The following is a 264,578-nucleotide window of genomic DNA, read 5'->3' as shown; positions in this document are numbered from 1 at the left end:
TGGCTGCTCTGTCAATTCTTCGTCATCAGTTAGGAACCTAGGTGTGCTATTTGATAGCATTGTAACATGGATCATTTTTCTCTAATAAAATGATCTAACATGGTTCATTTTTCTCTGAGGGGCAACTGTTAGAGATTTGGACTTGTAACCCGAAGGTCACAGGTTCGAGTCTCGGTGCTGGCAGGAGTTGTAGGTGGAGGGAGTGAATGAACAGCGCTCTCTTCCACCCTCAATGCCCATGACTAAAGTGCCCTTGAGCAAGGCACTGAACCCCAAGTTGCTCCACGGGCGCTGGATATATAGCTGCCCACTGCTCAGGGTGTGTGTTCACTTCTCACTGCTGTGTGTGTGTGCACTTGGATGGGTTAAATGCAGAGCACCAATTCCGAGTAATCCTGTTAATTATAGGACCTAAAAGCTCTGCATGTAATAACCTAGAACGCTGTCTAAGACTTGATGACTGCTCTGTCAATTCTTCGTCATCAGTTAGGAACCTAGGTGTGCTATTTGATAGCAATCTTTCCTTAGAAAGCCACGTTTCTAGCATTTGTAAAACTGCATTTTTCCATCACAAAAATATATCTAAATTCCGGCCTATGCTCTCAATGTCAAATGCAGAAATGTTAATCCATGCATTAATGACCTCAAGGTTAGATTATTGTAATGCTTTATTGGAAGGTTGTTCTCCACGCTCAGTAAACAAACTCCAGATAGTAGAGTTCTTACTAGAACCAGGAAGTATGACCATATTAGCCCGGTCCTGTCAACACTGTACTGGCTCCCTATCAAACATTGTATAGATTTTAAAATCTTGCTTATTACTTATAAAGCCCTGAATGGTTAAGCACCTCAGTATTTGAACAAGCTCTTGTTACATTATAATCCTCCACGTCCGCTGCGTTCTCAAAACTCAGGCAATTTGATAATACCTAGAATATCAAAATCAACTGCGGGTGGCAGATCCTTTTCCTATTTAGGGCCTAAACTCTGGAATAACCTACCTAAAATTGTTTGGGAGGCAGACACACTCTTGCAGTTTAAATCTAGATTAAAGACCCATCTCTTTAACCTGGTTTACACGTAACACACTAATATGCTTCTAAAATCCAAATCCGTTAAAGGATTTTTAGGCCGCATTAATTAGGTAAACCAGAACTGGGAACACTTCCCATAACACCCGATGTACTTGCTACATCATTAGAAGAATGGCATCTAGGCCAATATTAGTCTGTTTCTCTCTTATTCCGAGGTCACCGTAGCCACCGGATCCAGTCTGTATCCAAGTCAGAGGGTCACTGCAGTCACCCGGATCCAGTACGTATCCAGACCAGATGGTGGATCAGCACCTAGAAAAGACCTCTACAGCCCTGAAAGACAGCGGAGACCAGGACAACTAGAGCCCCAGAGACAGATCCCCTGTAAAGACCTTGTCTCAGATGACCACCGGGACAAGACCACAGGAAACAGATGATTCTTCTGCACAATCTGACTTTGCTGCAGCCTGGAATTTAACTGCTGGTTTCGTCTGGTCAGAGGAGAACTGGCCCCCTGACTAAGCCTGGTTTCTCCCAAGGTTTTTTTTCTCCATATCTGTCACCGATGGAGTTTTGGTTCCTTGCCGCTGTCGCCTCTGGCTTGCTTAGTTGGTGGACACTTCATTTACAGCGATATCGTTGACTTGATTGCAAATTATTGCACAGATACTATTTAAACTGAACTGAGATGATGACATCACTGAATTCATTGATGAACTGCCTTTAACTGTCATTTTGCATTATTGACACACTGTTTTCCTAATTAATGTTGTTCAGTTCCTTTGAGGCAATTTTTCTTTGTTTAAAGTGCTATATAAATAAAGGTGACTTGACTTGACTTGACTTGACTGGTGGTAAAGTAAGAAGGATCTCATGTGCATTTTGAAAGTCATTAATTAATGTTACTAATTACTATTAGTAATGATTTAACACTTCAAACGTGTATAATAATCACTTTCCTCACATTATTTGAGTAGTCTCAACTTATTCGGGTTTACAGCGTCCAGTGCTTTATCATATAGCCTATGTGAGGAATAATTGCCGTTAAATTATTAGAAAATAATGAGGTGATGCAGCCACGATATGAAGCCGATTATACCGCTTATATGGTTACCACACCTCAAGACATTGCTCAGATGTTGTATTCCAAGACATTTGTCAGGTTTTGGTCCATAAAACCCTGTTGTGTGTATTAATTTCTTTTATGTATCTCATCCCACGTTAGCTAATTCCAAAACTTCAAATTAAGATTAAGCATTTGTGAATTACTTGAGTCTGTGCATCTCTCAACAGTGTTCAGCATCTCTAGTCTCTACAAATAGCAAAACTGTAAGTTCCCTATCGCAGTGTTTCCCAACCGTTTTTTACCCACGGCACACCAAGTACTGAAATATAGCAAAATTGCACAAACATGCATTGCTTCAAATGGCATATTAAAACATGATATTATATGAAAAGTAGTACCTTCATTTAATGTGAAACTTGATCTTAAGTCAAGTAGGAACACAAGGTCACAGGTATCCTTACATTGTTGGTGATAATAAAACAAAAAATTTACTTATCGTCGCTGTCGGGCGGAAACCTTGTAGCCTATGTCCAAAACCACTACCACTTTCAGAAAATGTAGTATCAACAGAGTTGGTATTGTGGGTTTATATACGATCAGACACTTGCATGTGCCATTATAATATTAACATTTTATGAAAATCAAGTTCAAATAGAGTTACAAGGTTTTTGACCAGCGAATGATGGTCTCTTCTCCAGATTGTTCTTTGTTACAATCAGTCATTACTGCATGTCCATTTTGGATAACCTCTTGTAACCCTTACTGTTCCTGCTTTTTGAGGACCTGATCTGGACCTCACATTCTCACATCTCTTTAAGGGTCTCTTCCCCTAAGCATCCAAAAACTGCACAAGCTATTCCTGATCCTTTGATCATCTGTGGATTTCCATTTACTACCTTACCTCCTGAGGTATTCTCTATCCAGCCTTCACACATACAGATTAATATCAGTTGTAACTGTAATTGCTTTTGAACAGTATTACTTGGCAATAAGATCTGTTGTGTTCCACTAACCTGCTGCATACTGTAGCAGTAACCAGACAGTGCCTTTGAATATGCTTTAATCACACACGGGAGGACCTCATACCAATCACAGATAATCCTCCCGACAAAAGAATGCATAAGTTTATAACAACAGTTTATACAGCATAGGTAACAAAGCTGGTAAAGTAAGAAGAATCTCATGAGCGTTTTGAAAGTCTGCCATTGACTTTTTTTTTTTTTTTAACTTTTTCCATATTTTCTATCTGTGACAAACACCTTACACATTCTTAGAGTATAGACTGATATAAAAGTTATATATTGTGATGATATACATTTGTGAAAATAATTGTGCATGTAACATTCCAGTGTTAATCAATGTGATATGAGTCAAAGAGAAGATTTTAGACTGATCAGAGTGTCAACGATAAAAGAGAAGCACAGCTGCTTCAGTTATTACTTTGGAAGCACTCCATCCTACATTAGTACCATAGCCATCCCAGTCGAAGCTCGTAAAGTCCCCACACTGTCTAGGAGACCATTCAGGAAAGTGTCCACCTCCACCAATACAAAACTGCAACAATATGATTACATTACTTGCAACATAACATGCATTTCTTCAAATAACATTGATGCTGTATATTTATTTCTGTCGTAAGTGTATTGTTGTAAATGCATTCCTCTTCATTTTTATACTAAAAACATGAATTATTGTCTTTTTGAATTTTTGTAGGTAAAACATTCTCTAAATGTTGTTGTAAATAATCCATATTATTTTTAACTCACATGTTCAGTATTACAACGAGTTGGTTTAACGCCTGAACAAAGAGCCATAGCTGCCTTTTCAGTATTGAAGACCCTGAATGTGATGAATCCAGGCTCAAATTCTCCTGAAAAAAATGCATAAAATATATCACTGATGATGATCTGTCATGGTAGGTGTCCATGCAAACACATTATGGTTTTCATTAAAGTGTTCAGATCTCAACAATGATGCCTTGTATAATAATATCACTGAATAATACACAGATTTTATGAGTGTCAATCAATTTAGCTACTTTCTTAAAAAATATTTGAAAAATACTGGCTCGAGAAGTATTGCCATACCTCTTGAATGTGGACCATACAGATTTTTGGTTGATTCCGCATTTCCAGTATCATACACTATTGGAACAGCAGGTCCATTATCAGTGTTGCATGTCCCAATTCCAAACCTTACAGGGAATTTCTGAAAAAAAATAAGATAAATATTCAGTGTTATTATTATTTGTAGCTTTGCTTATATTTATGTGAATGTTTCAAACACAAAACTGGCGTCAAAGTTTATCTGACCTTGAATAAATTGAAAAGGTTTCCTCCATGTACGGTTAAGAAGTGATTTTCAGTGTGGTATCGCAGGAAGGAGGCAGTCTTCCAGTGTTGCAACTGAACATTATTAGGAACATGCCACACAGACACATCTCGTCCCCTAATGTCAAAGTATCCAGGATTCTGTCAAGTCACATTTATTTATTTAGTGCTTCATAAACTACAAATTCACTGTAACAAAAAGGAAAATAATAGTGCTGATGTTCCAAAATTGGATTTATTAAACAACATCAGTTTCAGTTATAAAACAGCTTGAAATTTTTTTCTCCCAACAGTGTCAGCACAATCAAATCGATAATATTTTTTAATATTATTAAATATGAATTACCTGACTGTGTCAGATTCTGTTTTAAATTCTAGATAAACATCCTTTGATTGTCGGCCCAGTGTCTTAATGTCCTTTATGTTGAACCATGGCTGTAAATCCTTAAGCATAATAAAAAGTACCTTATAATCATCACTTGTAGCAGCCACTGCAGTTCCGAATGTGACTGTGTTTGCCCACGTCCCGTCACCATTAGGGCGGTTTGGGTCATTGCCCTGCTGGCTAGACCAGCGATCACCAACAGTGCACTTTCCATACATGTTGTTTTCATGAACACTGGCCACCAGCGTCCAGCCGCCGCCAGCAGTGGTCATATCACAGTATGTCTGGTAAAGGACCCCTCTTGATGAGATCAGATAGTACAGGCCATCTGATTGAACAGAAGCATTCCTGAGTCAAATAAATGCAGCTGTTGCTTAAGATAGTAAAATTAAATAGAAAATATTGTACCATCATAAACACGATACTTGTCACGAATTTCTTTGCAGCTTCGAGCTGCAAATTTCATTTTGTCCAGAAGTTTTGCAGCCTCAGGGTTGCTGCAGGTATCACGGATATTGCAAAATGTCAATTTTTCTTGATTTGCTACATTGTGAAACATAAAGGAACATAAAAGATGTAAAACAGATGTTATATACAAAATGGGATTTTCAAAGTCTTCTGATAAATCCATTTCAATCAACACATTATTACACTTACTTTGTGTAGCCTCACAGGACCATAAATTCAGTGAGAGGCTAAGAAGGATCCCTAAAAACATTTTTGTATTCTGCAAACAAAAGGAAAAAAAGGACTCAGTTACACATTAAGCACATTTTTCTATAATCAATTTGTTGCAAAGCAACTGTCTAGTGTTTCATACTTTGTCAATTGTTTATGCAATTCCTAGTGCAGTGCTGCAAATAGTTTTGCCTAAAGTTCATTTCTATTTTTACCTTTCTAATTTTGTTTTGTTGTAAAAATTTTCTTGACTGACCAACAGTAAAAGCATGAATGTGAATCCTGTATAATCTCTAGCAATCAATTTCCCACATAGAGTAATGTGTGACTTTGCTTGTACTATTAAAATTAGTATACGCCATAAAAAAGTGCAGCCTTGTATATTTTTAATAATTGTCATCAAAACCATAGCCATGGTTTACATCAGAAAGAACACTTTTTTGTATGATTAAAGAATTCTTACGTTTTTGTCTTGTGCTTTCCTCCTCTGATTGAGTGAGCACCATCCAGGCTTCAAGCTTCTGTGTGAGGCAGAATGTGTGTGCCCATTTAAACCTACTTACTTCCCCTTTTATTTCCGTGATATTATGTATGCATATTAATAAACATGTTCTTTTTTCTGTCGAGGTTTTGTTCTTGTTTAGATTTTTTATAAAATATTCTGAAAACAGACCCTGTCTTTTTATTGGCAAAGAAAGAAAGAAAGAAAGAAAGAAAGAAAGAAAGAAAGAAAGAAAGAAAGAAAGAAAGAAAAAATTCCCCAAATTTCGATTTGTTAGCCTAAATTTCTTGAATCATCCTTAGCATGTGCAAACCAGTAAGTGCATTTCTCAAAACAAATTGTACAAACAGCACCAAATAGTCAGTGGATTACCTGCAAAAGCCTGTAACTTGCTTAAAAGTAAGTATTTCTGTTAATGAACATTAGAAAAATTTATATCCCACATGCCTAGCCTAGTCGAAGTTTTGCGTTAATATACAGTAAGTAATTTCTACAATTAGATATAGGATGCACCCTCTCCGTCGAGAAAAGATCAAACCCTGAAATAACAATAAGCAGTAAAACCAAAGATGAACAGTATTTTAAAATTTATTGCCTTCTTATGTTAGATTGTTAAGTTAAATCAATTAATTCAATCAGAATAAAAAGACATTGTAACATAGATAATTTTTCTCTAATATAATTGGTTCTTCATATGTGCAATTCAGCAAACCTCCCCTCTGTTACTGGCAAAACAAATGTACTGTTTGATTGCTTCAGCTTGTTACTCAAGTTATGGGTTGTTATCATTATTTTCATATTCAGACAGACGTCTAGCCGTCTCGTCCATATTCATCTGTTATTGCAACACACTCAAGTGTTGGTACATTTTGTTCTCAAAATCATACAAATGTTAGGCCTGCAAGGAAAAGCAATGTCTGTTTCCTTTACAAGGTTCTGCTACTGTGCTAACACTATCTCCATCGTCTTCTGCTGGTGGTAAAGTAAGAAGGATCTCATGTGCATTTTGAAAGTCATTAATTAATGTTACTAATTACTATTAGTAATGATTTAACACTTCAAACGTGTATAATAATCAATATAATAATCAGCAAGAGCAGTGATATTGTGAAATATTTTTACTATTTAAAAATCTATTGGAACATAATTTAAAATGTAATTTATTTCTGTGATCAAAAAGCTGAATTTTCAGCATCATTACTGCAGACTTCAGTGTCACATGATCCTTCAGAAATCAGTAGTATTATTATTGTTAGTATTATTATTATTATCAATATTTAAAACAGTTGAGTACATCAGGATTGTTTGATAAATCGAAGGGTACAAAGTTCAGCATGTATCTGAAATAAAAAGCTTTTGTAACATACAGTGATTCTTGAGACATGGGACAAAACATGTCCAGCAATTGTAACTGCTATTTGGTTTAAAAATAAAAATATTTTCAAATGTAAATGTTATGGGGAGTTAATAATAGAATGTATTTAACACAATTATCCCCTTCAATTTAATTTAATCATTATGTTAAGTGACACTTATTGTCATTTAAAACAGTGTGTCCACAGAGAAGGGTTCAATCAATCATATAATATAAAATGGATAAAAATGTTTTTGTTTTTTTAATAATGATGGTTTAAATATTTTTTATTATTAGAAATGTTACTATACATGGGTGTAGCTGTGACATAATTAGCAGTATTACACTTCACAAAGTCTATTATTTGAAGGTACCTAAAGAAGTGATTAGAAGGAATACTATATTTCTCACACAGCTGCTGAAAGGAAGCAAATTTTACATTTATATATAAATCCCCTATGTTTCGTAACCCTGATTTTTTCCAAAACTCAAATGCACTATCTAACATTGAAGGGCAGAAAGAGGGGTTGGCTGAGATAGAGAGCAAAAATGACATTTGGGTGAATTTGAAATGTGTCTTTAACTGTTTCCAAATACAGCAGAGTTATGAATAACAGGGTTATGATTATAAAGTGAACTAGCTATACCTTTTGGTGATAAAAGTATTGCATTAATATAATATGGGAGACATTCCTCCTGTTCCAACACCAACCAGTTCTCCTCCACTGGAATAAAATCTATCCATGACGTCAAGGCCCTCAGGTTTGCAGCCCAATAATAATAAAGAAAATTAGGTAGGGCAAGCCCTCCCTGTATTTTGGGTTTACACAAGTGGTGCTTAGAAATCCTATGGGCTTTATAGTTCCAGACAAAGGGAACCAGAATAGAGTCCAGTTTTTTGAAAAAAGATTTGGGCAGAAATACAGGAATGTTCTGCACTATATACAAAAATTGCGGGAGAAATATCATCTTAATTGCGTTTATCCTACCCACAAGAGAAATAGGAAGTGTTCTCCAGAAACTGATCATGGATTTAAGTTTAGATAACAGGGGTTGAAAATTGGCCTTAAATAAGTTGGAAAACTTTTTTGTCACCTGAATTCCTAGGTATGTAAATTGCTCTGAAGCCATTTTAAAGGGCAAATGCTGAAGCCAAGCAGAATCTTTGATAGTAACTGGCATCAACACACTCTTGTCCCAATTAATTTTATATCCTGCAAATGTACCATAGTAATTTATCAGATTAAGGATATTTGGAATGCTACTACTGGGCTCAGAAATAAATAAAATCACATCGTCTGCATATAACGCTAATTTATTATCAGTACTTCTGGTTTTAAAGCCTTTAATTCCAGTATGTGTTCTAATAGCCTCAGCTAAAGACTCAATCGCTAATGCAAACAAAAGTGGTGACAGTGAACATCCCTGTCTTGTACCTCTGTGTAATTCAAAACGAGAAGACATTGTTTGATTTGTGAGAATTCTTGCACAAGGACTAGAGTACAACAATTTAATCCATGAAATGAATGAATGATTAAACTTCTTCAATACGGCAAATAAGTAAGGCCACTCAATTTGATCGAATGCCTTCTCTGCATCCAGTGACAAAATGGCTAGATCTTGCTGCAAGCCTCTAGAAGAGTAAATTATGTTAAAAAGATGCCTCAGATGCTATTTTACGAAGTTGTTGAGCTAAAAGTTTTTGAGGTTTATCACCAAATTCAAAGTATTTTTGTTTTACATACTGAAAGGATTTTGACATTTTAGAACAGAGAATTTGATTTAATTTATATTTAAATGCACAATTTTTTTTTTATTATTCAATACATGGATGTTTAGAATTTTCATATCTAATTCGCGAATTTGAACTTCTAATGCCTCTAATTCAGCCCTATTTCTCTTCCTCTGAAATGCCTGATAAGAGATAATACAACCCCTAATGTATGCTTTAAATGTGTCCCATAACACCCCCATAGAAATGTCCGGCTTGTCATTGAATTCAAAAAAAGGTTTTTATGTCCTGTTTTAAGTGCTTAATAAAGACTTTGTTTGTAAGTAAATGAGAATTAAGCCTCCAATATCTTTATGGTTTCTCCATATTATCTATTTTAATAGAAAAGGTCACTGGACTGTGATCGAATATAATAATATTATGATATTTAGCTGTACAAACCTGGGGCACAAGTTTACCATCCAGAATGAAATAATCTATACGTGTATATAGATTATGAGCTTGAGAATGAAAAGATTATTCCCTAGCTGTCGGATAGAGAATTCTCCACACATCAAACATATTAGAATTAGTTATATATGAATTCAAAAATTTTGGGTTGGAACTAACTATTTTTCTGGAGTAGGATTTATCTTATTACGGGTCTAGTACACAGTTAAAATCACCCCCGATTATGAGATTTGTATCTGAAATATTTGGAATTAGATCAAACACTTTTTTGAAAAACTCAGGGTTATCACAGTTTGGTCCATAAACATTGACTAATGTCAATGGCACAGAAAATACTTCTCCAACAACAATTACATATCTCCCTTCTTTATCTGAAATAGTCAAATTATGTTTAAATGGAACTCCTTTATGGATAAGGATAGCTGTTCCTCTAGATTTAGCAGTGAAATTGGAATGATAAATTTGTCCAATCCATTTGCATCTCAGTCTAACCTGGGCAGTACGTTTTAAATGAGTCTCTTGTAGAAACATGATATCTGAAAACAGTGATTTTAAATGAGACATTATTTTCCCCCTTTTAACTGGTTCATTTTTTTTTTTAATAATGAAAAATTAAATTTAAAAATTAAATTAAATTTATGCATTTAGCAGACGCTTTTATCCAAAGCGACTTACAGTGCATTCAGGCTATCAATTTTTACCTATCATGTGTTCCCGGGGAATCGAACCCCCAACCTTGCGCTTCGTAACGCAATGCTCTACCACTTGAGCTACAGGAGCACAAAAGAGAGCATAAGAGCATAAAAAGAGCTTGTTTTATCAAAAGCAACACTTAATAATAATATTATTAATAATAATATCTCATATCAAAGCAAGGTTGTTTTTCAGTGACACATGCATGTTTCATAAGGTTTCAAAGTTGTATCCCCACTTTTTGTCAACACCGTCAGGCATTTATTAAAATGTAATAAAATCAGAGAATATCAGGGGCAGCTGTCACTCTAAATGGTCACTCTATGGTTTTAGAATATTTTAAATTCTAATGTTAATATTTCCTGTGTCACAACCATGATATGTCAACACCATCCTCCAATTTCTGAGGAAATTATTTGATATATTTAGATCATTTTATTCTCCTGAAGCAGGTTCCATTAGCATCTAGCATCAACAGAAAAAACTAAATGGCTACTACATGAACTCCATGAACTCCTTCACAGTCAAGGATAAAAAAAACACATTTTGATAAAAAAGAGAAAAGTTGGGAGGTTATATCAAAGCATAGCTCTGTAGCTTAGTACATATAAGATATATAAATGTAGTTTCATTTGTGTGTGTACAAGGTTTTATTTTTCCAAATTTTCACCGTTTTGTCCCACTTCTCAATAATTCAAAAGCTTGGCGGGGGGTGGGGGGGTGGGGGGTTACTCTTGGGGGGAGTAGCAAATGTCCATCCCCTGTTTTCAAATGGAGTGGTACTTACTACACAGAGCCGTAGTTCACTGACAAGCTATGCAATACCACGTCATAATCACAGATGAATAGCATTCGGTTATGAACACGGTATTGCGTAGCTTGTCAGTGAGCTACGGCTCTGTGTAGTAAATGTCGCTCCATTTGAAAGCAGCTGATGGACATTTACTAATCACAGAACTAGCTTTACTGACAAGACACGCATGACAATCACATGCGCTTAATCGTGCAGCCCTAATTCAGACTCTGCTCAGCATCTAATCACAGTCTTATCCTCAATATTAATATTTCAGTGCAAGTGCTTAGTAAAACATTAGCAGTCAGGTCGCCATCTTGGAAACCCCCCATGTAAATGGAAAGGTCACGCTCAGTTAGTTCTTCGTCTGTGTACTTCGGTCCAAAAAGTAAGGGTCAGTGAAAAACTCCATCTCATTTTCTCCTCCAACTTCAAAATCGTCTGACATCGTTGTTTTAACTTTTTTGTAAAGGGCATTTGACTTTTTTTTTGCTCTCTTTGAAAACCCCGGGCTGCGTTCCAGTCCATTTTTTATGCCCTTCACTTGCTAACTTCCCCCCATCTCGTTTACTTGGATGTACGTAATTGATTACGTTGCATGAGTGCCCACTACTGGCGGAACGCCCAAGGGGAAGCAGCCCGGGTCAGTACTTCTGCCTACGTCATGCGTGACCTTCCCAACGTGACTACGTAATGCATGACGTCTGCAGCTTCATAATGCATTAAAAATGCTATCTTTGTGGGCAAAATTGTCACCCTTGCCTGACCTTATGAAAAAGATGTTTATTCATTTTATGTACTCCTCAGAAATATACTTAAAATGACATTTAAGTATACTTGACTTATATTTATTCTGAGATTGTGTTTTTTTAACCAGAAAACAACTGTGGGGTTCCCATTTTCTTACACATGGATGACTCTGTTAAGGTGTGGAGGAGCATTTTGTAGTGGTTTGAGACAGGTTTTGACACTTGTAGTGTTATTTGGATTTGTGCTGTGATTGAGTGTATTTTTTTGCAGAGAAATTGCCATTGTATATGATTGGGGAACCCTACAGTCCGTAGTGGGTTTAACTTTGTTTTTTTCTTTTTGTTTGCCACTTCTAATTACCTTTTGTGTTCAATAAATTTTGTTGTAATTGCAAGGAAACACTGGTTGTTGCCCTTCTTTTACATCTTCCCCATCACTTGTAAAGTCTGGGAATGGTTACATATGCAAACACTGGTCATGAAAAATGTTATGCTATTTCATTCAGTTTAGTAGTTAACCTTTTACAAAGTCATGCCAAAAACATTCATAAGAACAATACATTAAGTTATTACCACTTATCATCCAAATAGCAATGCTTATTAATGAAAGCTATTTCAGTAGTGAATATTGTTACATGAATCATAAACAAACAAATAATACATTTATCCACACCTATCGAATAGTAAAGTATCAACAAATTATGATAAAAAAATAGGTCTAATTTATCAATGTCCATCCCACTCAAAACAGACAGAACAGAGAGAGTGTAATGAGTTGCATTTTAAGTGTTATTATAGCACAATTCTTAACACCCCACCCCAGACCTCACTATTTTCAAACCTGGTTACGGCCATGTGTCAGACGTGAGAAAAAAGAAAAAGAAAAAAAAAATCTGTCAAAACTGATATCATCAGAGATTTAAAATAAATCTTTCTGCTTTTGGTCTTGTTTTCTTTTCCATTCGAATAATTAATAAGTATGTTTCTTGTTCGCTACCTAATAAAACTACCTAATTAAACTTTGAATATCAAGTTTCTAACCATTGCATTTACAGTAACACTCAAAAATATAATTTCTTTTCATATGACTTATGCCTTTTATTGCAAGCCAGCCATGTGGTGCGATGCAGCAAAACTTTCCCTCGCATTTAGAATCGAAGAAGCCAGCATACTAGATCACAAGATAGCACGTCTGAAAAGACAGCAGCAGTAGTAACACATGTCTAATGCTATGAGAGGCTAAAGAAGGATAATAGAAACAGTCTTCATCATCATTACCTGATTGCTCACTTTTGAATTACTGTTACATATGGTTGGTGATACTGTATATCATTTTTGTTTTTGTCACAGTATACTACTGTATTCCTAACAGTTCCCTAGTGTATACACTGTGTGCAGTATTTTACTAAAGATTTTTAGTACATTCTGGGAAAATATTAGCCTACTGTAAATCTAAATACAGTAGCTGGTCTACTAATTGACTGTGCAAAAACATACATTTCCTCAGACGCCCACAAGAGAGTTAACTTTAATAAGTTTAAGAGTTTAACTTTCAACTTTTTAATTGCTTTATTCATTTTATATGCAAAATGCATATGCAAAATATAATGTTAACTTCTATAAGCGAACTCTCAACTGGCCTTTTCCTCCTGCAGTGTCGCTGACAGACCGGCAGGGAGCTTATTGTGTTCTAACACTTTTCTTTATCGTCTTGTACGTATTATTTTAATGTAACTTAAACGTAACGTAAAGCTGTGCTAACTGGAAGTATTTCCCTCCTACAGTGGCGCTGACAGACCGGCTGGACCATCGGGAGACAGGCGTAGTCGTCACTCGTCACCATTAAGAAAACCGTTTTAAACATTTTGAGATTATATGTATTGTCTGGTTAATGTTTTTTACTCTTACTAATTAAGCACTTTAACTCTTCAAACTTTTATATTTACACCATTTATTTTCCACTGGCACAATGTTTTAACTGTGATTTTACTATATTAGGCTATATTTGTTCATTGATTAAATATGGTTAAAGGTGGGGTAAGTTATTTCTGGTAGCCAATGTTGATATTTCATATCACCAAAACAAACAAGCCCCTACCCCAAAAGGGTCTTGCCCCATTTTGATAGCTCTTCCCCACATAAACGCAGGAAACCCAGGCAATGATTATGGAATCTGCTGCATTATTATCTGCTGTATTAAACGTATCTTACTTTTCGGACACACTTTGGGAGCTGATGCTTGAAACAGACAGTGGAGGAGGTTTAGACGCCCCAGGTTATAGGGTGTGGAAATAAGTGGGTCTTTATCATAGCTGAAGGGAATGATAATACGATTGCAGATTAACAAACAAGCGAACATGACACACAAGCATATTCAAGCAAAAACCACCATATATTAATTCTGTGAAACAAAGCAAAACCAATGTTACTCGCCTATCGAGAAGAAACAAAGCAACCTCGGCGTCCGATCGCAGACCTTCCACTCCTTGGGTTCTCTCCAGCTCTGGAAAGCTGAGCCGAAATTTACATGGGTCCTACTTTTTGCCTTATCATAAGCCTTCTTTGGTTCCACAGACATTTTCCTCTTTTGTTTTTTATCCACCATCACTATCTTACTGTCTTCGCTCGGCTAATGTCTGTCCTGTGCAGGGGCGTTTCTAGGATTTTCATTTTAGGGGGGCTCAGCCCCCAATAAGGGTATGATTAAAAAAAAATATTATTTGACTATTAGGGTAGGGTTGTATACTACTAACCTTATTGTAAACCACTATTCCATTGTATTCCCTGTATTTCATATATGGGAGTAGAATTACTGACTGAGCCATATACAACACCGTAAAAAAAAAAAAAAAAAAAAAGAAAAAAGAAAAATTTAGATGTGACCAATCACTAGAAAATTTTGAGTTGGGAATGTAGATTTTTTTTCTTTTTTTTTTTTACAATGAAGACTTCCTGATTCATTATTAGGACATTCATGTTTATCCTTTGACGATACCACTGCTTTTTCTCATGAAATGTACGTTGAAATTGGCAGAAAATTAAAACAACATAAGGGTTAAATGACTGCAGTGAATCTTGGGAACACAGTGGTATTGTGTGTGAGAGGCTGTCTACGTTCTATTCTCAACTGACTTGCTCATTTGCAGACCTATACCGCACAACAAGAAAAAAAATTGTATATCCATCTACAATGAAATATAAATTATTATTATTATTATTATTATTATTGAGCTTTTTAGCCTTTATAATAAACAATACGGTTGGTTATACATTAAGTCACCCCCTGAAAATTTATTTCATTTCAAATCATTTAACTAACCAGCTAATATTCATTAAGAATATATACAAAACATGTATTAATGTAATTGTCTGTTGGCAACATGTTTAATCTGTTCTATATGTATTTCTATTTATTAAAAATAACAACATGAATTATCAATTTGCCACTTCTATAAATCAGTTACTTAAAAAAAAAAATCACAAATCCAAACCCCTTTACTCTACTCGCCTCTTACTCTAATATACAGTATGTATCATGATACACTAATGATTCATTATTACTTAGTACAAAATTATATTTAATAATACAAAACAAAATAACTCCACATGATGTTTCTCTCTCTGTGCCCTTTAGTGCTTTCAGAAAATGATGTGTGTCTTTAATCATTTCTATGCATGGTTGCATAATGTAATGCCAAAATACACAATAATGTGTTTTAAATTTTAAAAAAGTAAATTAAAATAAATTATGATCGTTTTCTAAAGACGTATTGGTATTGGATGAGAAACCGAACTGTGTATTGGTCCAGTAACATTAACTATCACACTGTGATGAGGGCTGAAGGTGAACGCAGCGAAGACGTATTGGTATTGGATGAGAAACCGAACTGTGTATTGGTCCAGTAACATTATGTAAACTGCAATTACAAGAACTGCACCAATGCAGATGTCATATCATAGCAATCTATCAATAAATGCGCACACACACACACACACACACACACCTTGTACTCTCTGATGTTCGCTCTGATCGGCGCCCCTGCGGATTGAAAAATGCGCTGAATTCATGCAGACTCAGATCAGGGGAGGAGCCGAAACTTGACGCAGCTTGCGGCCGTTTCAAATGAGTTTTTAAAGGGGACTAAAGCGATTACAAATTAATTAATCAAATTATTTTTTAGGGGGGCTGGGCAGAAGTTTAGGGGGGCTGAAGCCCCCCTAAAAAGGGCCTAGTGACGCCCCTGGTCCTGTGCACTGAGCGCTCTCTAGTCCCCATCATGAGTAGACACGCCCCTTACTGCTAACTTGCTACAAGTTTGTTTTGGTACTCGGCGGACTCAAGCGTTTTTGAAAAAAAAAAATACACACCCCACCTTTAAAGGTGCTGTATGTAAGTTTTTGACTCTACTAAAGCATAAAAATACCATAATATGTTTGCAGATATTTAAGAAACAAGCTAAGTTAACATACTTGTTTATCTGAAAAACAATGCTTTAGTCAGTTATTCTACAATGAAAATGTGCGTTCCGGGGCGGAATGTCGGTCTTTGTTTTGGTTTGTGAAACCTGCTCACTGCCAGTTTAATAAAATTACAATTGTATTTCTGCACCTCAGGTGCCAGTTTACAGAAAACACAGCTGGCTCAATCTGGCAACCTGCGTGTGCGTCAAGGAGTGGTCATGGTGAAACTTCAAAACATTTGGTATTCTGAAAAGCCCTGAATGTGCTCTTTACAGCAGTGGTCCCCAACCCCCGGGCCGCGGACCGGTACCGGTCCGTGCGTCATTTGGTACCGGGCCGCACAAGAAAGAATAAATAAATTTACAGTCGGTAACTTCTGGCGCTGGCGTCTGGCGGAAGAACATTGTAGCCGGAGCTACTTCTCTCTGTTTACATCTATGGCGAGTCACGCAGGTACTGTGCTACTCTGCAGACGTACACGCTTGGGCCGACCCCCACCAGACTAAAATAGTCCGAATATAAACACTTATTATCGGTGTACCGTGGTGATTAAGGATAAGACAAAAACACGGTTTGGAAAATGGATTCATGATGTACTCGCTCATTATATATATTTTATACATTTTCAACACAAAACAACACTGTGGCACAGCCCTGCGCTGATTGGACCAGAAGAGCCGGGAGCGGTGGATTTTTGCAAAACAAATAACAGAGGCTCTAGGTGGAGGTAGAAGTGCGCTGAAGCCAAGCTAAAGGCTCCCACTGATTTAGCGTTATGGTGAGCTAAAATTTTCATGGACGTTATATTCTTTTTTGTAGTGTATCTTATTTTTAAGGCATGTTTAAACGTAACCATAGCGACCAGAGTCAGTGAGCGTTAGGATTAGGGGGCAGAGAGGATGTTATTCATGTTATGTTGTTGGCGCGATGTTACGAGGACGCTGCTAATAAAATTGCATACGAATACACAGTGGATTTATGTTTATTATTATATTTACAATATACCACAGTTTTTACGCCAGTTATGTCATTTTATTTTGTTGTATTTATCCGTCACACTTTAAAGACCGGTCTGTGAAAATATTGTCTGACATTAAACCGGTCCTTGGCGCTAAAAAGGTTGGGGACCGCTGCTTTACAGGACATCCAGACTTGACCGTGACATAAGGTTTTAGAGAAATTCGCTAAAATTTAAAGCAAAACTTCATAGCTGGAAGTATATATATCTTCAGGTTTGGTTCTCCATAGGTGGCTTTAACAGAAGCATAAAGCAAGTTAAATATCTCTTTGGAGAATATAAATGGGGATGTTTACTTCCGCAACCTGTTGCTCTTTATTGGCTCTGCAAGAAGTGCGCTGGCCAATAATATTCGTCTTTATTCCCAGGTCTGAAAGCCCAGCGTTTCTAGGACAACGACTCGCAAACAAATGAGCGTGGTGTTTCCTACTTTGTTTGGTTAGAAAGAAAACCTTTTATATCGCGAAGTCGACGGAGCTGATCTAAAACCTACAGGGCACCTGAATAATGGTAAGAATGATGCAGATTTGATTAATGTTAGTCAAAAAACCAAGAGTAGTCTGTTTAACGAACTGGGTAATCGTTGCAGATGCTACAATCGATGCGCGAATAAAGGTTAAATTAATTAGCGAGGCTGTGCTGTGGAACTTAGTAGAGACGGTCTCTTTGCAGTCTTTCATGAGCCAGCAGCGCGACATCTCTCACAGCCACCATCAGAAGATGATGCTGGAGTTCCGCAAACAGGAGGAAATGCGTGAAGATCAAACTAAACGCATCGCCAAAGAGCGGCAGCTGCAAGCCAACATCCAGTGCGACGAGAGAGTCGAGAAAAAGCGCTTCCTGCGCAAAATGCAAGACGAAGAGTATGGCAGACAAATCGAGGAATCACTTCTCAAGGTTGGTTTTACTCTGTTAGTTATAAAATACGTCAGCTGTATCCTCAAATCGAGACGCGTGGTCTCATTTCTTTTATTTGTTAGGATCCCCATTAGCTGTGCCCTGTCTTCCTGAGCTCCAAAAATTAAAACATGCATGAAACATTAACCATGCATTTAAGCTCATTCATGCATCTAACACTCTAGACTCTTTTAAAACCTGCAAAATGTATGTTTTTAGGCAGAAGAGGACAGACAGTTCAGAGAGAGGCAGCTTGAACAGGAAGAGAGGATGGCCAAGGAGCTGGCCAGAATTAATAATGAGAAACTCCGAGATGAGAAGATGAGGCAGTGCATTAAAGAGAACAGGTAAGAGACTGGAGAGCTTAACGGCACTCTACAGCACTGCATAATGTTTTTATAGGTTTACCATTTATTAAGCTCTGTGTTTTATTGGCAGCGTTGAGCTTCAAGAGCTAGAGTTAAAGCTCAAGTCTGCCTACCTGAACAGAGAGTGGGCAGCACAGGTGGCAGAGAAGGAAGCCGTGCGATATGAGACAATGGTAACGGTGTGACCTGCAAATGTGTGTCTTACATTTAGGTCTCTTATTCAGAGGTTCTGCTTATTGTGAATTTACATCTTACCAGCGACAAGAGGCTGCTGTTGCCCGTAAGATGAAGGACGAGCACAAGTGTGCAGACATGGAGAAGGAGAAGCAGGAGCAGAGGAAGTATGAAGAGGTAGTGCGTTACCAGCAAGAACTTGAGCGGCAGCTCGAGGAGAAAGAGCACAAGAGACAGGAAGCCTATGAAGAGTTTCTTAAAGAGAAACTCATGGTGGACGAAATAGTGCGGAAGATCTATGAGGAGGATCAGAGGTACGTGTGTTCTGTGTATTCCCTTTTTCCTGAGTGTAATATTTTCTACTTAGTTTTTGGAAATTTTTGCGAAAACAGATTATATCATCTCTTTTAGATGAGCTGGTCAAATAATTCTAGAATGGTTTGAAACTGACAAACCTTATTTACAGGGAGCTTCAGTTACGACTCGAGAAAGTGGTGGCCACCCAGAGATATATTGAAGATTTTAAAAAGCAGCAAGCGGAGTGGAGACATTTAGAGCGAGAGAAGGTGGAGGCGGAGAACAGGCGCATCATTGAGTTTGCACACTACCAGCAGAGGAAGGAGGAGGACAGGATGGCCACAGTTAAAGAGCGAGAGCAGGCGAAAGAAACCCTCCACAAAATGGTACATGACAGCACACCCTCTGTTGCCGTTAAGTTCAGGTGAGTAATCAAGATACAAGTATTAATGTGTTCTTCCTTTCCTTCTTGTTTAGCTCTCTGTGCAGATCGAGATGGAGAAAAGAGAGCGTGAGAAGATGGAGCGCGTCCGTGAGGAACTTCATTTGGAAGAGCAGGCCGAGGCTGCAAGACAACAGGAAATTGTGAGGAACTCTCTTACAATGTCTCTTAACACATCTCACTTTACTGGATACACTTTGTACATTTTTACAAAGTAAACACACGTTAATCTTATGTAGGGTTGCCAGATCAGGAAAAAAAATTCTTTCGTCTTTTTGTTTTACTCTGCTTCTCTCCACATTCACTCTTGTTTTTTCTACACACAAGCATAAATGTGCAATTAATCTATAATGGCAAACTTAATTTACCTGCTTTCAAATTCATGATTTGTGGGCGAAACTTGTGAAACCTCTACTTTGTGATGTGACATGAAACACACTTCCAGGTATTCATTCCAAGGATTGATACACATTTTCATTTAAATTTGTCTGCAAATAAACCTTTTGGTGGCTAAGGTACATTATAAAAGTGGCCCAAAAACACACAACATTACAATTTTTCCTGCAACATTTTTTAAATAGGCCAGTTGTGCAGGAAAACTGCAACCCTGGCAACACTAGTCTTTATGATGCCTATCTAGAAAAAGTCGGAGTCATATTTCAATTAACCAAGAAAATTAAGCTTATTTCAGGACCATTAGGATTTTCTACACTGTGACTTTATTCAGCAACGTACCCTAATGATAATACTTATTTTTGTCATATATTTTTACTTATATAGTTATATATTTACTTATATAGTCATATAGTTTTATTTTTAATTATTAAAAAATCAGTGGTTTATAATAATAATTATTTATAAGAATTTATTTGTAGAATTTAGAATTATTAGAACAAATAAAATTATTTGTAGAATTTGATGCTTTTTTTTTTTTTTTTTTTTGAGATTCACTAACACCATGTAAAACTACTTATATTTACCATCTCTTTAAATCATGTCACTCACAGGAAGAGATGGAGAAGAGGATCCGGCAGCGGCTAGAGCTGCAGCAGACCTGTCAGGAGATGATGGCCTTCAAGCAGTTGCGCATACAAGCTGAGAAAGAGGAAGAGGAGGCTTTTAGACAGTTGCTGATGGCCAAGTTTGCAGAGGATGACCGCAATGAGCAGATGAATGGCCAAAAGCGTCGTATGAAACAGTTGGAACACAAACGGGCTGTGGAGAAGCTACTGGAAGAAAGGAGACAGCAGTATCTGGCTGAACAAGTAAGACTCAAAGCCACAAATCAAGCATGCAAATGTGCAACTTAGACATTAGTTCCTTCTGATTCAGACTATACCAATTACCACTGATAGTACAGACAACATTGAATGAATGAATCTAAATATTCAACAGGAGAGGGAGGAAGAGGAGCGAGCTATGGAGAAGGAGAGAGAGGCTCAACGACGAAAGATCATTGAAGAGGAGAGACAGAGGCTCCTAAAACAGCATGCGACGAAACTGTTGGGATACCTACCAAAAGTGAGAACACCACACTCTAGTACACAGACACTCGTTTGTGAGCCATCTCACATAATCAGTCATTACTTAGATGATTTGTATTTTTGCTTATTTTCCTTATTTTCTAGGGTATTTTCAGAGAAGATGACCTAGAGCACTTTGATGAGGATTTCAAAAACAATTTCAAACAACGACAGGCTGATATTTTCTCAGATGAGGGTTGGGGAGATGCGTTGCAGTAGGGTAATTCCTGTCATGACCACCACATGGCGCTCTTTTTAAATCCAATCTGTTAATGCTGGTATACTTAACAGTGCATTAGGTGCATCTGCCACTTTCACAAACTACTGAAAACTTTCATACATGATACAAATTTAACTTTATCTTAAATAAATGTATACAGTATATTCAAACTAATTGTGTAGTGTGTTACTTTATAACTGTAAATAGTATAGTGTAGAAATCTAAAATGTCAAACTCAATTAGGCTAATGATGAATTATTAGCCTCAAAAAGATACTACCTATTAAATAGATGTGAAAATCTGAATCTCCTATGATGGATTTGTCACATTATGTAAGTGTTTAATGTTCTTACTGGGTAATAAATTGTTTTTCCCTGAGCTGTTAAAAGGTAAATTTAACTTTTTGTAGACCTCTAAATGAATTCACCAAATGTTCACCATTTATAGACAAGACTTGGTTAGCCTTCCTCACACAAGCATTTTCTTTCCTCCTGAGTGATTTCATTGCTTCCTAAGAAAGAACTGGATATGGTTGATGGTTGCCAGGCAGTATATCATACGAGCAAGAATTTAATCAAATGTGACTGCTCATGTACAGTCAAGTCTGTCAGTGTCTCAATGGCTGTCAGTCATTCTGTTCAGTTAGTCCATTGCATTGGTCTGGCTGCTGTCATGGCCGTACAGTTCTTCCATCTAAGTGTTTACTGTTATCTATATCTGAACTATAAAAATATGTCAAGTCTCTCGTGTAACAGCTCTTATGAAATTCCCTATAAAAAGGCTGTCACTGTAAGAAACATGCTAAAATGCAACTCATTTTAAAATAATCATCCAGTATAATGAATTTCATTGGAAATGTCAATAAATTTATCCCGCAAACTTCACCATCCGTCAATTTTAGAAGTTAATTTTCAATTCTATGCCTGGCAAATTCAGTTTTATTAGATCACCACATACTCTTCTTACGCACAACGCTGATAATAAAAGCTCCTTTGCTTTCCGCATAATACATCTCACTCTCTCAATGAAATTCAAGTAATGACCTCAGAGTAGTTGAGAGGTACTGTATAATGTTAAAAACTGAAAGGTCTGTAAACCTTTTTGTGTGTCTTGCAGCTAATTTCCTGTGTGATACAGCTTCAGCGTTGAAATGTCAATACCAAGCTAACACTGGTAATGAGTCAATAAGGTAAGATTGTGAAAAGTGTGCTGTCAATATTGTTACAATGTCAGATGACCTTTTGAATGAGCATAAAAATGACAAAAGGATCATTCAAGATCATTTACTTGTCTTTGGATGGATTGGCGCTTGTAATATATACATACACTACTAGTCTTTGCTTACAGAGGTTGCTTTAATTTGATCAGAAAAACAGTAAAAACAGTCATTTTGTTATTTTAAATTGTAATATTACAGTCCTCAGTGTCATGTTCCTTCAGAAATCATTCTAAAAAGATTCTTTGGTGATCGAGAAACATTTAAATTCAATGTTAAACAGTTGTTCTACTTAATATTGTGGAAGACATTTATTTCTAGATTTGATGAATAGAAAGTTCAAAGAACAGCACTTTTTTTAATAGAAATATTTTGGAACATTATAAATGTGATTACTTCCCTTTATGAAACGGGAAGTCGTCTTGATTTCCTCCAGTGCTTTAAAAAAATAATTATGGAATCATATACCCCTCTGTCCTGCCCTATGTCACAGCCCTATTTTGCACTCTCCATCATCCATACAGGATGATGAAGACATCATAGTTTGCCAAGCGTGCCAGATGCACATGCAGCAGGCTGATGCACATGTTTATCCCTGGTCACACACTCAGACATTATGCGAAATTAGCTCTCCGAGCTTCAGAGCTATACACATTAATTTCTTCCTTTCTACATTTACCTTTAATTAACAGATATAAAAGGTCAACATCAAAATCTACAGTCTCATAAAGTTTGTAGACCATGCCAAAACTTGACTCAGTTGCTTTGCAGCTCAGTTAAACCACTAATGAGAGTTACCTAGTTCTTTTTCCCAGCACTGGAGCAAATCATATTTGGTCCACCTTCTGGAATGGGTTTTCTTACTAGGCTGGTCAAATATTTCTTAAGATTCTCATCTTTCAACTGAAGCTTTGTAATCATGACCAGACTTAATCTTTCCTGACATTGTTCTGCATCACATACCTCGTCTCACCTGGGAGCGCAGGAAGCACTAATACCTTGAAGGAACTTCAAGTTGTTTGACAGACCAATGAACTCACAGTAGCTTACTCTTTCATTGCCTTTTTCTTGCAACCTAGGTTGAGGGGAATGTCCTATGGCTGAGACGGAGTGCAGATTGAATTGTCTCGGAATGAAGTCTCTGCAGAAGCTGTGCGTCTACAGTGAAGCTTATGCTAATAGACCAGACTCCAGTGCTGCATTGGATTAGTCTGAACATGATTTGACTTGGCTCAATCATGCTATACGTCACCGGTTCTGCACAAACACCCTTATTATATATTGCCAAAAGGAAATTAACTTAATCTCAAAAGTAAATATAAGGTGTACATGCTAACCATATTAAGATATGTGCATCTTTAGATGAAACATTTAGATGATATATGCGTCTTTAGATGAAACATGGCTCATTCCGTGGTTCTTTTTTGACCCCCAGATAGTTGTTACCACCAAAACATTCAAGCATTTCCTGTGCCTTATCTCTAAATGAGTTGTGGTTATATGAATGGGATATTCTTTGAGTCATAAAGTACAAAGCATTTTGATTTGCACACATCATGCTTTTCCACATGTTAATGATACAGTATAGGAAATTGGTTTGCAAAGCTAAAGATATTCTCATAGATGCAAACTCCTGACTTTTCAGTGAAAATTCACCTTTTTGAGATCAAAATGGGGGGGATGTCTTTTTACAGTGCCGGAAGTACCAACTCAGTTCTGTACCCGCTTGAAGTCAACTGTGTGTTTTTGTGTGCGTGCTCTGGTTTTGAATTGCAAAACCAAAAGCTTCTATTTACAACGTGTCTTGCATCATTGAGTATTGTAGCCAATCACAGGCATCTCTGTTGAAAGCCGTGGCCAATCAGAGGTGTTTACTCTAGGTTAGTCAAAATCCACTCTGATCTAATTTGTTTTCGCAAGTTTGCGTAGTTCTAGACGCTCGTAGATCTTCCTAACAAGACATATAGCATACATGATATAAATAAGATATTCATTGTGTAGTTAGTTATTGATTATATCAGGAGTTTTCGCATGAGTAAGCTCGGTCAGTTACTCTATAAGGAAAGCACCCTTTGCTCGGTTTCTCTGCATACTTCAGAAAAGTTTGAGGAAAAGTTTAAGAGGACCAAACCGTCCACACAAGTTACTGTTTCAGGAATGAAAAATGCGAGTGTGAAAAAAAGGGAATCCGCCAAATTGATCCGTGATTGACAGTGATGATAACTGTAGCAATGGACGGAACAAACTATCTGACAAACCAATGTTAAAACGGAGCTAGCCTGTGCTTTAAGTGGTGCAGAGTAAATTCAGAATAACAAAACTACAGCAGCAAGTCTGTGTTGCCTATAGCAGCTTCTACAGGTAAAGATAACTTAAAGCTCTCCTTTTGATGTGTCCTTTTTAGGCAATGTTTGAAAAAATATAGTTTTTAAATATATTTTTAAAAAGCGCCAAAATATTTCATGCATTATTTAATAATTTAAATATTTAACCCTACTAGGCTGTTGGTGTCTGGGCTTATTTATATATTTTAAAATGACATGAGACTTTGGGACTTCCTGCACTTGCTATACTTCATAGTCATTTTATAACAAATCCAAAAGCAAGACATGAGAAAAACTAGGGAGTTGAAATGGCAACTGAGCTAATTTGTGATCCTCTGCTGCCATCTACTGGATATAATGGTAATTTCATGTCATTTTCATCTTAAAGGGGTCATATGATGCGATTTCAAGTTTTCCTACACCCCCAAATTTCTACAACACTTTTTAGAAAAAATAACATAACAAAACCCAAAAATACAAAAAAATAAAACCCAAAGTGCCCAAATGTTCACGCAAAGAAAGAAGGCATAACTTTAGATTCTCGCTGTAGTATTGTTGCTGCCGCCATGTTGTGGAGACGTTGTGTGTTTCGTTGTGAAAGCGAAAATACTTTGGCCTTCCAAAAGAGGACATGACTAGAAATCAGTGGTTAAGTTGTATTTACAACACTGTTCCAGAACAGTTCAACCTAAATATCAGATGTGTGCTGCACATTTTATGGAGGACGGTTTCCTGATTCTGGGAGGGTACGTTAGACTACAAATGCAGATATGGTTTTATGTTTACACGGCGTGATGCATGCAACACGTAAAAAGACAGTATAAGTCATTATAATCTGTAATTATGTCCCCACTGGATGCAACAAATGGCTTATTTGCAATGGGTTTTATTGTTTTTGTCTTGTCGCGTTGGTGTTCTGACCGGGATATGGCAAGGGGCGTAACTTTTCTGTCACACACTTGAGGTATTCAGCCAATCACAATGCACTGGATAGCTGGCCAATCAGAGCACACCTCGCTTTTCAGACCGATGAGCTTTGTAAAAAAAAAAACGTGTTTCAGAAGGCGGGGCATAGAGGAGAAACAATAATGTACAGTATGTGGAAAATAATGTTTTTGAACCTTAAACTGCATTAACATTTCATTACATCAAATACACAAAATAATGTTCTTTTTAACAACATCATATGACCCCTTTAAGTCTTTGTTACGTCTTTGAGACATTTTTTTTTTCATAAATGAAAGTGAACATTTAAACATTTAAAGTTGGCAGAGTTAAAAAAAAAAATTATAATAAAGGCTTTTTATTATTATTTTAAGTGTTTATGGTTTTATTTAGTGAAAAACAAAAATAGTGCAAAATGCTGTTGGATCTGGTATAAACTGGCTGTATTTCAATAGATGGTGAATCTCTCACTTCATAAAGCCTAATGAGATGTGTACTTATGGGCTCCTTTACAAAAGACTGTCTGCCTGTCCCCCTGAGGAGGGGTATGGAGGACTTTCAGATCAATGACCAAGAAGTGGGAGGCACAGACAATGGACCAATAAAGCACAGAAGTAGCGTGAGAACATCTGAATAAAAGATTAGTCATGTTGTTTGGAAATGGACGTACGGCAATACCTAATTATATTGCATTTTGAGCTAATTAATGCTGGTGTGAGCTTGTAAACAGCCATTGCTCATAACTACCACATCATTAATAATCCGAGCAATGCTCATTGACATGCTTTTTATTATTTTCCATGTTTCTCCCTTTGGAACAAATCACCCCCGGACTGGAACTATAGTGTGAATTGGGGCCATTGGTTTGGAGATATCAAAAACCAGTGACAAGCACATTCCGAATCAGTCGTCACCAGTTAATCTAGGCCTGCTGCTGTGTCTTAATAGACCGTTATCCACATCACTTCAGCACTGATCTTTCCACAGAGGTGTGGAAATAAAGCTCACCGATCCCAGACCAACCTTGGAAAGAGTAAATAAATAAACAAATGTCGACTATGAACCAAATGAAAGATTGGGTGTGTTTAAATGCCAAGGTCTATGACTCGATTTTTATGAATCTTTTAATGGATTGTCAGGCAATAGTGCTGAAGTATATCAGCCCAGTACCATTGTGTGATAGTCGATTTTACAGTATATTTTATTTACATTTGTTCTCCCATTATTTGTTCTTCCATTTATTTACATTTACTTCCATTTGTTCTGTTTTTTCCCTCTCTTTTCTCGTGATCTTGATCAACTACTAATAGACTGGTAATTAATGCACAATGTTATATTGACATTTTGTGATACTTCAATCAATACTAAGCATTACTATTATAAATTAATGAACATTATGCATAGTGTAGCCTAAGTACAAAAGTGTTTATTATGATCTGACTCTACAGGGTGATAGGTCTAACCAATATGATACAGTTAAGCATAATAGGGTGTATGGGAGAGATGGGACTTGTTGTCAGTGGGGTAACTTTAAGATTTTGAGTCAAAAGTATAATTTTCCAGCAGTGGTTTTGTATGTGTTTTACTAATATTTAGTTTAAAACGTTATATCAATTATGTTAATAATGAATACATCCAGCATCAGTTTTTGTTTTAGATTTTGGGAAAACAGTTGAAAACACACACACACACACAAACAATCTGTCATACATTAAGGCAGTACATTTTAAAATACAGTACGCAGTGAAAAAAAAATAGAAGTGACAATCCTGTTATCTAATTTCCATTCTATCAATAAACATACAAGTGTTATAAAATAAAAGGGTTTTGTTGTTGTTGTTGTTGTTGTTGTTGTTGTTGTTGTTTTTAATCATAAGGATCTAACGGTCGAATAGTTTTCGATTGCTGAACCTTTTCCAGCGAAAATCTTCTGGTCTGGCTGGTCGGACTTTCCAGAGCCGCGCGCTCCTCCCCTCCTCCGCCTGATCTCTTTATAAATCCAGAGAGAAAACATGATTATCAGACTGTCAGAGGCGTCTTTCTGAGCCCCGCACCTCTCCATATTCTACTATAAAAACAGGAGCACCCACCCATGCTCTCCAAAAAGCTTGACGGACCGCGTGGAGGACAGTCCTTTGACTCCATCAATAAGAGTTACGAACACAAGCAACTCAACAATGAGGTAAGAAAAACTTGTGACATATTCAAAATGCTAAGATTTTTACATATCCAAATGCTAACATTAGTTTTGCTAATATTACACATGAAAATGCTAATATTTTTTAATTATGGAGAAAAAAAGTGAGTTGCCGATAAGTCTTGAGAATTTAGGGCAATCATGAATTGCTGATGTTTAGACTAGAGCAAGGGATAATATAGCTGATATGTATTTTAAAGTTAATTCCTTCCAAAAACTTTCATTAATGTCATCATTATTAACAACAATAGGCCTACTATACATAGGCTACTATATGTACTTATCGTTATTTAAATAGTCATCTTTGAATGTGTATGAACTGTTATGCATTGTATTTTGCAAAATAGTCATCTGCTGATTTGATTTTACAGGACTTTAAAGCTGCTCTCTCTCTCTCTCTCTCTCTCTCTCTCTCTCTCTCTCTCTCTCTCTCTTCATAAGACAGACGAGAACAAAGACAAGATATGTTCCTCCAAGAGAGAACATGCTGCAATTGTCTTCTCTCTGAAGAATGAAGTCAGAGGGGTTGTGAAGGCAATAAAGTTATTTCAGGTGCATTAATGTTTTCCCTTCTTTAAATGTTGTATTGTTGTCATACCTATTATTTTCATTCAGTTAATAAATCTCAATGTATCATCTTCCATTCTTTCTTTCTTTCTTTCTTTCTTTCTTTCTTTCTTTCTTTCTTTCTTTCTTTCCACCTAAATTGTATTTGATTATTTTCAGTATTTTCAGCTTCAGTAGAATCATCATATATATATATATAAATGACACAAAAAGGCATGAATGCTTGAATAGTTGTTTAGTAATTCCAGCTAAAGCAATAAACAGTAACTTTGAAATCCTACTAAGTATGCACTGTGTCCATGAATTAAGTAAATTTATAGATACTTATAGATACCAAGTTCCTTCTCACTCCAAGCCACTGCAGTGTAAAATATATCACATATTATAAATCTGATACTTCTTCAAATATATGTATTATACAGATTAATGTATAAATGTATTTTGTATAAATATTATTCAAACAGTAAATATGGGATTTATAATAAATTTCAATTTCAATTGGCTAAATTACATATTTTTATTCATTGTAAACAGGACAACCAGGTAAAGCTTTTGCATATTGAGTCACGTAAGTCCCGGCGGCGTAACTCAGAGTTGGAAGTACTGGTGGATTGTGACAGTGATCGAGAAACTCTAAAAGAGGTTGTTCAGCTGCTGCGCAAACAAACAAGCATTATAACCATGGACTCACCTGATAGGTTCTCGACTCCTGCAGACGGTACTGTGTTTTACTCCTTCATTGGATAGACGAGTAAGGCACAGAGATTTGTATATAAATCTGTGAAAATACATTTTTCAGATCTTGCTGAGGTGCCTTGGTTCCCCAAGAAGATCTCAGATCTGGATAAGAGTGCCTGTCGTGTTCTGATGTATGGTTCAGATTTGGATGCGGATCATCCGGTCAGTATCGTCTTACTTTTTGCTAGAGAATAAGGCTATAGAAATTCACTGACAAAAGTATTTATGTCATACTGATCATGTATAATACTCTTCAGTATCTGAGCTGCTACCTTATCCATGAAAACCGTATGTACTTGTTCCCATATGATTTCAGGGATTCAAAGACAACGTTTATCGTAAGAGAAGGAAATATTTTGCTGATCTTGCCACTAGTTACAAACAGTACGTTTAAGAATAAGGTTTTAAAACTCTTACATTAATTCCACATATTTATTTTTTTAAATTCACGTGATTCTCTCTCACTCCACAGTGGAGAACCTATACCACGTGTAGAGTTTACAGAGGAAGAGGTGAAGACGTGGGGTGTCGTTTTTCGGGAGCTGAATAAGCTGTACCCCACACATGCCTGTAGAGAGCACCTGAACAACCTGCCTCTGCTCACACAGTACTGTGGCTACAGAGAGGACAACATACCACAGCTGGAGGACGTGTCCAACTTCCTGAGAGGTGGGACATCATGAGTGCACACACAGTGATAACGTACGTTTTTTAAGATACATTTTAACTGTACAATAGCTTCAATACTAGCTGATAGGAAGTATTAGTTGTGTCACCAGCAGAGGGCAGTAGTTGCATGGCTGTTATATTTGTGTTTCAGAGAGAACTGGCTTCACCATTCGCCCTGTTGCTGGGTACTTGTCACCGAGAGACTTTCTAGCTGGTCTGGCCTTCAGAGTGTTTCACTGTACACAATATGTGCGTCACAGCTCAGATCCTCTCTACACTCCTGAACCGTGAGTACAAAGCATACTGTATGTCCCTTTATCTCTTCAGGCCTGTTTATTGATAATTTTCACATGACGTCACACCCTTATAGGAACGCCTACCTGGAGGGCAAAACAAAGCTTTGCTCCACTGACCACCAGCTATTTTTACGCAGTTTGCATTAAGTAGTAATGAAGTAAAACGCAGATATTAAAAGGCGAAATTCAGTAAACACCTTATTGATTATGTATATTTTGTACAGGCAAGCAGATGACTGAAGTGCTATCAGTTGACACAATCTTTTGAAAAAGGCTTTTATGGAGCAGCACCCATTGCAACACTCACTGTCTGTCACACCTGATGCATGACGCGCAGAAATGAAACAGACACATCACCTTTTATACAGTAAATCAAACTGAATCCAGATGATTTAAGCAGTTTATATTTTGCACTTTGGGGTCTGGGCTCCGTTCTTGGGTGAATCAGCTTCATGGATCAAGGTTAAATCACTATTTAATTTTAAATATCAAATAAATGTTGATGTATTGCAGCATTGTAACTTTTTTAACTTTTTTTTTTTTTGTACAGATCTTGTTAAAATTTCAATATTGATTTATAAGTTGTTGTTGTTGTGTTTTTCTTTCATTTGTCATTAAACATTTTTTTCAATGTTTTTTCAGTGTTGAAACAACTGACATTCTTTCAACCACAATTTAATGCTGAAACTCAGGATGATCAAGTTTATGATAATTCTTCATAGCCAGTACTCTCAATAATCATTTTATATTTATGGCAGTTATTAAAGTGCCCCTATTATGCTTATTTTAAAGTCATACATTTATTTTTGGGGTCTGCTAGAATACATTTACATACTTTAAAATTAAAAACAAACAAAGAAAAATTCGTACACTGCTTCAGCACCTCTTTTCACCCTCTGTCTGAAACAATGGCTGCATCTGAAAGCTGAAAAAGCCTGCCTTCGGAGAATGCATTCCAAGGTGAGAAGGCATCAAGGCACGTCCAAATCCAATGTCATCTTCACTTTCTGTCTCCTGAGATGCCTTCATCTGATCGATTTTTGAAGGCAGAATAGATGTATCCTTTGCTGCCTTTAATATCCCACAATCCTGTGGATTCCATTCCGTGACAGTTGAGCTAAAAAAATAAGGATGTTGTCTGAAAGTTGCATTTGGTGGTCAGTTTCTGTGTAAATGTAAGTTTCTGACCAACTTTTTCCATTTTTGATGTTACTTCTATTGAGATATCAGTATTATTAATTAAATATTAGCTTAGTTATCACCAAATCTCACTCTATTTTGTTGTAGATCCTTAAACTGTTACACTGCCTCAGAAGCCTGTCAGTTTCACGAGGTGCCTTCATGTGCAAACGCTGCCTTCAGAATCATTGCCTGATAAAACAGTGAGGCAACAAGTCAGCAGCTTAAGCTTTTGGACACAGCCACTCTGCTTTAGTTTCAGTCTCTTTAAAGCCCGGCTTTCTGAAAAGCCCAGTTTGCACCAGTTGGTCAGCTAGCCCAGCCTGTTGTTTGATTGGTCTATTGGATTTTAGCTCCCGAGTTTTAATGAGCAACTGTGGCATTGGTCCATATAATTTTTTTTTTTATTTTTTTTTTGAACTTGCAGCATGTTTATGTTTTATCAAATTTATGTAGACATAGCGAAATTACTAACCTAATTTTTCTTTGAGGGCGGGCCAAAGAAGACAGTAGGTGGGAATTATGCAAATGTTAAACATGGTGATGTAGTTAAGTCAGAGAGATAATAGCAGGACTAAAAACAGTGTTTTAGGCAAGTGTTTTCTATTTTTTATCTCCATTTGGTTTCTTTGTAACTTTGCAGATGGCTTACATGCACAAACAGATTTATTACACATTAAAGGAAAGGTAAAATCATAAACAACATAAAGGTGCCCTTTAAAAGAAATACTCAATGTGGTAACCCAGAAATCCAGAGTTGCAATTCTACAGCTGTACCAATGTTCACATCAAATCTTTATGCGCGTTTGCTCCTGCTTCACTTACACACTGTTTGTGTATGTCTTGTGTACTAGGCCTTATTCTGCTTGGTCAAAAAAGCTTGACAAATCATTAAAGAGGTCTTCATTTCTGTGTCTTTCAGGGACACATGTCATGAGCTGCTGGGTCATGTTCCTCTGCTGGCCGAACCCAGTTTTGCTCAGTTCTCTCAGGAATTAGGACTTGCTTCTCTCGGTGCGTCTGATGATGCTGTGCAGAAGTTAGCAACAGTATGTATTTCTGTACATTTCGCTGTCCTAGGCATAAAGCTTTAATGCAGTAGTTTTGATGGTGGTTATGTTGGTTTGTGTGCCACTGCAGTGCTATTTCTTCACGGTAGAGTTTGGCCTCTGTAAGCAGGAGGGTTCGCTCAGAGCATACGGCGCTGGGCTTCTCTCTTCAATCAGTGAACTTAAGGTAGATACACATAATCAGTTTAAGAATTATAGATAACAACAAAAATGTGTAATCTAATAACTAGTTTGAACAAAAAATACGAATTCACTTTTTAATTATTTTTAAAAGATACCAAAGCTGCATTCATTTGATCAAAAACACAGGTATATTGTGAAATATTATTACAATAAATATTTTCTATTTAAAATATTTTCTATTTAATATATTTTAAGCTGAATTTTCAGCAGCCATTACTCCAGTCTTCAGGGTCACATTCTTCTGTAATCATTCTAATATGCTGATTTAATTCTCAAGAAACATTTCTTATTGTTATCACAGTTGAAAATATTTGTGTAAACAAAGTTCATAAGAACTGCATTTATTTGAAATAGAAATCTTGTGTAACATTGTAAATATTGTTACTGTCACTTTTGATACATTTACTGCATCGTAGCTAGATAAAAGTATTCATTTCTTTAAAGAACAATCTTATTAACCCTAAATTTTGAACAGTACTGTAACTGCAGTTAATGGAGTTAAGTGAAGTGAATGACTCTGAAACACATATGTTTTGTTTTAAAGCACTCTCTCTCAGGCTCTGCTAAAATCATGCCCTTTGAGCCCAATGTCACCTGTAAACAGGAGTGTCTCATCACCACCTTTCAAGATGTTTACTTTGTTTCTGAGAGTTTTGAGGAAGCCAAATTTAGAATGCGGTAAATCTGTTTTTCAATATGTGACCTATTACTTTTGCATGCTGTATCATTATTGTTTTGCTTTGACCATATATTTCCTCTATTTTATTCTTCACAGTGAATTTGCAAAGACAGTCCAGCGTCCATTCTCCCTGCGGTATAACCCGTACACACAGAGCGTGTGTGTGCTGAAGAACGTGCCCAGCATCAACGATGTGGTCGAGGAGCTCAGACACGAGCTGGACATTGTAGGAGACGCTCTCTGTCGACTCAGTGCACACCTTGGTGTCTGAAACCATTATGACGCTTGCTCATATTAATAGCATTTATTCCTGCTGTCTCTTATATCAAGGCATGTTACTCAACATTCAACACTGCAATAGTATTATCTCATTGCCTGCCTTCTCTGACTTAATGTCTGCCTTCTCTGACTTAATGTCTCTGTGAGCACCTTTCCTCTGCTAGTGAAAATCTGACAAATACCACAAAGCTCTTAAATATCCAAACACTGCTTTTAGGAGAGTGTTTAAGTGCTCTTTAAATACACCAACTAGAGTCCTTCACTGCTATTCAGACACCACCACAGCAAAAACTACAGCCATGACATTATATCATGATCACTATATTCATACAGTCTAGATACTCTAACCTCTTCTCCGCTCCAAATTCAGTCTCTGTAAATACACAGGAAACGTGGAAATGGTTCATCCTTGTAGAGTTTATAATCTTCGAAGCCAAAGCTTAGGTTTGAAAAGCAGTCCTACAACGTTATATCTTGAGGCTTTAATTCTTAATTCTAAACTTGTGTATTCTCAACCAGTTAAAGGTCTTTGTTTTTTTTTTTGCCAACATCAAACCTACTGAACCTTGTAGGAAATAGAGCCATTAATTTCTTACCATGAGCTGAATCATTTATTTATTAGTGTTTGTGATATAAAAAATATGTAACTAAAATGTTCCACCTTTTTCCTATTATCCTGATGTGAATCTGAAACTGTTGTGTATATTGTTTTGTGCTCTGAAAACTGTAATCCTTGCTGCTCGTCCATGGCCATTCGTGTTTATGCTTATTGAATGCTAATTAAGTAAAGTGATTCTTATAAGGTGAGATCAAAATGTAATTAATAAATACATGTATAAATGCAGCCAACTTTTATAAAATAATTTGTTAGCAAACTCTGTCTGTATCACACCAATGATTCAAACGGTATTATTGAAACAAATTATCTCATAAAACCCACACTTCTGGTATACAGTATTCACTGGCCTGTAAACATCATCATTCACTAAGAAGTAAAATTACTGTACCCTACAGTGTGACACAATGGCCAAGAGAGGGCAATGTTGTTCTATTACAGTGATTTAAACTAAAACTTGAGACACACAATCAATATAACCTGAAATTCAGGTAAACATAAGTTTCTAAAACGGACTGATTTCAAGCAAGATTCTCTTCACACTATATCTCCAGTACAGACACATCTTTCTGAAATAATTACAGAGTCAAAGTGTTTCAGATTATTGGGTCATGTACATATGAAGGTGCCTTCTAGAAGCAACCAGGTTGTTACTGAATCACACCGAAGAGATACTGAGCTCTCAAAAGAAAACAAAGAACTTGGGATATTTCCAAGATCCCCTTTCACTACAGATATGAACACTTGTAATTAGATTACCACAAGGTTTCATTTCATGCACATTACATCTTGCGATAAATGAAGGAGATGCTTGGACTGTATTTAATGGAGGAGCAATAACATCAAAGTACTCTGACTGTTTCCAGATCCACTTCCAACAACAGAATGTTTGAAGTCGTCTGGAGATTTCTGGTAGACAGCCACATTAAATATCAATGTTCTTCGGTTTTCATCAAAATGTCATGCACTATGACAATAAAACATGTCATATTGCATTTTAAATAACATTCAGATCTGTATGGGGTTCTTTACTGATTTTGCAGTATGCATTTATTGTGTGCATTGCACACAGATTTAGTAAGTTAATTCATACAGTTATACTTGAACCTGAAGGCTACATACTGTTTTTATTGGCTGAAAACATTAGGTTTTCCTATCTACATATTCACTTATTGTGCATTTAAAGCTTACAGTGGGGCAGTAAAAAATCTGCAAACACACTCCAGTGCTCCTTTTGTAGTCATAGAAGAGATAGGATGAGAGAGAGAGAGAATCAAAAGGGGGCTTGGCTGCTTTACAGGGTTCCCACCAGTAGAGATATGAAAGGGCAGACAGCAAAGAGCTGTAGGTGAAATGCATGTGTGTCGATGTTTCTTGTGGGCAAGTAGTCCGTATGTGGTCAGCTTTTCTCAACTAAGCACTGATATAAAGATTAGATAACAGAACGACACTAACAGAAAAAGATTTTTATCATTCATATTGAGGGATATTAAAGGGTATAGCATATTAGCTGCAACATTATTAGATCTATTTAATATTTTGACATTGATATTAACAATTTAGTACTAATAATATATTCTATATAATATTAATGAGAGCACAATACCATCAAGAGCAGATAATCATAATACAAAAAATAAATAAGTCATTAACTTATTATTATTATTATTTTTTTTTTACAAATATTAAGAAGTTTTATTTATAACCTTTTATAATCAACTCCTTTTTCTGATTTACACTCTATTTCTATTCTCTCTCTTCATTATCTCCTACCAGAGCTCCTCTGTCTTCACTGCCAGTAGTCCCAACCACTTAAGCGATTGTGAAGGCATAATTGGTGTTCATTAAACTTTCAGGGCTGGCTGCTTGATGGCAGGCCGTCCTGTGACAGCACGGGAAGATGGAGTAACTGCATGAGCAGCAGAAGGCCCTGAGCAGACTAACTGCACATGCTCAGTGACCTTCAGCCTCATCATCAGCACAGTCACAGATAGTTTAGCTCATTACTCACCTCCAGTGAGTAGCAGATGAGGTTATCTCCTGTACAGGAAGAAGCAAACATGTAACTATCATTTCCCTGGATTCACTTAAGGAAATTGAGCTATATAAACAGCATTTTAAAATTTCTATTTGAATCTCATTCTCTCTCCTAATCGGATCTCCTCTGAGATATGACACTTCAAAGCAGAAGTAAGACCCTCAAGGAAATTTTCCTTTATTTCAGATCCAATTGGAGTCCAACCTGTAAGTAAAACCCCAAGCACAGCATTGATCTTTGGATCAGTGAAAATGTTTCTCTTGTAATGTACTATTTAGAGAAAGGACAGTGCAAGAGAAAGATGAATGTCTGAATAGCTGTCATCTGATGGGAGATACCATATGCCTAAACCCATGGATTCAAGGTTACCATATTTCTGGAATTGTAAGAAAATATTTTTTTTTAGTTATTTCATGCACATTTAGCACAAACACATATGTTTTCCAAACTACTTTCCTAAATAACTTTACAGTGCTGCAGATTTCTCACTTAAGATGTTTCCTATAAATAATATGTAATATAACATATCTATCTATCTATCTATCTATCTATCTATCTATCTATCTATCTATCTATCTATCTATCTATCTATCTATCTATCTATCTATCTATCTATCTATCTATCTATCTATCTATCTATCTATCTATCTATCTATCTATCCGTCCGTCCGTCCGTCCATCCGTCCGTCTGTCTGTGTTTGTGTTTGTGTCTGTGCTGCCTATATTTTTGTGGTAGCCCTGATGCATTTCTTTGATTTTTTTGATGAATAAACAGTTAAAAACATTTATTGGACATATTTTTTGTGATAATATACGACTCTTTACTGCCACTTAAAAAAAAAAAAAAGAACACATTCATGATGAATGAGGATATTAATTTCTTCAAAAAAATTATTACACATACACAAACATACTTGCATTTGTGGGGACTCATACAGGGACTCTCCATAGGCTTAATGTTTTTTTACTGTAAAAACTGTATTTTCTATCGCCCTACACAAACCCTACACCTAAACCTACCCCTACAGAAAACTACTGGCAATTTTTGAATTTCATAAAACACCATTTTGTATGTTATTTAAGCCTTTTGTTTTACGGGGACACAGGAAGTGTCCTTATAAACCATGTTTACGTTGTAGTAAACCATGTCATTATACACATTTGTGTCTTCATAAACCACATATACTAGTACACAAACACACATATACACACTGATTTCCATAATTTATGGGGACTTCCCATAGACATAATACATTTTATACAGTAAAAACTGTATATTCTATCCCCTATCCCCTAACCTAAAATGTACCCCTCACAAAAAAATAAATTAAAAAAATACTAGCATTTTTAGATTTTTAAAAAAATCATTTTTATGATTTTTTTAATCTTTATGAGTTTTTCTCATGGAGACCAAAAAATGACCCCACAAGGTCAAAGATTTGTGGTATTACTATGTTTGGTCCCTATAATGTAGGAAATAGCAGATACATCCACACACACACACACACACACACACACACACACACACACACACACACACACACACACACACACACACACACACACACTAGTTTAATAAAAAATTATACGGTTTTCTATATCTGAACCAGTATGAATGAGGCTTTGCTGTTCCTGCAGGATAAATCCCATTCTTGCATTCAGAAGTGTTACCGTTTTTCTCCTTACCTTGTCTTGGACAATCCTCCAAATTTTACATTGTCTTTTGCGTGAGGGTGTGTAGATGGTAATTTATGATAACCACAGATGGTGAATAACCAGGGTTGTGATTTCATGCACACACATAAACACAGGTATGTAATTACTGGTGAGGTTATTATCACTGTAAATACCCCAGTTATCACAGCGTCTAGTTTTGTTTATGTACCTCATGAACAGCACTGGATCTACAGTATGTAGGCAGATGCACCAGACTGTAATGATACCATTACTGACATAGAATAGCATCAGTGATAATTATGTGAAGAACTTTGTGTTCTGATGTGTGAACGTGTCTGATGAATTGCGGACCCAAATAACACGGCATGGGAGAAATGGGCTGCCCCTGAAAGCTGATCACATACTTGTGTTGCTATGGCTACGGCCCCCATATGACAGGCATGCAAAGTCTTAAAGATACAAAGTAGATAAAAATAAAAAGACAAATTCAAAGAAGTTACTCAAATGGTTCATTTATTTTTCTTATACTTAATTTGTCTTTACTGAAATCATTAGAAGTCCCCCTAAAAACATTTAGTTGGTTAAATAAATAGTAGGTTATCATAGAGAGTTCATTTGAAACGCAGACTTTCTGACAAGCTCATAACTGCAATTTGTTAGCAAGAAAACTGGTGATTTGTTAGAAGCAATAAAACAGTCTTTGAAGCATCCTCTCAACAGAATGTAGTTATTTGTAACTCACTGTGTAACTGGAATCATGCCTATATAGTTTATTTTCATAAAGGAGTTTTTATTCAACTTTTTCAAATGCACACGTGGAACTGAGGTATATTTAAAATTTACCATCAACATCATGCCGTTTGCATTCATTAATAATGTCTCTTAATTCATCTAACAAATGCAGATTGTGCAGTAACTACCTAAGGATGGGAGGAAAATTTACCTAAGAATAACCTTGCAAAGTTTAGCTACATAGTATAATATAGAACATATTACTGTAATATTTACAAACATATAAATGCTTGTTGACATATTTAGGGTCGACATTGATTCTTAAAATATAAACACATTAATCTGTGAGCTTCTCAATCTAGAGAAGTGTGGCCTTGTGCTATAATGTAAAAAGATATATATAAATGTTTTTTGTTTGTGAAATTTTAGTGAAAATTTGGTACTATTTTTATATAATCTATTTTAAAATTTATTTGAGAGAATTACAGAATCGTTTAACACAACATTTGCAATCTTCTTATGAAGTATTGCTACTTTTCAATCTGGTTTCTGAACCTGTAGATTTTGAAAACTCTATTAAAATTCTTACACATTGGCAGTAAGTTCACTGGATATAGATACACTGATGTCTTTCACATTTTGGCATCAGTTTTTACTGCATGATTCTAAAAGAACACATCAATGTGGACCACTTTCTGGTTGAAAAGTTCAAAATCTCACTTCATTTAAATAACCTATTGCTTTCACTGGAGTGTACTGATGTCCTTGCGGTGTTCGGGGAAAAAAGAATTAGGATGAAATTAAGAACATTATAAATACAAACACTCCTACATTACCAACTCAAGATACAATTTGCCCACTAACATTTATAAACTAAGCAAATACAGGGCTCAACAATACACAAAGACACACACACACACACACACACACACACACACACACACACACACACACACACACACACACACACATATATAAACCTTGCAAACATTTTCTCTGTATTTCTGTAATGTATTGTAAACTGTTGTTGCAAATTCTGCTGAAAAATGCCACCAATATCAAGGTTATTTGTCTTTCTAACATACTGTGAAATTTCTTTCAAAACTGCAAAGTTAAGAGACTGTCCATGCAAAAATTCTGTCAAAACTTACTAACCCTCATGTTGTTCAAAACCTGTATGCATTTCTTTCTTCTGCAGAAGATAAAAGAACATATTATGAAGAATATTAGAAACCAGTTTCCCACTAAAATTGTATGGACAAAAAAAAGTCAATGAGAAATGAACATTCTTCAAAATATCTTCTATTACACTGGTTAGGAATAACATAAGGGGTAGTAAATAATGATAGAATTTCAAACATTTAAAAACCTAGTAAAAACCTAATAATGTAAAATCCTAATAACTTATTTGTTGTCAATTTTAATGTAAGGAAAACAATGTTCAAACATACCTTTTTGACATAAACAATTTTGACACAATAATGTATTTATGGTGGGGCCAGCAGGAAAAAAAATCTTATTGTTGAGCCCCTGAATGTAAAATTGTAAAAGTGCAAACAAAGGCAAATGATGACTTACGGCAGCAGCTCAACAGAGAACAACATCATTAGTATGATCCCATTCTAATTTAAAGGCAGCTTTGTGAATTTTTGTTATGATACAAAAAAAGAGAAAGAAGTTATTGTATAGGTTTGACCTTATAACCCTGTAAAGATTACTAGATACTCTGAATATTCAGTTGCAAGCATGGGCAACACGAAAAGCATATTTACAGTACAGACACATGTACAAAAACACACACATTTAACAAGCATGCACTCAAATACATGTTACACAGCACTACAAGTTGACAATACTATCAGCCACCAACAAACAAAAAAGTCCCTTTTTAATACATTTAAATGTGTAGAAACGGTTCTTCCACCCATTTGTGTACAACAAACAGACTAATAGAGTGTTATCAAGAAGTGGGAGGGGTGTTCTGGGCCATGCACACAGTGGTTGGAACACCACGATTCATGACACACACAGAATCTGCAGGCGGTTTGCGCGGGCCCTGCCGAGAAGCCTCTACAGACATGAAAAAGAAGAGAGACAACAGACGAGTTATTACCCAGACACCTAGAGAACAAAGATGGGTGAAGAGGGTGCGGGATGATGTGCGAGCCAGCACAGAGGAGACATGGAAGGGGTCAGGAGGAGTAGGAGGAAGGGATGAAAGGAGAGCAGAGGGTGGCGTTAATGCGGTCTGCTAGCAGGCACGTTTAGCAGGCGTGCGGCAGGCTTTAGCATCATACCTCATTGAGCAGAGTGTATGTTGACACCACTTGGTTAAAACGTCAGCTTGTTCACAACATGCAGGTGTTTCAGTGTTTCCTTCAAATGTTAATGGTTTAATTCATCACCATGCTCATCAGTGCAGTCTGCCATGCTGCTCCACCTGGAGACGTATTTTCTTTTTCTTTTCACACGCATCAAAGACCTTGCAATTCAGCTCTTTGTGCCTGTCGACTTCAGGTCAAAGAGAGTATTGGTACATCATCCATTGAGAGAAACAAGAAATAAAACACATTCCACTGCAATCAATGAAAAACAAACAAAAAAACAGCGCTTTAACAGGTTTCATAGAAAATTTATTTCATGCTATGGTTGTAGTCATCTTTTCCTGTTTTTCTATGCAGTTATTGTTGCATAACATAGTGCATGCATTTGTTTTCCCCCAAAAGTTAGCTAAATTGCATACAATTCTCTTATAATGTAAATATACATCTGTCTTTTTTGCTTTTCTTTGTGTCTTAGTACGTAAAAGTAATGAGAGAAAATGTAAAACATCTCAACAGGATGCTGTTTTTCTTGTTTTTGATGTTTTTTTTTCTCCAAAAATAACACTGTTAAAAGTCTGCACATGATATGTGAAATAAACAGTTGTTCACAACAGTTTCCACATGATCTATTCACCGAAACGTAAGACATAAAACAGAAAAATAACTCATTTTGCTCAGTTTTTTTCTTCTCTCTATAAGATCCAGAATCACAAGCATGCCAGACAGAAACAAAGTTGAAAAGTGGAATTTACAATCTATGTCACGGCAGTAACCACCAGCGTCTCATTCAGAATTTGAGGTCAATGTGACCAGAGCTGAGTCATGTGGTTAACAACAAAGACAGAATGAAGAACTCAGGTGAACATCTCATTATCCATGGCTACATGTCAATTCTGTAAAAGTCAAGAACTCTTGAAAGAAAATATTTGTTTTGTACAGACATATTCATAACAGATATAGAATATTTTCCTCTTTTTTTAATGTAACACCATGCAGCTCATGCTAAAATGAACAGATAAGAGTCCACTACATCTGTAACTGCAGGTACTATCATTAGTATTATGTTTATAAAACTCATTTTGCTGGCTTTAAAGCCATTCACATTGCACTCTTCAGTCGATGGTCATTAAGGTCTTCCTTAAAAAAAGTCCTGGTCCATGAAATTCCTCACACAGTTGGAATCTGGATAAAAACGCTTGCCACTCCGTCGACTAACAACATCCTCTATTGTGCTCTCTTTCTGTCTACATATACGTCCCTCCTTTGGACTTCAGCCTGTAATCCCTCTGGCCATTGTGGAGTCCAGCAAGGCTGGAGAAGGGAAACCGAGGTTTTGAGATGCTGCTGCCTTCTCAGGTCACTTTGAGCACCTCTGACTGCATATACTTAACTAGGGCAGTTTCCTCTTTGCAGGGATCTGCAGTAGAAAATACAGGGGAGGATGGGATTGCTCAGGGTCATCCTGCCATTGGGGCTTGCTTTCATTCAGCTCACAGAATGAGGAGGTAATGGGCTGAGAAAATAAGACTTCCTTTTTGTCTGCATTGTAAAAAGGTTCATTTGGGTTGCTTTCACTATCCAGGGCTAAAAGGTCGGAGAAAGAGAGATGGACAGAAATGCACAGGGAGAATGAAAGAAGTGCTATAGACAGTGAGAAAGAGGGAGTCCTGATACCTCCTACCTGGGGTCCTGTTATTGAGGTGATGAAGAAAGAACGGAGGAAGATTCCGCCAAAGCAAAGGGGAAGTGCAGTAACAATTAAACAGCTATATTAAACAAAAAAGAAACTGATAAATGGCTATTGTTTCATCTTCCATGTGTCTGAAAGGGTTTTATGTGAGAATATACAGGATTTATAAGTAAATATTCAAAGTAAATCCTTACAAAATATCATTATTTCTATCCTTTGAAGGGAGGACACAAGTCTTTCCAGCTCTGAAGTGGTTCCCCGAGCAATAACGTGCTCTGAAAGAAAGGTTTACCTTTCTCATTCCAGTTCTTTTATTGTATCTGATAAACACTCATAACTAGGGAATCCTAAAATTTTTCCTGAGATCAGTTGGAGGTTTTCTTTCTCTCTGATGGCTTTGTATGAGTTGAGAGTTGATAAATAAAGACAAGAAACAGGCAAAACGGACGGAAGAGGAAAAGGAGGAGGGGAGGAGACAAAAACACAGCTCCAGAAAACAAGGACCAGAGAACAAGACAGACCAGACCAGACCAGACCAAATCAAACAGCGCAAGGAACAGAAGGCAGCAGAGCAGGAGGAAGACCCAGGGAGACAGCTCTAACTACACAACTGCTCCATTTCTTAGAGAATGGAGGGGATTGGAGAATGGGACCGCCGCAGGAGAACAGGTGGGCCGCAGGACCCAGTGGACATCGATACCACCTCGGCCAGCGTTCGGGCCTTGCTGGTTATGGTGCCCAGGCTCCGGGACTTTTGATAACCTTGGTTTAGTGGAGAGAAATGTGCACATGGCAGTTGCTGAGACACAAAGGTTTCGTCTTGACCTCTTTCAGTTTGCTCCACACCATGTTTGCTGCTATGGGTCAGGTTTAAAGGGTTTAATATCGCATGCAATCTCTGGGATGGCATGCACAAAGATCGGTTGGTTAATCTGGTATTAAAGCGAGTAAGAAGGCTGTGTATTGCAAGGCAAAAGTTACAAATAGAATTTAGATGTTCACAGATTTGTTAAACTAGAAATTTAAATTTACTGGTAAATTTGCAATTAAGGCAATCGAGAATCCAGTCCAATCCGCAGTTTTAGGCACTTTTTCCATAGTCTCTTTGTGACTTGCACCATCATTTTGAGTCATTTTGACAAGAAACACATTTTAAGTCCATGCACAATGAAAAAGGAAAGTCTCTGCTTTCAACTAATATAATTATGTTTCCAAACAGTTAAATGGTTACTGTCATAAAAACATGAAGAATTCATAAAAAAAAACACTTAGGATGTCATGAAAACAGTTTAAGAAAAAATAAAATGCAATTATATTATAATGCATATATTTAACAATATATATTTATGAGTTATCAAAAACGTAATTTACTTAAATTACTTTTTTTTTTTTTTTTTTTAGTATCATTAGGTAAAACAAGCCATTTTATTGACATATTTCCAAGGTTTAAAAATGTATTGGACAATTACTTGAGGGATGATACTAATAATTTGTACTGTATCAAAATACCCTCTGATGTAAGGTAATTTTCACTCAGTTTTTTTCATGCAACTGTTAAAAAGGAAGAGGTGATCAATTCATGTGCATTTCTGTGTTGCTGTCAGAAATGAGGCGAGTGCAAATTGTTTGAATTTCATAATAAACTGACATTTGAAAGCATAGACTCAGTTTTATTAAAAACAACACAATTGGTTAACACACTTCTCCTCTAATGGCTTATTGGGACTTTTGACTCAAAATGAAAGAGCATGTCGCATATGTCAGTGGCACCAACTCATTATATTCTTTGCCTGTGTGCAAAACCAAGTCTTTACTGTTTCATCCAATACCATACAGGCATCAGGACAGATTGTGCAACAAGGCTGTAGGACTGCCCCAACACATGCACAACATAATGCTACAGGAAAAAAGAACAGTGCACTCTGAAGCACTGCATGCACACACACACACACACACACACACACAAACATCTATCAAAACACTCATAAATTTGCACAAACCTATACAGTAAAACACAAAGACAAAAAAATATATATATATATATTTGTTGGGAACAGTGTGTGTAGCTCTGCTTAGTGATGATGTTGACCATTTCATGGTACTTTTGGCTGTGAGTAAGATCTGGAGTCAAACAGAGCATGCTCACACAGAGCAACATGTCATAAGACACAGACAGACAGCGCTATTGGTTAGAAAATGATCACATGACAAAATGGTAGATGGTAGCAAGATATTCTTTTGAATGTGATCAGAAATGGCCGGTTTATGTTGTCGCTGTCAGTGGTGTAATTATTGTGGAAAGGAAAGTCAGGGGTCAAACTAGAACAGGTGTGAGATGTCATGAACGTGTGATGGTTTTTATTTCACTACATTAGCTGATGTTAATTGACAGCCTGTAAAGCTACATAGCGTGTAGGGGCCTTTTATTTATCTAAGGCTGCTGTGGGCGGTTTGAACGTATGACAGAGAAACAGGGATGGATCTCAGGTGGTGACCCTGGCATGGCCATCTTCTGGGCTGTGCGCCCAGCCTAGCTGCAGCAGTGGGTAACCCTGTGTGCCATGCGTCGGGCCGGCTGGCTCCGCCCCTGACCTCCCTGAGAATATTCCGGCTAGCATAAGACGGGAGAGAAGGAGAGATGGAAGGAGGTACAAACATAGAGACACACCACATGCATGTAGAGTGGTGGAAGAAACAAGTAAAAAACAAACAAACAACAAAGAAAAACAGAAAAAAGGGAAGATTAAGGTTGGCCCCAGGAGGCAGCTGTATGTGTGTCAATATGAATTTGACATAATGCAGCGTGGTGTGAAAAAACTTATTTACAATATGTTAAAAGAGAAGAAATTTGGCAAAATGTGACTTGTGGAAGGATCTGAGCGTGCAGGAAGGGGGCTTTATTCTGATACTCCCTGTCTCATTTTATTTACATATGAAAAATGTTGACAGTAGTGTTTTAAAAATAATAAAATAACTAATGGAAGTGAAACTTTAAACAAAAGATGTAATTTTTTTAGCCCATTTAAGTTATCTGACTAAAATCTGCGATGGCTGAGGTGGACATTTAAGTAGAAATTTGGTCTCCTTTGGGATTAAACTGCATCTTTATAAACTGTCTGTTGTGGGCGCGCTCTGCTTGTCTGTATGTTCAGGCTGTGGTTATTTTCTGTGTAATGCACCTGATATATACATGTGTGTGAGTGTGTGTGTGTGTTTCTGTATGTCAGGCAATAGCGTCACACAGTGGTTACATACCCTTCCTCACTCGGGTGCCCGTGTTTGTGGATCGTCCTCCAACATTTAGCAGAAAACACGGAGTGTCTCCCCCCGGCTGGATTGGGTTAAAGATCTGGCCGTCCTCAGGGGAAATGGCTTGGTCTATGTGGGGACAATCCTCATTGGCTAGCGCTGCTTTAGCTGCATCACCATTCACTTTGGGATCTTCAAACACACAAACAAAGCAAGTAAGAAGAACATGTAGCCATGGCGATACACCGAGACTGATGCAAGAGAAGGCTTGTGCAAGACAGAGAGATAGGTGAGGGAAGGTAATGGGAAGCCCTGCTGGTGACATGGATGTTATGTATGCATGCATTTATTTATTTTGGGGTTGTGAGCATACTCATTTAACAGCAAAAGTAATATTAACATGTTATCCTGGTCATAGTATTAGATTAGTAGTTCTGGTCATATTTTATCTACACTGGCTACTCGATTCTGGGAAACAACACTCCAAAAATAAAAAAATAAAAATGTCTGGAAACCAGAAAATTTACTACACATGCTTTTTCATTGGTTTAAATAAATAAATAAGCAATACAAATCCTGAAAGAACCCAGTAATTTAAAATGTTTTTGATCATTTTCATATTTAATATGTAATTTAAGCACAGTATACATTTATAAATGGTAAAAAATAGTTCTAATAAATACATCTAGTTTCCATTTGCAAAAAGTTTTTATTCCCCCTATTATTTTCCATCTGTTATTCGTAATCTAAATGTTTTTATTTTTATTTATTTCATAATTATTTACAACTGATGAGCATGGTGATAGCAACACCAAGGTCATGGGTTTAATTCCTAAGGAAAGCATAAACTGATAAAATGTATAGCTTAGATGCAATTTAAGTTTATATATATATATATATATATATATATATATATATATATATATATATATATATATATATATATATATATATATATATATATATATATATGATAATGGCTGCAAAATGCATAAATTATAATAATATAACCTGATTGTATGCCACTTTTTTAAATCACATATGAATTATGGGAATGAATTTAGCTATGCATTGATTAACATAAAAAAAAATCTCCTAGTACTGCAAAAAAAGAAAAAAAGAAAGAAAAAATCTCTTCTATTTTCAGCAATACATTTGCCCAAACAGTAGGGTGCAGCTCTGGTTTTTTTTCCAAAGAAAGGGGGAAGAGCATTGCCCCTAGCCACGGCGTAATATATAGAAACAGCTCATAGCAACTATCCTGTTCACCTGAGAGCACTCTGGCAGCCAGAAGCTTCTGCTCACTCTATTTACACCTCATTGATCAGACCTGCGAGAAGGGTAGCGCTGCCAGAGCTCCTCAGGGGGAAAAAGCGCTGTGAACTATCATATCTCCCACCTGGATTTTTCATTGTATCACCAACACTGATTCAAGCACGCTCTAGCTAACAACAAAAGAGCATCTATCAGCAACTATGGCAGGCTTCAACTTTGTGGTTATTCAAATGGGATGTGAGTCCTGTTGGTAATATTAGAGTGGCTACATTTCATTATGGTCTATTGATAGATAGTACAACATGCACATCCTGTAGACGTAGACACATATACACTATGGTTTACATTAACATTGTGACTATACAAAATATTGATACCTTGGAGTAGTTCACCCAAAAACGAAGAGAAAAGTCTGTCATCATTTACTTACCCTCATGTTGTGCCAAATCTGTGTGAATTATTGTGGAATACAAAATGATATTTATACATACTGGTCATCAGGGGCCAGTATCATTACACTGAAAAGAGCAGCCAGGATATTACTGAATCAAGAAAATTTTGCTAAACTGCAGGTTTAAAATTACATGAGGGTTGAGTAAATGATGATTTTTTTTTTTTTGAACTGTATTTTAATTCCCTCAGGTCATGTTCTGCCAGAAAATCAAATATGACGCTAAACATGATTCAGGTCATGAACTGTGAATAGAGAAAAATAAGATTTCTAAGAAATCTCAAGGCAGCAGATATGTCATGCGTATTGGTATTTGAGCTCACAGCACACTGATACTTAAAACACACACACACACAAAAAGTTGTGAAGTGATGCAAGCCTCTGTGATGGACAAGATGACTCATCTTTATGAATAGTTTGATAAACGGTATTCCTCTCACTCTCTCTATCATTGTTTCTGTTTCTCTTTTACAGTGCAGCATATACTAGGAAGGGATCTGCACTCGCTTAATCATCTTAATCACTTTCAATTTATTTTAATTTCTTACAGTGATTTAATCTTTTACAGTGCAGGCAAAAAAAAAAAAAAAAAAAAAACTTTCTCCATGACTGCCATTTAAAAACACTCAACAATTCTGACAAAACAAATTCAAGTGATATATAAGTATTAATAGATTAACAGGTATTTTGCAGGGTGATTAGCATTTACAGCTCAGGTGACTGGCACAAAAAGTTTCATTGCACAAAGAATGTAGAAAGATCAGAAGTATTTTTTAAGAAATCATCATGTCTGAATGCTGATTACTGATTCTGTATGGTGCTGCTATGGCTGGTCTTGCCACCTGTCGCAGTCACCTGTCTAGTTCCTAAACACAACACATGGCTAATTTATAACTTGTTAAAAAAATGTGAAATTAATGGGGATATAATAAATAGGATCCAATTCATCCTCTTTATCCAATAATGATCTTCAAGTCAATATTGTCTCTTCTTAAAGTGTGTATGTGTGGTTAAACACGGTATATGAATAAATGAAAATGGTTATTTTAGAGTGTATCCTCCTTTCTTCTGAAAGAAAAATCCACTACAAAGACTACATGTACTGTATGTTATCTCCTCAAGCAGGAATATTCACCTCTAATTCTGTGTGAATGAGAACCTGCTCACTCCAAGTACACACACAGTCATTATTATTTACATATGAGCCCCAGTGTAGAGTCTGTAGTGAAGGACAGATCTGCTGTGGCCCTGCTGCAGCTGCCCTACTTCATCACTACTATTTCTACTCCAAACACCCTCAAATCTCTCTTTCTCTTCATCATCCCCCTCACTTTCAGCACTCTCCTCATTTTTCCTCTCCTCGACATCTATATGAATAACAGCAGGAAGTGACTAACAACCTCAAGCATCAGTTCAGATTGGCCGCATACAAATGTAAATATGGTTGTCAGTCCTGTTGTGTTTTATGTCATTCTGTACATGCAGATTTACGGGTTAGGATTACATTCTACAGCCAAATTCACCTTTTTAAAATTCATGTAGTGACAGTTCTTGTTTACAGCTGTGAGACACCCTCCCCAGTTTAAATACCCTCACTTCCAAAGCTTTTCTGGGTATGTGGCCACTGAATAACTTGAATTCAGTGAATTCAGTTGTGTGCCTTAAAGGGACGTAAAAATTAATAATCATCTTTCCAAACTCATGGCACAAAAAGAGAATCTTCCAATAATATTTCGTCAAATTCTGGGAAAGATCTGAATACACAACGAAACTGTAAAACTATAATAATATTATATAAAAATGTATTTAAATTTATTTATGTGCCTTAAATTTCATGTTTCCCTGTGAGTGAATCCTGTTAATAGCAACTATTCCTAGCAACTACTGAAAGATATAGGGGTCCTGATTATATGCTGTACAATATATCGAACCCAAACTATGTGTTGATACATAACACTGAATATAAATACTGTCGTATCTCCAAATGCCACAATTAACAGCGAGAGCCAGAGCAACTCATAAAATACTATTATGCTGGATGTGCTAAGTGTGAGTGGACCGTTTGAATTTAAAAAGGGGGCCAAGAACATAATGATAATTACACAACTCGTATTTCTCAGGAGACCTCAGAATTAGAAATAATTATACGACAGGGATGGATATAGGCACTGTCTATGGAGGACAGAGTGTTGGCTCATTTCAAACAGTGACTGTGTGTGTGTGTGTGTGTGTGAGTGAGTGAGTGAGTGAGTGAGTGAGTGAGTGAGTGAGTGAGTGAGTGAGTGAGTGTCACAGAGCTGCAGGGGGAGTGTTTGCTGTGTTTTTCTGCGACCGTGGCCAATTCAACAGATGCTTTCGCTCTATGTGCTGGTGATTCTTACGGTTCTCTGCCCAAAGTCAAATGGATGGAGCTGATAATCAAGGCCTTTGTGCCATTTACAAGAGAGATTTAGAAAGGCTGCACTGAACAGAGAAGGTGAGAGAGAATAAAGGACAGGAAGAATATCTAGTTATGTATACTTTGTTATGTTATATTTTCAGTCCAACTGGCATGAAGACCAAATTTTTACTGGATTCATTATCCATTATGTCTCATGTAAACATTACAGATGATTCAGATTAAACCCTAAAAACATCCAGAGACATTTTATCCCCTAAAAACCTGAGCAGCAATTAACAGTAGGTCACATATTGATTTATACTGCATTCATCCTCAGACCATCTAACTGTGTGTGCGCGAGGTGTGTGTGTGTGTGTGTGTGTGTGTGTGTGTGTGTGTGTGTGTGTGTGTGTGTGTGTGTGTGTGTGTATGTTTTTGCAGTATGGTGTGAACTGCACAGGAGTCGTGCAAGGCGAGTGAATGACTGCAGCTCATTGCAGAGTGCGATTCCTATTGTGCGGTTGCTTGGACACTGTTGCCATAGTAACAGGCTCTAGTGCAGTGTAAAAACACAGAGAATTAAATAATAAAGAGACTGTGAGAAAACAGAAGGCATTACCCATCCTTTCACTTCATAAGCTTTGTCTTTAACAGGACAGAATGATAACGCAAGTAAACATTGCATGCAGGACTCTCCTTTTATAACTTGTATAAATAGCTGACACACTTAAGGTTGTCTCTAATACTGTAATATAATTATTCATTGAGTGAGTTCTCAAAGTTTAGTGTTTGTCACAAACTCCCACAACAATGGAATGATCCTTGTTGGCAAAGCTGAATTTTCAGCACCATTACTTTGTTTGGCTTTCCAAAAGAGGATACAACTAGAAATCAGTGGTTAAGTTTTATTTACAACACTGTTCCAGAACAGTGCAACCCAAATATTCAAGTGTGTGCAGCGCATTTATGGAGGAAAGTTTACTGAACCTGGTAAGGGGCGCAGCGTTGCCAACTAGTTTTCAGAGAAAGTTGCTAAAGGAAGGTTGATTTGTTGCTAAAAGTTGCTAAAAAATGATGTTGTCATTGCACAAAATTTTCCCAACATCAAATCTCAGCAAAAAATATTTGATATATGTTAGTTTAGATTTCTTTGTAATTCATTAAACAGCACAAGGACTTTTTCTGTAGCAGCTCACTCTGTGACCTCCACCACCTTACAAATGCGTGACACAAATCAAATTAATAGATTATGAAATTCAGTATCAAGTATGGATTAGTTGTTGCAGCACTACTGTATATTCTTCTATGGATTTTTCAACTCCCTTAAAAAATTATTCAACTGTAGCTATATTCTAAAAGCCATAGTATCAATCATGCTTAACGTCACAAAAGCAAATAAAAACTATTGTGTATTTACATATAAGTAGGATGTAATTAAGCCGAGCTGATAGACAAAAACTAAAGCAGGCTGTTGAATGAGTGTGCTCCTGTTTGTCTGGGTGGATATAATTTATCCTCACAGGAGTCTGATGGAAAAACATAAAGATTTGCAAAATGTTGCATGGGGTATTGGTTGTTATGCAACCATGGTGAAGAAGTGTGTTTGTTTCTACACGCATCTTTGTAAAGAATGCAGTGTGATGAGATTTTATAATGTCTCCAGATGGTTGAGCTGCATTTGAATGATTCCCAAACGAGAGAGTTTGAAAACAGGTTACATGTGTGATTTCAGGCAGGTCTAGAAAGATGGTACGGTGGAAAGGAAGAAAAGAGTTAAATCTCATTTCTGATTCTATGACATTAATCCAGAAGGATGCTACTTAAACAAGCCTCCTACCTGCTCTGTTCATTTCTAAAATCTCCTCTTGGGCAGCAAGAGCGCAATGGTCACTTTGTGGGCTGTGGTGGGGTGAGTTCATGGCAGACTTACAGTAATTAGGTGAGCCCAGCTGGGGCGCACGGGGAATATGCTTGTTCTTTTTCTTTGGTAGCTTCTGCTTGGCCATGGCTAGAGAGTAGTACATCCCAAAGTTATTGACGATGACAGGCACAGGCATGGCGATGGTTAACACACCCGCCAGAGCACACAATGCACCCACCAACATGCCTGACCAGGTCTGAGGATACATGTCTCCATAGCCCAGTGTGGTCATAGTCACAACAGCCCACCAGAAGCCAATGGGGATGTTTTTGAAATGGGTGTGCTCGCTGGCACGTGGGTCATTGGGATTGGCACCGATTCGCTCTGCGTAGTAGATCATGGTGGCAAAGATGAGAACTCCGAGCGCCAGAAAGATAATGAGCAGGAGGAACTCATTTGTACTGGCACGGAGGGTGTGTCCCAACACTCGCAGGCCCACAAAGTGTCGCGTCAGCTTGAAGATTCGGAGGATCCGAACGAATCGCACTACTCGGAGGAAACCCAGAACGTCCTTTGCTTCGGAAGAGGACAATCCGCTCAGGCCCACCTCCAGGTAAAATGGCAGGATGGCCACAAAGTCTATGATGTTTAGGGTGTTTTTGATGAATTTCTTTTTGTCTGGACAGAAGGTGACACGCATGAGGAACTCAAAGGTGAACCACACCACACACACTCCCTCGATGTAGGTTAGGTAGACCACCGTCTCTGTCTCCAAGTGAAACCTGGAGCTGTTGTCTTCAGGGTTAATATATGTGCGGTTAATGATGGGGTTGAAGGCCTCGTGTGTCTCCAGGCAGAATGTAAACAAGTAAAAAAAACAGCGAGGCAAACGCCACCCACTCAACCACAGAAAGAGAGAAAAAGAGAAAAAAATAAAAAAAGAAAAAAACAAAAAGTAAAATTAAAAATTAAAAAAAAGTGTTTTGTTTGCATGCTTCCCAAAGAGGTAGGCCTAAACAGACATCTTTTATAGCATTATAAGTTTCTTTACTGTAAATTTAGATCAGTTTGCAGAATAAAAAGTATTAATTTCTTTCCAAAAAATCTTTTGCCCACAAGATTTTAAACAACAGTGAAATTAAAATATCAAAAGATTACTAAAAAAGCTCATTCTGCCATGTAAGAATGCGCTGTGTGTAGACTGTGAGTAGAGAAATCTAAACAAATATAGAATAAAGTAACAGGCAAACAAACACTAATGAAAAAACACACTCTCAAACACAAGCTAATGAAAAGCTAATAGAATAGCAACTGAATAAACAAGTCATACCCTATTGAGCAGCGCTTCTGTGGTGGTTTTGATTTCATTGTCAATTTCTGTTCATAGAGATCACCTTATGATCAAAGGTGCATTTATTTAGAAAAGAAAAAAAAAATGTCTTCATGTTTAATGGCACTTAGGCCCCAGTCTGTGTGTGTTAATTAAAGGTTAACCACAAAAAAGTACACACTACAACACTGTGATTTTCCATATACCAGTCAGAAACTATTTAACTAAATAAACATAATAAACAACTCTGCCTGCAGCTAATTGGATCTGAACCACTTTTTTTCCATCACATCCTCTGACTCGTTTAGGCACTCATTCTCTTTGGAGTTTGATGAAAATAGAAATGCAATGAAAATAGCAACATGCCACAAAATGTCTTGTTTTTTTTGTTTCATATAAATGTTGTTCAGTATCTCTTCTCTGAAACAATGGTGAATTGAGCTTAAAAATATATCACTTCAGTCCAGCCAATCAATCGGTTCAGCATCAGTTACCATCAGTGATGCAAGAATGGAAACCAGGTCAGTGTATCACAAATTACATGCAACTTTTACATTCAATAAGGTATCATATAACATATTGTATATCCACCCCCCCCCCCCCCCCCACCAAAAAAAGGATTCATTAAAGGAACAATAAGAAGTAAATTTGACTATGTGCACTTGATTTTGTACTGTTAACATGACAGCAAGAATATATCCTCAAGCTGCCCTCTCATACAATTTTATTGTTTATTGCCATAGCATATTTGCTACATTTGAAGAACAATGGGTTTTCCGCCTATTAGCACGTCCTTACATTTCTTTACAGGTGAGCAGAATGGTTCGCATAACATGGCCTTGTGCAAGCCTCCTACAGCATGTCCCACGCATGAAGACACCAAGACCGCATTCTTGAGCAACACTTCCAGTCTCAGTGCTGAAACTCAATGCAGCAACACCATAGCACAGGTATAATGGTGCAGTGCATTGCAGCAGACATATATCAGAGGAAGTAAAAACTAATTGACCTTTAACGCGTTGACTGACCTGAGGCCTGTAACATACATGCTGTGTCCCAGTGTGCCTACTTATACTACGCCCATAAAGTATGTACTTTTTTTGTTGAGGAAAAAGTACACGCTTTTGAGTGTGTAGTAGAGGAGTAGGCAAGCTTTGGGACATACTATCACATCATACAGTTGTGTCTTTAATGGACCGCTCCGTTACAAACACCTTGTCACTGTAAACTGGCCTGTCAATCATCTTTCAGTCAGTTTATATCCTCCACTATTCATTTAATTTTAACTTCCTACCATATCGGAGAGAATAGAAGTAGCACGTTGATCTGCGAGCCGTGGGACTTCATGCAGAGAACTCTGCTCATATTTTCTGCATAATGATGCATTTAAAAAGTTAACGAACAAATGGATGTTTATAAAAGTTTATATTGCTGTTGCAGATGAAATATACACAGATAACATTAAATAAATACTTTTTTTACCAGTTTAAATGTTGATTATTAGTAACCCTTTATCTATGAAAAATAAATGCTGTTCCTTTCAACTTTATATTTAAAAGTTTCCTTAAAAAAGATCATATTTCCACAAAAATATTAAGAGGTACAATTGTTTTCAACATTGTGAATAATAAATGTTTATTGAGCATAAATGATTTCTGAAGGATCACGTGACACTGAAGATTGGAGTGACTGACTGCTGAAATGTACCTTTTACATTTTAACATAAATTACATTTAGAAAAGTGTAATTTTAAATTCTAATAATATTTGACCATTTTAAATGGTAATTTCACAATTCTACCTTTTACTTTTTCTTTTCTTTTTCTTTTTTTTCTTTCTTTTTTTTTTTTTTTGGTGCACATAAGATAAGAGAATTTAAAACATTACAAAATTTTACAGCCCCCAAACCTTTGAACAGTATTGTTTAATGCTGTTTGATTGAATCACATCACAGGCTAGAATTGCTGGGTTCTCATTAGTTAGCCGTTATAATTCATCAACACCTTTTGCCATTGAAGTAAATCCATTTCTGTGAGGCTGACAGGTAGCTGAATCTGAATGACCATTTCAAGCAATGTCCATGTTCAGTGGCTTTGTCAGCACAATTGTTTAGCCATGATATTGATTCCTTTCTCTTTCTATTCAAACAGATGAATTACCCTGCTGGTCTGGACTGTATGGGTTTAGAATCATGTTACCCTGCTTACTGTCATAAAAAGATTAACAACTAGTTACCCGAAACTCTCTTGGTCAGTGGATCTGCCTCAACAAAACACACAACATTGTGTGTGGACGGATTGTGGTCTGATTAAAATGCTGATGACTAAGTACTCTGAAGTTCACTCAGTATACTACAGCATGCATTAATGTATTTCTTTTTGAATAAAATATGAACTTCATAAGGTTTTATGCTGTTACATGTTTGTTTTATTCAGGCAAATGGCAAAGTTGCTGCTTTGTGTTTCAGTGACAAAACACTCAGCCCACATGAAACAAGCTGTTATTTTATTGCTATAATAAATATGAAGGTTTAAATCACATTATTAAACATGAATCGGAGTGATACAATAAAGGTAAAAAATGCAGCTTTTTTGCATACTAAGATGATGTGAGTAAATGATTAGGTGAAAAGTGCTGAGTGACCCCATTGCCAAAACATTTCTGCATTGCAAAAAGGAGAGAGTACAAGAGGGACAGACGGAGGGAAAAATAAGGGAAGAGGCTCATTCAAGAGTCTCAGAAATAGCACAAAATCCTCCCCCTTCTCACTTACATCACCTCTTACTCTCATTCTCTGGTTGTACCTCTCTTCCCGGAGATGAAAGCTTGTCACGTTCTCTTATGTAACCAAACACAGCCTAGCACAGTGCACCCACATTAGGGACTGTGTCTGTATTTCTAGATTCATGTGTTTTGCGTCTGCAGGGAGGGCCTGTGTATTGGGCTTTTCGTACATGGCTGTGAGTGTTGGCACTGCTGTGCTTTCATTTTTGGACAATAAAGTCCCACTGGGGCTTGATATAAAAGACAGTTGGGGAGTCCTGATTAAGTCCTACCAGTTTATAATCTGTATTAATTGTAAAGGAGCTAGTGGCAAAGCTGGTTTCTTTCTTTAGGAAAAACAGCAAAACCACAAAAATCACGACAAATCTTGAGTCACATACAGTATTTGTAGACTGTGTCTATTTGCTATTTTGGCTATTCTAGCTGTTAGGATTATTATTATTACTTTTATTATTATTATTATTATTCAAATACTCAAAACATATTTTGAAAAATGAGCAGTGTTTCAAAAGTGAATATAGGACACCAACATCACTGGGACCTTTTCAGTAGCTCTTTCTGCAGGTTACGCCAGTAGATGGCAACAGTGACAGTTTTTATGAGTGTTTCTTTGAATTATTTATTGAACTGATCGGCTATAGATGAACAAAACTAGTAACTGGCAGCATCTAAAAAAACACATACTTCCCTAGTAGACAGAAAACAGTATATTATCTCTGAATCCACAGTATTCATAAAAAAGTAAGCGGAAAGTGGGCAGATTACTCTTGCAGCGAGATTGTGAAGTGTGTATCCGATCCCTTTTATTACACTAAAAGTGTAGTAACCATGTTTTTTGGCAGATTTATTACCAATTGTATAACAACAGTTTTACTACCAATTCCATGCTCATGCCCCAGTAAAACAGGTCTAGCAACGACTCCTGGTAGGAACACTACACTCATATGCAGCTTCCCTACATATAAGTGACTCTTTCTGGGTTTCCAGGTGCAAAAACCAGGCTCAGAAATCCAGCCCTCAGAGATTACTAGTGAGACTATAAATGCTAAAGGTCAAATTTGCTTTCTGGAGATAAAGAGATTATTAGTGGAAAGTGGAAAACAGAGATTGCACAACCTTTTTAAATAATTAGCTACTGTATATTAGCCCACTGACCTGATTTCCGAGGGCATTTTTAGTTTTTTCTACCAACATAAAACAGTCTTTACATAATTCTATTATGTACAATATTTTTATTTAATAATTTAATTTTCAATATGTTTCTTTTGATTTTTGATGATTTTTCTTTTCTTTTCTTTGTTTTTTTTTTTGTTTGTTTTTTTAGGCCATTTTGTCCCAAGCTCGGGGACATTGCTGAAGTTTAGTAAGCATTTGCACAGAATATTATACTATTCTCAAAAATATCCTTGGCTAAAGAGGCATCAGACAAAACTTTAAAACCCTTTCCTCTAATTTTGCGTTTATGCCAAATCCAGAGTCTCTAAGCACATATCTGTGTGTTAACAGTGAATTAGCAGGTTTAACCACTGCCTTCTTTTTCAAAATATAATCAACTTGTGTGCAAATCTTCTCTAAATTATGCATGTTAAAGATTTAAACTGAAAATACAAACACTCACAGGAGAAAAGATCAGAGGCATAAAAGGCTGTAGGCCACATCACCACAAACTTCCTGTGTATGTGTGCTAGCATTGAATCCACACAACAAATTTCCATTAGCTTGCAGTAATTCATAAATATATTCCACTCAAGCCTCAGATTGCCCAGCTTGGTTGGTCAGTGAAGATGACATGTGTACAGAAAGGAGGGCTGTTAAATGTACATCACATTACACACTACTGTTTTGCCATTAATGTGAAGTGAAGTTCCTCTACTCAAAGCTGAAATAAGTGTTTCTCTTCACTGATGGGAGATTAATGGGAAAGATGGTTCTGGCCATTCTTGAAGGAGTGAGAGCTAGCAGTTCATTATTGTGTGTTCAGTAAAACACACCACTAATTTAGTAACCACAATTACTTATGTTGACGTCATCATCTCCTAATGAACTTCAAACTGACAGTCAAGAAGCCTGTTGTAGGAACATGAACTGACAGCAGTGTATTTAAACTTATTCCATAACAAACTTCCTGTAATTTTAACAGCACTAAGCATAAGCCACCAATATATCTTCTTTTAGTCACAGGCAACATCCAAACCAACACTCTGCTCTCAAAATGTAAACACAGCCTCTCCCTTGGCTTTCTCTCAAACAGTGGTCAACCTAAAGTGTTACTGACACTCTTTGGTATGGTTTGTTTGGTTTTCTCTGTGTGTACATGTTCATGGCTAGCGGCGGAACAGCTCCAAAGACACTTCTGAATATGAAAGGAGCATTACTGTATGATATATACAAGATTAAAAGTGCAGTATGAAATTTATGCACCAATCAGAAATGCAAACTGTTTGTTTGAGTGGCCTGCCGGGCATGACATAAGAACAATGGCTCAACCAAAAGTGTGAATTTGGGGTGGGACTACCTATTTCAATTGCATGAAGTGAAAATATTATCTGCGCTTTCTCTCATACTAGAGCATGAAGTGAGTTGGATGCTTGCTTTGGTAGACCTACAAAGGCAGCAAACCCAATGTATCCTAGCAGTGTAAAGATGCCTATTCTCGCTTATTGTGTGCAATACACAGGGACACACCCTCTCTTTTAAAAAGCTGTGGATATTGATTCCAGAGTGAAATCCACAGCTTCTACGTGAAAATGTGCTTTGTCTTTTAACAAGCATGCAAATAGAATCACAAAACTAATTTCCTGTCTCTGTTTCTGATTTTGACTGCATGTTTTTTGTTATGTAAAAAAAAAAAAAATGCAGAAAACATAAATTTATACAATCACTGTTGGCCAGCAAGGGGCTCTTCTAATCTCTCACATTTGCATGCTTTCAATAAATAAATAATAAATAAATAAATACATGAAAAAAGCAAGTGTCATTGCAAATTTTTAGTTTAGAATTTTATTTGTTTCCAAAAAAGAAAATAACAATTTTGCAATTTCATTTGGAGCCACTAGTGACACAGAAAATAAACATAACATTGAAGTTCAGTTTAACTAGTATGGAAGCAATAAGGTCTGTGTTTTGTTTGCACAGTATAAATTAACATCCACAGATTTATGAAGTCTGTCAGTTAATAACTTGTCATTAATCAACTTTGTATTTGTTTGTGTTGTCACCATTAGATCTCAAATGACAGCATTGTCCAAATGATCATTGATGAGGTAATTCCTATCAACCCAAATGATCACACACTTACTTTCTAAATAAAGCAATACTATGCATTTATCCATGTGCAAATCCATCAACTCCATGATGCGTAAAAACACAGGTCCATCTCAGCAAATGGCATATGTTTATGACGATTCCCTTATTAATCTAAGTCTCCTATAAGGAACAAGGGCTTCTGCCTGACCTCTGACATTACCTTTGGAATATCATGTTGGCACACTCATAATCACACAAGTATGCTACACAAAGGGCAGACTTCCACAAACAACAGTACATGACACATTTCCAAAGATAGCTGCAAAAAGTTTTGACTGATAACTCTAAAACTTTACTGATAGATAAATCCTTGCCTGACGAGGATACCACCAGATAGATAGATATATATATATATATATATATATATATATATATATATATATATATATATATATATATATATATATATATATATATATATATATATATATATATATATATATATATATATATATATATATCAAGACTTGCGTTTTCTGTTGTCCGTTTAGAATCAGAATTAGCATTAATGGGTTTGTTAATGAATTACGTTAGAATCATTTTTTTATGGAAACAGGAAAATGTTTCAGTCTGAATCAGTCTGAATCATTCCAGCAGCCAATTCACACAGTTAGTCATTTGTAACAGACTCTCAAAACAATAATGAGACTTAAGAAGGACTGAAAAACCAAAATAGCGCTGGATGAGTCTATGAGTCTATGTGCAGGTAAAAACATATTCAATCTAGGAGTATCATAACACTAACAAAGCATGAAAACACTGAAAGTTAAATTTTTGTGACGTTCCTTGGAGTACCATTCAAGTACGATTCCATTTTCACCCTATTATGTTGCAATTCAGCACCATGTGTGGTACATGTACAGTTCTGTTTGGCTGACAGGTGGCATAATCTGAATGAGACGCAATGTCAATGTTCAATGGCTTTGTCAGTTGTTTACCTGTGACAATGGTTTTTATCTCTCCTCTATTTTCACACAGATGAATTGCTGCTGCCGTATTGTTTTGGTTGAGAATCATGTAACATCACTTATTAGTGAAAACAGACTGCCTCTGCCTCAATAAAGTGAGCTGATCGGCAGTGGTCTGACTAATCTGGAACGGAAGCAGAACAGTCAGCATACCATAAAGTCCATTAAAAAGAAAGGTATCAGCTATCTTCTCGTTTACACAAATGCCTTCCGGCTATATGGATAATAAGCTGTCCCTCAAAGGCCATTAGAACATTAATTTCTGTGAGTTTCTAGTTCATGCACTGCTGAATGGCTTTGTCAGCACAATTGTTTACCTGTGATATTTATTCTTTTCTTTTTTTTTCTGTATTCACACAGATGAATTACCTGTTGGACTGTTTGGGTTGGGAATCATGTGAACTCATTGCTTACTGCAGTCACAAGAACAAAGGATGAAACTCTCTCAGAACAACAGACAGTGGTCTGATTAATAGAGTGCATTAAAATGAAAGGTATCAGCTATCTTCCCCTGTTTTCACAGATATGCTGCAGTGAAGCCTCTTCTCCAGTCCCTCCTGCAGCACTTTATACCCCAAGCTCTCACTGTGTGCTTTGTTTTAAGCTCTGCTTAATGTCTTGTTCTATTCTGGGATCTCCCTTCAGAATAAAACAGGACTTTAAATCTACTGTGAATTCATTGGATAGATTTTAAATTAACACTAGTATAGACAACTTTTTTTCTTATATGAAAATTAAATATATAATGTGCAGGATTTATGCAGAGTTCAAATTACCTTAATAATCATATATTTTCATTTGAATTAGTCTTTCATCAGTCCAAATTTCTGAAATGAGGAATAATTAATTCATTATTGGCTTGTGCAATGAGATAAGCAACAGTCTAAAAAAATTCTGTTTTCTCTAAAATGTGCAAATATAGTATTAAGAATATACATAATAAAATGAAGTATTGCCATTTACATTTATACAGAATATATATATATATATATATATATATATATATATATATATATATATATATATATATATATATATATATATATTACGTTGTGCATCAGTTCATCATTTCATTAGTCATTTGACAGAATCATTACACCCCTTATAAGGGTGAGTAAATGATGACAGGATTTTCATTTTTGGTTGTACTATACCTTTAAAACTGTTTGGGAGCACAGGAGCAAAATCTGCTAGAGCTTAAATACAGTTCCACCTGCTTTGTGCAAAATCCACTATGAAAACAGAACTCACTGCATTTGGGTGCCCCAGTTTGAGTGTCTAACACCCAATTCTCATGGCCTGTGGTATCAAGGCTATTCACAGTTGCTGGGTCTCTAGAGCCGTTGCCCCGCAGCTCTTTAAAAGGGTGTCCTGCTCTACTTACTGCTCATAGACAGAACTGGGGGAGATGGGTTGGAGGAGGGGGTAGTCACAGGGTGTCCTAAAAATTAGGAGGAATGGAACAGTAGAGCGTGTATATTACAGTGTATGTTGCCATGGCATTTTTTTATTTTTAATGTTCTTGCTTTTTGGCTAAAGGCATGATAAGCAGTACCTTACTCTGTCCCTTTCCCAGCAGATCACTTTCAGTAGAACATGCCAGAGGTTAGCCAGTATGCTGTGTCAAGGTACTCCACCCTATCTCTCTCCGGTAATTAAGAGGGTCTTGGCTCTACTCAGCTACTGCAATCTAATTAATGTTAATCACTGTAGGCTTCCTCTGGGGCTGACTTCTGTACAACATTTACATAGCAAGAATCTGTGCAAGGCTCACTCTAAGGATCGGGTGCCAGTTCGGATGAGAAGAGAGTACGATATCTCACAACAGGTCTTATCATTGCCCCATAATCATTCAATGGGATTCAGTGTCCAGTTTTTGGAATACGGTCTCCAAGAGAAGAGCCTTTGAGTTGTACAATAATAATGAAAATGAGCTTCTAAACTAAGGACTCACTAAAGGAGACAAAGAGAGGAATAAATAATTAGGAGAAGAAAAGTAAGAATAAAAGAAATGTGCCTGTGGCCACAAGGTAGATAGAAAAAAGTTTCTTTAAATAAAAATGAATCCAGGGATTGGGAAACCTCTTCTTGTTTCAATTTTTCATGCTGACTTATATTGCTAGAAACATATATTGCATGTGTTATGTGTATGTACCAATAATACGCCCTTACAGTGTCTTATTCTGTTTCCAAATAATTCAGCACTTATCCAACTTATTTTTTCAACACAGAAGTAAACCGAAATTGGTAAATAACAAAGTGACGTAAATGGTAAAACTATTTGCACTACAAATCAGTGTGTTTATGATTATGATAATAAATTAAAATAATCTGATAATAAGTATCAGTTTAGCAACATCATGCAACATAACATTTTTTTTCCCAAGCTAAAATAACTAAAAACAGATGACATAGGAAACCTCGGACACTGAAGTTACAAATGGCCATTTATGGCTCCACTTAATTTAAAAATAAGGTGGATAGAACACACACTGACAGTAGACACTACAATCAAAAGAGATCCTTGCATAATGTTTTTAAGAAGTTTTTGTCCTGTGAAGTACATTGGGAGCAAAGATATATTGTTTAAGCTGACATGTCCAGTTTAAAAGCTGGACCAGACATCAGTTAAGTCCCTTTCCATTTAAATCACAGCCATGCTTAATGATTCAGCATAAAGCAACAACAAATCACACAAAGATGGACCTGTTATATACCTGAAAACTCCCTATCCCAAGCTTCTGAAACCCTGCTACCCACAGTCCTCTAACACCCAGAACAGCACACACAACCAGTGTGTAATCTGGTGTGGAAAAAAAAAAAAAAACCTTGATGATGATGTGCTTGACTTTTAATGTGACATATAAGACCCACATCACAATGTTTTTTATGTTTTATTGTGCACATTATGATGATTATACAAGAGGTACAGAAACTGAGTCACTTGATTCAAACCTTTTGTAGAGTGTATGTTTTTTCTGTCCATGGTTTGAGTATACAGAGATCTGATAAAAGAGTACTATCCATTTCACTTTTACACCTACTGATCAAACATTCGGGGTTGGTAAGACTAAATATGTCTCTTATGCTTAAAAACGCAGTAAAATGGCAAAGATGGCAATGCTGATTTTTTTTCAGTGCCACATGATCCTTCAGAAATCATTCAAATAAAATAATTAAAAATTCTTAAAATTAATGTTGCTTAATTAATGCTATTTAATATTTTGTTGATTTTTTTCTTAATGATTCTTTGATAAAAACAATGTTAAAAAGAAATAGAAATCTTTTGTAACATTATAAATGTCTTAACCTTCACTTTTGATCAATTTAATGCATTCATGCTTAATTTCTTTTATTGACCCCAACTTTTCAACAGTAGTGTACATTTGAGCTTTTGTGCTATTATACCTATATGTGCCTAAAATTATTTTCTTAAAGGGGTGATTCACTGGATTTTTTTCAAGGCTTGATTGTGTTTATGAGGTGCAGTCTAACATGTGTTAATGCTCCGTTTTAAAAAAAACAAAACAAATTATTTTTCACATAATTTTCCTTTATTCCACCCCACTCTGTCCCCTCTCCTACAAACATGCTGATTATTTCCTGCTTTTATGAGGCCCTTCCCTCAGAAATACGCCATGGGCTGTGATTGATTAGCTAGTCCAGTGTGTTGTGATTGGCTAAACTGCCTCTAGTGCACGTCTAATCATCCCGCCCCTCGCCTCAGCAGCATGTGCTCTGATTGGATTGTAAACAATGGCATTGTTTATATTGCTTACCAGTTTGAGCCCGATTGAGGCCCAGAGAATATTAGTGAAGAGGATGACACAGAACCTGTGCAAGCACAGCTCTTAATGGTGTTTTTTGTTTGTTGTTGTCTCATACTTTTAGATATGGCGTTATTTGTAAAAGCTACTGCTTCTGCTTTTAATAAACAGTTTAATTCTGATTAAAGCTTTAATACAGTATGGCAACCGCATGCCCGTCTATGTATAGCGCTTCTCGTAGCCATGTGAAAATAAGTGTATAAATGGAACAGTTCATTGTTGAAGCTGATGATCTGAATGAGAGAGAGATGCAGAGGTGACAAAAGAAACAGTATTAAGAACTGCTGCTTTAGAACATTGATTTTGAAACTTGTGAATCTATTAGAATATTAGAAGACAGAATTGCGATTCATATATGAATAGATTTTTATGTGCACCTATAGTTTTTTTCTTTCTCTTCTCTAAAGCAGCAAAACATGGCCTCGCCCCCTTTGCTGCATGTTCCCGTGGGCGGGGTTTGTTTGAGTTTATTAACTCATTGTAGTCCCTACAAGCCGTTTTTGTAGGCATTCAAATTTCAGCGCCGCAACTTTGCAGGTATTGTTTATGGTCAAACAGCAACATTATACACTAACTAATGTTAAAAAGTGAAATCGGAATTAACCACCCCTTTAAAAATACTAAGAAAATACTTTTCTTATAACCTAACAGGGGGACTTCTCAAATTGTGACCCGCAGACTAAATCAGGCCTGTTAATCATTTTTAAACATCCTTTTTATTGATTTTTATGAAGTCATTTCACTGCCTAATACATCAGAGAAGTCAGAAGTGAGTTCAGTACTGTGCAGTTGTTATCAATGAATGGTCCTTTGTCCAGATCCGGACCTGGTTGGGCATGTTTAAGACTTTTCTGGAAAGAGTTCAGCAACACTAGTTTCCCATGATCTAGCACAGTTAAGGCACATGTATTTGGTTGTGTCTTATCCAAATGCACAATATTTGTAGGACAAAGATGCAATCGTTTTTCCTCACTGAATGGGAGACAGAACAAAAAGGAAGAACATACATTTTATTTTTATTTTTTTTTATTTTCTGATTTGATTTTTTCCTAATGACAGTAACTATGTAGTGAAAGATTACCATTTTTCCTTAAGTGAATTAATATTCTCAAAAATATGGACAGATTTTTTTTTTAAATGAATTTCCTAAGTTTTAATACTTTTGTAAAGAAGTGAGGACATTTTAAAATGTTTGACCCCCTTAAGTTGTCATCTGTGTGCCCATGCAGGAACAAAATTGAAGAGCCATGTCTAAGAATTATAATTATCAGAAGTCATGATAACATATTTTATCTCGTCAGTTCTGTTGGTTTTGCAGTGGTGGGTTTTCTTTCCTAAATGATTCCTAAGCCCACTTCTCTATGGCAAAAAAAAAATAAAAAAAAATTGATGAGCATCTTTCAGATTTCTTGCTGTTCATGCTACTCAAGTTTAAAATGTATGTCTGCCCAAACACCCTCTCTTCTGCCCCTCACCAACTCCAAATCCCATCACCCCTTACATACTATTTTAATACCTATAATTGCACCTACGTTTCATTTTAAACATTCCTCCTCAAGAACTAATCATACCATCAAAGCAATCAACATTATCCATTTAAATAAGACTATAGTAGCAAAAACAAGCCATCTTTTTGTTCCTAATTAGGCTGTTTCAGATCTGCTAAGGGGCATGTAGAACAGTCATGTTGTAAAGTGAATGATTTAGTGTGGAGAGGCAGGAAGGTGTCGTCTGCTCTGTGTTTGTGAGAGTTTCAAAACAATGGGTGAGCGGGTCTAGGCTGGAGGGAGTCTGTTGAGGTGAAGGTGATAATGTGTGAATCCTCCCTCTCTGCAGGTACAGAAACAAGAGTTGGAGGTGGGAGATCATGCTGTGACAACAAACTCATCACAGCCAGGCCATAGCTGAAGACTAAAAAAAGACACTCAGAATGCCTTGATTTTGCTTCATTGTTCTGCCTACTACTACATCTCAAGAATGTTCTCAAGACTTCTCTCTGGTGACATACAGTGGGTATTGAAAAATCACCCCAGACGGACACAGTTTTTGTTTTATCCAGCTCTATTTACTCAGTGCAACTTACTGTAGAACATCCAAGTGAAAGATATAACACCAACATGCCAAAAAAAAAAAAGATAAAAAAAAAAAAACAATATCAGAGTTGGAAAAAAGATCACCCCTTGTGTCAGTGTTTTGTTGAACTACATTTTGGTCTAGGATCCATCTAAGCCATGCAAGGACATTCACCTTTTTCTCCTTCTGTGTTGTACCAAATACCTTCCAATTCCTGATGATAGACTTCACTGTGCTTCTAGGCATTGATAAAGCCTTTGAAATGTTTTGACTTGTGCCTGTCCAGAACTTTATCCCGACGGCCCACCCATAGTTGATTGTTTGCTTCAGTTGTACTAAGGACTGAAATGCTACTGTACATGAAACTCTTTTTATGCTGAGCTAATCAAATTGACCACAGCTGATCACAGTTGAAAATCAAATGGCTTTGTGTGCCATTGAGAAGTTGATTAGCTACACCTGAATGAGTTTTTTTTTTTTTTCTGGCATGTTGGTGTTATAGTAAATACAGCTGGACAAAACAAAAACTGTGTCCATCTTCATTTCAAGCTGCAAAGCAACAAAATGTGATTATTTTAAAGGGGGTGATCCTTTTAAATACCCACTGTATGGTGGATTTCTCCAATCATTTAATCCACCTTTCACTCCAGAAACTCCCATTTATTTTTTAGTACAATACCAACATCTTGAAATCCAATCAACAACCGATGCATAGAACCAAGTACTCACCCTACATTTTTTTTTCTTATTCGATAATCCATTATACTTGGATGTTTGTGGAAGAAAATATATTTTGCTACTTCTATTTTATTTATTTGTATTAATCCCCATATGCACAGAACCCTGTTATTTCCATAGTATTTTTCATTCTGTACAATCTGAAATCAAATCCTGCTGTTTATTGTAAACACGCTGTGGGTGTCATTGATACTTTCACATCCCACTATAAGCTTTTAGCTGGATCTGTATTTTTACAGCCCCAATGTCCTGAATTAATTCATCTTTTACTAAAGCAAAAACTTTTTTTCACCTAATCACATTTCAAAATTTTGGACTGTAGCATTGTTGATAATTAACCACTTGTTTTGTATTTTACCTTTACATGCAAGTTACTTTTGAATAAATGTATCTGCTAAATGAATACATTGTTCCTTATGTTATACTCTCATTGTTACTTATATTATACTCTCAGAATCCAAGTCCACAAAACCTGAACAAAAAAGCTCATGTCCACTTATTTAACTGTTTATTATTTTCTTTGTTTAAAAAAGTTGTTGTTAACCAGGGATATATATGGGGAAAAGTGAGAATTGATTTGATTCTCACAAGACAAGTGTGTGACAAGATCCCTAGCGGCTACCATTCTCTGTCCCACATTGGTGGGGCTTCCATTGGTAGAGCCTGGGAGGAAGAAGAAGTCTGGGAGACATGCAAATTCCCTCATCCAGCACATATCAACCAGTGCATTAATTACCAACACTTTTCCTGTTGTTGTACAGAGCAAGGGCCACTGGAGCATGTAAGAGGGCCTCCTGGGAGAATAGGACATTATAGGAATATTGTATAGCACAACTGGGAAGACACATGAGTATGGGCCATATTTTAAGCAAATTGCCTTTATTGTTTCTATAATTTATCTGATTATCATGTTAATATGTGGTAAGTTTGTGTGTATCCAATCAGCCTGGTCACCTCTTTTGAATATTAGCCTCCAAACTACCACTGTAGATAAATTCATAACAATTCTTTCTTTCAGCTCTCACTTTCTCTCATATGCTTGTAAATTTTTATTTAATTCCAGTGTTTTATTCATTTATTGGCTTATATTTTGTCACTGCGTAAACAAAACTTCATACTAAATGATGGATTTACAAAATAAACTAACTGACACAGGGGCAAACATGTACACAGACAAATCATCATCCGAAAGCCTCCAGAGAAGTTTGCCGCGTTTTCTGACATCTCATGAGGAAGACCAGCTTTCATCTGTTTCATCAGAGCTCCGAAAGCGTTGCCATGACAACTTATTCCCAAGACATACACTGTAAAAAGCAGCATCTTGCCTGCCAAGGACATGAAAATATCAGGTGCTTTGGGAACCAGCACAAACATCTGCCAGATGACAACAGGATAACAACTCTGTCTCTCTTTCACTCTTTTGCTCTGTCTTTGTCTCTCAATCTCATGCTCCCACACACATGCAGGAACAATAAACATAAAGATTGTCTGAGACATGTCCATTCTGTTTTGGATAAAGCCTACAGTTCATTCAGATGTATGACTCATTTTTTTATTAATTCAGATGCACTGAATAGCTGATTCAATTATCACTGATGATTATGACTGCGATAAGGCTGACTTGCACAGATCTGATTCAGAGCTCTTCACAAACACTTCCCCACATTATTAATCAATATACAAGTCATGTCAGGAAATTACATTAATAAAAAGCAAAGCATTAATATCAAATTAAATATTATGTGCCACATTATTAAAAATATTTTGGTGTGTTTTCATCATCCAAATGAAATGGCATTTGTTGCAAATTTGACAAAACGTCAAAGCGTGTCATCTTTAAATAGCAAATAAATTAATATATTGTGAATATTTTGTACATTTATAATACAAATAATCTACAAACAAGTGGTACTGTAAGGTCATGTTTGTTTCTTGTAGTAAAAGATGTGTACAGTACTTCCATAATAGCACACTTGAACACTTGCCTCTGGCTTTGAGAAGTTCAATGTTGTCTTATCACTGAAAAAGTTCATTTGATTCATTGATTCCTGATATAATCCACTCTACTTCTAACTGTACATCGACATGCCTTGACTCGTTTATCAGCGTTCAGTAGCCTAGACCCTAGGGTGCAATATCCGGCTCTTGGCAGTGGTCCTGGTCCATTTTACTCCAATTAAACAGGCATTAAAAAACAGGGCAATCTCACAATTGTCCAAACCAGACTGGCCTTGTAATTGACATAGATAGTGCAGAAAATACTCTTGACCTCATTTGGCTCGTTTTTTTTTTTTTTTTTTTTTTTTTTTGAATCTAAAGCAACTAACATTGTATTGGTAGACAAACATTTTATCAGTTCTGGCATTCCCTGGGAATTGAAACCACGACCTTGGCATTGCCAGAGCCCCGCTTTATTGTTTGATCTATACAGAATTCAGCAATTACTGTACACATTACAACAGCTAATGCCCACTGAAAAAGTCTGTCAGGACCTGCTTAACACATCTAGCATCTCAAGTGCTGTCACTCATACCTCCTGAGAAAAAAAATGATTTTATCTGCCTTGTGTGTCTTATCTCAAAGCAGCATGGGCACATAAATAAAGAAAAGCCTTTGCCTCGTGATGTATTCTCTTTAATGTTCTCCCGGAGTGATTAATTTGTGCACGAGCACGCCTGCGGCAGGGAAGGGAGCACACGGCGCGTGGCACAGCAGTATTGCAGTCAGAGGAGCTGTCGATCAATGCTACATGCAAGACGCCTGGAATGACTGCACATGTTTTCCCCAGGGTGACCCAATTTAGTTGCTTCAGTTTGATATATCGCTAATTACGCTACAGGAAATGCAAGATTTAGCGGTCAAATACAACCAGTTTCTTCTTGTTGGGCTCAATAGAAACTGTATTGAGATCAGCTTTCAAAAATATTTCATGGGTCAAATAAGGATGTTGAAAATTATAAGAAAGGGGAGATCCCTTAAAAACGATATAAAACACACTAGACGTTTCATGCATTTGAAAAAATGTAGCTTAAAATGTGGTTTATAACATTTCTGATAAATGTTTTTTGAATGAATGCCAAGTGGTTTAAACATCAATAACAGCTTTGCTTGCATCTTTAATACATAAGTATACAACTATCATCATTATATATATATATATATATATATATATAATAATTTTTGAGTCATAGAATAGATTTTCTCAGGGTTAAGTGATTGACCCGGGGTGAAAAAAATTCATAATACCGCATTTTCTTTTGTCATGACAGTTGTTCATTATAAAATATATGTACAGAAGAATTTTTAATTAATAAAACATTTTATTTATATTTTTTGTATTAATTGTATTTTTAATATCGTTTGTGGGTTGCTCAATTGGACTTTAATATTGGCAGGCTATTCAAATTCAATGCAACACGTGTTTGGATATATTACAAGCAGCGAACAGCGGGGTTGCCACTTTTAAACTTGTTCATCACTCACCCTTGCATATTTAGAGGAATATGGATCTTCAAAGAGCGCCCAAACACGACGCTGCCAACGTTGCCACAACCCTGCACCTTTTGCGTCAGGTGAGTCGCCGAGGGCCAGGCGTTTAGTCATCTCAAGTTCCTCGTCTCCATCCCCTGGATCACCCAAAACTTCTGTGTCCATATCATCGTTGCCCATTTCAGCTGGCCCTCCTCCAAAACTGTCCAGTGCCTCTTCGGCCTCCCGGTGCTGCCGGTACGTCATCCAGCAGCAGGGCTCCACATCTGTCTCGTCGATGCCCCAGAAGGCCAGCTCTTCCTCATAAAGAGGGCCACAAACGTCAGCGGGGCAATGCAACTTGCCAGTCCTATAATAATTGAGAATGTGTGCAAAAACTCCGGGGTGGCGATCAAAGAAAAACTCGTCGATCTGGGCGTCATAGTCAAAGTGACTGTGGGCATCGGGCTCGGCGAGCCAGGCTAAACGAGTGCCGGGGAGAGTGCGCAGGGTGCTGCGGTAGGTCTGGTGTCGAATCCCTCCCACGTTAATCACAACACGGTCTTTCTCGTCGCCCTGGCCCATCTCGTCGCTTAGGCATGTCTCAAGGCCGGGCCAGGCATTACAACGCTGAAAGACCCGGAGGATACATGTGCGCAATTGTTAGGCAACGGAAAAAAGAGAGTTAACTGTATAAACGCAGAAAAAACAGGTGCGCAAATGCAGCTCAACTGCAGGAAACCGCTGCATGAGCGTTTGATGTTCTTGTCAGGTGAATATGGGATTGCCTCCAGATGCCAAGAGAAAATTAGAAAGTACAGACGTTAAATGAATGCGGAGGTTGTCATAAATTTACGCTCCGCACCATGAGGTCCAGAGAAGGTGCGAGGCTGATGGCTTGTGGTGCACCGCTGGTGGCAGATGTGTGTGTGGTTCTGAAAGGACAGCTCCCTCCTCTCTCCAAAACGAGACACATGCACTCCCCTTATTCCCAGTAGACGCCTCCTCAAATCCGACAAAGTGGAGGGATCGTTGCTCACTGGAACGGTCACATTTTAAGCGTTTTTTCGATGTAACATCAGTCGTTTTCTTCAAAGCATATCCAAATGCCCATTATCAAACGCAGTTTGTTGACAAACACGACAGACATCACATATAGAAAATGCTTTGCCACTGGATATGTAGCTATACTTATACAGGAGACGTCAGTTTTTAAATGGAAGAGGACCGGTCCTTTTAAAAATCTCCCTTTGTCTCCACAATGTCCAGTTTGGCGACGTTCTCCGGTATTTTTTCGGAAGTGATTGATCGTATCATCTTTATTTCCACCAAATGAATATTTTCAGTCTCCCTTTCCGCGCGTGCCTGTCGACCAGTGTGGAGCGAGGTTCGTCATTCCTGCGGAGAGACAACATGAGCCTCCTCTAGAGCCCACCGACGCGCATGCGCAATTGCTGAGTGGATGAGGCGACGCGTGCAGATCAGATGTTGGGATGGTTTCAGACAGTGAAAAGCTCTATTCAGAAAGACGTGCAGTATTATTGGTAAGACAAAGGCTGTAAACGCGCTGCGCCATGCTATTCTTTACCTCTCTCTCTCTCTCGCTCTCTCTCTCTCACTCTCTCTCTCTCTATATATATAAAATCAACAATTACATCAAAACGTAGGGTACTGGGATCTACTGTGTGACAACATGACTGGCAAATTATTACAATTTTTATCCATTTTATTATTTAGTTGCAGACAGGCTGTACTTGAAGTTCATTTGATTTTGGTAACAACTGTTGAAGATTGAAAATGTGTTTAATTAAAGTATTTGACATAAGTTGTATGAAAATGCCCTTGTATAAGGAAAAAAAAAACCTAAAGTAAATACTTGAAAACCTAACATCAGCGTAAATCTATATATTTATAAATATGCAAAATGTAGTATATTAACTAGGAGTTAACATTAGTTATCAGGCCTTGCAATCTTTGTAAAGCATCAAAATAACTTGAAATCGTGAAACATTTTTTAAAGTGCAGATGTCACCACTGATAATTATATAATCAATCATTTGATCTAACTTATTAGGAAATCACATTATTGATGACCAGGCTTGTTTTCAGTTCACGGTTCGCAGTTTTTTCTTCTAATCGTAATTCTTGACAACTTAAAGGCAGATTACAGTATGTGCTTCTTCTCAGAAAACACATAATGGGATTTATTCCAAATTATCCTATACTGCTGAGGAGGAAAAGCAATTAGGCATCAAAGGAAAGATAATGTCCACTCACACTGGTGAGTTGTTGCTATATGGTCCCATGGGCATCACTTCCACTGTCAGAAACCCATTAACTCATACAGGGGTAGGAATTATCATTGACAGCCAAAATGTTCAACAACCTCAACATTCATAATACTGCTTGTAATATCAGTTGAACCAGAGGTGTTTCTAGGATTTGAAAACATCTGGGGTGGAGGACGAAACATCAGGGGCTAATTAGGGGGGAGGGGGAAAGCAAGAAAAATGTGTTTTGGAAGAACTTTTTTATGTAATATAGTTCAATAATAAAAACAAATTAACAAAAATAATATGCAACTTAATACAATTTTATTAAGTCTTTTTTCTGACTCCTCCCATTATTTCACAGTCTTGTTACTAAAAAGGTGTTCATTCAAAATCATTACGTTTTCTCTCACATACAGATACTACACACAATATTTTCTCTTTTACAGCTTGTGTGTGAAACAGTGCCATGCAGAACATTTTTATTTATTTTTAATTATATATTTTTTTACAATCATCTATATTATACTTGGACCTCCCAAAGTGGAATCCACTGTGTAATTATCCATCCGCCTCTGCTTACAGCGGGACCAGACAGGATCTCTGTGATGTTGTTGGATTCGCAAATTATTTTTGTCTCTTTTTAGAGCTGTTCTGCTGTTTCTTCACTGCTTTGCATTTTGAGGAAGTCATGGCCTAGTGGTTAGAGAGTTTGACTCCTAACCCTAAGGTTGTGGGTTCGAGTCAAAAAGTGACCCTTTCTCCATTCAAAAAGTGAAACTTGTATATTATATTCATTCATTACACACAGACTGATATATTTCAAATGTTTATTTCTTTTAATTTTGATGATTATAACTGACAACTAAGTAAAAATCCCAAATTCCCAAAGTTGTCCAAAAGACGACCATTGACACCTTGCACAAGGAGGGCAAGACACAAAAGGTCATTGCAAAAGAGGCTGGCTGTTCACAGAGCTCTGTGTCCAAGCACATTAATAGAGAGGCGAAGGGAAGGAATGATTGTGAAACAAAACCCATTCAAAAATGTGGGGAAGATTCACAAAGAGTGGACTGCAGCTGGAGTCAGTGCTTCAAGAACCACTACGCACAGACGTATGCAAGACATGGGTTTCAGCTGTCACATTCCTTGTGTCAAGCCACTCTTGAACAACAGACAGCATCAGAAGCGTCTCGCTTCAAAAAGGACTGGACTGCTGCTGAGTGGTCCAAAGTTATGTTCTCTGATGAAAGTAAATTTTGCATTTCCTTTGGAAATCAGGGTCACAGAGTCTGGAGGATGAGAGGAGAGGCACACAGTCCACGTTGCTTGAGGTCCAATGTAAAGTTTCCACAGTCAGTGATGGTTTGCGGTGCCATGTCATCTGCTGGTGTTGGTTCACTGTGTTTTCTGAGGTCCAAGGTCAACGCAGCCATATACCAGGAAGTTTTAGAGCACTTCATGCTTCCTGCTGCTGACCAACTTTATGGAGATGCAGATTTCATTTTCCAACAGGACTTGGCACCTGCACACAGTGCCAAAGCTACCAGTACCTGGTTTAAGGACCATGGTATCCCTGTTCTTAATTGGCCAGCAAACTCGCCTGACCTTTCAGTTGGCCAAGATTTCTAAAAATCCTTTCTTTGTATTGGTCTTAAGTAATATTCAAATTTTCTGAGATACTGAATTTGGGATTTTCCTTAGTTGCTAGTTATAATCATCAAAATTAAAAGAAATAAACATTTGAAATATATCAGTCTGTGTGTAATGAATGAATATAATATACAAGTTTCACTTTTTGAATGGAATTAGTGAAATAAATAAACTTTTTGATGATATTCTAATTATATGACCAGCACCTGTAAGTAAAATTATAAAGATATAATAATAAGTGGTGTTCCACTGAGAAAAGAATAACTGTTTGTGAATAAATATAGGCCTAAGTGAATTAATAATTTCTTTTAAGTCCACTGCTTCATTTGTTAACATTTCAGTTTGTAATTGTAAATTGTAAATGAATCAATTGAGTCAAATATTTAATAACTTACTAATGCGTAATATAGAATATCGTTTATCACCACCTACTGACCTAGGTGAACAGAAATACACATAGCTTTATTGATATGATTGTCGGGTATTATTTATAATATTTACAAAACATTTATGGTACTTTAAGTTCTAAACTGATACTTTGATACAGAACGTTAATTACTGGGCAAATATAAATTACGAGGAACAGTAAACATACAACAATAGTTATAATATATACAAAGTTAAATAAACCATCAGTGAATGGGCTTAAGGACTGCTGTGGACAGCTGACTCCTAAAGTTTTTAATATTCTTCATATTCTGTGTGGTGGTCTTTTCCAATAAGTTTAAACAGATTTTTACATTTTATGGGCATTTTTACCTTTATAAAGTCATTTTTTCTGTAAGTCCATTATCTTTTGAGTCAAATTCTTAGATTTAATCAGTGAATTAGAATAATAAGACATTTGGGCTGTTACCAAGTAAATGAAATCAACACAGAAGCTGCATCTGAAATGGCATTTAGATGTATTTACACACTGTTTAATGCAAGACATGAATGCATTTAACCTGTAATTACAAATGCATAAATAATGTTTTGATATATTAAACATAAAACGTTGAATACTGATATTTGAAATTATTTAAATTATAAAAGATACTTTAACTGTGAAATAAAAATCGCCAGTAGGTGGCAGCAAGTCTCTGTTAATAAGTGAGTCATTGGCCCTAAACCGAATCATTTAAACGGTTGATTCATTCAGGAACTAAACACCTTCGTGTTGCTCAGAGACGCAAAACAGTGCTGTAGCTGTATTTGGAATTATTTTTAATGCAAAAATAGGAAATATGGTGTTTAAAATGTGTTTTTAATCATGGTAATATTTGGTGAAAAACGGCACTCTTCGTGTTAAGTTGATTAACTAAGTGGTATAAATATATAAGTTTTCTGCCATCATGTCTTGAATTTGTCATTTTTTGTTAAATACTCCATAATGTCAGATAACACATCCTTATTATAATATTATGGCAGCTATATCCTATATCGCACACCCCTTATCGGATGATGTCTATATAGATCTATATTATTTTATGTTCTTTTAGGCTATACCTTTAACAAATATTGATGATAATAATGTTAAAAATCCATGCTGTCACAATGTGACAAGCACAATAGTATCCTAGTTATAATCATGGCGCTGCACTGTCTTTTTTATTCTTCATTCAAAATAAAATGTTAATATATTAATAATTCTAGGGGTTGAGATAATATGTCAAGTTTACGAGTTATATGTTTAGGGGCTATATATGCGCTACCAAGTAGAGCCTATCGGATTTACAACACGTGAATTCATCCATTTCTTCTGAAAGACATGAAAGTGAAATAGAGCGAACTTTATTTGTAGGCTATATCCAAGTGTTTGACGTGAAAAAAAAAAAAAAAAAAAAAAAAAAAATATATATATATATATATATATATATATATATATGTATGTATGTTTGAAAGGTTTAGCCTATAGACTAGATACTGCTGTTTCAATATAGCCTACATAGGCATTTCTTCTTCTTCTTCTTATTGTTATTATTACGCTCAAGGGCTTTAAAATAGTTTAGTATTAAGTCACGTGGTGTTGTGCGTGAGTGAGTGGGTGTATGTGCGTGTGCGGAGACGTAGTAAAGGTTATGATATCATATCAACTGAACTAATATCACAAACCTTTGTTATGATATCATAACCTTTATTATGCCATAATAAAAAAAGGAATGAAGAACGATTTCTGCGTTGGATCACGTAAGATGTCACAATTAAAAGAGCCGTGAAATTATATTAAAGATTGATTTATTATATAAAAATAATTATATAAACATACTATAATATAACTGTATTCATAAACGTAAGACAGGCTGTATGCTATACAACAAACGCAATATTTACTAACCTTCCTACTGGTCACTATGTTAACTGATGCTATATCGAGAATATTAGTGACATCTAGCGACAGAAAGTCGTTTGACAGCGCAGTAGCCTACTGTACACATTTGCCGAATTTTATGATGATGATAAAATAGATGCATTAATTAATTTATTAATATTTTACATGTAAATAGTCTCCACAAAAATTGTGCTTCTTGCTGGAAATTTTTTACAATTTACTGTGCCACTTTGTATATATGCTACTAATGGCATTGTTAAGAGAGTTGGTGTTCACGTGAGAAAATAAAACTCCCAGCTTTACTTTTTCTGTTTAAAATCTCTGAAGCTCTGTTTCCTTCACAGCCATAAGGTGGAGACATAGCCTACACTAATTCTGCATGAATAAAAGGCAAGTAAACATTGCTATTAAAGGCTGATTTTTACCCTTCCCATTGTTTATATTTTCAATCCCACCTGCAACTCACGACACTGATATAGTTAGGCCTTTTTTAACGACCCGATACGAAATTAAAGGCGGTAGAGGATGAGAGTGTTCTTTTGAACTGAGTTGTAAATAATGAGACAGATCAAAATGTGCAGAAATGTTTGGGATAAACCTTGAATTATGAGGATTTGCGATAGCCTATGTGTGAATTAGGCAGCTAATTTTTGAACGAGTAGTATGTAATCTTCTCACTACTTTATTTATAATGATTATTTTTGTACGGTAGCCTATATGCTGTTATTCGGCCGTGTTTATGGGGACTCTCTAAGGGGGAGGAAACTGGGTGTTGGCCCTATTTTTTTTTTTCTTCAAGTCGACTGAATCAAGCAGCAGTAACACAGACGGGGATTGGAGTTCAGTCTGCGCGAGCGCTGCATAACGGCTGCTACATCGAGACACTCCCGGCTTTAAACACATCCTTCAGAAACCGACACCATGGGCGTGGAAGGCTGCACGAAATGCATCAAATACCTGCTCTTCTTCTTCAATTTCATCTTCTGGGTAAGTGGTCGTTCATTTTATGCGAAGGTCCTGCGTGTGGCCTGAGAAACCGCCGTTGGATTTCTGTACTAAGAGGTTTGTTTAGCCTTGATGTGTTCATCCGTCAAGAACAGAAATTAACCTGCGCCGCTGAGGACTGAAACGAAGATGGTCCTTTAACTTCTGCTATGACTAATTCACCTCAGATTAAATAGTTTTAATGACGAAAACAAATAAAATAACGGACGAGGGGCGAGGAGTCCAGCAAAAAGATTTCATTACAGCTCTCGACTATTAAAACTCCCCACAAAGGCTAGTCTCATGTTTATTATACCCGTCAAACTTACTATTTTCTTTTCCTTATGTTTTTAATTCCTCAAAACTACGCTACTATTAATGCTTTAACATTTCACACTCGGCGACACAATGAATTAACAAAGTAGCGCAGTAATAAAATTGGTGTTGTCTGCTCCCTACCACTCGCTGTAGTTTGGAATAGAACCTGGAAAAGTCAATGGCAATAAAATATTCCACCCAGCCAAACCCTGTTGAGAGTTTTATTTCATCATGCCAGTGTGTAATAGTTATATTAGTCATGTGTACTAGTCACGCTCCTTCTTTAATTTCAAAGTGGGTTCTCTGGCTCGTTAGCTTTTAGGTATTTAACGTTACTCTTACTAAACAGTCTAGCTAGATATCAATCAGAATGGATTTCTTTAAAGTGTACAGTGCTCCGGTTTATGTCTTATTTACAGCACTTTCTAAATTGTTAGTCAAGCATTTACAGTGTCTTCTTAAAATCTGGTTGATACAAATTAGTCTCTTGGTAGATGATTTCAATACCAAAGAAATAAAAAGAGCATTGTGGTACTGCATTGATAATTATGTAAGAAAGTATCACAGGATGAGTTCTAAATGATAAGTGCTAAAACTAAACTCTTCTTTCCAGAAAGTGCATCATGAACAGTATAGTTGCAGTGTTTAATCCCGTACACACCAAGAATGATAACTATCGGCACGTCCAAAATGGTGTCTGAGTACATTGTCTGAGAAATAAATTTTCGCCTAGTAGGGAAGTATGCAATTTCGGACGCAGCTTACGTCCATTTGTAAAGTCCACTCAACAGCTTTAACAGTAATGACACAATATCGCTGGAATAACTTTCATAATGTTTTTTTTTCCCCCACCCAATATTAAAGAGCTTGAGCATTTAAAGCAGTGGACAACCTATTAACAGTGTGCGTTAGAATGAACAGATTGTCCGTTGATGTGTATGCAAATACAGTTATCTTTGTACTTATCGTTCACGATGTGAACGGGCCATTAGGCACATTGAGACACTAATTGTTAAAGCCAATATGAACCTTGTGGCGAAACAAGAAACCAACTTCACCATAAAGCAGAGGCATATTTTCCCGCTGGCTAATGGGTTTAACACCCATGCTGATTTCTCTACAGGCCCAACAGGTGGTGAGACCCCTCTTGTGTCAATGAACATGGCAAAACAGCATGATGGCTTCCTAACTTGAGGAATTTTGCTTTGAGAACTGACCCAGAGAGATGGTGGTGGAAAAATACCTATAAAGAGGGTGTTAGATCTAAGAGTCCATCGCCAAGCCCATAGGATGAGTTTGACAGTACATTGTGGTTAATAGAAAATGGGTGCGGGGGGTTGACAGAAGGTCTGGGCCTTCTACATCTGAGCCTCATGCTTTGAAATGTCAAGTATTCTACAACCACCTCAGACTGGGTCATTGGCCAAAAATAGAAGCCACACCAGACTGCTGGCAACAGAAGGGAGATGTGTGAGAAGGGGGCTCTGACTTTAAGACCCTTACACAGGCTGATAACTGTGTGTGTGTGGGAGGACGGATACTAATTTCTTCATGTTGCAGGAAATATTAAGCAACATGGTGCAAAATATTTTTCGTATACTCTATCCATGGCATTGGCCTCTACTGGTTTACCTTGGCAACCAACGCATAAAAGATGAAAAAATAGTTCATAGCTGGCTTCCTGTGACGAGTAACCTAGAAATAGAGTTAATTGTAATAAAGAAAAATTCTTTAATAAATCTGCTACTTCAAGATCAAGCTGATCAGAGGAACGCTTTATGGTTCATAGTTAAATAGCTTTATGTATATTTTGAGGGCTACTATATGTCTTTTAAGCAAAATGGTTACTAAAACTAATGATGTATGGTTTATTAATATGGTCTTTGGTTGTGTATAGTAATTATTCCTAGTAAATGGATAGTTTACATGGGCTTGCTGTTACAGTACATGCAAATTTCAACATTCAGCCTCATGCATTTAAGGAAGTGTGTGTTGTTCTGAAATAAGTGCCTACTTATTACTTCTATTTAGGCTATTATTATAATTCAGAATAATTATATTTGTGTATTTGCATAAACCTTGTGACTGTCCGATATTATTCTTCCCCTCAGGGTCATACTTCCTTCCCTATCAGTAAGGTAATTCTCAAAATATTGATGTTTTGCTCTGCAGAAATCCAGTAAAACCCTTGGGGAAAATAAAATCTAAAACACTGTTGACCAGACTGCAGATAATTTAAGCATGAGAACTAGATTGTTGACATATGTAATTAGTTTAAAAAAATTGTATGTTCTTGTGTTTCCCTGAAAACACGTTACAGATGCTACAGCTGATACGCTCAGGTTTTATGTAATCAAGCTTAAACCCCATTTTTGTACATGTTTGTGGTGATGATGATCATCTCAGTGGGTAACTCATCTCAGTGCTCATCTCAGATAACACCAAAGCCAATGTTTTGATTCTCAGTGAGTTAAAATGTACATCCTAATTGTAAAGTTAGTCACACAAAAATGTCTACCAAAAGCATAAATGTAAATGTATATCTGCACACTGACTACTTACCTTCCCTTACTGCTCTTTTGGGTTTGTCTCGAGTCAGTCACTTCCTAGTTGTGTTGTCAATCACACTCTGTAGTTTCTGCTTTGATGACATTAGATTTTGTGTAATAATATGAAATGTTACATATACGTTTTCTAAGTGAGTTTGCCATTCATAATTAAATAGTTGCATACCATTTTTTAATGGAATGTTACAGTGTTTATTATAAATAATTTATCTGTGCACATCTTTTTTCAGATAAATTATGAGCCCTCTTAATTTTAGTCAAAAACATTAATGTGCCCGTCTTCTCACAACAACATTATATACATTGCCATGAGGTCGGGGCAGTAAGGTTGTCTAATTTCACTCCAACAACCTGTCACTCACATGAAATAATTTAAGTAGTTAGCAAACTATCCAATCATTTCCCAGTAGATAAAATCAAATCCCATCCATTTTTTTTCTCGTTCGAGAAGCTTTGTCACCTAGATAAAAGTCACAATAGAAAATAAAGATAAAAGATTGCAATTGCAGTTTCATGCCGATTTAGGATTATCTGTTTGCACTCAGCTAAAGTGTTTTTTTAGCTTGCTGTTCATACCACAGTTTTAACCGTAGCCTTTTACCACCAACATTTTGTGATTGTCAGTTCTGCAATGATTGATTAGTCACTGTCCATGCTTTTTCTGTGTAAATAGGCCATTTATTGTTTTTAAAATTCACAATTAAATAACAGAAAAGGTTGTAATTCAACCAGTAAAAATTTTTATGAGCATACTCAGCTTTAATTTAAAAGTATTATAGCGTGGATTTCCATATTATTGCCTGTAATAGATTGTAATAGGGCCAAATATCCTGTAAGACAAATAGATTATTAATAAATTAATCCTTGTGTTAAGGCTCTGCAAAATAAATTGCATTTCATGCTTTTTCCTACATAAATTCAGTTAAAGTATGGAAACTGAGAAAGGAGAATGCCCCCAGATCGCCCCACAATAATTATGGCTTATTTTGGTTATAACTCCCCCTGACACCTCTGGTCAACTGGAAACTCTGGTGCTTAGGGGAATTTCTGTTTACTCAGATATTCCCGAACTCATTATAAGTGAATATATGTAATGTGGAATCCACTGAAGACAGGTTGCTTGAAGTGACAGAACTTCTCCATGAACCATCATTTTAAAACCTCTCCCTTTGGCTGGCCCTCTGTTTACTCAGTTGCTAAGCAGCAGGCTGTCTGGAATGGGCCTATCTAGCCTTTGGAGAGAGTGAGAAAGACAGAAAGAGAAATGGAAGGAACTCTTTCTCTCACTCTTTTACCCTCTGTGGAAAAGGTTTTTCTCCCCTGTTTTTAGCTGGAGAGAAGGTTCCTTTTTCAGAAATTGTTTATAGATAAACAGCCTCACACAATATCCAGCATGCTAATGCACAAGCTTAGACAAATTAAAGGAATTAGTTCACTTCCAGAATAAACATTTCCTGATAATTTACTCACCCCCATGACATCCAAGATGTTCTTGTCTTTCTTTCTTCAGTCACAAAGAAATTAAGGTTTCTGAGGGAAACATTCCAGGATTTTACTCCATATAATGGACTTAAATGATAGCCAACAGGCTGAAGGTCCAAATTGCAGTTTCAATGCAGCTTTAAAGGGCTCTGCATGATCCCAGCTGAGGAAAAAGGGTCGTATCTAGCAAAATGATCTGTCATTTTCTTAAAAAAATTAAAATGTGTATAGGCTACTTTTTAACCACAAAGGCTCATCTTGCACTAGCTCCACATTACGCATTACATAGTCACGTTGGGAAGGTCACGTGTGACATAGGTGGAAGGGCCAACTCAGTGTTTACAAAGCAAACGTGCAATGAAAGTCAAAAGCCATTTACAAAAACAATTAAAACAACACTGTCAGACGATTTTAGAGTTGGAGGTGAAAGTGAGATGGAGTTTTTCGTATTAGTATTTTGTCATACTTTTGTATGTATTTGTCCATTCAATTAATAGTTTTCATTTCAGTTACTGATAACTAGGGCTGGGTGATATGAGCAAAAATTAATATCTCTGTATTTTTGGGCTGAATAGCGATTTACGATATAGCTCAGCATTTTCTACATTTTTAATACACTTACTTGTTTGTTTAAAAATCTACATCACATTTATTGTCCAACTACAAATATTTCAGCAAAATGTATATTTTATTTAGAATTATAGTGCTCCTGCTATCATTGCGCTCAATCTGTTTGGCGCGCATGAACACAGCGGCGCTCATTCTAAATTAAGTCTGTGAAGCTTAGCGGAGAATCACAAAGCAGAGGGCTTATACATTTCTGGCAGCAAAATGGAAATATTTGCATGACATTATTACATTTGCAAACAGTGAGTATACCAGTGAAATGTAAGTATTGCATTAAGGAAAACGCCACATCTCAAACACATTAAACAGCGCGAGCAGCATCTCCGTCAGCAGCACATGCAGCCTTTCTGTCAGAGCATCTGGCAGGGCGAGCCACTTTAAACTATACGTAACGAAATATATAATATAATGTTTAGAACAAACTGGTTGATGCACTTTCTCCGCAGCAGCTCAGTCTGTGTCCTTTGCTATATTTTCAGATGCGCTCGTATCAAACTACTATATATCGATATAACCGGTATTGCCTCATACCGTATAAAAAATATATCAATATATATATCAATATATCGTACAAACTCGATATACCACCCAGCCCTACTGATAACTAGGGATGGGTACCGAAACCCTTCTCTTTGGAGTGTTACAAGCTCTTGGTGCATAAAGAAGATCTGTAAAGTTGTAAAAGACTAAAGTCTCAAATCCAAAGAGATATTCTTTATAAAAGTTAAGAGTCAACCACCCCTACCTAAAACGGCTCATTCTAACACGCCCCCACATCTCTACGTCACAATGTGGGAAGATTTGTATAACGTTGCCCAAATGTTCACACAAAGAAAGAATTTTCCATTCAAAAGAATTGATTCTTGCTGTTGCCGCCGCCGCCATGTCGTGGAGACGCTGAGTGTTTCGTTGTGAAAGCGAAACTACTTTGTTTGGTCTTCCAAAAGAGGACACAACTAAAAATTAGTATTTAAGTTGTATCTACAACACTGTTCCAGAACAGTTCAACCCAAATATTCAGATGTGTGCAGCGCAGTTTACAGAGGACGAGGACTGTTTCCTGGAAGAGTAGCCTACAATGCCATTGTCTGTTTCTATAATGTGGGGCAATTCCAACTTTGCAAGGACAGTCTGGCGCTTCTGACTCACAGTCTATAAGTAAATTTTTTATATTTAAAGAATTTGCTACTGATGATTCAAATGCGAGTTTTGAGCAGTGTAGAGTGTGGCGTGATACGCAACACAACGTGTAAAAAGACAGTATAAGTCATTATAATCAGTAATTATGTCTCAACTGGATGCAACAAATGCCTCATTTGTAATGAGTTTTATTGTTTTTGTCTCATCGCACCGGGACACAGAGCATCACAGTATGGTAAGGGGCGTAACATTTCCATCAAACGCTTGAGGTATTCAGCCAATCACAACTCACTGGATAACTGGCCAATCAGTGTACACCTCGCTTTTCAGAATGATGAGCTTTGTAAAAATGTACGTGTTTCAGAAAGGTGGGGCATAGAGGAAAAACAATAATGTACAGTGTGTGGAAAATTATGTGTTTTTTGAACCTTAAACCACATAAACACATTGCATTACACCAAATACACAACATAATGTTCTTTTTAGCAACACCATATGACCCCTTTAAATGTATGTTACTATGGGAGACCAATGCTTAATTAAAAAAAAAAAAAAAAAAATATTTGATTTTGTTAATGAACAAATATTAACCTCTGCATCCTAACTCAGGCTACTATAAAATGTGCATTTCTAAGAGACAAAAAAGTGATATTAATAATATCAGGCAACCCAAACCTGTTTCTTGATTTGAAACAATATCACTCATTAGAACATGCAGAAACTAAGAAATTAATTTTTCTATTTAGATATTTATTTAAAGAAAAATTAATGCTCTGGTTTCTTTCACTTTGGAGCAAAAATCTGGCTTTAAACTTGAAAGAAATAAAGATTTGACATTTATCGTGATAAGTTAATAATAATATTATAATAATAAAAGTTGATAAGCAGTTAAATGTGTTGGTTTTACACACAAAGAAATGTGTAAGCATTTAATAAGTCCAAGAATAAAATGATTAATTTACTTAACATGTTAAATTTGATTTACAGAACTTTTTGTGCTGTTTTCTATAAGTTTGACTTGAATAAAGAGAGAAAACTTGCACTTAATCTTTTCACAGGCATTTTGTTTTCATAGTTAGACAGATATCGTGATGTATTGTTATAGGATTGTTTAGCAATATATTGATTATCGCATAATCGCTGTATTCGTGATATTTTCGTATCGTGAGCCATGTATGGTGATTCTTACCCTGCGATTCCTAACCCTACTGCACACTGGTGCATTTACAAATAGATGTTTTATATTCATTTCATTAAATATTTATTTTACATTTCAGAATATAAAGCAATGTTAATTCAGCTCTTAATTTGTGTCTCATATATATATGATACAAAAAGTACCGATAAGTATACCGTTAAAGTACCAGATCGATAAGCAGTATCGGTAAGAGTAGTAATACTGTTAAAACCTTAATGATACCCATCCCTACTGATAACAATTGTTATAAATGCTCAAAATCCTCTGTCTTGATTTTGTAGAAGAGGGCTGTGGTTTCTTTTTACATGAACAGGTGTGAAAGACCAATGACCATGGGAAAAAGCATTTAGACAGAAGAGAAAGTGCTCAGCGCTTCTCTCATGATCCTTTATGGGGAATGTGGTGTGTAAGAACCGCACCAACTAATGCCTTTTAGTTTGACCTGGGGTAAATAGCTGTGGCGATGCAGCTGTTCACAGATGAACTGGTGCGAGTGTTGGATTCTTGACTGAAAGGGGAACAGAGCGAGAGAATGGAAAGGAAGTAAGTACGAGTTCTTTGTTTTCACAGCCAGAGCTGAGCGTTTTGCCCGTCCCATCATTCCTACTAATGGTTTTGCTCTGTCTCACATTCCCGGTACTCTCCCCTGTGTGGTGTAGCTGGATCTCTTTTGCTTCTAACGGCACCAACCAGGTTCTTTGTGGTCACTAGTGCTCTTTATCTGCACACTGCATTTCTCCACAACGCATTCCTGACGAGATCCAGCTGCTCTCACAGGGCCCAGCTCTTATCTGATTTGACAGTGATTTCACTGTAAATAAAGCTGCATAAATAAAGCCAAATAACCCTGCTGCTTTTCACGCAGTCGCCCCTCCCCCACCCCAAACTTTCCCGCATCTCCCTCTTTTCTTTTCCCCCCTTTACTCCCCTTAGCCACAAGAGTCTGTGAGCACACTCTCTCGTGAATGTGCCATGTGTTTATGAGCCTCACTCAAATGAATTCTCATCACTGTGAGCCATGTGAAGAGAAAAGCGGACTCAACCATACTGCTTAGGCGTACAGTGATGTTTTGATATTCTTAACCCTCAGCACTGTGGGCCTCTAGATGGGGTCTGTAACAAGATCCCTCTCTCCCCCACCTCACAGAACGTGTCTCTCTTTCTCTTTGTTGAATGGAAAATAAGCAGACTACAAGAAATAGATGCAAGGAGACTGACAAAATGCATCCACACACCACTTTAAGAGTCAAGATGAGGAAGAAATTTGTTGAAATATGTGAAAGCTTAAAAACTTGCTGGTTTCGTTTGTGTCATTAATAACAGTGCGACCAAATGTGTTAAAGCATTTCTTTCTCTCTGTGTGTTTTTTTTTTAGCTTGCTGGTTGTGTAATCTTGGGGGTTTCACTCTGGCTTCGTCATGACAATAAAACAAGCAGTCTTCTCGAGCTGAAGTATGAGGGCACAGAACCACCCAGCACCTTCTACATCAGTAAGATATCAGTTTCTCCATTTACCCTTATTATCCTCTTTTCTCATTGCGTCTCATTTATTTTCCATCTCTCATTCCTCAGTCTCTGAACCCAGTCTGAAATCCTACCGCTTTATGTGGTCACATAAAGTGACTTGACTTTAACAAAGTCTCGTATGAATAATTTGAATACATTAACCAGGATTAACTGTGTTCTCAGTTTTTCCTATGGGTGGTAAGCATGTTCTAATTAGCAATGCACTGAAATTTTGGCAACTGAAAATATTTTTGGGGAAAAAATAAGATTTTTCAGTTTTGGCTAAATGGTTTTGGAGTGCTGAAATCATTGTCACACTTCATTTAGACTATAAATGATGCGAATAGCAATATGTAAAATTTGTTCAGCTGAAATATTGAGAGGCAGCTCGTTGCCGAAGAACTTTACTAGGAATTGTTTAATTTATCACCTAGTACCTAAAGTTACTTACTGTTCTCAGTTTCAGTTCTGTGCATCACTAGTTCCAGTATTTTCAGTGAGTGAACAGGCACACTGCCACTAAGAATAAACACAGCAGTGTTAAACACAGATGAAAGTGAAAGTGAAAGTGACGTGACATTCAGCCAAGTATGGTGACCCATACTCAGAATTAGTGCTCTGCATTTAACCCATCCGAAGTGCACACACACAGAGCAGTGAACACAAACACACACTGTGAACACACAACACCCGGAGCAGTGGGCAGCCATTTTTTTATGCTGCGGCGCCCGGGGGAGCAGTTGGGGGTTCGATGCCTTGCTCAAGGGCACCTAAGTCGTGGTATTGAAGGTGGAGAGAGAACTGTACATGCACTCCCCCCACCCACAATTCCTGCCGGCCCGAGACTCGAACTCACAACCCTTCGATTGGGAGTCCGACTCTCTAACCATTAGGCCACGACTCCCCCTGCTGCTCTTGACCGTTGATTCCTATTGCATTTTTTTTATTTCCTTTGTTTTTAAGTGGCACAAAGATCCATTTTATTACATTTATACAGTATGTGTGTTAAAGGAAATAAAAAAAGGAAGAGAACTTTTGCTCAATAAATATTTAGCTCACTGGATAACTGTATTTGTGAGGAGCAGTGGACCCAGCAGTGACTCGCACCCAAATTAATTTAGCAATTTCACCCACAAGGGAAGTCAGTTGAACCACAAAACAGAAGAAATCCTAACTTTTAACTTATGGTTAACTAGCTGATGGTTTCCCTTAAGAAAAAGAAGTTTATTCAAGTTTGCTATTAGTATACTTCTTTTAAACTAAAAATAGGAAAGTATGCTTTAAGTTTACTTTTTATGTACTTCTCAGAAATGGGCTTTATCTACTTCTCAGAAATATACTTAAAATGACATTGAAGTATACTTGACTTATACTTACAAAAAGTCTAAATATACTTGAACTTTACTTAAGTATACTTAATAAAATAAACTTGAAGTATACTACTTTTTGGTAAGGGTTTGTGTCCGTGTAGAAGGTTTAAAAGTTTTGCACTTTAGTTTCCACAACAGTATAGATGGTTCAGTGATTTTCCAAATACAAATCTGTAGATCACTTGACTTCCATGGAAAACTGATTGGATGGTCCACCTGGACATTTGGGAGGTCAGAAGTTAGTGTCAAGGGCTCTTACAGATGCACAAGTGGGCTATTTCTGATGGTGACTGTAAAAAGCATTTTGTTTATTCAGGAAGGCCTTGTGCCTGTCAAGGCACAGAGGTTAACAAGTGGGTAAACAATTCTCCAGTTCATGTCAAAGCTATTATAAGACCTTACTGAGGCCTGGATTTCAAGAGAGAAATCTCTTATCTGTAGCTGAAGTGTCAACAAAAAGTATTTAAAGGAATAGTTTATTCATCTTTTTGCCATTTTAATGACATTTTTTCTAGAGAACTTTTAATGCCTTGCAACATTGCAACATTGTGCTTATTATTATTCTTATTGCAAGTTATGCTGATTTAAATATGGCACCACCAAGGCTGGCTTGACATAGTTGAGTCATGTTGGCCAAAAGTCCCCCAGGAAGCACCCACTACTAGACTGTGGATGAATTGCTACCGGGTCGCAAGAACGTCCTGCGAAAAATGTGTATAGATATGACACTGTTATTTATTGCGTGTTAATGATTGTTCTTATTATTCAGTATGTTCGTTGTATGCGATTGATATGGAGTAGCAATTGGACGATTTCATGTTAAATAAGTAAATGAAAGATCTTTTCTGCTCTGATCTGTCACATATTAGGGCTTAAATGGATCGCAGTTGATCCGTTTTTACGTATGGATAAAACCCTATACTGTTTGGCACAGATGTGATTCGCAGATTAATTTGCCAATTTACACATTCAAGCAATTTTAAACCACAAGAATAAGAAACGAACGAGAGTTCAATTCCAAACTCACGCACTGTTCTCGCACACAATCAAAGCGCACTCAAGCATATAGAGACGTGTTTCAGACAGAACGGAAATACTGAGTTGCATAGGCCTGTACATGTATGTACACAAAAAATTGTCATTGTGCTTTAAATATTTTTTTTTTCTTGCTTATCCAAAAAAATATTTAGATCTGTGACCCCTTTCCTCTCTTATCCATTGGTGTTTAAGGCTTGCCAGAGTTTTTCAGCTAGTTTACCTTGCCTGCTTTATGGAGAATACATGGCTCACACTCATCCAAAAGTGAAACCTAGTATTTTCTACATGTTTGTTAATGAGCATATAACTAATGGAAACAGGAAAATCTAGTTTAAAAGACACAATTACACAGGGTTTGTACTATATGTTCTTTTTCTCTGTGCCACTTTCCCAATCCCCTACCCCCATCATACACATAACACACTCATTTTTTCTTTCTTCTGGAATGCAGAATATTATCTCTGTTTTGCTCAGTTGGAGATATTTTTGCAGCTATGTGTGCTGAAGGGAGGAGTTTAATACATGTGGCCCTGCTAAGGGTTTGGAAAATGTGAAATTCCCAGTGAGTCATGTTAAGTATTTCCTAAACATTTAAGGCTGGATGGTTACAGACGTAACTAACTGTGTGTTTATGTGCATGTACATGTGTGTTTATGTGCATGTGTGTATAAGTGAATATAGCTTTTACAGTACTGCTAACACCCCTCGCTGGGTTGCTTGAAACAAAATATTTGTGTTTCATATCATTTGAAACTCATTTTGAACCACTATTAATCACAAGCTAATTGTAGTTTATAAGAGTTTTAAACAAAGGTTTGCGAGTAGCATGTTTATCTAATCCTGCCAGTCACTATGCATGAATAAGCATGCATAAATGGCTGCTTAACTCACTCCAGTGACAATTCTTCAGGCATCCCATCACCACCCCATCTCCACCTTTGTGTCAATTAAATTACTGATTCATGTTTAAGTTCAGGGGAGTTAGAGCTTGAGTCCTCAATCATGAACAGCAATCAATTTCAATTTCAAAAATCAAATATAGTTTAAATATATACAGTCAGGGCCAAAAGTTTTGGCAGTGACATAAATTTTGTGTTTTGCTTCAGTATTTGTAAATGATGTTTCTATGGTATACTGAAAAACAATGATAAGCATATCATAAGTTTTAAAGACTTTTATTGGCAAAAAAATATATATAATGAGTCAATATTTACAGTGTTGACCCTTGTTCTTCATAACCTCTGCGATTCACTCTGGCATGCTGGATATTAGCTTCTGGGCCAAATCCTGACTGATGGTGATCCATTCTTGCCTTATTAGTTCTTGGTGTTGATCACAATTTGTGGGCTTCTGATTGTCCACTCGCCTTTTGAGGACTGACCACAGGTTCTCTATGGGATTGAGATCCGGGGGACCTGACTCCTTAGGAGGAGACATTTTTTTGTGTGTGTGTGTGAAAAGTTAATTTTTTTGGCCAATAAAGCTTTTAGCAATTATATAAATGCATCTGATCTCTCTACACAATAATCTAGAAACAATGTGATTGAACACCATAACAGCTTAAGCTGCAAACTTGGCAAAACACAAAATTTATGTCACTGCCAACACTTTTGGCCACTTGGTACTTCATCTCACAAAATAATTCTATGAACATGTCACATACATTAATAATGTTACAAAAGATTTTTATTTCAACCTGTTCTTTTGAACTTTTTATTCATTAAACAATCCCGAAAAAAAATTGTATCAAGATTTTCACAAAAATATTAAGCAGTACAACTTTTTTCAACATTTATAAAAATAAGAAATGTTTCTTGAGCACCAAATCAGCATATTAGAATATATTACATTGTAAATTATATTAAAATAATATATTTTGATCTAATGAAAGCAACCTTGGTGAATTTTTAAAAACTGAATGGTAGTATATGTATTTCTTAATAAACTAACATTTTCTTAATTCATAAAAATACAATGTTAATAAAATTTTTATTTTGAATATTAGCTGGAAAATATACAGATAAAGCCAAAATATAGAGACAACAAAAGAAAAAAGTAAAATTTCAGATAATGTCGTTTTTTTTTAAGATGTCAGTTTTTTTTTTTTTTTTTTTTTTTTTTTTCAGAAGAAGAAATGTTGTGGCATTTCGAACAAAATCCAGGCCAAAACTAAGTTTGTTTATAGTTTTTTTTTTTCCGGAGTTCAAAACAGCTTGCCAAAGCAAACTTTCCATAGCTACCATTGGTCGCTAAAAGTATACTGCTGCTCAGGTATTTCAAACTTCTTTTTACCCCTCTGAGTCAAAAAAAAAATTAACAAAAAAGAACTTTGTCATTAGTATATCAGGGCCTTAACCTTTTGACCATCAAGCACTAGTGCTTCAGCAGGACACAGCCCCTATTATAAAAGCCCAGCGGGTGGCCTGCATGATGTCTGGGAACAGCTGAGGGCTCAAGCACCATGGGAGTGGCAGTTGTCCGGGGCGGGGGGTTATCCTAACACGTGGAAACCTAATAAAGAATACTGTCAGAAAACAAAATACAGCTGCTTAGTTCTGTAAAGTAGCAGATCTGAAAGCAAAGCCAGAGAATCAGCAAATTCAATAGTTGTTTACCATGATATGACATGCACTTGGCAGAATAGTGAAATAGAGATTTAAGGGAATGACGCAATGCAAATGATGAATGACAGAATACAATTTAGAACTCAGGTTGAAACAGAACAAGTATTCTGTGATCTATTGTCTGTCTGCAAAGTGCAAAGATGCTATGTAAGGAGCTGCAGATGAAACATTACAGCTCTCAACATCTTAATGTGAGGAAATGGCCTGCAGCCAGCAGCTCTACACACCCTGTCTTGCTCTTTATGGAGTGTAATGTGAGAAAACACAAGTGAATCAGTGGTGGACGGCTCCAGGTGGGGAAGCTTTTTGCTCTGAATAGAATTGTGCTTGCTTTACTAGTCTCTTTAAAAGTCACCCCTTAATCTTATAGCTACAATATAGTATGCGATTAAAGAATAAGCACTCATAAATATTAAATAGTCAATCATTCATTTCCGTAAATCAGTGTTGTGATATTTACTACTCATGATTATGTTCTAGAAACATCCTCAGGTGAACATAAACTCTTTGACTAAAAACATCCAAAGACTCATAATTGTTTTTTTTTGTACAAACATTTGAGAATTTTTCCCTTTTCTTCTCTTTTCTTGAGTAATTCCCCGCAGCCACTGTGTAAGCCTCATGGTGGGGTGTGGTCAGTGCCTGCTACTGAGTGTGAAGGGTAATGAAACTGGCCCGGGTGACTCAATTATTCCATTATGGCAGGGGAGGGGTGTATCCATAGCAACTTAATTAGATGAGTGACAGCTGCTGTACTTAAACACTACAGTTTGGATAAGACTGGATTCAGGACTCAAACAAATGTGACATTAATACCATTAGTGTTTCTTCTAGCTTTATTGGCTGACTGGGTCCACAAAATTGCCAACTAATCATAAGGCTCAACATTAAGGAATTTTCTGTGGTCCCAGTCCTGTTTTACACTGATAACTTAAGTCTTATTAATAAAGCATCACTGTATAAAGGTCTGCTTTATTTGTGTACACTCACAATAAAAACAAAACATTGTGCTTTTGTAAAATAAAGAAAACAAACATGATGTTGCTTTCTGCCATTTGAGTTCCCATTCTGTGAACAAATTAAGCCTGTCACAAAAAAGAACTGAAACTCAGAATGTATAGGCTACGTTACGTGTCGCACTGATTTTTTCCCTTGTTTATCTGTAAACTTTTCCATTTTACAGACAGATGACGGAATGTATAATTTTCATGTGCTTTTAAGTCTTTCCATTTTATTATTACTACTGTCTGTTCAAAATAAACTAAAATATATATATAACATAATGTAATAATATTAAGTATTTTCACATCCAGGTGGATTTTTTTTAAACTTGTACTACTGTCTGTTCAAAATAAATTAAAAGAATCCGAGCATAGTAGATTTGGGGGTTTTTTCCCTGTTGTACCGAAATCGTATCGAACTGTGACCCCTGAAACCGAGGTACGTACCGAACCGAGGTACGTACCGACATCTGTGTACCATTCCACCCCTAATAGATACAAATATAAACATGAAGAGAGTGTAGTTGTTTTGATGCGATCGACCTGAGTTTGAATCTGCCTTTTGCCAGAAACTTTTTTTTCTCCATTTTCAAATCTCATATCGCATCAGAAAGGCATTTATTTTCAATAAAAATGAAGGAAATGATAGAAAAGTTGAAAATAAAGTATCGGGTAGGGTTAGGGTATGTGTAGGGAGGGCTTTATTGTCCCAATAAGGTGGCATTAATTTTTTAATTTGAATTACATTCAATACATTATTATTGCATACTGTTTTAATTTACTACAATATTGAGATGCAGATAATTGCCACTATTTGAAACAAGTAGTATAAATAGCATTTTATCATGGTATAAATAATTCTATAGCTATCCTATTTGCACTTGGTGTAAATAACATATCGCTAAGAAAATACTACTATTTTCACTTAGTGTAAATAGAATCTGTCGCTAAGAAAATATGTAAGTGGCTGCTGCCATTGATTTTTGATTCAATTTATTATTATTTTGATAATATTTAATCTTTTAAAATTTTACTTAATGTGAGTAATTGTAGTTTTTTTTAGTTGCAGCCCTGCATACATTTGTGTACCTATCACCAGGATCTACCAGTTATTTTCAGGCTTACAGACCAAAAATTTATTTCAAGTTAGTATTAATTGTTCTAATGCTTTGCTTTTCCATAAGAATGGCTTGTTTTTTCTTTTGTGAAAGGAGAGTATTAATGAAGCCAGTTTTCCAACTTTCTCCTTGCACTGTAGTAGTTACTGTCATAGTTTCTGGATATCATTCCATCAAATAATACCGTTAATGAGTGTCTTAAAAAAAGATTTAGGAACCAAGATGAGAATGCCGATTGTCATGTGCATCTTGTCAGTAACTTGCGTGACATGCATAGCTTGTCAGTGAACAATGGCTCTGTGTAGTAAATGACACTCCGTCTGAACGCATGTGATGGAGACAGTGTTAATTTCGTTAACGAAGACAACGACGAAAAATATTTGTTAACGAACTTTTTTCTGTGACTAAGATGAGAGGTTGACGAGCTAAAAATAATATCTGATGACGAAATTATGACGAAATTTATGCCGCGTCTTCATTAACTAGACGAGACTGGACTATAATATTATTTGAGGACCACCGGACGTTCAAAATGCATCCTATAGGCTATTGTCCTTCAAAATGTGCGTCCCTGACTAAGACTAACTCAAAAATGCCTGCCAAAATTACCACTGGATGGAGATTTATTACTAATCACAGAACTGGCTTTACTGACGAGATGATACAAAAATAGCGTTTGTAGGCTAGTTTGATAAATATCACAATTAATGATTGATGTTTAAGCATTTTAACACAAAAGCAGAGAAAGAGGTTGGTGTGTGTACACTGAAAATACAAATGTTATCCTAAAAATGTTCTTCATGTGGCAACATCTACATTTTTTTATTTTATTGAAGTTAAAAATTATATTAAACATCACTTGATTAACCTGAACACATTCGGTCACACCGACAAAACTTGGGTTAGATCAAGAAGAAACAGCTCCATCAGTAACAGCTGTGGGTTACCATGTTACTTTATTGTGTAGACACAATAGAGCAAATCAAATGTGCATGTTTGGACCTTCAAAGGCAAAGATGTTGCAGTGTGTGCAAAGGACACAAGTTACAGAAAACAGTCTCTAGAGGAAAAAAAAATAGAGGAAAAATCTGCTCACACATCCCAGCACCCCTCCTCCAACTACAGCTCCGCCTGCTGTCTGAGAACATGCCACCCACCCTCCCTCCTTCTTGTCCCTTTCTCTCTCTCTCTCTCTCTCTCTCTCTCTCTCTCTCTCTCTCTCTCTCTCACTCTCACTCTCTCTCACTGCAGCTTTTACTCTCACCATTACTTCCATTGTGGTTCAGCTATGAAGTCTGGCATCATCTGTTTGTGCTTAAAGTTTGCAGCATGTGCCCTGACTTTCCTATTCCCTTTTTACCCTTAAGGTGTGGTCACTTCAGCAAAATTTCACTTGTCAGTAGTGTGGCGATGTGTAGTACATAGCTAACACAGAAATTAATTTCAAACCAAGCAGCTTTCTAATGGCTCGCTCCGCGTGAACAGTATGAACTCTTTGGGAAATTTTGCACTCTCATCCAAAATTGCTTATGGTGTGAATTTCTGCAAATTTTGAAGGCTAAATGGTTCAACTGCCTATTTTCAGTGGTGTTGTGATGTATGAAGCACAGCTCACACAGAAGTCACTTTGAAACCAACCAGCTTTCTATTTGTCAACGTGACGAAAATTTCATTGCTCGCTTCCTCATGTGACATGCCCAGCTCTCTCTTTCTCTGCCTCACTCCCTCTTTCACTGGCCAAGACCCAGATGTCTGCTCTTCGAATAAACGAAAATAGCAGCTGCATTTGGCAACTTTTTTGCACTCACACATGAACTCAAACACTCTTTCCGAGACTCACTTGCACTCAGTAACTTGTTACAGTCTTCTCAGCTATTCGAAAGTAGAAGTAAAAGAAAAAGTGAAAGTGTGATACAGAGAGAGTTGGTGTGTATTATGCAGCTGTTCAGTATGCTAGTCACATCGTAGCACTCCATTCAGGCCTGTCAGACTGATAAATGGCCTGGTGGCAGTTCCTTTAGCCCCTTACCCACTGCAATTAAGTAAATGGAACCAGGATTCGGTCAGTCCCCTCCCACATCACCCCACACTGCAATGATTTTTTTTTTTAATATTCTCTTGCAAGGGAATGGGCACAGTCAGTAAATGACAGCAGGACATTTAGATGCTTTAAAAACAAAATTGAATTATGCTCTGGAGAATGAGTTTGTGTTAACAGCAGCATTAGAGTGTGTCTTTGTGAAGGCCGGAGTATGATAGAGGGGGCTGGAAGGACAAGATCAACTGATTTTGAAGAAGAGATGGAGAAACAAAGACTCCCAGAGCAAGGAATTAAAGTAATTTTAAAAAAGGTGATGCTGAACAGTTCTTTTTAGTGTGCCTACAATATAAGTACAATATCATGAGCATGCAGACATTAACAGTGCAGTAGTTATTGTGTACTGATGGTTTGATTTTGGGTAGGGAAACAACAGGTTCTGTGGAGGTAAAAACGTGTGTGCTGTATGTCCAGTATCTGCTCTGCATGGAGTGACTGACAAGAGAATCAGTCAATTGATTAAACCTGACAAAACTGCTTTTTAGAACAGTTCGCCAAATTGGATTATTGTTTTTATTGTATTTTTTATTATTTATTTCTGGAGAAATGAAACCACGCCTAAAGATGTTAAACTAAAAAAAAAAAAAAAATCCACATGACCAAATAACAGAAGTAAAAATGCAGAAAATGCATTTAAAAAATGTTAACCTAAAACTGTTCTTGATTTTGGGTAAGTAATCATAAATACATCAACAGGTTTATTGGATTATTGTTTTGTTTTATTTTATTTTGCTGGAGAGAACAAATAATATAGCTAATGGTGTTAATAAAACAAAAACATTAAATAACAATGGGACAAAAAAATTGTACAAAATAATATACAGAAGCTAACACGCAAGAGTTAACAAGTGTTGCCACAGTGAAAGATACAGTTGCAGGATAATTCATGCTCACATTTTCTGTGTGCTGAGTCACAGCGATGTCAGTGTGCGAATGCCTGATTGTTTCTTAAAAGTGAGATTTTCTGTTCTGCTTCTCAGTCTCTCTGTTCGCTGCCATTTGAGCATTCACACAAACACTGCAGCTGCACCCTATGGCCTGCTGGGGTTGCTATGGTTACAGCAGCTATCACTCAGCCTGTGTGATGAAAACACTGGCAAAAGAGGGAGTTTTCTTTCCTTCCTTCCTTTAACTCTTTTTTTCATTCTCTTTTTTTCCTTCTACCAGTGCACGTCATGTTACATAAGAATCCTGATTTGCTGTTGACTTGAGGCTTTTTTATGTGAATGAGGGAATGGAAACAAAAAGTTAGTATGACTTCCAAATGTTCTCCTTCACCTCAAAGTAATCTTGCCACCCCATTAAAGTGAGCACATAGTGCCTTCTGCTGGTCACGATGAAGTACTGCACCCTCGGTATATTTGAAAAAAAAAAAGCATTTCGACTGGATGACTCGTCAAATAAAGTTTGGTTATTCAGTGTAATTAAGCACATCTTTAAGCTCACTCTTTGATCCTAGTTTTGTTTAGGGATCTTGGAATCTCCTTTATGATAACACACATCATGCTTTCTTTCTTTCTTGTAGGTGTCTACATCTTGATTGCTGTCGGTGCTGTGATGATGTTTGTTGGATTCCTTGGTTGCTATGGAGCCATACAGGAATCCCAGTGTCTTCTCGGAACAGTGAGTAACAAATCCAATTCCAGCAAATTCCTCAAATCACATGATGCCAAACAGTAACCGGAAGTATATTTTAGTGCATTGACTGTAAAACCCCACTGTAAAAACAGTTCAAACTGTTTACATGGCTTTAGTATAAAAATATTAAACACAACCATTTTTAAGCATTTCAGTAATAAGAAATGTTTCTTGAGCTTATTGCTTATGTCACTGTCACTGTTATTGACATTGGCAACTCATAATTATTAGTGTCCATTGTAAATTAAGATACACTTTCATAGGTTAACTCATTAATAAGAACCTTATTAATAAATAGTGTAAAATGTAATAGTTTTACATTTAGGGACTTCAACTTTATTGCATTTCAAACCAGTTATAACATTTGTGCCCCTTGTATGCATCAGTTGTAAACTGGTGCATTTAATTTTAGTGAATATTTGTCAGTTACACAGAAACATGTATCAAAAGTATAAGATTTAAATCTGAATCCACATTGTTGTTAATTACGAATTCAGTGACAGACTCCTGACCATATACAGTACACGTCCCGTTTCTTTCTCTCCCACAGTTCTTTGCCTGCCTGGTCATTCTGTTTGCCTGTGAGGTTGCTGCTGGAATCTGGGGATTCATGCACAAAGACGAGGTCAGTTTCTCTGACACACATGCATACGCAGTGTCAAGCCGACACATACACATCTGTTTGCATATTTCTCTTTTTTTTTTCAGATCTCCAAAGAGATGATCACTTTCTATGACTCTGTGCATGACAGTGGCTTTACTGTTACAAACAGTGAGCAAAAGCAGGCTGCCATTACTGTCTTGAAGGTCTTCCATGAGACTGTAAGTAGACCTCACATTCTGAGGAGCACAACATTAATCAAGCTAACACAAACCCCCTCAAACCAAATAATAGTCCAGATGTTAAAGACATATTTCTAATCACTGTCATCTCTGGTTTTCAGCTTCACTGCTGTGGCAAAGGAGGCATTTTGTCAGTTGCTCAAATGTGGATCCAAGACAGCTGTCCTAAAGACATGACAATTCCTGAAGTATTAAGTCTCCCCTCAGTAAACCTTCATGTTGAAGTATTCTCATCCAAATTATCCTACATAGCATGACAATAACCTGTTTCTCCATTTTTCAGAGCTGTCACACCAAGATCAACGAGCTTTTCTCTGAGAAGATCTATTTGATTGGCATTGCTGCCTTGGTTGTTGCTGTTATCATGGTGAGTGAGTCTGAGTGTGTTTGTATTGTGGCCTGTGTGTTAAGTTATATTCCACTAGCGTATGATGTTACTTGCATCACATTTTACCCTTATTTTACTCTCTTTTTTTTCTTTTTAGATCTTCGAGATGATCTTCAGCATGGTGCTTTGCTGCGGCATCAGGAACAGCCCTGTTTACTGAAACAGAGGGGCAAGATAATTACCTTTAAAACATTAGCCAAAAAAATGATTTTGTTTTATATCTACCATCTCCTATTTTGTTTTGTATCTACCATTGTTTCCTAATGTAGTCAACCTATCCAGTTCCTGAAGTCTCAGAACAATTTGTGTGCATTTTTATTCAAATGTTGCCGTGGAACCACCAACAACTAGTCTGCTATTGTTCACGCTGTAGTTGGTAAAGACCAGCTGGGATCTGTAGACTTACACACACACACACACACACACACACACAGAGTATATTATCACATGAAGAATAGATACATTTATTTGCTTGTAGTTTTTTTGTGTTAACTGTTTAGTTCTGCTATTGCTATCGGTTAATATCATTCTTTTCGTATGTACATGTATAAACTGTATATATTTGCAGCCCTGTATGGCTCTTAAGCATGAATCTGATATTGAACGCTCTTGTCCATCTTCCTCTCTGATACTGCTGTTTCTATATTCAAGTTTCTTCCTGAGAAACCACTAAATAAACAGTGTTAGCTAGGTGATAGAGAAAGTCAGAATACAGTGCTTATTGGAAGTGAGAGTAAAAGGATTAAGAATGTAAAAGACCCAGGCATACTTCATTTTCCGAGTTCCGCTCCGTCTAGTGCACAGTTAAACGCGTAAACCATTCAAAAATACACCCCATTGATAGTGCTCGCTGTCCGAGCTCTCAAATCTCTCGGGCTGCACGCGGACAGTGTGAACTGTCATTAGCGGACAGTTCTGATGAAGAAAATTACGTCACACAGACTGTCAGCGAGCTGGTGCGGAACTCGGACAAGGAAAGTATATTTCAGGCTTAAACGTATTTAAGTTGTGGAGCACTACATTACTTATTACACAGCTCAGTCGTTGTAAAACTTATAAACTTATATACCGGGTTGGTCGTTGTGATTTTGCCAGGTAAAACATGTTCTTGGATCAACATTATTGTCCAAAAATATAGACGTAACCCAATCTCTACCCCTAAACCTAACCCTACCCATAATTTATTCCTAAAATCAGTGTGAAATGATAGCTGATTAACAAGGGTGTAAACCCTGATTGGCAAAAATGTTGATCCAGGAACATGTTGTAGGCCTACTTGGTGAAATCACACTCACCATACCGGGTTCTGTGGGTCAACAAGTTACGGCTGGAATACACTACACGACTTAAAATCTGAACAGATTTTAAAACAAAGGCATCAGAAACTAAACGACTGAGGATCATACGCTTGCAGACTTTAAAACTGCTCGGATCACAACAAACTCATGCAGAAACGTGTGCCTTGTTACAAGCTGACGCATGACAAATGAAAATCAGCTCAAAGTATTAAACGTTTTATATTTTCCAACTAGTCTAAAGCTAAAAATCATACACTACGTGCTGAGGTTTTCTTTGAAATCTGTCAACTCAAATTTGCAGACTGGCTCTGACTTTCGTCTACTAGCGTCAGCTTCTCCAGAATGTAAATCGGGGCAAAAATCGTGTAGTGTATTTCAGCCTTTAATGTCAGTCAACAGCACTTGGAGCACAATGTTGATTTCCACAAAAAATATTTCCACTTTTTTCAAAAACAGCAAAAATCTGGGTTAAAGTGAAGTAATGAGGCCGATTCGTAAACATTAAAATTTTCAATGTTTAACATGATTTTAGCTTGAAAACCTTACTTTAGCCTTTTCTTTATGACTTTAAAACTTAAAATTATTAGAACAACTTCACATCTCAAATAATATGCCAGCTTTAACAGATGCATTAATGTAAGTGCTTTTATAAAATGGCCCATTTCTGCTTTTTAATTCAGAAAGTTACATCATTCACTTTTAATTTAAGTGTCTGACCGTAGCATTGGTTTTTGCATTTTTTCAAGTGTCAAAATTAGTTTTTGTTGCAACATTACTCCATAAATGATAATTGAACTTAACCTGTGAATTGTATTGAACCTGGAATATTCCTTTAATGGCAGAAACGGCACCTATCAATGATCATTGTGTTTCTTATATGTGAGATCACATGGACGAGAGAGCTGATCCTAGATCAGCATTCTTGCTGTGGAAAGCCGAAAGCCTAGAGCTCCTGATGCCCACTACAATCTACAATCTCTTTCTTAATAATGTATTTTCATGGCCATCATTCAAAGTGTTGGACCACATGTATATACACTGCCCCAATCACTGAAGTTCTGCCCCTCTTTAAAATGATCCAAGCCATAGAGAGAATTCATGCATACCTACTAGCCTTATAAATGAAACACCCTATCCCTTAATCACTTAGCAAATCAGATTGATTCTCAATGGAACCGCCTATGTCATAACTGTGATGTGTTATATTATATCACCTGACTGCAAGATCCAAGGAGTTTGCGTGGTGCGTGTATGTATGTGCATGTGTGATATCTGTTGACAGTGAGCTCAGAAGGACAGGCTTGATTGGACTCTTTACTGCCACAGATGTAGTTGCTGTAATATCTTGTCGCCTTCACCAGGTGGCGCTCAAATACTATTCACTTTGAAAACTGCTGCCTACACCCTTACTATGCCTGTGTACATGTCTATCGTGTACTTATTCTTCTAGACCACACTAACACGAAGCGCCCTCATCCCAGATTCGTGATTTACTACTACTTTACATTATGCAACCCTGTCTTGTTAGCACATATTGCCTATGCTGATATGCTTAAAAACGTGTCTTGTAATATGTACAGCTATATAATATACTAATTACCATGTAAAGACAATGTATGCCTTTAATTGTGATATCGTTTTTTCTGGTACTTGCATAAAAATGCAGTGATTTCATTTGAAGCATGTACAAATTTTGGGGGTCCTGACGAGACGAGCATGATCTTCTAACTATTAAATATTATGAAGGTGAAACAGTTGTTTATGGAATTAACTAAATAAAACTGTTGTGTTGAAAGGATCTCATACTCATCTGATACCCAAACAGACAATTGTAACTCAAGCTCTCTTTACCCTGACACGCCAATTATAGATTTTGGTCTGGTTTTGTTGCTCAAATATTTAGAAATTAAATGTATTTTACAAATAACATCTCTTCATTTTGTTCTTTTGTCTACATTATTCCCTTGTTGGTTGTAAATAAGAGATCTAAAAGTTCACTCCTAAAAATAAGAATGTTGTTGTCATCAAATATCACTGATACACGAGTCGTCATACCCTTTTTAAAGAATGGAATTTACATTTCTTTGTATAGAGAATTCAGAATCTATTTCCATCGTAACTCATGTTTTGTGCATCAGCACATTCTTCTGCTGTCAGTCATAAATTCTATTGTTAAAAAAAGTCTATTTATTTATTTTGGTATTTTATTTATTTATTTGTCATTCTCATTTGTGTCTTTTTAAAAATTACCTCTAAAGATAGATACCTAAGGTGTAAAACTACAAAAAACATTTGTTAGTTTCATTGTTGTGGGATATAGTGACCACTCTGTGAGTTGCTGGACTGCTGCATTGGGTGTGTCTTCTTGGCCTTCCTTTGTTTGAAACTAAGGAATTTGGCAACTCATTTCCAGCAGTAAGTGGATAAAGCAATCAGCTAAAATAATGCATTCTTTACAGTATGAGTCAGTGATCTTCTTACTGTTTAAATATACACAGAAAATAATCACATTAAAACCCCCTCAAACCTCATTCTGCCTGTTGACTAAACAGTTTGCCCATCCTCTCTCTTCAAAGTGGGATTTTTGGAACCCTTCATTTTCCTTCCTATCTTTTTTTTAGGATTAACTAAAGTTCCTGGGAGGAGAGATGATGCAATGTAAGTATTTGGGTGGGTAACAGACATTTTAAGTTACTCCTCTTTAAACAGAATAGTTAAAGACAAGAGTAGAAAGACAGACGAGCAAGAGGGGCTTCTAAAAGGATGTTGTGAGGCCTTATTCTCGAAACCCAACAAAGGAAAAATAAACAAGGAACATATCAAACAATGAAACAGAGGTCTTCCACACTAGTGGTGAGTAATTCTTTCTGTCATGTTTTTCAGCTGCTTAATTTCTATATTCAGAAAATATATTTAGATTCCTTACAAAAAAAAAATAAAAATATGTATCTCATGGTAATGGCATTGTACTTTTTTGTAAGTAAATTATATTGGAAAAAGCTTTCATGCTACGATGAAAGAACTTGGCGAATTTTAAAACATTTACATTTTATTAGTTACAACTTTTATATATATACAAAATTATATATATGTATATATACACAGAATTTAATAGAGAGAGAAAGAAATAAAGAAAGAAAGAAAAGGAATTCAACTATGCATAACCATTACAAAAAACTACCATAGTAGCCTACCATTATGTTATTAGATGGTAAAACCATGGTAGTTTAAAATATAGGCCAAGGTCCTGAATGTTTACCATATTCAAATACCAATTAAAGTTTGCACAGAGAGAATTATAATGTCCCACATCAAATATGTACCATTACAAAACCATGGTAATACCATAAAACTTTGATATATATCATTTAGCATATTCAAACATCATTCACTCAGAGAAAATGGTATGATGTCAAAAACAGGGTAATACCATGATACTTTTAGGTGAGGGGATGACAAAGCAAAGTAGATAGTTGTTCACAGCAGGCAGACCCAATCTGCACAGCAGAGCTCATATAACCACTGTAACTCTAAACTGGGGCTGATAAATGCATATCTCAGTGCTGAGAGCATAGTGAAGGAGAGAGCCCCGCCCCGGCTACACAATCTCTGTATCTCTTGACGACAGTAGCGCACAGCTGTCTACGTAGAGCTGGACAGATCAAGTGTACGCGGCGCTGCTCATTTGACCTGCGCTGCGGGCAAAATTACTTTCAGTTAATACTGGGATTCTTTCAGAAGAGCATTCGAGGGGGAAAAACCGAGTTTCCATCGGAACACGGATTTCGGATAATCTTTTTCGACGCGCAGAAAAAAAAAGTTTGGATTGTGTAATTATTGGAGCGAGTTTTCAGACTTCATAATGAGTGCTGTTGTGGCCACTGAGGGCCTGTTCTTTTCCGCCTTACAGCCCAGCACCTCGGTCACCACATATGCGATCCCGACCGATGACCAGCCCAGGAGGGATCAGCTATCTAAAGCCAGACGCGTCCAGCAGCAGGTCCAGCAGCGCATGGCGGAGAAATCCTCCTCCTCATCCCGACTCAACGCCTCCACAGGTGAGTCGAAGCTGTTGATGAACCGTTAAAGAGCACGGATCCCGTGTTCTTTAAGTGAAAAAAAAAAGAAAAAGTGAGGAAAAAAAACTGACGCCATGTATACGCTTTCCTAGAATGTGCAAATATATTTTTAATAAACTTTTTAAACTTTAAGTAAATTACAATGCACAATTTGACAAATAGACCTATTTCAGGTTACATAGTAAACTAGAATATACAACATTTTAATGTTAAGATAATTTTTCCCCCATTCCCCTTAAATGGTTATAAATAGCAAATTGTTTAAATAAGCAATTAAATAAGCAGTTTTTATAAACAGAGTAAATAAATGTAAACTTTTTTTGTTGACTTTTTTTCTTCCTATTTTTTGTTTTCAAATGTTATTTTTTTATATAGAAATGTATAGAAAGCCAAATTTTTATAGAAATAGAAAGTCAAGGCTTATCAGATGAATAGATATTTAAATACACAATAAAATGAACACTCTAATATGTCTAATTCTATTATATATTGTTAAGTTTAAGTAAGCAATTTGTCAAATGTATAAGCAGAACATTCCTACAGTAACTGAGATTGTGAACACAATAGCTCTGCGTGGACTTTTGGTGACACTGGTAGGATTTGTTTAGCATCAGAATGCAAATATCTGTTTGGTCTTCATGTTTTGGTTACAGTCATTGCATTTACAGGCGCACACTGGTTTTCCAGCATGACTGTTGTGTTGCTTTGTTAATAAGAGACAAAAAAAAAAAAGACTTGTGTGTGTGTTCAAATGGTCAAGTGGTTTTGTTTTCATTTGGTTGGATTCTGCTGCTGGGAACCCCCTAAAACAGGACACTGTAATTTGGAACAGCTTATATCCTGACATTTTCCTGAAAACTGGACAATCATGTTGGCTCTCATAAGTATGAAATTAAACTTGTGGACGTTACATAAGTTCGTATGAATGGAAAACTGGCCCATTGTTCTATAATGAAACCTTGACAAGATATACAGTATAGATGCTTTCAAATGCAAATGTTTAAAATGGATCACTCAGCACATGTGTTTTAGAGATGTAAGCCATTGTGAGCAGTGTGTGTGTGGATGTTTGTGGAGGAGGAGGAGGAGGAGGAGATAACCCGTGGGAAAGGTATCACTTTCTTCTCTGGCTTAGAAAGGCAGGTAGAAATTAGGGCAAACCTCACCTCCCCAGCACCCCATCCCCACTGCCCTGTATAAATACAGCTTTCTCTTGTCAAGAAGGTGGCTGAAATACAACTTTACTAATGCTTGACAGAAGCACTTAAGTCAAACATTATATTAAAAATCACAAATTAACAGGAATAGGAACCTGAGAAACGTAGCTAGTAGTATAGCATCATACATCTAGTTGTATAAAGATCTCATGAAAGTTAGCAAAGTCCATTTCTTTCTTAATATTTCACTAAAGTTAATATAAATGATCCCAGTAGCACTTGAAAAATCTGGCAGGAACTATAGCTTTTGGGATGCCTGTTAGAGAGAGGAATGTTAGGCATTTAACCATTGACCCTATTGTTGAGCCTAATCACAATAAGTGACTTGGAGAACTGCATCTGGCCTATGTTAGAGCACCAGTTTGGACATGACCTTTTAAAAAGAAATGACCTAGCCGTTTATATATAATGTTTCAGAAATTTTTTTTTTATTATATGATTTTTTTTTTTCAAATACAGCTTTCTATAGAAAATATACAGAAGAATAAGTCAATATATATATATATATATATATATATATATATATATATATATATATATATATATATATATATATATATATATATTAGTTATAGTTTTGTAGTAATTTTTGCATGCAAGATGAAGGTTTTTTTGTTGTTGGTGGGTTTTAAATTTTTTATTTTTTTTTTGTAGTCAGCTCACATGAGCTCAGTTTGACCTGGTCTGTGACACATACTTGGTCACACCTCCATGTCCTTTGCTAAAGAGTTTCCTGACATTTGATTCAGAGTGTTTTATCAGTGGCCCAGTTCTATTTTAGCTTATGGGAGACTTGAATGGGAGGATGTGTGATGTTAAATAATTTTAGAAAAGAATAACCCTGAATAAAACAGTTGTCTTGCTTTGATGGTGCATTCATTCGCATGTAACAGCCAACTGCTTCTTTGCAATTATCCTAAAAATATGGTGTATAGTACATGCTATTTAATTGTCATCAAGATTTATGCTCTGTTACTCAGATTTTCTAACCAAGTTCCCTGGGGATGTAGGGATTGCATGGGTTTTAATCATCCTGAGACTCATTCTGGTAATTTATCGAGCGTGTGAAATAAACAGCTCCCATCTCTCTGTCAATACCAGCAGCAACAACTTTTTAATGTTGTTATTGTACATGGGTTTGTAATGGAACATTTTAGAATGACCAGCCACATGACTCATGTGGTCATTGAACAGATTTGCCATGCTTTTTGTAATTGTCATGAAATTTTTTTATGTAATAATTTTTCATTTTTACATTTCACAATTGTTTTGTAGAAAACATATTTGAAAAAAATCTATAGTCTAATAATATATGTATTTAAAATCATCTCCATCGTTGTAGTATCTATCAATACAGTTTGTCTATAACAGTTATATTATGTTATTTATTTAATTAGTTAAGGTGTTGGTATGTACTGTACTCTTAACTCACTGAAAAACAGGAGATAAGCAAAGACACACAAGTCATACCAGGGCAAAACAAAACAGATGTTTCAATTTTAGAAGTAATCTTCCCCTAAACACTCCTCCAGCCCAGTCTAAAGGAGTATAGCATTTAATAAACTTCTGCATCTGATGACTTCTAGGGAACCATCTTATTACAGTGCACTTCAAAGGTCAAGAAAATGCTGATTTTAAAAACTTTAGTTAGAGTTAATCAAAATAAAGACTGTTGTGGTCAGACCTTGAACCTTCAAACATTCTTGCCTTGACTTTAATTTGGACCTTTAGGCTTCCTGTCAGACTTCCTACACACAGCTTAGAAACTCTGGTCTAAAAAGTTGTGTTTTATGATTAAAGGGGTCATATGACGTTGCTAAAAAGAACATTATTTTGTGTATTTGGTGTAATGCAATGTGTTTATGTGGTTTAAGGTTAAAAAAACACGTTATTTTCACATAATATACATTATTGTTCCTGGCTTTCTAAAACGCATCGATTTTTACAAAGCTCATTGGTCTGAAAAGCGAGTTGTATGCTGATTGGCCAGCTAACCTGTGAGTTGTGATTGGCTGAATACCTCAAATGTGTGACGGAAATCTTACGCCCCTTACCATACTGTGATGCTGTGTGTCCCAGCACGACAAGAAAAAAACAATAAAACACATTATAAACGAGGCATTTGTTGCATCCAGTGGGGACATAATTACTGATTATAAGGACTTATACAATCTTTTTACGCATTGCGTTGCATAGCGTGCCGCGTAAACATAAAACCATGTCTGCATTTGTGATCGGAGAAACGACAAACAACAAGCGCTACTCTACACTGCTCAAAACTTGCGTTTGCATTATCAGTGGGAAATTCTTTAAATATAAAAAACTTACTTATAGACTGTGAGTCAGAAGCGCCAGCCTGTCCTTGCAAAGTTGGAATTACCCCACTTTATAGAAACAGACAATGGCATTGTAGGCTACTCCCACAGAAAACAGTCCTTGTCCTCCGCAAAATGTGCTGCACACATCTGAATATTTGGGTTGAACTGTTCCAGAACAGTGTTGTAGATACAAATTAACCACTGATTTCTAGTTGTGTCCTCTTTTGGAAGGCAAAACAAAGTATCTTCGCTTTCACAACGAAACACACAGCATCGCCACGACATGGCGCCGACGGCAACAGCAAGAATCAAAGGTTAAGCCTTCATTCTTTGTGTGAACATTTGGGTGGCGTTATGCAAATCTTCCCACATTGTGATATAGAGATGTGGGGGCGTGTTAGAATGAGCCGTTTTAGGTAGGCGTGGTTGACTTTTAACTTTTTATAAAGAATATCTCTTTGGATTTGAGACTTTAGTCTTTGCAACTGCAACTACAGATCTTCTTTATGCACCAAGAGCTTGTAACACTCCAAAGAGAAAGGAAAAATTGAAATCGCATCATATGACCCCTTTAAGACAATTTGAGGACGAGGGTGTGATGATGAAGGTAATGAAGATTTTTTAACATTTTGAAGACTGCATTATGACAATGACAATTTATTTATATAGCACAATTAATTACAACTTCCGTCAACCAATGTGTTTACCAGTAGGTCATTAAAAACAGAAAAACACACAACAAACAAACAGAAAAATAATTAAATCGTACAAATATCCCATTAGCCATACACTTTAGAAAATAAAAATGTCCTTAGCCTGGACTTAAAAATATTAAGAGAAGAGGCTTGTCTAATGGATAGTGGCAAGGCGTTCCAAAGCCTGGGGGCAGCAATACAGAAAGCACAATCTCCCCTGCACTTAAGCCTCGACTTAGGTGTAAACAATAGATCCTGGTTGGAAGACTGAAGGGATCTAGTGGGTTGATACTCAGTCAATAACTCACAGAGATAGGAAGGGCCCAACCCATTTAGAGATTTATAAACGAGGAGCAAATTTTTAAAATCCACTCTAAAACAAACAGGCAACCAACGTAGTGAGCGTAAAATAGAAGTAATATGCTCCCTCTTTTTAACCCCACACAAGAGTTGAGCCGAAGCATTTTGAACAACCTGCAAATGCGATAAAGCTGTCTGGCTAATACCAAAATAAAGTGAGTTACAGTAGTCCAGCCTAGATTAAATAAAAACGTGAATTACTTTTTCAAAATCTTTAAAAGAAAGAAAAGGCTTAGCTTTGACAAATGAATTTATTTGACGGCCAAATTTTAAACCATCATCAAAAATGAAACCAAGGATTTTTACCCATAATTTCAAACACAGACACATCCCACCCAAATCCAGTTTTGGGGAATTTGAAAATTTTATTTCAGTTTTCTTTTCATTGAAGATTAAAAAATTTAAGTAAAGCCAAGCCTTTACATCTGCCAAACATGCCATAAGAAACTCAAGACCCACAGAATTGCATTTGACAGGCAAATAAACCTGGGTGTCATCCACATAACAGTGAAATGACAAACCATGTTTTCTAAAAATCGAGCATATAGAGAGAAAAAAGCAAAGGAGCCAAAATAGAACCCTGAGGAACCTCACAGGGCAAAAAAATCAATACTCGAGTAATGTTCACCTATCTTGACTGAAAAACTCCTATTTGCTAAATATGATTTAAACCAATCTAGAGCGACACGTCTTAAACCAACACAATGTTCTAAACGATCAATGATAACAGCATGATCGACTGTATCGAAAGCGGCCACCAAATCTAAGAGCACAAGGACTGCAAAATCACCCGAATCACATGATATTAAAATATCATTAATAACCTTCAAAAGTGCAGTCTCGGTAGAATGGCATTTGGGAAAACCTGACTGAAATGTTTCGAACATTGAATTATCAGCTAAAAAACTTTGTAACTGTGAAAAAATTTTTTCCAGAATCTTGGCTATAAAAGGCAGATTAAAAATGGGCCTTAAGTTTGTTAAAACTGATTAGTCCAGATTCAGTTTTTTAAGCAGTGGATATACCACTGCATGCAAGTCAGGCATAATGCCAGATTTGAAACTGCGATTAATGATTATCAAAAGATATGGAGCAACGTCAATAAATACTTGCTTTAAATAAAAAAGGGGAGAAAATATTCAAAGACGAGCCCGAAGGCTTAAGATGCTTAACTATTTCCAGCACATCTGGACTAGTTTACACTGACTAAAAATGGTAGTGGCGATGGAGGGATTAGAAGGATTTAAAGATGAGGGAGTTATCCCCAGCCATAGATACCTAAATTTACTATCAAAAAATAATACAAATTCTTCACATGATGGAGACGAAACCCTAGAAAAAAGACAGGCCGACGGGTTGAGAGTAGCATTAATAATGTTAAAGAGAGTCTTTGGTCTAGAACAATTCTTATTAATAATTTCTGTCAAATGTCAACATTTTGCTTATTATCAAACCATTATCACACGATTTTCAACATTACTATTGCTAAAATGATAGCTCTTCTTAGGAAGCACATATAATTAGCCATTCATAATGTTTTAATTAGGTTGCAGAAACTAATAAAATATTGAGATAGATGGTTAACACTCTCAAACCCAATGAGTTCAGTATTTTTCTTTTGTTTCTTCAGATAAACATTCTTAAGATGTGCCAAAGTCAATCTGCTCTTTCACCTATTGTGCAACGTCAAATTTATGTGGCGCTCTAGCTGAAATTCATCTCTCCTCTGAGAGGAGCAATATATGGTTGAGCTTCTCTTTCACTGGAAATCATTGCAAAGACTGAACCGATTTTACTTTTCTCAACCCAGCCTAGGCTTGTTGCTTTTTCTTACATCCAGTGGTACTATGATGGATAGCTGGCTCACATTGGTTTGTTGAATGTAGGCAGTTTGTGTTTCTTAAATGTCCCAGTGCTATAAGTTTTTATTTTATATATAAAACCCCTCAAATTGCTTTTTTGTTTGTCCACAAAAGTCAGTGTACAGATGAAAGAAAGAGAAAAGACAGTGAGTAAAACAGTAAAGAATAGGACAGAGCAATGAAATACCTCCAAAACTTTGAAAATAAGACAAAGGACCACCCTATGATGTCATCCTCCTTTGCTTCTGTTTCATTACTGTGTGATTTTATAGCAGACTTCCCCTCTCACCCATGAAATAACTTCCTTTTAGAATGTTGTGGAGACTTAAACCTAATGTACTTTCACATATCTAATAGATGTGAACAACTAATCAGCATTATTTGCATCAGACTGGTTAGAGAAGCCAAACACTGATAGAAACCCGATCTCTTAAAATTAGTTTTAGCAAAAAGTCAGAGAGCAGAATGCCAAACAAAGATCAGGTGACACACTGGGTATTATGTCACTGTTGATCAATGTAATACTTTGAAAGAAATCCCATCAAAATGAAAGCCACCTGCTGGGAGAGAAATTGTTCTGGATTGTTCTTGCTTCTCTGAAAATAATCAGTTATCTAAATAGTGAAATGGCAAAAGTTAAATGTAAAATTTGTCATCTACTCAGTCACATAACTTTTTTTTTTCCCCTGTGGAACAAATGACTAGTTTTTTGGTCCATTTAATAATACTCAGTAGGGTAAAATGTTGTTTTGAACAACACCAATTTTCATTGTGTGAACTAAAACAGTTGAGACTGTTTAACACTTTAGAATAGGGAACACATATTCACTATTAATTAAGAGTTTTCCCTCAATAAACTCCTAATTTGCTGGTTATTAATAGATAGTAAGGTAGATAGTAAGTTTAGGTCTGTGGTCGGATTAAGGGATCTAAAATATGGTCATGGAGAATAAGGCATTAACATGTGCTTTATTAGCAGAGATGGGCACAAAAAATACAGGTGTGAGAAATGCATTAAATTAAAATACAATTAATTTTTCATTTTTGAATTTGAAAATACAAAAATACACATACAGTATATTTGAAGTGCAAGAGACAATGCCATTACAGTAGAGTAAAATAAACCACATTTAGTAAGAGTGGAGTTAGATACACTCATAAGAGAAAGAGAAGCACATTCCCCTCCTTGAACAACTTATAGACAACATATTCTTTAACCCTAACACTAGACACTAAAATATTATTGAGTATTAGCAAGGATGGAGTCTATTTACATCAGCTTAATAATTTATTCTTCGTATTTTAAAACCTTAAATGAAGACACAAAACTGACCTTCCACTGACAGAAAACTTAGTAATGAAAAACAGTCTTTCTCAGTCTATTTCATATAATGATGTGTATCACAGTATAGTTATTTTTAATTTATTTGATTTTTATTTATAAAAATAAGCACAAAGATGAAAATAACAAACAACAGGGCTAGTAGAATTAAGTAAAGGAATAAATTAAATAAATAATTTTATAAAGATACTTTGTGTTATTCATGTAAAGTTTTTTAACAGTAACATTTTAGTAAGAAATAACAGAAATTGAATAATCAAATGTCAAATAAAACTGCATTTACTCTATGAATTACATGTAGACAGATCATTGTTAAAGCTACTTAAGTAATTCAGTCAAGAGCAGTGAGTTATTTTCTCTTTGTCTTATTGTCTGATTACAATTAAGAATATAGACAGCAACAGGTATGTTAGGCTACTGTCACTTTAAGACACATACATGGATCCAATATATTGATCCAAGTTTCTTCGAATTTCTTATTTTCACTTTAGACACAACCAACTGTGTTTACATGTATACCATCAAGCATGTCTGCTTTATTTTTTCATTCATGTTTTCATCGCTCCAACACGTCAAAAATTAAGCAGTCCTACAGAACAATATATATTGTCAATCTGCCTAGTCCTACTCAAGAGGATGGCTCAAGCAATTTCACAGTCAACAATGAAGATTAACTCCTACAATTGCTGATATTTAGCTGTTGAATGTGGCTCTTTGTAGAGTTCAGAAACCTTGTTATTAGCGACACCGATGGCTGTTAAGTGAACTGCAGCCAGCAACTTACTGCTCGTGCACACGCTCCATAGTTATGCGAGCGACGGCCAAAACAGTGAGTTAACGTGATTCACCGACATCATGTCGACAGAAGAGGTTCATTAAATTTACACCATTATGATCGTTTCCTTTGGATTTTCCCGGCAAAACCACAGAGTCCTTCACATAAATCAGTCAACAGATTTCATCTTTTGTTACATGCTGTTCACACATTGGCAATAAAATTGATTAATACTTGAAAATGCTTTCATATAGCCCCTTTAAAAATTTCATTGTGTCTGTAGAAACAAGTAGCTAACTTTAGCTAAGGGTTCTAGAGCAGCACAGCTATTTACAAATTGCTCTTTTCTTCTGTCCTGTAACGACATTCAGTGAGCAATATCTGATCGTATGTATTTTAGTACATCCTTAACCAGATTGCTCTAAGCACCAAAACAGCTTCCTTCATTGTTTTTCCAGTTGGAACCAACCATGGGTGATTTAAGACTCCATCTATGTGTCCAAGAGGATGTCATATGATTTGCTTGCATCTTGCCAAAAACTGTCATAAGCTATATAGCACTAATAACAGGTGAAGAAAGTTATTGTATTATCTGAGAATAAAATGACATACTTGATTAAGTATTTTAAGTATTTCAAATACAAAGTATTTAGGGTATTTAATTACAAATTACATCAGATTTTTTTGTCCAGCAAAAAAAAAAAAAAAAAAATACTCAAAAGTAATTAAATACAAATTTTGAATACATTTAATTAAAATACTGCCCATCTCTGTTTATACTCTTTACTATTAAACAGCCAAAAGTAATATGCATGCTAATAAGTGGTAATAATTGGTCCTTAAAATAAAGTGTTGCCAGACTTTGATTAAAATGTCACATTTTTGTTCCTCAGAAGAAGAAACTCATTTTTGAAAAGTCAAACAATGACAGAATTTTCATTTTTTGGTGTAATGCAAAGAATATACACAATATATCAATAAGTTAGTCACAAAAATGCTCATAAACAGATTTTTTTTTTTTTTTCAGAATTTGACGGCCACTCATCCAGTGTAAGATACCAAACCAAAACCCCTGGATTCAGTTCCAAGTCTGTTATCCACCATGGCAACAGAACAATGGCGGTAAGTGTGACCACATACACTACATTTACAATTGCATAATTTATTTGAAGCCAGTGCTAACTGAGCTTGTTTTAGTAAAGCATTAAGCTTTACAATAGACCCTGCGATAACATTTCCGTATAATTTCCGGTCCAATTTTAAAACCCCAGACAGAAATCGAATTGTTTACAGAAAGGAATCGCCTTATTAATTTCAATCGATTGATGTTAGCTACGGAGTTAAATTCTATAATCGTATGTTATTTTGCACTAATAGCACTATTAGAATCAGGTCAGAGCAGCCATCCATGAATAGTTATTTGTTGGATTGATTGCAAAGTCCACAATCCCTTGACAATGACACTCTGTGTGGCCGCACCCTGCAAATACAATGATGTGGTATTTTACGTTCTCCTGTGGGAGCTATGTTTAGAAAGAGAAGCGGAGTACTAGCAAGCTGTGGAATTGAGCTCAGAGCCCAATGTGCAGCTGAAACATTCCTAACCCAAAACCTCATGAGCCAAATGGTGGACTGGAGGCCAAGTTATCGCTTCTGTGTGATAGCAGTGAGCCTGCAAGAGCAGTTAGCATGTGCTTAATCAATGTATAATTCTGATATTCATATAACTCCCTTTTACTCAGACGCCTCGACTGTCTCAGTACGCAGGAGAATTTTCCTCTCGCTCTGCAGTAGAAATGGGCACTCAGCACAGAATCAGTCATAGCGTGCCTGTGCCCGGCGTAGTGACCCGTCCGTACATGTACCATGATGACGCACATGTGAGTGGCTCTAACAACAAGATGCAAACATCGGAATCAAGGACAATGGGTCGGACTGAGCAGGAGGCAGCAGCGATGGCCGGGCTCACGTTGCAACGGCAGTCATCTCCTGTGGGGAACTGGATGGCGTCCTATGGCCACAGCTCTTCACCCAACGTGATGCAAAGTCAGCGCACCCTTAGTGGGACCCTGGCACGTGAGGGTTTCAGCACAGGATGGAGGGAGGCAGAGTTGGCTAATCAATATTCATTTAAAGGCCCTTCCCACCGAACCATCAGCCGCATAAATAATCGTCAGGTGCCGCAGCAACAGCAGCAAAAGCAGAGCAGCAGCTCAGTGCAGTGCCAGCAGATGTCCACTGGGGGCACCAATATGATGGGTGCTGGGCATTACCAGGGCACCATGAAGAGAGCGGGGTCTGTGCATAGTATAAAGAGTGTCGGTCGTGGTGTGGATGTTTATGACGGATTGGCCGATGGAACCGCAGATGCTCTTGGCGGGTAATGTAAAATTATCTTTCAGTTGATCAGTTCTTTGCCGCAGTCATTTGAAACTGATTCCATTTAGTCATGTTCTCATGCCATAGATACAAAATTCAAGCCTATAGGTATTCAACATGGAAGCATTCATACAATGCAATGTACATGATGAGAACTTTTGCTTTAAACACTAAAAAACTAAAAACAGTTATATTGTAAAATATTATTATATTTTAAAATTACTGTTTTCTGTTTTAGTATATTTTAATATTTGTGAAGGCAAAGCTGAAACTTCAGAACTTCAGCAGCCATTACTCCAGTCCTCAGTGTCACACGATCCTTCAGAAATAACTCCAATATGCTGATTTGCTCCTCAATAAACATTATTAGAATATTATATTATATATCGTTTTTTGTGGAACCTGTGAAATATTTTTTTCAGGATTCTCTGATGAATAGAAAGTTAAAAAAGAGCAGCATTTATTTGAAGTAGAAATATGTAACAATCAAAAAGTCTTTACTGTCAGTCAATTTAATATATCCTTGCTGGATAAAAGTATTAATTTATTTAAAAATGAAAAATCTTACTCTGACTTTCCCTAAACATTTTGATGGGTAATCATATTGAATTTTGCTCACAAATTAAATATAATTTAAAAAATATATACTTTAAGTATGTTATATTTTTAGAATATATTTTGTAACACTTTCCATTTTGTTTGTGTGAATGAACAGAATCCATAACCTGGACATGACTACAGCAGTCAGTTATCTCTCTTCCACTGATGTTGCTATGCAGATGTTGGGAGCAGCCTACATACAGCATCAGTGTTACCACAGCAATGATGCCAAGACCATGGTAAAAGTATAGAATTATATATTTACTAGATCAGAAATATACATTTGAAACAAAAGACACTATGGAAATAACAAATACTGTACTATGACAGAACTAAGGAAATGAGAACAGAGATCCAGTTTTAACTATATATTTCACGCTAGTCAGTGAACCTCATGCACTTATTAATGCCCTTGTGAAAGATATCCAATAATGTTATGATTTTTCCAAATAACCACTAATATTTGATTTAATTTTTTACTTCAAAACATTTCACATTTCAGTTGAAATCAACAACAAAATGAGATCATATTATTTAACGTTGTGATTGATTACAGTGTCATTTTTTTTTTCAGTTACCTTGAGGTCCATCCTATGCTTTAGTATATAGTGGCTTTAAGTCCAGGGCAGCAACAAAGCTCTGTTTGGACAGGATTAGAGGGTGTAGACACAGGATGTGTTCTTCCTTTCAAAAGCAGCTAGATGAAGTGCATCCGACAGGAACAGAATGCCGGGCCTAGTGACGTATTTTAAAAAGTTGAACTCTTATGAACTTCACACTTTCAAAGCTCATGGCCCGAGACACTGAAGAAACAGGCAGCAGCAACCAAACCAACTGTGCAAAAAAAATAGTGCAGAATGAATCCTCCTCGAGGGGTTGGTTGATTTATCTGTTGAGAGGTCGATTAGACAAAATGACCAAAATTCCTTTTAAAGTCTATAAAAATAAACCATGTTCAAGGTAAGTCAAATAGACAACGCTACAACAAAAAGCAAATCATGTGAAGTTTGTTTAAAAAAAATGTAGTTGTCAGCAAAATATATATTTGCATAATTAACGGAGCATGGTAAAGCTCAAGGCTAAGCTGCATTTTCGTCTCTATTGTTATGTTATACTCAAGCCAGATGGAGAGAATAAATTCACCTTGCACATAATCTTGATCCTGGACCTCAGGGGGCAGAACATTATGCCTGAGAGCACATAATGCCAAAACACAGACAGATGTCTGAGCAGGTTGCCATGTTGGGCTGAAAAGGTGTTCAAGAGAACACAAAAATGGGATTCAGAGACATAGGATCACTTAGGAATCAGGATATTTCGCACAGAGCTAAACTAGATGTTTTTCTTGATGCACAGGTGCGCAGTTTGAAGGGCATCTCAGCATTAGTACAGCTGTTTAGCAGTGAGAACCAAGAGGTTCAGCGCTATGCGACAGGTGCTACACGCAACCTCATCTACGAGAATATGGACAACAAGACAGCACTTATTGAAGCTGGTGGAATTAGCAAACTAATTGGTGCTTTAAGAGAACCTGATGATGAACTACGCAAAAATATCACAGGTATGTTTGAGTGAGTTTTGTTTTTCAGAGCAAGGCAAATTTTTGGACTGTGAACTTCACCTTGCAAAAACAAAGTGGCATGCATGTTTTAGCTAGAAGTCAAGTATATACATCAGTATTGATTCAGTCCAGAAATTCCACCTGCATCAGTCGGGTGATTTTTAGGTGCCAAGCAGAATTGTCAGCGCAGACAGGAGGAGAGCTAAGTGGAACAGTGAACAAGTGTATTTGGGGAAACAAAGAGAGAACTGAAAAGAAAAAAATGGTCTGGCTGTTTCCTGGAATCCCTCCAAGTCTCAGATGCAGTGGGAAGTAGACTCCCAGAGGCCTTTGTGCTTTGTGAGCTCTACTATCACCCCCACCCTCACGCACCCACACTCACTTAGTAAACAATCCTTGACATTCTTTCTGCTGGACTAAGGGTTGCCAGGTCTCTTAGTAACATTATATGACTTGTACACTTAACTGTGTTGGCTTCAAAACCTCACAAGACACTAGCAGCTTAGTGCTCTGTGTAGTAAACATCCCCATACCTTTGAGAACTTTGACTATGAATGTAAAAAAGTGCTGTTGTTTTTAAAATCATTTTTATGCATATTAATCACACATTAACATATTATTCTTGATTAATATAGATATTACTACTAGATTACTGCTTATAATATGTGTAGTAGTTCTCAATTATGCACTTTTTGCAGCATTTTAATTTTAATGCTTGATTACTACTTTACCGTGGCTGGGCAGTCATATGTTTAAAATATTCATCCCTGCAATGACAGTTCATCAGTTATTTTCATAATTAAATGACATAAATCCATTTAGTTTTATAATTGCATTATTTAATCTGAATTTTTTTTTTTTTTTACAAACCACATTGTTTAGGTGGTGAAATTGGATTAAAGTCATTTTTGGGATGCAACACATAAGTTCATAAAAAGTATGCTGCAGTGGAAAAAAAACTAAGATATATGATATAACTAAAATGTCATAGTTGTTACACATATATATTATATTAATAAGCAAAAAGCTAAACTCATTAATGTGGACAACAATTTATAAGTGTCTTTGACAAATTTCTCTCTCTTTCTCTTTTTGTCTCTGTAGGCATTTTGTGGAACCTGTCTTCTAAAGACAGTTTGAAGGAGAGGCTGGCCAGGGAGAGTTTGTCTGAGCTGACGGAGAGAGTGCTGGTGCCTCTGTCTGGAGGAGGAGATGCTGGTGTCATTCAACAGAGCGCGTCTGAGGTTGATATTTTCTACAACACCACAGGCTGCCTCAGGTACACACCTCACAAATAATACATGCATGCATTAAAATGCATTTACGTTCTATGCATGCACAGCATGGTCAAAATTGAAAACTAATTTAACAAAAAGCCCCAGATATTTAAATTGTGGGAACATAAAATGCATCCATAATGAGTGCTTCATTAAAAAAAATCACATTATATACAATTATAAATTGTATATTTCATAATATATATATTTCAGTCTGTTATTGTGGCTGATGTTTATTGATGTTTATTATTATGTTTATTATTAATGTTTTGTAAATTACAAGTTTGTAAAAGATGCCATACAAAGAGTATACAACGTATCAGATTTCCCGCTGGAAAGATTTATAGACACAATAAAGATTAACCTCCTATAAATATATCTACAAATGCATGAAAACACAACAACATTGTGATATGTTAACAACATCCCTTTATATGCACTGAGAACCTGAGCTCAGTGAATGAAAGAACCAGGCAGCAGATGCGGGAAACCCGAGGGCTGGTAGACTCTCTGGTTGGATACATTGAAAACTCCTTACTGGAGGGAAAAGGAGAGGACAAGGTCAGACCGGAGAATTGACATTCAAATGTTGTGCTTGCTAATATGCTAGCCTTGAGCCAGTGCACAAAGTGTGTCCTTGCCAGTTGAAAACCATTTTAGATCTACAGTAGTTCTCACATGGCAATTAGAAAACAATTGTTATTGAAACTATATAAAATCAAGAACATCAGTTGCAAAAGCCTTTGAAATCCTCATTCTGTAATTCTGTGCCTCTAGGGTGTAGAAAACTGTGTGTGTGTCCTGCGGAACCTGTCGTACCAGCTGTACTCTGAGATCCCTACTTCAGTTCAGATGCGTTTGGAAGGACCCACTCGAGCACAAGACAAACGGCACAACGACCCCATCGGCTGCTTCACACCACAGAGCAAGAAAGAAAAAGATGTCAGTCACTCACCCACAATCTGCTATCACATCAACATCAAATTTAATGTATTCGCAATATTATTAACTTACTCTCCCTTCACATATGTGACCCTGGACCACAACAGCCATTACCTCATTCTTCAATATCACATTATCTTCCAGAAATCATTATATCATTTCTTATTGTCATATTATATTATTATAAATATTGAAAAAAGTTGTGCTGCTTAATATTTTGGTGGAAATGATAAGTGTTTTTTTTTTTTTTTCAAATTTTGTGGATGAATTTTTTTTTTTTAAAAGAGCAGCATTTATTTGAAACTTTATTTAACATTTTTTTGCAACACTGTAAATGCTTTACTGTCACTTTTGATCAATTTCATGTGTCCTTGCTAAAATAAATCCTTAATTTCTTTCAAAAAATATCTTACTGACCCCAAACCTTTGAAGAGTAGTTGAATTATCTCTCCAGTGCAACAGACAGAGGTATTATACTTCATATCTGCAGTCTGTCATTAATGAGTTTCTGATGTGTCCCATCAGAGGAATCAAGACCTGACCACCTTCTCTGAAGTGGCACGAGTCCCGAAAGGAGCAGAGTGGCTGTGGCACCCTCAGATAGTCGCTCTGTACAACCGAATCCTGCAGAACACCGAAACAAACGCAGCCACACGTGAGGGAGCGGCGGGAGCCCTGCAGAACATCACAGCGGGTGACAGCAGGGTGAGATACCAGATTTGACACTGAACTAATTTGTGCAACACAATCATATGTAACGCAATCTTAATAGAAGCTGAATGTGTCACTTATATCTCTATTATTTATCTCTTTTAGTGCTTCAGCGTGTTCTTAAACTCTCCTACTTATTCTCCATCTTTATTTTTCCATCCCATTTCTCGCTGTTCTCCTACGCTTAAAAATAAAGGTTATTCAGTGGCATCTCTGTAAAATCCCCCATCTGGAACCGTTATTTTTAAGAGTGCATGTGTCTTTTTGTTTTATCTGGCAGACTGTAAAACTGATTGCTCTCTGTCTCCCATCTTCCTTTGTTCTTTCTTAGTGGGCCTCTGTGTTGAGTCGTGTGGCGCTGGAGCAGGAGCGGATGTTGCCGGTGATTCTTGACCTGCTGCGAAGCCCCACAGATGCCGAGCTCCGTTCTCTCACGGGTCTGCTGAGGAACCTCTCCCGACACTGCAAAAACAAAGCTGATATGGGTTAGTGAATGACTTTCTGCTCCAGCTCTCTGTCTTTAATTACATCTTAATGTGTAAAACGCCCCAGCCAAGATTTCAACATTCTGGCAAAGAAAATGTCTAGATCAGTGAAAACCTATATCAAGATTTGCGCAAGACGATAACTATGAAAAACCCCCTCCGACAATCTGTATTTTTAATTTCACTTCCCAGAGTGCACCGTTCGCCCACATAGCATTAAACGGAATTCTTAAACATTGTTTTTACTCCCACACATTATTTTCAGCTCCCGTCAGACTCATACTTGTGTCATTCCCAGAATCTGCTGCCGCCCATTTCTCCCCACCCTGACCTCAGTTCTCTGCTTCACTATAATCCAACCCCGCTGGGCCACACGCCGCCTCCTTCGTCACATTACACACATATCATTCACTCTTTTTGTTTGTGTAACTCCAGCTATATTTGTTATTGCTTCCTATTCATAGCTACCAAAGTGGTGAATATTCTGGTGAACAAACTCCCCAGTGATGGACATCAGAAAGAACCTTCTAGTGACGTGGTGGTCAACATCTGCGGGGTTCTCAACAGCCTGGTTACAGGAAGCTCTCTAGCTGCGAGAGACATCACTTACTTTGATGGACTACCCAAGCTGGTCAGCATTAAAACATCTCATGACAACAGGTAAAATAATAAAAAATATGTTTATTCAGCATGGGAGGATTGAATTGATCATGACAGTAAATGCATTGAATGGATTGGATAAGATTGGAGGTGCGAGTGTTGGCTTTTAAAAACCAATATCTATTGTCCAGTATTCTGAGTATTGCATCTTTTATGGTGGTCCCCCAACGTTTATGGTGCTTACAGCCCTGTATACTTTAAACCTGAAGTGAGAAAGTATCATTTCTTTGAAGTTCAGCTTTGACCCAACTGATATGATAAGAAATCAGCAAGGTTTCTTGAAATTTTCAGCCACAAATCATACTCTAAATGATTTATTTATCTTGGACCTCACCTACCATCGCTCGTAGCACTATACTGGTGTAATATAGACTACATGCTGTTGCATTATTTAGCTGTTTAATCAAGAGCACAATGTCCCAGCATTGCTTCTCATGTTTCTCCCTTCTTATTCTGTCTCAGTCCTGGGAAGCTGAAAGCCGCTAGGGCCGCCTCCACCGTTCTGTCCAACATGTTTCAGTACACCAAACTTCACAAAGATTACAAACAGGTGAGTCTCAGTGTAAAACCCAGCCTGAAAAGCACATATGAATGTGTAACTGTTCAGAGCCGCAAGTAGTGGGCGTGTGCCAAAAGCCTCTTCTCTGTAATTTGATATGAAAATGGATACCTTTGTGTATACAGACTTTGCATTGATGGGTATTGTGTGTATTTGCTTAACAAGTATCAGCCTGCTTGGCCAATGGTCAACTGTTTTATTATGGCAAGTCAATAAAAATAGCCAGTTAGTGTGTGAATAGCTCGGTTTAGGATACTGTAAAGCTGTCCAGATGCTCTCCTATGTGATATCTGCTCTCTCAGTCAGTTATATAACTGAGCTAGAAAAATATTTACCTACAACCCATTAATGATTACCAGACATGACTCTTCTGAGTCTTTTCTGTTTTTACTGTTTAAATTACTTTTCTTTTCTTGTGTCTTTAATTATATTGGAGCATGTTCAGGGCTCCAAACTGCAACTAAAACGGTCACATTTGTGACCAAAAATATTAAATTGCGAGTGACGTTTTTGCTGAGGTCGCCAATGGCGACTAGGCCTATGTATTTACATGTTATAACTTAAAAATTTGCATGTAATGCCTTTTTTCCTGATTGTTTTGCGATCACATTGTTATGTTCACGTATAATTAAACTGAGAACTTTAATGCGGCAAGTAAATCCCATTATATCTTTCTCTTTACTACTAGAGTACATAATAAACTTGAATTAACATCAGAAGGTAGGCTGTTTTATAATAGAGCCTACAGTATAACTTACTGAAATGTCTCATGTAAAAGCTCATTCAGTGTTTCAAACTGTAAAGCTTGTAAAACATTGCAACATAATATACATTTACCTCAGAATAACCATTCCGTGTCAATAAGCTCATCAGTCAGCTAGAGAAATAACTATAAAGAGTAGCATTTTGCTATATTTTTGCGCTATTGCATTTAAATATTTTTACTTAACTTGTCTTCATGATTCAACTCCTCCTATAAAATTGCATTTTATTAATTAAGAAAAACAGACTGAAAGTGTGAAAGACATACACTCTTAAAAATAAAGGTGTTTAGAAGGTTCTTCACAGAACCATTTTTGGTTTTCACCAGAAAGAGCCTTTTGTGAAACGTAAAGGTTCTTCAGATGTTAAAGGTTCTTTATGAAACCATTTAGACAAAAAAGGTTCTTCTATGGCATCGTGAAGCACCTTTATTTTTAAGAGTATATGACAACATTTCCAGGATGCATTGAGGAGGAGCCCAAACTACACTCGGTGGCCAAGTGATGCTTGTGGTCCAGATATTGGTCCAGATTCTGTGTAATAAACAACGCGTTACTGTATATTTCAAGTTGGAAGAGACATTTAGTTCCCACTTTAAGTGAACCTTAGTTCCCAGGACATCTACAAGATGGATTAAAATGCTGATAAAGTCGAGAAAAGATGAGACATGAATACATGACAGTTGGATTGAAATTTTAAAATGTAAAAACATAAAATATAATAATAATAATAATAAAATAAATTAAAATATATATATATATATATATATAATATATATATATATATATATATATATATATATATATATATATATATATATATATATATATTCTGTGGCACCTAAATAAAAAATTATTTGGCACCTTAGTTTTTAGCCAATGGCTCCTTGTTCGATTTTTTTGTTTGAAGCCCTGATGTTTACAACAAAATGAATTTACTCAAGCAGGACTCTAAACATACTACCAAAAACTGATGACAAAAGTAACTATTAACAAACTCAGTCAAAGGTTTTCTCCCCAAAAAAAGTATTATGGTTGTTGTCAGACATGTCATTTGAAGGTTTTGTTGTATTAAATAGTTAAAGCCTAGTCACATTGACCAATTACACAGGAAGAGACTGTTTGACTCATATGTGACAAATTCTTTACCAAAAATTGCCATTTTTAGGTGTAGTTTGCATCAGATGGTCAGTAAATGAACTGTGGGTGGTTCATGTGTTTGCTGTTTAAGGCTAAGACTAGTTAAAGTCTGTTGCGTGTCTGTGATGTTCAAAATGGTGTTGGTCAGATCAGTGGTCCATGTGAAATGTGACAGTGGAATGCAGGATATTCCATTTTGAACAAAGTTTGGGTAACTTACTTTCCATCATCTTGATGCAATGTACCAATATATTTCAGCATTATATGACTACTATCTTTTATATTTAGCCAGTTATATACTACTCATTTAGAATTGCTACTAATTTCTCTTTTTTTATTTTACAGAAAGGGTTCACAAGACGAGATTTCACAGATATGACCATCTAATCTTTGTCCATGGCTCCATGCTAAACTCAGTGGACAAGATGGCATTAGACATCCATGGGATTTTACATATCTTTACCACCAAAGTCACAAGAGAAATGCAATCAGCCTGTTTCTCTCAAACATACACACATATATTGTGACCTGTAGTGGAGTGAGTGAACTCTGAAGTTTTAACTAGAGTATAAATTTTAGCCAGCAGTACCCTTAAGTATTACAACATGCCGGAGATATAGAGGAATGCTTGCAGAGCACTAAGCCTAACAGACAGGCTGAGATGCACACTTGTGTGTGTGGTTGAATGGTTGAATTAATGATATGAACCTGAAGCCTGTTTGAGAGAAGGCAGCGTATAGACATGAAACATTAACAGTCATTAGTTCCATTAGCAACACGTTACTCCAAAGACTAATTCATTTTCATCAGACCTTCTTCTTTTACATAGATTTGAAATATAAGCCTGTCCAGTTTATCCGTCTTATCTTAAATATACATTTTTTTATTTTGCACACAGAAATTCACAGTGACTAGGCTATAATCATGAAGTCTGGAAAGAGAAACTGAAGTGAACTGTGAACTAAAATGTTGTAGCTGTTTACAACTAAAGAAACAGATTTTGTTGGTTTTGCAATAAATATATGCAATTTTTGCTTTCCATGTAACACTGCTGCAGGCTTTTGTGGTCACTCTGAAATAAACCTTTGAAGTTAAGTATCTTGTTAAAGCCTTACTCTGAAAGCACAAATGTCAAACGTATTGCCTTTCAAAATAAATGCATATTTGAACATTTGTATAAGTCATTTCCAGAGAATTGTGTAGCAGAATTATTTCCTGCCTTTGTTGTTTGCCACTCGCAAAGAATAAACAAATAACCACCAATGATTTTGATAAAACTTTCTTGAAAAAGAAAAAGTTTGATTTGTGCAGGCAATATTATTTTCCACCTCAACAAACATAACACATGGACTACATTGCTTTTAGTTTCTTGTGCTTTAATGTACATTATCTCCTTCCCTCTCTCCTCTTTTCTGCATCTTTGTTGAATCAATCCATTTATGCATCAGTGCATATTCATATTACCATTATGCTGTTTATCAAAAATGGTTCTAATGGTAATTATGAATAAATCAGTTCATTGGAAGTTCAGCATACACTACATACTTTCTTCACTGGACTTTAAAGGAAACTGATACAAAAAAGGTCTTGTTCATGCATACCCAACTCTTTTTTTCTTTTTTGGAAAGCTTCTTGAGGCCAATGGCTGATAGGTTGGAATGCATTATGGGTCAGTGTACAATTGTTGTGGTCTTTATTTGAGTGCATGGGAACATCCTGAGCAACCAATGACCAAAACAGCTCTCTCTTCGATATAGAGACAGAACTGTAAAATGCTGACAAAGAGCTTTGGCCTAACTTTACTCAGAGAGACAGAGTTCAGTGGATGAAGAGAGGGAGAGAACAGAGAGTGCAATGTTTGTTTTTAAAGATCTTCTGCCCAGCATTTCCTAACAGAGAAATGGCTCTAACTGTTTACTCTCTAAACATAAAAGACAAAAATATATTCTCAAAGACAGAAGTAAAATCCAAGAGTTTATCCGCAAGAGGAAAATGGCCATTAAAATGAAGATTAAGAACTTTAATGTCTCTTAAATTACAAAGGCACTCCACATTTTATGCATATCTGGTTTAAGCGGTATGAGGCAAGTATATTTGGCTGAACAGAAAAGCCCAACGCAACCACAGAAATATGCACACATGAAATTACTCAGTTCCCTATGTGTGACCCAGCAACACTTGGAGGAAGCAGCAAGTAAAAAAAGTTGCTTTTTAATATAAAAAAGAGTGAATGCATACATTGCACTATAAGATGAGACCCATCTGTCTCATCTCTTCACTTCATTATATATTCAAGAACTATTATTAGAAGATAGCTAAAAAAGGAAGATATATTGATATTTTAGGAAGATTTATGAATTTTTCAAGACAGTAAACGACAAGGAAAGACAAACTTTCTTCACTTTCCATTTACTATTATTTCTACTACTACTATTATTCTATTAAATTGTTGCAAAATTATGTAGAGGTTAGTAACCTAAGATAACAGCATATCTTAAGCAACTGACAGAATAAAACAAAACACATGTTAAAAGTAACTAATGGAATGTCTTTGCGCAACAGAAGTATTCAGTCTTTGTATGAAGCAACTCAGCAGTGTAGACATACATGTTTACTGACACCTTGTGGAGGAAAAAATGTTGACCGTTTAATTTCAACTTCAACATTTATTTCACCCCATTACTTCATCCCTGGAACACAACTGAAGAATACATCAATAGGACAATATAAAAAAAATACAATATCAAAATATATTTATATTTAATGAGAAAGACAGATGTTTAGAAAAGCTATGGACAGCACTGTAAAAAGCATAATACATACTGGCATAATTTCCCATATTTTTCCTTTATGTCACATTCAGGTCTTTGTATCTACATAAGCCGGTGAGGCCAAAGACTGTTTGAAGCTTTCTTACGTTTAAAAGTAAACACCAAAATGTATAAATATATCCTGATGAAATATTCTTCTAGGCAACAAAAAAAAAAAAAATCATTGTAAAATACATTTCTGGCAACAAAATTAATATACTTTTAGACTTCTTGGACTTTTTCATACCAAGTAATTTTACATTTTCACAGGCAAAAGGCAAATTTTCTTTCATTGCTTTAGAAACAGTGTTGGGGGGTAACGCATTACGTGTTTTACGTAAACCGATTTCTTTTTTTAAGCAACTAGTAAAGTAACGCATTACTTTTTAATTTACAAGAAAATATCGGAGTTACTTTTTCAAAAAAGTAACCCGTTACTTTGTTTTCCCATTTATTGACGGACAAGCCTCCCGTTCCCATATTGGGAGAAATCTGAAGTACAGAGGCGTTGTGTGAACATGATGTAGTTCTAGACTAAATGTGAATGTGCATTAATTCAACCCACTCACAAAAAAAAAAAAAAAAAAAAAAAAAAACAGATTTAGTATTAATTTGAAATGATTAAAACTGTGAAATGCAAACTCAGAATATGGCGCAAAACTGCAATAATTAAATATGTTAAATAACACAAATGTATCTTATCCCATTTTATTAACTAATGTCTTTGCTGCTGACCTTTGATGATCCAGTTCAATCATACTAATAAGCAAAAATGACTTTAGATAAACTAACAATTGTGTTTCAGATTTTTTGTTTTTTGTTTTATTGCTGAAGAGTGTTGAACCTTCTTCTCCTGTGTTCTACTATACAGACGTAAATTTACTTCTCCTTCAGCCTGAGGTTTATTCAATACACTTTTTGGTGTGAAAGGGCTTTTACATTTGCTATAAATAGAACTTCTTATATTGAAAACAATCAAACCTAACACAATTAGTTACTTTTTAGGGAGTAATGCAATATTGTAATGCATTACTTTTAAAAGTAACTTCCCCCAACACTGCTCAGAAACATAGTTAATTTATGATGCAACCAAAAAAAGTATGGTGTATCCCTCTGAAGCAGAGCAAATATGACTCATCTTGAGGGAAAACTGTAAACTGCAAAGAGAGCAAAGCTCCAGTAATGGCTTTCAAAGTAGTAAAGTGAAGCGATACATCCCACATATGGATGCAAGTGAGATAATGATCTCAATCAAATACAGAAATCTCATAGTGTAAAGTCTTGTTGTGCACGTGGAAGTCAGGTTTTCAAAGCTCTGATATGAAACAATCTGGTTTGTACCTTCATCGTTCACACATCAGTGCTTCTGCTGTCATAGATTGCATTTGCTTCCCTGTTAGAGACAGAAAAACTGTTAATAAGCACCACAGAGAGGATTTGTTGAGGCTCATAACTGGACTCCTAAATATAAACATAAATAATAAAGTTCACAACAATGCAAAGCAGTGAGAAAGAGTTATATCTCAGTCACATGAAAATACTTACTGAAGTTCCTTTTTCAGTCTACTCAGTTTGTCGTTAAGCCTGTTGTTCTTCACTCTGATGGGATTGTCAGGTATAAACCAGGCGGCAATAAATTTGCACATCACCACTACATGCTGAGTGGAGAGAAGCACAGATCTCAGATTAATCAAAAATCAACACAGTAAAGCCTGATAAAAGATAAATAAATCAGAAAGTTAAGTTAAATAGCTCTAATATTTGTACCTCGAACAGAATAACAAATGCAAAGCGGAGTGCCAGAATGAGCCAAAACTGAGAGGTGAGACTCTGGTCTTCATCGCTGCGGTAGTCTTTGTAACTGTAGAATACACAATACACATTCAATGCAATGACTCCATATGACATAAGGAAAAAAACAATTAAGTTCATCTGCATTATTAAAAGGTACATCAAAACCAAGAAAACAAGTGTCACCTGCACTGCGTAATATTATATCCATTATCTATCAACTCCTTGAAGTCCTCTCTCACTTTGTCATTGGACATGAATGCTGTTGCCAGAGTGTTGTTGATATATCCTGTCATACAGCTATCAGACAAAATAATAATAATAATATATACTTTAAACAAACTTTTCGATTTGACACTTTTTTGCCAATAAGTAATGAAAAGAAAATGTGGAAAACACTGCTTGATTGGTTTGCTACTCACTCCAGGCTTGTACTATTGCTGGTAGCACAAGGTCCATAATGATAACGATACGCCAGACGGGGAATGAAGTCAGAGGAAATCCCAATCACTAGTCCATTAGCGATGACAGCCATCACCCCGACAGCTTCTAATATTCTAGTCCACACACCTGCCAGAGGACAATACATGGCACAATGTGTTTACATGATTCTGAAAACTGATGTACAGATCATCATCACTGCATAAATACAGTAACTATTCACCGATGTCATTTGTCTTTTTGGGCACTAGGCGGCGCTCAAGGTTGACCATCTTGATGGCATCCAGTCTGATCTCAAATATGTTATTGATAAGGGCCAATAAGGGAGCCAGAGGGAAGGCAGCCACAAAAATTGTGGTGAAACTGAACTGAAGAACTAATGACACAGACACAGAGAACAGTACAGGTTAGTGGATGACTTGGGAACATTACCACAAATAAAGCATGTGCAAGTTCACTCAAACAAATGTCAAAATATAACAAAAATAAATCTTTTTATTTGGCAATCCAAAAATTATATTACAGTAAAAAACTGATGTTAGGGAGAAGTCAGGGGTAATCGAGAGAAATACGAACCCATTTCCAAAAACTCATTAAACAAGCTGAAAGCATTAACATCATTCAGGTCGTAGTTTTCCAGCCAGCTACGAAGCATGCAGGGGTTACATAGGTCGAAGTTGCCCTCCTCCTCTCGACATGCCTTCCGGCAACAGTTACCACACATTTTTTTGCGCATCGTCTTGGCTTTCGTCCGCTTCAAACAGAGCTTTAACCAGCTGTGGCCACAAACATAGGAAAAGGAGAAAAAAAAAAAGAAGCATTCCAATGAGCATTTTTTCAGTCATTTTTTTTCTGGAATCTGGAAAAATATGAGGATTTTATCTTGTTTGGTTTTAGTGCATACAGTATTTTAGAAAACACTTACGGCACTGTGAACTCAAATATGTTGTTGATTGTTTGTTTGAGCACCAGAATAACAGCCATCTGGATAAAGAGATCTGTAAGGCAGCCACTTGGATGACACTAAATCAGAGAAATATTTGTTTGCTGTTAGATTTTAAGATTAGAATCACACTTTGAATACAAGTGTCTGACAAATGCATAAATATAGCTAAATATGCATTTCTAAATATAAATGTACATTTAATGTACAATAATACTGGCATGACTTTTACCTCTTCTAGTCTCCATTTTCCTCCAATTCGAACATAGTTTCCTGGATAGCCATTGAACCTAAGTACAGCATAATGAGACACTTTGAGCAGCCTGCTATAAGATTAATAACTACAAAAGCACACACACATACACACATTTACCTTCCTAGAAAGAACGCCACATAAAATAGAGATGAGAAGAGAGTAAAGAATTGGAATGTGAACATCTTCACTGTGAAGCGCTTCTCTGTGGCTGCAAAAGAGCGGGTCTTTTCTGCAAATAAACAGAAATTATATATTGGTACCAGTTGTTTGTCAGTTTATTAATGTAATCGATTTTATGCAAACAATATTTAATACACACCAAATTCACACAGTTTGAAGGCCACAATTTTGTTAATCTGAAAAGAAACAAATGTATTATTTTCTTCCAGAAAGTCCCTGTGTTCTTTAACAAGCAAATGTTTTATTCTCATTAGACAGTTTTCTGTCAGTACTTACCCGAGTCATAACCTGAATGGTAATGTAGTGCAGCACTGCTCCAGATAACATGGCTATTGTGTTGGCATGATCACGGAAAAAGTCCCACTCACTTTGGGACAACAATATTGCAGTTAAAACACGGCAGATGACCAGAGCATGGGCCAGACCTATGATCACCACCAACTGAACACAATGAAGATCAGTTATTATTTGTTACATTATTTGTTTATATACATATATTAGTAAAACTAAAACAAAAAAAGTTTCTCACCACTAATGTAACCAAAAGAAGCACCACGATGCTGCGCAGGTAGGAATGTCTGAACTCTTTTGGCTTACACTGAGGGTTATTTACAATCTCCAAAATCAGTTCTTCCTGTGGAAAGATCAAGTTATTTGGCTCCATTAGAAGATGCACATTAAATATGTTAAAAGTAATGATGAGAAAAAAAAATGTAATGACCCTACCTCCTCCTCACACCAGTCAAACACTTTCCACTTTGACACATGCAGAGCTAGATGTCTCTTCCACAGCTCCAAGAACAGGGTTGCTAGTCAAACAACATCACGGTACTTCAGTATCTGTCATATCACATAGAAATTTGAATTTCATTTTGCTTAATGGCAAAAACTCACCCCAAATTGCCATGAACATGGCAAAAGCCACCGTCCCTTCATTGTCAAATAGTTGGCTCACCTGTTTGTACGCATTTACTTTGTTAACACAACTCGTCAAGACGACACAGAAAAGCATTGGCAGATACATATAATAGTGCCATTTATTTTGAATACACACTACCGTTCAAATGTTTGGAGGTCAGTAATATTTCTTTTTAAAATAAATTAATATTTTTATTCAGCAAGAATGTACTCCACTGATCAAAAGTAATAATAAAGACATTTATAATGTTACAAATTATATTCAAATAAATGCTGTTTTTTCTATTTATCAAAGAATTTTGAAAAAAAAAATGGTTTACACAAAAATATTATAAAGCAGCAGAACTGTTTCTATTTCTGAAGGATAATGTGACACTGAAGACTGAATAATAATAGCTGCTTTGTCATCATAGGAATAAATGTCATTTTAAAATATATTGAAAAGAGTTATTTTAAATTGTAATATTATTTCACAGTATTATTGTTTTTACTGTATTTTTGATCGAATAAATGCAGACTTGGTCATCATAAGAGACCTCTTCAAAAATCTTACCGACACCTAACTTTGAATGATAGTGTATGATACTAGTCAGCACTTTTCAACACAATTAACTGTTATATATAAATAACAATTAATTGTCTCGAAAAGTGCTGAATTATAATTAAACAGCGACTTGTTTATTCACTGACCTTGGCATTTGAACAGGTGTCAGACAGGTTCCACACGCTGCATCTAATGTCACATCTTGGACACATGATGATGTTGGAGTCACAGACTTCATGACTGTAAGAACACACCACAATTTAGAGATAATTGGGTGTAGATTAAAATCAGATTAGTCAGTCTGGATCTGATCTGTCACCAGTCTCTACACCTCAACACTCACGTGAATCTGTTTGCTCTAAATATACTCACATGAGCGGACTTGTATTGAAGAAGGCAAGGCCGTACAAGAACACAACAATACCAATAACAGCTGCAGGGACGAGCATGCGTGTGTACCAGCCCAGCCACAGATAATACAGTGCCACTTTCTCCCCGAAATAGTCTTAAAATTACATGTGCAAACAAATAGTGTTAAAAAAAGACAATCAAGGAAGAACAAGATAAGATAAAACAAGGAGAACTTACTTGATATCAGTGACAGGCTGTTGAAAAAGCTTCATTACTGCAAACCAGCTTGCCCACTTCGTCCTTAGTTTTTTCTGCTCTTTTTTCTGAAGAGACGAGTCAACAATGTTTAACTTTTTAAACCAAAAAGCTCAGGTATTTACTTTATGATTTCCTTGGCTTCCGTGTACATGAATGTAACAAATAAGGGCTGAAAGACATTTACCTCATGCAGACAGAAGATGGACTCAAAAGCACCTTGATACAGCAGGTCTCTAAGGCACTCTTTCAGTGTAAAATAATGGATAGAGACATTGATCATATTAGAGAGGCTCAGTTCAGCAAGGATGCATTAAACTGGTCAAAAGTGACAATTAAGACATTTATAAAGTTAAAAAAAATCTTCAAATAAAGGGAGTTTGTTTGAACTTTAAACACCAAAAATACTAGAAAGAAATGTATCACAGTTTCCACAAAAATATTTAGTTGCACAAATCAATTCGACATTTAGAATTATATGAAATGTTTCTTGAGCAGCAAATCAGCATATTAGAATGATTTCTGAAGGATCATGTGACACTGAAGACTGGAGAAATGTCTGCTGAAAAATCAGCTTTGCCATCACAGGAATAAATTACATTTTAAAATATATCAAAATAGAAAACAGTCATTTTTAATGTTAATATTTCACAGTATTATAGTTTTGACTGTATTTTGATCAATTAAATACAGCCTTGGTGAGTATAAGGTACTGTAAGTTCTTAGTTTCGGGTTCAGAATGAGACAAGACAACCATGGGAAAAAAGATGAACTGAGAGTGAAAATGAAAGACAGAGAGAGCAGGAGCTTTGCAAGTGTACCTCCTGATCCTATAAATGTATTGTTCAAGACAAAGTGGACAATCCTGATTCTATGAAACATGGAAAAAGAAACTCATTATAAAAGCCTTGAATGGAACAACAGATTTCAAATGCTTACTGTGACCCTCACCTGGTGCAGTATGAGACAGACAAGTCACACTGTTGCTCTCCGCTCCAGTTACAGGCATCAGACACCTTTAGCAAGTACTTGTACTTTGCAAACATCTCCTCAGGTGCACAGATACCGAAAAACACCTTTCCAGCACGTTCAATTTTCTGTTGAACAATCACAAGAGCCTTGAGTAAGAGTCTAATTTAACTGACACAATACTAGTGTGTGTGACGGTGACATAACATACAGTCACTTTAATGTTCTTCTGTTTCAGTTCGCAGATAAAGGCATCCTGCTTCTTGAAGATTTGGTCCTCCATATCCTCCATTTTTTCAGCCACCAGGACATAGTCATATAACCGAGGAAGATTCTTACGCTGAATGAAACATGAAGAAACAACTAGGTTAAGACAGAAAGAATCTGGTTGCAGGCATACTGTACTATTTTTCTGTGAATTATCAATGTTTGATCAGATGTTTGACTGTATAATTACTGTCTGTTGGTTTTGTGTCAGTATCTGTGTCTGTGACTGTCACTTAGTTTTCTCAGAAAGTTTAAATCATGTAGGGAAGTGTTGATGTTAATGTGGCATTATAACCACAGTGTGGTAACATAAATCATCATCATGTGCTATGCATGTGTATTTATCATAAGTGAGCATGTGCTTATGTAGAAATGTGACAGTAGTGACTGTGGTATCGAAGCCAGTTGGCCAACAAAAGCACAAAAACACACGTCACATGGTTTTCATTTCCTACCTGTGAGGGAAGTAAAGGCTCATTTCCATTGTCCAGCTCATGCAGAGCCACATCATCCTGCAATACACCAGAATGACAAAGAATAAGTAAAGAACATTTTATATGCATAAATTGTATAAAACAATGTTTTATTTCGCTGTACAAGGGAACTCCTACTGCCACTGTCCCTCATGTATTGTGGACAGAAGAAGCCTTCTCTATGTACAATATTTAGTTTACTTGCAATAAATCACCTCAAACTCCTTAAATTACATACTGTAAAGAAAAATGTGCATTATGCAAACTGGCATTTGTTTGTGAAGCCAAACCTTATCTCAGTTGAAACGCACGAGATACTATTATACTGTAAAAATCAAATTGACCATATTATTGTACAGTGGGATCCAAAAGTCTTTTTTTTTTTTTCATATTTTATTTTTCCAATTAAAGGGATAGCTCGCCCAAAAATTAAAATTCCTTTATTAATTACTCACCCACATGTCGTTCCAAACCCATAAGACCTTTCTTCATCTTCGGAACATAAATTAAGTTATTTATAATGAAATTCGAGAGCTTTCTGATCCTGCATAGACAGGTAGGGAACTACCACATTCAAGGCCGTGAAACACAGCAAGGACATCCTTAAAATAGTCCATGTGGCATCAGTGTTTCAACTGTAATTTTATGAAGCTACAAGAACACTTTTTGTGTGCAAAGAAAACAAAAATAATGACTTTATTAAACAATTTCTTCTCTTCCAGTCAGTCTCTGCCACTGTTCACGGGAGTACCACAACACTTGAGTGTGATGCTGCTGACGCAGGAGTTCTGACATAGACGTTCTGACGTCGTGGTACCCTTGTGAATGGCGGCAGAGACTGACCAGCATGAACAACAAGAGGGTAATTAATGACAGAATTTTCATTTTTGGCTGAACTATCCCTTGAAGATTTTCACTCACATTGTTACACTGACAGTATAATTTATAAAAACACTTTTTTAATTAAATAATTATAAATTAATTTTACTAGCCGTGTCAGATTTTTGGACCCAAGTGTATCTGGACTTCAGTGGAGCTCACCTATGCCTACAGTCTTTCAGAAACCATGTGTTTTTATAGAAATCGAAAACCAATGGGATGGGAATTATGTTACGGGATTATGCATATCTTTTATAACATTGTTGCTACTAAAAGATGTGAAACAAATCAGTCTAAGTAAAAAAAAAACTAAACTTTTTAAAAACTTAATTTTTTAAAATATGTCTTTCTTCTACCTGTTCTACATTTTACATTCTCTTTGGCTGCATCTATTACTGCTGGTACAGGTCAAGACATGCCTTTGGGTAACCATTTATAGAACTACAGTGTGTTTGTGTGTGACGGAAAGACAGAAAGACAGAGGAACCACTAAGAACAAGGATTTTGATTCCTCACCTCTGTCTTACGTAACCATTAACCGAAGTCACAATAATTAAAGTATGTTCTTGCTCTGTGATGTTTAAAGAAGCAGCACAGCCTCATGACAAATAACCGGTTTAACCACAACAGCACCAATATTTATTCAGTATTTGGACTACTTTTACGCAATACAGACACATGAAAATTTTACTCTGCCGCAACATCCAATAATGATGAGTCTAAAACATCTAATCTGTAATATTTTTTTATGCGTCACACAAGATTAAAGCTATCATAAGAATGTGAATCAGTTGTCTAAGTAAAACATGAGTGTACATGAACATTATATTTACAGTCACTGCAAAGTCTCTTTTCTGAAGTAAGCTATCTGAACGTTCTCACCAACAAGATGTTCAGGTCGGGTGAGTGTTTCTCAGAATAGTTTGTCCTTTTCTGAGGACATTTATCCCTCCTAAATAACGTTTTTAAACCTTTCTGAAATAACTACACTACAGACATTTTAATAATCCAAATGAGACAGTTATTTATACATTCCAATAGACAGTCATTCACTTAGGAAAAATAAAATAGTCATAACAAAAGTTTTGTTTTGCTTGACAGAAGACTGTAAACAAAAACATGTATGGGATATACTGTTACTGTAACTTGCCTCTCATGTTGTGGAACATATTGTTACAGTAATGTTAGTAGTGCTGAAAGCCAATGATGTTTACGACAGGGTGAGTGAAGCTGCTACTCCTCTGTCTACAGTACTGAAAATGATACATTTCAGGGTATAAACTGTACATTAAAAATGATTAACAGCATATTTCCCATTCTAAATATCTCTAACTAAATACTCAGAAAACACTTCAAGATCTAACACAGAGACAGGCCTTTGCCTATGCACCTGCGAAACCTGCAACACACACACGCACACACACACACACACACACACACACACACACTTGTACCTCTTGATCAGGGAAGAACATCCTCAGATCAAAGTATTCAAAGCAGTTCTGTAAAGTTAAGGCAGACTGGCGTCAGTGTGTCTTCATTTATCCTCACATAGCCGAAGACCAGCTCTAACTAATGCGAGAAATTAAAACTAACTAGAGACCGATCGAAAGCAGCGTGAACTTCCGTATTTCCCAACTCATCTTTAAGAGGTCCGCAAGCACGACGGTGCTCTCGTCCCATTTACCTTTACAGGCGAGACCACAGACGTCATCGCTTTCTGTGGAAGGGCGGGGCTGAAGCTTGTTTAGGTCGATACACATAGCCTATATCAAAAACGTGTGATCGAAACTTAACTTTTCCTTCTCCTTAAAGCAGTTGCCAGACCTTACTGGCAACAGTCATTGAGCTCTGAATGTGTTATTGTTGTTAGAATTAGCCGCAGAGGTGGTCAGAGTTTCGCTCCTATGTATTTTCAAAATTATAACGCGCACAGAAAATATTTACTTTAACCTCCTGGAATCCGGTAAAGAAATATTTTAGAATAATAATAAGGCCTTTAGAATCAACAATAAATGTTATATATATATATATATATATATATATATATATATATATATATATATATATATATATATATACGTGTGTGTGTGTGTGTGTGTGTGTTCATACACAGTGGGTATAGAAAAGAATCACCCCCTTTAATAAAGCCTAATTACATTTTGTTGCTTTGCAGCCTGAAATAAAGACAGACACAGTTTTTCTTTTATCCAGCTGTATTCACTCAGTGCAACATCTAAGTGAAAGATATAATACCTATTGCCAAAAAAAAAAAAAAAAAAAAAAAAAATCACTGGATCACCCCCTTATATCAGTATTTTGCTTTAATTACAGCCTTTATGTCTCTAACTTTACAATATTTGCCCACTCTTCTTTGCAGAACTGCTCAAGTTCAGTTAAATTTGATGGTGACCGGGTGAATGTTCTTTTTTTTATTATTATTTCTCCTTGCAACCCTCCCATACAAGCCATATTTGTGGTGTTGTCACATTCACACAATGACCACACTTCATAAATGTCATAAATTCCTGCAGCTGCTTCAGAGTTGCTGTATGCCTCTTGCCGACTCTCTGACCAGTTTCCTCCTGACTCTTTCATCCAGTTCGGAGCAACATCCTGATCCAGGGAGGTGTTGTACTGCTGTGTACCAAATACCTTCCACTTCTTAATAATAGACTTCACTGTGCTTCTAGGCATTAATAAAGCCCTTGCAATTTTTTTGTATCTATCTTATGACTTGTGCCTGTCCACAACTTTAACTTTATTTATTTTGACAGTGCCTTTGCTACTCATAGTTGATTGTTTGCTTCAGCTGCACTACCAAGGACTGAAAAGTTCCAGGAAGCTTTTTTTATGCTGAGCTAATCAAAATGACCAGAGCTGATCACAGCTGAAAGTCAAATGGCTTTGTGTGCCATTGAGGTGGTGATTAGCTACACCTGATTGAGTTTACAAGTCATTTTTAGGAGTGGGATGATCATTTTTCCAACTCATTGAATCTGTTTTTATTTATTTTTTATTTTTTTCTGACATATTGGTGTTATATCTTTCACTTGGATGTTCTACAATAATTGCACTCACTGAATACAGCTGGATAAAACAAAAACTGTGTCCGTCTTTATTTCAGGCTGCAAGCAACAAAATGTGATTATTTTAAGGGGGGGGGGGTGATTCTTTTCTATACCCACTGTATATATGCATGTGTGTGTGTGTGTGAGTGTGTGCGTATATATATTCTGATCAGGCATAACAATTTGACCACGGACAGGTGAAGTGAATAACACTGATTATCTAATCATTATGACCACGGAGCAATGGAAGAAGGTGGCCCAGTCTGATGAATCACATTTTCTATTACATCAAGTGGATTGCCGGGTGCGTCGCTTACCTGGGGAGCACATGGCACCAAGATGCACTATGGGAAGAAGGCAAACTGGTGGGGACAGTGTGATGCTTTGGGCAATGTTCTGCTGGGAAACCTTGAGTCCTGCCGTCCATGTGGATGTTACTTTGACACATACCTACCTAAGCATTGTTGCAAACCATGTACTCCCTTTCATGGAAACGGTATCCCCTGGTGGCTGTGGACTCTTTCAGCAGTATAATGCTCCCTGCCACAAAGCAAAAATGGTTCAGGAATGGTTTGAGGAGCACAACAAGGAGTTTGAGGTGTTGGCTTGGCCTCCATATTCCCCAGATCTCAATCCAATTGAGCATCTGTGGAATGTGCTGAACAAACAAGTCCAATCCATGGAGGCCCCACCTCGCAACTTACAGAACAGGATCAGAACAGGATCTGCTGTTAACATCTTGGTGCCAGATACCACAGCACACCTTTAGGGGTCTAATGGAGTCCATGCCATTCCATATTAGGAAGGTGGTCATAATTATGCCTGATCAATATGTGTATGTGTGTGTGTGTGTGTGTGTGTGTGTGTGTATATAGATATATATGTATGTATGTATGTGTATATATATATATATATATATATATCAGTATTTTATTGTATCTTAGTTAAAAGGAAAGAAATACAAAAAAATATATATATAAAATTTATACATTTTCATGACCTTTTAAGATTCAAATTTCATTGACCTTTCCAGGTTTGCAAATTATACTTTTACATGTTGGTTTAGTGGAACAAGGTGGATGTGTGTGTATCAGAGTATGTGAGCGGAGTGGAGCGGCGTGATTTTGCCTGGAGCTAGGAGCAGATTTTTTTTGAAAGTCGGAGCGTTGAGGTTTTCACTCATTCTGAGAACGCTCCGCTACCGCTCCGTCACGAACACAAATTATTCCAACTCACACATTAAACATAATAAGTTAGCTTGACAGATATGTGGATCCCATACGAAGGTTAAAATGGTGATGGACGAGTGCGGGAGGTTAAAGCATGTTGTAAGTTTTACAGTTTGTTAATCTCCGCTCGAAACTAATGTGCTGCTACATTGCTGCACATGGACAGAGCACACAAGTTCGCACATAAAGTAGCCTACAGACGCGTGTATACATTCAGGAATGAAAAAAAAACTTAAAAGTTACAGCATATTCTTTCTGTTTCTGAAGTAACTACCCTCTGCTTCGCCATAGTAGAGAGAGACAGACAAATAATCTAAGCGAGTTAAGCAGTCATTTAAAGGGGTCATATGATGCGATTTCAGTTTTTCCTTTCTCTTTGGAGCGTTACAAGCTCTTGGTGCATAACGAAGATCTGTAAAGTTGCAAAGACTAAAGTCTCAAACCCAAAGAGATTTTCTTTATAAAAGTTAAGAGTCAACCACACCCCCCTCTAATGGCTCATTCGCCCCCACATGTCCACGTCACTATGTGGGAAGATTTGCATAACACGGACCAAATGTTCACCCAAAGAAAGAAGTCACTTTGATTCTCACTGTTTCATTGTGAAAGCGAAAATACTTTGTTTGGCCTTCCAAAAGAGGTCACAACTAGAAGTCTGTGGTTAAGTTGTATATACAACACTGTTCCAGAACAGTTCAACCCAAATATTTAGTGTGCCGCACATTTTATGGAGGACCGTTTCCTGATCCTGGGAGAGAAGACTATAATGCCAGCTGTTCTGACTCACAGTCTGTAAGAGGTTTATATATGTAAAGGATTTGCCACTGATGATTCAAACGCGAGTTTTGAGCAGTAGAGTAGAGCTTGTTGTTTGTCGTTTCTCAGATCACAAATGCAGATATGGTTTTATGATTGCGCGGCACGGCGCGATGCAACGCAACACGTAAAAACACACTATAAGTTATTATAATCCATAATTATGTCCACACTGGACGCAACACATGTCTCGTTTGTTATGGGTTTTATTGTTTTTGTCATGTCAAACTGGTGTTCTGACCGGGACACGCCTCACAATATGTTAAGGGGCGTAACATTTCCGTCACATGCTTGAGGCACTAGGCTAATCCAGAGCCGTTTGGCTAATCACATCGCACTGGATAGCTGGCCAATCAGAGCACACCTCTATTTTCAGAACGATGAGCTTTGTAAAAATCGACACGTTTCAGAAAGGCGAGGCATAGAGGAGAAACAATAATGTACAATATGTGGAAAATAATGTTTTTTGAAACTTTAACCGCATAAACACATTTAATTACACCAAATAATGTTCTTTTTAGCAACATCATATGACCCTTTTAATATGGACTTGGGCTAATGCCTTGCTACTGTACCAGAAGCGGAATTCATCTCCTAATTTGCACTGTTCGTGATCAATCAACATGTGGCCATGCAAAACATTGAGCTTTATATTTTCACCAACATTAAGACAAAGCACGCTTGTTTAATGTGATCTCAAAGTACATAACTTAGTCAAATTTATTCAGGAAAAGTTGTTATAAAAATTTGACACCGTACCTCAGAATAATTTTGTGTACACACTAAAACACTGATACTGCTACAGGTTTTCACTCTATAGATATGTGGGTTATTTTGTTACACTATCCTTTGAGTAGGAGGCCGCACAGTATGACATTAAGAGCTTTTCATGGATTATACAACCAAAATGAAGATACATGGATAGTCAAACAACTTTATACAAGATAGTAAATTTGAAATACATGAACATTGAAACAGTAGTCTTAAGTATTTCTGTTCAAAGTGCTCAGACTGCTCACTCTGTGCCACCTTCATCATCCTCAAATGTTTTACGGAAGTGTTTGCGATTTACTTTTACTTTCTTACTACTGTTGAAAACAACACAGGACACCTTTTTGTTGTTGTCCTCTTTTTCAGTCCCCCACTTTCTTTTTTTCTCTTTATTCTCCCATGAGCTAAGTTGGTGATGAAGAGGAGCATCCTCTCCTTCATCAGTCTCTTGTCTGTCATCCAAGTGTTGAAGTTCAACTTCCTTCTTAACATGATCAAGTTTGCTCCCACTCTGATCTTTAATCTTGGGTATAGCAAACACAATCTTATTCTCACTGGTGCTGCTGTGATCCTGGTTGAAAGCTGGAGTGAAAGTTTCAAGTGCCGCCTCCTGAGACCTCCTGCTGTCTTGAAGGCCTTGTATATACTGATGAGCAACCTGACTATTCTCTCTATCACTGGTTTCAGCGACATCTTCCAGACTGTAGTGGGTCCAGCGCTCAGGGTGTCCAAGGTAGTCTGGGAGTTTTTTGACTGGAGGTTGTTTTTTGGTTGTCTCTTGACCACATTTCCTCTTAGCTGCCTGTGGTGGAGGTGATGGTGGAGCAGGACGGGCAAACGTGCCATCAAGGATGTTGTCTTCACCTAGATCTTTAGACGTGAGCTTTGCAGCACTATCCAACTGTGCAAAGATGTCCCTGCTCCGATGACAAAAACCAGAGCTCCCACCTGTCAATCTGAAGGTGGGATTTTCTTGAGGAACAGACTGGACGTGCTGCGGAGTCTCGTCTTCATCCTCTGAGGACGATGACAAGTACTCAACTTTTCTGCTGAAATGCTCAATGGGCTCGTCAGAGTCAGAGTCACTTAGAGAAAGATCATCTGGTAGCTCAATTGTATCTCTATTAGACAGACTGTTGAGGGCATCCTTTTCTTTGCGGTTTTGGTCACTCATTGTGCTGCTACTCTGAGGTTACGTCAAGGGACACAATTAGAAGCTGGATATTTATGCTGAGAAACCGTGTGAAAGATCTAAAGATGACAGAAATTAAGAATTACTTGTATTAGTGATGCACTAAACCAGAATCTCCAGACAGCTTCTTCAAGAGTAACAAATGACGTTAATGTAAAGAATTGATTGCACATATCACTAGTGCTAAATAGAAAGGTGATCTTGAATTTCATTTTTGGACAAACTCATTAGCGACCAAATGATATTACAAGTAAAAAAGCAAGGATGAGGAACTGCTTACTCACCAAACAGTTCTTGAGACACCTGTAGAAACCAGAATGAGAGACAAGCAGTGAGTGCTTCACTCAGTAAGTATACATTATAACTGCATTATACAGTGGGTTATCTAACGATACCGAAGCACATGAATTTCAATACATTAATGATTCAGATAGATAGATATTGTGATGCTGAGGTTCTTTAATATGAAGGTGTTTACATGATTCATAATGGCACTACTCTGAAGATCGCAGAGGATGTATTATACAGCTGGAACAATGCTTGGGTGTGTGCAGGTATCTTACTGGGGTTGAAGACTCACAGGTACTGCGAGCCGGTCATTTTAGCTAAAATCACTCAGTCCAGAGTACTGATCAAAGTTAAGGCCACAGCGTTTAGTCTTGAGAATGTCCTGTCCTGTTATGAAACAAAATCAGCATATCTTTGTATATCTGCGTAAAAAGTTAAAGAAATTCAATTCAAATGCAAAATTACAGGCATTTTAACAAAATAAATCATTACTTGAATGCAATGTCAGTGAACAGGAACAATCTGATTACGCATGTAAAGACAGCTAACGCAGCTATTCCGCCTACTGCGATAGATAACGTGACTATCTAAAACACTCAAACGCCATTAGACCCTACGAAACATACGATAACAAATGATTTAAATATAGCATCCATATTTTCTAAGTTACGTAGTTATTAGACTCGTATCTGGTTGTTGACATAAGCAATAGCATACCTTTAGCTGCAGTGATGACGCATGTTACACAAAGAGGTGCGTTGTGGGTAATGTAGTTTACCTTCAAGAAACAAAACACTTCTCTTTTCACTTCTCTCTAAATATAATATAATATAATCAGTTATATTAATATATTAATCTATATAATACAAATATGTGGGTTTATGTAAGATATCATTATACATTTAAATAATATTGAATAAATATTTCAGTAGCCTAATTGAAAAGTCGAAATTGAATGTAATATATTTTTGTTGTGATGTTTAAATAAATGTGCTAAATTTAATTGAGGTGTCTTCATTTAAAAATATATATATTTTATTATTTTAATTATTTTATTTTTTAAGAGCGTTGGATGGCACTGTGGGGGATTGGGACACACACCCCAACGTTTTGCTGCCTGTTCAATGACCGGCAGAGGGAGCAAATGCTCTAAGACAGAAGCACGTGCGACCTGACCCAGCGTGCTTTCATTAAACATTAATTGAGGTAATGGATATGTAGGAGTTGTGGCGAATGTCGGTCCTGCAGAGTTCAGCTCCAACCCTAAGTCTCATTTAGCCTACAGGACAAAATGACAAATAGAGGTGTATACTTTTACAGATTAATCTTGAATTTAATCGAAAAATTATACTGTGTAGTAATGTGACTTAACAGACACAGGAAATAAAGAACTTGACCACAGAGCCCCGTAATACCGTTCACAAATTTTAAGCGAGTATGCCGACTGAAAGCCACTATGCGAAGTCCGGTTCTTTTCCGCGAACCGGTTGTTTCGAACAGTTCTTTTCAATGAACCAGTTAAAAAAAAAACATGAATATTCATTAGTTCCCTTGTTGTGGGCGTGTCCTTGAAACAACGCGCTAACGAATGGAACTGACAATATCAGTGCTCGCTCCTCAAATCGCTACTTGTTTAATGAATTATTTTGAACAAGCAATGAAGTGTCAATGTTACACATTAATTAGAATTAACTGCAACAGTGCCAAAAAAAAATGCATAGTTTGTGTAATATGATACATTTTCTGTAACGTTTGCTAGATTGATTACAGGCACACAGCAAAACAATCAACAAGCTAATAACTAATATAGTTTTTTACTATATTTGGTGTATTTCGCTTTTTATATATTTCATTTGTAGGGCTTTATTTTTAATAGTTTGGTTTGATTAGCCTACCTAGTTGTCATTGGAGACTAGTACAGTTTGTATAAAACAATGCCTGAAACAAACCACTGTATCTGTGGCCTAATAAAATTGGTGTGAGCATCCTCAAAATGTTTTTTTTTTTTTTAATAATCAGTTTTTACCAGCCTCCACAGCCCCATATATTTTTTAATTATTCTGAATATCAGGTAAAATTATAATAAAAGTCACACTAAATGCACATTTACTTCTGTCACATATTTTCTCCTATTACTAGTATACTACGATTATTATATTATTTTAAGTTTTTTTTTTTTTTTTTTTTTTAAACATCAAAATCTTTCCACATAAGCCTTTTTGGGAATCACCAATCTCCAAGTACCAATATATTATAACATACTGAAGGTAGAAATCCACCCAAAAATGACAATTCTGTCAGTTTTTTTTTTAATTTCTGCTACAGAAGGAGTCATATACATTGAAACAACATGAGAGTGAGTTAAGTTTTATATTTAAATGGACTTTAAAATGGACTTACAAAGTACGTCATATTAGCATAGCATATCACATTTTTCCTTATCGTATGTAATTAACAGTCAAATACAGAGCTTAACAGTTTAGAGAATCTGAGAAAGAACTACTAATAATAAATACTATAATAATGAATATCTTATATAAGCATAGCCTACATTGTGTCTGTTCTTTGACCAGATGTTGCACTGAAAAACAACCTCATCATGTCATGTTTAAGAATAGTGTGTGAAAACATCCCAAATGTTATGATCCATTGTGTTAATAATGTTTAACATTTGAATATCTTATTCAAAATTGTTTTTCACATTTTACAACTATTACATATGAAACCCAAATGTTTTTGTCAGCCAAACTCTGTTCTCCTGTCTCCTCCCAAGATTAATATCTTCTGAGATTAATTAAAGCTAGTATATATTTCAGTACTTTAAGAACACACTTTAATGTTCACAGTTCTCTGATGTCAGTTAATAGTAACATGACATGCAGGTTAACAAATAACATGTTATCTTTTATAGTAAGTGTTTTATTTTTACTGTATAAAATTATACTCAAAAATTATATTGTAGATCACATAAATGTTAATTACATTCATTAAATGTTACCATGACAAGTACAGAAGTAATTGCTTTATAAATATAACTCAAATTGAAAAGACAAGGAAAGTTGTGTGAAAGTATGCATATGGAATGAAGCAATGCAAAATTAAGTGAGTGTCTGATATATTTATTGGCACTCGATGAGAACAGCCTCCATGTAAGCTATGTCCAGTTCATACAATGATCAACTTCTGTACCAGTGACTTCAGCTCTCTCATCCAGTCTGAAACAGCGACTTTACATGATGATGAATATATGTGGAAACATTAAAAAAAACAAATCAAAGCCATATTATAACATTGTTGATGATGAGACATGATTTCTTATCCAAATGTAAAAATAATATTCTTGGAGTAGCTGCTGACCTATGTCCAAGAAGACTGCATCAGAACAATGCTTTAAGGTTTATGCACTGCTTTATATAATCAATTACAAATTTGAATGATTACAATATTAACATTTTAACTGCAAGAATTTTTTTTCTTAGTAGCTTATTTAGGTAACAGAAACACTGGCTACATACAAACTAAACAAGATTTTATAAATGACACAGGATAAGCTTATAGCTATATTTATTAGGCAACAGATATATTTGTTTCAAGCATTGTTGAGCAGTAATAGTCACCAGTAGCCTAACTATAGGCTAATCAAACTATTCAAACAGCAATTAATGCCCCACAAATGAAATGTTTAAAAAGCTAAACACATCATAAAATAAGAAACTATATTACCCAAGGTTAGCATAGGTTATTAGCTTATTATTTTGCTGTGTGCCTGTAATCAATCAAGCAAAACAGCTTAAAGACGATTTATCATATTACACAAACATTAGTTAATGCTAATTAATGTGTAACATTGACACTTCATTGCCTGTTCAAAATAATCCATTAAACAAGTAGCGATTTGAGGAGCGTGCACTGATATTTTCAGTTCCATTCGTTTGCGCATTGTTTCAAGGACACGCCCGTAATGATTATTCACGTAAACTCCACCCACGGGAACGTTTTGCAACATAAGCACCTAAATACAGTAACAGTCAGTGATGTGCATACGAGGATTTAAGTCTTGAAGATATAAAGTAAATAAATTAGTTGTCATCAGCGCAGAAACCATAATCCACTTACTATAGCCTACATAATCCATTGCGATTTATTTATTAAATACATTTACGTTTCGCCAGATTACCCTTCATTCAAGTCCTCGGTTTACCCGCGCTCATAACATTTGCACAGAATCAGTTGTCCAAAAGGGTCAGTGTGGTTCAGACGTGCTGTGTCAGTCATAGACAATGATGTACTGTTCGGTAGCGTCACGCTGAATCGCGCATGCGCAGTATCATCAGCTCATCGGTTCTCAAATGGAATGTCATCACAGATTCTCCATAACTTCTACAGAAGCGGAGAGTGTGTTAACTTGCAGAACTTCACAGGATAGAAAGGCTTTACAGAGGGTGATAAATCTGGCCCGGAAAATCACAGGGACTGATCTCCCCTCACTACAGGACATATCAGGGGCGTCGGACTGGGGGTAAAACCAGTACTGATTACCAGGGCCCCAAAGGAAGAGAGGGCCTTTAAAAAAACTGGAATATATTCTATTTTACCTGGATATTTTCATGGGGGGGGGGGGGGGTCATCGGGGCCCATCAGGACTGCCTATGCATAGGGCCCGGGATCTTGTGCAACGTCCCTGGGACATATACAAAAAAAAGGACCTGCAAACGGGCTTGCAACATCATCAAGGACACCACCCATCCCATCCACAATTTCTTCACCCTCATGAAGTCTGGCAAGCGGTACAATTTCTTCACTGCAGCCAGAACATCCAGATTCCAGAACAGTTTATAACCCCAGGCCATTAGACTGATAAATAGTCAAAACCCACTGCCACTTCCACCTGTATCATCAGGATAAACTCAGCCTGTTTAATGGCACTCTGCACTTTACCTGCTGGACCTTCATACACTCATAACGCATCTGACTGACAACTTAAACACTAGTCTTTACACTGACACTTTATCACCACTTGACACTTTACAGTTTGTCACTTTATTGCTACTTGCACTGCACATTTATTCCATGAAGAATTTTTTATTTACTTTTTTTTTCTAATTAGCATACTGGTTCTCTTTTCCTTTTCTTTCTCTTTCATCACTTTCTTTTTTAAGCTATTATTATTTATATTTTTACTTACTTTACTGTATTTTCTATATTTTTTTACATACTTTGTATTGCCTGTGTAATATAAATTTTTCCCAACCACACCCCTTCATTACCCACATCACTAAACAAATTAAAAATCTAACTAAACAAAAACACAGTGGTTCTCAACCCCATTCCTGGAGGACCCCCATCACTGCACATTTTGCATGTCTCCTTAATCAAACACACCTGATTCAGGTCACCTGCTCATTAGTAGAGACTCACAGACTTGAAATGGGTGTGTCAGACAAAGGAGACATACAAAATGTGCAGTGACGGTGGTCCTCCAGGAATGTGGTTGAGAACCACTGCTGTAGTACATATGACAATAAAGTTATTGAATCTTGAAGTCGGACGTGTCCGAAAGAGACGTTTCTCGGTTGAGTGTACCAGTGATCCGAAAACCGATGCAACCTATTCTTGACTCGAGAACGAGAACCGCTCCAGCAGTGGTCGTGTAGGTTCGTTACCCGGCCCGCTGCACACACGCTGCTCTGCTCGTATTCATCATCAGTTCTCTCTTCACAGCAGTTCAGTCAGTCTTCTGTTTGAGTAAATGAATTACTCACGACTCAGAGGGATTGTCAGCCACAAGTGAATAATTTAAATAATTTGTGCTTACTGGAGATGCGAACCGTTTCAAACGATTCAGTCCGATTTGGTCAACTGGTTCAACCGGTTCACTAAGAAGAACCGCTTAAATCGAACGATTCGTTCGCAAACCGGTGTTACGAGATTTTTGGCTTCTGAGATATTCGGTTTCAATTCAATTAAATTCGGCCCACTGAAACCGAAAATCTCTTAAAGGGTTACTCCACCGCAAAATGAAAATTTTGTCATTAATCACTTACCTATGGAGACAGATTAGTCTCAAATATAATTCACGCAAAAAACACGATTCACACATGCGTAAACAATTTCACATGCATGAAACCTAATCCACGTACACACAAAAAAAATTCACGTGCGTGAAAAAAATATATATTCACAAAAAGCAATTCACATGCGCAAAATAAAATTATATATTCATAAAATACATTTCACAAATGCAAAACACAATTCGTAGATATACAACTGTGCACAAAAACCTTTGAATGTTTAAAATGTACGAATGTCTGAATGTACAAATCGTCATTTACTACGAATCCACTCGGATTTGTGTGTGTGTGTTTTGAGACTTTCCTGGCAGAGCTCTCTTCCCACGTGGGTCTGTCATACTCTTTAGCCAATCAGATGCGAGCTTACCATTCAACCAATCATATCATAAGCCACTGAGAGTGCATTCAGAAGCTCGCAGACAATCGGGGAGACGTCAAGAGAGAAGCCCATAGAAGCCCTGGCGTTACATTTTAAAATACTATACAAAATAATTAATCGGAATACTTACTCCTGCTCACTCACGCCAAAGAACTCCCCTCTCAAGCTCTCCGTCTCTGCAAGATTAACGATGGCAGTTTGCACGCACAGCTACTAGAAGATTTACATCTGTCAGACAGGTTGCTGACGACATCAAGCTTAGTTTGAGTCTGCGCGTCAGAAACGGAAGTTCTAAAAATCGCTAAAAATGGGCTTCACTTGTCTCAATTGAGTTCCAATTGGGTCGCTGTGTCCATTTCTTTTACTGTCTATGGGATTACTGATGTAAAGGCTTAATTTCCGTTCTAATTAATCCATATTGCGCAAAAGGTGCGCAGAATCGTGCTCCTTGAATGCACTCTCAGTGGCTTAAGATATGATTGGTTGAATGGTAAACTAGCATCTGATTGGCTAAAGAGTACGACAGACCCACGTAGGAAGAGAGCTCTGCCAGGAAAGTCTCAAAAACACACACACACACAAATCCGAGTGGATTCGTAGTAAATGACGATTTGTACATTCAGACACTCGTACATTTTAAACATTCAAAGGTTTTTGTGCACAGTTGTATATCTACGAATTGTGTTTTGCATTTGTGAAATGTATTTTATGAATATATAATTTTATTTTGCGCATGTGAATTGCTTTTTGTGAATATATATTTTTTTTACACGCACGTGAATTTTTTTTGTGTGTACGTGAATTAGGTTTCATGCATGTGAAATTGTTTACGCATGTGTGAATCGTGTTTTTTGCGTGAATTATATTTGAGACTAATCTGTCTCCATTAACCCCCCATGTCGTTCCAAACCCGTAAAAGCCTCGTTTGTCTTCGGAACACAATTAAAGATATTTTGGATGAAAACCGGGAGGCTTGAGACTGTCCCATAGACTGCCAAATAAATAACAGTGTCAATGCATCGTCAGAATAGTCCACCTGCCATCAGTGATTCAACCGTAACGTTATGAAGTGACGAGAATACTTTTTGTACACGAAGAAAACAAGAACGACTTTATTCAACAATTCCTCTCCTCTGTGTCTCTCACTTCATGACGTTATGGTTGAATCACTGATGCAGATAAAGTATTATGACGATGCTTTTCATACCTTTTCTGGACCTTGACACTGTTATTTATTTGGCAGTCTATGGGACAGTCTCAAGCCTCCAAAATATCTTAAATTGTGTTCCGAAGACGAACGAAGCTTTTACGGGTTTGGAACGACATCGGGGTAAATGAGTAATGACAAAATTTTCATTTTGCGATGAAGTATCCCTTTAACACCGGACGTCACTAAAAGCCACGCCCCTTTACGACATCACCACCTCCAGCCTCAGCTCGCTGCTGCTTTAGTAATTGATATTATGGAGAAGAAAGCGAGCGATGGATTCACAGTAGCCACTACATTCTCCCTACTAACATCCTAAAGCTTGAAGGAAATCCAGTAGGCACGTTACTCATCCAAAAAGTCAGTAAAAAGTTTTCATTGTCCCGTGGGAGAAAAGAAACGCACGAGCTTAACATGAAGAGAATAACGGGGAAGACGAAAGAAGCCACTTTGATAGAAATGTCCAACACGCTGGATTCTCAGATTGAAGGTAAGTTAAGTAACTGCTACAACAGCTGTGTAACCCCAATATGCCATATTCAAATCATAATGAGAAGGACCGTCTCTGTTGTCAGCGTAAAGGACAAGATAAATAAATAACCTCATCAAAGAACGATGAAAAACACTGCTGCGTGTTCACTGGGTCAGTTCGTCTTAACAAAATAAAGTTGAGCTCAAATTAAAATAGCCCAAGTTCCTGAAATGGAAATGTATGTAAAAGTTGCGGTCTAGACCCAGAGGCTGTTGTTACCTGGCACCGTGCGTCTGTATCCTGCATTACGAAAGCTTGTTTTTAACACACTTTAAATCCAGTAAAAGCTTCCTGGTGTTCCTTTATCTGCATGACCCACGGATTTTGAAAAAGTACAAAGAAACGTGATATTTTATTGTACGTATCTTTGAATGAACTGTAGATTTAGGAGCAGTTTTGACCACCCCTTTAATTAGTTTTGCCACATGGCTTGGCCTCAGTCCCAGTTTAACTTGGGAATCAAACAGTGCTTATGTTGAATCAGTTAAATGTCTGGTGTCATTGTGACTCCTTCAGAGTTCATTCAGATTAGACTAGAAAACATAAGGCTCCTCCTTTAAGAATGTGATATTAAAAAAGTGACTTGTCTTTCTATCAGTGTAGTATTGATAGTGCAATGCAGTGTTCTCGATTTTTGTAGTACTGCATAAAACAAATAGCGAAATCCTTATTATATCTGGATACCCAGTAGGTTTTGCTATAGAGGTCCTTAGCACAGCCTGGGAAGGTGTTCCTGGTTTTCCCTCATGACAACTAAATACAGTAGGGCAGGCTCTCTGAACAGAATATCCTGCACTGATTTAACTCAGGGATGTGACAGATGTGTCATGCTACAGTGTAGTTTGATCCCACTCAGTATTACTCCACTTGTTTTTTTAATAATGTAAAATGAATTATTGAGCTGAGCAGAGCTGAAATGAATCAGTCGAGGGTCTGGTGCTTAGCTTCTGTCACCCTGAGTTTTTTTTGTGTCACATGATGAGTAATGGTTGTTAAAGCATTAAGGCTTGAGGGAGACTTTTATTAAGTGTGAGGCATGTAGGCGTATGTTTATGTCCACGACTTGTGTTCACATAAGTGTGTGGGTTTGTATGCCCAAGTGACTTATTATTATTATTATTATTATTATTATTATTATTATCATTATTATTAGTATCAGGGGTGATTCTAAGATTTTCGTTTTAGGGGGGCTCAGCCCCAATTCAATTCAATTCAGTTCAAGTTTATTTGTATTGCGCTTTTTACGATACATATTGTTGCAAACTTTACAGAAAATTAAGTTTCTACAATATTTAGTAGTAGCTTATTAGTGGTGTCTGTCAGTTTATGTACGTATGGCAGAAATGTTAAAGAAAAATCATAAAAGACATATAAACAAACAGACGATTTACACTATTAACAGCAATTATTATATGATGCAGTCAAACTTATAGCAAAATTTTGTAGTTCTATGTATTGTTTCATGGTTGGCATCATCTCTTCTCAGGTGTTCTGGATCCAGACTGATGCTTGTGTAAATCCTAGTGTGGCAAAAACAGAGAAACAAATAGAGACATAATTAGAGTAGCTGCTGTTCCAGCCAAGTAAAATTAATTCGTTTAACCCAAGCTAAAGAATAATAATGCGCATTTGATCAGATATAACTGCAGTCCAAGATTCTGAGATGCATTATTTGAATGCTTGGCCAAAGAGGTGTGTTTTTTAATCTAGATTTTAAACAGAGAGAGTGTGTCTGAACCCCGAACATTATCAGGAAGGCTATTCCAGAGTTTGGGAGCCAAATGCGAAAAAAGGTCTACCTCCTTTAGTGGACTTTGCTATCCTAGGTACTACCAAAAGTCCAGAGTTTTGTGATTTTTAGGGAGCGTGATGGATTGTAGCGTGGTAGAAGACTAGTTTAGGTATTCAGGAGCTAAGCCATTAAGGGCCTTGTAGGTAAGTAATAATATTTTGTAACTGATACGGAACTTAATAGGTAGCCAGTGCAGAGACTGTAAAATTAATAATATGATCATATTTTCTTGACCTGGTAAGGACTCTAGCCACTGCATTTTGGACTACCTGTAGCTTGTTTATTGAAGATGCTGGACAACCACCTAGCAGTGCATTACAATAGTCCAGCCTACAGGTAATGAATGCCAGAACTAGCTTTTCTGCATCAGAAACAGTTAACATGTTTCTTAGCTTGGCAGTGTTTCTAAGATGGAAGAATGCTGTTTTTGTAACATGGGAAATATGATTTTCAAAAGACAAGTTGCTGTCTTTTGACTGTAAGGGAAGTAACAATACATCCGTCTAGATCAAAATTATAATCTACGAGATTCTTTGTACTGTTTTTTAGGTCCAATAAGTGATATCTCGGTCTTATCTGAATTTAATAGGAGAAAATTGTTGGTCATCCAATCTTTTACCATTTTTAACACACTCTGTTAGCTTAGATAATTTAGAAGTTTCACCTGGTCTCGCTGAGATATATATTGAGTATCATCAGCATAACAGTGGAAACTAATCCCAGATTTTCTAATAATATTACCTACAATAATATCTTTCAGTTCATCTCAATGGATGCGCAGCACACCTGTGTTTGACCTACCGTAAACTCTATAGTGTGAAGGCGCATGACTCGCCATCACTTTCTGTCACACGCACAGAAAAAGAGAGAGAGAGAAAGAAAGAGAATTGACGTGCTACATGTAAACAATATTCTTTGTCCTAAAAGAATCCTTTGGATTTTTTCAGCTTTAAAGAACTGCCAGGTTTTCCGGTAGTGGGCGGAACTAATGTGCAAACGGCAGTCTCATAATCGTCCCTGTTTTGATTTCAGCAAATCAGTTTGAGCGAATGCACACAGCCTGATATATATTAATAAATCCAGCAGCTCGTTAATCCTTAGTGCGTTTCATATTGTTTTTATAAGTAGAATTCGTATCATTATTATTCTTATCAGTATTTCTTTTTTAGTTTTTTTCCCATTTTTTTACAGAAACACTCAATGACCAAAAAACCACCACCACCAGTCCTAAGTTCAGTTAAAATGACTAATATGCATTCATACATGGTTATCAAGTTTTAATTCTAAATACTAAAGTTCTATCATAAATAATTGGAGAAAAGAACCGCACGAGCTTAACATGAAAGAATAACGGGAAGACAAAGAAGCCACTTTGATTGAAATGTCCAACACGCTGGATTCTCAGATTGAAGGTAAGTTAAGTAACTGCTACAACAGCTGTGTAACCCCAATATGCCATATTCAAAATCATAATGAGAAGGACCGTCTCTGTTGTCAGCGTAAAGGACAAGATAAATAAATAACCTCATCAAAGAACGATGAAAAACACTGCTGCGTGTTCACTGGGTCAGTTCGTCTTAACAAAATAAAGTTGAGCTCAAATTAAATAGCCCAAGTTCCTGAAATGGAATGGATGTAAAAGTTGCGGTCTAGACCCAGAGGCTGTTGTTACCTGGCACCGTGCGTCTGTATCCTGCATTACGAAAGCTTGTTTTTTAACACACTTTAAATCCAGTAAAAGCTTCCTGGTGTTCCTTTATCTGCATGACCCACGGATTTTGAAAAAGTACAAAGAAACGTGATATTTTATTGTACGTATCTTTGAATGAACCTGTAGATTTAGGAGCAGTTTTGACCACCCCTTTAATTAGTTTTTGCCACATGGCTTGGCCTCAGTCCCAGTTTAACTTGGGAATCAAACAGTGCTTATGTTGAATCAGTTTAAATGTCTGGTGTCATTGTGACTCCTTTCAGAGTTCATTCAGATTAGACTAGAAAACATAAGGCTCCTCCTTTAAGAATGTGATATTAAAAAAGTGACTTGTCTTTCTATCAGTGTAGTATTGATAGTGCAATGCAGTGTTCTCGATTTTTGTAGTACTGCATAAAACAAATAGCGAAATCCTTAGTATATCTGGATACCCAGTAGGTTTTTGCTATAGAGGTCCTTAGCACAGCCTGGGAAGGTGTTCCTGGTTTTCCCTCATGACAACTAAATACAGTAGGGCAGGCTCTCTGAACAGAATATCCTGCACTGATTTAACTCAGGGATGTGACAGATGTGTCATGCTACAGTGTAGTTTGATCCCACTCAGTATTACTCCACTTGTTTTTTTAATAATGTAAAATGAATTATTGAGCTGAGCAGAGCTGAAATGAATCAGATCGAGGGTCTGGTGCTTAGCTTCTGTCACCCTGAGTTTTTTTTTTGTGTCACATGATGAGTAATGGTTGTTAAAGCATTAAGGCTTGAGGGAGACTTTTATTAAGTGTGAGGCATGTAGGCGTATGTTTATGTCCACGACTTGTGTTCACATAAGTGTGTGGGTTTGTATGCCCAAGTGACTTATTATTATTATTATTATTATTATTATTATTATTATTATTATTATTATCATCAGGGGTGATTCTAAGATTTTTGTTTTAGGGGGGCTCAGCCCCAATTCAATTCAATTCAGTTCAAGTTTATTTGTATTGCGCTTTTTATACGATACATATTGTTGCAAACTTTACAGAAAATTAAGTTTCTACAATATTTAGTAGTAGCTTATTAGTGGTGTCTGTCAGTTTATGTACGTATGGCAGAAATGTTAAAGAAAAATCAATAAAAGACATAAACAAACAGACGATTTACACTATTAACAGCAATTATTATATGATGCAGTCAAACTTATAGCAAAATTTTGTAGTTCTATGTATTGTTTCATGGTTGGCATCATCTCTTCTCAGGTGTTCTGGATCCAGACTGATGCTTGTGTAAATCCTAGTGTGGCAAAAACAGAGAAACAAATAGAGACATAATTAGAGTAGCTGCTGTTCCAACCAAGTAAAATTAATTCGTTTAACCCAAGCTAAAGAATAATAATGCGCATTTGATCAGATATAACTGCAGTCCAAGATTCTGAGATGCATTATTTGAATGCTTGGCCAAAGAGGTGTGTTTTTAATCTAGATTTAAACAGAGAGAGTGTGTCTGAACCCCGAACATTATCAGGAAGGCTATTCCAGAGTTTGGGAGCCAAATGCGAAAAAAGGTCTACCTCCTTTAGTGGACTTTGCTATCCTAGGTACTACCAAAAGTCCAGAGTTTTGTGATTTTAGGGAGCGTGATGGATTGTAGCGTGGTAGAAGACTAGTTAGGTACGCAGGAGCTAAGCCATTAAGGGCCTTGTAGGTAAGTAATAATATTTTGTAACTGATACAGAACTTAATAGGTAGCCAGGCAGAGACTGTAAAAGTTATAATATGATCATATTTTCTTGACCTGGTAAGGACTCTAGCCACTGCATTTTGGACTACCTGTAGCTTGTTTATTGAAGATGCAGGACAACCACCTAGCAGTGCATTACAATAGTCCAGCCTACAGGTAATGAATACCAGAACTAGCTTTTCTGCATCAGAAACAGTTAACATGTTTCGTAGCTTGGCAGTGTTTCTAAGATGGAAGAATGCTGTTTTTGTAACATGGGAAATATGATTTTCAAAAGACAAGTTGCTGTCTTTTGACTGTAGGGGAAGTAACAATACATCCGTCTAGATCCAAATTATAATCTACGAGATTCTTTGTACTGTTTTTAGGTCCAATAAGTGATATCTCGGTCTTATCTGAATTTAATAGGAGAAAATTGTTGGTCATCCAATCTTTTACATTTTTAACACACTCTGTTAGCTTAGATAATTTAGAAGTTTCACCTGGTCTCGCTGAGATATATATTGAGTATCATCAGCATAACAGTGGAAACTAATCCCAGATTTTCTAATAATATTACCTACAATAATATCTTTCAGTTCATCTCAATGGATGCGCAGCACACCTGTGTTTGACCTACCGTAAAACTCTATAGTGTGAAGGTGCATGACTCGCCATCACTTTCTGTCACACGCACAGAAAAAGAGAGAGAGAGAGAGAAAGAAAGAGAATTGACGTGCTACATGTAAACAATATTCTTTGTCCTAAAAGAATCCTTTGGATTTTTTTCAGCTTTAAAGAACTGCCAGGTTTTCCGCTAGTGGGCGGAACTAATGTGCAAACGGCAGTCTCATAATCGTCCCTGTTTTGATTTCAGCAAATCAGTTTGAGCGAATGCACACAGCCTGATATATATTAATAAATCCAGCAGCTCGTTAATCCTTAGTGCGTTTCATATTGTTTTTATTAGTAGAATTCGTATCATTATTATCTTATCAGTATTTCTTTTTAGTTTTTTCCCATTTTTTTACAGAAACACTCAATGACCAAAAAACCACCACCAGTCCTAAGTTCAGTTAAAATGACTAATATGCATTCATACATGGTTATCAAGTTTTAATTCTAAATACTAAAGTTCTATCATAAAATAATACTTGGCTATCATATTATAATGCTTGACTGACTTATGTTAAGAGTTTACTTTCAAATTTAAAAAAAACTGTGCCATTTTACAAACACACACATATACACATATAAGAATATCAGTCTGGTGAGTAGACTAAGATATTTACTAGCCAATGGCGATTCAAATGCAAAGGTGTCCGTAGAGGGTTGTAAAACTAGCAATGAGATGCAGCCTTGATCTGATGCAAGAAGCAAGTCATTTGTTATTTTAACAAGTGCAGTTTCTGTGCTATAATGGGGCCTGAAACCTGAAATTCTTCATAGAGGTCAATTTTTTTTAGGAAGAAGCACAATTGAGCAGAGTCAACTTTTTCTAAAATTTTAGACATAAAGGGAAGATTTGAAATGGGTCTGTAATTTGCCAGTTCACTAGGATCTAGTTGTGGTTTCTTAATAAGAGGCTTCATAACCACCAGCTTGAATGGTTTTGGGACGTGACCTAAAGATAACGACAAGTTAATAATATTGAGAAGCGGTTTTTCTGCTACAGGTAACAACTCTTTCAATAATTTAGTGGGTACAGGATCTAATAAACATGTGGTTTAGATGCAGTGATAAGTTTATTTAGCGCTTGTCCTATAATTGTAAAGCACTGCAGTTTATGTTTGGATGTGATGAATGAGTATTAGACGCTGTAGAATCTACATTTGTTATTGTATTTCTGATGTTATCTATTTTATCAGTGAAGAGATTCATAAAGTCATTACTATTTAACTGTGAGGGAATATTTAGATCGCTTGGCGTCTGGTTATTTGTTAATCTAGCCCAGGGGTCTCCAACCCTGCCCCTAGCTGGAGAGCTACTGTCCTGCAGATTTCAGCTCCAACCCCAATCAAACACACCTGAACCAGCTAATCAAGGTGTTCAGGGCTACTTGATAATTACAGACAGATGTGTTGGAGCAGGGTTGGAACTGAAGTCTGCAGGACAGTAGCTCTCCAGGAGCAGGGTTGGAGATCCCTGATCTAGCCACTGTGCTAAATAAAAACCTTGGATTGTTTTGGTTATTTTCTATGAGTTTGTGGATATGCTCGGCCCCGGCAGCTTTTAGAGCCTGTCTATAGCTGGACATACTGTTTTTCTAAACAATTCTAAGAACTTTAATTCTAAAAAATAAACTTTTATTCAATTCTAAGATAAGTTAGTTTTTCTCCATTTGCGCTCAAGACTTCTTTATTGAGAGAGTGAGTATTACTGGCACAGTATGTTTTTCTCTAACCTTTTCCAGTGAGGTTATAATAATAAAAAATAATAATAATAAATATAGAAATAAAATAAAAATGTTTGACTAATAGGGTAAGGTGGTACACTAAACTTTTTGCAGTATTCAACAGTATTGCATAGATAGGTATAACATTTGAGTACTGAATAAGCCAAATACAAGTCTTCCTGAATCCAGATCTCTCTCTCTCTCTCACACACACACACACACACACACACACACACACACACACACACACACACACACACACACACACACACACACACACACCTGTTTACTGTACAAACACAAAATTTTACTGTTTGTATTTCTAGTACGACCCTCTGTCTTTAGCTCATGGATCCAAACCCATTTGCCACATGTGCTGTAATTAATGTTTTATAATAAAAGTAAAAATTTCAAATAAAAATGGCAACATGATCATTTTTATAAAGTATGTGTTTATATGTGTTTATATGGCAAAGTCCCTTTTAGACAAGTTATGTCACTAGGCGTCCATCTTTGAAATGCCTCTCAGGCATCCAAGTGCAACTCCTATCTCTTTGAATGGGGAAACATCAAATTCTACAAAACTGTTCACTATACTCTAAAAAATCTGGGGTTATTTTTTTTAACCCAAATGCTGGGTTCATCCTTTTGGGTAATTTTTTGGGTTATTTTTTCAGTGTTTGGGTAGTTTTTGAGTTACCCAGCTTCTGGGTCAAATGTAACAACCCGATGTTTGGGTAGTTTTTGTATTACTCAGATCCTGGTTCAGACATAACCCACAAACCCAGCGGTTGAGTTATTTATCGCGGGGATTTTGCTTCTCTTCTGAAGAGAGCAGTTCTAAGCGCCATCGAATTGATGCATTCGTTGGAAAAATACAGGTTTGTATACATTTTATTTTATCTATAAAATAGTTACTGTGCTGTATATCGTTCAATTTTATGCAGAGCAACATGGCGCGGTATGAAATGAATCACCTTTAACGAGTGTCGCGATCTTTTCGCGTGATGGAAAAGCCTGATGTTTTGCATAAAATAAATGATTTTATTCATAAAGATACATAATACAAATACTTTGGATGTTAAAATATTTCCTCAGAACTGTTTACTGTTTGTTTTGGGCAGGTTATAAAGGCAATGGCAGTATATTTCAGCTATGAGTGAAACGCAGGAGGGCGGTCTCAGCCTTGAGAAGTTCCCCGCCGAAAACGACTCCAGCTCGGGCACGAGAACCAGCGCGTCGCAGCACAGATACGGAATAGCAGAGACTGGTTAATAACACCTAAATTACTTTTGTTTAATGTTTAATTTTTACTTTTAATGTTTGTTAAACGAGTTTAAATATGGGCAATATGTATAGCCTATTAAAAATGATATAAACAATGCTGTAAATGATAAATAAAGGAAAATAAAGGAAGTTATCATGCAAACCAGTGGTTGTGTGGAGTATTTTAGAAAAGTTTAGAGGATTTAAGTTAATCTGTAAACATTATTTAATGTATGAAGTAAAAAATAAGCTAGTAATATAGTAAAAATGAATAAACCATAGCTGGGTTAAATCAACCCCTTATGCTGGGTTAAATAAACAACCCGATTTGCTGGGTAAAATTAACTCAAGATGGGTTCTGTCCTATATTTACCCAGCCCTTGGGTTAATAACAACCTAAATTGGGTTGTTTTTAACCCAGTGTTTTTTTAGAGTGTAGGCTTGTGATTAAATTTCATATTTGAAATCACCAAAGAAATCTGATAACAACTGTGTCATAAATGTTGTTTATTTTGCTCAAATAGCAATATAAAAAGTTTATTATTCAGGCTAGATCAGCCAGTGCGCATGCACAGTCCTGAGAACACGTCTCAGAACGCTGACTCTTTCTACAGCAACTGGGACTTCTAACGGCAGCTGCAGTGATGCGGTGACTTTACCGATTGGCTCCTTCATTCAGAAGGCGGGGCTTCCTGTGATTGAGCGGCCATATTGAGCGTTGCATTTTTCCCCATTCAAAACTATACGAGTGACATGTCTTGGGTGTTCTATAGTCTTTGGTTAAGGGCTTCATTTTCGCTGGAGGAAACAGCTGTGGTGTGATGAGGGGCCAAGTCAAGTCACCTTTATTTATATAGCACTTTTAACAGTACAAATTGTGTCAAAGCAGCTTTACAGTATCAAATAGAAAAATAGTGTCAATGCAAAATATCAATGCAAAAGTAAACATTCAGCTCAGTTCAGTTGAAATAGTATCTGTGCAATCAAGTCGACGATATCACTGGAAATTAAGTGTCCCCAACTAAGCAAGCCAGAGGCGACAGCAGCAAGGAACCAAAACTCCATCGGTGACCGAATGGAGAAAAAAAACCTTTGGAGAAACCAGGCTCATTTGGGGGGGCCAGTTCTTCTCCGGCCAGATGAACCAGCAGGTTGATCCTTGCTGCAGCAAAGTTAGATTGTGCAGAGGGCTTATCTGGTTTCCATGGTCTTGTCCCTATGGCCATCTAGGAGACAAGGTCTTCACTGGGGATCTGTCTCTGGGGCTCATCTAGTTGTCCTGGTCTCCGCTGAAATTCAGGGCTGTCTCTAGGTGCTGGTCCACCCAGAAAGGGGTGAACGCAGTGAAAACTTTACAGTAGATGGGAAACCGATTGCTCCCCCATGATATTTTGTAAACTGCATTTATGACAAAGAACTGCACAGATGCAGATATTTTAACAATCTATCGATAAACACACACACTGTCCTCTGTCTCTCGCTCTGTACTGCCATGGTCTGCTGATTGAAGAACGTGATAAAAGATGGGGAGGAGCTGACCAAAGTCTCCCACCGTTTTCATATGAAATTTACAGGGGACTGAGGTGATAACAAATTTGTGTACAGTTTATGGAGCTAACTGCAAAATTTTTAGGGGCTAAATATATATGGATTGAGACTCAAATCCTTCCCATTGTTAATTGACCCTAAATTTGGAAACCTGAGCTATCTAGATCTACATTTGGCCTTAAGGTCTAATGTACAAGAATGGCAAAATGTTTACATATCTACATGTACCTTGTAAGGTGATCTAGTGATAAGTAAAGGAGCCCAGAGCTGAGATATGGAGGTTTCTGTTAACATCTGTTTAACCAACATTTGTGGTGGACAATAACAAACCATAACCCACTTCAGCTGAACTTGTATAGCATTTGTCACAATACATAATGTTTCAAAACCACTTTATGGAAATCATCCCTTAGTGCCACCAGTGAGCAAACCAAAGGAGACAGACAAAAGTCAGAGGAAAAAACTCAGAGGAACCAGTGTCCCGTGCAAGGCACACATTACAATCGTTAATAATCCAGCAAAATCATTAAAAACCTGCGGAAAAACATTTATTGACTCTTTTGCTTTTCAAAGGTACTGCATAGTGTCTGACAGTGTGAATCGTTCCGCTGTCTCTTCTGTGTTTATCAGTGCATTGTCACGCTGGGCTGTCACACAGAAGACAGAGTCTCTTATCAGACAGAGCAGACCTCATGGTATCCTTTCTAGAGAGTGCAACATCGACACCCATGTTGGCCCTGAATAGATTTCCGAGTCCTCCCTTTTACACCATGCCAGCTGTGTTTGTTTTTATGTGTTTGCATGAGTGGTTTTCTTACCTTGACCCCTCTTATAAGGTAATAGAGAGATTAATTTAGTTACAGAGTTACTCTACTAAAATGAGTCATTATTAAAATAGTATAAAATACTATTTTACTAGATTTTTTTTTTAACATATCTGAATTAAAACTGTTTAATTGTTGCATCACTTGCAGATAACAGCCAACAAGTGAGGCTATGCTCGTTGTAACTGGGAGAAAGTGAGAAAGAGAGTTGTTGCTATGGTAACAAGCTCTTTAATTTGGTTTCTCTTTGATAGCCGTACTGTATGCTGACCCAGTAAAAGTCATAAACTCTTAAAGGGATCCTTCCGGTTTAAGGAAACCGTTTTTTTTTTTTTTTTTTTTTTTTTATAATTATGACTCTTGAGCATCAACAGATTAAGAAAATTTAACATTCTACATAATTAATATAAAAAATGCAATATACATCCCTTGATGCCACTTGAGTAAAACTAGCCATATAAAATACACAGAACTGTAAAGGTATTCACGGCAACCCATCAAAATAAAAGTCTCAAGTTTAAAGGTTTAATTTGAAGACATTGTGCATATTACTATTTTTCAGTAGAACGTACATAGCCTACTACTACTACAACTACTAAAAGGAAACAAACATTATTTTTTAAGGAATAATCACAAAACTTTTCTTCCATGTTTTAATTTTTAAAAGGAAATTTTTTAGCAACATTACTCTAGTCACATGATCCTTTAGGAAGTCGTGGCCTAATGGTTAGAGAGGTTGACTCCTAACCCTAAGGTTGTGGGTTCGAGTCTCAGGCCGGCAATAACACGACTGAGGTGCCCTTGAGCAAGTCACCGAACCCCCAACTGCTCCCTGGGCGCCGCAGCATAAATGGCTGCCCACTGCTCCGTGTGTGTGTTCACCGTGTGTGTGTGTTCACTGCTGTGTGTGTGCACTTTGGATGGGTTAAATGCAGAGCACGAATTCTGAGTATGGGTCACCATACTTCGCTGTATGTCACGTCACTTTCTTTTTTCAACTTTCAGTTATTCTAATATTCTGATTTGTTGCTCAAAAAACATTTATTATTATGTTGAAAACTTAAAAATAAACGTAGATTTTTTTTCAGGTTTCTTTGATGAATAGAAAGTAGGGATGCATGATAAATATGGGCACGGTTTAATGCGCATCTCGTCAGTTAAACCGGTTCTGTAATCAGTGTAGTAAATGCTGCTCCACATGAAAGCACGGACGTGTAGAAATTTACCACTGATTACAGAACCGGCTTAACTGACGAGATGCACATTAAATATCATGGCGATATTTATCATGCAACCCTAATAGAAAGTTCAGAAGAACAGCATTTAGGCCTGTCTGAAATAGAAATCGTTTGTAACATTATCAATGTCTTTATAATCAAATCTTTTGATCAATTAAAAACATCCTTCCTAAATAAAAGTATTAATTTCTATAATAAAATTAATTAAAAAAAATTACACTGACTCCAAGCTTTTGAATGGAATAGTGTATAATGTTACAAAAGGTTTTTATTTAAGATAAATGCTGATCTTTGGATATTTCTATTCATCAAAGAATCCTGAAAAAAAAAAATGTTCTCAACTGTTTTAAATATTGATAATCTGCATATTAGAATGATTTCTGAAGGATCATGTGACACTGAAGACTGGAGTAATGATGCTGAAAATTATGATTTGATCACAGGAATAAATTACATTTAAAAATATATTCAAATAGAAAGCAGTTATTTTAAATAGTAAAAATATTTCAAAATTTTACTGTTTTTGCTATACTTTGGATCAAATAATTGCAGGCTTGGTGAGCAGAAGAGAATTCTTTAAAAAATAAAATAAAAAAAATCTTACTATTCAAAAACTTTTGACTGGTAGTGTAGGCTTATTATTCTTATAGATTGAAAAAAATATGCTTCAGCCATGATAAAGTGTATGAAAAGTGCTCTGGGTTACTTCAGAAAAAAGAAAAAAATTCTGTAAATCGATACAGAGACCGCTGTATCGATACTCGTATCATCAAATCTTTGTGATGATACATCATAGTATCGAACACAGCACTACTCTGGATGGTGAAAACGACATCTCCCATCGCTCCACTCTCCTTCATAGCATCATCAAGCTATACCTTTGTCATTGTTTTGAAAATGCAACCTCTAGCGGTTGAAAGCTAACATATTGTGCCTTTAAGGCTGCATTTACACTGCAGGTCTTGATGCCCAAATCCGATTTTCTGACTATATCCGATTTTTTTGACGACCCGCTTACATCATCTTTTAAAAGTGACCCGTATCCGATTTTTGCATTTACACTATACACTGCTGAAACTACCAAACGTAGACGTTCTGACTCGGAAAAGGAAGTAAAACAGCACGAAATACAATGGATGCAGATGCAAATAAAATTAAACAGTGTTTTGCTTTCCATAATATATTGAAAAGTCAACAAAAAAAAAATCAGCAAAACATTGGTCTCGTACGGCGGAGAAAAAAGCGCTTAAACCGTGCCTCCCCATATCTCGTGAAATGTCTTCAAACTTATTTATTTCTGTAACAACCCTGCATTTTTGCCTGCACTGTCGTCTCTTCGCCCCAAAGACTTAAAATACATGAAACCTCCGCATTGCTCCACTGTGTGTATCCTTCGTCCTCTATCACGCCTATAATAAGTCATGTGATCTCAGTTGGTGGTGTCCACCTGAGTTGACGTCACTTTTTTAATGACGTACGACTCGCATTTACTGGGAATATCCGATTTGTCTGCTTACATGGCACACGCAAATGCACGTATCCGATTCATATCCGATTATTACCACATATGAATGAGGCCTGAATCCGATCTGAGAAAAACGGAATCCATGCGGTTTTTTCCTGCTTACACGTTCACCGGTCATATCCGATCTGTGCCACATGAGAGGAAAAAATCGGAATTGGGTCACTTGAACCATGCAGTTTAAATGGGGCCTAAGAGTGCAGTGATGTAAATGTTTTATCAACACTACTGCTGCTTTTTCCCTCTATGCTTCAAAGTATTACACAAAGGTGCCATTATTAAAGCCTTCTGTCCCAGTAGGCCTAATAATCACTCCTAATAGCACGATCAGAGGAAGCCTGCGAGACCACAGCACCTGTTGGACCTATTTACCAGTGCACATTTTTGTGATTTTGGTAGTGGTTTAAAGTGTTAACCATGGCAAGTTATTTTCCTCCTAGAGAAATGCATGTAGAAAAGTTGCTTGTGTGGTTTTACATTTTTACTTCCATCTATACACTCCTATCCGTCTCATGGGTTAAGATGGCTGTGCTGTTCTGATGGGCTACCGAAGGACCTTTCAGGCAGGTACGGACAGAGCTGCACGTGCCGCTTGTCTGTCCGTCCATCACTCTGACGTTTTTCATCTTCTGCTGTGTTTCTGCTTCATATTCCTTTCTTTTCATTATTATTCAGCTTTTTATTATGCTTCATCAGCATCCCAGAGATCACATTGTGACAACTGTGCTTGTCTGTGGCACCAGATATTTGGGGATGTGAACCTTGCTCCAAATGCTAGCGATTTTTAAGGAAATGTTGAAGCCTTTGTCCATTCTTTCATTCCATTGCCTCATGTAACCTTCGGTTTGTCAAGGTTCGTGCCTGTGCGGTAAGGCTGGATATAAGTGTATGTTTACAGCTGCTTTTATCAGAAATGCTGTTGCTTTGTGGTTTTGTTGTATAAATTGATATCAGTGTTGCTCCAAAATAATTGAAGAATGACGACAGCACAACTGGCAATGTAAAATGTAATAAAGCACGATCGAATTAACAGAACAAGCATTCAGAGACTGTAATCTAATCTTTCCATGATGGAACATATATTAACTTGCACTAATTTTCAGTGTTAACTATTTTTAATTTGATTGGCAGCATTAGACTGCTCACTAATTGTGATGTGATATGCACTAGCCAGGCATATGTGTTGTGTGTATCCTGGTACAAAAAGAGAATGCTCTGCCTGACTGTTCCCAACAGGAAGTGTTTTTATCCCACAAAATTGGCTGCTCAGCATTAAAGTCATTGGCTGACTAACCAATGGAATGTCTGCCAAAGTATGTGGGGAAGAGAGCAAAAGTGCAGCAAAGACAGAACTGACATGTACTACTGATCAAATGATGTGTAGTGTGACATTTCACTTCAGCAGCTATAAAATTGAACGCTGTAAAACATGAAGTGTATTTAATTGGAGCAGCATAGAAAAATAAATAAATGATTCTGAAAATTTAATATGTCTCTTTTAACACAGTGGAATGAATCAATTTAGCTGTCAGTTGAATACCTCTAGTCACTAGTTTACATTAATACTGCCACCTTTGGTCTGCGATCTGTAGTAAATGTGGGCAGGAACTACTGTACTGAAAAAGCCCTATTTTTATGTAACCAAGTATTTCCTGTTTGCATACACTGTGCAAAAATTGTACCTTTTAAGAGTAAAACAGCTTGTCATCGGGGCAGTAGAAATTTTTCTGAGAGTAGAAAAGTGCATATTAGTACAACTGAGTAGAACTATTTACCTTTAAGGTACTGCTTTGAACATTTTAGGGGTAAATAAGGTCCAAAATTTTCCGTTTAAGGGTACTGCCCCAGAGACAAACTACAGAGTGTGTAGAAGAGAATGAATTCTTCGGGGTAGGCAGGTTTCCTGTAGACTATATTGCATTTGTGCATGGTTCTGAAATGTACTGATGTCATTTCCTCTGTGTCTTTTGCAGGTAATAATGGCAGTATTAACTCCATCACTGACCGAGGGACACAGCTGCCTGGTCACCGGGAGGTAAGATGTCAGATATTTTCATCTCATTCAGATTATCTTTTCAGATTATGGTTCAGGTCTATCGTGTTTGAAAAAGCAACGGATTACTGCTGAGAGTGGTATTTTGTAATGCGGTAAATAGGTCACATTCTGAGGTTGTGGTAGTTTAAACGTGTGAATAACCACGAGGTCTCCCTACTGCTCTAAAATGTTGGGCCAATTTGAAGTTGAGTCTAAGTCTTGAAGTTAAGATGGACATTGGACCATTTTAGTGTGTTGTTCAGATGCATTAAAGTATAATAATACTCACTTTCCTCAGTCTTAAGCACTGATTTTTGCTATTTTTACATGAAGGCATATAAGCGAGCATCAATCGATTATAGTATGACTTTGTTTGTTCTCTTACTGGTGCACTTTGCCTATGATACTTTCTTCATCTTAGTGCAGTCAGCAATAAACAAGTATTTTGGCAAGCTGCATGCAATGGTGCATTTTTGTCTCAATATCTCACTAAACCTGGACACAGGTAAAAAAGAATAACTGCAAGGTTATGGAATTGGTCACCCTTGTGATATCAGTTTGGTGAGAGGGCATCTAGAGTTGAAGCTGTAGCTCTGCTTTGTATTAAATGATGAAGTATTACAATGAGCAGCACTATGATCTCAGTCAGAACAGTATAAACCAGATCGTCACAGGAGAGTCTCCAGGCAAAGGTGTCTCCAGTAAGGGGGAGTGTCCCGCTCTTATCAGAGGTCTCTGTGTGAGAGAGTGTGCAGCTTTCAGTTAGCATTTGCCAGCACTGCTTGCAACATGAACATTTTGTAAATGCTTTCACCACTGGAGCATTTTATGAAAGTTATGACGGCTCAAACTTATGGATATAGTCAGGACCTAGGAGAGATTGTTGCTTACTTTGTTAGCTAGCTAGCTTTAAATTACTAAATTGTACTTTAAATTATATTAAACATTAAACATTTAGGGTTGAATATTAAATGTGTTCAGTACTAACTGCTACATTAATAATGAATTGCTATTTTGTTCTCATTTAAATTGACAGTATATTTAGTCAGTATTAGAATTTTATGTCATTATTTATTTTATTGATGATGGTAATTTCTGCTTAACAGATTGAGACTGGACTGCACCAACTTTATGTTAAATTTAATTTTGTTTTGTGAGCCATCACCTTCAGTATCTGTCTTAAACACATGCAATTCTTTGTCACTGTCTTTTAACACTTCTACAGCTCTGCTGGGCAACACCAGTGCTTTCTCATCTATTTGGCCTTGATATGACGACCCTCATGTCTACTGTTTGAAATATGCCGCTTGGTAGAAATTAATTTGCTTGAGTCCAGATATTATATAATGTGAAACTCTATAGATATCATTAAGAATCCCTTTAGCCTAATTGAGGATTTTTGAGGATTTGTTGTTGCTTTATAGATTGTTTGGAAGCCTGCGATTGTCATTTTGACATCAATAGTGATCAATAATCCTCAATGTCTTTTCCTAACAGAGCAGCGCACAAGGGTCTCACTGAATCAGTAGTACTGATTAACAAAGTACCTGTTTGAAAATAAGTGCTCCTGTCAGCTCTCTCACATTTAATTAGTATAATGCAATAAAATGCCTTCACAGATGGCACACTGTCTCTACTTTACTAATTTATTGGCTTTCCCTGGTTCAGTCTCTGAATGGCCTTATTTAAAAAAGGCGTGCCAAGCAGGCAAGCGTTTTTGTTACTGTCTGCAGCAGCATATTTGAAGGTACAGTTGGTAATTTCTCCTCCTCCGTGCTTGTGGGATTTTTATGCATGATGTAAGATGTGTGTCTTTTTTTGTGTGACAAATAAAAATTATGTCATACAAAAATTATAAATATACGATCTTGAGAATTCTTAGCTTAAATTTTCAGAAAGGTGCCATAATATTACACTTGTCATTAAATGTTTTTTTTTATATATATATATTTGTACTTTTTTTTTTTCTCTGTCTGTTTGTGTGCGTGTACCTGCTTAACCATATTTTGGGGACCCCCTTAAATTGTGGAACTCAGGTTTTATGTTAGGGTTAGGTTATAGGATTTAAAATTAGCTGTACATAAAAACAGCAGAGGTCTATGCAATGTCCCCATTTATATACAGTAGTTAAGTAAATGTGTGTTTGTATGCATGTTTATTTCACACTTTCTGCAGAAGTAACTGTTCTCTAAATACCGTACCTGTGTTTTTTTTTCACCTGGAAAAGATAATAGACCCTTACAGTTGATAGGAATCACATGTGTCATGTCTCATTTGTTCATTGTGACAGAAATCAACTCTGAATGAATCTCCATGGTCATGTGGTTGATTACAAGAGTAGGAATGTCTTTTTTTCTTTTGTAGACAGACAAGTTTGGACAGAACAGGGACACTGTGTACTTCAAGGATGGTGTTCGGCACATCGATTTTGTCCTGTCCTATGTTGACGACAAGGATGGAGACAAGAAAGCGGTATGCCACTAATATACAGAACTTTCATAGTAATTTTATTAATGCACGTCTAAAACACGACGCTTGTTTATTTTTCATTTTTCTGTTAATTCACACATTTAAAATGCAATTCACTCATGACAGGTTTTTTTTTCTTTTTGCTACTTTGTTTGTTTTCCACAATCATGATCCCATTATGCATTTTTATGCAGGAATGCTAATTGGTGTGCATTCTCTCCTAAATGTTCTTTACTTGGCCTTGTTAAGCGATCAAACAATGACTGGTGCTTAATATTGCTCATTGTGTTCAAAAAATAGTCTGATGGGGACCTGTACGTAAGCATGCAGTGGTGGTGAGATGGGGTGAGATGTTTGCTGGGTCATAAGGCACAGTGAAAAAACAGTGTGTCAGAGTCAGATTGAAGCTGTTGCACAGTAAACTGAATGCTAAACATTGATTGCATAAAACGAGGGGTCAGCCACTTCTCTCTCATCAGACCCTTAATCGACACTGAAGGGTTTGCTGGTGAACCTGTTTGATCTGTTTTCTCCTGTATGCAGAGGTTGATGTGTGGTCATGCACTCTGCTTAATGAAGGTCATATCCCTTGAGTCATCCCCTTTCGAGATGGTGTTCCATAAGATAAGATGTGGTAGCTATAGGTTGTGGGAAATACAAGTTTTTCTCTAAAGATGTAGTTCAAAGCTTGTTTACAACCTTCAGAATCTAAAATGTCACACTGTTAGCATAGTCAAAGTCTGCTTTATTGTCAGTTCTTCCACATGTACAGCACATACATACAGAGAATTGAAATTGCATAACTCTCAGACCCTTTTTGCATACAGATAACACTAACAGTAGAGCATAAAAATACAGATAGATACAGATTAAATACAAAATACAACTATACAAATATAATAAAAATAAAAAGTTAAATAAAGCAGCACAAGGCACGTGGCAGATAGAGTGCAAACCAGTTAAGTAAACAAACAGTGCAGATAAAATTAGTGTAGTGCAAAAGAGCTTATTCAGTCTGATTAAAGTAACAAAAAGCTCAGAGAGTAGCTCAGAGAGTAGTTCTTTTAAACTGACAGAAGAGGTAGTTGAATGAGGTCAGTTCAGTGCTGAATGAGGTAGCGAGCAGACCGGTGCTGCACAAAGTGACTGGTACAGGTCCCAGTGTGTCAGTGGGAGAGGGGAGTGGAGGGAGCTGGGGGGGCTTCCTTGGGGGGCCCAAGTGTTCAGTCTGATGGTGCTGGATGTGTTGCTGCTGACCCGTACTGCCTGAGCTCTTCCAGTCAGAAAGTCCAACAGCCAGTTGCACAGCGAAGTGTTGAGCCCCCAAAAATAGTCTAATTATAAAAAATATCAGATACAAAGCTCAATTAAAAGATTACTTAAGTAATGTTAAAAAAGAGAAAGAGACTATGAATGATATAGTTGAAAACGCCTGTTTTTGTGTGTTGTTCTTCCTCCAGGAGAGAAGAAGAGAGTTTGAAGCCAACCTGGAAAAGGCTGGTCTTGAGCTGGAGGCTGAAGATAAATCGGTGAGGTTCTGAGCCACACATGCCCCCTCATGGTTGCACTTCTAATGTGCATCTTTATTTTACTTTATTTTATTTTTTATTATTTTTTTTCTCTCCTATACCCAAGCACAGACCTTTCTTTTTCTATGCCCACTATATATATATATATATATATATATATATATACATATATATATATATATTTATATATATACAGGTCCTTCTCAAAAAATTAGCATATTGTGATAAAAGTTCATTATTTTCCATAATGTAATGATAAAAATTTAACTTTCATATATTTTAGATTCATTGCACACCAACTGAAATATTTCAGATCTTTTATTGTTTTAATACTGAAAATTTGCATATCATGAAAATGAAAACCCAAAAATTCCTATCTCAAAAAATTAGCATATCATGAAAAGGTTCTCTAAACGAGCTATTAACCTAATCATCTGAATCAACTAATTAACTCTAAACACCTGCAAAAGATTCCTGAGGCTTTTAAAAACTCCCAGCCTGGTTCATTACTCAAAACCGCAATCATGGGTAAGACTGCCGACCTGACTGCTGTCCAGAAGGCCATCATTGACACCCTCAAGCGAGAGGGTAAGACACAGAAAGAAATTTCTGAACGAATAGGCTGTTCCCAGAGTGCTGTATCAAGGCACCTCAGTGGGAAGTCTGTGGGAAGGAAAAAGTGTGGCAAAAAACGCTGCACAACGAGAAGAGGTGACCGGACCCTGAGGAAGATTGTGAAGAAGGACCGATTCCAGACCTTGGGGGACCTGCGGAAGCAGTGGACTGAGTCTGGAGTAGAAACATCCAGAGCCACCATGCACACGCGTGTGCTTTTGAACCAGAAACAGCGGCAGAAGCGCCTGACCTGGGCTACAGAGAAGCAGCACTGGACTGTTGCTCAGTGGTCCAAAGTACTTTTTTCGGATGAAAGCAAATTTTGCATGTCATTCGGAAATCAAGGTGCCAGAGTCTGGAGGAAGACTGGGGAGAAGGAAATGCCAAAATGTCTGAAGTCCAGTGTCAAGTACCCACAGTCAGTGATGGTCTGGGGTGCCATGTCAGCTGCTGGTGTTGGTCCCACTGTGTTTTATCAAGGGCAGGGTCAATGCAGCTAGCTATCAGGAGATTTTGGAGCACTTCATGCTTCCATCTGCTGAAAAGCTTTATGGAGATGAAGATTTCGTTTTTCAGCACGACCTGGCACCTGCTCACAGTGCCAAAACCACTGGTAAATGGTTTACTGACCATGGTATTACTGTGCTCAATTGGCCTGCCAACTCTCCTGACCTGAACCCCATAGAGAATCTGTGGGATATTGTGAAGAGAAAGTTGAGAGACGCAAGACCCAACACTCTGGATGAGCTTAAGGCCGCTATCGAAGCATCCTGGGCCTCCATAACACCTCAGCAGTGCCACAGGCTGATTGCCTCCATGCCATGCCGCATTTAAGCAGTCATTTCTGCAAAAGGATTCCCGACCAAGTATTGAGTGCATAACTGAACATAATTATTTGAAGGTTGACTTTTTTTTTGTATTAAAACACACTTTTCTTTTATTGGTCGGATGAAATATGCTAATTTTTTGAGATAGGAATTTTGGGTTTTCATGAGCTGTATGCCAAAATCATCAGTATTAAAACAATAAAAGCCCTGAAATATTTCAGTTGGTGTGCAATGAATCTAAAATATATGAAAGTTTAATTTTTATCATTACATTATGGAAAATAATGAACTTTTATCACAATATGCTAATTTTTTGAGAAGGACCTGTGTATATATATATATATACACACACACACACACACACACACACACACACACACACATTACTTCACAATGTCATTTGATGTGATTTTGTGCATTTGATAATCATATATAATACTTCCCCACTCAAAAATATCTTCCCCTGCAGGAGTCAGGTGACCGTAAGACGTATTATCTGAAGATTCACGCTCCGTGGGAAGTGTTGGCCACCTATGCTGATGTGCTAAAGATTAAAGTGCCCTTTAAAGCGAGTGATATTCCCAAAGCTCAAGAAGTTCATCTGGAGTGGCTCACTCAACCTTTCCGGCTGCCAGACAACATCATGATGCCAGAGCCGGACTACTTCACTGCACCTTTTGATAAGAGCAAGGTTGACTTCTTCCTCATTGATGATAAGGACACATTTTTTCCTCCCTCCACTCGCAACAGAATCGTGTACTACATCCTGACCCGCTGCCCTTACTACAAGGAAGACTGTAAAGAGGAAGATAAGACGGGAATTAAACGTCTGCTGAACAACGGCACCTACACTTCAGCTTATCCCCTTCATGATGTAAGTGTGAAATGTATGCACTTTATTCTATCTGTCTGTCTGTCTGTCTATCTCCTTTCAAAAATTTGGGCTCAGTAAGATTTTATGTTCAATATTAATTAATACTTTTACTTTTATTCGTTAAGGATGCTTTAAATTCATCAAAAGTGGCAGTAAACTTTTACTTTAGTGACTTAGTAGTGACTTTTACATTGTTACAAAAAATATATTAAATTATTTAATTATTAATGCCATCACAGAAATAAATTACATGAATTAAAATTTAAAACGGCTATTTTAAATTGTTATAATATTACACAATAACAATATAGGGGTCATATGATGCTGCTGAAAAGAACATAATTTTTTGTATTTGGTGTAATGAAATGTTTAAACGGTTTGTTTAAAAAAAACTATTAAATAATTTTCCACATACTGTACATTATTGTTTCTCCTCTATGCCCTGCCTTCTGAAAAGCATCGATTTTTACAAAGCTCATCGTTCTGAAAAGATACTTTTACTCCGATTCCCCATACAGCGAGACAAAAACAATAAAACGAATGCCTCAAGTGTATGACGGAAATGTAACGCCTCTTAACATATTATGATGCCTTGTCCGGCCAGAGCGACGAGACAAAAACATAAAACCCATTATAAACATGATTTCTAGTCGTGTTTTCTTTTGGAAGGCAAAAACCAAGTAGTTTTGCTTTCTCAACAAAACAGCATCACACACCGTGGCCTTGAGTAAAGTCAAGTCAAGTCACCTTTATTTATATATCGCTTTAAACAAAAAAGATTGCGTCAAAGGAACTGAACAACATTAATCAGGAAAACAGTGTGTCAATAATGCAAAATGACAGTTAAAGGCAGTTCATCAATGAATTCAGTGATGTCATCATGCAGCTCAGTTCAGTTTAAATAGTATCTGTGCAATAATTTGCAATCAAGTCAACGATATCGCTGTAAATGAAGTGTCCCCAACTAAGCAAGCCAGAGGCGACAGCGGCAAGGAACCAAAACTCCATCAGTGACAGAATGGAGAAAAAACCTTGGGAGAAACCAGGCTCAGTTGGGGGGCCAGTTCTCCTCCGGCCAGACGAAACAGCAGTTAAATTCCAGGCTGCAGCAAAGTCAGATTGTGCAGAAGAATCATCTGTTTCCTGTGGTCTTGTCCCGGTGGTCATCTGAGACAAGGTCTTTACAGGGGATCTGTCTCTGGGGCTCTAGTTGTCCTTGTCTCCGCTGTCTTTCAGGGCTGTAGAGGTCCTTTTTAGGTGCTGATCCACCATCTGGGCTGGATATGTACTGAATCCGGGTGACTGCAGTGACCCTCTAACTTGGATACACACTGGATCCGGTGGCTACGGTGACCTCGGAATAAGAGAGAAACAGACTAATATTAGCGAAGATGCCATTCTTCTAATGATGTAGCAAGTACATCGGGTGTTATGGGAAGTGTTCCCAGTTCTGGTTTACCTAATTATTAGTGCCTAAAAATCATTTAACGGATTTGGATATTAGAAGCATATTAGTGTGTTACATGTAAGCCAGGTTAAAGAGATGGGTCTTTAATCTAGATTAATCTAGATTTAAACGGTGTCTGCCTCCCAAACAATTTTAGGTAGGTTATTCCAGAGTTTAGGCGCTAAATAGGAAAAGGATCTGCCACCCGCAGTTGATTTTGATATTCTAGGTATTATCAAATTGCCAGAGTTTTGAGAACGCAGCGGACGTGGAGGACTATAATGTAACATGAGCTTGTTCAAATACTGAGGTACTAAACCATTCAGGGCTTTATAAGTAATAAGCAAGATTTTAAAATCTATACAATGTTTAATAGGGAGCAAGTGCAGTGTTGACAGGACCGGGCTAATATGGTCATACTTCCTGGTTCTAGTAAGAACTCTAGCTGCTGCATTTTGGACTAACTGGAGTTTGTTTACTAAGCGTGCAGACCAACCACCCAATAAAGCATTACAATAATCTAACCTTGAGGTCGTAAACGCATGGATTATTGAGTGAGCAGAGGCTGGAGGCCTAGAGTGAGCCGCGGCCGGTTTGAGTGAGCAGAGGCGGGCGACTTGAGAACGGTGCGGCAGGCAGATTCTATGAAGGAGCGTACCTTGGGCTTGCAGCAATCACATGAGACGACCCCAGGTTGGATGCCGCTTCGTCCATGGTGAAAGCTAATTCAGCGATCCACAGTGCAAAGTTGATGTATTTCCTCATCAACCAGCACGGATCAGCTCCAGGCATGACGAAGCGGATATCGTCCTCAAAGTAGTTTCGCTTTCACAGTGAAACACACAGCGTCTTTACGACATGGCGGAGGCAGCAACAACAATACTAGAACGAGAATAAAAGGTACGCGTTCTTTCTTTGCGTGAACATCTGGGCGGTGTTATGCAAATCTTCCCACATACTGACGTAGAGATGTGGGGGTGTGTTAGAACGAGCCGTTTCAGGGGGGCGTGGACGAGTCTCAACTTTTATAAAGAATATCTCATTGGATTTGAGACTTTAGTCTTTACAACTTTACAGATCTTCTTTATTCACCAAGAGCTTGTAACACTCCAAAGAGAAAGGAAAATTTGAAATCGCATCATATGACCCCTTTAATGTGTTTTGATCTAATAAATGTATCCTCCTAGGTGCACACAACAGACTCCTTTTAAAAACATTTAAAAAATCTTACCAACATCAAAGACAATTAAGTCCCCTTGCATGTTGAAAGAGTTGGTGTCTTTGACCAACATCTGATTGCTGTTTTTTCCTCAGTGTAAGTACTGGAAGAAAGCAGAAGACATGCAGTGTGACAGTGAGAGGTATCATCTGTATAGATACTGGGCTCGATTCCTCTGCTTCTACAAGAAGCAACCACTCAATCTGATCAAGTGAGGACACTGCAGACACAATGCATGCATACCTGTCAAAGAGTTCAATAACCAAATCTGGAGCAAATGCATCTTCATTACACTGCTGATTACATCTCAGTAGAAGAAATGATTAACCTCACTTTTCTAGAGCAGCATATCAAGCCATAGTGTTACATTTCCTCTTTGTGTTTTGTCATAGGAAGTACTATGGTGAGAAGATTGGTATCTACTTTGCCTGGCTGGGCTTTTACACAGAAATGCTGTTTTTTGCTGCAGTCATGGGTGTGATTTGTTTTGTTTATGGTGTGCTTAGTTACGAAGACAACATCACAAGGTTAGTATCACTGGAAGGTTATATGGGTCAAATGAACACACATCCTTGCCTCCTGAATCTGAAGCTCTGTGGTTGCATGCATTCTTAACAACCCTTTGCTATCTGTGACCAGTAATACAGTGCCTGTGACTGTAAAAGCTAAGACATCAGACAGGAAGTTGTTGTTTCTTTATTATTGTAATGTTTTTTGCAGTTGGTGAGATGGTTTATATTTTATGTTCTTTTGTAAACCGTAACTTCTGATAGGCGTTATAAAGTATTAGTCAAATGTCTTTGCCACAGAAAACATAGTAATTGTGACTTTTTATCTCACAAAGTCAGTATTGCTAAACTCAGCATTGAAATATGAACACAGAATTGTGAGATTCTGAATTCTGAGGGAAAAAAGGCTGAATTGCGAGATGTAAACTCAAAATTATAAGACATAAATTGAGAATTGTGACATGTAAACTCAGAAATGCAAGAAAACAAAGGCAGAATTCTGAGTTTATATCTTGCATTTCTGACTTTTTTCTTGGAATTGCGAGAAATTGTGTGAATTGTAAAATAAAAAGTCACTTTTTTTATATATATTTTTATATTCCATGGTGGAAACGGGATTCCATAGTACATGACAGTGTCTTTTAAAAATATTTTTTCTGTTTTTGTATAACAAGCAAAACCATTAAAGGAGTCATATGATGCTGCTAAAAAGAACATTATTTTGTTTATTTGGTGTAATGCAATGTGTTTATGCAGTTTAAGGTTAAAACACATTTTCCATATAATGTACATTATTGTTTCTTCTCTATGCCCCGCCTTTCTGAAACGCGTCGATTATTTCAAAGCTCATCGTTCGAAAAAAGTGAGGTGCGCTCTTATTAGCCAGCTATCCAGTGCGTTGTGATTGGCCGAATTCCTCAAGCGTGTGACAGAAATGTTACACCCCTTAACATACTATGCCATCTCCCAGCAGTATGAGACTCAGTCCAGCTGCTCTGCCCGAGCACATCCCATCATCGGTTCTCTTTTAGCAGTTCAGGCAATGCACTGTTAGGAGTAACTGAATAATTTGGGATATTGGTTTATTTTGCGTTAGAGGGAGTGTAAGGACGTTTATAAACTGAGTAATTTAAATAATTTGTGGATTAGTGTGTAATGGAGACGCAAACCGTTTCAAACGATTCAGTTAGATTTGGTGAACTTGTTCGACCGGTTAAATAGAAAGATTCGTTCGCGATCCAGACATCACTAGATTAGACAAAACCAATAAAACCCATTTCAAACGAGGCATTTGTTGCGTCCAGTGGGGACATAATTACTGATTATAATGACTTGCACTGTCTTTTTAAGCGTGGCGTATCGCGCTGCATAAACATAAAACCATGTCCGCATTTGTGATCTGAGAAACAACAAACAACAAGCCTACTCTACTGCTTAAAACTCACATTTGAATCATCATTGGCAAATTCTTTAAATATAAAAAAACGTACTTACAGGCTATGAGTCAGAAACACCAGAATGTCCTTGCAAAGTCTGAACTGCCCAACTTTATAGAAACAGCCTTTGTGCCACAGATGCATTGGAGGCTACTGGTTCAGGAAACAGTCCTCATGCTTCATAAAATGCGCAGCACACATCTGAATATTTGTGTTGAACTGTTCTGGAGCAGTGTTGAAATACAACTCAACCACTGATTTCTAGTCGTGTCCTCTTTTGGAAGGCCAAACAAAGTAGTTTCGCTTTCACAACGAAACAAAGGGCACACAATCTGTGAAAGATGGTCTCTGGAGCCTAGATGCGTTTGTTTTTCTAGTTTGCAGAGCTAAAGATAATATGCTCATAATATGGTCTTTGTTGTTAAACCTGAGAGGTTCATTTGTGCCCAAGTTTTCTATGGTGTGTTAATACGGTTTTCTTCTTCACTGATGTAATGCAGTCAGAGGGTGAACTGAGATTTTGGTCATATTCACTTCTGCATAACAGTAATGTTTCTTTTTGTTGCTCTCCTCCTCCCTGTTTTCAGCAAGGAGATCTGTGACCCAGAAATCGGTGGGATGATTGTCATGTGTCCACTCTGTGATAAAAAGTGCCGCTACTGGAAACTCAACTCAACGTGTCTGTCCTCCTGGGTGAGAAATATTATAGATGCGCTGTTTGAAACGCAAATAATGATTTCCCTTCATTGTAGAATGATCTTTTTTCCTTTAGCAATCCCATCTATTTGATAATGAGGGGACTGTCTTCTTTGCCATGTTCATGGGTATTTGGGGTGAGTGCACTCTGATTGTTTAAAATACTAGCTCAATAGCTCCATCTAGTGGTTAGAAGGAGCTTGCTAGTCAGACTCAAGATCTAATTTAGATTAGCAGCTGTGCATGAAACATTTTAAAGTATTCATATTGTCAAATAATTGGGCACAGAATTTGTTCACTAGATAAGTCTACAATGAAGAGCATAATTTGTTTTGAAAAAGTATCTTTAATTACTTGAAGGGTAGTGGTGCATGTTGATTATCCATTACTGAACACTGCTTATGCAGTGATTTGATTAATCAGCACTGTGTGAATATTTCTGCACCCAGTGTGCTGTGTACTCATAAATTAAAAATAGTTTATTTAGCTTCTAAACTTTTGTTAGACCTTATTGGAGTACAATTTTTGTAAGAAGAAAACAACACTCTGAGGCACCATGGGGTGAAGCTGGTTCGATTTAAATAGAATTGATAGTAAGTGTGAATGTGATACTCCTAAATAATGTATTTCTTATTTGTTCTGCTCTGTTTCTCTGCATGCTTTGCAGTGACTCTGTTCCTGGAGTTCTGGAAGCGGCGGCAGGCCCGTCTGGAGTATGAGTGGGACCTTGTGGACTTTGAGGAGGAACAGCAGCAGCTACAGATCAGACCAGAGTATGAGTTGAAATGCACAGGCCGTAGATTCAACCGCATCACGCAGGTACCTGCAAACATCACGGTGTGATTAAACACATAATCTTGCATCAGCATCCTTTGTTAGTCATGGAGCCAGCACACTTTTTAAACATTCATATGCCTTACGCCGGGTTCACACCGCAAGCAGCAGCAGAGCAGAAGCAGCGCATATTTTTTTTCGGTGCCTATGTTAACAGATGAGTGCGTTCACACCGCACGCAGAGGCTGCACGGCAGAGCGTTGCAGGAGCAGAGCAGAAGAAGCAGTGCCGCGATCGTTTCGGCGCTGGGTCTATTTTTGCTGTGCTGCTGATGCTCAGTTAAAGTGAAAGTACACCTTTGATGGACAAAATAAATATGATTTCACACAAAAAGTGCTCTAAATGCACAAAATAATCACATCTAGGGTGTTTTAACAAGAACTGGAGTATGTAAGGAAAGAAAATTAATATAAAAAATATGTACAGAAGATAAAGTGACAATGATCATGGGCAAAATACACATGTACTGACACGAAAAAGTAATTTTCCCCAAAATTTGCATTAATGATATCTACTGTGTTTTTATCAAATGACATTAAAAATGTATGATATTTAAATTCACATATTTTTCTATTTTTTTTTATAATTAATATATATATATATTACAAAATCTGTCAAAGTACTTACAGTTCTATCCAAAAATAAACTTTTTGGCCAAAATACAAAAACAACTTTAAATAATTTATACTGCTAGTTTAGCCTTAGAGATTTATTTATTATTATTAGTAGTAGTCGTTTTCTTATAACTAGGCCTATATATTGGCAGAAGAACGGATGTTCAGCGGCTCTTAGTGCAGATGGTAAGTAATTTTATAGCAAACTTCTTAACAGAGACAATGTAAATGAGCAAACTCTCGAAAATAGAAAAAAAGACGCAGATCATAGATGTCTATACTGAAGCTATGTGTGCTAGGCCTATATTAATCTATGCTATTTGCCTATCTATATTGAGTTGTTTGCTAGTGTGCCAGCGAAAGCGTCAAAAAGCTGTATACATTTATGAATTATCGATACGCTTTTTATGATGGGTAATGTATGTATTTGATGTGTCAGATATTCTGTGTATCAACATATAAAAGAGTTTTTTATGGAGGTAAGAGCGAATGTCAAAAATATCAAAAGGTAATATATAATAAATATAATTCAGATAATAAATAAAATATATATTTTTATTTTATTTTATTCTATTTTATGTTAAAATATGTCAAACTTACAGTTCTAGGTTCACCGCAACCTCAAAAACCTGCCACCTTCCTCTAATACATTGGAATGTTCAGCAGAAAACATGTGTTGGCTACATAAAACCAATGTGTGAAATTGTAGAATTATTGTTCTTTTCAAGAAAAAAACTAAATTGATTCAATTGGAACCAACTGACAGTACTCTGTCCAAAATCCGCTGTTCAGTTGAGCGATGCCTCCGCTGCCTGTGTCCTGACATTTTATCCTACCCGTCAGATTTTCCTACATGTGTTTACTGCGCATGCGCACAGCAATATTGCGTCCTTTTTTTCATGATAAACAACTATATTTAATGTATCTGCATCACTGTAAGGATAGGTTTAGGGTTGGGGTAGATATAGACTTTAATAAAACACAATCTAATAGGTAGAATAGGTTTCCTGTAAATGTATCCCTTCTAGCTTCAACCGCGAATATAACACATAATTACTGTATTTACATTACTCTAAGGGTCGGTTTAGGGTTATGATATGTGTAGATGTTAATAAACCATAAATTTTATCGACAGCATTTTTCATTGTCGAATTGTACTACCCACCGTTTTAATGGGAGGTAGGAAAATCTGACAGCGTAGGACAAATCGACAGAACACCGGTGTGAAAGCAAAATAGCCGCGCGCTGCTTCCGCTCTGCCTACCTACTGCTAACGCGCTGCTTCTGCTCTGCTGCAGCTTGCGGTGTGAACCCGGCCTTACTCTAATCAAAACCATAACCCACCCTTAAATTCATGCGTAATAAAAGGATAAATGCATAATAAAAATAAACCTTTTAATTCCAAATTGCAATTTAAATAGGATGTAAATGAATGGTTTAGTTCATTCTCAGGTTGAATGAGAATATAAGAGAAGACATGTTCATAAGGAGCAGATAATTGCGGGTGGAGAATGAAAACCAACATATTAATGGTTTTACAAGCTGAAGTTCTGCACATCATAGAGCTCCTGCTGTTAGGATGTTTCAGGCATGTTGCTTTTTCAGATTTCAAATGCATGCAGATAACGCTATCTTGAAATAGCCTTTATCACGTGGTGATTTATGCCTGATATTTTTCAAATAATTTGCATGATCTGAGTAAATATTTTCATTGCTTTTTTTTTAAATGTATGTACACTATACTTTTTATTACATTAACTTTGCATCAAATTACAAAAAAAAAAACGAATTAAAGCTAATGTGAGGGAGTTTCTAATACAGCATCTATAGGATTGATGGTAAATTTGAGATTGTTCTCTCTACTCACTGCCGTTATCAGTCATGAAAACAGTCATAGAGTTTTTCTTCTGTTATTTGAGCAAACAGGAAACACTGCTATAGAAGCAAAAACTGCTATAGAAGTTTACCCAACTATGGTGACTTGAAATGTGTAAAAGTTCCATCATGGCAAAGGACTTGCCTTTGCCTTTCTCCCAGGTCTTCTGCTGTAAATTCAAGCATTTTAATTATTGTCACAAATACTATTCACAGATGTTCTCAATATAAATTAAAATTTATATGGCAAGGGTTTTTTGTAAAGATGCACTGATCGACTGGAATTAGCAGATTTTCTGCATGATTGGCCCGGACCAGTGACCAGCTAGTCAGTCTCATGTCTTGCTGATACCGAGCTGGTCTGTCTTGACGTAACAGCTAATCTCACATCATAATGTAAACATTCATTGACGTGGAAGTTCTTCACTGTGAGTGAAGAAGACACAGAGTTCAAAATCTGTAATACGAGTATTAATAATACGAAACTGTAGGGAAACCAAAGGGCTCAATGAACACTTGTCTTGGGCCAAGTAGATTTTTTTAAAGGCAAGTGAGAGAGAAATTTACTTGCCCGACTGGACAAGAAGCCTGAAGCTCCTTATGGGTATGTCTTCTTTCAATAACAAAAAAGTTTTGTGTGACAGTGATTCATATTTTAACGCATTCAGTGTAAACGGCGGTTGATAATATGTTTATGTTGTGTCAGATGAGGCTCACGCAGCCTGAGTGAGAGAGAGACTTGTGCAGAAATCAAAACAAATGAGCACAACAAAAAAAGTAACTCACAGAAATAGATACATGCTGCGGTAGAAGAAAAAAAGATATTTATAATATATGATATAGGTAAGCAACATTACACGACCAAGATGTTTGCCTGAATATCAACACAATTGCAATGCGACACTGATTTCTTTTTTTTTACAATAGTGGTTCAAAAAATTAGAAGTTAAAATAAAGTGACTTACATTTTAGACACAATATTGAATTTTTTTGCTCAGTTTCGCAAACGGAAATCATTCCAATCAAAGCCACAGCAGAACTGTTGTGTCTCTGAGAAACACAGCAATGTTTCGTTAATGAATGAATCCACGTTTTTGAATGAATCGAGTGATTCAGTAACCCATTCATAAAGACACTTTAAACATAAAGTGTCCCAAATGGCACACTTCATGCGCACTTGCGGTTTTGCGAACTTACAATGGCCGCTGTGTGCGCATGTCCGTTAAGTCCATGAGACCGTAGGGCAGGGTTCCTCAAATCTGGTAACAACTCTACAGTTTATCATTATTCTGAATTAATTGAAACAATGTAAGAATTTGATGTGAAAGATGACACATTTGATAAGGTAAGGGGAAAAAAATGAGCATTTATAGTCTTCATTCATAGTGGGAAATGACATCTTTTCTGTTTTATACAGCAACTCATTTCTACCCCTTTCCAGTCACTGAGCACTTTATTTTTAGAGTTGTTTAAGTGAGACAACATCTTTAACTTAGTCCAGATTGGGAGAATTTAACTCTAGTCCAATTATAGAGCTTGAACTGATGACACATTCTTCATTGCTAACAGGAAATGGAGCCTTATCTTCCTTTCCCCAGCAAGTGTGCCCGATTCTGTCTGTCTGGAGCAACTGTTCTCTTTTGGGTGAGTTAGTAAGATAAACAGTACAACTGTATAATATATAGACTCGATTCATTCAATATTATTGTATGTGCTTTTAAACTGTATATTTGATCTTTTATCCTCGGTTACCAATTACTTAGACTTTGGTAGCTCATTTAAACTAAGATAAGTCTGTTTATAAGTCCTTCCCTCTCTTTGTGTTTTGTCAGACGTGTCTGATAGTGGCCTGTATAATAGGAGTGATCGCTTACAGATTGGCAGTTTATGCAGCGTTTGCCAGTGTCATGAAGGACAGCCCCACCAGTAAGATCCAGCTGGTGGGATCTCTCATCACCCCTCAACTTGCCACCTCTGTCACTGCTTCCTGCATTAACTTTGTCATTATCCTCATCCTCAACTTCCTCTATGAGCATGTGGCCATTTGGATCACTGATATGGGTGAGCAAAAACGGCATCCTCATTTCACACAAGAAATGATAGAGTTGTTTGACACAGCTATGTAATAAGCTGGATAATGTACAGTCAGGTGGTCATCACAAAATTACCATGTGTATTTGTTTTCTGATAATGACTACTGTACATTATACCTCACGTATTTGCTCATCTGTTTGTTGAGCTGCATGGAGAATATTTTACTATCTTCATCTTTTTAACTCTCAGAGATCCCCAAGACCCATCTGGAGTATGAGAATAAGCTGACCATGAAGATGTTTATGTTCCAGTTTGTGAACTACTACTCTTCCTGTTTCTATGTGGCCTTCTTTAAAGGGAAGTTTGTGGGTTATCCGGGAAACTACAGTTATATGTTTGGAAAGTGGAGCATGCTGAGAAATGAAGAGGTGAGACTGTCTGAAATACCAGTATGTCAGAGGACCTAATGTTCTTCAGCTGAATATCAGAATAAGTAGATCTAACCTTTAATATTTAGTGTGCCCCGGGGGGCTGTCTGATTGAGCTGACCACACAGCTGCTTATCGTCATGGCTGGAAAACAAATGGTTGGGAACGCTCAAGAGGCTCTGTTGCCGTAAGCATTACATTGAACTTTGACCTCTAAGAATGTTTGTTTTTTACTTGTAATTTTATTTCAAATATGTTTTTTAGAAAGTCAAACAGTAATTGTCCTCTAGGCACTATCCATATACTGTATATCTAAAAAACACACACACAATGGTTCCTTGTGCCTGTGTCACAGTCTTCTCAGAAACTGGTGGGGCAGCAGGAAAGGGCGAAGTCATCCAAAGAGTACATACAGTAGATGGGAGCAGGACCACGATCTGCAGAACTTCAGCCAGTATGGCCTCTTCTATGAGTATCTGGAAATGGGTATGATTTTACGCCATTATACATGTTGGAGTTATTTGGTGTTTATATAGCAAAGCAGTTCATTAAAGTCATTTAGATACTTTATGCAGTTGTGCTAAATAAAATGATATTTTATAATACACTCCTGTTCAAAATGTAGGTAACACCAAGAGTTTTTTGAAAGAAATGTAATACTTTGCTCTGTAAGGATGCATTAAAAAATATTTACTGTTGCCACAAAAATATTAAGCAGCACAGCTGTTATTTCATCACTGATATGAAATAAGTTATGATTCTTGAGCAACCAATTAGCACATTAGATGATCATGTGACACTGAAGACTGAAGTAATGTCTGCTGAAAATTCTGCGTTTTAATCACTGGAATAAATACAATTTTAAAATATATTAAAATAAAAAAAAAGTTATTTTATATTGAAATAACAATATATATATATATAGTTTTTACAGTTTATATATATATATATATATATATATATATATATATATATATATATATATATATATATATATATATATATATATATATATATATATATATATATATATATATATATATATTATATATATATATATATATATAATGAATGCAGCCTTGGTGAGCATAGGAGACTTCTTTCAAAAACATCACAGAAATCGTGTTGACCCCAAACATTTGAATGGAAGTGTATGTTTTAATTACTGTACATTATATATTTAAAGAATATTGTATTAACACAATAATAAGTGAATACGATATATTTTCATATAATTAAAAAAAATATAAAGAAATGTACATAAACATGAATATATTCCAAAAACAAAACAATTTAAAGATTCTATAATTTAAAGTTATCTTTATGCTCCTATTAAAGAATCCTCAAGGATGAGAAGTGTCTAGATCTTCAAATCTGAGAGGGCTCTCTGAGAGCATTTGTCCGTGCTTCATCTATTAAACCAGTTGTTTCCTGTGTGTTTTAAACAGTGATCCAGTTTGGCTTCATAACACTTTTCGTGGCCTCTTTTCCACTGGCCCCTCTTCTTGCCCTCTTCAACAACATCCTGGAGGTGCGAGTCGATGCTTGGAAGTTGACTACACAGTTCAGAAGGCCAGTGGCAGCGAAGGCGCGCAACATTGGAGCATGGAAAGAGATCCTTAATGTGGTGGCCATCTTGTCCGTGGTCACAAATGTAAATGCAAACTGTTTTGTTCTGCTTTCTATTCTGACTCATCCTGTAATTTTACTGTCTTGTGTAAAATTGGATCTGGATTTGAACTTCCTTCTAAATATAGTTAGTTAACTACAAGCAATATCATTTCCTGTAAAACAAAAGGAAAGATATTGCTCAGTGCAATCAAAGCAATATTTCTACCATACTTAAAATCTATTGTTATTTCTTTCCTCCTCTCTATCATTTGCACTTGAGGCTTTCATCGTGGCATTCACCTCAGATATGATTCCTCGCCTGGTCTATCTGTACGCCTACCACCCAGGCAACAAGGCCACTATGAGAGGTTACATCACCAACAGCCTCTCCTTTTACAACATCTCTCAGATCCCTGAAGATAACCTACCTGAACATGGAGAAAACCCATCCTGGTTTAACAGCTCTACCATCACAACATGCAGGTGTGTAACCGCCTAGTGTAAACTGTAGTCTCTATTAGACCTACACATCAATATGCTAAATTAACAGCATGGTGAATATATATATTTTTTCCAGGTATCGGGACTACAGATACCCACCTGGGCATGAAAAGCAATACACACACACAATGCAGTTCTGGCATATCTTGGCTGCTAAGCTAGCCTTCATCGTCATTATGGAAGTAAGAAATCTGCATAACATAAAAGGCTTCTGATTTCAATTTAGGGGTGTACTCGCACTAGGTGATCTGAACCATGCTGATCAGTGTGAGAATGCCCTAGAAACCGAATTAATACAGTGGAATATGCAGGAAAATTTAAAATAAATTAAAAAAAAAAGTATATTTATATTGGCGTAACATGAGCAGGAAGGTAAAGAAAAGGATAAGCAAGTTAAGAATCTTAAAGTTCAGTAGCTTAGACTATTGTTTTTTTTTTGTTTTTTTTTATTAATACTTTCAGCAAGGACACATTCGCTTGGTCAAAAGTGACGATTAAGACTTGTTAATTTTTACTTTTTTTTTTTTAATTATTATTTCAAATAAATGCAGTTCTTTTGAGCTTTCTATTCATCAAAGAATTCTGAAAAATGCATCACAGTTTCCACAAAAAATATTAAGTAGCAAAAGTGTTTTCAACATTTGATATTTTCTTGAGTACCAAATTAGCATTTTAGAATGATTTCTGAAGGATCACATGACACTGAGTGGAGTAATGGCTGCTGAAAATTCAACTTTTCAGTCACTAGAATAAATAACATTTTTAAATATATTAAAATAGAAAAAAGATATTTTAAATTGTAGTAATATTTCATAACTTCACAATCAACAATTAAATTCAGGTTTGGTGACAAGAGACTTAACGGAACACAAGAGACTTCATTCAAAAACATAAAAAATCTTACTTGCTCCAGACTTTTGAACCTTACTTCTGTCTGTTAGATTTAAAACATGATGGCTCAATCTTTTTCTGTCCATAAGAATTAACGCAGTGCAGCACATCTTATCTTGGGAAAGCTTTGTCATGAACATTTCTTGTAGCATCTGAAGTCTTAAAAGTAACTGAGCTCAATACAGGAACAATGGCAAGACATGTACTGTGTGAGCTTAAATGTTTGCTGTGCATTTAGTTGCTATTTAACACAAATTTAGATGTGGAAATTTGGTTCTATGCACACATGATGACTGGTCCTCTGTTTCCTCTCCTTTCTCAGCATGTTGTATTTGTGGTGAAATTCTTCGTGGCGTGGCTGATTCCAGATGTGCCGGTAGGGATAAAGTCACATATAAAGCGTGAACGCTTTCTGGTTCAGGAATACCTGCACAACTACGAAGTGGAGAAACTCAAGATGCAGCTGAGCCAGAGTTGCAGCCTGGCCACAGAAACGGCCCCACTGCTGCCCTCTAGTCCGAGTAAACACCGGGTGCTTTCTGAATGTATTTGAATATCCCTGAATCCTCAGGACTACTCTAATGTACTATACACCACAAAGCATGGAGGAATCTTCGGGACCCCTTCATACATTTACTGCAAAAAACTGTCTGCCCTCATCCAAACAACTGCCAGAACTATTATAAAAAACTACACGCCTAACAGTCTTTTTTCCTGCTTGAGTTTTATGGGAAAACATTACCGCTTTCCTCTGTGTTTCTCTCAAATGTCTGGAGTGCACTTTCAGAACTGTTCTTCTACACTGGCCAAAGGCTTGGAGACCGATCACAAAACATTTCTGCAGCAAACCCTCTTGAATGCGGCCTGCTGCTCCTTGAGTATGCTGCTGGGAATTCAACTTATGAATAATCATTTATGACCAATTAAAAGACTGAAAATGTTTTACAAGACAGTAAGCTTTTATATCCGTCCAGCTTGTTGCCATTATATAATATATATATATATATATATATATATATATATATATATATATATATATATATATATATATATATATATATATATAATTTCTTTTTTTTTTTTTTTTTTTTTTTTTTTTTTTTTAAGTAATCTGCATGTTTTACTTTGTCTGACTGTGAAAGAGGTACATGTAGACAGTGAATTGTCTTTTTTGTCTATTTTTTGTTTTTCTTTTCTTTAGATATGTAAGATTTCCTTTAGGCGTGTGAGGTTTAACAGTTAATATATGTTGTTGTCCAGTGGATTTTACCACTGTGGATATTTTCTTTATGAAACACACTAATAGCTGAATAACTATCAAAGAATATCATAATTTCTGTAGTGCTTGCATTATCTTGTTTCACATAATATTTATATTTTATTATTGTTATTTTTGATTAATGCTGCATCTTGCCACACACACATTTTGGTCTGTGTAATATTAAATGTAAGGGTTTTTTTGTTTGTTTGTTTTTTTTTTTTTTTTAATTATTATGACTGTTGTTAATTTTCTTCAAGGGTGTATTTGTTTCACTACAATCATAACCAATTGATTGTCTGGTTGGAAGGTTTTTTTTTTTTTTTTTTTAAATCAGATTAAGCTCTATACTGACTTGCTGTGTTTTCTGATACTTCAAAAATCAGAAACTTAAGCCAAAGTTTGCACATATCGCATATCTCTCATCTGTAACTGTGACTAGGAGAACACTAGTCTTGTACTGTTTCTCTGTAACTAATTTCGGCAAATATGCTCTGAACAGGATTAGTTTGCATTTTTGTGATCAGTTCTCCATGCATCTGAGACTTTGATCTACACCCTAATAACTTAATTTTATATTACAGTAGTTCTGGGACAAATTAATTGAGTGAAGCAGGCTTTCAGAGATTCCCATACATGTCAAGACAAGAAATTGCCTCTAATAGTGTATACATGAAAAAGGACAAAAAATAACGTCACAGTTTTGAAACAAGTGAATAGAAGGAATCCAGTATCCTCTGCCCTATTACTAATCAGGTGCAAAGAGATTTGTTTCTAAACTTTGAAGTGTGTCACATCAGTATTTCAGATGTTTGATTCAAACATTGTGTAGCACTGTTGATGAACACTGTTCACTCAGCGCCAACCATCCCATAGGGACATCACTTGTTTGAGAGCAAACAAATGTGTTAAAATTATGTCCCAAGGGTTTGTCTGTTTTTAAAGTGTCTTACAATTTAACTACACATTTTGTGAGCCATACCTGTTCATTAAAACTTCTTTTTTTATATCTGTTTATTTCATTTCACAAATGTTATAAATCCTCTATATTTATTTTTAGCCTGTTGAGTTATTTTTGCAGTAATTAATCGATATTTTATGGATAATACATATACAGTTTACAGAAATGTTCTGAATATTGTTACTATACTTGTAAACAAAGTTTTATCCTAAACAAAATGCATAATATATATGTACCCGAAGTTAAACGTGACAATCGTATCATTATAAAATATATATATATATATATATATATATTTTAAAAAGTTATTCACTTAGTTAAGGATATATTTGTGTTCAGATGAGAGCATGCCACACATGCATTTGCCTTAATAAAATTTGTCATGATACTCGTGTATGTGTATATTGTTTTTTGGTAGTCTTATGTATTTGTCTACAAACGTTCACAGAATAAGTTGCATGAATTCGTTAGAAAAAGTAAGTTTATGAATAACCATGAATCAAGTTTATAAAAGAAAGTCTTGTCTCCAACGACGAGAACGTGCCAAAATAAAGTGATTGAAGTGTATATTACAGGTGTTCAGCACTTGTTGGGCGCGCTCTGCTAATACGGTCATTACCACGAGGTGGCGCCTGCGCTTCACCAAGCGCGCTCTCACCTACCTGTTGTGGGAAGCGTTCAAACTGCGCAGTTACTCTCCTGTAAAGAGGTCTGAGATTTAGCAGGATATCAAAATAAAAAATACGCTATTATCAAATTATCTTATCAAAATGCCCCCTTCATTATGCTCAACCATAAGAAACTGACAAATTAATAATAGCTTGCATCTGGACTGTATTTGCGTCGAATTCGACATTCGTGTAGCTACATACAATAGCAGTTTTTATTTATTTATTTTTGCTGTGAAAGAGGGAGGGGGACTGCGAGCTATGTATGAATTATTAATATGCTTTCCTTCACACCAGCACACGGGGAAACACCCCTCATTCGGTTTCCATAGCACCGCCCCCAGGAGGCCTGCACGGCCTTTGATGGAAAACAAGCATTAGGCATAAAAGCAAAAATGTAGAAACTTAGAATGTCAGGTCACGTGCCCATCATATAAGCGTCGAAAAACTATCATTTGTCGCTCGTGGAACATAATTCAGATCATTTGAGAGCAAAATCAAAGAAAATGTGAATGGAATGTGAAGATTGTCCGCCCTCTCTAACCCCTCCCAAAGAAAACAGTGGCACTGTGAGTGATCCGCTCCGCGCACAGCGCACTGCTAGTTGGTAAAGGAGTGGCGGCGGGAGCTCGCGCCGCTCTGAACGCGAAACTGTCGCTGACCTTGGTGCTGAAATCCATTCACCTGCTTCTAAAGCTACTTAACTGTCGCTTTACACCGAACAAGTGACGGTACGAGACCAGGAATTGGTCACCTTTTAATTTTTTTCCTCTTAATTAACCATACGTCGTTTTTGTCAATCCGATTTTGTTTTTTAACTCCGTCAATTTGAAGCGAAGATAAATTCGTTGACTCAAATCTGAGATGGCATCGCGTGCTGTTATCGCGCGCAGGGCAGTTTATGAGTTTATAATTATGAGTAGACAGAGCCAGACCACTTCTGATATCTCTCGTGTGTAGGCGGGTTTTTTTTTTCTTCGCTCTGTGAACACCGTCGTGAATTTTCCTCATCTGTCTCACTGAATCACTGATCCGCTGGGTATCGGTCCGGTATGCTCTGTCATCTCACACTGTGACATGGTACTTTAACATTACCGGGAAAACGAGGGATTATCACATTTGGACATGGAGACTCCGAGGGAGCCTGGTTTTAAGCCCAGCAAAGAGGGGCTGAAGCAACTAGCGGGGAAGACATTGGGGCACGTGTACAAGTAAGATATTTTAACATTATAAAACTGATTCAGTCATTTAGAAATAATAGGCCTAGATTTGTGTGTGCCTGTGTAATTTACGATAACTATTGTTAAAATCACAAATTTGCAGCTAGTTTTGTCTATTCAATAACGAGTTTCCCAGTCGGTTTTGGTGTCGCCTCATGAAGACGTGAAGAATATTGTGTAATTCTGCATAATCTTGGGAGGAGGAGATGAAAGCATGCGAGTTTTTCTATCTTTGAAGGTTGTCATTGTAATCCGGAGTTTCAAATGCATTTACGATTGAATAGTAATCGTTCAATTCGAGGATTCCCTTGAGTGCACCTTCTTTTTAGTATTCCCGTAAAACCTGTAAAAAAAGACCGCGATTGAAATCATACGAGAAAATTTGGTTTCTACATAATTATTTCACGTTGGTTTGGTGCTCCTTTATATTGAATCGGTTTGTGCGTGTGTCTTGTAAAAAAAATCTTTGAAATCTATGAGGAGAGTAAAAGTAAATAAATAAATAAAGATCGACCGCCTCGACCATCTGAACGAATTTTTCTTTCGAAATTGAAAATACCTTCTTCCCTTTAATAAATATCTCCTCATTTTTTCTTATTTATTTATTCATTTGCATTTTACGTATAGACATTTTGTAGTCTCTGGCTATTTTCCAAAATATTAGGACATTGTCTTTTATTTGTCATCTGAGATTAAAAACGGAATTGACAGTTATAATGCAGTTAATGTACATTTTAATATATTTTACATTTTCAAAAGATCACAAAATAAAATGCATTTTATTCCCGTCACATTTGCAAATGTGAAATTTGCATTTGAAAAAATGTATTTTTAATTTTTATGAAAAATTATAGGCTAGACATTTTGCACATTGAGTTATAGAATTTGTCTTGATACAATACGCTTTCATTATCTAATAGTAAAAAAAACTGTACGCAAATAACTCTCCTTACGCTCTGGTAAAATAATATTAGTAGTGAAGTTCGTGAATATCAGTGGACCTTAAGCCTGTGTGAATAAGGTGAAGGTGAAGGTGAAGGGAATGCTGCAATGCGGTACCGCGCGCTTTACAGCAGCACACGAAGCCTATGTGGAGTTAATACAAATCTTTACGGTGAAATAAAAAAGAAAGAACTCTTTCTGTAGGCCATTTCAATAACTATTGTCTAAGTCTGTCTGTGCAGCTTAAGTGGGAATGTAAATTGAATTTAATGTTAAAATGAATTATTGCTCGTTTGTCTTAAGTAATAAAGGTGGATGGAATTCATAACTGGTTCTTCAGGACTGTAGTCGTTATGCTGTTAGTGTCCTACAAGGAGTCTGACCAATTCTCTTCTGACTGATGCAGGGTGTTAGAAAAGCGGCAAAAACCTGGCGAGAACATTGAACTGACCGAGGATGGACGGCCTACCCAGATCAAAGAGAAAAAGCCACCTTTGTGCGACTGCACGTGCTTTGGACTTCCGCGCCGCTACATCATCGCCATAATGAGCGGCCTCGGGTTCTGTATCTCCTTCGGTATTCGGTGCAACTTAGGCGTGGCCATAGTGAGCATGGTGAACAACAGCACCATTCACCTGAACGGGAAGATCATCATTAAAGAGGTTTGTGCGCGAGGCACGCTTGGATTTTATATGTGCACTTCAGCTTCGTGACACCCCCCACACACCCCTCAAGAGCGTGCACACACACATACACATAGACACGCATGCACCTTGGCTACACACTGTCTTATGGGAAATAAAATAGGGCAGAATATAAAAGCACAATGACTTGTTTTTGTTTGAAAGAGGCTTAGTGGATGACCCATTGCTAGCTTGGAAAATATTGAAAACAAGCAGGCTACTCATGCAAAAAAAAAAAAAAAAAAAAAAAAAAAAATTGACCTTGCTTACTTAAATGTCATCAGCCTCAAATTGATTAACTCTCCAGCTGGGAAACTAATCCTGCGCTCTTGTAATTTTATTTATTTATTTTTTTTGCTCACAATAATCAATAGTATCCTTAGCTTAAGGATATTCATATTTTCAATTGTCTCTAGCCTTTTACAGATAGGATTAGCAACCTGATATGTTCTGTTGTTTCTCTCCCTTAGAAGGCAAAATTCAACTGGGACCCGGAAATAGTTGGAATGATTCATGGCTCATTTTTCTGGGGTTATATTGTGACGCAAATTCCCGGAGGATACATTTGTTCTAGATTGGCGGCAAACAGGTAAAGCCCTAGAAACATAATTTATTTATACTTCAGATTATTATTATTATTATTATTATTATTATTATTATTATTATTATTATGTTTATTATTATTATTAGGCTATTATTAGCTCATAATGCTACAATAAATAATCGCCTTTAAATCCCACTTGGTTGATAGAATTTCCCACATTGCAAAAGAAAATAGTACCTTGTAGCTAAAAAATACCTTATGTTAACGATAGAACATTGAGTAAATTGATAAAAATCACGAATAATAATATTCTTTAATAATATTTTGTTTTATCATAGGCTAATATAGATGTTAAATTAGTTTCTTACAGATTTTTTGTCCCTAATGTTGCAAATATCTGCAACGTCGTACGTAAATTGGTGTCACGCACGTTTTTCAAACCGGCAGGTAAATCGCTTGCTGTCACAGGAGCTGGCAAGTTCAAATGGACGTAAGGGAGACTAGCGTCTCCAAATGTTCGTCAGAAATGAATGTATTATTTAATGTAAAAATGAGAATTAATGTAAGACGATAATAAATATTCGAAATAAACTTACAGCGGAGGATCACAGCGATAGATATTTCCAAATTCGATCTGCAAATATTGTCTGCAGAGACACGTGATGCGTTCTTCATTTGGTCTGAGTTCAACACAGTAACTAGCTTGCATGGCGGTGCCATGCTGTATTATACAAGGGACGATTATTCATAGTGGCGAATGGAACTGTACCTTTCTTGGAAGAAAAATTGGATGGTGGAAGAAGCTTATCAAGCAGAAGTTCAACTCAATCTTATTTACTTATTTAGTAAAGACTCTTAAGGTCACACATTTCTTGTGAAATTAATTTCATTACGAGTTATTTTATATAAGTTTATTTTATGCATTATTGCGGTTTATACCGAGTTTATTTAGTCAGGAAAACGAACAAAAGAGAACGATTTTTTTGGAAAACGTCCAAAGCTAGCTACCTACTAACTTGCTTCTCACGTTCGTATTTGAAGGCCATGGTCAAAGGCATATGAGACATCACTGCTGTGATTTTATCATTCCGATATATAGGCTAATATAATATAATATAATATAATATAATATAATATAATATAATATAAACCTTTGGAATACTATTTTTATTTGTTCAAAGGGGAAAGGGAGAGAGAGAGAGTTCATTGCTATGGTTGATCAGCCTGCCAGTGTTTCCAGTGTTGTGTGAGTGGCAGAGTGAACGCTGACCCGTCGTGTGAGTTTGTAGGATTAGACTGTGGGAGTGGGTCTGTGGGGCATTCTCCACCTGTTAATGAGATCCCGGGGGGAGCCGTGTCTAATCTGCTCAATGTTGCCAGAGGGTTTGGCTGTACCTCATTTATCACGCAACAATTTATATATATATATATATATATATATATATATATATATATATATATATATATATATATATATAAAATAATAATAATAATAAATAAATAAAACTGCCATTTCGTAAACTGGAGATGTGTTTACACAATCTGTGCTCACTAAAACATATTTTTATGGCTGGCCAACAGTAAATGAACACTGTCAAGAAACTACCCTATAATAAAATGCTGTGCAATTGGGCTATAGGTCTGTTAACTCAGTACTTCAAATCTTTGATTTAATTGGCGTCGCTGAAATTGTACAACAGTTAATATTTTGGCTAGTGGTCGACGTGATTGAGATCTAATAGAATCAGCGAGTCTCGTGCTGGAGAGCTCCCTCAATCCGATTAGCAAGTGCCGGTGGGAGAGAGGTGAAAGGGTCTCGAGTTCCACAAGAAGGGAGGAAAATTGGAAATAAATGGAAGGCTATATTTCCTCTGTGGCAATGCTGACATCACCCCGCGCGACCGAAGGCAATATTCGTATTGCTGTTGTTGTTTTTCTTAAGAACAGATCGCCGAAATCATATATTTGAATTGTATATTATATTTTTTTTATTGTAATAGTGTGAGGATGAAGAAATAATGGATACTTTTCTGTCAGCGATAAAAACATGTAGGACTAAAATGTTAGAGCGGGAAATATTACACTTTTTTGCATTCTATAACCTTTATCCTATAATTTAACCATGTTTCCATCTATTATTCAGGGTTTTTGGCGCAGCCATTCTCCTCACATCCACACTGAATATGTTCATCCCCTCAGCTGCACGTGTTCACTATGGTTGCGTCTTATTCGTTAGGATATTACAAGGGCTTGTAGAGGTAAGAAAGTACGATTTTCTCTCACTCGTAAATATTTGTTTACTAATAGCGATCTAATACCATAACCCTCTATAGGTATTTATCTGTCATTTGGTCACTTGATAATAGATCATTTCTTAAAAAATAAATAAAAATTATTCCTGGGAAAAGCCTGTAACAATCAGTTATGGCCTGAGGATATTTCTGTGAGAATAATAATGCAGGCTTTGTGTTTAGTACATATGTATTGATCTTTAGAGGCGCTTGCATATGTGTAATATAGACAACTAGATTACTTCCATCATGTCAACAGTATATATATATTTATATATATATATATATATATATATATATATATATATATATATATATATATATATATATATATATATATATATATATTTGGAATTAAATAGATGTATGCAGTGTACTATAACTCAAACTTTTGCTGAAGAATCTATTTAATCAAAACTTTTTGTCTAAGCACATTTCTTTGTGATGTAGGGCTGATGTGTAGTATTATTGTTTTCTAGGGTGTGACCTACCCAGCCTGTCATGGGATCTGGAGCAAGTGGGCTCCTCCACTGGAAAGAAGCCGTCTAGCCACAACCTCCTTCTGTGGTAATTTCCATCTTTATTCTCTTTAAAGCAAATAGATTAGTGAATAATAAAGAAAACCAATGTCATTATATTTGTTTAGTTGCTACTTTAGTGCCTCATTATTGTGTGCATGTTAAAATCTAAAGATACATTTCTTGTTTATCGGCAAGAAATCTAGGAAATATTATTTATGCACTATATTTTCCCATGTTGTTTTATTGCAAATTCAGCAACTTTTTTTATTTTTATTTTATTTTTATCAAATTGAACTCATCTTCTTCTCTTCTAGGTTCCTATGCTGGAGCTGTCATTGCCATGCCTTTAGCTGGGATCTTGGTGCAGTACACTGGCTGGTCATCTGTTTTCTATGTCTATGGTAAGAGTGGTTTGTGCATGTACTGTATGAGCCGTGGTTGTGGTGTAAACTGTCATTATATGAGTGTGTGTAACGTCACACTCGTAACGCGTAGCGTCTTGATGAGTGTATTTTAGGAAGTGTAGTATGGATTAACTCACTGATGCTGGGTATTGATTTTTCCTCTGATTCTGTCATGCGTCTATCCTCTGTGCTGACACTAAATCTGCCTGTCACTGGGCCAAGAATTAGTGCTGTCTGGAAAGCAATGAATTGTAATCCAGTAAGTTATATGAGGAGTTTTCAAGAATTGTTTGTTTCCCTTTAGGCTGTGTTGGGATTTTCTGGTATATGTTCTGGATCCTTGTGTCATATGAGAGCCCAGCTGAACACCCCACCATCACAACTGAAGAACGCTGCTACATTGAGGAGAGTATCGGCGAGAGCGCTAAGCTCATAGGTCCTGCAGAAGTGAGTGACCACAAACATAATCTTGCTCCACTCTTGTTAGGAATGTAATCTCAGGCATATAGTGGGGTTGGATATCTCAGAAGATAACGCTTGATTGTAGGATTCAATTCCTTTTTTAAGAGATGTTTTGACTAACGGCATAACATCCCCTCTCACCCAAACCTATAATTAAGCACTGCTGTTTAATTATCTATAATTCTAGTATTCTTTTGTTGCTTGCTGCTTGTTGACACAAATCTACTTCACTTGGTTGTGCCTTGGAAGGTTGTCCTTCCAAAATCTTTTATTCTGTATTCTGATGTACATCTAAGTGTAATGGATTATCAAAAAATATTTCGTTCTATGCATCTTTTGTTGGTTGGAAATTGAGATATGGGTGTTGCTTATAACACAGGCTTGCAGGGATGCAGTGTAACTGGGCTAAATGATTGGAAAAGTGCTTTATGTGTCAACAGAGAGAAGTCTGTCATTTTCAGCAGACAGTCCAGTTATGACATTTTGATTGTAAAAAAATTAAACATGCACAGAAGAATTGTTCACAATAAGATCTATATTATTCATTTAGAAAATAATGCTATAGGGCAACTTTAAGATTTGGAGCTAAAACAAACTCCTGGTTCTCTCTCTGCTCGATTTTAATCTCTTTTTCGAAGAGATCTGAATTTGAGATTTCACAGAGGGTAAATAAAAACACAGAGTAAATTTTGTCAGGATGTCTTAAGATAAAAGGCATATTTCTTTGGTGATCACACTTCTAGGTTTATTGTTATTTTGTAAATATTAGACACAGCCGAATATGTGCCTTATTGCAGTCGTATGGATTTTGAGATGGGGCTGATATATGACTGTCACTACAGGTCACCAAAGGTTGATTTTGTCACCATGGTGTTATGTGAGGACATCTAATGAAATCTGTGAGTTTAAAGTACCAACAAAGGCATATCAGAGAAGTTTCTAAGCTTAGAAAATATCAGTCAGTGCGCATTTCTTTGGTCTAAATGCCATGCGCTCTCAGGGAACATCAGTACTGACAAAGAATCAAAAATGTTTATTCCTGCTTGCAGAATCAAGACATGACAAATAAAATCATTAGCAGTATGGGTATTATTGTAACAGTTTACTCCACATGCTGCAATACTCCTCTCTCTTACAGAAATTCAAGACACCTTGGAGGAAGTTTTTCACATCCATGCCTGTCTATGCAATCATTGTGGCCAACTTCTGCAGGAGTTGGACCTTTTACTTGCTGCTCATCAGCCAGCCTGCATACTTTGAGGAGGTGTTTGGGTTTGAGATTAGCAAGGTAATTGCAGTTTACCTTTCATATTGTTTGCTCGTATTTGTTTTATACAAACCTAATAATTGACAAAATAACTAATAATTACTTAATCAGCAATCAAGCTTTATTTGGGTCAAAATGGCTAGCCTTAGTGTCTAAGTCGCGTATGATTTTTGTCTATAATTCCAGTGTGCGTCAGTAATGGGTGACCTTTGTCATTCCCTAAGGTCTGAAATACCTTGATGAATTATTCATTGTGAATAGTTCATAATGAATTATTCATTAACCACTTATTGGTGATTTAAGTCTGTGCTTGCATCTCATTTTGCTCTTGTTTTCCTACAGTTAAACCTTTAATCATGTCTTTACATCTAGTTATAGTATTAACACACTAATGGTGATGCCTTACATATGATGTTGCATGTCAATTTGTTTTATTTTTTAGAAGACATTTATTTATCAGATTTATCCAGTATTTGCTAAAATTGTTTTGAAGTGGAATGCTTTCTTTTGAATTAGATTTTAAATTGACTATTCTTTTTCTCTTTTCTGTGGTTTAAGCACGTCCTAATTTGCCACAGTATTAACTAACACTGGTCAATGGCTAATGCTTTCTGCATTGTTTTCGATAAGATGCTTCTGAGCCTGTCGGCTGCTGTCTTATTCAGGTTGGCATGCTGTCAGCCTTGCCCCATCTGGTGATGACCATTATCGTGCCCATTGGGGGACAGATAGCCGATTTCCTTCGTAGCAAGAACATCCTGTCTACTACAACAGTTCGGAAGATCATGAACTGCGGAGGTGAGAGCAGCATACTGCAGGAACACACACAGAATAATATAGCTCATATAAGACTGAATTCTGATTAAATCCATGTAAGCTAGGATTGTTTAAGGAATGAATGAAAATAAATATAATTTTTCTTCAAACTGAATATTAATAGTCATAATATAATTGTAATTTTAGCTTAGTGAGTTGATTATCTTTCACAGGCTTTGGGATGGAGGCCACTCTATTGTTGGTGGTTGGTTACTCGCATAGTAAAGGAGTGGCCATTTCCTTTCTTGTGTTGGCTGTCGGCTTCAGTGGATTTGCAATATCAGGCAAGTCTTTGGGGAAACAGTATGTCTGATTTAATATTTTGCCTTGCATACCTGATTTTTATACACAACAATGGCAAGAAAAAACAGTAATAAAAAGCCACCATCCACAGCCAGGGATCACAGCAAATAATGACTTATTTCTGACAAAATACCATGTTTTCCTTTTATCACTCAAAATGCTCTTCCTCTGCTGCAGCTTGGAAGGAATAGGTTGTTCTGCTGGACTTTTTAAATAATTCATACACACTGTCCCCCGAGAGCAGCCTCACAGGCAGCACATCTAGACAGAGCACTCAAAGTGGGAGGGGCTAGAGACTCCTCCGCTCTACAAGATGGCTGGTCTTTCTATTTTTAGTCTGAATCTCAAACATCATGTTAGAGATACTGAAAAATCTGCACTCTTGCTGCAGGACCAGATAATACCAGAGGAATTCAGTGATTTAAAAATGTCATTATGTAATGTTGTTTGTTGAAGTGTTATTTTAGTGTCACTGATATACTGTTATAGCTTTTGTTAATATTTTAAATTAGATTTTATATAATTTTAGTTAATGTTGGGTTAGGGTTAGTGTATTTTTGTCATTTTTATGTTGTAGTTTATATTAAGTTTTAGTTTATTCCATTTATTTGAAATTTATTCAGTAGTTATTTTAGTATTTGAACATAAACAAAACCAAAATGCAGAAATAAAATGAGTTTTGTTTCTAATATATATATATATAAAGTTTTTTAATAAATGTATTTTTATTTTAAATAATGAAAATGCTTTTTTTATACGTATTAGTGAACAATAGTAACCATGGTTTGTTGTAATTAATTCAGTGCCAAAAAGAGAAAAAAGTGTAATCTTTTACAAAGTTATTTACATTTTGTCTGATGTTAATGTAATGTATACCTTTACTGTCCATCAGGTTTCAATGTCAATCATTTGGACATCGCTCCTCGCTATGCCAGTATCCTCATGGGAATCTCTAATGGAGTGGGGACTCTGTCAGGAATGGTGTGCCCTATTATTGTGGGAGCCATGACCAAACACAAGGTAAGACTTTTAAGATTTTCAGGATTTTGTTTTGAATTCTAGATGTTCAGTAGTACATGTATATGTTTGGATTGGATGGATCATAATTTAAATGAAAGATGTTGACCCATGGTGGATTAGATGGTTGAGTTGTGACACTTGCGTGGTTTGAGAATCACAGCATAATTGTTATCTTGATTCTGTTCTATATTATTATACCCAAAATATAAATAATATTGTGATTTCAAAAGGTTTTGTGTGACAGATTTTCAGATCTCTCTCCCTACCTTTTATTCATTGGCAAAAGTGCTCAGATTTACCAGCATTAAGCCTATGTTTATTTCATGCATTTTTCTTGCAGCTCCCAGGATATTTCTTTATGTCAATGAATTCCTGACAGCTCTTTCTTCCTTTCAGACCCGAGAAGAGTGGCAGTATGTGTTTCTTATCGCTTCCATGGTGCATTATGGCGGTGTAATCTTCTATGGCATCTTCGCCTCGGGGGAGAAGCAGCCGTGGGCAGATCCAGAGCAGACCAGTGATGAAAAGTGTGGCTTCATTGATGAAGATGAGCTGGCTGAGGAAACTGGAGACATCACCCAAAGCTACGGTGCTCTGGGAGGTCCAGCCAAGACCTACGGTGCCACTACGCAGTTGAACGGTGGATGGGCAGAAGGATGGGATAAACGAGAGGAATATGTACAGGAAGGTGTGGAGGAAGGGGGTTACAGATACAGGCAGGGTGGGGATTACTCCTAGACCTCGCAAATAAACACTATCACACATACACACACACATGATGCACACAGCTTCACAGAAGCATACGGTGGAACAAAAAAGTATTTGGATACACTTTGACACAAGTCACAACTAAAAGTGTATAAATTCCATTGCATTAAATAAGAAAATTTAAGTGTAGTCTGCAAAAAAACAAACAAACTGCAATTTGTCTTTCTCTTTTTTTAATTTAGTGGATGTATAAAGTGTCCGTTTGAAGTGTCCTCATTTTGAAATGAAAAAATATATGTATGTAGTGTGTGTATATATATGATATATATATATATATATATATATATATATATGATATATCATTATATAATTTAATATAACAAACTTGCTTTTTTAAAATGTTTAGTTAAAATGTTTTTGTTATCTAATCTAATGCAGTGACATTTCTACATTTTTAAGTGTAACTTAAGCGGCCAGATACTTTTTGGAGCCACTGAACAAACAGCACATAAAAAATATATGCCCACACTGTAGACTTTGTAATTTGTCTGTGAGTTTTGAAAAACAAAAGATTATCGATTAACATGTAAAAAAACTAAAAATTGTTGTATGTTTGCACAAATTTAAATGATCAAATCCTACATTTAAATATTAATTTCTCCTTTGTATAAAGTCAATTATACAAAGGAGATATCCAAATTGGCAGACTGTAAATGTTCTATGTATTAAAACAGAGTAATTTTATTTCAAGTGCAATCATGTGTAATATTGTGAAACCAAGTTTTTCACCCCATTATTCTGAGCCTTTGCAACATAGAGAAGCCTGTAGAGTTAGTCAGGCAACTGGCTTCCAGAACGAGGCTCAAACAATGAACCTGTCTGGAGTCATTCATGGAGAAATACTGCTGTAGAGAATTCCAACCAAGCAACTGGTTTCCACTGTCTTTTTTCTGATTGCACTGAGAGAGCTGTACAATGTAATTTAACAGCACAACAAAGCAAGTTTCTTTATACCTCATGATGTGTTACTTGTCCATGGTTTAAGTCATGTTTTGAGAGATTAAAGAGGACTTTGGTCTTTGACACTGCAGAGAAAAAAGCACAGTTTTTTTAGATTAAAGCAACAAAAGTGTTTCTCAAGTGCAGCAGGTTGTTTCAATCGTATTCATAAATATATATATTTTTGGACGGTGCTGTTCAATCTGGTCTTTGGTGTAACAGATGAAACTTGGGAAGGGGTTCGATTTTAGATAATTGGAACTGCAAGAGCTACAAAAAGCAAAAGCACAGTGTGTCAAGGCTACGGACTCTTTAATTTACATGCAATTGTTTTAACTCCATGCCATTTTGACATCTGTGAATGTTAGTTATGCATGGGTCAAAACTGTTTTTGTCTTTACAACGTTTTTTTTTTTTACTATATTGTTTTACTTTACTAATCTGTTACATATGTGTCAATTTCTTTTGCACAATTAACCAAAGGTAACCTGTAGTGAGGGATTTTAGCTGGGATGGGGTGGGGGGGGGTCCATTAAGTAAAGAAGGAAGAACCTGTGAAAAGGGCTTGCATAGTCCTAGCAGCAGGTAATAATCATATTCAATGTACAAAGCAATAAATCTATGGTAACAGTTACTTAGCAGTCACTCATTCAAAAATATGTAACATTAGCACATTTAACTGTAATCGTTTTGGTTTAAGTGTTTTTGTGATGACAATTAAAAAAAAGAGAAAATATTAAATAACTACTTACTGTTAAAAAAAATAGCTATATATATATATATATATACATGAAAATATATTTAGATTTAGCAAGAGTCCAGTGCAACTCTCTTTACTGTGAAGAGTTTATGCACTGGACCCACTCACCAGAAGAGAATGATTCTTAAGTGCCGCCTGCAGCTGGTTCCTGTGTGAAACTCTTACCGGGGTCCTAAGCTCCGCAGGTGGCCGCACCTCTGTAGTCGTCCTGTATGGTTGCCAGTGGTTGCTTTTTGAGAGTATGTTGTTGTCGGGTATCCTTTACGTTAATCCTCTCTTTTTGTCCTTCCCCTTTGTTTCTGGTCTGTGTTTTGTCTGTGGCTAGAGAAGCGCTCCCTCGTCTCCCTCTTCCCGCTTTCCTCCTTGCATTTTCCCACTTCTGTTGCAATATTCAGTGACACAAGGATGGTGTGTAAAGGTATTCAAAAATCTTCAAAAATGACAGTAATTTGCCTGACGATGTTGAAGTACCTTATTCTTGTTTTCTGCTTAAGAGTGAAGTGTGAATATATGGCTTCCTATGCTGTGTTACTGTAAATGGAGAGGTATGTTGATGTGAAATTGAAATGCTCTATATAGCCTTTTTTATATATAAAATTATAACAAAATGTACTTGTCTGTGTTGTTTTACTGTGATTCCATTATGCTTTGCAGGCCAAAGACACCCTGCTTAAAATTGTGTCAAATTTGCTGCCAATATTGTAGATATATATATAGTAATCAATGTTGGTTTCTGATTAGTTTTCAAGCACAGAACGTATTTTGTCCAGCTGCTGCAAGTTTTTAAATCATATCTAAGTTTTTAGCCCAGGCACTGGTTATGCATCACCCATTATAGCATCTCTGTGCCCTTTCCTTGCTCTAGTAAAATCAATATAAGCATCCCTGGAGATCGGCAAAACCTATTGACCACACAAACGTCCTAATGGAGGCAGGAAGGAGGGGTTGCACTTAGAAGCTATTTAGAGGATGTGTTCAGACTCGTCTCTCATAAGCATATCTCATGCAGGAAACCTACTGCCCTCCTAAATACAAACCTGCCCTCCTGCTGTTGTTTATCATTAGCAAACAAATAATAACATTGCAAAACTAATTTTTGATGATGGTATTAAGTTAAAATCTCAGATGTAAGTTTAGAATTTCATAATTTGGAGCATCCATTGTGCTTGATTAAAAAGTCTCTTCTGTAACACTGTACAATAAGGTTCCATTAGTTAATGTATTAACTAGCATGAACAAACAATGAACAATACAATTATTACAGTATTTATTAATTTGTGTTAATGTTAGTTAATAAAAATACAGTTGTATATTGTTAGTTCATGTCAATTCTCAATGCATTAACTAATTTTAACAGACACAACTTTTGTTTTTAATAATGCATTAGTAAATGTTGAAGTTAACATTAACTAAAGATTAATAAATGCTGTAGAAGTATTGTTCATGCTTAGTTCATGAAAAAAATAGTCATGAACAAAATAGTGCTGCAGATTCAGACAGAACTGCATCCCTGCAGAACACACAGTAAGAGAGGTGCAAATGAGACACTCACCTGCCAGAGACTGGCACACACTGGCTTCACTATCTATCTATCTATCTATCTATCTATCTATCTATCTATCTATCTATCTATCTATCTATCTATCTATCTATCTATCTATCTATCTATCTATCTATCTATCTATCTATCTATCTATCTATCTATCTGTCTGTCTGTTCATTTGGCTATTGTATTGGATTTGAGTTTCTAATGTTCAGATGTCACAAACATCCTCCACAACCTGGAACACAGCCGAGTGGCCCCGTGCATTCAGTAGGGCAGTCAAAGTCAAGCTCCTGTCCCGCCGTAGGGAACCGTCACAGTCTGGACGATGTCCAGCTTTGCCCTTTCTCTCTGTTACAATGTGTAAGTCAGTTACTAATTGGATAACCTTTCTCTCAGCGGCTAATTTACAATATCAGATCGACTGAAGAAACATGTTCACACTCGGTTTGAATATAATTGAAAGCTTGTCAATTGAGTGTGGACGTGTAATTGGTCTAAGTAAGGTTTTGTCTAAATACCACAAAGATGCGCAGGTTACTATTTTTACAGAAATGCTGATTTAAAACACACATCACCACGATAATCAAGAATACCACAAATAGAACCACAAAGGAAGAGTAATAGCAGATAAATAACTTAATAGTAATAGTAACTTTTTAAATAATATTATAAAACTGATAGTTCCGGTCCTTGATTCTGATTGGTTGAGCCGCGTTTGAAGCTGTTGTAAATCACACTTCAAACATACACCTTTGTTTACTTCTGTGTGTTGCTCGGCAACCACTTTGTTGGAACAACAACTGTTTCTGAGGAACTACATTGTTTGGTGGAAGAATACTGTTTTTATTTATAGCGTTACACTTTAATTGCTCTGTTCTATTCTGTGAAACTATGTATATGGAATAACTGTTTTATTAAAGCAATAAGCCCCATGAAGCCGTGGTTTACAGTGAATTTATAACAGCTAAGGGGGTTTTAGGCATTCTGCTTAGCGTTGTGCCTAACAACGCCCCTTAGCTGTTATAAATTCACTGTAAACCACGGCTTCACGGGGCTTATTGCTTTAATAGCAATTAACTTCTAGAATAATGAAATCATTTTAAAATTACTACTACTACAACTAAGACTAAGTTAATAATCATTTATAAAATAATATGTTTTTAAAATATGATAGGATAAAAATCAAAGAATAAGTAATTAAACTTCTTCTTGACAACTTAGCGGATTCCATGTTGAGCTATTGCTTTTTCTAATTAGACAACCACAATGAGCCTGTCACTTGTGACCCTATTACATGTGTTTACTCTGGTTCTATCAGCCGTAACCGTCACGGATGTAAAGCACAGATTGCAGTCCACACCCTCCTCACTTGGTGTTCATTCAAGCTTCTCAGTTATAGCCGTCTAATGTCACACTGAGAAGAAAGATAAGCGCGCACACAGACTGTACTGGCATAATAGCATTTTTTCTATTAGGACTGATAATATAATAATTATTTTGAAGCATCATTGTAAACCTGTGTGTTTTTTGCTCATGTATGTGTTTTTGTTGGTGGGTGGAGGTGCTTGTGCATGGAGGCGTTTGGGGCAGGTGTTGCAGTGGTCTCTTGGGGCGTGGGGGGGTGGTGTAGTGAGACTGAAATCACTCTTTGATGACAGGGGCCTGCATGAGGGCCCTGAAGGCTCGCATCAACCCATAAATATCTCCTGATCCCCTCATGGACAGGGGCAGGCGACTGGCTGGCGTATCCAGTGTTTCGTTCTCCGTTGGGAAAAGGAGGGAGAGGTGAGGGTGGATGTCTATGTAATCCATCTTATGTGTGAGGGGGAAAAAGAGTGAATGAATGAGCTCTCATATTAAAACCGAATAAGACCCTTCCCCCACTGGCCCAGCTCTCAGTATCCTCATCAATTATTCCACATAGTCATTAAATTCTTGTCTATTCCAGCAGCGGAGCATATAAGCATTTGGAAAGGAATTTTTATGCAGCTGTTGTTCAAGTTTAAGTGGCGAGTGATATGTGGTGATGTTTACCCCTACTTCAATCCCTACAGACAAGTGAACTGTTCAGTTCAGCATATACGTTATAAAAAGCAGAGGGAGAATCTGGGCTTTCCCACTCAGCTCCAACCTTTAGAAACCACCTGACTGCAGGCGTGTGTGTGTGGGTGTTTCTGTCTATAGCCTTGGGTGGGTTTTTGCGTCAGTGGTACTGCATGCTGACGTCTCACACTCCCTTCCTGTAATCAAAATTCACATCTTGTTCAGGTGCTGGAAGAGGAAATCGTGTGGGTGGGGAAAAGTCTTGCTTGTGATACAGGAAGGGCAAGCCATTACAGCTGCTGAAGGAATTCAGCAGATCATGAACATATATATCTTCTGCTGCGACAGAATTAAACAGATACATCTCTTCATTTCTGTTACAGATAATTAAAAAAAAAATTATCCACTATTTTTTTCCATTCATTTTTATGCATTTAACTGTATCTTCAACAGAAACAGTCCCATATATATATCTCAAATTAGGCTTTTCTGGCCAAAAATGATGAAACATTAAATGTTTAATATTTAGTCATTATTAATATTTTATTAATAATATCATTTTATTAATAAAATCAATTGTTTTAAATGCTATAAGTTAATTTAGGCATAACAATATTAGAATGTAATTTAAAAAACAATTTTAATTCACTAAAGGCATTTATCAATGTTATTAAATTATTATTGTTTTTTAAAGACTAATTTAAGTGAGGTTGAACATTATTAAAATGCAAATTTACAGTAATCTAAAAACATCAAAATATGAAATATGAATTTATGAAATGGGCATGCACATTTAAATATCAAATATCAGCCAAATACTAAAACAAACAAACAAACTTTTAACCCTAACTCTAATAAGTGCTGTTGATTGATTTTGCATTTATACATAATATGCGGTAGTGCTCCTCACCATCATCTGAATGACAGATTGAGTGACAGAGAGGAGAGAGAGTGCCTGAGAGACTCAGGGGAGAAACCTGACCTTTAAACAGAGCTGGCTACCAGTCCACAATCAGACGTGCATCCCACAGAGGGGCAAGACACATCTAGTAGAGACAGTGCATAGGAAAGGGCCATTAAGTTATGCATATCTGTTATCTTTCATGCAACACTGTACACCTCATATATGTTTTCCAGCGGTTGTATAGTTCTTATTGTTTGAAAGCACCATAAAACTGCAGATGCAAACAAATGTTTTACTTGTTTCCATATTAGAGCAAATATTCAGATTTTTTTAGTTGCAGTAATAACAAGATAACTTTTTCTTGCATAATGAGTGACAGAATTACAAAAATGAACGACAGGGAGAGAATTAGAAATCAGTTAGTGGAGTCATTCTTTGTGCGTGGTGGTGGGTATGAGTGTGTGTGTGTGTGTGTGTGTGTGTGTGTGTGTGTGTGTCAATGCTGCCAGACTGAGCTTTATTTACTCAGCTCTCACAATACCCCTTCACCAGATGGGAACCAACAGAGTGAGGGGGGAAAGAGGGAGGAAAAGAGACACAGAGAGAGAGGAAACAGAGTGAAAGAGAGGAGTGGGAGATGTGTGCCCCATGCACACAGCCATGAGGACTCCTTTGTTCCCCGTCAGACCCCTATTGCAGCATGACAGGGGGACACAGGCTGGCTGTAAAATCTCATTAAAAAAGAGAGAGAGAGACAGGCCTCAAGAGGGCTTGAGATCCCATTAAGACGTCGACATAGTACAGACTTCAGTCATACAGCGGCAAGGACTCCTGTCAACATGCATGTACAGAAACATCAGTGTGAAACTGAAAATGGTCTCCAAGAGAGAGCAGAGCATTCTGAAAAGATGAATAAAAATAAAATAAATAAAACAATAAAATGTATATGTGTGTGTGTGTGTGTGTGTGGCGTGTGTGTATGTGTGTGTGTGTGTGTGTGTAAAAAAAAAAAATACATATATACATATATATGTATATATATATATATATATATATATATATATATATATATATATATATATATATATATATATTCTTACACTCTAGATAGATAGATAGATAGATAGATAGATGTTTTATATATAGATTATCGGATTATATATAGAATATATAGAGATTATCGTTTTTCAGTCTTCCTACTTCAAAATTATATTTAAATATGTATTTATTCACATATTATTTAGAATATATATGTAGACATTTCTACATTTATAAATATAATTTAAATAATATAAATATAAATAAACACAATTATGTTAGATTATACAATTTAATTGTATGTGCTTCATAGGTATTTTTTATTTTTAATGTTTAGTTTGTTTTCTCCCCACTGTTGCATTACACACAAAAACACACACACAAGCACACATGGTGCATTGGCTCCCCACCTCATGGGCCTGATTATTGATTTCCCTCCTGTTGTGTAGACACCTCCTCTGCAGATTTGATTTGTCACACAGAGGTGACAGAGGGGAAGTAAAGCTCTTAGATTAGAGAGAGTGATGACAGAGAGAAGGTGAGAGAGAGAGAGAGAGGGGACGAAAGAAGCTGAGAAAGACAGCTTTATAAGAGATTTAGAAATAATGATTGCAAACTTTCATCTGATTGATGAACTTGCGTATACACCTAATTTAGTAGTAATATTTAGATATATGAAGTCAGATCATCTTTCTGTTATTAAATTCACCTGCATGTATTTCTTTCTTTGATTATGCTGTCATAATGCATTTAACGCTTTAATATGTTTTGCGGGAAGCAAGAGATCACATTATGGCACCTGCTGGTTTTTCAGGTTTGATGTCATCATTAATTACTTCATGGCACTTTGCTGTCTAATGCACTGATGAACTGACTAACTGCTTTGTTACTAATGTGTATTTTAACTGCTGGGATAAACACACACAAACACACACACACACACACACACACACACAAAATGTGGGATATTTCTTTAAATAGCATCTTATGCGTGTTTGTGCATATGCATGTTTCACAGTGAAAGAGTGTTAAATTACACACCCTGTCAAAAACTAAAAGTGAAAATAAAATCTCCTCCAAGTGTGAGGACAGATCTTAGAAAGCTCTCTGGAGAGTGCTTGTCCTTAACACTTCTATTTTTATGACTTAACATAGTCACATGAAATATAAAAAAATCTGCAAAGACTATCAAGCTGGGTTAAGACACTGCAAGTTAACTATTTCTGCTGTAAGATCTGGAACCAGATTTCAAAGGATCAGCACAAGACAGATTGGTAGCAGTTTGGGCTAGAAAATTTGATGATGACCAAGAGTAAGTGAAAAGATGTGGGCTGTGTTTGTCTGCAAATGCTTTTTGGCCTGAACTCCCGGGATAGATATTAAGTCTAAGTTCAAGTCCAAGCATATTTTAAATGTGTTTAATTAGATATGTCTGTTGTGGTCCATAATTTCTGAATTAATTTCTGTCTCTGTTTTGATATTTTGAAATTAACCCTCAAAGCCTACTGTATCATATATATAAGCCATTTAAAATATTAACATGATCAAAACTTGCTGAAATCCCTGTTATACACAATACACACCTTTCTATCATCTGAATTGTAGTTTATACTTTTTAGCAAGTAAAAGGCCTCCTCCTTCAGGTTGTGGTTCATGTTTCTTTTTGCTGTGAAATTTTTACTGATTCTTTTATAAAGTAAACATAAAAACTTCATTGTTACTAATATTTCAAGAAGACCACTAAAGAAATTGAAGCAACTAGGTTTACTTGTTGTTAGAATATTATTCAGGTTTTTTTTTTTTTTTTTTGAAAAAATATGTTAAAATGTGAGCATCAAATATGATACATCAGGTTTTAGAGGAATATTTATTATACCTTTCAATCATTACTGTACTGCAATGCAAAAACCTAGAGGGCTTTGATCATAAAACTAAGCATTTAAATATCATCTTACTATTTCTGGGAGATATAGAGTGACAACTGATATTTATATGCATTTTATGTACTGTATGTATTCTGTTATAAATGTTTCGTTAATTTACATTAGAAGCTATCAGAATCTCATACCTTCTTGTTGGTCATATAAATATCAGCAGTTCTACCACATTGTTTTGCTAAATTTGGTCCTCTGAAAAAAACAAGGTGCTTTATTTCTCCATAGGCTCCATCCTAAATGAGTCCTGACATAGAAAACTGAAATCTGAATAAACCTGACAAAGATGTGTCTTTATTTGACACACACTTTAACTTTTTATTAAATTTTATTCATCTATTCTGTCTGTTATCTATCTCATCTGTCTGCTCTTCTCCGCCTCTATCCATTCATCACTGTACCTATAGGTGACTCATGCAGCGCAGAGGTGATGTGGTTGGTGACTCATAAGCACACACTTTCTTTTACTCAGTAAACTCTGTTTTTCTGACCAACATACAGTGTACTGCTACACTTCCATTCCTGTTTCTACCTTCTATTGTTCTGATCCGTGGATAATCATCTTTCCTTTCCAGTATCATGTGCAGAAATGTTCACGGCACTTTGCTGTACTGTCACTCATTCCTCCACAGATAGACTGGACTAAGAAGCACTTTCTGGCCAGTGATTTCAGAACACAGCAGTCTGGATGAACCAGCTAACTGTCACTCAAGTGGGCAGAACAACAAGAGAGGTAAGGCAGTGAAACAGACTGAGTGATAAACAGAAAGAAAGATAATGAGAGAGAAAATATGGAAGACAGATAGTCAGAAAAGATGCTTAACTGATCAAAGTAGCTGTCATGCTCCTTTCTAGAGAGAGAGAGAGAGAGAGAGAGAGAGAGAGAAAGAAAACAAAGACCACGTTGGGCAGGCTGGCAGAGCGTCACTCTTACATAATTCCAACCCTGATTCATATCTAACACAACATATATAATTGAGACTCAGACCAAACTAGATAGATAGATAGATAGATAGATAGATAGATAGATAGATAGATAGATGTTTATTTTTGTTTGCGTCCTATAGATCCTGTTGACAGACAGACACAAAGGTTTAAATGAACAAGATCATGTATTTGAATGATTACAAAAAAAAGGAAGGAAGAAAGAAAGAAAATGTGGCTGTATGTCTATGTGATGAGTCATCCTGAACCTGGAGACACTTACACCTGTTTCCGCAGCTACAGCACCCAAGAGATATAGTCGTCCCCTGATTAAATGAACAAACCAACGTCAGACAGAGAGCTGTGGTAGAACTCACACACACTTGCTTCCATGGCTTGTATACTGCAAGAGAAGTACTACTTCAAGTTTGAGTATTGATGTGTGTGAGAAGGTTTGTGTGTGTGTGTGTGTGTGTGTGTGTGTGTGTGTGTGTGTGTGTGAAAGTGAAAAAGTGAAAGTCGTGACATTTGCCAAGTATGGTAACCCATACTCGGAATTGGTGCTCTGCATTTAACCCATCCAAGTGCACACACACAGCAGTGAGTGTGTGTGTGTGTGTGTGTGTGTGTGTGTGTGTGAGAGCGAGAGAGAGAAACTCTGAGTATTGCGATATCAAATTCATCCAGCAGAGTAGTAGTTCCACCATTCATTCCCTCAAGGTTACTATTCTGAAACATGAGAATTTGACGCACATTCTGACGCAGTCATTACTGGGCCATTCTAGCCCCACCCACCAACCCTTCCTGAACCAATGAATTTCAATATGCTTTCTCTTCCTATACGCTGCATCAACACCATGGTATGGCTGCAGCAACACTGAGTGTGGCTATATTGTACACTGCACACTGACATCTGTTCCAAAAACCTGCATCTAGATAAACAGATCGACAGACAGACAGATAGACAGTCAGTCTTGAAAATGTGTATCTGAAAGAGAGACATAGAGAGAATTTTCATTTGTCATCCTGTATTCTGTATGAGTTGTTCATTCCAAACAGAACATGGCTGGCCTTGGCTCTCTCCATCTCATTTACTTTTTTGGTCTCTTTGTCCTGTGGCTTTTCTCTCTGAATCTTTTGAGAGCAAAGAAGGTTGCCATAGAGACAGAGATGCTTATAGTATTAAAAAAGGAACATGGTTGTCATGGAATATTTTGTAAACTAGGAGAAAATCAATGAATTATTGAGACTGTGCTCTTAAGAACACTAATGTGAGGTGACTATGTATATGTGGTGGAAAAAGAGAGATGGAAAGAAGGGACAGAGATCAATCTGATCAAATCAACAATAGGCTAATTACAAAGTGCAGTCATCTGTTTTGTTTAACTTGAGTATTTATTATATTAAAAACCTGAACTGCTCCAGCGTTTGGACATTATATCAGGCCTGATGATGTGGATGAGTAAAAGCTGATAATGCACTGATAGCTCGTTCTCCATCATGTGATAATTACATTACGGCATCACCGCTCACAAGTAATCATATTATTGTACACACACAGCGAGAGCGAAAGAGAGGAAGTAGAGGATGTTGCATCAGGACCACAGGGATCCTAAGAATGCGTTCCTGTTTTCAGCTTTGTTGTCTCCTGTGCAGATCTTTCTAGCACAAACTAAAAGATCTCATCGTCAGTAGCCTACTTATTCACGGAACTGAAAATATAAATCTGATTATAGTGATATGTATTTGCTTCCCTCAAGCTTGCAAAGCATCTTGAAACCCACAGGAATACTCCAGCCCCACCTAGTGACGACTTTATGAATAAATCGCGTGAGGCTGCACAACTGTATGACATACCTTTACTTTATATTTATTGCAAAGCATGTCCCAAGAAGAATCAAACAAAAACGATTTAAAATAAATCTTACATTATTTGTTTTCTTATAATTACCGTGCCGGATCTACTATAGCTATACCTACGCGTGAAATGATGACACACAAAACAAGAGGCTAATACGTGGAACAAGCGGTAAACTAAATGGTTTCAAGATATAATGTGTACCAAATACGACGTCAACTAATGACACGTCTTACAACAGTAACTCTATTAACTTCTCGTCCTCTGCAGCGGTGTGCAATCTGACAGCTGCAGTACAGTAATTTGCAGTCGCACCTTGAGGCCATTGCCCCGGATGTTTAGTTGACACTTTATTAACAGTGACCGCCTCACTCGCTCTGACTGCAAGGAAGCAAAACTATAATCAAATCTGTGCCTTTTCGAGTAAATTAAGACATGGCGCATATGACATGTTGGCTAAATTAACTTGATTATTTTCCTCCCTTAATTTTGTTTGCACACTTGCTTTTTAAGTTGGCTTTTGTTCCTCCATCTAAAGGAAAATGACTATAATATGGAATTACTGAATGATTCATATTTAGATGTAGTCTAGTTGAGCATGCCATGAATCTATATCGAGCATTAAGACTAATGCTGTGGGACAAAGAACTCTAATTAGTGATGGTCCCATCTGATGCTGAACCGGCATCATAGACCCGAGGGACCAATTTGGACAGACACGTGCCTGGTGTTCGCGCGTGTCTAACCAAACATCAGACGCGTTCCTTGGTTGTCCAGGAAACGCACAATTCCACCTTCTGTCGCGGCCCTGCGCAGTGATCCCTGTCGTGTAGCTGGCTCTCTAACTAGAGAGAGCACACATTTATCCATTACCCGCCATAAACATCCGAGTGGGCGGGAAAACCAGACATTTTCGACACGCCTTTTGAACCCCATAACACGGCATAGACTTGATGATAAATTAATGGGTTAATTTCAAAACATCAACGCGGACACAGAAATGAACTCGTAATGTATGGTCCTTTGAAAAAGAAAAAGACCTTGCAATATCAGCATTTCCACAACAGACATTTCAGATTAAACATATTTAAAATATGCTTAGACCTACAAAAAGCGCTCCCATAGTCAACGACCAACAGAATTTCAAGGGATGCAAACTCATTACACACAAAAATCTAATTGACATTTTACAGCAAAAATACTTGAAAGATGTCGATCATAGACGAGTGGTAGTAACGCCATCTGCTGGTTGATTGTTCCTGGTTTTGAAAACAAGCTTGAGGTGAGCGTGTATCTCCGAACGAATTTATAAAACCACAGTATTATCCCCAGTGATATTAAAGGGACTCTCAACTGCTCCCAAAACTTATTTTTTTAAATAAACTTTATTACATTTGTAGCACTGAGATAGCTAGCTACAAACTTATGAATGATCAGTGTTAAACACTACGTCACTGATACTCTGCGCTGGAAGTGTGTAAATGCAATCTGACACCGAAGACGCGTTTGGAGGAGAGAGGGAAAGTTTTGACATTGACATTGTTGGCTGATCTGCTGAGGACACACAGAGAGGTAGGCACTAGGCTTTCGTGTTTTTTATATCAGCACAGAAACTAGATAAAAGTGTAATTTAACTTGATAGACTGAAGTTATTTATTTATTTGCTAAGGTCAACACATTAATCAGTACTTACAGGCTATTTCAAAATCTGATTCGAAAAAGTTTGATAGCCTATCACTAGCGGTGAGTCAAATGTAATGGTTTGCTGGTCCTCGATCTGAGGCCAGATATATTTTGAGTTGCTTTGAGTATCTTACAGATAAAACAAAACTCACATCTGTAAATACAGATACTGCAAATAATGTAAAGGAGCTGTTGCTGAAAATGCTTCATCATGAACGTTAAGTTTCGTGAGATCCTGATGTATGCAGCAATAGTAGTATTTTAGTAGGCTATTTTATGCATCCCATCACAGTATGGCCATCAGGACACGGCTTCTTCTGTATTAACAATCTTAACTCTGCACTCAGAAACAAAGTTCATTAAGTTTTTATATTTTCTAGGAGTATGAGAAGGTTATTGTTTAAGATTTTTCACCTGGCTCCAGTCAAGTCCTCTGAAGTCATCTGATACATTTTTTTGGGGAACAGAATAAAATTTTCAATTAGTCATTAGTCAATTAGTCTAAATGCTCCCCATTTACCTTCATTACATTAAAAAGATCATTTTGGGCAGTCTGCTAGAAATAATTGCTCATTGTTCCACGGAGGAAAGAAAGCCATACAGATTTCGAAAGTCAAGAGGGTGGGGGTAATGATCACACATTTAAATAATTAATTTTTTTGGGGGTGAACTCTTCCTCTAAACAAACTTGTTCCTTCAGTTTGGCAATATTGACTTATACCATGGGGTAAGTTGAGTCATATGGGGTTAGACAAATCATTCTAAATCAGATATTATTATAAAAAATGATAAATTTCGTCTGCAGTTTGCAACAGATTTTCTCAAAAATATCTGTAAATCTTCAAGGGAAAGGTTTAATATTAATCTAATATGTTTGAATATTTTGGCAGATTAAAAAAAATAACAATAAACTATGAATTATTAACGTGTCCATATGTATTACTTGCTAAATATTTCACCTCCTAACAAAAATTGTACACAGTTTGCCAGATACAGAGGGTGCTCATCTTTCACACAGATTCATTTTACACACATTCCCAATGAATTGTACGTTTCACTCACACTGTTTGTGGTTGTGATCCACTAACTCTAAGCAGTGTCACAATTTTCCTTACAGTGGTTTCATTGTAGAAAAATATGTTGAGTGTGCTAACATTTTCAATGATATCGTGCAGCTGAAGTTCAGTGTTAAACATGCCTTTAAAGTAAACACTCTGTGTTGTTTTTATGCATGGATTTACTCCAAGTAAATTAGTTGCCTTGGGTGTTCTTCTATTTGCTTTGAAGCAGAGATCTTTTCTTTACACCCAAATTACTTGATAGAACAAGTACTCTACATTTGGCCTGTCAACCCAGTATAAGGTATGATAAATGTCAAGCCCTTTCTCTACAGTAACTCATGGCTGTAATTTAACGGAGGTGAGAGAAGCCAGACTATCAGGCCAGCAGAAATGTGATTTATTGTGCTGGACGTATACCCGAACCTGACATTTAGATTGGTATGGCATTTAAAAATTGTAGTTTGTGTCTGTTTTATCTTGTATACCCATGGGCTTTCAGCATTAAGTACGTTATTAAACAGAACATGAGTGGATGATACAGTTACAGCCTGTAAAATTTGACTGTTTGATGAGAAGCTTGCACGAAAAATGTAATTGGACGGGTGCAGTTGATCCTCAGAATCTCATGTGTTGCCTTCTGTCAGTGTGTATCAATGAATGTTTACACCTATCTGTAAGCGGTTAACTGGAGCGTAAGTCTGTGTGTGTTTTAGTGTTATGTGTATCTTGGTCTGTGTGTATGTGTGAATATAAAGCCTCTTTTTGACTGTGGGTTTGGATGAAGACCTCTTCCTCTCCTCCTGTCTGAGTATGGTGAGGCTGCAGTGTAGGTGTGAATGTGGCACCTGTGTGTTGTAATTTTGTTGTGTGGGCTTCCCATGCTCCATCGGTCAAGGAGGCTCAGCCTTCATCACTGACACACACACACACACACACACACACACACACACACACACACACACACACACACACACACACACACACACACACACACACACACACAAGGGCCTGCATGGAGTTCATGGCATGTTCATGTTTTGCTGTTCTTCAATCATCCATTCTGCCAATTCTGTCTATTACTTCTGCACATTTCTGCATCATCGTTGTCAGTCACACTCTGTTGTGCTCGACAATAACACTGATTGGCAGATCTCTGTCATAATGAAATAATAGATCATGTTTTAGTTTATTTGGCATATACCTGTTTTTTAATTGCATAATTGTGGTGTGCTTCAAAGGCATGATGGTGCTCTATAGTCTAGATACAACTGCGGACAGCATTGATGCATTTTTTACTGTATACAGTATATTTCAAGTTTAAGTATCTGTACTTCAGGATTATAGTGTAGGTGAAAAACAGTAGTAGGTGAAAAACAGTATGTGAAAAGAGTAGTATGTACGAATTAACAGTATTCATAAAACAATTAGCAGAAAGTACCCCAATGACCTACTACTTAGTGAGATTCTGAAGTGCCCATCCTATAGACACTTTACTATCCCATGAGGCCACGGGAGAGGATTTGTGAATTGTAGTGAGGCAACACAGCTGAGGTTGATAAAAGGTCACATGACAATGGCAGCATAATGGATGTAGTATCTCCAGATTTCATTTATACTATACACATTCATGCTAAATAGAACTTACTTTTTTAATACTTTAAGTTCCTACTCAGAGAGTATGCAATTTCGGACATAGCCAGTGATTAATTAGTGAATCTGATTTGTTTGCAGCAGTCAAAAACTCATTGATTCATCCAATTGGACTACAGTAAGTACTCCAACTGGAGTACTCAAACCACTCTTATGATCATGTCCGGATCAAAATAGGCCTCCTAATAATTAATATTAACACCAGACTGAGTGTTAACCTATTTAAGATCTATTTTATCCGTTTGACATGCTCTATATTTTGAAAAGGTAGATGGAGTATGACCCCCCCCCCCCAAAAAAGAAATAAAATAAAATAAAAATAAAATAAACAAAAAGTTACTCAAATAGAAATGTAAAAGGAGTAATGTGTCATCAGGATATCTATCCATTAACTGAAATATAAGATGTGTGTAAGTCTTTTATAGTTCCAGCCATCTTTGTATCCTCTTTTTTTCATGTGTGTTGTTTCAAATCTTATTTTTTATCAATAAAAACCTTTGATACAAAGGTTCCTTTTTTTCTTTTTTGATCTTGAGCTCTTCTAGGATGTAGACCTTCAGTGATAGCTTTCATTGCGATTTCTTAACATACCTAACATCTCATCACCCCTCACTCTATGGTGTGGAGGACAACAACTAATTGTTCCAGAGTTTATGTGTCTTACGCTCCTCTTCCTTAACAGCCTTCTACTGGCAAGCTCTCCAACATTAGGCCCCTCTTCTCACCCGAGAGCTTTTTGTCATCCAGCTTTAATAAAATAAATGGGGTTGGACTTACATTTACCACTATTTCTCTCTGTGCCTGTTTCAATTGCACACATCTGCCCTGCAGGTGTCTGCTCTTCTTCCTCTGCCTTACAATGCCGTGGTAGTTATGGGAAGCGGGGACATGTTTCTACATGTGAAAGGCCCGTCTGATGAATGTTTGCCTGAGCTGGGGGGAAATTACAGGAAAGGGCATTCTTCAGTTGCTAGGGATTAAAGTAAGACTTGTACATTAAATCTTACCCTGAGCCAGTATTTATCTGTTTGTGTTTTTGCTTTTTTCACATCCAGACTAGCATGACAAGTCTTAATGGTTTTTGAAATCTTTTATTTACACAGTTTTTCCTAATTGTAATTGTATTCTAGAGAAGATTTTAACATCCTTATGATATATTGTGCAATACCTGGCATCAGTTTGACATGGAAACGGCTAACTTTAAAATAGTAGTAGCATTAACTTAAATCACAATTATCCCTATCTCATCCTTAGCCTGTTTGCCTGTCAGCAAAGTTAATATTTGTCTTTCATTACTTGCAGTTTTAAAGAACAGTTGGAATGTGGTAGATGTGCATCATTAGGTATAGTGTAAATCCTGCAGTGGTGGGGGTAAAATCAGACAGTGGCCTATACACAGAAGCAATGAGAGAACAGATGTGCTGCTAATTCATATGTGCACCATATTTAATAGTCCATTCAGGACTATTCAGCCTGACTATTGCTGCAGAGGGTATGTGTGCTAGATTATTTCATAAAAGAGGTGCTGGCTTTGATCCAGTTGTAGTTGATAGTCTGGTTTCTTTTAAAACATACACAACTGTTCAAAAGTTTGTGGTCAGTAAGATATTTTGTTTAAAAGAAATTAATACTTTTGTTCATCAAGTATGCATTAAATTGATCAAAAGTGACTTTAAAGAGGCTGAAAAACAACAAAAATGACCAAAGATATCTGCCAGTTGGTTTTGGAAGTTTTATAGATATGTTATCATTTTGGAAACAACATTCACTTTAAATCAGTAAAGTTTCCCCTCTTTACTTCTTTGTGCAGCAGTCCAATACTTTAGTCAGTATGAATGGTCCCTTCAGTCCCAGGCGGGAACCAGGACCTGACCTCTCTTGTCTGCACCAGTACAACGAGTGGCTGGCGTGTAGGCATGAGTCCAGTCTGCTGCCCATGAAAGAAGATCTGGCCATCTGGCTTAACAGAATCCTTGGTAAGAAAATAGAAGCATGTTCAAAAGGAAAGTTAATCTAAAAATAATACTTCTGACATCATTTAACCAAACCAAACCACACACACACACACACACACACACACACACACACACACACACACACACACACACACACACACACACACACACACACACACACACACACACACACACACACACACACACACACACACACACACACACAAAATCACCATCACCAGAAAACAGGGTGGAGAAGTACCTGGATATGGACAAGCCTTCATGCAGGAGTGTAGTTAACCAGAAGTGGTTGATCATAGTGCCTGGGCTGGGGACACTAAAAACTTAATCTTTAGGACAATATTGAGTCTTTTACAGCAACCATAAATTGCCTCTGGCAGTTTAACACATGGAAACTTCTAACTACAGCTCAAGTATGTCAAGGAAATGTGAACTGGAAATCTCCAGCTCACTTATTTTATTATCACGGTTCTAGGAGAAGATGGTGCCTTACGCTTTCCAAAAGCTATTTTCTGTATGTGCTTTGCATTTCAGCTTTACTGCCGTATCGCCATTTAAGATAGTTTTCTGTTAAATCTTAATGTGAACAACTCATGTCTACATAGACACAACATCCTGAGAAATCAGATGAGATGATATACAACATCAGAGTTATGGTTGTTTTCACCGAAGGAGCTGATGAGGGATTTCTCTTATTAACACACGCTTCTCTTCCTCAACTCTTCCTGTTCCTGCTGATCTCAGGGCAGCGTTATGACTCTGTGGTTAGCAGACAGCAGGAGATCTCTTTGTTTTCTTACACACTTCTCTCCTGCTCTGAGCTAATGACTGTGCACATCAGGATTTCTGTTTTTGTTGTGGTTTCCCCCGCCATCACCTCCTGCATTCCCCATCCCCAGGCCCCTTACTCCCCCATTACCATGATGGTAAGCTCCGGTACCACTGCTGTGTTTGAATCTGTATGTACTTAACACCCAGGCCTCAGGAATGTGTCTGCACAGCCGTGAGAATCTCAGAGCGAGTGCACTTTTTTGGGGAATCTTCAAGTTGCCTAAGGTAGTGAAAGAACAATAAATAAAAGATGGAGAAGAGGATTTGTAAGGAAAGTAACACAACAACCATGAATACTGTACAGAGCTGCATGTAAGCCTAAGTGTCAATATGTATTTTACAGCTACCATTTCATGCACTTTAATTCATTCACTGCCTTTATAACTTTACTCTTTAGTAATGTAAGTTTGTTTATCATTCTTTAGCTCTCTCTTAATGCTCATTTGTTTCTCTGAATGCTTTCTGCACAGGTTTGGATATAACAGTGGATAACTTCATGGACAGACTAGACACTGGTGTTGTCCTGTGTCAGCTTGCAGAGGCGCTACAAGAGAAGATGATTCTGGCCAGCAATGGAAAGGTGCTCATAGCATTAAACATTACATTTATAGGTAGTTTGGTCCTTACAGTATATAGAACTTAAGATGAGCCATAAAAATGTAAACCATGTTCTGTGTATAAATAATAAATAAAAGGCACATAAAGACTAGAAAGAGTTGCTAGAATAAATTAATATAATATACAGTACTGTTATACACAAAGTTTGGGGACAGTAAGATTTTTCTAAAGAAATTTCAGCAAGGATGCATACATTGAAAGTGACAGTAAAGACTTTTACATTTTTACAGCTGTGACACTGAAGACTGGAATGTAATGTAATGGCTGCTGAAAATGCAGTTCAATTCATATTCAGTTCATACTAAACCAGAAAACAGTTATTTTATTTTATTTTATTTTTTTATTCCTTTCTCATTTTAAAGGCTGCGCCTTCCAGAGGTCTCATTGGTCAGCCGCATACATGCCTCTTTTCAGAAAAGTAGCCGTTATAAAATAGACCGTTATTCCTCATGAGGTGTAAATTGCTGAAATTTCTTTCATACTTTGGAATGTGATGTTTACTTTTATGAAAAGAAGCAGCCTCAGTGACATATGTGGCTGAAAATTTTACATTCAGAGTGCGCAGTCTTCGAAATGAGACACAACATATATCACTACTTTCCCGACAATCTTTCAGCCTCTGACTGTGACGTGTGTGCTGGTGTTATGGGGGTGCATCAGTATCTTTTTTTTGAAGAGTTATTAGAGAGAAATACTAGCACTGGCAGGAGAAAGCAAATTTCTAACACATGATGCAAGGATTATTTTTGAACAATATATGTTCATTGGAAAAGAAATCAGCTAACAGAGGGACAAGTATCTGTTGTGCTATTTATACTGCAAAATATTCAGATGAGCACACACTAAGCTGATTAGAGATATTTCAGTTGGTTTCTTTTGTTTCCTATAGCCCTTTATTCGGCGTGTGATTCGCTGGCGGTCTGATGCAGCCTCTGGATCATTCTTTGCTCGAGACAATACAGCGAATTTTCTGTACTGGTGCCGTAAAATTGGAGTGGAGCAATCACACCTGTTTGAATCTGAAGATCTTGGTAAGTATTAAAATCAGCATTTTTTTCTCTTATCTTATGAGATGTTTGTTTAACTGTTTTTTGTTTCTGTATTTTTAAGATATACTGTCTTTGTGATTAAGCAGGCTAGATTCTTTAGTTTCAATAAAAGTGGCATGTGCTTTTGGCAAGTCTTGAGGTGATTCACCAACGATCCTGAGAAATCTGACCGTGGGCTCATTTTAAGCACAGAATGTTCAATGTTTTCCTTGTTCATTTTTACAATCATGAGATCATTAAGTGAGATGTCCAGTTACAATAAGCCTTACTTTCGGTCTATGCAGGCTGTTGTCCTAAAGAACTGCTGAATAGACAGGCAGTATCAATATCTGTGTCACTCTACTGTTCACTGCGTCACACCCTTGGCCCCCGCTGTCCATCACTGTTTGATGAATAATGCAGAGAAAGAGAAGGATATAGAAATGAAAGGACAGTAGGTCAGGGGGGAAATGGGGAATAGAAAAATAGGGTAACAGATAGAGAATATAATACAATAATAGATAAAATGTAAAGGAGTGCACATTGAAAGGTTTTGAAAGGATAGATAAAATAATGTAGCGTTCAAGAGTGAGCTAGTGTTCAATAATTGTTATAAAAGCAACAAAACCCTTTTATGAGTTTTTTAGTTTTGGTAGTTTCACAGGTTTGTAGGTCATATTACATTAAAAAGGGACTGAAATACTGTAGTTTTAGAACAGTAGTCTTGTTGATTTAACTTTGTGTCTGTGCTTTTCAAAGAGTCCCACAGTTGACTTTTATATATGCACATGCCTGACTGTTGAAATGGATTTGAAACTGTTGGAACTGTTTGACACAAATGAATGTGTTTTTTTTTTTTTTTATTGAGAAAGATATCGTTCTGTTTATTTTAAACTTCAAACCAGTCTACAGTGATATGTTCTTACTGGGACTGTTAATCTAGCCAACATTAATCATAGCTTTCAAAATGAGGCTATTTTGGATTTATCCATTGTTACTTTGTTTTCATAAGGATTCACACATTGTCAGAAACGGGGAGACAGATTTCTGTTTTCGTTCTTGATGATACAAGTTTCAGCAACATTTTTTATCCCTCGAATTAGCGTCTTTGTGTTTTCCACTGCACAACAAAGATATCACTATTATCAGTGCAAACTTTGACTACAAGGTTTGTTTTGTCTGCATTGCAAAGTCTCATGGATTGGGAAGCTCATTTTTGTTGACTTTATGGCAGTTGTTAGTTTAGATGAAAATCCTCAGCATTTATTATTAATAATAACTAACTCTTACTCATAATCAGTACCTTTTCCTTCCTTACCAGTAAAAATATCTAAACATCCTTGAAACATGAGGTGATTTTTGAAGCAAAATTTTTTTAGAAAATGAAACCAAATTTAGTGAGGAGAAAATTCTTCGCTAATGGGATTAGACAAATAAATAATAAAGAATACATTTTTAATAAAATAAGAAATTATTAAATTAGTAAAAAAAAATTCTTACTCCATTGGCAAATGTTTTTTCTTGTTTTAAACATAAAACTCTATTATTATTATTATTATTTGTCACTGTAAAAAAAAAGAGTAAATTGATCTTGTTTTAAGGGTGTTTAGATATTTTAAAATAACAACTTGAGTAATATAACTTTTTTAATAAAAATACTGAGAATGAAAAGATTTTCCTCAGTGAGATTCTACATAAAAACTTTCCCTATTTTTCTCTAGCAGTCATCTTCATTCACTTTGCAGTGTTATGATACTGATATTTGAGGAAGTTTAATGTCATTTAGCTGAATAGACATATGAAATGTGTTTTTGCTTTAGGAAACTTTGCATGTGTCCATCAAAGCTTGTGTCTTTTGTCCATTGTTATGCCCAGGGACAGTATATGTTTGAGCTGACATCATAGACCTCAGAGGATTTTGTTGTGTGAATGACAATGTATGTGTTTCACCAGTTCTTCAGAAGCAACCCAGGGATGTGTGCTTCTGTCTCATGCAACTTGGGAGAATTGCTTCAAGGTGAGTTCCTTTGATCTTTGAAGTTGTTTATATCACGTCATCACTATATAATCATCTCTCAGTCAGAGCTGAATAAATGTTCCCTCTCAGGTATGGCATTGAGCCGCCTGTGCTGGTCAAGCTCGAGAGAGAGATTGAGAAAGAGGAAGATGAGTCTTTGTCACCATCCATGTACTTCGCCTCACCTCTGCCGTCTCCCTCCACCCCACCTGTTTTTTTCCCTCCTGATCCAGAGCCCCCTCCAACCACCACCCCCTCATCCATCTCTCCTCCATCCCCTCCTCTGGACCCTTCTCCCTCTCCTCCTCTGGCCCCTCCCCCTCCCCCAGAGTCCACGTCCATCTTCTCTGACTCAAACCCCCAGTCAGAACCTCAGCAAACTTCACCAACTTCACCATCATCCATCAGGTCACCCGCCAAATCAACGCCGCCCTCACCGTCAAATGGCCTTGTGAAGACTAGTGGGAAAAAGAGTAGCGGTAACCTGCTGGATGCGATTGTATGTATTTCAGTAATACACTGTATGCGGGTTCCCAGTCCTTAGCATACTGGTGCATGACTTCACAATTATAATCATAACTATGTTTTCTTTGTTGCTTTGTTTCAGGTGAGGCAGATATCAGAGGATCCACCATGCAAATGTCCAGTCAAATTCTGCATTGAGAATCAGCCAAAAGGCCATTATCGTGTTGGAGACAAAGTCCTCTATGTCAGGGTATGTACTGCTCTTTCCACCCCAGACTGCCTTTTTAACTTAAGTTTAGTAGAAGGAAAATCTTATTCGATATTTATTATTGCCCACTTGCATTTGTATTTCCATTGTCTTCTATAGAAAGATATGAAACGATATGTAAAATCATGTTTCATTGTTTATTATAAGCGATCAATGTGTCAACAAGCTCTGCTGTGCTTTCACTGTTTCTTTAGAAGAACAAATATTAGTTTTGAACCTGAGAGAACACAGTATTCAGTCAAGGCAAAGCCTCATGGGATCTGGTGTTGCCTGGCAACATGAAGAAAAGGTTCACACCTTTGAATAGGGAAAAGGGAGGTTCAGACTAACAAATGTCTAGGATCAGGGCTGGAAAGTCTGTACATATATACTGGAACAGAACACAAATAATGCACAAGAAACAACAATAATAAAATGCTCAGTCATACTGAAAATACACATAGAATTTTGTTTATATCAAAACTCAAATTGCCAATATTTTGTTTAGCCTTTAAAAAGGCAATGCATCTAAACCCTACAGGGAATAATTGAATTGTTAACAGATTTGCAACTTTGTCTCATTTTGGACCATGCTTAATTAATCATATTGGAATACATTTACTTAATACAACACAATAATAGCTGTTTGTGAACATTAATAAGAACCTACCTTGCTTTTGTCATTTTGACTTTTGTCTGTGAATTACTTTCTGCCTAAAAACACTAACCAAACATGTGAATCTACTTTTATAGATCAAGTCTAAGGCCCCATTTACACTAGTGCGTTTTCATTTTAAAATGGCATTTTTAGATAACAATCCTCGTCTACACGTTTCAGAAATTATCTCCGTCTACACTACACAACCTAAAGCGTTATGTCACATGACCATTCATGAAGGGACAGCCATAGATATGCATAGGTAGATTCCCTATTATTTAGATCGCGGACACGTCCAAGTGCTTGGAGCGATCGAATGGGGAATCTACCTATACATTTATGGGTACAACAATGCGCATTATGTTATTGTTTACACGGTCGTCAAGGATACGCAGAGCGAATGTAGGCAGTCACGCCATCGTTTTCAAAAGTCTCCATTTTGGTCCATTTACACTGAAACGCAACCCTGGAGTTTTCAAACTAAAATGGGGTCTGCAGCGTTTTTAAAAGTCTCAGTTTTCGAGGGTCAAAAACGCAGGAGTAGTGTAACCGTTGCAAAAGTTAATACTTGTGTTTAGGAGGAGAATGCTCTCGGTTACTAACGTAACCTCGGTTCCCTTTCGATTCGGTCACTCTACATTGCTATGGGAATTACCCTTTTCACCAAATACTACTGAAGCCTTATTGAATCACGCAAGTGAAACTGGCCAATGGCATTCAAGCGCGCAAAATATGAGGGGCCCCCTTCTCTATATAAAGCAGTGCTTGTACTTCATCCATTCAGAATCTTTTTCTTCAGCCAACCTTCTACCAGAAGTAAGAAGCCTATCAACAAGACTACTCACCGTGTTCTACACGCTGCAGCGGACACGCCTTCTCTTCCCCTGCTGTGTTCCGGTGAGCATCGTAAACAAGGATGACTCTCTATTGGGTCGCGCCCACGCAAAATCGGTGCTTATGGGGGTTGGACTGCCCCCACTGCGGAGATATGAGCCTCCGGACTCTCAAGCTCCGTGTGCCCATCATCCAAGGCGATGAACTCGCCCAACAAGCCCTGCCGTGCTCTTCCTCTGCAGCCCCTTCAAGCCAAGGAGGAAAGTACCGCAAGCTTCTGATGCAGATCTGTCAGGGTCAGGTGACGAGCCCGCGCCGGCTCAGTGCCCATGCGCTCCTCACCCCCCTGCTGCAGGTCGCCTTCCAGGGAGCTTAATAGACCGCTGTTTTCCACCCCTCCCCCATCACTCAAGATGTGGTGTCCTTCGGTGCCATGCAGGGCGCTGAAGAGGAGGATGATGCCATTTCGATGGCAGCGTCTGCGAGAGAGGAGCCCGCTGGATTACACTGAGCCCCATGGCAGCATCGCAGGGGACCTCCATTATAGTAATGTCGACCTCCTTAGCGTTCTGTCCAAGGCAGTTGATGAGCTCGGTTTGGAGTGGGCGCCTCCTGCCGAGCCGGCCAGAAGCCGTCTGGACGAGTGGTACGTCCCGGGATCCTCCCTCCTGTCTTCTGTGGACCAAGTGGGGTATGTTAAACGCCGCCCTGTGGAAGAAGCCGTTGCTGCCCATCTCTGTTCTTCAGCCGCGGTGAACTGGAGAGCCACTGCAAACTTCGCCGGCAAGGCTTTCTCCACAGTGGGCCAAACAGCTTAAAGCACTGCACGTGATGGCGATACTCCAGGTGTATCAGGCCAAGCTGCTCAAGTCTCTGGATGAGGAAGGGCGAGGCCCTGATGTGTTCAAAAAAAAAAAAAAAAACGCCCTTCTGGACGCTCCCGTGAATCCCTCAGTGGTAGAGATGTTTCCGGAGCGCTTTGTTGAAGCGCAGAAACAGTCAAAGGCTATTAGCCACTTCCTGCCAAAATGCGCCGGCGCAAACCTTCCTGCGCATTCCCGCTCATCCTCAGTGCAGTGCGCGGGAAAACCGCATCTTCTGCTGCTGTTTGGCGTGAACATAAGCCGGCGGTGAGACCAAGACAGCCTTGGCCTTATATACTCTATAAAAGGCAGCTTTTGTACGTCATCCATTCAGAATCTTGATAGAAGCAACTTGGTATTCTAAGATCCTGAGCTTGGTGACAGGGCAATAAGATCAATGTCTCGTTCCCTCATCTCAGGGAACCGAGGTTACATTAGTAACCGAGAGCGTTCCCTTTCGATTCGGTCACTCTACATTGCTATGGAAATGTATAAAATCCCGCTGTGTCACAGCGATGGAGCCTGGCTTGACTAAGTATGTCAAGTTTCACATACGGAACAATAATGAGAGCGGCAATTGTTGTAATATTGGCGCTCACATTAAACACAGCTCAGGTCTACAAGACCTAGTCTTCCAAAACAGCCATCTTCTCTGAGTCTTTCAACTCATTCAGGGTAAGCCACAGGTGATGATCCAGCACTACAAGATTACCCATGTTGCGGCCGATTGCATGAGCTGTAACCTTCGTCGCTCTGAGGGCCAGATCCGTGGCACGTCGGAGCTCTTTAAAGGCTTCAGAGTCCGGGCCACCCTCATCCAGAGACCTGAGAAATTTGGCCTGATACACCTGGAGTATCGCCATGACGTGCAGTGCTGAAGCTGCCTGGCCTTTCGTGGCGAAAGCCTTGCCAGTGAAGTTTGCGGTGGCGCAGCAAGGTTTCGAGGGGAGAGATGCGTTGTTTCTCACTCTCCAGTTCGCCGCGGCTGCAGGACAGAGGTGGGCAGCAACGACTTCCTCCACGGAGGGAAGTTTAATGTACCCCGCTCGATCAGCACCATCCACAGATGACAAGAGTGAGGATCCCAGGTTGTGCCCTCGACTGCTGAGTGGCGCGTTCCACGACATCGCTATTTCTTCATGCACCTCCAAGAAAAAGGGGCCGGGCCTCCGCGGGGTGTCTTTTCGGCCGCAGCCCGACTGGAGGTACCACTCGACCATACGGCTTCTGGCCGGCTCGGCAGGAGGCGCCCATTCCAAACCGAGGTCATCAGCCGCCATGGTCAGGACGCTTAGGAGCGTCAACATCACTATGATGGAGGTCCCCCGCATCGCTGCCATGGGGTGCAGTGTAATCCAGCGGGCTGTTGGACCACTCCTCCCATGCAGACACTGCCACCAAAATGGCATCATCTTCATCCTCAGCACCCTCCATGGCACTGAAAGACATCATATCCCGCATGCTGGTGGAGGGGCGGATATCAGCGGTCATGTAGTGCACTGGAAGGGGACCTGCAGCAGGGGGTGAGGAGTGCATGGGGACTGAGCCGGCGCAAGCTCGTCACTTGACCCGGACAGATCCACTGTCCTTGACTCAAAAGAGGCTGCAGAGGAAGAGCGCGGCAGAGCTATGAGTCCAAAGGCTCATATCTCCGCAGTGGGGGCAGTCCGAACCCCCAAGCATCCTTGTCCAAAGCTCACCGAAACACAGCAGGGGAGAGAAGGCGTGTCTGCTGCAGCGTGTAGAAGCTTCTTGTAGAAGGTTGGCTGAAGGAACAAATTCTGAATGGATGATGTACAAGAGCTGCCTTTTATAGAGTTGGGTCCCCCCTCATATTTCACGCGATTGAACGCCATTGGCCAGTTTCACTGGCGTGATTCAATAAGGCCTCAGTAGAATTTGGAGGAAAGGGTGATTCCCATAGCCATGTAGAGTAACCGAATCGAAAAGGAACTTAAAAAATCTGATGATTCTATTCAGCAACAAATGATTGACACTCTGGCGTCGTTTGTAGCAACTTTTGCGATCATAAAAAGTGGCAATACAAGCAGAATTCGTCTATATGTTGGTTACTGATCTTAAGGTATAACTTAAGAACGACACAGCGTTAAAAACATACCCCAAGTCATTAGTAGTTTGAATGTATTTAGAGGCTTACAGCCTTGGTTTTGTTGGCTCCACCCCTCCCTTTTATGATTTTTCAATCAGACAAATCCTTTAGGGGAAGAGTATGTGTGGCTGATGAAGAAAAGCATCCACTTTCTGTTAGAGATCCAATTAGAGAGAGAGGCTTACTGTAGCACTCAAAGAGAAAGAGAAGGGGAGCTTTTAATATAATTTCTAATTTTTGTTTTTTTCACTTCTGTTGTGACATCCTAAAATGAAAGAGAAGGAAGATCCATTAGATCATGAATATAGCTGAGTTGTGTAGTAGAAGGGGTAAAGAACTGATGAATCATTAAGAATAACGTTTCATGCCATGTCTGACATTAACAGAAATATTAATGGGATCATGAATACTTTTCTCTTTAGCTCTGACTTGAAAGCATAATGCCATTTTAACATCGCATGTTAAAAGCTGTTTATCTTTATCTGACAAAACTCTTCTTTTACAGACACCACATTTACAGTAAATGAATATAGCTAATACGTCACACACTTTTATAGTTTTTTTTATACATTTATGTATTTTTGCTATACATGTTACAAGTTTATCTTGCGTCTTGATCTGTTCAGTAATTAAGCACACATTCACCATTCATTGTTGCTACACAAAAGGCAGATTAAGGGTAAGATATGGATCTCATCCAGGTGGATCAAGGAGGGAAGCAGCCAGCAAAACAGACCCACAAGGCCCTGGTGGTCTTGTTTTTGTGGCTTTAGCTGTCTGATGTTCTTTAAATAGCTTTTCATAGGTGTACAGAATACAGCTAATCTTCTTAAGGTGGGGATACTACTGTATTTGCCATCTTAGCCATTTCTTTTACCATACATTTTTCACTTCACTGATATAAAGATGTGCATATAATATTCATTTTTTAGAACACATAGTAGCTTGTTTGAACAACTCTATCCTACCCCGAGGATGTACTCAAATAAAGTTATAAAAGCTACAAGTCCGCCATCTAGCGGTCAGTGTGTTAACGACAGCACGGCCGCTCTAGTCTCATTCACATTAATTTTTCAGGCGAGGAAAAAGGCGACCGAAAAAAGACTAAAATCAGTCTCGCTGTCTTCATATATAATAGAGAGCCTGAATGATTGTTGTAAATGCAAATAATACGAAATGAGACTGGAATTTGACCACGCGGGGTTTTCAGAAAAAGCATTTGATCAACACGTAGGCCTAATGTAACACACCGCCCATCCCGTTCTATTAGTGCATTACGGACTTAACACCTAATTAGTGGCACGTTACACGTAACGTATTCTTTCATTCTGCACTGCCGGTGTTGACTGTCGTATTTACGTACGTGTCAGATTCGATAAAGGTTTGACTGACGCGTGGGTTTCTTAAACAGAATCCCCCTCCTCTCGTGTATTTGTTAAGTCTCGCTCGTGCTCACCTCCTCTGTCAGCCCTGACATTTTAATCTGCTTGGGAACAGCTGAGACTGATCAAACCGCATGGTAATTAGAATACTGCTTGGCAAACGTGCGCGTGCGCTTGTATATATCCATCTATTAGGATGCATCAAGCTAAAAGGATTTGGAGGGGTGGGAGGTGCAAAACATATAAATCTGGTTGTATTACCAGCAGCTTAACAGCTTTGTAATGAGAGGGTCAGGACTGATAAGGTGGAGGGGAGGAGGGAATAGATGACTGCCGGTGCCTCAGGAGACAGAGACCCATTTCTCAGGAGACGTGACGTGACCCTTCCTGCGCTCTCGTTCCCAGTTTCAATGCATTTCTATTTCGTGCTTCTTGTTCTTGTTCGGGAGCGGTTGCCGTGGCAGCGAGCGAGCTTCACGCCACGCGCCGTAGGTGTGTGTGTGTGTTTGTGTGGATTTGTCCTGCGCTGGTGCTCAGCTGGTGTCGTGAGGTGGTGTTTCATTTGGCTTAATGAGTCTCTCTCTCTCTCTCTCCCTCCCTCTCCTTCTCTGGGATCATTTGCCTTTTATCAAATCTGCTGCATATTAAATGAACACTTTGAATATTTTATGAGGGAGGAAGGGGTGTTCCTCACTTTTCCCTAAAGGGGTTGGTTTTTAATTAAACTAACAGATTTAGACCTTATTGTAATATGAAGTTGCATTGCTACTTTTCAGATGTCTTTTATGTATATATTGTTTCATCCTTTTCCCACTGTCAGTCTTAAACAATGAATATTCATCATGAAATATACATTTTTACATTTTGTATATTTAATATTTTATGTTGGATTTTCATAGACGTGTTTAAAAATATACTCTAAACATCGGAAACCATTTCAGTATTTATTTTGTGGAAATTATTTATATGACCAGCCAAAAGCTGTGGCATTGTCACCACGACGAACAATTTTGACCTTATAATTTTTTTCAGGGGTTAGCATAGTTATTGTATTTACCAAGGAAACAACAGTATCAGTGAAGAGCATCAGATGTAATATGAGACATAATGTAAGGAAATCAATAGAAAAAAAATTAAGGTAAATATCACTTATGAGCACTTTTATTTTATGTCATTGACAATAATTTTCAAGATGTAAATGGTAGAAATCTTAAATAAAAAAGTCTGACATTTTCTCTTTCTTTTTTTAAAGTAATTTCCTTCATAAATTTCACTGTAGGAATTATATTAAACACAATACATGATTTGATATGTGGTGGAAATAACAGTTTTTAAGAGATTTAAGAACAGAGTTTTAAGAGATTCTATTTTCAAAATAAAAGTGAAAAAAAAAAAATCAAGAATTACTTGTACTTTCTCTCTTGTGCTTTCTCACTTACAGATGTTGAATGATAAACATGCCATGGTGCGTGTTGGTGGTGGATGGGAGACCTTTGGTACTTACTTGTTAAAGCATGACCCGTGTAAGATGACTGAGGTCGCTCGGCCTGGAACCAAAACCTGCAAGCCTAACGGCAGGTCCCCAGTAAAGAGAGAGCTGTCCCGGGACAGTTATCTGGTCGTAGGTACTCATTCCCGCTTCAAGAAGTAATGTGACTCAGTAACTGCTACTTCTGTTAAATCAACAGCAGGCTGAATTGTTTTTTTTTGTTGTTGTTGTTGTTTTTTTTTTGTGAAGGAATTAAGCAGCCCAGGTGGCTTTTTTTTCTTCTTCTTTTTTGGTCCTCAATCTTTTGGGTCATGACTCAAAAATGTGTCACAGCTCTGTTCTGGTAGGGTCACAGACAGCTTATTAACTTATAAAGAGGATGAAAATACTTTTGAAAAAATGACTACAGTACATGATTATATTAATAATTTTAATGTTTAAGTTTATTTTTAAAGAACATTCTGTTTACTTTTGTATAGTACACAATTTTGGTAATGTGCTGGATTAGGTCACCATTTGATGTACAATCTGGCCTAACACAAAATATTATTGACCTTTATGTTTTATATAGGGTATATATCATATATCCGGGGTTTTGTTTGCAGATATTACAAGTTTTTAATCTCCTTCTGACTTTTTTGTTTTTTCTTTAAATTTTAGAAATCATAACGGGCAGGATCTCTGTTGAATCATTTATTGGGAACCCAATATTGAGTTACTTTCTTTTTATTTGACTGTAATCTTTAATTCTGATTTATGGGTGTTGTATGCTCACTGTCTGACTTTACAAAGACATTTCTGTAATGTATTCTGAATGAGGGTATAAAGTGAACATGTTCCACAAATATCCTGTAGGTGGTGCCCTATATCAAATTATTAACTATTTCAGTTCTAAACATGGCATTAGTGCAACATTACCTATGTATACATTTGTCTAGAGTACTGTGAACATAATAGCTATGCAGTATAGAAAGTGTATTAAACAGGACCCACCTGCCCCATATGCTTCCATTAATGTACTCAGGATTTTTATCATTATTTTATTTATATATATATATATATATATATATATATATATATATATATATATATATATATATATATATATGTATGTATATATATATATGTATGTGTGTGTGTGTGTTTACACAGAGCATGTTAGCAATTAAGTCAAACTGAACCCCAAGTGGGCTATCATATTCAAAACTATTTAATAAAAAATAAAAAAACGCTGAATGAAATATAAATGAAAAGAACATCATGTTGAAATGCTACCAACAGTTTATTACATAAAATAAAAGTCATTTAAAAAAAATTGACACAATCTAAATACACTGAAATTAATCAATATGACAGCATGCGGGACAATGATACTTGTTTTCTCCAGCTGTAATTATGACATGAACTAGTAAAAACTGTTCATACCCAAAAATAAATAAAAAAGTGGTGCTACTTCAGCTGCCAAAGAAAATGGCAGCTTTTGTCTCATATCTCCCCAAAAGTGGCAAAACACCTGAAGCTGCTTTTATTCAAAAAGCTTTTTTACACATTGTTCTTGTGCTCTTTTTTTAAAATCCTGTCCAAAACATTCACATCTTTTTCTAAATGGTGTGTTTTACCTGATTGCAGTTCGTCAGAAAGTTCCCACTTAATACATCACTTTCCTATCTACCTAAAGGGATTTGTTCTTTTGGCTTTGTTCATTTTATGTTTGAGACATAAATGTTTGTGCCAATCAGCTGAAAGCTTTACCCTAAAATGACTGGATACCCCAGCTTCCCTCAAATTACAGTTTACAAACACTTTCCTGTTCCCCAAAATATGCACTCAGAATACATCCACAGTATTTTCCGTCCTTAAAGTCTTACATTAACTATTGCATTTCCCCATCCCCACTGTGAATATCAACACCAGTATATTGTGCTCAAGAATTGATCTGGATTCTGTGGAGGTCTATGAGACCATGAATACATGTGAGGCATTAGTAAACTGTGCTTTGCACAGTAGCATCCTCAATAAATAATACCCATTGGTGAGAGAAAAATCAATATGAATTATTCATAATAATGTGGAAACACTCACTTTAAAAAAAAAAAAACATTACAAGATTCTTACTAGATTAAAGCCTCCAGGCCTTTTGGGGTTTTTAAAATATTGTTTGGTTGGAGTCATCTAAAAACAAACATTACATGATGTAAACATTATAACTTGCTGCGTGTCATGTATTGTACCATATTCAACACTCTACCTGCAATCCATTGTCTTGATTTCAATTCTGTACATTATGCGTTCTGTATTTAGACCTCACATCATTTTTTGTGGCACAACACTGAGTTTTTTTCAAAATCTTCAACTTGCTTGCGCAGCCAAAGCTTAATTTGTATCTTGACTATTCAGCCACATTCAGTTGTGGTTGGAAGGTGCTAAGCTCTCATATAACTCTGATTCTAATCATGTTGTACTCATTACAGCAATAAGGCTTCATGAGAAATGATGTTCAAGAAACCCCCCACAAACATTTTCATTAAGTTGGTTATCCACATGCCATTTAGTAATAAATTTGGTCAGATTCCTCAAACCAGCTACCACAGACCAAGCCACGTCACCGATCATTACAGTCAAAACAAAGAGTATCCCAAGCATAATTTCCTACAAATGTAGACCTGAAATCTAAACAAAACCATATATACGCATACCGACTCTCTGAGGCCATAGGAAATGTGCTTCTCAAAGCTTAAATGGCAGAAATACTTTTATCTCTCCTTTTCCCTTCACTCCGTGCTTACAATCCTCCACACCGTCAGTCAGCTATAAGAAAAACCGTGGATTTATTTGTCCTCTTGATGTCCTTGAAAAGATTTCTGTGCAGTTGTGTGATTTTGAAAAGAGAGCACCATTTTATTATGAATCGTCCTGGAGAGAAGACAGTTGCCTCTCTGAAAATTTTCATTGTTTTTCTTTTTTTTTTTTTTTTTTTTTTTTGCCACAAAGGACCAGAGTGAGACATGTGAGAAGGTGGAAGATGCTTGGTGGTCTGTGCTTGTGTCTCCTTTTGACTCTATCAGCAGTGTTCAGGTCATTTACAGACTTTAACCTTTTAAACAAATGGACAGTGTACACGAGTCGTGTTGACAACGGTGAGCAACAAGAGGCCAAAAGCCACTGGAGACATATGAACATGGAAAGAGGAATGATCCAGTCAGGATACTGCATGATGGTGAAGAGGCCAGACGCTTTGTCCTTATGTAGACGCTGTATACATTTTGTGAAAATGTTGCTGCAATGTTGCTCCAGAAGTCTCTGATCACACAGTCCCATTTTCGTGCCTGGACTTGTGGACTGTGGTGCGGGCCAAGGGGCTGCTTAAAGAAGGGGCCAGTGTGCATAAGAAACCGGCCAGCAGGGTGAGGCCCAGTCCGCCCCAGGCACAGAACATGGACCAGCCATACCCATGACTGATGTCCTCTGGAAGGCCGTACAGGTAACGTGGATAACGCGACAACTCAAAGTTAATGCCCGCCACACACGTACAAAGGGAGATAATACAGCAGGTTCCTGTCAAGAGGGGAAATTACTCAAGATGTATCATCAAACATTTATAAAACACCCTTTCTTTTAGATCACAAATAGAGGATGCAAAGCTTTTGATCTATTTTCAAAGCACCTTCTAAACACAGCCATTAGATGGCGAAAAAATTGAGCAGTCGAGTTCTATTCTCTCACACACGCGCACAAATGCACACTCTGTGTCTTACCGCCCATGAGGAAGAGTAGTCCAGCTACATACTGCATGAGATCATGCTGTTGACAGCATCCAAGAACTCCGATGCCCCAGCCAAAAAGGATGATAGAGACAGCCATGCCCACAAAACCTGCTGTCATCCTTCGGAGGTCTGCAGCACAAAACACCAACATCAAGCCTTGTTTGTTACCATTCAGGGCTTGCAAGCATCTAGTGATGACTTCTGTTGTATGTTAAATATTTACTTTTGCATTTTTATTCATCAAGGTCCTTTTTATTATTATGTCACATACTACAAAGGAAGTAATGAAACAAATACAGCAAAAATATTGCCAACAAAGCAACTGATTACAGCTGTACTATTATTATAAAAAGCACATTTCAAAGCACATAATTTTGGCTACACAGGGCCAGGTATATTATTGATTTGAAAAAAGGGGAGGGAAATAATAATAATAATCAATGATAAAAGATGTGCATATCACTTCTGTACATATTATTGTTATACCTTATCTTGAACAAAGTATTTTGTCTATTCACTACCATTCAAAAATAAAATTTCTTGTTACCAATGTTAAAAACATTTGTGCTGATTAAAATTTTAGTGGAAAATGTGAGACATTTTTAAGGATTCTGGATGAGTTCGAAATAATAACACTTATTAAAAAAATCTTCTGTAACTTTATGAATGGTTTTACTGTCACTTTAAACATTGAATCATTTAATGCACCCTTGATAAAAGTAATAATTACTGTAAAAAAAAAAAAAAAAAAAAGGGAAGGTAAATTATCAAATCAAAACAAAAGGAGGTAAATATTCAGGCTGCCAGGCAGGCAGTATAAAATGTTTGACCTTTTTGGTGAAATAATGAATCTTTTTAGAGTACATAAGCTGTCTAAGGTAGTGGCTGAAAGTGTGTATGTAAGACGTCTAGTATAAGGAGGATTACAAAAGTATCATCCATCCATCCTGCAAACCGTTTTCTTCTGTAGGGAGTCACGGACAAAAGTATCATATTTTACCAAAATATTTCTACAACTAGGAAAAGATCAATTACAGTCTTTTCTTAGTAAAAGTGTTTCATATAAATATTGCATCGAACAAGCACATCACAGACACAATTGTTAATGCGATAATGAACGGCTCAAACCCCAAGGCATAAATGTTGTAAATCTGACACATGTAAAGTGACTCACGCAGGGCATGCCACTCATCTTGCCGGATGGTCTTGGTGATATTGACAGGAAGGTTTCGAGGCAGGATCGAAGAGGTGTAGTGATACTTCACAGGGGTGCATCTCTCAATCAACCCTATTTGAACAAAACAATGAATCAAACATTGTACAGAAGTATACTCTTTCATGACATTTACAGTGTTTAGCAAAAGCAAATGAGTCAGAGTTCTGAGGAACAGCAGGTCTGTTGTGATCACAAAATGCCACAAGAGGCCCATACTTGTATTCAATTTAATTAAACGATTTCCTGGAGAGCAATTAAGGACACACGATCAAATGCACAGGGTCATAAATGTCATAACTTATACTTCGTTGATTTTAATCTCATGTAAAATTAGAGAACCAGTGTTTAAAAATAAGTATTCTTCATTTAAACGTTTAATACTGTCTATATAGCCCTCAGTTGATAAGAATACTTGAACTGCAGAAACAATCACTATTGTCACTGAAATAGAGCCTATGTCTGCAAAAGTACTATTTTAAAGGGAAGAGTTATGTTTGTTTACCCAAAAATAAATAAAAAGTAACTAAAAAAATGCCAAACATGCCATGCCATAAGTAAATAAAAACTAACATGCAAGTAGTAGAAAAATAAGATAGTGATTCCTAAACAGTATAACATTACATACTATTTTAATTTAAGACAAGCATTTGGTTGGCACTGTAAGATTTTGCGTCATCGTGAATGACATAAGTGTGAGTGTGTTGTGAGTGTATGTGTGTGTGTGTGTATATATATTACTGATTGCCTTCCTCACTCTTGAGAACCTTATGAATCCTGAACAGGCGCGTATAAACCTCAGAATAATTAACTTGCACTTCATGAAGCCGGAAACAGCCTATAGTCATTTTCTTTCATAAGGTTTCCTCCTTCTGGACATAAAAACAGGCTTAATCGGAGAGAAATTCAAATCTTCATCAGAGAAGCCTCAAATGTAAATCAGATAGCATGAAATGTTGCAGTGACTTGCATAACAAATACATTTCTGTTGCCACAGGCTATGCAGGGTTTTTCGAGGTACACTTTGTGTTCTTTTCCCCCACATCAACTTTATTTTTAGCTTTCATCCAGCTGATGATTTGGTCTGGGATTGATTTGCATAAATCAGAGCAGGCATTCATGTTCTATTCATAAGTTTTGCAACGCGCGTGGTATGGTTTGACACTCTTCCAGTTGTTAGACTAGGTGATGGTGATGAAAGACATGAAGTGGTTTTCTTTTTGGATGCCTCTATATTTCTTGATGTTTTAGCCGTGTTGCAGTATATAGTTGTGATTACTTTTTTGGTTACAGGGAAACTTTCTTAGCCAGCATTTCTTTCAGATTCATATGGAAGCCCTTTTCTGCTGTGGAATAATAATAAAAAAGGGGTAACTGAGACTTCTGTTTTCACAATTCAGACTTTTTTCTTGTGATTCTAAGTTTATATTTCACAATTCTGAGTTTATATGTGACCCTGGACCACAAAACCAGTCTTAAGTCGCTGGGGTATATTTGTAGCAATAGCCAAAAAACCACTGTATAGGTCAAAATTATCGATTTTTCTTTTGTGCCAAAAATCATTAGGATATTAAGTAAAGATCGTGTTACATGAAGATATTTTGTAAATTTCCTACTGTAAATATATCAAAACTTAATTTTTGATTACTAATATGCATTGATAAGAATTAATTTGGACAACTTTAAAGGCGATTTTCTCAGTATTTTGATTTTTTTGCACCCTCAGATTCCAGATTTTCAAATAGTTGTATCTCGGCCAAATATTGTCTGATCCTTATAAACCATACATTTTTAGATTAAAAAAAGAATATTATTTAAAACTTGCAATTCTGAGAAAAAAAAAAAGTTTGAATTGGGAGAGGTTAACATGCAATTGCGAGAAAAAAGTCAAAATTACCTTTTTTATTTTTTATTCCATGGTGGAAACAGAAAACACACACACACACACAAAAAAAAAAAAAAACAGAAATGCAAGATGTAAACTAAGATTTCAGAGAAAAAAAGTCTGAATTGTAAAATGTAAACCACAAATTGTGAGATGTAAACTTGGAATTGCAAGGAAAAAAAGAGTCAGCATTCTAAGCTTATATCTCACAATTCTGACTCTTTTTTTTTTCTTCAGAACTGCAAGAAACAAAGTCTGAATTATAAGATAAAATTCACAATTACTTTTATTTCTTAGCAGAAATGGGCTTCCATAGATCCCCAACAATAAACTCTTGAAATATTTGGAATACTTTAAAATGTTCTATACATTGTCACTCAAACTGTAAAACCAAATTTATTGACTGAACTTAAAATGGGAAGTTAAGTAAGCTTTAGAGCACAGAGAAACATATTAATTGTACATATTTCAATTCAGTCTACTCAGTGAACATTACCAGAAAATGTCAAATGAAACAAACGACAACAACAACAACAACAACAAATATTCCCAAAGCATTTCTCAGAATCAAAACGAGTATTATAATGTGCTATATTTCTCTTGATGCCAGACATAATTGTTAGCATGGCCAGTTGGGTCAAAGTGAGACTAGTGTTTTCCAACTGATCATTTTGAATAATTAATTCTTCAAACTGCTCCTTAAATTATACAGAACTAAAAACAAACAAAGCAAAAAAACAAGTGATAGCATCATATTTGTAAAAATCCACTTGAACAATTAAGTCAAAAGGATTTCACATTTAAGTGGCTGGCATGAATACAACCTTTAGTATGCTGAAAATAGACTGAGGCCAAGTGGTTTTGTCTGAGACCATAAGCCAAGCAGGATCCAGACCAGGGCACTGAGTAAAGAGATCCACATGAATGTGGTCTTGATAGATCTCCAGACATAGCCTCCAAACTCTTACATACAGTAAACAGTATATATGTGTAACCTGAAGAATATTAGGAATCTTCTGCCGGGGGCTAATCTAGGATGATATTAATCACCTGTTTACACTTCACTAATAGCAATGATATTCTTTTGAGAGATTTGATGATGCAGAAACTGGCTTTCAGCAGGATAAGTCAACTGAATGACTAAAACACACAACTAATCGGTTCTCAAAGCCCATCTGAGCATGACCACATCATTCTACATCAAAACACCTAGTTTAAACATGATTTATTCACCACAGAATATAAAGCATGAATGTTGCAATTGAGTGTGTAAAACTGGATTCTGCTGAGATCGTGGATTAGACAAAACAAGAGAGGAGAGGAAAGGTCAAGGATAAAGAAAAGGATGTGCCGCCATTTAATAATTGACTGTTAAATTCATTCAAGTATGTTCTAGAAAGACAAAGGCACAAAACACACTGAGTTTGTTGCTGTACAGATCTGTGGTGAAATGATTTATACAAACCTTGTGCGTGAGCTGGGCACTTGTGTCATGGTTTTCATATCTATGTGTCCTGTATATTTGTGACAGCTTGTTCTATGTCATTATCACAAACAGACACATCATATACCATGAAGCTGTCACAAAGACATTTCACACGTTCAACTGTTCATCCTCTGCTGAAGAAAGTGCATATATCATTTGTGTAAACAATGAAAATCTGTGATATCTGATGGAAACTACAAAGAGACTTCAGATTAATTGGTGAACAAGTTACAACAAATGAAAAAGAGAAAACCCTGCAGATCAGATTTGGGGGGAAAAAACATATTTGAAAATTTGCACAGAACATTTTATTGATGTTAATGCTTCTATTATGAATTGCTACTGAAAATTACTCCTTGAAGATACTTGACATGTGACATTTAGTCTCATTCAACTTTTTAAAGCATTTAAAATTTGGATAAGAGGACACATTGTGTACTGTAATCACTAGATTTAATCTGAACAGTTCCAGTTCTGTAAGGATCATTTCTACTTTATTTTGGTGGATTTACAGTGCTCGGTTATTTATTATTTGAAATTTTTTTTTTTTACCATTAAGACAAGTAACCATCTATTTTGTACTGTTTTTACATTTAGGACCAAATGTGTTTAGTTGTTTAAGAAGAGTATTACTGACAATGAAGAACAATGTTCTGGCTGCTTTATGTGAACACAAAGATGACTGTGTTGATAATGAAGGGTTGGTGAATAAACTGGACCTTAAATCTGGAAGCGATGTATTCCTGGGTGCTGGCTCACAGCCTAACACACCACCATTACTTCATCAATCATGACATCTACAGAGCCACTTAGAGTGACCTGGGAAAATCAATGAACAAATTATTGATGAAGATATGGTCAAGTGAGCAGCATTTTATCTCTTTGCAACCCAGCAGGAGAAAAGGCTATTGTAAAAGCTCACACTTACAGTAATATAAGGCCTGAACATAATGTGGAATGAGATCTTTATCAAAGAATACTGTACCAAATGGTAGAGAGTGCTGTAAGCCTCTTATATGAGATCAGTATTCATATGATGGGGTAAGTAAAATATAATAATTTTGCTTAAGTGTAATGATCTTATTATGGATAATGTTATCTGATAAACGTTATGGTCTAGGCATTCCTTAACTTATCTGAGTAGGTCAAAATTTGTTTTAGAAAACCAATACTCGTTTTCACTGCTACTCCATTTATATGCCACACTTGAACAGTGCATTTCACTGTCCTTCCTCCTGTAAAAACTGCTCATTTTGGTTTGTTTTCGTCAACCCTGAGCATTTCAATTACATGAGATTTAGAATACATACATTACATAACACATTTGGTGCTGCTTTGGTTCTGTGTAAATGAGAACGCAAAGACAAAATGCTCTTTTAAACAACAACAACAAAAATTCTTTATGATCTGAAGCTCTGTGAGGTGCTTTTTGGTAGGAAACAGTGAAAACAGTGATCCAGTATAGACTTTAAAATATATTAAAATGCCTTTATTTAACTGACTATTTAATGATAGAAAACATTTTAAAAGAGAGAACAAATAAAGGTCTGCAAACCTTCTTTTTGTTCAGATCTGTCGTTCAAATTCAGTACATTAAAATGCAAATCATACAAAAAATTATTTTCTTTTTTTGTGGAGCTTAAAGTCAAACATCTAGATGATGTAAAAAGAGATTGAATAAAAGGCTGAAAGTCTTGAAGAAAGAAAAGGAGGTTAGGTAGTTTGCCATAATCCCCTATTTGTTTACTTTTAAATAGTTTTATTTAAAAATATAATTTCTATATTATTTTAAAAATAAATAAATCTTTTAAAATCGTGGTTTTAACCAACATTCAGGTTTCCATGTCTCTTTTTCTAATTCTTTTTTAAACATCCCAGACATATTTTTCACTGATCCATTTATGCATTTATATAGCAATGCAGAATTAAATCTGGTGTAAGCAACTATCAGTGCCGTCTTCATACATGACACAGGTAGGCTGAATTCAGCACCTCGGATAGCGACAGTGATCTGATTCAGGCCTTCCACATTTCCCGTTTACTATTGACATCGCTTTCCAACTAAACTTAACAACATGATTTAATAAAGGAAATGAAACTAAGCGGAGGTTAATGTCATGTAGGTAAACACGAAGAACCAACCTAACCCAATGGCCAAGCGCAGTGATAATAGAAATTTACCCCTGGATGAACGTCCACATCCGTTCCCTTCAAAACAAAACGGCCTGGACCGAGGCTCTAGTGCACCTCAAAACAGAAAGCAGCTTACCTTTGTAAATGAGATCCTCGGTCTCCAGGTCAAAACCCTCGCGATGACACTTTCTCCACAGACCGGAGATCGTGGAGTTGAACTGGCGGCTACAGTGAGACTCCATGGCCGTCGCCGAAGCTGGAGCGTGCCGCTTCACGCGCGTCTCTGTCGGTTTCCTCTCATAGCCCTTTGGAGGCATCTGGAGAGGCAAGTTGTGATTTGAGATGTAAATGTATCCGGGATCGTTACGCTTGTTTGCGTAGTTCTTACAGCGCTCGCGATGCCGCCGAGCATCCGTCTCGTACCAGTAATCTGTGCAGATGGCCATAACCAACAAGACCAGCGCGCAAAACGCCAAGAAAAGCCCCGCGCTGGTTAAAATCTTAATGGCCGCCATCTTCCCCGCTCGTTGGAGAACCCAGACAGACGCGCGGTCCTCCCTCGGCAGCCTTTGTGAAAGGGGAAAACAAACCGAATCCTTAGCAGCTCTCGGAAGCTGACATGACCAGGCTCGACTCCAGCTCGATGCGATCTATTGTTGCAGAGCGCCCGGACAGATGTGCTGCTTTCCCACCATCTGTTTTGCTTTTGAGTTGAGGAGAGTGGGAGAGATGGGAAGAGGAGATGCGATGCTAGGATCAGGACTGAGTGAGTGGTGCTTCGTGAGAGTGCAGTGCTCTCTCTTTCCTCTTGGGCCTCAGCGAACTGAGGAGAGACCAATTAGGTGCCTCAGGAACACGAGGAATAAGTGATAAACATGAGAGGGTCATTTATTGATCACAAACTCCAGCACAGCATCACAGATCCAACCAGCTGTTCACATATTTCTTCAAGACTGTACTGTATCCTATTAGTTCTCTTGCTCTCCTTGACATTTAAACATCTTTCATTATTAATTGGTGGGCATTCCACGAAATGGATGCCTTTTCCATTTTAGAAAAAGTGATATAAGTAGAATTTAAAAAAAGGTTTTAAACATTCAGTATATTACTTTTTTTTACTGTATAAAAGTGACTCTCTTTACCCACTTATATCAATCAGTTGTTTACTGTAAAAAAGAATTGTAAAAATTACATTAAGAAAAATCCACAAAACCTTTTCCCTTTACTTTATATAAAGTGTTAACTACTGTGTACTAAGATTTAATTTCATACAGTGCATTTATTGTGAAGATACATGTTTTTACATTGTACTTAAATTTACAAATACATGCATGTAATTACAGCTGGAATTGATTTTCTGTAGTTAATCTATAATTCCACTGTTGACCCTACCCCTACCTTAAGAGCATTTTTGTTGTAAATGTTGTTGCATGTTCATTATAATAAATGTATAGTTTTTTTTAATCCTTATATTAAATGGAGTAAAACTGCATCAAATACCAAATGTGCCATTTTGCAGAATGACAATAAATACTTTCTCTAATCATTACAAAATCTTGTTTGTGATCTATTTACAGGTTTATACTCCATGCATTTATATTCTTAAATGATGTGAGGAGCAAATGATGTAAGGAGCATACAAGTATTGGCTGAGAATCTGGATGTAAGATTTATAGTTATACATTTTAATGGGGAGTCAACTTAAAATATTAAAGCAACTGTCTGCAAAGCCAATTTTACTGAACTTCAGGAACACGCACGAAAGCTGTGCCAACTCATTTTTTAAAGTTTGACTGGTTGTTCACTCAACTATACCAGTACAGTTTTAGTGAACTTTGATGATTTGGCACAACGTCATCCACTGAAGTTGAATAAACTCAAAAATGCTTTGCATCCAGTTTTTATTTTCTACAGTGCACTTTCAGAAAATTATACAAATTGAACAGAAAATTGCTCAAAGGAAACTCAGAAGGCTGCAGTCCTGCCGACATATGGTAGACTTTGTCTTCTAAAACATTTCCAGCTGCAATAAATAAAACAGGACAAATCTAACCCACATTATAAGAGGTGAGAAAGTACTTATTACTGTGCTATAATAAAACATTCATTTAGACAGAAATATAACATGTTATAGACATTTTCCATTCCACATTACATCCAGTGGGTGAAATGTAAAACTCTGCATCTGTCCTTTCCAGACATTCTTGTTATTTCAGCATTATTTTCCTTCACTGCTACTCTCTATATATTTCTCACCATTTCCCCATGATCAGGTGCACTCAACTCTTTTACTAATATACTTGTGTGAACTGTAGCAGCACTAACTTGCTACCTGCCATCCATGGATGTAGCCCACAGAGAGGGAGAGAAGCACTGAGAAGAGTTTCAGAAGCGTGGGATGTTCAGGTCAAGATACAGGAGAATAAATCATGTTAGTACAAGCAGCCACGTTTTAGGTGCCCATTAAAAGTGGTTTTGAAGGACAAGGCATAAATGCTTTCAAATATAAAAAGTGGCATATCATTGTCTGGTTTCCCACACACAGTGGGCTCAGTCAGGGCAGATGCCAAAGGAAGACAACCCACAGGCTAGTCGTTATGGCAACGGTCCCTTGCCAAACAGACTGTGTTGAAATAGGACAAGTGTGAACACAAAATCAGTACCACCCCCTGATTCCCATATGACATTTCAGACCCAGACTGTGCAGTAAAAATGTGCTTGTGGCACGCATCTTGGCATAGCCGACACCGTTGCAGAAATGGTACTTTGAACACATACAGGACTTGGACCGGCAGGCAATACAAGCCATTTGAGTATGACATATCATATTAAAAACTGCAAAGACCTTGCAGACTGAGACCTAAGATGTGCATATAAACCCCACACAGTTGTCATTCAAGCAAACTGCATCAGCATGGAAAGCCAAAGCTCGTGGACACGTCACAAAAGCACAGTCTAGGTTGCTAACGGTTAAACATGATGGGGAGTCCATAATGGTAGGGGCAGCAATCTCATGAGAGTCATTTGGCATAATGGTTCCTCCGCATGAACATGTAACAGCAAAGGAATAGGTGGTAATTTAGTAGGTCATGTGCAGCTTATGCTTAAAAACATTGCATCCTCATTATTAAATGCATTTTCCTACTTCAGAAAGGTACTGTATATGCAGTGTCATTCTGACATGAAAACCAGAACTGTTAATTCTGTCATTCTGAGTCCATTAACACTAATTCAATAGAAAAGAGCTGTTTTGATGCAGGAAAGACACTCACTCAACATGCATCACTTCAGTGTCACAAGCAATCTACTGAAGAGAATGGTTCTGCATCTAAAAAATAAAAATAGAAATAAAAGTAAAAAAGTGAAATATCACAAATATATGTTAGCAATTTAATAAACCTAATATATATATATATATATATATATATATATAAAGCTGTCAATGGCTAAATGTGGATCAGAACATGGTTCTCAGATGTACCAAAGTAATCCCATAAAGGGATAGTTCACCCAAAAATAAAAAAGTCATCATTTACTCTCATGTTGTTGGCTATCAACATTCGTCAATATATCATCTTTTTTTTAGTCTGACAGAAGAAAGAAACAGTAACACTTTATTTTAATGTGTCCTTGTTACACGTGCTTATAATAACAATGAATTCTGCATAATTACACTTAAGTAACCCTAGGCCAAATCCAAATCTTAACCCTAACCATATAGTAAGTACATGTAATTGTTTTTACTCCGTACTTATATGTATAATTACACTGTAACAAGGACACCTTAAAATATAGTGTAACCAAAGAAACTTATATATTTAGAAACAAGTTAAATGACAGCATTTTCATTTTTGGATGAACTGTCACTTTAAGTCAAACAGCTTTTCAGCAGTAAAGAGAACAGACACTTTGTTAGGAGGTTAACATATGATTCAGATTTGAGAAACTGTTGGCTGAACTGATTAATACATTTCTACAAGGAATTTCTACAGTGCTAGGAGCAGTTGCACTCTACACGTAAAAGCTGCACACTTAAAAACAAGACGCTACAAGAGTGTTAAATCAAACAGTAACATTTCTTTATTTCAAATATAACAATGGGAGGACTTAAAAGTTAAACATTTTTTCTTTCAACATGACATTGTTAATAGAATAAATATATAATCTCTTTTCAAATATTTACAATCTGGCAAAGACTGTTCTGACCTTCCATGTGATGCATTCAGAACATTCTTTTCAGTAACATTCCATATACAAAACTCCCAAACAGACAATCCATTTATCAACTATTCTGTCTTTTTAAAAATGTGAAAGAAATGTATGAAACGGCACCAAGTCAGTTAAGTAAAAGAACTGTCTGCTTATGAATAATCAATCCTCAAGACTAAATCACTGAAACCTGTGTATTGCAATGCCAGGACAACGATGAACTGTACAGAAGATCAGAAAATGAAAGCTAAAATGCAGCATTGTAGTGGCTATCAGGACACAATCAATAAGACTAAATACTGTGAGGAAAAACAAAAACAGCACAATTTAAACAAGAAGAAAATAAGGCCTGTTAAGCATTTCAAAAGTGTTTGAAAAAACAAGTGTAAATTAATGAATGTGCAATTAGGAATATGTAGTCATGCAAAGTGTGGATATGTCTTAACTTGAGCAAATGAAGTGCAAAATGAGCTTGTATACGTTTAACTTCAATAGAAAGTGAAGCAGTATTAGTTTTAAGGAAACTCAATTATGATGACAATCAAAAATCTGATTATGTAAGCGTATGTGCCTCTCTTAATAGAGGATAAAGTGTTGACTTGTGAAACCTGCATGTGCAGTGTGCTACAATTAAAGTGAATCCCATTGATGTAACCTACAGACATTAGAAATGTGTTTGACAAAAGGTGAAAAGTTTAATGACACCCAGCAGGAACATGAAGAAGAATGCATAATAGTAGAAAATGTTCTGGCATATTTCAACCAAAACAACCACTGTTATTTCTGAGCACCATTTGCACAAACCTGTATTCCCCGTCAGTTTCAGCTGGTGCCTATAAGGCATCATGAGTTTAGTTTCTATTTAATCCGGACACAGGGGTGAAGGATAAGGCTAAAATCACATGGACACAGATTCAAACACCTGATTGTCAAGGCTGTTTCTTTCATTGGTATTTCCTCACATGGTCTTTGAGGGTGACAAAAATCTTTAAATTAAAGCATAACCAGTGGAGTGAATTGTCCATAAGTCCCTCAGCATGCCAGTTAGCACTCTCAATGTCCCTTGATAAAAGAAGTGCTTGCCTATGGCTATTCCATGATGACTGAGAGAAGAGCCATGACTGCTATCCCACAAAACAACAGCAGAATTTGTAGAAAGGAGTTCCTGTGGGAACATGTGATATGATCATTCACATTCAGTTTATTTAATAGGTGACATCTAGCAGGATTTTACATGCAACACTGTGGGATACAAACAGACAGAAAAGACCCCATTCTCAGGGAAGTGGACACTTTACCTAGGGTTGGTCTCCTGTAGCAGATCAGGTACCACATTGACCAAGGCAATGTAGAGAAAGCCACCTGAGGTGAAGGGCAGGATCCAGGCAGTGGCATTCTCTAGAAATACATGTGAGCAGAACCAACACTGAAGAATACATTTGCTAAGGTGCTTAAATGAGCACACTAATCCCCATATACAGTCCAGCAATAGATGATCAGACATTTATTTTGTGGAAAACCCAAATAAAAACACACTAATTTATTTATAAAGCATCAATAGCAGCTAAAAGGGATTCCCATGCCTTTCACAAAGTTAGCATTTATTTAATCAAACTACAGTAAAAACTGTAATATAAAATATCACTACAAACCAAGTGTTAAAACGGTTTTCTATTTTTAGCAGTTATTACTCTATTAAATTATTATCAGTCTTCAGTGTCACATGATACTTCAGAAATCATTCAATAAACATTTATTATTATTATCAGAGTTAAAAAGAGTTGTGCTGCAATATATATATATATATATATATATATATATATATATATATATATATATATATATATATATATATATATATATATATATATATATATATAAAATGATTCATGCATTTTTATGGAATAAAAGTATTAATTCCTTAAAAGAATCTTACTGACCCCAAACTTTTGAACTGTAGTGTATAATCTGAGAGGTGTCTGATGACTGTGGTGTCTTACCTGCCCCATTCTGTGATTGGGAGCAAAGAGCAAAACATGTCCCCAGGACTCCTCCTAACGCTGTACAGAGCTGCATACGGGCGGCCTTCCAACGGTCAAATCCTGCCCGCAGCAAAATGGCAAAATCTCCCACTTTCATAAAGACAGAAATGTGTGCACAGCAAAAGAAATCGGTAAGTACTGAGCCCTATATGAGACATTTCACATAAAATAACTCTTGACTCCTCATTCCAAGTCAATAGTAATAAATTGCTATCGATCAGCTAAAAATGAATCGCATCGTTTTTGAGTAATAATTACCTGGCTAAAACTCAAGAAACAGAGAAAGACAGAAAGATACTGAGATACGTACCTCATGAGGGATCTCATGAAGCAGAATAGCGAAGGTTGTTAAGAAACCAACCTGTAAGAGAGGTAAAATAAGGCATTGTAAACATATTGTAGTGTACTCTTGTTTTCTAATTTAATCTTGGTAGGGCAGTAAAACCATGTTTTATAATCCACACAAAATTTATTTGGCACATATGTTTAACTGAATGTCAACAGAAGCTATGGGGGAGGCAGGGAAAACAGTAAAATGGCACAGTTCTCCATCAATACTCTTCCTTGCATTTCTGCAGCCAAATATGTACGGCCAAGCAAGTGAGCAAATGTGTAAAAGTGTGTTTTTCTGTGCAAGTATAGTGGTTTCTGTTGCACCAAGTCCATTTCCTCTGAAACTCCCTCCCTACGCATGCTGGGAGCCTTATGCTTCTCCACCTGGACTTCAACTCCACAAAGTCATATAAATACTGCTGCACTATAAATATTCCCACACATCACATAAACATCTCTATCTCACTGTTTGCAATGATCAACACTGACCAAAAGAACTATAGTAGAAGCTATCAGTTTAAGATTTAAAAGTGGCCAAATCATATTATATTTATACAGGAACTCTGAATCTATTTATAAAGCACATAAAGTCATTGCTCTACACAGAATTGTTCACATTAACAAGTCATTAATAGTGCACTCTATAGTAGGCTGTTTTAACAGCAATCAGTTTTACTTTAGCATAACTTTATTGAGTTCTGAAGTACTAACAAACCCTGAATCCCATTTATATGGAATTGGTCTCCGTTTGCTCTTACCTTTCGGCTTACTAAGAAGCTTCCTGCCACTGCCAGCCCATGAGTGAAGTTATCAATGCAGTTAGCAAGAAGGTTTAGATAACCACTTGTCTGAAAAAATTAAGAAATAATGCATATACAATAAATCTAAGAGAACGATAATAGGTAATAGACAATTTCAAATGCTGTTCCAAGGAAACGGATAGATTAAAATGTACTTATCTCTAATAATCTTATAACCACTTAGATCTTTTATTGTGAACAAGGCATGATTTGTGTGTGCATCTTACCTTTATTTTCTCGGGCTCTGTGTAAATGCTGATGTCAGTATTTGGCTTGGAGTCTGCGTTGTTGTTTGAGCAGATGCCATTTGTTTTTGGGGACACAGAGACCTCGCTGCTCAGAGCGGTTGAAGACGACTAGTATGGAAAGAGAGAGAACACCACAATAAGTCTAACAAATCTGGGTCTCATTTCAAGGCATTCAAGAGCAAACAGACAATTTTACCCATTATCAAATCTTCAGATGAAATCAGATACCAAGAAAAATTAACCACATACACTACTATTCAAAAGTTTGGGGTCAGCAAGACTGATTGATTGATTGACAAAAAAATGTTAAGCAACACAACTGTTTTTAAAACTGATTAAGAAATGTTTCTTGAGCACAAAATCAGATCAGAGCTCTGAAGGATCATATGACACTGAAGACATATTAAAATATAATCAGTATATATTCAGTTACTTTAAACATTAACATTTCACAATATTACTGTTTTTACTGTATTTTTGAACAAATAAATGCAGCCTTGGTAAGCATAACGGACTTCATTCACAAAAAGATTTCAAAATCCTAACCCCACTCTAGCACATGCAATTTTATGTGCCATTGCTGCATATTTTAAACTTTTACTCACAGGTACTGCCTGTTGTAACTTGTAAATACACTGCTATAAACATGTTTCATTCATTTAGATGTTTATTGACATTTAGGGGGGCAGCTGTGGCCTAATAGGTTAGAGAGTCAGACTTGTAACCCGAAGGTCGCAGGTTTAAGTCTCAGTACCGGCAGGAGTTGTAGATGGGAGGAGTATATTATTATAGAAACTGAGGAAAATGTTTTGTGGGTATCTTTAGCATACCACTACTCTCTATATAGATATTATGCAGTAAATAACCAGAAATTATTTTTTGATTCTTAAATCAAACAGACCAACTCTTCAGCAGACTAATAACACTCAGTATTGCTCCATGTCTACAACTCACACTCAAAGTCCAAAAATGTAAGCTTTTGTGAAATTTAAAAACATTTCTGCCTCTAAATTCACAAAATTCGTTCCATAGTTTGTCGAGAGAGAAATGGCTGACAAAAGCTGACTGTGAGAAGAGAATCGTTCTTTACAGCAGCTGCCATTTTCAATTGTAGTAACAGAACTAGACGCTTCCTCCCTGTTCTAGCCCACAGTCTGTAAAGCCTTTCAGCTGTGGTTTCTGTGCACCGTGGCTGACTTCTGTGGCCTGTCTGTCTGCTGATGGAATGCTGGTGGCAGCTGCTTCCTGCTAGATGATATTTATAACTACCCAAACAGAGCAGAGGCTATCAATCAAACTCCCAGGTCTCCCGTAAGCAAGGAAGAAGACTCAGCATTCACAAAAAGATTCAAGACATAGACCAAGTCAAATTAAAAGTTATAATTGGAAGGGAAGGGTGGGGGGGACTGGACATCTACGTCACAGGCACTGCAAGCCCCTCTGTTTTGTGTGATTTGAGTGTCCAAGGCACTCAAGATTTGCACTAAAAAAGTGACAGAGCTGATGTCATGTCTACACTAGAAAGACAGGCAAAACAAACTTTTAATTCTTTTGTTTTAGGAAGCATCTTAGAGCAAATATTTCAAGGTCTTGAGCGGTTATATCCATCAGGGTGGAGCCTGAAAAGTGAAAGGTGTGCGTGTGTGTTTAAGTGACTAAGGCAATATGGTGATGCAATACACTGAAACAGTCCAGAATAAAAGGGGTTTGGGGTTCTTCCTGAATGCCGGGAACAGTCCTGTGGGTATCTGAATGGGACGTGAGTTGTAATGTTTTAAATTTCTGTCTGACACAAACAGTGATTCATGATTCGTGGCTCCACAACATTTCTATAGCATCAATTATTCAGTCAGGACTATTCCCTCTCTGTGTGTGCCTTAATCTCTGAAACGACAAGTTTAAACAAGAGTACAACATAAGAAAACATTTATTTCACTTAGATCCTTTGTGGTTCTTCTGTAATCATATGGTGCTAATTATTACTGGATTATTTATTTTCATGCAGCATCAATATTTTGGTAAATATTTAGGTCAGGTTTTTTTTTTTTTTTTATATTTTTCACTTCACAAGATGTTTTTTATGAAACACTGCTTTAGTAGAGAGAAGTTTTCGTACAAATTTTGCATAGTTTTTTTTTTTTTTTTTTTTTTTTTTTTAGATATTTTGCTTTTGCAAGGACGGAAACATTCTAGACATTTCTGTAACATTCGGTAATATTCTAGTGCTTTCTAGATCATTACATAACATTGTGGGACTAGTCATAAAAGACCAAAAAAAAAAAAGCTATATACTAGCTTCGCATTATGCAAAAACCATGTAATTTTTGTTCATGAGTAATAACAGATTAGCTTGTACTGTAAGTTGTCAACATACTTTTTTAGGTTATCACTGCACTTTTAATGACAAAAAATGTAATGTGACTTTCGTATTCAAAAAAACAAAATAAAATGCAAAACAAAATTTAAAAAGATTCTGTAGAATTCCAAAAACAAAACAAACAAAAAAAAAAAACTGACAAGAGTTGCAGGGGCCATTAACCCCTTAACTGTCACTCACATTTTTGAACAGACTTGAAAGTGCACAATCCAAACTTTTTTCCAATTTTTATAATTCATGAATGAAAACATTTTGTAACATGATTTTGATGAACCATTTTCATGGTAATGCAATGTCTGATTTTAAAATGGGTTTCAGTTTTTCAAAGGATGAATTTTGAGATTTTAAGTTTTCAGTTGATATATAATTTCTGATGATTTCTAAAGTGTGAGAAAGAAAAAGGCAACAAAAAAGACTTTTTTGGACAAAGGTCAGAACTCCTGTTATGATGCTGATTTTTGAGGTGCATTCTTGTCATAAATTAATCTATTACTTTTCCTACATAATTTTTAACAAAAAACATTGGTAAAATATCTATTTAGGAGTCTTAGACCTTTCCAACAATATATAGTTTGTCAGGATTAGATTAGGATTTAATGCGCTGTTTTCTTTCAAATCAAAAATTGTGGCACGGCTGATACAGAAGAGCATACACAGCATATGGTGATATGGAGAGACATACAGAGGAGACTATTGACAAAGGAATTATTGAAAAAAGTCGTTATTTTTGTTTTCTTCGCTTACAAAAAGTGTTCCTGTCGCTTCATATAACCCAGATTGCACTTCTGATGGCAGATGGAGCATTCTGATGACGACTTTCATACCTTTTATGGACCTTGACACTTCTATTTACTTGGTAGTCTCTGGGACAGTCACAGGCCTCCCAATTTTCATCCAAAATATCTTAAATTGTGTTCCAAAGATGAACGAATCTTTTACGGGTTTGGAATGACATGGGGGTAATTTTCATTTTGGGGTGGAGTATCCCTTTAAGAACTGCAATGAACCAGACAGAGGTTTAGAACATTTAAAGCCTGCTGAACTTTTTCCAGAGACAAAACCACTTTGTTTTACAAACACTTGGGTCATTGTTTCCAAAACAAGCAGAATGCTTGGTTAAAAGGCCAATGAAACCACAAACTATTACTCCATCAACCAGTACTCAAAAGGAAAATGTGCCAGTAAATAATTTTTAATAACACTTATTAATTTTTTTTGTAGTTAAATAGAAAAAAAAAAGAAATAAACAACTGGACTCTGTTCTAAAGGTATTCTACCAGATGGTTGATAAGGATGAATAATGAATGTCTGTAGAGTGCACAACTCACCATCGTCCTTTGGCTCCCCCATGAGGTTCAGAATCGCAATGTTCCAATGTGGACACACATCAATTGAACTGATTTAAAGAGCTGGAATATGAACTAAAAGCTCATGTAACTTACTTTAGTTCTTTGGCAGGCAGCTTTGCTCTCTGGGTCACTGTCAAAATCAGGGAACACCTTTTCCAAAATCAGAAAGGACAGCAGACCCCCTATCACCCACAAACCCTGTGTATGATAGTGGCTGTGGGACCCATCTATCCAGCATATGCAAACACAAAACGGGGGGAAGACAATTTTCAATTTTTTTTTTTTATAAAATCAAAGAAAACAAAAAAAATCAAAATAATTACTTCATTAAGCTCTGTCCAGTGCTGTTATTGTTAACTAAAACTATTTAATAGCATTTAATTAAATGAAAAAGCTGAAATAAAATGTATGAAGGAAATGTTGCCATGGAAACTAACTAAAATACAATAAGCTAAAACTGCTAAATTAAACTGAAAAATAAATCTAAATGGAAACATAAAAAAGGCAAAAAAAATTATAAAATGCACAATTACTGAAATTAAGATGAAAACATAAAAGTCATTAAAATATGAATAAATTATGTGTTTGTATACTACTGTATAAATACTAAAATTACACTGGCTTTGCCTTAAAAACTGTACTATATATATTGACCAAACCTGCGTTTTATTAATAATATTTGACAAGCTTTTGGTCTTATAATACCAAATAACATTAAAAAAAAAAAAGTTAATAACGCTCTGTGAGCCTTGAATCCCAAAAATGAATACCTAAGATCATTAGGGGGAAAGTAAATGTTACTAAGTGCCATTTTCCATATTGATTTCAGTACCGCAGTAAATATGAGAAACTGAGGCAGAGTTCCCAAGGGGACAAGGTTTAACAAAGGGTCAATTAGTACACACTATTGATGTTAAAATGTTAAAAAAAAGCCATAGTTTCCTGCAAAACAATGTAAGGGATTCCCTTACATTGGAAGAGAGAAAACCTCGACAACCACACCAAAGCATAGATGAATTACAAAACCACACATGCTTATGACTACTGGGAGTCACAGAGAGGGTTATTAAGAAAAAAAAACAGACCAAAAAGAGACAGAAACAGAAGCACACATTCAGATGACGATTAATGCATGACCACCAGCAAATGTTGTATATAATGTGAGAATTCTCACCAGGACTGGAAGTGTAAGCCCACGCTTCAGGAAGGAGGTGGAGAAACACGTCGCCTAGGAGACCACCAATGGCAAAACTCAGCAGCTTCTTCAGCTTCTGACACCCAGCTGCAAACAGTGCAAGAGCATCAGCGGAACAGATCTTCTCTTAAGCCTATCTACTTCCTGATTGGGATCTATTGCCAGACTCTAATCTATTTCTGCATGACTGATATTATCTTCGCAGACAAAAGTTTCACCGAGCAGCACTGCCCTCTGCAAAGGTCTTTAGAGTGTGACCTGTCAACCATATGATGTTATTGCAAACTTTTTTGCATCCTATTATGGTTCTTCTCTTGAACGTCCACTACACCGAGAAATATTTAGACAAGCCATGACAGGTGTAGCTGAAAACGTGCTTGCTCAACAAATTCTTTTATAGCTCAAGCATGCTCACACAACACTTTTCGAAGTGACTGGATACTCTCTCTTCAAGATACTTTATATCAGTTTGGGGAAGATTCTCAATAAACCAATCGAGCTTGGTTTTCACATTAATTAAGGATTGGACCTGACACCTTATAAAAATGTTTTAACGATGAATCACCTATAATATTATAACTGTGGCTTATTCTGTGGCTGGGAAATTACTTTAACATGGTGTGAAAAACAAAATGTGGAACCAGGCATAAGCAGCAAAGGAAAAAAAATCCCACAGAGAACATGAGCTTAAAGTGAAAGAAGCTCTGCTTTAAAGTAAGCAAACATATGTGTGAAGACCTAAATCACTCTACAAACCGGTTCTCTCTTGCTTGTATTAATAACAAACTCTTGTCTATTTGTCACACTAGGCCTGATGTGTGACCATCTCATTTTTCCTTTCTGCTTGGAAACTATAGATGCCCTGCACAGGGCCAGAAAAGACTCATAATTTTTCCACTTCTGATAGAATGAACAAAGAAAAGACACAAAATACTGATCCCTGCCCGTAAGTCTGCACCAGGACACTGGACCAGCTCTGACTGTAACACAATGCTACCTCTACATGATCTGGTTAGCATGTAACCTGATCCTAGATTAGTTATTATAAGGAGCTGTTTACAGACACAGACCTAGATCACACAATCATGTAAGAATAACTTTGACTTACCCTCGGTTTTCAAAGTTGTTCCTGCTTCAATGGGTATCACTAAGAGTGGGAAGATGCCACTGAGTCCGATGGCAATTGATCCCACAAGTGAGTAGAACCAAACATCTAGGTTATCTATGGAGAACAGTTTATCCAGGTCTAGAAGGTCCTTAATGCACCATGGTCCTGGTCCTGCAGGTGCCGTCTTTGCTTGGGCCACAGCAGTCTGAGCCATCATCTTACCGCCGAAGGATGATGCCAGTAGGGCGGCACCAAGGAGCAGCATTGCAAATGCCCAAACAGGCTTCTCAGGTCCTGCGCTCATCAGCCCAGACCTCCGCAAAGCACTTTGAAGAAACATGTAGGGTACTGTAAGGCAGAGAGGAGCCTTCAAACAAAATTTCATGAAGTGGAAAGATTAGTTGAGTTTTAATAAGGTCCGGGGTTTCTTAGACTCGGATGAAATTAAACAGTTAGTTTTAGTTAGCATCATGTTAGCGGCATTAAATGTTTGAGTCACTTAGAAGCAATTTACCTAGAGTTTCAGAAATCAGAATTTATATTCTATTCTTTATACACTACCACTAAAAATTTTAGTGTCAATAATATTAAAAAAGAAAGAAAGAAAGAAAGAAAGAAAGAAAGAAAGAAAAAAAGAAAGAAAGAAAGAAAGAAAGAAAGAAAGAAAGAAAATAATACTATTTTGAGCAATGATGCATTAAATTGACCAGGCTTTTATATTGCTACAAAAATATATTTAAAATAAAAGCAGTTCTTTTGAACTTTATATTCAAAGAATTCTAGAAAAAAAAGTCACAATTTCCACAGAAATATTAAGCAGCACGGTTTTCAATATTGACAATAATAAGAAATCTTATTTTAGCCCCAAATCAGCATATTAGAAAGAAGAAGAAGAAAAAAAAAAAACTTACAGTGCCCAAACTTTTAGTGCATTTCAGTAGTGCATTTCTTTTTTCTTAACACAGTAACATCTGTGAAACTGTATTATTATTGGATGCACAGCAACTACCACAAAGATGCGAGTTGATTTGCTTTTCCAAATTTAATACCTGTTGTAGTTCTTATATAGCAACTTGTCAATAACGCCTTCAAAATTAAAGTTGTTAAACAAAAAGTATCTTCAAGAAATGGTCTCCCAAGACTTATTTATAATTCAGAAATTATTATAATCATTATATCAAAATTTATAATTTTAAAAACACATTGGAAAACTGGAGGGGGAATCCGTGGTGAATTAGCCCTCTGGCTTGGCCTACAAATTGAAAGGTCTAGATATAGTGACTGACTAAGCGCAATAAACACACACACACACACACACACACACACACACACACACACACACACACACACAACAGTATACGCCACATAAAAAGACAGACGTTTAAAAAGACCAGGGCAATGTGAGTCACAACCTAAACAAAACACCACACCTAGGTATTCAGTGCCAACACAGCGAAATAATCTACATAGAGATGAAAACATGATATCAGATAATGCAATAGAGTCAGGCCGAACACAATCTCTTCACATAGTTTATAACTATAACCTATGATAATGATAATGAGGATAAATGAGCTCAGCTGTCTTCAGCAGCTGAAATTTTTACGATATTGAAACATGTCATATGAGTTTAAATAGCCTTTATTGCACAAATATGTAAAAAAAATTGTTGTGATTGCCACTAATAATGCCCGTAGGCTACCGGGTGGACAAAAAAAGCAAATGTTACATTCACACAGAGGCAGCACGTTTGGACAGTCTGTGGATGTGCATGAGATGAAGAAGGAGCGGAGAGATTCCAGAAAAAATCCAGCCCACTGGGCTTTAAAACACTCCAAAGTTTGCCACCTTTCAGCGTTTGGCTGCTAAACTAATTAAAACAGCAAGAAAGCTCAAAGGCAGAAACGTCAGTTTTATGGTTTACTTCAGGGCGCTGAAGAGCCAGTCTATACGGCGGAAATTCGCAAAACACAATGTTGCTGCAATGTTTCTAATAAAAACAACGGTGCACATAAACTACCTCGAGACAAAGTTGCGTGCTTGAAAAACAAATCACTGTCTACCAGATTCGCAGAGATACATAAACAAACGTGTTGTCTTACCCGGCTGCAATTCCTACAGTTTTTACTCCGGCTAGACCCTGCCATCCAGGCACTGCTGTGCTGTCTGAGAGCAGGAGTAGCCTACAGCAGGCAGTCTCCCGATTTCCCTCCTGAAAGATTTTCCACGGTCAGCCACGTCTCACCGACCGGAAGTGCATTTCCAGACTGCGAAGAGAGGGACGAGCTGAGCGCGCGCTGACCAGAGGAGGGGACTTCAACACCAAATATATATGTGGAGAAAGTGCTGGAAGAAGATGGTTGTTGAACCCGTTGTAAAAATGGCTAAAGTTAATAATGAAAAAAGTAATTTCGTTTTGAGGGTCCAGGACAGATCAAAATAAATTTATCCTGTGATGTTTTGAATTCTTTATAGTGTCTCTATCTATCTATCTATCTGTCTATCTATCTATCTATCTATCTATCTATCTATCTATCTATCTATCTATCTATCTATCTATCTATCTATCTATCTATCTATCTATCTATCTATCTATCTATCTATCTATCTATCTATCTATCTATCTTGCAGTCACATGGAATATCCAAGTAACCACCTAGAAATGCATTATCAACTAAAATTAACATCTTTATTCTTCAGTCTCTCAAGTATTCATTTTAATAAAGTCTCTATTCAAATGACTAGAGTATTGAAACTACATAATAACCTTCACAATTCATTTTTTTTATTTTTTTATTTGTTGTAAACCTTAAGACAAGGCCTTTCCAAACTGTCTTGAACTTGTTTAGGTCATCTTGGTATTGTCTTTCCAGATGTCTGTCTAACTGTGGACTACTAAGTAATTACGGTAATTTGTAACAGGGATGCACAAATGAAGCACACATTATATGGTGTTTATAGTTTTAGAAGAGCTTGAATAAATGACAGAACTTTCATTTTTGTGTGAACTATCCCTTTATGTTTGGTCATTTATGCCGCTGCTGACCACAAGATGGCGTAGTTGATTGATGTGTAAAGTCTGGAATGCAGAACACATTTACAAGGCAATATCCCTATGCTTTTCGAAAAAGCATGAAAAATGTTCTATGCCTGTACATTAAATTATGAAGGTTCCTATTCTAACACCTGCCCAACCTACAGTTGTTGGACAAATCTGATACTTCAATTTCAGAAGAGCAAATAAGATTTAAATGAGCATCCACTGAAGTTGTCAAATAACCAACCATTGCTAAATCACATAACATTCAAAAAACATCAACAATATCACAGCATTTTCTATCCATTTATCCTTTTTCTATCTATGAATCTCTTTTTCACCCAATGAAACAGCAAATGTAGAGATAGGAAATGTCTGCCATATACTGACTCATGCCAAAACTCTCTGCAGTTAATCTTTCAGAGTATCCTTCATTGAAACATTGCTATATAAGTCCTTTTTTCCATGAGTGTCATAGTATTTTGATTTTGTTATGGCAAAGAGGGGTTTACGACTCCATGCTCCAGATGATACGTGGTGTCTGAGTCATCCTGGCATCACTTGAGCAATACATTTAGAAAGAGGAACAGTTTTGGAGCCATGGGGCCCACAGAACTAAAATGACAGGGACGTCTTGTCTGTGCCTGTGTGTATATGTTTCTCTGTCCATTCATATTTATGTTTGAAATCACCTCAATGTAATTGTGTGGTTTTACATCGTTATTGGTCATCCACTCACATAGAACAAAAATACACTCTTACATTGCAGAAACTGTAAGAATTCAGCCCTGAGTGTCATGAGACTCTTAGTCATCCACAGGCAAACGTATCTAAGCTTCGGGTGAAGTAATCCTGATCATTATTCGTGCAGACAGGCAGATTGCATATGTTCACTCCAAATAAAAGTCAGGAAATCTTATGTGAGGATGTAGCACATGATGACTAGACGGGCAGCCCAAATATCTAGCATGAGACACCATCATAATATTGTATCATATGAGAAGACATATGACTTTATGTCAGTAAATATAAACATAGTTCAATAAGTTTTTCCTCATTAGACAAGTAAGTATTTGGGCTCTTCTTTTTCAGTATAGCTTTTGCCTGAGTGAATATGAGTTCTCCTTTCTCATACAAAAGATCTTACACAGCTGGTTAATCTATAAATTGATGCTGATAAATCTTGAAAGTGTAGCTTCATGCATGTTTGTTTTCTGGGAACTACATCCAACAGTGTAACTCCAGTTGTAGAGTTATGGTTTGAAATGTTGAATGAATGGTTCCAGTGCTCTCAGATCAGTGTGGTTAGTTGGATGACATCACATTCATATCATTTTATGCCTGTAATGTGACTTTTCCCAAGTAAAAAAAGATATTCAAAGAGGGGGGAAATGCAGGTAAAAAAAAATATCCACTGAACTGATTGCATAGTAAACACTTTTAATGATGGTGTTTGGAAAGGAAGTATGAAATGGGGGATGGGTGACATCAGCCAGAAAGGACAGTAAATGGGGTCAGTTTTTATGTCATGACATCTTACAAAGTCTATGGTCTTCATTTGTTCTCTTTATGTCTCAGAGGTGGAGTGGGGTTCATCTCAGTTACCAGCTGGCTTTCCTCAAAAGAGGAAGACCTTGTAGATCATTTGGTTGTATGATTGTTTTTCTTTTGAAAAGACTGGCTGCAACAACTAGGTGTACATCTAGGAGTGGATGCCTAGCCCAAAAAGCTCAGACTGGACTGTTGAGACCACTAAAAGTATAGTTTGTTTGTTTTTAAAGAAGAAACAGTCTTGTCATCTCTGGCACTATTACTTTATTCACTGTCATGCAATGTCCGGTATTCCCACAAATTTTACATTTGCTAGCAGGGCATGACTTGTCATTTTTAAGATGGAGCAAAGCTAAAACAGAATGTTTTGCATTTGTGCAAAACAATTTTTAACATACACTTCTACCATCACTTAATTAAGAATTTAAATCAGCAAAAGATTGTTTTGTATATATACCAGAAGTGCTTTATCAAGTATCAATTGTCTGTAAGAGGAGTATTTTTTTTTTTACAGTCAACCACTTTTCTAGTTTCCATGCGCCTTTTCCATTTCACTCTACATGTATCACTGCCATATAGTCAAGTCTTATGGTGCTTATGTAGTAATTAACAACAATAGTATTCCTGGTTTGTACAGTATCTCTATTTCTACAGTGTATTCTAAAGATTTTTTTTTTTTTCATATCCTACTGTGGCCATTAGTTAGTGTGTTGGTCTAGGTGTCTGTTAGTGCAGGTGTGACCACTTGAGCTGGACCCTGGGAGGAAGTATTGAACCTTACAGGAAGTCTGTTTTGTTAAGATAAAAACACAAAGCCACTCTCAGGTCAACTGCCCCTCCACAACAAGTACATGGACACAAATTCAAACACACCTTACTGTTTGATGTGGCTAATGTTTTACATCAAAACCACAGAGATAAAGCTCAGAGAATTTTGTATATCCACTGTGTTTAAAACCCTCTGCTGCTAGTAGATTTTATTGCATGTCTTTTAGACTGCATGGCTATGATTTTCAGTGGCAATGGGTCTAACTGAATCACCTCAATTCAGTAATTAAGAGGTGTGCCCCAATATTTTTGTCCATATAGTGCATCGCAAATGTACAATAAAAGTTCCCTTCTAGTCATATTTATTGTGATGAACTATTAGTTGAACTATTTTTTGATTGAGCATAGTCACCATGAAGATAATACTTGCTACAAAGGTTGCACCAAATTTAAACATGAAAATACCATAAGATTAAAAAAGAAAAGCTTTCAGATTCTCCAATATAGACTGGTTTTTATAGATAGTATTTGAAAATGTATCAGTCTTATGAACTCATGCACTATAGAGCAGAACTGTACAATAATGGTTGACTATGTATGTGTGTCTATAAATATCTATAAATAGTTATTTAACCATAATCTTCTGGTGGATTGTTCGTTCTGCAGTCAAAGTTAAGAGGAAAATGAGGAATTGGGAATAAGAAGTGAGAGGGTTGGATGTTCCCCTGCCGGCTTGGTCCGAGGCCTGGTTTGTGTCATTGTGAAAGACGAGCAGGCCACCAAAACCTCCTCCTACTTGCAGACAGGAAATAAAGGCTACTCTGTGGCAGGTCCAATGCATGGTGTTATAAATCTTTTACATTCCCAACAGGTGCTCCCTTTACGAGAAAGTTTTTAGAGATCTGAGAATTTGTGTTCCTAGGCATCCGTACCCACAACACATATATAAATTTGACCCTGTATGGCACAAGCATTTTGATATGCCTACTTTCAGTTCTGTGATTTCAGTGAGGCTGGGCCCAAAAAACAAATACTCTTAGAATTTGAAAGCTCATTTTGTGGCAGTAATTAAACAGAAAAGAAAATGGCTGAGAAAAATCTGGAGATGAACCTCAAAGTGCTAGACTACATGAAGAATTAGAGAAGTTTCAAGTTCCCCAAAGAACTCTGTGATTTAAAAGACTTTCCTTGAAATTTCTATGCAATCATGTCTAAATAAATAATGTAGTAGCCAAAAAACATGTCATGACCTTTTCTTAGTTTTTGGACATATGAAAGTCCTTACCTACTGTCGACAGCACTGTACTGATAACATGTCTTTTACCTTTTACATTGAAAGGAGGAGAATAGAGGAAGTGTTTTCCCTTATTACCACCAGTGCACAATAATACATTAAGTGAAAAATATTTTGGCAGAATCTGTTATCTGAAGTGCTATACAGTTGTATACACTTTACCAGTATAGCCTACTCTCTGTTACTCTGAGCCTGAGGCTTTGTTTCTGTTAATGTGTTTCATGGTTTTGACCTTTTGTCCAACAACGAAGTAGTCAGGTAACAATTATTATCTTTATATATAATATAGATATGATATATTGTTGATTCTTATAATTGTTTTGATTTTGATATATCAATAACAGAACACACCATATGACCTTAATTCGAAAAACTGAAGTTTCAATATGTTAATTTGAAAGTAACATTTCACTCTCATGCATTTTTAATAAAATTTTTCAAATGCTGCTAATCATGTATGTAGGCAGTAAAAAAACAAGGTGTTGGACATTATAACACCTTATATTATTACTGTAGAATTAACAAGTTGTGAAGTGTACTGTATGGTTAAGTTGGCGATCTCATAACGGATTTTGATACAGCTTCTTGATGTCAACATGAGCATGTGGACATCAATCTGGTGAAACTTCAGCCAAGGCAGGTCATTATTTAACAACATGCACTTTTGCAATCCACCACATGGCTTCCTGTTTTTCTTAATATACACTGTGGCCATAAGAACAGATCTAGTTGAACTGGTCTGTCCTGTGAGAGAGAGCAAAGTACATGGGGTCATCCTGGTCTTTGCAACCTTTTATATTTCATGTTGCAGCATTTGTCACTAAGTCACAATTGTGAGTTACAAAACATAAGGCTTAGATTTATCATATCACAAAAATCATCATTGCTTGTGTTTCAGTAAAGAATGGTTTACTACAATCTACACATTTTAAGTCTCATTTCATTGTGCTAAATAAGTGATTCACTTCTGCAGTCTGGATGCACACCATATTCTGTAGCACAGCTGTCACAATACTTGCACAGCTAGGGAAAACCTTATCTAGGAACCTCATTTTACAGATGAGTCTTAGGCCAACACTTTAACCTGTGTATTGCCCTAGAAGACTCAATATTAAGTAAGATATTGTAATTGATTTTTGTTGTGGACAATCACAATGGCCTGTCTGTTACAGCCAAGTTTTAACTTGCAATGTTAGTCAATCAACCAAAACACTGGTGGTAAAAAAAAAAAAAAAAAAAAAATTGGTATAGTGTCAAACTTAAACTTCTTGAGCTTACTAAATTTTCATGTGGTTAGCTGCAAAAATGTAAAAAATATGACACAAGCATAAATGTACGGCAGACAAATGTGTGAATAATGTGTTATTAACACCCCATGGTGCAGTTTGTGTGCTGCACACAAGAAATGACAGCGCAGTATTTCCTGCACTACTGTGTCTGTCTTTATTATCATGCCTTACACAAATACACACACACCTTCATTAAATGTTGCTTTTAAGTGCTTACAAGCTCCTGAGACCTACTGGAATCTTAGTCCGTCCCTTGTTTGAAAAAGCTTTCAGATCACTGACCGGTTTTCAGGCTGCCACTGCTTTAAATTTCAACAAACATTTTAGTTAATGAGATTTAAATCTGGAGACTGAACAGGCCTCTGACTGAAGACTGATGATCATTGTTTTTTTCAGCAGGACAATCATACCAGTCTTTGCCAAAATAGCCTGATACTTCAAAAAATTCATGATGTCCACTTCCTAGAACAGCAAAGAACCCCCACAACAAGACTGGTCTACCTCCATGTTTGACTGTGAGGATGGTGCTCTTCTGCTCATAAGCCTTACCTTTTTTTTTCTTCAATGTCCTCAACGGTTCTCTGGTACAACATAAGGCTGCCATCTCTGTCTCTAGGAACTTTTAGTGTCTCAGAAATCTTCATGTAACCTTAGACTTTCTAACTATTTTTTCTTTATAGTGTTTGTGAGAGCTCTTTTGACTTGGCCAAATTTGCTGTTCAACTGTAGCACATCCATGGGCTAAATGTATGTATGTATCTCAAGCTAATTCAGTTTCGTTATAAATTTCCTAAAGGTTCAGTGAATCATAAACAACTATTGTATATGCACATGTGGTACAGTCTTTAAGACAATTACCATTTACAGGTGGCATGTAATCAAATATTTATAAAAAAAAAAAAAAAATGTTCCCCTCTCTCCATCCCAATACTTTCCTGTCATCTTTCCACT

General features: G+C 36.8%; 12 protein-coding genes and 1 pseudogene across 26 annotated transcripts; 7 read left to right on the top strand and 6 right to left on the bottom strand.

Moving 5' to 3' along the window:
* Nucleotides 1-3,143: 3,143 nt before the first annotated feature.
* LOC109093322 (intelectin-like) lies at nucleotides 3,144-6,027 on the bottom strand. The gene is made up of 8 exons (XM_042760156.1): nucleotides 5,957-6,027; nucleotides 5,473-5,542; nucleotides 5,224-5,358; nucleotides 4,896-5,143; nucleotides 4,413-4,571; nucleotides 4,188-4,308; nucleotides 3,867-3,970; nucleotides 3,144-3,654 (listed from the first exon to the last, which is right to left on the bottom strand). The coding sequence occupies exons 2-8, from the start codon at nucleotides 5,531-5,533 to the stop codon at nucleotides 3,502-3,504; spliced, it is 981 nt and encodes a 326-aa protein (XP_042616090.1). The 5' UTR covers nucleotides 5,534-5,542; nucleotides 5,957-6,027; the 3' UTR covers nucleotides 3,144-3,501.
* A 10,840-nt stretch (nucleotides 6,028-16,867) lies between these two features.
* LOC109077219 (meiosis-specific nuclear structural 1) lies at nucleotides 16,868-25,107 on the top strand. 5 transcript variants are annotated; one of them, XM_042760151.1, is made up of 11 exons: nucleotides 16,924-17,005; nucleotides 17,614-17,755; nucleotides 17,835-18,142; nucleotides 18,362-18,489; nucleotides 18,581-18,683; nucleotides 18,769-18,998; nucleotides 19,151-19,367; nucleotides 19,459-19,566; nucleotides 20,431-20,688; nucleotides 20,819-20,944; nucleotides 21,052-22,203. In XM_042760151.1, exons 3-11 carry the CDS (start codon nucleotides 17,924-17,926, stop codon nucleotides 21,163-21,165), a joined length of 1,503 nt encoding a protein of 500 aa, XP_042616085.1. In that variant the 5' UTR covers nucleotides 16,924-17,005; nucleotides 17,614-17,755; nucleotides 17,835-17,923; the 3' UTR covers nucleotides 21,166-22,203. The 5 variants fall into 5 exon arrangements, 4 of the variants coding, with proteins under 4 accessions (XP_042616086.1, XP_042616085.1, XP_042616084.1 ...); XM_042760150.1 differs by having other exon boundaries at nucleotides 17,918-18,142; nucleotides 21,052-22,202; XR_006160441.1 differs by lacking the exons at nucleotides 16,924-17,005; nucleotides 17,614-17,755 and adding exons at nucleotides 22,283-22,355; nucleotides 23,462-25,107 and having other exon boundaries at nucleotides 17,782-18,142; nucleotides 21,052-21,166.
* A 951-nt stretch (nucleotides 25,108-26,058) lies between these two features.
* On the top strand, nucleotides 26,059-34,463 carry LOC122145627 (tryptophan 5-hydroxylase 1-like). Of its 2 annotated transcripts, none has more exons than XM_042760153.1 (11): nucleotides 26,059-27,833; nucleotides 28,290-28,400; nucleotides 28,950-29,133; nucleotides 29,215-29,315; nucleotides 29,470-29,537; nucleotides 29,626-29,822; nucleotides 29,974-30,109; nucleotides 32,220-32,346; nucleotides 32,438-32,533; nucleotides 33,095-33,228; nucleotides 33,326-34,463. In XM_042760153.1, exons 1-11 carry the CDS (start codon nucleotides 27,744-27,746, stop codon nucleotides 33,498-33,500), a joined length of 1,419 nt encoding a protein of 472 aa, XP_042616087.1. In that variant the 5' UTR covers nucleotides 26,059-27,743; the 3' UTR covers nucleotides 33,501-34,463. The 2 variants fall into 2 exon arrangements, with proteins under 2 accessions (XP_042616087.1, XP_042616088.1); XM_042760154.1 differs by having other exon boundaries at nucleotides 27,681-27,833; nucleotides 28,294-28,400.
* Nucleotides 34,464-41,182: 6,719 nt separating this feature from the next.
* On the bottom strand, nucleotides 41,183-71,829 carry LOC109077218 (annotated as a pseudogene).
* Nucleotides 71,830-77,313: 5,484 nt separating this feature from the next.
* Nucleotides 77,314-101,693, top strand: LOC109078327 (CD81 antigen-like). The gene is made up of 8 exons (XM_019093631.2): nucleotides 77,314-77,515; nucleotides 86,220-86,334; nucleotides 97,125-97,222; nucleotides 97,788-97,862; nucleotides 97,946-98,059; nucleotides 98,182-98,268; nucleotides 98,364-98,447; nucleotides 98,566-101,693. The coding sequence occupies exons 1-8, from the start codon at nucleotides 77,450-77,452 to the stop codon at nucleotides 98,626-98,628; spliced, it is 702 nt and encodes a 233-aa protein (XP_018949176.1). The 5' UTR covers nucleotides 77,314-77,449; the 3' UTR covers nucleotides 98,629-101,693.
* A 762-nt stretch (nucleotides 101,694-102,455) lies between these two features.
* On the top strand, nucleotides 102,456-124,755 carry LOC109078328 (plakophilin-3-like). Of its 2 annotated transcripts, XM_042760148.1 has the most exons (14): nucleotides 102,456-102,619; nucleotides 103,677-103,824; nucleotides 113,442-113,536; nucleotides 114,157-114,794; nucleotides 115,509-115,632; nucleotides 116,750-116,954; nucleotides 118,059-118,233; nucleotides 118,675-118,792; nucleotides 119,009-119,173; nucleotides 119,699-119,878; nucleotides 120,216-120,369; nucleotides 120,834-121,029; nucleotides 121,492-121,579; nucleotides 123,835-124,755. In XM_042760148.1, exons 1-14 carry the CDS (start codon nucleotides 102,593-102,595, stop codon nucleotides 123,874-123,876), a joined length of 2,355 nt encoding a protein of 784 aa, XP_042616082.1. In that variant the 5' UTR covers nucleotides 102,456-102,592; the 3' UTR covers nucleotides 123,877-124,755. The 2 variants fall into 2 exon arrangements, with proteins under 2 accessions (XP_042616082.1, XP_042616081.1); XM_042760147.1 differs by lacking the exon at nucleotides 102,456-102,619 and having other exon boundaries at nucleotides 103,336-103,824.
* Nucleotides 124,756-127,038: 2,283 nt separating this feature from the next.
* LOC109078323 (anoctamin-9-like) lies at nucleotides 127,039-136,258 on the bottom strand. 2 transcript variants are annotated; one of them, XM_042760145.1, is made up of 24 exons: nucleotides 136,021-136,258; nucleotides 133,670-133,726; nucleotides 133,159-133,287; nucleotides 132,930-133,075; nucleotides 132,800-132,849; nucleotides 132,166-132,224; nucleotides 131,960-132,046; nucleotides 131,745-131,878; nucleotides 131,519-131,612; nucleotides 130,805-130,865; nucleotides 130,637-130,719; nucleotides 130,440-130,544; nucleotides 130,187-130,351; nucleotides 130,050-130,086; nucleotides 129,848-129,959; nucleotides 129,707-129,764; nucleotides 129,457-129,554; nucleotides 129,108-129,307; nucleotides 128,755-128,907; nucleotides 128,513-128,660; nucleotides 128,277-128,390; nucleotides 128,067-128,160; nucleotides 127,845-127,957; nucleotides 127,039-127,692 (listed from the first exon to the last, which is right to left on the bottom strand). In XM_042760145.1, the coding sequence occupies exons 1-24, from the start codon at nucleotides 136,039-136,041 to the stop codon at nucleotides 127,650-127,652; spliced, it is 2,361 nt and encodes a 786-aa protein (XP_042616079.1). In that variant the 5' UTR covers nucleotides 136,042-136,258; the 3' UTR covers nucleotides 127,039-127,649. The 2 variants fall into 2 exon arrangements, with proteins under 2 accessions (XP_042616079.1, XP_042616080.1); XM_042760146.1 differs by lacking the exons at nucleotides 132,800-132,849; nucleotides 133,670-133,726; nucleotides 136,021-136,258.
* Nucleotides 136,259-140,366: 4,108 nt separating this feature from the next.
* On the bottom strand, nucleotides 140,367-142,782 carry LOC109078330 (protein TSSC4-like). 4 transcript variants are annotated; one of them, XM_042760143.1, is made up of 4 exons: nucleotides 142,651-142,782; nucleotides 142,226-142,320; nucleotides 141,930-141,948; nucleotides 140,367-141,704 (listed from the first exon to the last, which is right to left on the bottom strand). In XM_042760143.1, exon 4 carries the CDS (start codon nucleotides 141,625-141,627, stop codon nucleotides 140,698-140,700), a length of 930 nt encoding a protein of 309 aa, XP_042616077.1. In that variant the 5' UTR covers nucleotides 141,628-141,704; nucleotides 141,930-141,948; nucleotides 142,226-142,320; nucleotides 142,651-142,782; the 3' UTR covers nucleotides 140,367-140,697. The 4 variants fall into 4 exon arrangements, with proteins under 4 accessions (XP_042616077.1, XP_018949178.2, XP_042616078.1 ...); XM_019093633.2 differs by having other exon boundaries at nucleotides 142,209-142,320; nucleotides 142,651-142,780; XM_042760144.1 differs by lacking the exon at nucleotides 142,651-142,782 and adding an exon at nucleotides 142,426-142,632.
* A 7,009-nt stretch (nucleotides 142,783-149,791) lies between these two features.
* On the top strand, nucleotides 149,792-187,553 carry LOC109051208 (anoctamin-5-like). 2 transcript variants are annotated; one of them, XM_042760140.1, is made up of 19 exons: nucleotides 149,792-150,080; nucleotides 166,090-166,151; nucleotides 168,516-168,623; nucleotides 170,081-170,149; nucleotides 172,061-172,465; nucleotides 175,227-175,342; nucleotides 175,524-175,658; nucleotides 177,664-177,769; nucleotides 177,849-177,909; nucleotides 178,440-178,591; nucleotides 182,665-182,739; nucleotides 182,928-183,156; nucleotides 183,379-183,557; nucleotides 183,647-183,744; nucleotides 183,913-184,043; nucleotides 185,006-185,211; nucleotides 185,449-185,651; nucleotides 185,746-185,851; nucleotides 186,883-187,553. In XM_042760140.1, exons 1-19 carry the CDS (start codon nucleotides 150,005-150,007, stop codon nucleotides 187,111-187,113), a joined length of 2,748 nt encoding a protein of 915 aa, XP_042616074.1. In that variant the 5' UTR covers nucleotides 149,792-150,004; the 3' UTR covers nucleotides 187,114-187,553. The 2 variants fall into 2 exon arrangements, with proteins under 2 accessions (XP_042616074.1, XP_042616075.1); XM_042760141.1 differs by lacking the exon at nucleotides 149,792-150,080 and adding an exon at nucleotides 153,240-153,326.
* A 2,386-nt stretch (nucleotides 187,554-189,939) lies between these two features.
* On the top strand, nucleotides 189,940-202,999 carry LOC109064373 (vesicular glutamate transporter 2.1-like). Its single transcript, XM_042760138.1, has 12 exons — nucleotides 189,940-190,658; nucleotides 192,016-192,271; nucleotides 192,763-192,881; nucleotides 194,980-195,094; nucleotides 195,607-195,694; nucleotides 195,963-196,049; nucleotides 196,357-196,499; nucleotides 197,653-197,802; nucleotides 198,447-198,579; nucleotides 198,771-198,881; nucleotides 199,793-199,920; nucleotides 200,317-202,999. The coding sequence occupies exons 1-12, from the start codon at nucleotides 190,573-190,575 to the stop codon at nucleotides 200,656-200,658; spliced, it is 1,758 nt and encodes a 585-aa protein (XP_042616072.1). The 5' UTR covers nucleotides 189,940-190,572; the 3' UTR covers nucleotides 200,659-202,999.
* Nucleotides 203,000-214,121: 11,122 nt separating this feature from the next.
* On the top strand, nucleotides 214,122-232,579 carry LOC109064409 (growth arrest-specific protein 2-like). Of its 2 annotated transcripts, XM_042760137.1 has the most exons (8): nucleotides 214,122-214,206; nucleotides 218,839-219,004; nucleotides 220,306-220,415; nucleotides 221,343-221,484; nucleotides 223,435-223,498; nucleotides 223,589-223,997; nucleotides 224,106-224,213; nucleotides 231,499-232,579. In XM_042760137.1, exons 2-8 carry the CDS (start codon nucleotides 218,860-218,862, stop codon nucleotides 231,706-231,708), a joined length of 1,188 nt encoding a protein of 395 aa, XP_042616071.1. In that variant the 5' UTR covers nucleotides 214,122-214,206; nucleotides 218,839-218,859; the 3' UTR covers nucleotides 231,709-232,579. The 2 variants fall into 2 exon arrangements, 1 of the variants encoding a protein (XP_042616071.1); XR_006160440.1 differs by lacking the exons at nucleotides 214,122-214,206; nucleotides 218,839-219,004; nucleotides 220,306-220,415; ... (2 more) ...; nucleotides 223,589-223,997; nucleotides 224,106-224,213 and adding an exon at nucleotides 230,203-230,549 and having other exon boundaries at nucleotides 231,499-231,635.
* A 230-nt stretch (nucleotides 232,580-232,809) lies between these two features.
* tmem276b (transmembrane protein 276b) lies at nucleotides 232,810-242,977 on the bottom strand. The gene is made up of 4 exons (XM_019081458.2): nucleotides 242,164-242,977; nucleotides 236,485-236,598; nucleotides 235,302-235,439; nucleotides 232,810-235,101 (listed from the first exon to the last, which is right to left on the bottom strand). The coding sequence occupies exons 1-4, from the start codon at nucleotides 242,540-242,542 to the stop codon at nucleotides 234,851-234,853; spliced, it is 882 nt and encodes a 293-aa protein (XP_018937003.2). The 5' UTR covers nucleotides 242,543-242,977; the 3' UTR covers nucleotides 232,810-234,850.
* A 3,777-nt stretch (nucleotides 242,978-246,754) lies between these two features.
* LOC109093802 (zinc transporter ZIP13-like) lies at nucleotides 246,755-257,982 on the bottom strand. Of its 3 annotated transcripts, none has more exons than XM_042760134.1 (10): nucleotides 257,791-257,982; nucleotides 255,689-256,055; nucleotides 254,560-254,667; nucleotides 253,479-253,612; nucleotides 249,639-249,767; nucleotides 249,370-249,459; nucleotides 248,589-248,639; nucleotides 248,237-248,369; nucleotides 247,535-247,634; nucleotides 246,755-247,401 (listed from the first exon to the last, which is right to left on the bottom strand). In XM_042760134.1, exons 1-10 carry the CDS (start codon nucleotides 257,833-257,835, stop codon nucleotides 247,326-247,328), a joined length of 1,233 nt encoding a protein of 410 aa, XP_042616068.1. In that variant the 5' UTR covers nucleotides 257,836-257,982; the 3' UTR covers nucleotides 246,755-247,325. The 3 variants fall into 3 exon arrangements, with proteins under 3 accessions (XP_042616068.1, XP_042616069.1, XP_042616070.1); XM_042760135.1 differs by having other exon boundaries at nucleotides 255,689-256,036; nucleotides 257,791-257,950; XM_042760136.1 differs by having other exon boundaries at nucleotides 255,689-256,014; nucleotides 257,791-257,941.
* Between the last annotated feature and the right edge of the window lie 6,596 nt (nucleotides 257,983-264,578).

This window comes from Cyprinus carpio, chromosome A7, assembly GCF_018340385.1.
Source record: "Cyprinus carpio isolate SPL01 chromosome A7, ASM1834038v1, whole genome shotgun sequence".
Classification (NCBI taxonomy): Eukaryota; Metazoa; Chordata; class Actinopteri; order Cypriniformes; family Cyprinidae; genus Cyprinus; species Cyprinus carpio.
Note: the sequence above shows the minus strand (reverse complement) of the source record. Positions and strands in the feature narration are given on the sequence as shown.

What these genes read in the sequence shown, in the direction of transcription:
- LOC109093322 (XM_042760156.1), bottom strand. Translation starts at nt 5,533, where the DNA reads ATGTTTTTAGGGATCCTTCTTAGCCTCTCACTGAATTTATGGTCCTGT. An exon ending in CAAGTATCGTGTTTATGATG is followed by an intron (nt 5,144 to 5,223) that starts GTACAATATTTT and finishes CTGTTCAATCAG; the next exon opens with ATGGCCTGTACTATCTGATC. An exon ending in CTACAAGTGATGATTATAAG is followed by an intron (nt 4,572 to 4,895) that starts GTACTTTTTATT and finishes GTGACTTGACAG; the next exon opens with AATCCTGGATACTTTGACAT.
- LOC109077219 (XM_042760150.1), top strand. An exon ending in ATCTATGAGGAGGATCAGAG is followed by an intron (nt 18,999 to 19,150) that starts GTACGTGTGTTC and finishes CCTTATTTACAG; the next exon opens with GGAGCTTCAGTTACGACTCG. An exon ending in AGCAGTATCTGGCTGAACAA is followed by an intron (nt 20,689 to 20,818) that starts GTAAGACTCAAA and finishes AATATTCAACAG; the next exon opens with GAGAGGGAGGAAGAGGAGCG.
- LOC122145627 (XM_042760153.1), top strand. Translation starts at nt 27,744, where the DNA reads ATGCTCTCCAAAAAGCTTGACGGACCGCGTGGAGGACAGTCCTTTGAC. An exon ending in ACAAGCAACTCAACAATGAG is followed by an intron (nt 27,834 to 28,289) that starts GTAAGAAAAACT and finishes TCTCTTCATAAG; the next exon opens with ACAGACGAGAACAAAGACAA. An exon ending in CTTCAATCAGTGAACTTAAG is followed by an intron (nt 32,534 to 33,094) that starts GTAGATACACAT and finishes TTTGTTTTAAAG; the next exon opens with CACTCTCTCTCAGGCTCTGC.
- LOC109078327 (XM_019093631.2), top strand. Translation starts at nt 77,450, where the DNA reads ATGGGCGTGGAAGGCTGCACGAAATGCATCAAATACCTGCTCTTCTTC. An exon ending in ACCCAGCACCTTCTACATCA is followed by an intron (nt 86,335 to 97,124) that starts GTAAGATATCAG and finishes TCTTTCTTGTAG; the next exon opens with GTGTCTACATCTTGATTGCT. An exon ending in CCCAGTGTCTTCTCGGAACA is followed by an intron (nt 97,223 to 97,787) that starts GTGAGTAACAAA and finishes TCTCTCCCACAG; the next exon opens with TTCTTTGCCTGCCTGGTCAT.
- LOC109078328 (XM_042760147.1), top strand. Translation starts at nt 103,629, where the DNA reads ATGAGTGCTGTTGTGGCCACTGAGGGCCTGTTCTTTTCCGCCTTACAG. An exon ending in AGGGAAAAGGAGAGGACAAG is followed by an intron (nt 118,793 to 119,008) that starts GTCAGACCGGAG and finishes CTGTGCCTCTAG; the next exon opens with GGTGTAGAAAACTGTGTGTG. An exon ending in TTCACAAAGATTACAAACAG is followed by an intron (nt 121,580 to 123,834) that starts GTGAGTCTCAGT and finishes TTTATTTTACAG; the next exon opens with AAAGGGTTCACAAGACGAGA.
- LOC109078323 (XM_042760145.1), bottom strand. Translation starts at nt 136,041, where the DNA reads ATGTTCTTCCCTGATCAAGAG. An exon ending in ATATTTGAGTTCACAGTGCC is followed by an intron (nt 129,308 to 129,456) that starts GTAAGTGTTTTC and finishes TTGTGGCCACAG; the next exon opens with CTGGTTAAAGCTCTGTTTGA. An exon ending in AGCAATAGTACAAGCCTGGA is followed by an intron (nt 128,391 to 128,512) that starts GTGAGTAGCAAA and finishes TTTGTCTGATAG; the next exon opens with CTGTATGACAGGATATATCA.
- LOC109078330 (XM_042760143.1), bottom strand. Translation starts at nt 141,627, where the DNA reads ATGAGTGACCAAAACCGCAAAGAAAAGGATGCCCTCAACAGTCTGTCT.
- LOC109051208 (XM_042760140.1), top strand. Translation starts at nt 150,005, where the DNA reads ATGAAGAGAATAACGGGGAAGACGAAAGAAGCCACTTTGATAGAAATG. An exon ending in GAGCAACTGTTCTCTTTTGG is followed by an intron (nt 182,740 to 182,927) that starts GTGAGTTAGTAA and finishes GTGTTTTGTCAG; the next exon opens with ACGTGTCTGATAGTGGCCTG. An exon ending in CCTTCATCGTCATTATGGAA is followed by an intron (nt 185,852 to 186,882) that starts GTAAGAAATCTG and finishes CTCCTTTCTCAG; the next exon opens with CATGTTGTATTTGTGGTGAA.
- LOC109064373 (XM_042760138.1), top strand. Translation starts at nt 190,573, where the DNA reads ATGGAGACTCCGAGGGAGCCTGGTTTTAAGCCCAGCAAAGAGGGGCTG. An exon ending in AGCCACAACCTCCTTCTGTG is followed by an intron (nt 195,695 to 195,962) that starts GTAATTTCCATC and finishes CTTCTCTTCTAG; the next exon opens with GTTCCTATGCTGGAGCTGTC. An exon ending in CAGTGGATTTGCAATATCAG is followed by an intron (nt 198,882 to 199,792) that starts GCAAGTCTTTGG and finishes ACTGTCCATCAG; the next exon opens with GTTTCAATGTCAATCATTTG.
- LOC109064409 (XM_042760137.1), top strand. Translation starts at nt 218,860, where the DNA reads ATGAATGGTCCCTTCAGTCCCAGGCGGGAACCAGGACCTGACCTCTCT. An exon ending in GTTTGAATCTGAAGATCTTG is followed by an intron (nt 221,485 to 223,434) that starts GTAAGTATTAAA and finishes GTGTTTCACCAG; the next exon opens with TTCTTCAGAAGCAACCCAGG. An exon ending in GTAACCTGCTGGATGCGATT is followed by an intron (nt 223,998 to 224,105) that starts GTATGTATTTCA and finishes GCTTTGTTTCAG; the next exon opens with GTGAGGCAGATATCAGAGGA.
- tmem276b (XM_019081458.2), bottom strand. Translation starts at nt 242,542, where the DNA reads ATGGCGGCCATTAAGATTTTAACCAGCGCGGGGCTTTTCTTGGCGTTT. An exon ending in CGAGGATCTCATTTACAAAG is followed by an intron (nt 236,599 to 242,163) that starts GTAAGCTGCTTT and finishes TTGTTCAAATAG; the next exon opens with GGTTGATTGAGAGATGCACC. An exon ending in AGATGAGTGGCATGCCCTGC is followed by an intron (nt 235,440 to 236,484) that starts GTGAGTCACTTT and finishes TTTGTGCTGCAG; the next exon opens with ACCTCCGAAGGATGACAGCA.
- LOC109093802 (XM_042760134.1), bottom strand. Translation starts at nt 257,835, where the DNA reads ATGGCAGGGTCTAGCCGGAGTAAAAACTGTAGGAATTGCAGCCGG. An exon ending in CTGCCTGCCAAAGAACTAAA is followed by an intron (nt 249,768 to 253,478) that starts GTAAGTTACATG and finishes TTTCCATACTAG; the next exon opens with TCGTCTTCAACCGCTCTGAG. An exon ending in TTCATGAGATCCCTCATGAG is followed by an intron (nt 248,370 to 248,588) that starts GTACGTATCTCA and finishes GTCTTTATGAAA; the next exon opens with GTGGGAGATTTTGCCATTTT.